General features: G+C 44.6%; 1 protein-coding gene across 2 annotated transcripts; it reads right to left on the bottom strand.

Moving 5' to 3' along the window:
* Positions 1-81,467: 81,467 nt before the first annotated feature.
* Positions 81,468-288,086, bottom strand: LOC147740930 (uncharacterized). 2 transcript variants are annotated; one of them, XM_086936073.1, is made up of 10 exons: positions 287,738-288,086; positions 231,819-231,848; positions 228,773-228,843; positions 179,324-179,380; positions 176,709-176,765; positions 174,970-175,026; positions 158,300-158,401; positions 136,261-136,296; positions 125,279-125,320; positions 81,468-81,747 (listed from the first exon to the last, which is right to left on the bottom strand). In XM_086936073.1, exons 1-9 carry the CDS (start codon positions 287,800-287,802, stop codon positions 125,304-125,306), a joined length of 492 nt encoding a protein of 163 aa, XP_086792199.1. In that variant the 5' UTR covers positions 287,803-288,086; the 3' UTR covers positions 81,468-81,747; positions 125,279-125,303. The 2 variants fall into 2 exon arrangements, with proteins under 2 accessions (XP_086792199.1, XP_086792201.1); XM_086936075.1 differs by lacking the exon at positions 179,324-179,380.
* Between the last annotated feature and the right edge of the window lie 272 nt (positions 288,087-288,358).

The following is a 288,358-nucleotide window of genomic DNA, read 5'->3' as shown; positions in this document are numbered from 1 at the left end:
CCGTGGGGTCTCAAGGCGCGGGGGTGGGGGGGGTGCCGCTACCGCTCGAACAGCCAGGTCTTCAGCTTCTTCCTGAAGGAGAGGTGGTCTTGGGTCAGGCGCAGGTCGGTCGGGAGGGAGTTCCAGGTCTTGGCGGCCAGGTAGGAGAAGGACCTTCCTCCTGTAGTCGCTCTTCGGATGCGGGGGACGGCGGCGAGGGCGTGATTGGCTGATCGGAGGTGGCGTTTGGGAGCGTAGAAGTTGACTCGGCTGTTGAGGTAGCTCGGGCCTTGGTCGTGTAGGGCTTTGTGTGCGTGGGTGAGGAGGCGGAAGGTGATTCTTTTGTTGACGGGGAGCCAGTGAAGGTCTCTCAGATGTCCGGAGATGTGGCTGGTTCGTGGGATGTCGAGGATGAGTCTGGCTGAGGCGTTCTGGATCCGCTGGAGTCTCTTCTGGAGCTTGGCGGTGGTACCGGCGTAGAGGGCGTTGCCGTAGTCCAGTCGGCTGGTGACGAGGGCCTGGGTGACGGTCTTCCTGGTCTCGGTGGGGATCCACCAGAAGATCTTCCGTAGCATGCGTAGGATGTTGAAGCACGCCGAGGAGACGTTGTTGACTTGCCTGGTCATGGAGAGGGAGGAGTCCAGGATGAAGCCCAGGTTGCGTGCATGGTCTGTTGGTTTGGGTGCGGTGCCCAGGGCGGGAGGCCACCAGGAGTTGTCCCAGGCGGAGGGTGAGGAGCCCAGGATGAGGACCTCCGTCTTGTCCGAGTTCAGTTTCAGGCGGCTGGTCGTCATCCACTCGGCTACCTCTTTCATCCCTTCGTGCAGGTTGGCTCTGGCGGCGGCTGGGTCGTTGGTCAGGGAGAGGATCAACTGGGTGTCGTCGGCGTAGGAGATTATGCTGAGGTTGTGTTTGCGTACGATGGCCGCGAGGGGGCTCATGTAGACGTTGAAGAGGGTGGGGCTCAGAGATGATCCTTGAGGGACGCCGCAGCTGACTTCGGAGGCCTCTGACTTGTACGGTGGTAGGCGGACTCTCTGTGTTCTTCCGTCGAGGAAGGAGATGATCCATTCCAGCGCCTTGTCCTGGATTCCGATGTTGCTGAGGCGCCGTACTAGGGTGCAGTGGCAGACCGTGTCGAATGCCGCGGAGAGGTTAGGTGGTTTGATTGTTGCTTGATGGTTTCAAAGAGTGTTTTTAAACCTATTGATTAGCTTTGATTTTCAGAAAGTATTGGCAGATCACAGATGCTAGAAATATTGTAGAATTGGGTTCATATAGCTTAGTATGTCAAAGGCAATATCAGGGAAAGAAAACCCAAGTAATAATGAATCACAATGACATATCAGAGGTCCCATTTACCAGACTGCAGGCAGATTTGATCAAAAACCCACCTTACAATGGTCTTAATACCAATCCAATCCAAAAATTCTTTATTTCGACCATTTAGGCCATAAAAGATACATATAAAACCATACATTACAAAACATACATATTATATTAAAACATTGTGTTAAAACATACTTTGAAAGAGTAAATAATAAATGAAAAAGTACTCATTTCCCTGTTGGTGATCAAAAGAAACGCTGGCAATACAATTATGTAGAAGTTCCAACCTTTGGTAGTCAGGCTTTTGATAATTTTCTCCTGATGTTCCACATGGCCATTAAAAATTTAGCAACTGCAAATACTATATAAGGGGAAGTATTTGTTTTCAATATTCTGTGAGACATCACAAAGCTCCTTATGCCCAAGTTCCTACATAGGGGCACTAGCCAATGTTTCCTTAGTCTATTGTAGGCTGGGCAAAAGAACAAGACATGAATTTCCTCCTCATTATAGTTGCTACAGCCAGGGCATGTTTTGTCAACCCCCTTTGCCCATTTACATGTGAAGGATTTAATGGGCAATGTACTAAGCCTCCATTGGATAAATAATTTTCTTGCCAATATCGGGAAATTGATATCCATAAAACTTTCAAAGTGGTAAGAATTCTTGGAGTCCAGGAAACGTTCAGTTAAAATCCCATGGTGGGGGGCAAGCACAAGGGACGCAAGACTTCTCTCCTTATGAATCTCCACAAGTCTTTTTCGGGAAACTTTTTCGCAGCCTATCTCAGGGGCCTCCCAAAGCTCATGGAGACTCAGCCAGTACAGTTCTTTTTTACGAAAGCCAACCACTGAATTCTGTCACATTGGTTCAGGTTCATTACGTGAATAATATCTTGCCTGTAGTGTGCAAGCTCAGTGGTGGTCCAGAGCCTGTGCCAGAATCTTAGTGGCCTTGATTCCAGATCCTCACCTATGGGGGGTAGGCCCACATCTAATCGTAAGGGGAGCAGGGGCGTGCCACGGGGGAGGGCCAGGAGGCGTCTCAAGAAGTTGTTTTCTACACTCGCCAACGCTGTCCCTGCTTTGTGCCCCCATAGCTCACTACCATATGATGAAGCCGCTTTAGCTTGTGTTTTATACATTTCAACTGCCGGGGCAATGGGTTTAAAAGTTGATGTATTCGCAACCTTCAGAATTGCCCTAGACGGGGCGTGGCCAAGACGGCGGGCTGAGAGGACGCACTTGCCGTGAGCTCCCGAGCCCCTGGAAACCCTGCACCGCTCTACATCGCTGATCTCCCCCAGGTCGAGCGGAAAACGCATCCAGTGCTCCCCGTGGTGGTGCGGAACAATCCGCGGCCCTTGGTTACCCTGCCGCGGCAGCGGTACCGCTCGAGAACCAGCCGGGGCGGTAGCCGCCGAGGGACTTGCCGGGAGACCCGGGAGCCATAGATCTCGAGGCCTTGGTGTTCCGAAGTGGAGAGCCTACAGCACAGGGCGGGCCGCCAGCTTGCACACGACTCGACACCCCGGTGGGTGCCGGGACGGCCTTCATCGGCGGAGCGGAGCTGCGTTGACGGTGGAAGCGGAGGCGGAGTCAGCGGGAAGTAACTACGCAAGCCCGGGGATCGGGAAGGCCTGCGCCACGTGGCCCGTCCCGGAGCCCCTCCTTTGACTGCTACGGAGCGCGGCCGGCCCCTCTGGCGCCCTTGATCACCTCGGCGACATCTGGCTCCGGCTACCACACAATCTGCGAACTTAGTCCCCGGCTGTGCGATCTACGAGTGGACCCGCGGGGGGGACTGCCACGATCCCCAGAACTTGGCCTAGCCGGAATCATCAGACGTGTTTTTGGGGGTGATCGTCGGAGAGACTGCTCGGAGACGGCTTGGATGCACTGATAGTACCGGCCCCCGCATCGGGCAGCGTGACATATAGCCTAGGAGCTGGACTACGCCAGTTCAGCGCTGGTTCCCTGAGCCGGAACGAGCGGCCATTTTGAACGGGGTCCCTCGCTGGGAGTGCCCCCACGCCGGCAAGAGCTGTGTGACCTGCCACCCACTGCTGGACCACGGCCCCGGCCGGTGGCACCTACTCACTGCGGCCCGCGGGCTCCAGTGATTTCCGCCTCTCCGCGATGTTGAATGCCAGGGGGCAGAGGAAGGGCGATCGAACTTTGCAGGACATGCTGGGACGCGGCGCCCCGAGACAAGACAGGACCCAGCCCGCCCGAGCCCCCCGACTAGCTCACGGGGCGCTGAAGGTGGGGAACCCCCGGTGACTAGATCGTTCCTGGAGTCCCTGTTCAGCTCCTTGAGGGAGGACTTTCAGGCCTTGAAGCAGGAGGTGGCGGAGCAACATCAGGGTCCGAGGTGTCCCGTCCAACGGAGAAAGTGAAGACGCGGCCGCCTACTTGGGAGACTTGTTCCGCGAGATCCTGGGAGAGTCCGAAGACTTCCAGATTCGGATCGACAGAGCGCACAGAGTTGGCCGACCTCGCAGGGCTTCGGCTCCTCCCCCGGACATTTTGGCCTTCTTACCGGACTTCCCCTTGAAGGAGCGGATTCTCTGTGAGGCGCGGCGGCAGCAGCCTTTCCGCTTCAGAGACCACCCAGTAGCTCTCTATCAGGACCTGTCCACGATAACATTGCAGAAATGGAAGGCCTTTAAGATTGCCACAGACTTCCTAAGGGAACATGACACGCAGTACTCGTGGGGGCATCCCTTCCGCCTGATTTTTCGGTGGAATGGAACATTGCACCAGCTCCGGTCCCTCCAGGATGTATGCGGGGTACTAGGGATCACTGCATCGGACGCGGACACCCCGGCGCCTCGCCGCAGGCGGAGCACGCGAGATGGCTGGCAACTGGTCGGGGAGAGGCGATCCCCGCCGTCCGCGAGGCCTGACTCGCCCACAAATCGAGCAGAAATGTCTAGCGCCATCCAGGAGGACTCCAGGACTATGGCGAATGGCGATGTGGCCTTGACGGCCTGAACTTACTCCGGGGGGAGTCTACAGTAGCCTATCTTCATCGCAGGTGCGGGGGTTCTGGGGGTGGGGGGTGGCGGGGGTGCTGGTGGTGGTGGCTGGACGTCCACTAGAACAACTTTCCACGGCCTTGTCCGCTAAGGACCGGACTGGGACAATGACGCATTTTGAATGGTTTGGGGAGAGGGGGGAGGGAAGGGGAGTTGGACGGGGAAGTTTGGGGTTTGGGGGTTCACTGGGTGGAGGGGGAGAAGAGGGGAGTGTGGGGTTGGGAGTGTGGGGTTCCGGGGGAGGGGGGTCCACACAGTTGGGGGGTTTTGGGGTTCCGGGACTGTACTGGGCTGTGGGGTGGTTTGCTTTCTCTGTGCGCTGGAGCCGCTTGCTGTGGCCTTTGAGTTATGCCCGGTGGGCCTTGCCCGCCTTAATGTGCGTTTCTGGTATTCCCCTCACTGATGGCCCTTGAAATTGTTCCCTTGAATGTGAAGGGGCTGAATAACCCGGTTAAACGGCGGGCTGTGCTGTCCCTTCTGGAGGACTCACAGGCCGACATTTGTCTTCTGCAGGAGACCCACCTGCTGGCTAAAGATTGTCACAGGCTGCGGACCCCAAGGTTCCCCACGCAGCTTTTCTCTTCCTGTGCCTCCAAGACGGCAGGGGTAGCGCTTATGATATCTAGGAGGTTCAAGGGGGAGGTTTTGCAAAAGGTAGCGGAACAGAAAGGGAGGCTCTTGGCGTATAGGATCAAGGCGGGAGGTTTAGTGTTTACTGTAGGCTCCATATATAGCCCCAATGACCATCAGGATCAGTTTCTACACAGGGCACTAGAAGATGTGGCGTCCACTTCTGATAGACACATTGTTTTTGGGGGGGACTTGAATGTGGTCTTTGATGCGTCTTTGGACAGGTCGGTGCAGAGGCGCCTACAATCGGGGGAGCTTTTGGGCTCGGTTCGTACCCGTTTGAAGGAGCTTGATATGCACGACATGTGGCGCCGTCTCCACCCCGCAACCCGTGCATACTCCTATTACTCTCACGCCCACAAATCATATGCAAGGCTGGATCATCTCTTGGTGACGGGCCCGATGTATGAACTGGCCTCGAGCGCCGATATAGGGGTCCTATCTCTCTCAGACCACGCACCAGTGGAAGGCACCTTCCGACTGCCTCTGGTGTTTCCCTCGAGAGGGGTCTGGCTTCTCAGGGACACTTTGCTGCATAGGCAATCGGTGGTGAAACAGATCCGTGAGTCCATAGCGGACTTTCAACGCGTTAATGACAACGACGACACCACCCGCGCGACACAATGGGCTGCCCTGAAAGCTGTGCTCCGTGGTGAGTTTATCGCCATCTCCTCAGCGGAGAACAAAGATCGCCAGCTCAAGAAGGACGAACTTACCCGCCAGGTGCGGGAGCTAGAGCAGGTGCATCAACGGACGGGTGCCCCCCGTGTCTGGAGGCAACTGAAGGCCGCCAGGAAACTCCTGTCCGCGCTTGACATGGACAGAGCGGAGTACGCAGTGCTTCGCTTGAAGCATAAGTACTACACCGGCGGAGACAGGTGCGGCCGGCTTCTGGCGCACAAACTCAGGGTGCAGCACCAACAGCACCGGGTGAAGGAATTAGCGGCCCCTGCTGGAGGGACTGTCACGGAGGACGGACAGATCGCGGAAGTTTTCCGTGGTTATTACGCTGATCTCTACGCCGGCGTTCCCCCCTCAGCGCGAGCTGAAGCAGACTATCTAGAGTCTGTGTCGCTCCCGTCACTGACGTCGGATCAGGCCCAACATCTGGAGCGGGAGATTCGGATTGAGGAGGTGGTCACGGCGATCTCCCGACTCAAAAACGGGAAGACCCCGGGACCTGACGGTTTTATCCCTCTCTTCTATAAGACCTTTTGTCAGGATCTCTCACCACTTTTAACGCGCCTATTTAACACGTTCTCGGAGCCGGGTGCTATCCCCCCGGAATTCCTTCAGGCTACAGTATCGGTGATTCCGCAACCGGGCAAGGACCGGACTGCTTGCGGGTCCTACCGACCGATTTCAGTTTTAAACACAGACCTGAAGATTTTCACCAGTATCCTAGCGTCACGTCTGGCGCTTCACCTCCCGAGCATGGTTGACCCGGATCAGGCCGGGTTTGTACCGGGCCGGCAGACTGTCGACAACACTAAGAGGGTGACCCATATCCTGGAGAAGGCCTCGCGGATACCCGGGGAACGTATGCTCCTCTCCATTGACGCGGAAAAAGCGTTTGATAGAGTGCATTGGCCTTATCTGGAGAAGGTCTTGGGCAAATTTGGCATCGGCGAGAAGTTCAGGCACCTGGTGTTCAATTGCTATTGATTCCCATCCGCGGTAGTGAGGGTGAACAGGTGCAGCTCTCAGCACTTCCCAATAGAGCGAGGCACCAGACAAGGGTGCCCACTATCACCATTGCTTTTCGCTCTTTATATGGAGCCGGAACCCCGATGTCGTAGGTGTCCGTATGGGGGAGTTCCATCATGCTCTAAGTCTCTACGCGGACGACGTAATATTGACGCTCAATGATCCACAGAAGTCATTGCCTGCGTATATCGCAGAACTGGACCTCTTTGCGACAGTGGCGGGATTCAAGGTAAACCTTGGAAAGTCGGCGGCCCTTGACATCTCGCTGTCAAGCACCACCAGGGCTGACTTACAGAGGCTCTTTCCTCTGAGCTGGTCTAGGGACCGAATACCATTTTTGGGGATTCTTCTAGCACCCTCTCTCCCTGCTATGGTCATGGCCAACTACACGGCTTTAAGTGCGAAGATCAAGTAGGAACTGGCCCGCTGGGATAGGGGCACGTTGTTGTTGCTGGGAAGAGTGGCCGCGGTGAAAATGACCCTCCTGCCACAAGTCCTGTACCTGTTTCGAGCTCTCCCGCTGCAACCCCCCAAGGGATGGCTAGCACAGACCCAGTCTGCTATCACACGTTTTGTATGGCAGGGCCGTAAGCCTAGGATCAAGAGAACCATTGCCACGCTGGCGCCTGAGTCTGGTGGCCTTGGGATACCGGACCTGCATAAGTACTTTCAAGCTGCTCAATTGCGCTACTTGGTGGAGGGGAGCCGGCGGGAATCGGACAAACACTGGTTGTTTCAGGACCAGGCGGTGGTGGGCAGGACGCTACAGGAGGTGCCCTTCCTGAGGAGGGCCCACCGCCCCCCCAACCTCTATGCGTCCTTTGTAACACGGGTCCTGCTCCTTGTGTGGGATTCAGTGTCCGTCAAGCATGACCTTACCACTTTTCCCTCTCCTTTCACGCCACTAGTTGGTAACCCGGACTTTAGCCCAGGTATGGAGTCGGGAGCCTATGAACTCTGGCGAGCGGCCCGCTGCTCCGCCTTATTTCATATGTATGGCCCGGAGGGTGTAGTTTCCTTCCAGGACTTGCGACGGGACTACGGCCTTCCCGAGACGGAAATATATATGCAGGCGCGCCACTGGGCGCTACAGCCGCAGGTGCGAGCTACGGCGGACCGGAAAATCACGGCATATGAGCGTTGGCTAGTGACTCGCTCATCGGACGCCAAGCTTATTTCCGACCTATACAAGATGTTGCAACCTCCCCCCTTTCACATCTACAACCCAGGGAGGGAGCAGTGGGAACGAGAACTTGGTCGAGCGTTGAGCCACACTGAATAGGACCACATTTCTTACCGGGCACGTCACTTTGCCTATCACACCGGACTCACGGAGACTTTCACCAAAATTACGACTTATTGGTATCGCACCCCCGAGAAATTACATGACATGGACCACTCGATACCCAAGACATGCTGGCGCAACTGCGGCCAGACTGGCACGCTCACTCATATACTTTGGGACTGTCCCCTGCTGACTCCTTACTGGGAGGAGGTACTGACTGAGATTGATAAGTGCTTTGGGATTGAATTACCCCGCTTCCCCGCCTATGTTCTACTGGGCTTGCCGAATGGTTTAATGTACCCACTAAGGTCTAAGAGAGGTAGACAGACAGCGATAGCCCTGGGGTCGGCAGTACAGAACATACTCATACACTGGCGCACTACCACACTTCCTACTGTTGTTGGCTGGCTACAGAGACTGTGGCATGTCCTGGGCATGGAAAAGCTGTCCCTAGTGGTGGCGGGGGAGGTGGACACTTTTGAAGAGCTGTGGGCGCCATTCCATACTTTGTTAAGATCAGAATTTAAGGAAATCACTTGCCCTAGTTATCTCAGATTGTTACGGCTGACGCCGCCGCCAGATCCGCCAGACTGAACTGACCATGTGGGCAGTTGGAGAGAGGGAGGGATACCAAGCTGCCACAGTGAGAAAGCGAGAGGTTGACGGCACAGTACAGGGGGTGGGGGGGGGATTGGGGGGTTGAGGGGGGCAGTTGGTCGGGAGGGGGGAGGGGGAGGGAGTTGTCTTTTTTCCCTTTCTTTTTTTTTGTTCCCACCCACAGGTGCGCTAGCCGTGAGACTTTGGCACGCATGTGCCCACCGCACTGAAAGAACTGCCTTCACGCATCTATTGTATTATGCACACTGACTTGGGGGAGCACCTGTGGTTATTTGTCTGTGATGTTGTCCCCTTTCTTTTCTTACTGCAATAAAATACTTTAAACCTAAAATTGCCCCAGACAGTTGAGACAGCTTTATCTGAGATCTTGCTATTTGGGGTTCCCAGGATAGATTCTCGTGCAGGGTTACCCCCAAATACTGGAATGTTTTTACCCTCTCTAATCTTCCAGAGCTCAGTGAAGGATTTGGTCTTGTCTTGGGTGAGGGGTTGAATATCATGAATTTGGTCTTCCCTGTATTGATCTCTAGACCATATTGTCTACAGAAAAGACCAAATCCATCCAAGATCCGCTGGATCCCCATCGGGGATTTGGAGAGCAGGAGGGTATCGTCGGTAAACATGATGGCTGGCACCCTCCTGCCTGCCAAACCTGGAGCATCATTATCCCTTACATTGCCAAGATGGGATATAACATTATTAACATAAAGGCAAAACAGGGTAGGCGCTAAGATGCAACCCTGCCTTACCCCCCCTATGGACAGGCAACCTTTTTGACAAAGCTCCGCCCCTCGCACACCTGACCTGAGCAAAATTACCATCATGGAGCCGGATTATGGGCTGTAGAAGGTGTGTAGGGAACCCCAACTCATTTTGAAACCTCCCAGAGTTTCTTTCGGGGGGCCAGGTCGAATGCTGACCTCAGGTGCATGAACACCATATAAAACCTCCCCCCTCGATCCTCACAGTTTTCCAATAGAGGAGTACGAGGCGGAAGATCTGGTCCATGGTGGACGTGTTTTTCCTGAAGCCAGCCTGGAGTGGGCTTAGAATTTCATTATCCTCCATCCCGTCCAAGAGATGGTCCAGTAAGAGGCGGGTAAAGAGTTTTTGGGGCACATCTATGAGGCTGATCGGCCTGTAGTTGGCTGGGAGAAGAGGACAGCCCTTCTTAAAGATGGGGACTATCTCCGCCCCCAGCCAGGTACAGGGGATCTCCATGCCTCCTGCAATGGAATTGAAGAGAATGTGGAGGTACGGGGCCCAGATCTCAGGATGGAACCTAAAAAGGTCTCCAGGCAATCTGTCGAGTCCCGGTGCTTTGCCCATTGCCAGTCTCTCTATTGCACTGGCCACCTCCCCCAGACTAAATTCCAGTCCGTCGCCAGATTGGGATAAGACGACAGCAGCCACATCCTTGTTAGCTTCAAATGTATCTTCATAGACTTTACCAAAGTGGGCTTCCCACACGGAAGCTGCAATGTTGGGCTCCACTGCCGTTTTTGGTTCACCTGTGCCGATGTTCACCAAGGACCAGAATCTCCTAGAGTCCCTCGTTTATAGGGCGAAAGAGAGGTCCTGCCATCTGTTCCAGTCCCATTCTGACCTAGCCCGTGCCATTATTTCCTTATATTCCCACCTGAGCTCGCCAACCTTGCCCCTATCTGTGCCTGCTTTTATTGCTGTTATTAACTCAGTCTTGGCCTTTTTGCAGGCAGAATTGTACCAGGTAGAGGTTCGGGTCTTTTGCTTATGCTGCACTACCACCGGGTAGAGGACCTCACCCAGAGCACCCACAAGCTCTTCATGAATTTGGGCTAATCTCTTGTTAAAGTCTTGAGATCTAGGTTGGTTAATTAGATTATCCAAGTCATTTAGCTTGGGGAGTGCTAGCTCATAAATTTTCCTGATACTTTCTTGTGAATTTGCCAGTTTCTCCCATTTTACCCTACGCCTATTGGAGGTGAGAACCAGGTTACCTGGGTCCTCACTGGACTCGGCGGGCTGCGGTCCAACTGCGTCTGCAGAATACACCATGTCTAGTAGAAGTGCATTGTGGTCGCTGTCCGTTCGTACAACTACTCTAAAATCCTGGACCTTGGACCACAAGCTAATATCTACAAAAATGTAGTCCAGCCGCGATTCCTGATCCTTCCTATTAAAGGTACATTGCGAGGGGGTGTCTGAAATTGTTTGGCCATTGCAAGCCCTTAGAGCAAAGTTTTATGTCAGGGACATAATTTGCACCGCAAGAGGAGACCAAGATTTGGGGTGGGGAGATTGACACGCCGAACACCCCAAAAGTCATCTTCTGCAGTGAGTGCACCTTCCCTCAACCCTTGCAGTGGTTCAAAATGACAATTAAAATCTCCACCCATCACTATCTTGCAATCTTTGGGTAGTTGGCCCAAAAAGTACGAAAGATCATCAAGTGTGGGTGACTCCATGGTTGGACCAACTGGACGAGAGTACACATTTATAATTGCTATTTTAGAGGCATTGGGCCACTTGAGTAGAACACACTGTATGTCCTGAGAGAACGTAACTACATTCTCGGCAGTGCATCCAATGTGGCTGGCTACCCACACCGCCAGGCCACCCGAGGGCCTCCCCTTGCCACTCCAGCTGGCCTTAATTTCAAAGATTGAATAACCCATTCTGGACAGGGGTTCCCTAGCCCAAGTCTCTTGAAAGAGACAAACATCACTATTAGCTACTAGGGAATCCCAGTCATCAGTATATAGTTTGTTGGCAATCCCCGCGACATTCAAGGACAAAACCTTCAAAATTTCGGGTAGGGATTTAGATTTGGAGCCCGGTGCCCCAGATTTAGCATATTCAATAACCACTTGCGGAACAGGGGACCCTTGCAATTGTGTTGTTTCCTGGTTGTGTGGGGCAAAAGATGTTGAATTCGGGTCAGGCTGATCAGTGGATAACAGTGCATGGACTTATGCGCTATCAGGTAAAATATTTTCTTGGGCCCGCGCACTGCAGAGGGTTGGGTTGTCTGGATGGAACATTTCGTTTTCCCAAGTAGTACTGACAGCATTACCTCCCACGGTCCCCTGCCCTACAGATTCACAGGTGGTTGACCAAATCTGTTTATAGTGGCTTGACTTCACTTTATTGCTATTAATCCTCAGGGGCAGCGATGATTTGATGGAGGTACCCAACCGTCATTCGCAATCTTCGAGTCCTGAAAAGGCTTCGAATCTATTGGTGACTTCCAAAGGAGTAAAGGGGAGCAGGTGTTCCATACCCCTTGTTTCTAACGTGTGATCCACCCTCCCAAAATTACTACCATAACCTCTATAAAGAATAGTGTCCCACCCAAATACGTTCTTTGGGGCCATAGGATTGGGCATCGACGGCAAATACTGATTATTAAATTTGGTGCATGGGTTACTCAATAGGGCAGGGGGTGGCCAAGGACATGACATGGGAGCCACTAGGGCTCTTGGATAGAAGTATGTAAGATCACAGGGAACGATTGTTTTACCTACGTTCCCTGGTATCCAATTAAGGATGTGCCTGACCGCTCCTGGATCTCTAAAATTTACCACTATGAGATCTCCCTTAATGTCTTTTTCTCGGCTCCCCAACCAGGGGAGTCGTCGTACATGCACAATCTCCCCGTTGATGTTACCAGGGAGCGGTCTATTCTGGGTAAGCCAATGCATAGTTTTGTTTTTGAGCTGGAGGGGACCTTCTCTCTTATCAGCCTCGAGTGTTGGGACACCCGTGAGCACCACCACGTAGGGAACCGCTTCTGGGGGTAGTTCAACCTGGCGGCCCCTGCAGTGTTCAGCTCTGTTAGGGGACATCCTCCCTCTGACCTCCCGCATGCTTCTTGCAGCAGGACTGTTTCTCCCATTCGGGATAGCGCCAGAAGCATGCGTGGCAAGTCGGGGAGCAGGTTTGGAAGATTTTACCCCTTGTGGATTTCGGCTCCCTATTTTACTGGGTACATTTAAGTCCTTGTGGGATGTGGGGGCCGAAGATGTAACTGCAAGGGCAGGAGTTGGAATAAGTTTAACAGGATCTTTCTGTTGGCCCACTTTGTTGGAAATGGCCATTTCCAATTGCCCCAACCGTTGCTCTATCCCCATTAATCTGTCTAGAATTGGAAGTGTGTATGTCCTAAGTAGGTGCTCAAGGGTGTCAAAAGAAGGGACAGGCAATAGAGAATCCAATGAACTGCGACTTAGCGATTCTGAGCCAATTGTCGAAGCAGTCGTCCTAGGAGGTGATGGTGTGTCTTGAGGGGCCGTTTGAATTTCTTCAGGTGTTAAAGTGTCCTTTGGTTTGGGAGCAGAAGCTGCATTAGCCCCTTTGCCCTTACCAAAGTCAGAATGGCTAACCCAACCCTTTTGATAAGCACCATCCCTCCTCCGTCTTTTGTTTGTGGGCGGGCCATATACTTTGGGCACCTCCAATTTCCTGGGCTTGTTTCTAGCAGCCATTTTCGCAGCTCGTGGGATGACAGATGAGGCTTCTAACCCTGCACTGGTGGTGCATGGAGTTATGTGATGTTTATAGCTGTGCTGTCTGAATCAGTGTTATGTGGGGTGAAAGGGAAGTGTCTCCTAGAAGTACAGGAATACCCTGGGTGGCTAGAGGATCCTCATTTACTGGGACCACACCTATATCAGGGGTTTGGGTCTGGGGTGCTATGGATGAAGAGAGTCTGGCTTTAATACCTTCAATGGAGCGACGTCGCTCTACCCTTCGTTCAGCCAGTGTATTTCCCCAATCTATCTCAGAGGTGGATTTTTAAAAATAGTTTTCTAAAGTGCCTTTGCAGTTTCCCCCAACGGGGCTCAACGTGGGTGGGTCCATGGCGGTAGCTATAGGGAGAAACCCTCCGGAAGCCAAAGTAAGTAGTGCCTTAGTAGTGACCTAAAAGACTAAACTTTACACAGGCCCGGGACCCACAGGAAATGTATGCACTAATGGCAATATAAATCCCCAGTTGACATCACCGCAACACGAGACAGGAAAATGTAGATATAAGCTAGAGCAAGAAGAAAAAAAAGAAAAAAAACAATCACCAAGCCACATACAGGTGAAAGTTCAATGGCGGTGACGGCAGTGTACAAATCAATGGGGAAGACAGGTAAAAGCTTTGAGTAGGCAGCTATCTTACTGCAGCAAGACGTCCAACAGCATAAAGGAGGGGAGGGATGAAAGAAAAAGGCCCCAGCCCAGCCTCCTACAGCCACCTAATGGCCACACAACGGCCCGCCCTTTGCCCGGGCTTGGTCCCGCACACGTCCCGCGATTGCGGTAAGCACGGGAATTATATAGAACGGAGGAGGAGTCAGGGAAGAGGCTGCAGGTGCGCAAGGTGTGGTAAGCGCAAGGACCTGTGGGCCTCGCAGTCCCGGACTCGCAACTCCAGCGGCGGTCGTCTAATCACCGCAAGAGTCACTGGCACACACAAAGTAACGGCAGCAGGGCACTTCCGCTCAGGATACGGGCCTGGAAACAAGGCAGGGTTCACAGTGGCAACTGCGAGTGGCTCCCGTGAAGCAGGGGCCGCGAGTCGCTGAAATAGGAGCCCAGGTCAGCCGGGAGGAGTCCGGGAAGAGGCTGTAGGTGCGCAAGGTGTAGTAAGCGCAAGGACCTGTGGGCCTCGCAGTCCCGGACTCGCAAATCCCGCGGTGGTCGTCTAATCACCGCAAGAGTCACTGGCACACATAAAGTAACGGCAGCAGGGCACTTCCACTCAGGATATGGGCCTGGAAACAAGGCAGGGTTCACAGTGGCGACTGCGAGCGGCTCCTGCGAAGCGGGGGCCGTGAGTCGCTGAAATAGGAGCCCAGGTCAGCAGGGAGGAGTCCGGGAAGAGGCTGCAGGTGCGCAAGGTGTGGTAAGCGCAAGGACCTGTGGGCCTCGCAGTCCCGGACTCGCAAATCCAGCGGCGGTCCTCTAATCACCGCAAGAGTCACTGGCAAACACAAAGTAACGGCAGCAGGGCACTGTCTTCCACTCAGGATACGGGCCTGGAAACAAGGTAGGGTTCACAGTGGCGACTTAATACATGTTTGTGATTGTCTGCTTGTTTTCTGAAAAGGGTTGAGTCATGTCCAACAGAAAGATCAGACAACCTCACAGTTGCCAAACTTCTTTTGGGGGACATAATTCTGAGTTTTGGCTCGTCAACCTCTATTGAGACAGAACCTTTGTTACCATTTAAAAAATGAAATTTTACAATGGATTTATACTGTAAATTGACCAGATGTTCCTTGGTAGTTATCTACCACTATCGTCCAGAGTCGTTGAAACAACAAACAAAAAAATTAAAGAACAAATTAATCAAAGTGTGTACTTCTACTAGTTTGAACTGGCTTGATACTCTTTCTCTTGTGTTAATGAGCATAAGATGAACAGCTGAGAAAAATACTGGCCTCTTATCACATGATACCAACTGGATAGTTGCCAGAAGGCACATGAGGAAAAATTACCTTGAGAAGAGATGGACATTAGGTAGTTCTGGTGACTAACACTGCTGTAAAGTGTGCAGGAATCCCACAATGGAGCCATTCCACTTACATGAAAAGAGTGAAGGCAGTGAATGAAGTAGTAGTGAAAACAACTACTGATTCACTGAGTCAATGTCAAGTTCACAGCATGGATCCTGAGGGAAGTAAACAGTTTGAAAAAGAAACTGGTAAAAACAACAAAATCATAGAAGTTCTACTAGATGAAATTGAAGATCAAAATTAAGATGAATGTTGCAGACAGCAAGATGATGTCATCTCTGATCCAAACAATGAAAGACTCCAGTTGAAAATTCGGGTCACATAAAACTCCAGAGGAAGAAAACAGTTCACCGTGAATTGTGCTGTTGAAGGCGATCAGAGTTGAAGTCCATCAGTAAATGAAGAATAATCTGCGGTTGTCCCAACAGGCATTATATAGGCTTAAGAAAAAAGTCACTGAAAACAACCTGGAAGCGAAAATACTGGCAAGGTGAGAGATTGAAGCAGATCAATGAAGAAAATGAAATAATTGAACTAAGCACAGATAACATTGAGAGTGAATCTCCAGATGCTGAAAGACCAGCAAGAAAGAAAATAGAAGTATAAATAATTAGAACATTGGAATGTTGGGAGCTCCATTGAAAACAATGGAGTGCTCTGGGCTTATAATGGCTGGTAGAAGCCTGGAACAGCAACATTCCAATGTTTCTTTGTTCACAGCTCTGGCTGTGAACAAAGGCTTCAGGGAACCTGAGGGGATTCCAATCCCCTCACGCTCCCAAAAGGCTTTGTTTTTTTTGTTAGAACATTCTGTCCTCTAGTGACAGAATGTTCTAATAGCCTTATAGCCCTTCGTAGATGGGCTATACCGCTATTAAAGTCCCTCTCCCTTGTTAATGGCCCTCGCCTTCGGCTCGGGGTCTTTAACGCTGGAGAGGGCCTTTAATAGCCGGTATAGCCCTCAACGGCGGGCTGTAAGGCTATAGTATACCCTGTATAAGTATATCAAGCAATGTTCAGAACCAGAGATCTGCAGAGTGGCAATTTGTTGCTAATACACTTTTGATAGTGAACTTGAGAGTGAGTAAGAAGAAGAAGAACTGACCTGAAAAATTTGAAAAGATTGATAAAGACAAAAGTACATTGTGAAAATTCTCAGTAGAAATCTTCAGGAAGATTCTATGAGAATATGGGCTGAAAATGTTGAAGTTAATTTTAAAAAACATACAAAGAAAAGAAGAGTATTATTTTAAAGAAAGATTTTCTTATCTTTGTGATAACATATAAAATGTGTTTTTAGTCTCAATAGAAAATGGACTACAGCACATGTTGTCGAAATATTCATTTAATTGTCGTATTAATCGTATTAATTGTCTTAGTTTGTCTATTGCTGTGCCTCCTTTCTCCAAAAGGATATGTCTCTGCAAAGCTTGAATTATCTACAATACGTATTGAAGGAAACGATAATACACTGATAGATACGGAAAGGTTAGTTAGTTTGGGGTAAAAATTTGCACTGAAACGATGCCTGAATATATACAGATAATGAGTGTTAAAACTACATGTCTATACATTTCTTCCCTCTTCCGCATGTGAAGTTGTGATTTGTTTACAGCTTCCACTTTCTTATGCTTTGTCTTGTAAGTATAGTATTTTTCTCAAGAATTCGTTTTTGTCTCCTCGTCTGTCTGCGTAGGTTTACCTGTTCAAAGTGTTTATGTTTTATTGAGTATGGTAAAACAAGCAGGTGAGCCCGCGCTCTATCAGTCCGAATCGGACGAATCCAATTTAGATCCTTCCTTTCCGACTAACTCGGTCACTCTTCTGGACGACTGATTATGATGTCTGGTAGGCGTTGGGCCTTGCAACCTCGTTCTGGAAGACATTCTGAGTGTCCAAGTCTTTACTTGTGCAGCACAGTTAGTTAAATATGGAAGCTATGTACGTTGGTTCTCTTATCCTCTCCTTTGGTGCTCATATGCCCTCCTAGTCCTCTTGCCTACATGATCCTTGTGTGCAGTATAATATCTCTGTGTTGTAATAGATGCTGTTAGTGTAAATTGTAAAGACCCTCTTTGTACCTATTCCTCCAGGAAGTGATCTCCAGAGAGACAATTGAATTGCGCACATTAGGCAGACATGTACATCTGAATAATGAAGGGGAAGCTGCCCCATTGGTTCAACAAGCATCTCTTAGGACATTGTCCCGTAAAGAGAAATGTGCTTTGGTATTTATCTTACTGATAATAGTTGCAGGAATTGTGGTATGTTCCGGTTTTTAGAAGAGAATTTTCCTGTTCATACCCTTGTCACTCCCACTCTGACACTACAGAAACATTACCACTTGACTCTAAGCCCTCCAAGCAGTCATAGGTTGGCTTACCAAAACAAAACTTTTATTCAGAGCCTTTATGAAACACATGAGTCACTAAACACTATCAAGTGATGGGTTTGTGGCCTCTTGTCTGCTGCGGTCAAAAAGAGGAGTAGATTTATTACCTTGCCTTTCACCTACACTGGGTCCTGCAGTGCATGGTTTCAGATTGTCTCCTCTGCAGCTCAGTTTAGGTCCTTACACACCCCAAAGACTCCAGCTGAGTTAATCTACAATAGTTGTTTTGTCAATGGGTCTACGTATGGTAATGAATTAGAGAGTGAGATGTATACATATTGAAATACAATGTTTAATAATATGCAATGGTTCAGGGATGGGGTTCCATACCGGTGGTATGGATCATTTAAACACATTTAAACATGTATTGTCATTGAACGCCACAAATTCACTTGCATTCCTATCTAAGGGAAATAGTTATTTCATATTGGTCAACCAGCATATACTGCTCTCCCTTTCAATTGGATAGGATACTGGTATTTGGCTTTTCTCCTGCATTCAGTATATGTTGTCACTTGATTATCACAAAATACATCATCTTCAGAGAAGTGAAAGTAGGATGTCCAGGATCATAAGAGCAGAAGCCATCACTGAGATAGATCAAACAGATACCACCCTCAGCAGTTTATTGACTCCATGAAAGGCCTAGTACCATTTAGGGGTCCTTTGGTGAACAGTGTACAGGGTCGTCAACTGACTAGAGTTGTTGACACTGTAATGAACAAAACATCAGGAGCCCTTTCCAATATTACTGCTGAAATGCAGACTAACTGCTTTATAACACTTCAAAACAGAATGGATATAGACGTCATTCTTACTGATAGAGGTGGAGTATGTCTGGTGATAGGTAGCTTTGGCTGTGTTTACATTTCTGATAATAGACCGCATTTCTGATGAGATACATCAGGATAAGGGGCCTGATCTTGGTCTGGATGGCTTATGATTATACTTACCACATGGGGTTGGAAACATCCCCTAATTACAGCCGCCTTGGGGGAAGTATACTGGCTTGTTGTCTTTGTGTGCAATGATTGCATATTTTCTGTTCCATATGTTTATCTACGGGTAAGCCAACTTCCTTTTCCGTTTTGGACACTAACAGGATCTTAATGCAGCAGCAAGAAGTGTACAATATGATTAATATTGATGAACAGGCCCTTACATACGACCCACCTAGGTGTGTACCATATCCAGCTTTGACTTATTAAGTGAGTCAGATGATGGCACTGAGATAATGGTTGGATTCTCCTCCAAGCCTGACACAGACGAGGACCTTGGTACTGATCAGGATGACACCTCTTGTTATAGTGCGCCCAAGTACAGAAAAATGTTTGATCTAAGCTCAAAACTAGGGTTTCTTGGAAAATAAGCTATAGGCCACATTTAGTTTAAGCATTTGCTCCCCTATTTTGTATGTCATATCTGCGCTGCACATCTTTTTCATGAGTATTGATTGCTTACTGGGTTGCTGTTCTTGGATAACCGAAAGGTATGTCTTAACATTTATTGTAAATCAAGTGACTCTTGTGAGATAAGCCAGCTGCGCCTAAGTCTAGAGAGCGCTTTGCCCTTTTCAAGGCTACAGTGTCCGATACTGATAAGAACATGTTTAGTCACATGTGCATATTTCTCTAAGACATGTCTTGGCTTGATCTAACTGGAGACAACTGGTTCTAACTGGTCTGTTATCACCTTCCTGTTGGTTCACTACTATAAATGTAGCACTCAGATACCTTACATCAGCTCACTCCTGTACACCCTCCCTGGAGGCTGTATGGACCTGTGTCCGCCAGTGTATAATAAACATTACTTGTTATACTTTACCTCTGCCTACCTAGTTATTTGACTATGAGTGAACAGAGTGGTTTTGGAACCAGATGAGATGAATAAGCTTTGTTACTAATAATTTCTTGTCTCCACAACAGCACCATAAAAGCGTGCTTAAAATATCTAAGAAAAAGATAAAGTATAGACAAAACAATTATAATGCTTATCAATAGGTTTCATTAACAAGATTACTTATGAAAACATTGTTTTACTAGTCTTTTACTTATGAAATAACTGATTTTAATAATGTGGCTTAGCATTCCTTCTGACTTCCATTGTACTGCATCATGAAAAGAATATGGCACAACACTACGACAATTTTAGTCATGATGTTGAAATTCATAATGATGATAGTAAAGACCATATTGATTATAGTAAATCTGAAACGAAGGTAGTCAAATTATTTTTAAGAATAATTTACACATATGGGGCCTCATTTATGAAAAGTTACGCATCGCTGCGTGCAAACAGCGATGCGTCACTTTTCACTGCGCCCTCCCTCCGACACCAATGATGCGTCATATTTACAGTATGACGCATCATGGCGCAAGGAGTTACAGATACGTCAGTATTTCTGACATATCTGTATGGCGCAAAAGTGACACATTGCTGGAGTGTGTCACAAGAGTGACACAACTCCAGCAATGTGTCCTTTCAAAGGGCCTGCGTCAGTTTGACGCATTTGTGTCCTAGAAGTGGCGCAGTGAAATCTTATAGATTTCACTGCGTCACTTCTATGACCCTTTCTTGCATCAGAACGCCCCCCCTGCATACATTATACCTGGCGTAGGTATAATGTGGCAGAGGGGTTTACAAAGTGACGCATCTTCCTGAAAAGTTGATTTAATGCATTATATTTGATTCTAATTTCCAGCTTATCCCGTTAAAAGCTGACGTGCATTTTAGGGCCTTTTTAACATATTCTTTCCTAAGCTGCATTTTTCCGTTGCCAAATACTATCGACCTTTTGTATTTGTCCAAATATTGTTTAATTTGTTCTGTACGCGCAACTCATATCAAGAAGACTTTTACTTAACGTGCAAAGCAAGTTGTTTCTCATGACTAGCATGGGAAAACGTGCTGGAGTAACTAAAACGTATTTGGTCATTTTATGCGCAACTAACCACATGATGATGTTACCATAGTGGAGTGACAGTGCATCACCAGGAGCGTCATACAGACTATATAGGACAACACCTCAAAAGAGTTGCACTGCCACTTGTTTATATTTATCAAAGCCTTGCTTTTTTGTTTCTCTGCGAGAAGGCAGATTGCTTTTAGATGATGTTAAAAACATTTTCTTGTCCCCTATTTTTGGACTGTCTTTGCCGATTTAGCAGACAGACTAGAATCCTTTTTTGCCGAACCACTTGATTTTGCTGTTTTCCCCTTTTTTGCCCATACCAATGGACTCGCCCCTAGAGGACTTCAACTTGATCCCTGAAACCCCTGGGTTTTAGAACCTTTCAAATAGTTTTAGAAAAACAAACCATCCTTCTGCCTTTGATGATGGCTAGACTCTTTTAATCTGGATTATCCTACACCATCCTCATTTGGATTTAGAACTTTGTCAAAATGTGTGGTTTCACTGGTGGCTCAGTGGACTAATACTGCAGGGGCCTGTGTTCGACCTCATGGTCAACAGTTCAAATCCCTGCAGGTCCAGTGTGGCTCAGGGGTTAGAGGCGGCAGACCCGGAAGCTGAGATCGGCCCTGGACCAGGGTTCAATTCCCCGCCTCGGCGGGTCTTGGGCTCAAAAAATTCCACGGACTCGATAATTCTCGCTCCGGTGCCTTCTCAACTCACGGGTTCACACTCTGCGACTCTGGGCAATAGCTTGCTTAATCTCCATAACGGCCCCTCGCGGCGGGATGCCTGGCTTTCAGCTTGTGGATACTCTGCCGGGGTTATCTCACAGGGGAATACCAGGACGGGTTCCCTAAGCAAGCGCTGGGAAACCCTTTGTGGGTAGCTGTGCGCTATATAAGCTCAAATACATTTACATTTACATTTCATCCATCTGAGGTTGATAAAATGAGTACCATTGAGTAGGGTAACAACAAACATCTGTTATTCAGCGCCAAGATACCCGTAGTGGTGAATGTGCACTTTACAAACACGATATGTTATACTACATGCTGTAATATTCTTGACTGAAATGCCTAAGATGTTTCTTATTTATATTGATTTTGGATCATTAATACAATAAACACATTTTACAAATTATTCCAAATGCGTTGTAGTGAAAATCATGAAATCTTTTCACGACCTCATGTTCGGCTGCTTTTATTCTGTGTCGCTAAAGTAAAAATCCTAAGGGCAGATTTACAAGCCCCTTGCAACACTTTTGCGTCATTTTTAACATGGGAAAAGTGATGCAAAAGTGGCGCAAGGGGCTTGTAAATATGCCCATTTATGTAAAATAACTCTAGTTAGACTAAATTTCTTTAGAAGTTTGGGTCTTCCCATAGAAATACTTTATTTTTACAGCATAGTCCTGAAAGTGGTGTATTTGAACCTGAACTCGAATTTGTGACTTTACAAACATTAAGTTCTGGACACCCTAAATCCCACTTCTCACTATAAGCATGGAAAGGTCCATCAGAGGACCATTGCCTCTGTGGCAAAGGCAAATGATACAACTGGTCTAATCGTAAAGGGCTCAGTATGGTTAAAGTAATAAAGAGAATAAGAATCAAAATTTCTTTACGATTCCGCTGGATCATATCCCCTCCTGTGCCATCAAGGATAACACACAAAACCCGAAAACCGAAATATTTCTCTCATGGCCATTTGATCTGGTATTAGAATTCCTATGCCGGACGATATGTGAGGGAGAACTGTAAACACCTGCGGCGGTATCTGTTGTCCGAGTCTCAGGAACATCACCGACTCCTTGACCACCCGTTGGGGTGGCAAGTCCTTCTCATATCAGGCAGCAAAGCTATGGAATACCATGCCCACCAAACTACGCCTAGAGACAAACCAGATCCGTTTCAGAAAGGCATTAAAAACCTGGCTATTCACCATGGCCTTATTGGTAGTCTCTTTCTAAATTCCTCATACAGTGCCAAGACGCCTCCGCATAAGTGCGCTTAATAAATAATTCAGTCAGTCAGTCAGTCAGTCAGATTGAGAGCATGCTGGAGTAGGAGCTGAGCAAGCGAAGACTGCTGGAGAATGACTGAAACAACCCTACTTTGCCCCCTTAAAGACTGAACCAACCACAAAACTCTGGGATTCCAACAAGGATACCAGTCAACAACACTACCCGTGACTGGACTCAAGTGGCAGCAGCGGACCATCAACAATCAATTTCCATGAAAAGAGCCATTAAAGTCATACTATAACCCTTACAACTGCTACTACTAGAGTATGTTTAGCCCAGCTGGTGTGATACTCCATCAACTGAATTAACGACGCAAAGTAACTGGCCAATTAATAATCTAGGAATATCACTAGAGGAAGTATTGCCAGCCAAGGGTAACAGCAAGGGGGCAAAAGCACCTGGGGCAGATGGTGTGCCATAGATGTTTATAAACCTTACCCGAAGTTTGGGGCCCAATACTCACACTGGTCTTCAATGCTGCAGTAATTGAGGGTTGTCCCTCCACCTGGGGGGAATCTGTCATAATACCTATCCACAAAAAGGGAAACAAATCCGAAGCAAAAAACTATAGACCCATCTCCTTACTTGACACCTCGGTTAAAATTATGAGTAGAGTCCTATTGATTAGAATGGAGGAGTGGGTTTTGGATAATAACATCTTGGCCCAATCCCAGTACGGCTTCAGAAAAGGCCTGGGTACTTTGGAACAGAGTATTAACCTGGAGCTCCTAATAGGAAAATATACCAAAGCTAAACAGGGCCGGCTTTTTTTATGTTTTGTAGATTTAAGCAGCGCTTTTGATTTAGTGAATCATGGTGTTCTTTGGCCTGTTTTGCTTAACCTTGGTGCACCCAAAGCAATTATTTATTTCCTAGCAAGACTATATGAAAATTTGTCAACCAAGGTCCGGTATGGTCAACAGGGGGAATGTACCCCTAATTGTAAGTAAAACGTGGTATCCGCCAAGGGTGCGTGCTGGCCCCACTGCTTTTTACTTTATTTATTAACTAAGCGGATGAGGCACTTAAAAAGATCCCTGCGGACTCCCCTCTGGTGGATGGCATGGAGACACCAATTCTGCTTTATGCAGACGATGCCGTGTTGTTATCTAGAACACCGGTGGGACTACAGAAGCTAATTGATGGGTTCGCCAATTTTACAAATATTAGGATGTTGCTGATAAAGAAAACCAAAACATTTACCATGGTTTGTGGTGAGAAATATAAAAGCCTGAAACCTTTTATAATAGAAGGCAACAAAATAATAAACGTGGAGTCTTTTTGTTATTTAGGTATCTCATTCACATCAGATGGGGAATGGAATTATGAGAGGACAATGGTCCAGGCCAAACTCAGAAAAAGTATCTATGGTGTTTTTAAATTCGCCACTAATTTAGGAAATCGGTGGATTAAAAATAGATGATTCATATTTATAAAGCCAGATGCACTTCTGTGGCACTTTATGGTGCAGGGATTTGGGGATACCAGACAAGTGAGATTTTACAAATAGAAGAGAACGCCTTTCTAAAGAAGCTTTTATGTATCCCAAACTCAGCCTCTACAGAACTTATACACAGCGAAGTTGGCCTTAACTACCTGTCAGATCTAATAGCTATGAGACCACTGCAGTTGTGAGATCCATCTGGTCTAAGAAAGAGACCATTTTTACCAAGGCTATTATAAATGATTGTTTAAGGCTGGGTAACGCAAAACGGATACCTTGGCTTAACTATTTATTTAAATCTTATGGTGACATATTTGATAGATCAATTATAGGGAACCATGGTACTTTTCCATCACTTTCGAAACAGGCTTTGAAAAGTACCTTCCTGACCCACAGGATCAAAAAAAGGAATTAAACAGTCACGAACCAGGATACATACCAATTTTACCATATGTATACTGGTACGACAGGTTTACAGGGTTATTTGACACATGTTACTAGAACTTCCCACCGTTTTGTTTTAACCAGAATGAGTTTTGGTTTAGTGCACCACCTGGTTGCATTCCCCACTATGAAAAAGCATTCTTCCTCACCATGCCCGTGTGATGGATCTACTAAGCAGAGTACCATGCACTTTTTACTCCTTTGTGATTTGTTTCTGGCAGTTAGAATCATGTATCTTAAACCCCTTTTTTTAAAACATGAGGTAAAGTCCTTCAAAGCTGCTATGTCCCTATTGATGGCTCTGGATGAACCGGGGATCTGGTTTTTTACTGCATCTTTCATCCTTAGTTCAATTAAGGCCAGGAAGAGTATGGTATTTTAATGGTATTTTATCTTTTTACAAAGTCAATCGAGGCTGGCCGACGCCAGTTAGTTTGCTACTGTAAGACTTAATATGACTGGCTACACTATATGTAACTTTTTAGATGTCACGTGTTTACTGTTTACATTTAGCACACTGCACTTTTATAACATCTGCACTATATGCTGTAACCCTATAGCTGCTATGTGTTTATTGTTCACACCAGGCACATTGCACTTTAAATAATTTGTATAGCCTAATGTAATTTTATAGCTGCCAAATGTTAATTGCATTTTCCTAAATGACACGTATCGTATTTCTTCAATAACGATATGGACACATATTGAATTATTTTTACTTTGTATCGTATTATATGTGTGCTTTTATGGTTGTTTGTCCCAACTGAATAAAGCTAATTTTTAATTGAATATCCCAGCATAAATACTGTGCTAATCTGAATTTTCTACCTTGTAAAAGTGTTCATATGTGAGATAATAAATGTATAATGTATGTAAAAATGGAAACTGCTTGTACAACAAATAAGCTGGAGCAGTGCACAGTGTAAATCAGCCTGTATAACTGCCACTTGTGTGTGTGATGTGAACATCACCTTTTGCTTCAGGTAACTCTCGGAAGTTTAAGAGGAGTAAAAGGGGCTTTTAATGCTTTTTGCTGTTGTGAAAGGTAAGGGATTGGGCACTGTGTTATCAGTGCTATGACCCCTTTAATAAAAAAGTATTTAGTACACTCTTCAAATAAATAATCGTACTTAGTCACTGGACTTATTCCTTTAAATGCATCTCTGCTCATTTAAAAAACTGTTCTGCTAACTTAACTGACTGATTGCCTATGGTAATTTTAGTATTGTTCAAAAGTGATGTTAGTCTCCTATAGGACCCTGGGTACTGGGGGGCATATTACCAACAACTAGCGATAATTTTTGTCTCTAACTTGTCATCGCAGATAAACCTTGCTATTAGCAAGGTTTATTGCAAATGCGATAAAAAACGGCCGCAATGCATGAATATCGCTGAAAAGTCAGCGATATTCATGCATTATCGAGAAAATGCTCTTAGCCATGTTATCCACCTCCCATTGGATAACATGGCTAAGAACTGCTCAGGGCAGGTGTTAGCTTTTGGAGATATTCGCGCTTAGCGCGAATATCTCCAAAAGTTGGTAATAGGAGATAGCGATGTTAGGGACTGTTTCCAGTCGCTAACATCTTGGCACGCCCACTTTGCATGTCATTAGTGATAAATATCACTGACATGCAAAGCGGGGCCCAAGATGGTCGCTATCTCCTTTTAGCTGTCACTAACTGGTGTTAGCGACAGCTTGGTAATAGGGAGATAATTTTATCTCCGCTTTCTTGGCTTTTAAAGCCAAAAAAGCGGAGATAAACCCCCTTGATAATATGCCCCTATGTTCGTTTCCTAGGAATTTTGTAATGGTGTGCCTGGTCCGGTCTGTTGAGCAATCCATTGCCATCTGTTTGGTCACTTTGACCTTGTGGAGTGCAAACACATTTGTTTCTACAGCTGGTAGATTTGTTGTATTGGCCGTGTTGTGTTTTAGGTCTTGAGTGGTTCAGTTGTGTTTCAAAATTTGCAGATTTCCAACTATATGTTGGTTCGTACTGTATGGGTCCTATTATTGTGAGATGTTTGTGGGTCTGATGTGTCAGGGTCATGATATCATGTGCTGTTAAAGAACAATACATTCATGTATTCAGCTCTTTACTTATCCTAAGGGAGAGTAGTGATGATGCATCTTGTATGCACTGTTGAGGTTTGTGTTTTCTTTTGGAAAGCAACACAATGCGGTGTCTATGTAGTCTGGTGCTGTTTGATTCGCAAATGTGGATTGGTGCAAACAGAGGGCTCTCTATGGCAGTGTTGTACGGTTGAGTAATTCAGTGTCTTTCCTATGGTGCTGTTGGTGAGTGCCACATTGTGACACTGTTGTCCTTATTGATAAGCTGATACGTGATAGTGGTTCATATTCTGTGTTCATTCCGTGGTTGGGATCTGCTTTTTGAGTGCTGCCCATAGGCATCAGTGAAGGTTGGATCACCTTTGGTTGAATGCAGGTGTTAATGCATCTAGTGCTCTCTTGATTTTTGTTTGCTGCTCAAGACTAATGCATGGTTATGGGTGGTGTGCTATTGTATGCATGTGAGGTGTTTCCTTTAGTGGGCTCTGGTATATTGTATGTCTTTTGGTGTAAGTGTTGAATGGTTCAAGATGGGTTTGATTTTATATACATGTTCTTATCAGTGTGGTTCTTAGCTGTGTTGGTTGCATGATTCTACAGTGTTGACAAGTTTAGCATGTGGTTTTGTAAGAGGCACCTTTGAATTCTATTATATTTGCTGTGCAAATACATGTCTGTGGTGCTGTGATTATTTCTTGGAAGGTGCTTACAGGGTCTCCTGGGCTTAGCTGCTTCAGTGGTTAGAATGCATAAATTTCTAGTGTCCTATCCTGCACACCCAGTGTCACCCTACTGGCAGCAGACACCTGCCTTACAGCCCCTCATACAACCAAGCCCAAATTTGTGCTGAGCCTGCAACAATTGTTTTCCTAGTGGATCTCCCCACTTGCTGCAGAGCCTACGGTGAATCCACATGCACATGAACCCAACTGTGGCGGAGCCAACACTGCATCCACATACACTACAACCCACTAGCACCAGACACTGCAGTGTATTCTCATACACTGCAACCTGCCTATGGCAGAGGCTGCAGTGCATCCACATACACTGGAACCTGCTTATGGCAGTGCACCTACATACACTGGAGCCTGCCTCTGTCTCTGATTGCAACCGTGCTCCATTTGCCACTAGTCCCTTATGTCCTTGATCCAAACCTGTACCAGCTTGCTTTGAAGCAGTGTTGCATCCCGATATATTGGGGACTAGCTCAGCACTGAGCATCTCTGGGTCACTGTGCACAGGAGCAAAGATCCATTGATCCAGGAATAAGGATTGTTGTCAAAGTCCCCACAGCACCCCATATCTGCTAAGAGAAGGGTGGTTGGGCATTACTGGGTTAAAATTGTTAGAGCCACATGACCTCTATCATTGGCAGCTGCCTATATCAGTGTTATGGTATCAAAAATCACTGCAGCTTGTCTAGTTTGACAATTGTTAGTGTGTTGGGCATCTTAGGTTGCATAAATTTCAGGGGACATTGTGTGTATGTTTTTTCTGTACTCATTTTAAATAACAAATTCTGCTATCTTTACACTTTTCACTTTTTATCTGTATTGCTGCTACACAGTTACTCGCATTTCACGTTCCCTTCATGTGCTGGTGTACTCGTCTGTCAGAGCGAGTCACCGGGGGGATGCCATCTTGGGTAGCGTTCTAGTTGTTAATCTGCACTCTCCCTATATAACGGAGGTGATACTCACAACGGGCGCGCCGAAGGCAAGCCCGTCTGCGCCAGTCCGCACCTCGGACACGCTTGGTGCAGGAAACGCTGCCCGTGTGGTCTATTCCAGAGAAGAGCTTGTTCAGCTCGATATCCAGAGAGTTAGGATCCCAGGTAATGCAAAGGGCATTGGGCTGGGTAAGCATTCTTTTAGGAAGGCACCGCTTGGAAGTCTTAACTTCTTGATTAACGTTAGATCGCTGAATAAACATCATGTAGAGATCTCCACCTTACTGTACAACTATGATTTTGATGTCTTGTTTCTTACTGAAACGTGGACACGAATAGACAGGGAGGTGGAGTTAGGCTTAGCCTGTCCCCCAGCCTACAAAATTCATCACAAGCCTAGGCGGGGTGGAAGAGGCAGAGGAGTGCGTTATATTCATAAAGATATATGGAATATTACCCCCCTTAGCACAGAGGACATTCCTGGAGTTGAATCATTAAGGTTTTCACTCATAGGTACTGGGGGCGTCCTGTATACTGGCCTATTGTGTTATAGACCTCCAGGGAGTGCCGGCCATGTCTCCAAGAACTAATTGATATTATATACAATTTATCAAACTCTCACTCTAAGTTATTGGTTCTTGGAGATTTCAACCTATGGGAGAATGGTAGCTTAGATACAGCTGCTGAGGAACTCTGCCAGGCTTGTCAGAATGTAAATCTACAACAGCTGGTATTACAACCCACTCATCAGAAGGACCATGTACTTGACCTTATTTTTGCCGTGGAAAATAACCTAGTTATAAAGGAAATACTACCTCAATGCTGGACAGACCATTTTTTAATCTCTTTCTCCTAAAAAGTCGATACTCTTCAACATCATGATGGCGGCAGGTCATCTACTCACACCAGGAGGTCTTGGTCCAAAATAACTACACTAATGCCCCTCCCCCATCCCCCCCTGGTTGGTGGATGATAGTTATACCTTGCACGATTCGGTGGAAGGGAATTATATGAAATTATGTCATCAGATCACTATCTCACTGGACAGTTAGCACCTCTGAGAAAAGTCAAAAGCCAAAAAAAACCTCCACTCCCTGGTACAACGAAGAACTTAGGTCCATGAAGACTTGTAAGCAAGCAGAAAGGAAGTGGAGGAGGAATTATCTGAAATCAGACAAAGTAGTTCTAGAAAATGTGCTCTATACCTATAAGGAGTTATTAGGGAAGGCCAAGGCCAAATATTTTGAGGAGACTATTTTACAGTCCACTAATAAGAATCAAACCCTCTTTAGCCTTGTGAAAGGTCTGGCTAATCCAGACTGTGCTAAGCCCAACATTCCAGCATCACAGGAATTATGTGATGATGTGGCACTTTTCTTTGAGGAGAAAATCAGCAACATTTTAAATGTTTTAAACCATCGGGAATTGACGTTAGTCATCATGATACTGAAGATGGCGTGCTACTAAATGAGAGAGAATATGTGAAAGTCCTGGACCATTTCCAAGTTCCCTCATTAGAGGAATTTAATGCAATTGCTGTTGGCATCTCCTCAGGTTCTCCACTGGACCCACTCCCTCATAAATTTTGGAAACTTTTTGGCAGCAAACCTTTTCCGCACCTTTATCATATCTGCTGCCGATCCCTAAGCAGTGCTGTATTTTCTGGACTGTTGGAAAAAAGCAGTTGTCTCTCCTCTGTTGAAAAAGGCGTCTCTGGATCCCCAATGCCCCGCTAACTACAGACCAATTTCCTTGCTGCCCTATCCAATTAAGATTCTGGAGAGGGTAGTGACAAAATCCCTCTTAAGATACATCAAGGATAACGAACTGCTGGACGAGGCCCAATTTGGGTTTCGCCCCGCACATGGAACTGAAACTGCCTTAGTGGCAGTTTTGGATGACCTAAGATTGCGGGATGAGAGTGGTCAAGCAGCCTATCTGGTGCTGCTTGACATGTCAGCCATGTTCGATACAGTCAACCACCGGATTCTGATTGAGAGGCTGGAGCAATTGGGTGTTTTGGGGGGGGGGGGCAAGAGATTGGCTGCATTCTTATCTCACCAACAGATAACAGACAGTGACGCTATCGCCGTTTACCTCTCAGTTTGTGGATGTCAAACAAGGAGATCGCCAGGGCTCGGCCATAAACCCAATCTTGTTCAACATCTATCTTCGCCCGCTCATCGGCTTAATAAAATCCTTCGGCATTGATGTCAACAGTTACGCAGATGACACACAGCTTCTTTTTGCGATGGATGGCGATAATGCAGCCTCTTTAGAAAAAAATCAGAACTGCCTACATAGAACAACAGCGTGGCTGAAGGAAAACTCCCTACAATTTAATCGGGAAAAAGCTGTAGTAATGTGCTGCACGTTAGTCAAAACTCAAAGCCCTCTTCCAGCAGACTTTTTGCCAGATCTGTCCAATAATCCCTGTGTACCTGCTAACACAGTACGTAACCTGGGAGTGATCCTGGACAGCAATCTACAACTAGATTCACGGGTTAACAAAACAGTAAGCACTTGTTGCCACCTACTCAGAGCTCTCTGGAAGATCCTCCTGTTTTTACCCACTTCTGCTAGATCTTTAGTGTTACGGAGTATCATCCTGAGCAGAATTGATTTTTGCAATGCACTCCTTCTGGGTGCTCCAGGTTCCTTGAAGAAATTACAAAGAATTCAGACTATGGTGGCTAAATTGGCATTGGCCCGGCCACGTGGAGCTTTGGCCTCTTTGGCCTTAAAATATCTCCACTGGCTGCCTGTTGTACAGAGGGTAAACTTTAAAGCACTCTTTATTGTCCACAGGGCTGTACACAAAACAAAGGAAATTTGTATGGTATGCCCCTGTAAGATCCCTGCGTTCTTCCGATCTATGTCCCCCAGGCAAAAAAGGTCCAAATGGGTGGAAGATCCTTCAGCTTCACAGCAGCTAAGTGTGGAATGCACTACCCCTGGAACTTAGGCAACTGAATGCCCTGTCTCGGTTCAGGAAGGAACTGAAAACTAGACTTTTCCCCAGATATGTGATCTTGGACAGTTCTGCTCTGTCCCTGCTGGTGGTAATCTTTAAGTGCCAGGATACCCGTTGGGTGACAGCAAGAAAGGCAGGAATGGATTCAGTTGAGTTGGAAATAAAAAGTAAAATGTCATCCGCATACGCGGCACGCTTAACTTGAGAATCTAAAGCATGATAGCCATGAATATTAGGGTTTTGACGGAGTTTGGATAAAAAAGGTTCTAGGGCCAGGTTAAAAAGAAAAGGGGATAGGGGACATCCTTGACGAACTCCTCCACCCTAAATCAAAAAGGAGGAGACTAGAACATTGGCGCAAATCGCCGCACGGGGATTGGAGTACAGTAAAGAGACCAGAGAGATAAATTTAGGGCCAAAACCGAACCATTTAAGGGTATGAAACAAATAGGTCCACTCAACCCTATCAAAAGCGTTCTCAGCATCTAGGGCGATTGCTGCAAGGGCATAGGGTAATTTATAAGATTTTGATAAAACATTAAATAAAAGTCTAGTATTCTCTGTGATAAACCTGCCCTTGACGAAGCCTGATTGTTCCTCGCCTAAGAGATCTGGAAGTAGGAGGTCAAGACGTGCTGCGAGTGATTTAGCAAATATCTTGTAGTCGATATTGACCAAGGAAATGGGCCTATAGTTCTTACAGTATTGAGCATCTTTCCCCTCCTTAGGTATGAGACATTTGTGAACGTCAGAGAAAGAACCTGAGGAAGCACCTAAGGCAAGAAAAGAGTCTAAGAGAGAGTGTAGTTTTGGAAGAAGGAGTTTTGAAAAATGAAGAAAAAATTAAACAGTGAGGCCATCTGGTCCAGGGGCCTAGTCTTTTTAGAAAGTCAGGAGTGCTAGAAGTAATTCATATTGAGAGACATCTAATTGTAGGGAAGATAGATCAAGAGGGAAGTGGGCAGGTTTATGTATGGTAGAGAATAAATGATCTAAAGAGTGTATGGAGGGCTGAGTTTCAGAGGAGTATAATGTTTTGTAGAAAGAGGAGAATTCAGTGAGGATGTCTGCATATTTATGTTGAAGATTAGAATGAGTGTCATAGATAGACTCAATGTTTAGTTTGTTGTGCTTGATTTTCGGATAGCTGGCTAAAATGTACCCCACTTTATTTCTACCACCATAAAATTTTGCACTAGATTTCAATAAATAGAGAGAGGCATCCTCTGTAGATTTTTTGTTGAAACTCATTTTGGCATTAACAAGGGCTGTTAAACTGTCTTGTGAGTGAGAAGTGAAATAGGGGTGCTCCAATTTCTTGATATCTTGAAGAACATCGCCTGTAAGTTTGTGGGCAAGTTTTCGTTTCTTTGGAACATATCCAATTATAAAATCTCTTGCCGGAGCCTTAAAGTCATCCCAGATAGTATGTTTGGGGATGGAGGAAGTATCATTAAACAAAAAAAAATTCATCAAAAAATTCAATAAAGGAAGCCGTAAATTTGGGATCCAACAGAAGGACGTTATTAAAACGCCATCTCTTAGGACCTGTATGATTATAGTCACGGTGTGCTACAAGGGACTTGTGTGAGAATACTTAGTTTGATTGGTGAGTTGTACAGAAGTAACACACTCAATAGTGTCCAAAAGATCACAGTCTTATTTTACAACAGTCAATAAATTGATGGAAGGGAAGGAGAACGCATAGAGCAAATGATTATTTTTCAACCAAAGTTTTTACTGCAAACAAATTATTGGGGAGACAGATACAAGCAAATTAATTCGAGCAAAAAGTCATGAACAAAGGTAGACAGTGTTTTCTCTATAGTTCATAACTAGTAACATCAACTCCTCGTGGATAAAATAAACAACCTAGATTAATTAATAAAGAATGGTTGTAAATTAGTGTCAAAACAACATTTAAGGAGATGATGGAGTGTCGACGTTTCGGTCTAGGGTGCTCTCGTCAGATAGACCATCATCAGGACCATATTTTTCAATGCTGAAAGAACTCCCTATATAGAAGAAATAAAATTATATTAAAAACCAAAATACAAGACTAAAATTGTGAATATACATATACGCTCTATGTGTCACATAAATATCTCAGATTTTAGGCAGTTTCCCCTTCCTGGTAATGCCTGGGAATTGAATTTAAAATAGAATTAGTCAATATGACTCAATAATTTGTCAGTAGGTGTGACATCTCACTTTCATCATACCTAACATAAATTTATCAAATAAAAATGAAAATAAGAATAAAAAGCATTGCTAATCACAAAGTCCACTGTACAGAGTCCTTCTTTCATAATATATCTCCATTTCATATAGTGTTACAAAAAACAGTCAATTATCAAGAAGCGCTCAACTCAAGAACATGACATTGAGAAATTGATTACTTTAAGCCACATTTCAAGAGAGCTTCAAAAATCAAACTTAAAACATTTGTCTCGATACATAGCTAACTCTTCATAATCACTCTATAGACAATTTTTGAAACAGTGATTAATATACGTAATATGACAGGAAAAAGCGGGAAAAGTTAAACTCATGGACATAGCCTTGAAAAGTTAGCAACTTTAAGGTGCATTTCAAGAGAGCATAGCCTCAAAAAGTTAACAACTTTCAGGTGCATTTCAAGAGAGCCAACTGATCAAAGTTAAAACATTTATCTCAATACATTGCTGACTCCAAGTTAAAAAATTTGTCTCAATACATTGCTCACTGTTCATATTAATTCAACAGACAATGTATGAAATAGTGATTGATATAGTCGATTTGTCACCTGGAATCACTGAAGAAATGCCAAGATGAAATGACAACGTGGGGCACAATTTTTTAACCACGAGTGAAATCTAAAAAGAGGGAGGTTCCGTTAGTTTGAAATTGATGAGCAGATCTAAGATCATAATACTCATTTGAACAGAAAGCTAAATGCCTACCTTTAGTATTGAACAGTCCGACCACTTCTATTGGCCATTTGTCAACTTCCTTAAGAGTCAAGTTGAGAACAGATCGCTCTGTGAAGAATTAATGAATTTTTTTAGATAACTGAAACATGGGCAATAGCACGTGCATGTTATCGAGAGTGAGATGGCCTGAAATCTGTTACTAATGGTGTGGACCTGCTTGCCAGTGCAACGATATTTGGAAATGAAATTAATAATTCCAAATGATTAATGACATGCTACGTAAACAAAGTCACTTTATTAAATCATATCATTAAGAACGGCTTAAACCTGCTATTGAAATGATGTTATTATGTCACTACTCCGCAAAAAAACGTGAAGTGTCAGAAACAAAGTAATCAATTAAGTCATGATCCTACATGCAGTGAGAGCAACGGACTAAATCAACAAAGAGTGGTCAAGAAAACATTCAAAGAGTGTGCCTCTTAGAACGTCATGAGGCTACATCGAAAGGGCAGCTGGTCGCGTGCACTTACTTGGAGCAAAGATTCGTCCGGCATTCAAGGTATCCTGGCTGGTTCGTGTGTAACACCGCCTAAACCCGAGTTCGAGGCTTTTAAAGCTGGAGACCCGGAAGTAATCCGGTATTTGATTTCTAAGTGGCGACAGAGATCTTACGGGAACTAAATGTGAATAAGCACTCACACTGGGAAACGGACCCTGTCTTGGAAACCACGTTTTATTAAAAAAGGGGGGAGTAGTGTATTCAATTTTAAGAGGAACTGATCTTGAGGAAGTAGTTCCACTTTTGCCATAACCCGGAACTAAAATAGTTCCGTTTTGTCTCGCAAGAAGATTGGATAAGGGAATTGCTCATAGTGTGTGAATGATTATAAGGGAACCGAAAGTGTTGACATAACTTACAGAATAGTTATCTCTCATAGGATAAAACTAGCGAAGGGTTAGTAAACAAAGTGATATAGTATATTATCCATGATAAGATTGATTAGATTGAGGTAATATGAATTTTTGTGGTCAATTGTGTCCCCTAACGTGAACCCCACCGTCTCCATGTACGAGTTTAAAGTGCATGTAACTTCCCTCCTCGACCTGCTATGAAAACGCAAATACATTTGCGTTAAACGTTAACATGTCCTCTTTCAGATCCACCATGAATGGATCGATAATTCCGTTCCTAAGTATGCCTTGCCAACGTCTTTTCATGGTGCACTTCCTCGTTTTCCTAGCCCTGCAGAGCTAGGCCCTGATTTCTGCCATCGAGCCCTTTCTGTTCTCTACCTGAAAGCTGCAACGTGGGATGCATCCCTGACCTCTGTTCTACTCCCTGCGTGGCGAGCGGTGCCCGGCTCGGCCTGCTTGCCTGCCAAAGACAGTATTTTGCCTTCAAGTTATCAGTATAGCCGAGTTCAGCTCCTCGAAAACACATTCCAGTCTAGCAGAATAGATAAACATTCCCCGGCTGCAGAGCAAAGGGCCCGGCCTCTCTGTCTCCATGCAAATAATTCCTTGCTCCTGTTACCATGGTAGGCCCATGGCCCCTCGCATTACACGTAGACACGTAGTCACATATGCACGCATTAATAGTCAGTATAGAGTAGCCTCTGCCCAAGAGACCTTTCCTTCTAGATAGTATAGTTCCCCAAACACAAGATATCAGATATGAGTCGATCTGACATGCCAGACTTCTGTCTCTTTCTTCTAGTGTTAAATGTCAAGTCCCCTGCACCCTCCAGCCTCACGTCAGTGACACGTCATGCTGCTGCGCGCGCATCCTTGCTACAGATTTCTGCTGACACTGCAAGATTCCGCTATGTTTCCACCCACTTGTGACACTTTCATGTGACGTTTCTAGCACACACCTCTGTGTACGCCCTCGTGCACGCCTTTCTGTTACGCACATGTGTTCTTATCTCGTTTCTCTCCGCTGTTACGCCTTCTGTATCCATCACCATCATATGCATTTACTATAAATGATGTACTCTGTCAATAAAATATGTGCTATCCCTTCCTGATCCTTGATGGTGAAAGGAATATGATGCCCTGGTTCGAACCATTCCATTTTATGGAATAAAACCCCTTTTAAACTCAGATATCACGGATTTTGCCTCTTATTTACGATTGAGTTATTTTATTGAACTTTACTGCATAGAAATTCCGACTGTAAATACTTATTTACCACATTAATTTGGCGCCCGAATAGGGACCCCTCCCCCACCTTACGCGCCGGCGGTGCGTTGCAAGCCTAGCCCCCTGCCACAGTCAAGACGGACAATTACGCGTACCCGCAGGATTTCCTGTATATCCCTCTGGCCAACGGAGGTGACTGAGACTGCGATCGACACCCAGACGAGGCGGTAAGGAGTGCGGAGGATCCCGACCAGAGCCCAGCCAAGAGCGCAAGATCCGAGGTGTTTCGAGGCCCACCAGTATCGACGTGCCAGTGACGTCACGAGTCCCGAGTTGAGTCGAGTCCAGTCCGGTCCAGTCCAGACGAGTTTTCCGAGGCCTTCCGTTCCGTGCTTCCCGGTGAGTACCGTTGCTGGGGACGCATCTAGACGGGTGCATTACTATGTATCCGGTCAAGACGGGTTTGGGTACGCAGACCCGGTCTGCACTGTTTTAGTAGTGTATCTGTACTGTTTTTTTTTTTGTTGTTTTTTTTTTTGTTGTAAGACATGTATTGTAAACAAATGAAAGAGAAGATGCACACTGCGTCACGCCAACAACCCGGAGGCAGGCCGCTATCAGGAAGGTCATACAGAGATTTCTGAGAAACAGATCAGAGGCCATCACCCAACCGGGTGAAACATACAGAGGTAAACATGAAATACAATAAAATCTTGAGCGTGTGCAGTTCAACTTCAGCGAGTAAACGGTCTTACTTTTCACACATTGCCGCTGACAATTGAAAGATAGTGAAAATCAATGAAGCCGCCCCTAAGTAAGCAGCGGTCAACCACCCGCCACAGCGGTCTATGAAAAGGATGTGTCTGTCAGCACCATTTTTCTCCCAACAGAACCCCCCAACGAGCCAAACCAAAAACGTCTAACAGAGGTGCAAGTACGTGGAAAAAGCATCCACACAACATTTCAGTCCACAAAAAGGTCTCATGGGCCTGCCACAGGTCGTTCAGATAAAGGGCCTGCCATATTCAGGGCGGGAGTGTAAAGGCATCTTGTCTGTTCACGTATAGGCGAAGGGCGTGTGGGTGGGGGGGGAGGGGGGGAGGGTTAAAGAATAGGGCACAGGAGGGCCAGTGGGGCGTGGGGGGCCAGGGACACAATCCGGGTCAGTGGGGGCAGCAATCGCATAGCGTGCGTCCGGGCAGGGCCTGTCAGTGTTAGCGCGGGACTGCGGGACCACAATAATTAACTTATGCATCGCGCACCTTCAGCCCATGTCGTCTGAAACACTTGTAGCACGTGAGGTACCTGGGGTGTCTGAGCTTGTGCGTTCTGTGGTCCACTGTATAAACGGGCCCCATATGTCAGTGGGTCTGGAAGCGGTGGGCATGGTCTCCCAGTAGTGTGTCAATTGCGTGTGGCCGTAAGTCACGTCTCTGATCCAGCTCTCAAGAGAGGGGAGAGCCGGTCTGCCCCAGTGTAGTGCGATCTGTCGCTTGGCATATAAAAGGAGTAATGCATGCAGTTTCCTGTCGCAGGGCTCAGTGTCCTTAACATACCCCAGCAGACCCAGCAGTGGGGACGGTGAGTCATTCCTTCGTGTGATTTGATTAATGGCCGTGAAGACCTCTGACCAGTATGCACTCAACTTGGGGCAGTTCCAGGCCACATGGATAAAGGACGCATCGTCGCCCCCACATTTCCAGCAAGAGGCATCCTCACGGATGCCCATTCGGTGTAGTAGTGTCGGAGTGCGGTAATATCTGTGTAGGAATTTAAAGTGGATAAGCCGCAGACGATAATTTGGGGATAGGGCTGTGAGTTGCGTACAGCAATACTCCCATGCGTCGTCCGGCAGCTCGTCCCCCAGGTCCGTAGCCCAAGCGGTTTTGGCCGTGGCCACTGTCACCGGGGCCTGTTCCTGCATGCAATTATATAATCTGGACACCAGCTTTTTGGGGGAAGGCCGTGAAAGCAAGTTTTGGAGGGCGGCAAGTGTGCAGGGTTCCTCCGGGAAGCACGGCCCTATCTTCTTGCAAGACTCCCTAAGGGAATGATATAGCAATTTGTCAGTAAACGTGCAGGGCTGGTCGACCCCATCAGCAGGCATCTCGAAAAAAGTGCCATCTGGATATAAGTCAGCGAAGATGAGAAGCCGATTTCCAAGGATAGTGAGGACGTCACCTCTTGCTGTCAGACAAGGCAGCATCGGGTTGCCCCTCAGGGGGACAGCTGGCGCATAAAGCAGGGAGAGACCGGCTCGCTTCTGAAGTTCGCGCCAGGACCAGCGGACCATTTCCACTGTGTCTACCTCACGCGACGGGCATGTAACTTTTCCATACAGTGCCACTCGTAATGGCAAGGGGGCGACCACTGCTAGTTCCACCGCCACATGTGGCTGGTAAGGGGTAGGGTATGCCCAGAAGTGCAGGAACTGAGCTTGCGCACAGAGTGAATAGAGCTTCAAATCTGGGGCACCCAGGCCCCCCTGTCGGAGCGGAAGCGTGAGTAGGTCCCAGGAGACTCTGGCTTGACCTCCAGCCCACACCAGTTTAAGCAGCAGTGAGCGGACACAGGCGTGGAAGTGCGCTGTTATAGGCAGCGGTACATTGACGAACAAGTACAAGAATTTGGGGAGGACCACCATTTTAGCCAGTGCAATTCTCGCGACCAGGGACAGCGGTAGCCTATTCCAGACCTCGACCTTCCCTTCCAACCAGTCTACCGCCCTACCGAAATTCAACGACCACAACTCCTGCACATCTCGGCTGATCCAGATGCCCAAATACTTGACAGCTTCCGTCTCCCATCTGAGGGGGTAGTCAGGGGCAGGGCGTTCAGTGCTCTCCGTCAGGGGGAAGGCCACTGACTTCGACCAGTTAATGGATATCCCCGCCAGGCCCTCAAATCGTACAAATTCCCGGAGTAGCGGGCTCAGGTTATCTTTAGGATTCAGGACGTACAAGGTGACATCGTCCGCGTATAGCGAGATTAGTAAGCTTCTAGCACTAAATCCGATGCCCCTGGCGGTGTGGTGTTGTCTAACTCTGGCCGCCAGCGGCTCCATCGCAATCGCAAAAAGGAGCGGTGACAGAGGGCAACCCTGCCTAGTGCCTCTTGAAATACTGAATGGCTTGGAGACGAGACCATTAACGCTCACCCGGGCTCTAGGTTCCATGTAAAGGAGCTTTATCAGGGTCATGAAGTTCTGACTGAAGCCCATCCGCCTTAATACACTGAAGAGGTAGGGCCACTCTAAGGAGTCGAAGGCTTTGGTGGCGTCCAGAAACACCACCGCCGCCTGTACTGACGGGTGTAAATAATGAAGGACCGAAAAGATCGTTCTGAGATTATGTGATGTCGCGCGGCCAGGGATGAATCCCGATTGATCTGGGAGCGCTATCATAGGCAACATCGGCTGTAGCCTATCTGCGATGACTTTCACGTATATCTTAGCATCCACGTTTATAAGGGACAGGGGCCTATAGGAGTCTAGCTGCTGTTCATCTTTATCCGGCTTGAGGAGTGTGATAATTAGAGCTTCACGCATGGAGTCTGGAAGGGAATTCGATTTGAGAGCCTCGACAAATACAGAGTGTAGTCTCGGCGCTAGTTCAGCTACGTATGTTTTATAGAAGGAGGTGGTCAGGCCATCTGGGCCAGGAGCTTTATTGGCCGGCATGCTTCTAATCACCTGGGCGATATCTTGTACTGTGACGGTGAGGTCCATGTATTGTCTGTGGTTGTTGTTGAACCATACGAGTGCTATGGAGTCAAGAAAGTCTCGCAGTGATGCCGGTGTAGTGGGTTGTCGTGAGGTGTACAGGGTAGCATAGAAGTCTGCGAAGGCGCCCAACACTGCCTCCTGGCCTACCACTAGGTGTCCGGTGTTATCATAAATAGTGTGGATATAATTCGATTGTGTGCGGGGAGCAATCAGTCTGGCAAGGGTCCTGCTCGGTCTATCTCCCTCCTCATACCTACGCGCCTCTGCTTGTTTCCCTAGAAACCGCACCTCCCGCTCCGCCTCCTCAGTAAAGGCCAGCAATTTGGTTTTTAGAGCGCCCGCGATCTCCAACGACGGGTCAGAGCTAAAAGCAACATCTAGGGCTTTCAGTTCCCCCTCAAGTTTAGCTAACTCATCCCTTATGGTGCGCAGGACCCCTGCTTTGCGTGCTATACATTGACCTCTGATGACAGCTTTAAAGGCATCCCACACAATAGCCTCAGATGTGGCAGACCCAGCATTCTCAGCAAAGTAGTTATTGATGTCTTCTCTTATCTCCTCTACGAACACAGGGTCTGTGAGCACGTGTGGGGGAAGGCGCCATTGGAATGCCCTATGTGTAGCTCCTGGGGGGTGCAATTCCAACATACACGGAGCATGGTCTGACAGTGATCTAGCCATGATATCAACATTCGACACCCATGTCGCAACTTCAGGAGACACCAACCAGAAGTCTAGCCGCGACCATGCATCCTTATGGTAGGTGTAACAGGTCCCCACTTTTGCTCCCGGGTTTCTAGCTCGCCACACATCAGACAGCAGTCCCTCACTCATGATATCAGATATCGCTTGACGCGCTCTAGTGTGCTGCGGTCTGCTTACACCTCTGCGATCCATGTCATCATTCAACACAATGTTGAAGTCCCCCCCCAACACAACCGACTGGCAGTCCAGCAACACAATTTTCGCCCAAACATTTCTGAAAAAATCAGGATCGTCCACATTGGGGCCATAGATTGCAGCTAGGACAATAGGTCGCCCCTGTAACGACCCATGAAGCAGAACATACCTTCCCTCCACATCCCGCACCTGGGAGTACTCCCGCCAATCCAACCCTCTACGAATGAGTATGGCAACTCCTCTCGCATAATTTGAATAGATGGAAGAATAAACATGCGCCCATCTGGAATTTTTCAATCGAGCTGAGGGGGTGACATTCAGATGGGTTTCTTGTAGGAAGCATATATCTACATTGTGTCTGGACAACATGCCATGCAGCAAACGGGCCTTCTTGAAGTCCCCAAGGCCCCTAATGTTCCAAGTCCAGAGTTTGATACCTCCCATTAAAGTACTCGACTGTATCCAGCCCCCACCACGTATCCCCGCCCCCGGAGGCCATTCGGGCACCCAGACGCCATAGTTGCAGACTCAGCGCGCAAATACATAGGCATGTGTAGTAGTACATTGCACCAAATACGAACAAAAACTCGCAACTTTTGAATATCCCCCATCCACCCCCCTCCCTCAACAACCCCCCAATTAGGTCGTGACATATCCCAGAAGCATGCACGCAATGCGTGGAAATACCCCAACATCAACAACAAAGGGAGGCACCCCATGAGGCGTGGTGCGCTCGGCAAACACCCCCGTATACACGGGGTGGCTACAGTCAAACTTTCAAGTTCCTGGGTCCTGGCAGTGCCCCCCATCCCGTAGTCCTCAAGTGCCGAAGACAACCAATGTCCCAGCGGAGGCGCGGAGGTTGCAGCAAAAGTTAGCGCACAAAGGCGACTCAATGACTTACCCCAAATGAGTTCAGGAGGAGCGTACCTGTGCGAGAGACCTGTCCAGGCCCCCAACCCCAATGCAAAGAGTATATTTGCAGCCGTGCAGAGTAAGCGTTGTAGAGTTCTCAGTCATTGTCACTGAGTTGCTCCGAGGCTTCCTCAAGTCTTGGCGATTTTCTCCTGGCTCCAGCACAAATGTGTTTGGCGAACTTGAGGGCAGATTTGGCGTCAGTGAAGAAGTGAGAGGTGTTTTCGTGGTGAACCTTCAGCTTTGCCGGGTATAGGAGAGAGTAGGGCACGCCAGCTTGCAGTAGAATTTTCTTTGCTGGTAGGAATTCCTTACGGGCCGCTTGCACCAGGGGGGTGAAATCCGGGTAGAAGGAAATGTGATTGCCCTGATGCGTGATCTTACCCTTCTCTCTCGCCAAGCGTAGAATGACGTCCCTATCCTGGTAGTTGAGCAGTTTAGCCAGAATTGGACGCGGTGGGGCGCCCACCGGGAGTTTTTTCCCAAGGGATCTGTGTGCCCTCTCCACCGTGAAAACCGGGGACAGATCAGGATCGAACAGTTCATGTAGGAGGTTCGACACAAACGATTCCATCTTCCCTGTGTTTGTAGTCTCTGGAACGCCCGTAATGCGAACGTTGGATCTTCTGGAGCGTGCTTCCAAATCGTCCGACTTGGCGCGCAAGTTGTCAATTTCCCGCTCCAGCGTCGTGATGTGTCGCTTGGCCTGCTGCTGGAATTCACAACATTCAGTTTGTCTATTTTCGAGACAGTCCAGCCTCTTCTCGTGGGTGTCCACTTTTGTCTTCACGGTTTCGAGTTGCGCCGCCATGTTATCAAGCTTGGCATCTATGCTCTTCAAGCTGGTTCTCACCTCCATGATGAGGGCCCCAAAATCTATGTCTGGGGCAGCACCTTGCGATGACGTTGCGCCCCCATCCGACTCCATCGTCGTGTTCTTCAGTGGTTTTCTATTGTCAAAGCTCAGTTTGGATTGTTTGGCGTCATTTTTCCCCATCCCCGCAATTCAGAGAAATCCACCGGTCACGTAATGGGGCAGCACTTTACTGCGCCACAGCTACCAAGTGCCCCGTTTGCTTGTGACTGTCCAGGCGGTGCCAGTGCGCGCTAGTCGTGACTATGCCAACTCGGTATGACGGGCCATCCGCCTTAAGGACCGCTCTTGGTGTCCAGCGAGGTCATCAAGCTGCCGCGCGCGGCTAGGGCCTTCTCATGGCCCAAAATGGCGGGCGCCCGCAGTGTAATAGGGGACCCACTCGCACCTCTGGAAAAGCGCAGCTCAAAGGTTCCAGGGGATCAGGGCGGCAAGGCGTCTCTCCAAGCGCGTGGTGTTGAGCCCTGTCGAGTCCGAGATCAGTGGGAGGGCCAGGCGCACCTATTTAACGGTAGGATCCACCAGGGAACCCCGTCCCTCCGTAGCACCCTCTCACCTCCGCTCCGGACACCGCAATGCTGTAGATGGTGCAGGCGCGTCTTCTCCGTCCCTCACCGGGCTCCACGTAGGTCAGCGCTGCCTCCGGCGGACGCAGGATCACTCCTCTGCGGCGCGGCTGTTCCCGCCTAGCCGCGCCGGTCTCCGCTAGCTCCCCGCAGCCTCTCACCAGGTGTAATCGTTGTCGGCTGCAGTGGGGGTACAACAGCAAGACGCCTCCGGCAGTGTTTCTGGCAGCGGCGTAGCAAGCTTCCCTCGCAATATTCGCTCGATCTGCTGGGGCCTATGCAGCCGCGGCCCACAGTGTCTCGCGGCTCCCAGCAATAGGCACTTCCGGTGAGGGTCAGGACCGGTCCGCCGGCCGGCGAGAATGGAGTCCGTTTCCGCTCCCAAGGAGAGCCGCCTCCGCGCTCCAAACTCGGGCTGGAGGATCACCCGGGTATTAGGAGCAGAACCCTGGAGGAATGGGGGTCTGCAGTCGCCAGGAACAGGATCATGAAAGGATTAATCGGAGTAGCCGGCGGAGCTCACTCAGAGAGCGGCCATCTCGCTGCTCGGCTAGCCACGCCTCCCAGTGTATCTGTACTGTTTAGCAGTATATCAAGTAATAAGTGTCTTCAAGAGTCCGATTTTAGGTTTTCGTTTTAGAATTCAAGTATAGTTAATATGTGTTCAAAATGTTTCTGTTTGATTAATGTCGTGGTGTGAGTGACTGTTTGATATTCATTACCGTGTTTTCTGTGTCAAAGTGTGCTCAGGTTCAAGTAAGTATCAAGTACCGAGTATCAGGATGCCATTGTTTCCTAAACTAAGACAGATAGGAACTAGGAAAGGGATACTAGAGGAATCGATCCCTGTCCCACCTAGGGACACTCCCGGAAATTTTATGTACCATAAACATGGCTTAGATGCCATATTATATCTAGATTTATGGGCCGATTATACCAAGAACCTAGACGAGAGATATAGATGGCCCGTTACAGGGACATGGGATGCAGATTGCATCATGAGAGTAGAAGAAGCGCTATGGAAAAAGAAAGCCAGACAATCTCAGAAAGACGCCATAGAATTGTGGCGCAAAGAATCGCATAGACGTACAGAGAAAGAACTCAGAAAAGCAGAGAAACATAGAGAAGATTCAGATAAAGCCCGAGAAAACGTACTAGTTGAAGAAGGTATACGAGTTAAAGCAGAACAAGTAGACAGACAACGAAACACCCTTATGAATGGTATGTATCCTCTTTTGGCCGAGGGTTTACCTAAGGCCACCCCGGAAATGCCAAAAGATCTGCCCGCTCCATTGGTTCCGACTAAATTACGTCACAAGACCGCAGCAGACATATTCCTTTCTTCCTATTTAGACGACGTAGCTCCTACATATACTACTGCACCTGCCCATGTACCCGTACCACCTGCACCTGCTAACCGCAACCTACCCCAAGATAATCTACCCCCACTTCCGCAACAACAAACTCCACCTCCTCCCGCTCCTGTGCCGGTTCCCCCAGCACTTCCCGCACCTATTATCACTTCCCCTCTCGTTCTTCCTGGCATTAATCCACTAAATCCTTTTGGGCCTGGCACCTCAGGAGGTGCGACAGGAGGTTTTCGAACACCGCCACCAACACATCGACTGACTTATAGGGATTTAGCAAAGCAACGTACACCTCAAACAGCGAGTTACAACATACTTAAAGAGCCTCTCACAGACTGTAGATATGATCCAGTACCCGGTAAAGACGACAGAATGATGTTAGCATCAGTACGTTTACGACGAGTTGCAAACTATTTAATGTTACTACCAGGAATGATTGAACATCTAGACAGAATATATCATTTTGTCCAAACGGGGGAAGGTCCTGAAAGTATTGGCGAGGCCATGGCATACCAGAAAGTTGACACTCAAGGTATGATATTACGCTTCTTCATAAACTGCTTGATAAGAGATCAAGATAGGCCTGGTTTAGACAAGGAAGAGATGAATGCACTTAACAAATGGGGTCAGAATATAGCAGACGGAAAGCATGATAAACAGAGTTGTATAGAGAACATGTACAGAAGGATCCGAAAAGCAGTAGTACAAATACATGAAAGAAGAAAGCCTGAAAGAGAAATAGATACAGACAAGAATGAATCCTCGGAGGAGGACGAACAACCAGAGACCACAGCAGAAACATTGCAATTACCAGCTAGAGACATGATAGCATATGTAGGAAATGGTAGACCCTTTAATAATACAATACGTCCGATACGTCCAGAAAGCAAGAGACTTTTTCACGCTGCCATGTCAAATCCAAGGACTCCTGAACATTTGTTTCAGGCTACCGATAAAATACTGCAAAATCGGATGGGGTACCATGTACTCAATTCCATGGATGAACAAGAACTAGCCCGGTCCGCAGTACAATGGGCCAATAATTCCAGTACATATAATGATGATGTAGTAGCACAAACGTTTTTGAATCTTTCCCCTGATGAACAAAAATTAGCTGGTATATACATGATTCAGCATCTCATTACGTTGTTTAAAGGCCAACATTCTGATCCAGGTCCCTTACCGGATATATTAGTAGAATTGCTCTCTAATAGATGGAGAGGCCTAGGTACTGATTTAATTAAAGAGATTCTAGAACATAGACACAAGTATAGTGCCTTCCTGAAACCACAGTTTATGTCTGCCCCACCACCCCCAGTAAGAAAAATGTTTTACTTTGACAGACAGAATCCCTTACGAGAAGTACATCCGGTCAGAAAAGACGATAACTCACTAGAACGTGTATTTGTATATACACCCATCACTAAAATGGAATTATTGGAAATGAAGAAAATAGTGCCCTGTCATGATAAAGACCCTGCAGGTTTTCGCCGAGAGATTAAAGATATGTTACTCATGGGTGATTACACGTATACAGATATTATGAAAATGTTAAAAGTATTGTTGCCTGCTGGAATTTACGAGAAACTAAAGGAAAAAGAATGGGAGGTGGGAGACACAAAGATTGATTGGGCTGCATTAGAAGTTGAAGAAAATGGACGTACCGCAGGTCTAGGCCTTGGGGATAAAGCTAAAGCATTACCAGGTTTATTAGTACAGGTTTTGCCTAGACTATTAGCGACCAAAAAGGAAGACTGGGACGCAATCTCAGCCTGTAAACAGAAACACGATGAAGACACTAGTGATTTTTATTCTAGATTCGAGAAATGTTTTATTATTAACAGTGGCCTGAAAACAAGTAGCGAGTCATACCCACACCTCTTTGTATCAAAATTAGTCGAGAATTCCCTGCCTCAAGTTAAGAACCGTGTTTTGAAAGTAGAAAGTACATGGCAAGCAAATACGCCGTCCCAAATGTTACAAATGTTACAGTACCACCAGAATAGAATTAGGGAAGAACAAGACCATGAACAGAGTAAGCATGGGCGAATTTTGCGAATCTCGCGTTCGCGAATTTTGCGGATTTGCGAACTCGCAATCCGCAAAATCCGCGAATTCTCGCGAATTTGCGGATTTTTTTTTTGTGTGTTTGCGCGGGTTTCTGCCAGTTCGCGAGGGTTTTTTACAATGTCGCAAATTGCGAACTTACCTGTCGGGTCGCAAGTTTCGCGAACTTGTTGTTTCTACGTGTCCAGCCTGTTTGGGACACTCTTCTTCATCACTGCCACTCTCTGTCACCACTGCCACTCTCTGACTACTCATGCCACCCTCTGGCCCACCCATGCCACCCTCTGTTTCATCACAGCACCCTCTGGTTGTCCAGTCAGTGTACATTATTGTGGCAACGCAAGCACACCTTCCCTGCCTCAAGTGACCTGAATTAATTTGGGGCTGATTAATGTGTCACAGAATATTTTTTTAGCTGGCACCTGCTTCCTTAGTGCTTCCTGATTAGTGATCTTTTGCACTTGCTAAGTGCTTTCATTGTTGCAAAAGTAGTTACAACACCTCCCCTGCCCCAACTGACAATAATGCATTAGGGGCTGATTAATGGATTTGAACTTCCAGCCTGGCTCCTGCTTGTCTCCCTTAGCTGTAATTCAAGACCTTTGTGGCATATGTGTAACTATTCTGAGGTTCAGAGCAGGGTCACATAATAGTTTCAACTGGCAACTGAACTCTGGAGGGGCCCCTCAGGAAGCACTACAGGAAATGGCTACTAATGATGAGCCTGAACTTTTGAACCTGGTAAGTAGTTACTTTCAGTTTTGCTAAGATCGTATTTCTGCAATTTTGCACTTATTCGCGGGGCGCGAACTCACGCGAACAGTGCGAACAGTGCGAGCAAAATCCGCTGCTCGCGGATTTGCGGATTTTGCGGGAGATTCGCGAATCTCGCGGATTGCGAATTTACCGAAAATCCGCAAAATCCGCGAGCGAAACGGATTTTTGCGCCCATGGTTAGAACAGAGACGTATGAAAGATACGAAAATGAAAATGTTGGTTGCTCAGTCAGTTCCAGCTGACGGTCAGAAAAAGGGTATGACACAGACAAATAATACGGCGGCCCCCGTTAAAGGGACATGCAACTATTGTAAACAGCCAGGTCACTATGTGAATGAATGTACGGTTCTGAAATACAATATAGCAACAGGAAAAACTAAAGAAAGACCACGTCAGCCTAGACAGGACCAGGTCCAACATCAAGTTCAGCAACATATTCCACAGAACGTACAGTCACAGCCTGCTCCTCAACAGACAGGACAGACAGTAGCGGTACCACATCCACAAGCCATTGCCGCGACACAGCAAGTTTCACAGCAGATGTACCAGTATGCACAATCCGATTACCCCGATTATCAGCGATACTCATGAAACAGCCTAGAGAGGGAGGTTGGCTTGCCTCTCATTGAAGTTCCGGTAGATCAAGAGGGTCCTTATGTACATAGTCAAGTATTAGGAAAAGATAGAAAGTTTTTAATTGACACAGGGGCAAGTCGAACAACAATAAGTCACGACGAGGTTCCAGGGGCACCCCTCTCAGGCTCACAGAATGTTTCCCTTGGATTTTCAGGACAGCCTATTGTTAATGAAGTATCGAAACCTGTTCCCCTAGCAGTTGGTCCATTGTCACGTACTACAGACTTATTGCTCACGAAGTCATGTCCAGAAAACTTATTAGGGATCAAGACACTGAAAGCTCTAGGAGCAGTAATATGTTGTTCTCCGGAAGGAGTCAGATTGTTTTTACGTGACTTTAAAGGTCACTATGTATTACGAGATTTTGATGTCAGATTGAAAAATGTACCAGAACATTTGTGGGCAAAAGGCCCAACTGATGTAGGTTGTATGCACATTACACCATACCGAGTCACACTCAAGCCAGGAGTTGTACTGCCCCGAATCCGACAATACAAGTTACCACCCGATGCTGTAGTGGCTTTACTGGAAATCATTGAAGAGCTTATTACACAGGGAGTGGTTGTAGAAACCGACTCCAATTTATGTAATTCCCCTATCATTCCGATTCTTAAACGTACTAACCCGAATGCACCACCTGTTTATCGGTTGGTGATCGATTTGCGAGAATTGAATAAATGTATTGTACCACAGTATCCTGTGGTCCCCGACATCTCATCATTATTGACTGCTATTGATTCAGAGGCGACGTTCTTTACTGTAATTGACCTCAAGAACGCCTTCTTCAGTGTCCCCATTGATCCGGAAAGCCAATATCTCTTCAGATTCTGTTTAAATGGCCGTAGCTTCAAATTTGCACGCGCACCTCAAGGATTCACAGAAAGCCCCAGCATCTACAGCCAAGCATTGAAAAGACAACTTGACAGTATTCACATGCCAGTTAACACTGCCCTACTTCAGTATGTCGATGATCTGTTGATCACCGCCCGTAGCGAACCTGAATGTGAACATGCATCACTGACGGTTTTACATTTCTTGGCTGACAAAGGACACAAGGTGTCCCCTTCAAAGTTACAATTATGTGTTCAGCAAGTGGTGTACCTTGGGCACTTGCTGTCCAAGAGGGGGAGACAGCTAACACCTGACCGCATTGAGTTAATTGCACACTTACCGCAACCCAAGACACAAAAGGATGTGCAGGCTTTTATTGGCCTCCCCTCTTACTGCAGACAATGGATTCCCCAGTACGCATTTCTAGCCAAGCCACTGATACAGTTGACAACACAGGAGGCAGCGACTTCGACTGTCCTCCCTTGGACTCAGGAACACACACAGGCTTTTGATGAATTAAAGAAAGCATTATGTCAAGCACCAGTCTTAGCAACGCCATGTTACAGCAAACCTTTTACACTTTTTGTTACAGAACGTGATGGCACAGCATTATCTGTCCTCACGCAAGACCAAGCAGGTTCACATAAGCCGTGTGCTTATTTTTCGAGTACATTAGACCCAGTAGCTCAGGCCCTGCCTGCGTGCTTAAAATCAGTTGCAGCAACAGCCTTAGCAATCCGACAAAGTGATTCTATAGTGTTAGGACATCCCCTGACAGTACAAGTTCCACACTCTGTGGAAGTTCTCTTAAACAGAACACAGACTCAACACTTGACTATAGCACGACTGACAGGTTATGAATTGACATTGTTCCAGCCACATATAGAAATCAGACGCTGTAATATACTCAATCCTGCTACATTGTTACCTTCGAACATTACAGATTCAGCTCCACATGACTGTATAGAGATCATTAATGCAGTAACAAAGCCCCGACGAGACTTGACAGATGTTGCAGTGACTAACCCAGACCTGACACTTTACGTAGATGGTTCATGTATGAGAACAAGCACAGGAGAATTAGTGGCCGCATATGCAGTGACCACTGAAACTGAAGTCAAAGAAACACACCGTATTGATACACTGTCTGCTCAAGCTGCAGAGCTCATTGCTCTGACCCGAGCCTGTATAGTAGCCAAGAACAGGAATGTTAACATATACACAGATTCACGTTATGCATTTGGAGTCGTACACGACTTCGGTGTACTCTGGCAGGAAAGAGGTTTCTTGACCTCTCACGGAACCAAGATCCAGCATGGTCCCCTCATTCAAGAATTATTGGAAGCAATACATTTGCCATCAGCCATAGCTATCATGAAGTGCAAGGCACATACTAAAGTTACAGATACTATTTCCCAGGGTAACGACCTGGCCGATCAAACCGCGAAACACACAGCTCTGACTCATACACATGCAGCTGATATGACAAAGACAATAGTTCCGACACTGACACATTGCATGACAGTTAAGGATCCCGCACTAGATGTAATTGACATACAGACACATGCTACTCCAGACGAAATAAAGAAATGGACTGAACTAGGAGGGATCCAGACAGATCAGGGATGGATGACGAAGGGAAAAGCCACATGGTTTCTCCCCGACTCTATGGTTCAAGTTATGATCAACACTGCACACAGTCCAGCACACTTAGGAGAAAAAGCTATGTTAGACAGTTTACAGAATCTCTGGTACAATAAACACTTACGAGCAGCAGCAAAACAGAAAGTGCGTACTTGCATGATCTGTTGTCAGTTCAACCCAGGTAAAAGCATTCCTGTAGAGCAAGGTGGATTCAATCTTCCCGATCACCCTTTTGAAGTCCTCCAGATGGATTATATCCAGATGGAACGATGTCGAGGATTCAAATACGTCCTCGTAGTTGTATGTGCACTTTCCCGTTGGACAGAAGCATATCCAGTCCCAGATTACACTGCTCCGACCACTGCCAAACAGTTGGTTCGTGAATTCTTCCCACGGTACGGTTTGCCTCGTGTCGTGTATTCAGATAACGGCCAGCCATTCTCTTCCGAATTAATGAAGCAGGTATCACTCCTGCTAGGATATCAGTGGAAGTTCCACTGCGTCCGACATCCCGAGGCAGCAGATCTCGTGGAACGCCACAATCAGACACTGAAAACACGTCTTGCTAAGATTTGTGCCGAGAAAGGGGTAGACTGGATAGTCGCCCTGCCAGTTGCATTGTTTTACATGAGAATGGTTGCACACTCTAGAACAGGGCTATCCCCGTACGAGGTGGTCTTTGGTAGGCCACCGAATATGTGGGGGACGCCTCTGCCTCGAAAAATAACAGATGTTGATAGTAACATGTTGACAGATTACCTTGCCTCCTTGATGTCTGCACTACAATCTTGTCGTTCACAGGTGGCTGCAGCCTTTCCCGACAACACCGAGGTGAAGCCACACCAGATTGTACCGGGGGACCTCGTTTTTGTAAGAAATTTCGACAGGAGGAGTCCGCTGGAGCCCCGCTGGCAGGAGCCGAAGCTCGTCTTATTGACCACGAGGACGGCAGTGAAGTTGGAGGGCCGCAAGGGATGGGTCCACATGAGTCATGTTAAAAAACTTTACGGATCGCCGCCAGAGACTGACTCTTCCTCCCCCTCTAAGGACTGCCCAGATTCCAGTGACTCTAAACTCCCCCTGGTAGAGAAAACTCCTCAGCAGGAGTATCGGTTAAAGTTGAGGTCTAGCAAGTCAGACAGTTTAATTGTTTAAGTCCTCCCCTAGGTGAAGCGGTTAGACAGGTTCCTGACATGTACAAGCTAGACCCCAATAGAGAGAGAGATAGACAGAACCAGCTCAAGAAACGAGAATATTGTAAATCTCTTCGTAGTCACTGTATTGTGACATTATTGATTATGTTTTTTCTGAGTCTTACGATTATTGCTGCAAGTTTACTATTACACATGTTTTTCCCTATCTCCATACATGCACATCTCTTTCCAAATAGCACCGTCGAGCATACTTTCAGCGAACTACCCCCGCACGAGTTATCCTACCGGCTTGCGCTGTGCAACAATACTTTCATCAGTATGTTACATCATTCCCATCAGTCCAGCAATGCTACAAATTGTTGGATATGTGGCCGACTTCCTCCCTATCAGAAATACAAGGGAGTCTTGCCCCTCTTCCCGTATCCGTTCACACATAATGGTTCCTGTGGTGCCTGGTTTAGTTTAATAAATTCCTTAGACTCTAATTCAATAGCTTACAAAGGCAATTGGGTATGGGGAAATCTGAATACAGTTCTGCATAAAGTATGTTATCCTGACAAGGAGGGTCTTCCACAAAGGACAGGGACCGATCTAGAAAATGAAGTATATGGATTAGGTAATTATACACTTAACCTCATGATTCTGAATGTGCAATCCGATACAGGTCCAGACTTACCCTCTATGTCCGTGTTACCAGTCAAAGGCGAATTATGTGTCAGAAAGAATGGTTCAGTGCCCCTAGGTCATAGTAAATGTACTACTGTGATCGATTTCAGTGATAAAGGCAAGTCTACATTCAAAGCTACCCGCCATTCCTATTTCATTTGTGGTCATACAGCCTATATACGTTTGCCGCTAGATTGGGATGGGACATGTTACATTGCATTCCTTCTGCCACCTGTTTTTCTAGCTCCATCTGACTATCACAAGAACTCCCGGCTAGTACTTAATAGACCCAAGAGAGAACTCCTGATTGTCGACTATACTGAAACGGCATGGGAACGATATACAGATTTCAATAAAGGTTTCTTCCCCTATTTAGGAGCTGTCTTCAATAGTAAATCAATACGTCACTTGACCAGAACCCTTGAAGCAGTGGTAAATGAAACTACTTCCGCCCTAGGCAACTTAACCGAGGAACAGTCCGCTATGAGACTTGTTGTCCTTCAAAATCGTCTTGTTCTTGACGTCATCCTGGCCGATAGGGGCGGAGCCTGTAGAGTCATCGGATCGAGTTGCTGTGTTTTCATTCCAGAAAACGCACCGTCAGTATATAAAGCCATAACGCGTGTCTATAAGATTGCAAGTCAGATACACCAGAATCCAGGAACCTGGACGTGGTCCGGTTGGTTCTGGAGCGTGTTGTCAGCCTGGGGTTGGAAAGTCCTATCCTTCCTCGGAATAGCCCTTCTCATAGTATTCAGTTGTTGCCTATATATGCAATGTGGGCCAGCGATTTGCGGCTTGTACGCCACATCATGTATTCCTCATCCAAGTCCACGTTCTAAATCCCGCCTGAAAAAGGAAGAGCAAATGATGTTATATGAACAAATAGATGGACTAATGAAGATTGATATATCATGAAGGGTCCGTAGGGGACAAGGAGGGAATGAGGTAATATGAATTTTTGTGGTCAATTGTGTCCCCTAACGTGAACCCCACCGTCTCCATGTACGAGTTTAAAGTGCATGTAACTTCCCTCCTCGACCTGCTATGAAAACGCAAATACATTTGCGTTAAACGTTAACATGTCCTCTTTCAGATCCACCATGAATGGATCGATAATTCCGTTCCTAAGTATGCCTTGCCAACGTCTTTTCATGGTGCACTTCCTCGTTTTCCTAGCCCTGCAGAGCTAGGCCCTGATTTCTGCCATCGAGCCCTTTCTGTTCTCTACCTGAAACCTGCAACGTGGGATGCATCCCTGACCTCTGTTCTACTCCCTGCGTGGCGAGCGGTGCCCGGCTCGGCCTGCTTGCCTGCCAAAGACAGTATTTTGCCTTCAAGTTATCAGTATAGCCGAGTTCAGCTCCTCGAAAACACATTCCAGTCTAGCAGAATAGATAAACATTCCCCGGCTGCAGAGCAAAGGGCCCGGCCTCTCTGTCTCCATGCAAATAATTCATTGCTCCTGTTACCATGGTAGGCCCATGGCCCCTCGCATTACACGTAGACACGTAGTCACATATGCACGCATTAATAGTCAGTATAGAGTAGCCTCTGCCCAAGAGACCTTTCCTTCTAGATAGTATAGTTCCCCAAACACAAGATATCAGATATGATTTAGGAACGAGTCGATCTGACATGCCAGACTTCTGTCTCTTTCTTCTAGTGTTAAATGTCAAGTCCCCTGCACCCTCCAGCCTCACGTCAGTGACACGTCATGCTGCTGCGCGCGCATCCTTGCTACAGATTTCTGCTGACACTGCAAGATTCCGCTATGTTTCCACCCACTTGTGACACTTTCATGTGACGTTTCTAGCACACACCTCTGTGTACGCCCTCGTGCACGCCTTTCTGTTACGCACATGTGTTCTTATCTCGTTTCTCTCCGCTGTTACGCCTTCTGTATCCATCACCATCATATGCATTTACTATAAATGATGTACTCTGTCAATAAAATATGTGCTATCCCTTCCTGATCCTTGATGGTGAAAGGAATATGATGCCCTGGTTCGAACCATTACATTTTATGGAATAAAACCCCTTTTAAACTCAGATATCACGGATTTTGCCTCTTATTTACGATTGAGTTATTTTATTGAACTTTACTGCATAGAAATTCCGACGGTAAATACTTATTTACCACAAGATAACATATATTCCTTATATCGCAAAACAAAAATTTTGAATAGTTAGACAGAGCGATAGGCGGGAGAAAGTTTGACTTAATTGAGGCAAAATTTGCTTTTAAAGTTAGAAAATTCTTCACACCAAATTCAAAGTGACAAATTGACCATTTACAGTTTAGTTGCAGTGTGAACATAAATGTCACCCTTCATTTGACCACATATGAATCTTGTAAACCTTAAGGAGAATCTACATATTGCCCTAATTAAGGCAAGCAAGAGCATGCCATTCTGTGCAAGAGTTGAGACCGAGTTTTACCGAATCTGCCAAACATATCCAGCGTTGCTCTTTCAGGGTCAATAGATGATCAACATTAGGTTGTCTAATAGTGGGCTTAATAACCTCAACCACCCACCAAAGAAGATCGTTTTCACTGTGCTTTTTGTCAAGATAGTGGTCAACTAGTGGGGCATTTTCTGTGCGACAGCGAATCCTAGATTGGTGTTGCAGAATTCTTTTTTTGATAGGCTGTGTGGTCTTACCAAAATATTTAAGTCTGCACGGACATTCAATACAATATACAACATTTGTTGTATTACAGTTGGAAAAATATTTTAGCCGGAAGCTTTTGTCATTCAAGTTGAACTGCTTGATGTTAGTCGTGGTAGTAAACGCTGTACAGTGGTTACATTTATAATGTCCCTGTAGTGGACTTAGTTGTCTCATGTTGTCCATCAGATCAAGGTCTTTATTCTGATAAGCATGCACTAGCCTGTCTCTTAAAGTTCTCCCTCTTTTGAAGGCAAACATTGGTTTGTCGATTAGCTCTGGTAAATCAGAAAGTAAGGACCAATTCTTAGAAATCACTTTTTTGATTGAATTGCTGGATGTGCCAAAGGTCGTGACACAAACCAATTTTGGTTCTGTAGTTTTTGTCTTAACTTGCAGAAGTAGGTCACGATTGTTGTACCATGCCCGCTTAAGCGACCGTTTCAGTAACCTATTAGGGTAGCCACGTGTGTGTCTACCCTAATAGGTGTGAAGAATTTTCTAACTTTAAAAGCAAATTTTGCCTCAATTAAGTTAAACTTTCTCCCGCCTATCGCTCTGTCTAACTAGTCAAAATTTTTGTTTTGCGATATAAGGAATATATGTTATCTAGTCAATCTTATCATGGATAATATACTATATCACTTTGTTTACTAACCCTTCGCTAGTTTTATCCTATGAGAGATAACTATTCTGTAAGTTATGTCAACACTTTCGGTTCCCTTATAATCATTCACACACTATGAGCAATTCCCTTATCCAATATGGCAACCGCTGTTGTTGTTTAGGTCGGCGTCTTCTCGCGAGACAAAACAGAACTATTTTAGTTCCGGGTTATGGCAAAAGTTCCTCCTAAAATTGAATACACTACTCCCCCCCTTTTTAATAAAACGTGGTTTCCAAGACAGGGTCCGTTTCCCAGTGTGAGTGCTTATTCACATTTAGTTCCCGTAAGATCTCTGTCGCCACTTAGAAATCAAATACCGATTACTTCCGTGTCTCCAGCTTTAAAAGCCTCGAACTCGGGTTTAGCCGGTGCTACAGACGAACCAGCCAGGATACCTTGAATGCCGGACGAATCTTTCCTCCAAGTAAGTGCACGCGAACAGCTGCCCTTTCGATGTAGCCTCATGACGTTCTAACAGGCACACTCTTTGAATGTTTGCTTGACCACTCTTTGTTGATTTAGTCCGTTGCTCTCACTGCATGTAGGATCATGACTTAATTGATTACTTTGTTTCTGACACTTCACGTTTTTTTGCGGAGTAGTGACATAATAACATCATTTCAATAGTAGGTTTAAGCCGTTCTTAATGATATGATTTAATAACGTGACTTTGTTTACGTAGCATGTCATTAGTCATTTGGAATTATTAATTTCATTTCCAAATATCGTTGCATTGGCAAGTAGGTCCACACCATTAGTAACAGATTTTAGGCCATCTCACTCTCGATAACATGCACATGTTATTGCCCATGTTTCAGTTATCTAAAAAAATTCATTAATTCTTCACAGAGCGATCTGTTCTCAACCTGACTCTTAAGGAAGTTGACAATTGGCCAATAGAAGTGGTCAGACTGTTCAATACTAAAGGTAGGCATTTAGCTTTCTGTTCAAATGAGTAATATGATCTTAGATCTGCTCATCAATTTCAATCTAACGGAACCTCCCTCTTTTTAGATTTCACTCGTGGTTAAAAAATTGTGCCCCACGTTGTCATTTCATCTTGTCATTTCTTCAGTGATTCCAGGTGACAAATCGACTATATCAATCACTATTTCATAAATTGTCTGTTGAATTAATATGCACAGTGAGCAATGTATTGAGACAAATGTTTTAACTTGGAGTCAGCAATGTATTGAGATAAATGTTTTAACTTTGATCAGTTGGCTCTCTTGAAATGCACCTGAAAGTTGTTAACTTTTTGAGGCTATGCTCTCTTGAAATGCACCTTAAAGTTGCTAACTTTTCAAGGCTATGTCCATGAGTTTAACTTTTCCCCGCTTTTTCCTGTCATATTACGTATATTAATCACTGTTCCACAAATTGTCTATAGAGTGATTATGAAGAGTTAGCTATGTATCGAGACAAATGTTTTAAGTTTGATTTTTGAAGCTCTCTTGAAATGTGGCTTAAAGTAATCAATTTCTCGATGTCATGTTCTTGAGTTGAGCGCTTCTTGATAATTGACTGTTTTTTGTAACACTAAGCGCCATGAAATGGAGATATATTATGAAAGAAGGACTCTGTACAGTGGACTTTGTGATTATCAATGCTTTTTATTCTTATTTTCATTTTTATATGATAAATTTATGTTAGGTATGATGAAAGTGAGATGTCACACCTACTAACAAATTATTGAGTCATATTGACTAATTCTATTTTAAATTCAATTCCCAGGCATTACCAGGAAGGGGAAACTGCCTAAAATCTGAGATATTTATGTGACACATAGAGCGTACATGTATATTCACAATTTTAGTCATGTATTTTGGTTTTTAATATAATTTTATTTATTCTTTATAGGGAGTTCTTTCAGCATTGAAAAATATGGTCCTGATGATGGTCTATCTGACGAGAGCACCTTAGACCGAAACGTCGACACTCCATCATCTCCATAAATGTTGCTTTGACACTACTTTACAACTATTCTTTATTAATTAATCTAGGTTGTTTATTTTATCCACGAGGAGTTGATGTTACTAGTTATGAACTATAGAGAAAACACTGTCTACCTTTGTTCATGACTTTTTGCTCGAATTAATTTGCTTGTATCTGTCTCCCCAATAATTTGTTTGCAGTAAAAACTTTGGTTGAAAAATAATCATTTGCTCTATGCGTTCTCCTTCCCTTCCATCAATGTATTGACTGTTGTAAAATAAGACTGTGATCTTTTGGACACCATTGAGTGTGTTACTTCTGTACAACTCACAAATCAAACTAAGTATTCTCAAACAAGTCCCTGGTAGCACACCGTGACTATAATCATACAGTGCCCAAGCCTACAAGGGTGTATTGAGTTTCCCCTGTTTATAATATCTCTTAGGACCGACAGGTTTAGGAAGTATGTCAATATGGGCTATGGTAGGAGCATGATCCGAAAATAAGATAGGACCAATTTCAACAGTATTATGAGTAACAAAAATATAATCAATCCGGGATTGGGAATGATGGCATGGGGAGTAAAAAGTAAATTCTCTCGCTATCGGATTGCACAAGCGCCAGCCGTCAATGAGCTTGTGTTGAGAGATAGCTTGAGTAAATAACTTATGAGATCTATTTGGGACATAGGGAGTCTTGGAATTACGGTCAAGGAAAGGATCAAGGGGTTGATTGCAGTGGCCTGCTAAGATGAAGTTATCATCAGCAAATCTGGTGATATGGTGGGAAAAATCATGCCAAAAAGCAGGATCACCACCAGTGGGGGCATAGACATTAAGAAGGGAAATTGGAACACCCTTTAGAAACAACTTAACATAAATCCATCGACCTTCATCATCTGTTTCCTGAACAATAAGGGAATGGGAGAGAGTTTTACGACATAGAATAGCTACACCATTTCGTTTACCATCACCCTGGGAATAGTAAACCTCACCTACCCATCCTCGTTTAAGTTTAGCCGATTCTACATCAGATAAATGAGTTTCTTGTAAAAATGCGACATCAACATTCAATCTGGCTAAGTGAGTTAAAATTCTTTGCCTCTTAATCGGGAGCTAATGCCCTTAACATTCCATGTAATAATTTTCAATGACAAAATATAAAAAACAGAAGAAAAAAAAGACCAATAACAACGTGAGAAGAGGAGCCCATGAGAAAAGGTAAGCAGAAGAGAAAAAAGTGATCATTAATGCTAGAGAGAAAAGAGAAAAGCAATAGGAAAAAAGAGGAAGATATAAAGAAGAAAGAGAAGAAAAGGCAAGAATGAAAAGAAAAAGAGGAAACAAGATGAGATAGGCCAATGATAGAGAGCAAAACAGTGAAGACCAAAGACGCAAGAAAGGAAAGCGTAGAAACAATAGAATATGAAGCGAAATATTGAAGAGTGAGAGGAAGAAGCAAGCATGTGAAAAAAGACACCTTTAAGCATAGAAAAAATTTGAAAGTCAAGGAGAAGGGGACAGAAGGGACATTAACCATGGTGAACAAGAAGAAGAACTGTACTTACAATAAAGGAGGGGAGCACAATCGGGAAGAGGATCAAACGAGAAGAAGAGGAGGAGGGGGTAGAGCCAACTAGGGAAGGTCGAGTGAACAGGGTCAACGAATCACCCAACCGAGGGGACGAAACGGAACGCCATATAAAACCTGTGAATAAAGAAGGACACCATTAGGAAATAAAACCACTGAAGGTAAAAGCCAAACAAAACCATATAAAAAGAAGAATAGAGTAAGGAGAGAGAACATGAAGGAAAAAAGAAGTGGATACATCAACATATGGGAGTAAGAAACATAACTGCTAGATACGAAGCGTCAAGTGAAGGAAAAAGAACAATAACAGGTAACAACCATCAAAAGAGAGAGAAGAGGTAGGAATCACGGAGGAAAAGATGAAGATGGACCAGAGAGGTCCATGTCAGCAGCCTGGCAAGCATTGAGGAAGCTCTGAAGACGAACTGGATCCTCATAAGTTGTTGTTTTGTTGTTGTAGGTAACCCTGAAAAAACAGGGGTGGAAGAGACCATATCTGGCACCGATGGAACGAAGAGCAGGTCTCATATCCAGGAAGGTCTTGTGCCGATTCGCCGTGGCTCTTGCATAATCCTGTGCGAAGAACAAGGAGGATCCTGACCAAGTTAGGCGAGGCGAGGCTCTAGCCGCTGAGAGAACCTTTAATAGGTCGGTGTATTCCAGAAAATACATGATGACGCCTCTTGGTTTCGAGGAAGTGGCGGTAGGAGAAGGAACTCTGCCTAGTCTATGGGCCCGTTGTATGTTAAGCACAGTGCCTTCTGGCAAATGCAGGAAGGTGGGAAGAAACGATTTTAAAAAAGCAACGGGGTCAGTCCCCTCGCAGCCCTCCACCAGGCCGTAAATACGTAGGTTATTGCTTCTATTTCAATTTTCCAACTCCTCCACCTGCTTCTGAAGAGACCCAACCTGTGAGTGCAAGTGGGAGACTTTGGACGACGACTCCTGAAGAGAAGAAACGCTGCGCTCCACAGAAGTGACTCTTGCATCCATTTGAGACCAGTTGTCAGTCAAAACCTGTAATTTGGCGTTGGTTTCTTCCATAAAAGGACGTAATGCCCTTATCTCCTCCAATAACAATTCCATAGATATGGCAGAAGCAGGATTAGGTGGAGAAGGGGATCCTTTTTCAGCCTTTTGGTAGTACCTTTCCTTCCTTGCGCAGATTGCTCCATTGAGGATTGCGGTGAGTGGGCAGAAGTTGACTTAGAAACTTCTAACTGGGCAAAGGCTGAGATTACCTTGGAGTTTTTAATGAAAATATGCTGTGTGGGTTTAGTAATGCCGTTTGACGTAAGTTTGCCCATGTAAGCAAGCCGTCAGGAGGAAAGGCAACCAGATAGGGGATATGAAGAATTTCCCTGAAGTACAAAGCAGCTTGATATGGATATGTGTCAGAGGAAAAAGAAAGACAGTCTCTGAAGCATCTAGGAAATCAAGTTGAATCAGCAGCTGTGGAAGAAGGGACCAGAGAAAAAGCACAGTTCATGAAATGGCCGCCATCCATAGAGAGCTGAGGAGACTAAGTCAATGTTGAAAACCATAAAAAAAAGAGCAATAACAGCCAAAACGCGTAGCACTTCAAACGTAGGGAAAATATGGCTAAGCAAATGTCGGAAATGAGGCTGCAGGCATAAAAATGGTCATAATACAAAGCTGCGTGTACCTGGGATGCAGCCTCGAAATTTTGCGAGTACAAAATGGCGGCCGCGGCTGTGTCAGAGCCGCGACCGGACCTCCAGCGGCGAAAATGACGGTATTGGCGGTCCTGTCAGTGCCGCCTGAAGGATTCACGGCACGCACGCCATGTTCCGCTAGAAAGTCCCGCTTTCAGCGGGTCGAGAGATGGTCGTGGACCGCTGGTGCCCCTCGGCGGGATCGGAGCGCCGACACCTACGCTGCCATCCACTACGGGTGCTAAGCCACGCCCCCGTGCACATCTTCTCCCAACAGGTTTTGCCGCAGTACAATCAAAATGTAATGCATTTAGTTCTAGCAGCAACATCCAGCTATAAACATCATAAAGTGTAAGATACAGAAGACAAAAATGCAACGGGTACGAATTCGTTACACAATTGGAGCAAAAGATAGCCCTTCATAAGTTTGACTGCAATTCCAGCGGCAAGGCCAACATGAAACGACATAAAGTGCAATGTGCAAAATACAAAATGGGACACAATCCAATATACCCTTTAAAATACAGTCACTAGTTAATAACAATTGATTTTCTAATATTGATGCCCTTTAGTAAAAAACATGCTAGGTGGAAACACAGTCCCAGATCCTCCATTTCAATGAGCAGGTTCATGGCATCCTGCAAGGATCTAATATAGGTTTTAAATAAAAAAATCCTAAAATTTAAATAGAATGTACAAAGGAGTAAAATATGGAAGCAACTTTGCTAGGAAGCTCCATCACATGGGCAAGGAGTGGTGGTACTCTGTTTCATTTTAGGAAAAGCTACCAAGTGATGGGCTATTCCTAGTCTTAGGCGTGTCAATACATATCTATGGGAAGCAATAGTTACAAAAGTTAGATACAGTTTGAAACCCTTTACAAGTTCCAGTTGCCGATAAAATATCACTGTTGGTTGTGTACCTTTTTCGCCTCCAGAAAAGCTGTTTTAATCTCAGATTTTGATAGAGTATCTATGAGGCATGTGTCCAAGTGTATATTAAAATTAAATTAGCAGGTAAAACAGTAACAAACATACTTAATCCATGGTATTTTGTTGCAACTATCTAACCTTAAGCAGTCTTGAATTAAGGTGTGTGTGATCGCAGTCTCTTCCTTACTCCATATGGATTTCCAGAGGAGGAGGAGGCGCATAGCTGTGAGATCTGAGCTATATTCTAGACCCACCTCATTGTGCATTAATTCTGTAGAGGCAGAGGACGGGGCACATAATAAACGTTTAATGTACAGGTTCTCTTCAATTAATAGGGAATTTTATTCTCTATTAATTGTTTATTGTACTATTTTTATAGTAGCCCCAGTGACCTGCCCAATATAAGGCTGCTGTCACACACCTAGCCTAATAAATATCCACTATTTCCGTTGGTCTGCGAGTTCCTAATTTAGCTGCGAATCTAAATATGCCATTGGCATTCCTCTGCATTTTCGACCTAGCATTGGCATGTTCGTGAACCCAAGTTCCGTTCCCTGAAAAAGTCACTCCCAAATAACAAAACAAATTGATCACCTGTACCCTAGAATCATCAATGTAAAAAGACCTGGACAGTTTGGGGTGCTTACCACATGCCATGATAATTGTTTTTGCTTTATTTATAAGGATCTTTCTTTTATCAATAAATAATTTAAAATTATTATTAAGGCGCTGTAAACCAATAGGAGTACGGGAGAGTAAAACCGCATCATCAGAGTATAAGAGAATTGGTATGGTTTTCTCAAAAATCATAGGGGAATCTGCCGGGATTAACCTCAGTGCTGAGTCTACATTATTAACAAATAGAAAGAATTTAATGGGGCTAGAACACATCCCTGACAGATGCCTCGAAAAACAATAAAAAGAGGGGTGCATTCTCCTGTTGGTCCATATAATCTTGCTAAAAAGATGCGCCCATTTCTATTAAAAGTGGCCACAGGATGGAATGGTTGACCAAATCAAAGGCGCTGCTGAGGTCCGCAAAGCAAAGCTATAGGTTGGCTTCTTTTGCTAGGGTATATTTACTAATCAATAGGTCTAGGTTTACACATTGTTCCAGAGTGTCTAGGCCTTTCCTACAGCCATATTGGATTTCTGAGAGGATCATTTTTTCGTTCGCCCAGCTTTCAAGTCGTTTAAGCAAAATCCTACTCATTATCCTAATGGAAGAGTCCAAAAGGGATATAGGGCAATAGTTACTCGGTTTAGACTTAGACTATTTCTTGTGTATAGTTATAATTTTCGAGTGACCCCATGATGTCGGGATTGAATCCTCTACAGCTGCATTGAAAACTCTGGTTAAAATTGGGGACCACAACTCCATTTCATTCTTATATAGGCCAACTGCCACCCCATCAGGGCCCGGGGCCTTTCCTCCCTTGCTATTCATTATACCTTCATGGACTTCCTCAATATCAATCAACAGGAGTAATACAGGCCAATTGGTATAATTTTGAATTGATGGATTAAAATTAGACGCACTCCTATCGGAATTATTAAAAATGCGAGAAAAGTGTTCCACCCAAGCATCACAATTAACTAAAGAATTCAGTTCCGGGATGTGATCGTTCTTCAGAAAGGGACTATTCACAGTTTCCCAAAAAAGTTTACTATAATTTGTGTCCGCTGCTAAACTCAATTTAGCCCAAGCTTCTGTTTGAAGCTCAACCTTTCTGCCCTTAATTGCTAACTGATAAGTAAGTTGTGACTTTTTAATACTATCCAAATGTCTAGGTTTAATATTGAAAGCCTTCTTCAAATCCCCTAATGCACTAGTACAGTTCTGATCAAACCAACCCACGTTGGAATTTTTGTTAGTTTTGCACGGTCGACTTAAGGAATTATTCACAACCTTGTTTATCTTGGAGAACTTAATCAGTATCATTTTAGCATTGATGTCATCTTCAAGACACATATTAATTTCTTCCCTACAGTCATTTATTACCTTACGTTGGAAATCAATGGGTATTATCCTGGCCCACTTAATCCATACCCCATTAGGTCTACACGGGGTTACACGTGAACCATATGTGTCATTCGATATGTTTTTTGGTCCCCAGACATAGAGATACTATTATGATCACTTGTAACCTGCACTTGGATCCTGGGTGTAGAATGCAGGCCTCTTGCATTACAGGAAATTAACATATGGTCAATATTTGTTACTGCATTCCTTCCCGTAAAAGTTGGGCATTTCACATTATTCCTGTCCGTCGCACAGATTAACAATTCCAAATTAAATTTAGCAATAACTGCATTAAGGACCAGTCCATATTCACAGTGGGGGAAATGCATACAGTCATCTTTGTCAGTATCAGAATCCCCCCTCCTGAAACAGACATTAGCCAATGACAGGGAGCACATCTAAACATTAAAATAACCCACCCAAATGATGACAACTGAATTTCTAATGATGCTGGTCAAATTGTCATGTTCTTTTTCCAAGGCGTGAACCACCATCCCACAAGTTGGGCAAAATACATTGTTATAAAAATAACTACAATTACATCACTGCCCGCAATGGATTGAAGCCACATTATCTGGCCCAACCGAGATACAACGTTTAACTTTACATATTCTCATCTTGACGGAAATTATAATCAACAGACCCCCTTTAGATCTTCCGAATGTAGAAGCTACAGCAGGTAACCAATAGGAGGTGAATCCTTCTACATAAATTGGGTCTAGAATCCATGTCTCTTGGAGACAAATAATATCATGTCATTTTGGAGAAATGAAGTCAGACCAAGACCAGGTCTCTAGTTCATTTCTTATGCCTAATATATTTCAAGTAGTGATTGTATATCTACTACAAATGGACTTTTCCCCTGATATAAGCATACTAGCTTCCTGTTCCACAACATTGTTTGATAATATAGTACTGTCTATAGTACCACAGAAATTGCTAGTTCGAAAAATGGCCTCTGGAATTTCTCGAGGGGGTGTACCTGGTTGTTTATCCTTACACATTGACATTCCAGACCCATCACTACTACATAACTCAGTACCCTTCTCTTTAATCAGGAAGCCCTGGTCCGGCTGATCGTTAAGGTCCTTTCCCACCCGTATAGTTTTCTGTACAGGGTACTTGGGTTAGGCTACCTTGCGTCAGTCATTACTATCCAGGGTACTCAGCACCTGGAATCTATTAACTACAGGGATATTGAATCGAATTTGTTTACTGAGTGGAGGTATACCTGGACACTGATTAGGTTCAAACTGGTTATCTCTAGTTATATTAGACCTCAGATGTCTATAATAAAATCCCAATGGGAGGAGGGTGATATTCTGGTTACATAGCTTGGTCAATGGTGCATTCTCTATAGTATTTCTTGCCCACCTGGGCGAACGGAAGTTGATGATTATGCAATCCCCTTCTAAACATTTATTAAGCTGGCCTATCCATCCAACTCTCCGGGTAGTCATTATCTGATAGGAACCCTCCATAGGGTACCCACAATTTTAGATAGCCAGTGGATGGTTTTATTTTTTAACATATCATGATTTTCCACCTGGCCAGCCCGTAATTTAGGTACATTAGATAGAACAGCAACATAAGGTTCGCATTCCAGGGGAAGATCTATTCGTTTGGGGGGTGAGATATCTTGGTCCAGCTTATTAACATGTTTGTTCCCGGGGCCCTGTGTAGATGACTCTTCAGGTGCTGTCCCTGCTGTGGTATTCTGTATCCGGACTGGATCAACAGGGGCAGTAGGACTTTTGGGTCTTACAATTGCCTTTGTCTGGGGATGCCCTTCTCTATTGTTGGCACACATTTCCTTTGTGACCAGAACATCAGAGACATTTGTAGATACCCTATCTACCCCTAGAAACCTGCTCATACTTCTAGATTGTTCTAGTTGCCTCTCACTGACGTTATCCATATTTCCCTCTAACTTATGTACTTCTCTCATCAAGGTCTCCATTTTGTCATAGAGCGGCCTGAGGAGTTCTATTATAATCTCCGTGATAGTTTCTAATGTAATGTTAAGATTTGGGAAGGCGGTCTGTACCTGTCTTGGATGTGGTCCCTTGCTGTTTATTCTTCCATCTTTTTTGATCTTGGAGCTACACTGGCTGATTCATTTCTTTTTACACCCTTGTGTATTTTTAGGGGATAGTGGGATAATGGAGATTGATATAGTCGGTGTCAGGGATATCCATGTATAATCATCAGATGGTTCTGCAACCAGGTCAACATCCCTTGTTATTACGGGACCTGTTTCATCCACACCTCGAGCCCGCCAGTTCCCTCTCTGCCCGCTTCTTCACTGATGGCTTTTTTGCCGATCACCTTGATTCTCTAGCTATCCTTTTATCACTCAAATCTGAATCTCCCTCTGATCCGTGTCCTGCTAGGCTGCTTGCTGAGGTTGCTGTGGTAGTTAATCAGGAGGTGAATGCTATTATAAATCTATCACTTCAGACCGGCATTGTACCTAAGGTATGGAAGGACGCTAAACTTATACCTCTTCTGAAGAAGCCATCCTTAGATCCAGACACACTTGCCAGCTATCGCCCTATTTCTCTTCTCCCAGAGGTGGCCAAGATATGTGAGAAAGTAGTCTTTAGGCAGCTATCCACTTTTGTTGCATCGTCGGGTGCTCTCCATCCAGCTCAATCCGGATTTAGGGCCTCCTATAGCACTGAGACTGCTCTTGTGGAAATATCAGAAGCTGTAAGGGAGTGTTTGGATGGGGGCGGCAGAGCGGCCCTGATCTTATTGGACCTCTCTGCCACCTTCGATACGGTTCCTCACCAACAACTTCTCTCTAGGCTTTCTCACATTGGTGTGTCTGGGCAGGCCTGGAAGTGGCTTGAATCCTTCCTAGATCGCACACAGCAGGTCTGGATGACTCCTTTTTCCTCTACCCCCCGGAAAATGGCTACTGGTGTTCCGCAGGGCTCGACTTTGAGTCCCCTGCTCTTTAACATTTATGTCACACCACTGATCTTCCTTGCAGAGGAGCTGGGTGCAAAAGTCATAGCATATGCGGATGGCACTCAGCTCCTCTTTACCTGGAAGGAAGGTGATTTGTCCCATACAGCAGCCCAGCGTTGCCTTGCGGCGGTCTTTGGTTGGCTGGCCCGGGCACAGCTGAAGTGTAATGACGGTAAGTCGGAGGTTCTTCTCTATGGCTCCTTCCCTCTGCTCTTTAGAGAGACTCTGCGGCCCCCAGAGTACTCCCAGCATCTGTCAATCCTGCAAACAATTTGGGGATCTGGTTTGGGGAAGATCTTAGATTTACTGCTCAGATAAAGCGACTGGCAGGGGTGTGCTTCAGCATCCTAAAATCTCTCAGGAAGTTCTTCCCCTTGCTACCGAGATCCGCCAGGGAAATGGTGACTCGGGCACTCATCTTGACCCGTATTGACTATGCCAATGGTTTATATATTGGACTCCCTGGGTATCAGTCAAAGAAACTGCAAGTAATTCAGAATGCGGCTGCAGGGTTCTGCTGCAAATCCCTGGGCGCGCTACTATGAAACAGCATTTAAGAGACTTGCATTGGTCCACCGAATCCAGTTTAAGGCCTTTACGCTGGCTCATAGAGCCTTACATGGTCTAGGCCTGGTTTATCTCCAGAGTCGTTTTTCCTTCTACACTCCTCGCAGAAATTTCCGCTCTACCACCCTGCACCTGACTGCCGTTCCCCGCTTCCGCAGGGTTCGGCTAGGGGGTAGCTCCCTCTCTGTTAAGGCTGCGGAGGCAAGGAATTCTCTTCCTCTGGAGCTGCGCAACATCCAGGACACCATGCTATTTAAGAAACAGCTGAAGACCTTCCTTTTTAACCAACCCATCTAAATACGCTGCCCGCTGTTATGGTTCACCAACCGCGCCGGGACACTCTTGAGTATCTGTGCGCAATATAAATGTTTATTAACATAACATAACATAATATTATAAAGTTTTCCATGGGGGTCTTTGCCAATCCACAGTAAGGACACCCCTGTGTGTCTTCCCTTTATCACCCCCCTAGGGTCTGGGGCCTATAGATAAACGTCTCTCAGTACGGGCAATTTCCTCTGAGACTACGTTTACCGCTCTCACCAGGTACATATCTATAGTAGTGCATGATTTTTTAATCTCCCTTTTATTAGTATTCCTCCAAGCCATCCTATAAACACCAAATTAGTCAGGTACACACTAAGGATCTAAAACATTTAAAAAAACAGGTTACAGATGTCCCATGTAATATGTCAGAGATAAATACCAGGTCCCGCTTTATACTGGACCGGGGGAGTGGCCTGACCCGGCCTCTGACGGCCTAAGACGGTCCCATCCTTGTCCCGGGCTTCTCCCGGCGCCGCCCGCGCTCGTCCTGCGACACGGGGCTCGCGCTTCCTTAAGGGCACCTCCTGTGACGTCCTGGCGCGTCTCTGAGGTGGTGGCATGGTGCGCGCCATGAAGGACACTGGGCAATGGAGTTCGCTGACTCATGGCGGTGGCGGCTCCCCCAAAACCCCCGGCAGCAGCGATGGCAGTTCCAGCAGCAGCAGGTATGTGGCAAGCCATGACAATGGCCAGAAACAGTTCTAAAAAGCTCCCGCTCCTGCTGGGGCTCGCGCTTCCTTAAGAGCGCATCCTGTGGCGTCCTGGCGCGTTTCTGACGTGGTGGCGTGGTGCGCGCCGCGAAGGACACTGGGCATTGGAGTTCGCTGACTCGTGGTGGTGCCGGCTCCCCCAGAACCCCCGGCAGCAGCGACGGCAGTTCCGGGCGCAGCAGGTATGTGGCAAGCTATGACAATGGCCAGAAACAGTTCTAAAAAGAGATGGATACAAATCTTGCCATTCTGTTTTCTTTTTTGTTTTTAATTTGTCTTGTATCTGTGATATTACATCAGCATTTGTAATGCCGGCCTGAAAGCAATGTGTGTGCAAAATAGTCTGTGGAATTTCTGATTCTTTAGGAATGTCATCTTCTACACCGATACGTGATAAAGCATCTGCTTTGATATTATCTTTCCCTGGCCGAAAGGTGATTATAAAATTGTAACCAATAAAAAACAGCGTCCAACGCAGTTGACGTGCTTAGAGTGCCTTAACTGTTCGTAGCGATTGTGAATTACGATGATCAGTCTAAATTGTAATTGGATGTCTAGCTCCTAATACGTAGTTACGCCATTCTCCAAAAACACCTTTTATAACCAACAGTTCCTTATCCGAAAATCCGTACTTTTGTTCTGCGGAGGATAGTTTACTTGAAAATAAGCTATGAGATGCATTTGTCCAGTGTCTTTATGCTGTGGCAAGATGCCTCCTCAAGCGAATTGTGAAGCATCTGCCTCATCTATGAATGGGCGAGAAGGGTCAGGATGCACCAATATAGGGACTGAAGTAAACTGTCTTTTCAGATCCAGAAAGGCTTTTTCAGCTGAATCATTCCATTTGACTTGTACTCCTTTACAAAGAAATTTGGTGATTGGAGTTATTGTTTTAAGAGAAATTTCGAATACACCCACTATAAAAATTGGCGAAGCCAAGAAAACTTTGGACTTGGTTGACTGAGGATGGGCTAGGCCAGGTAAGAACAGATTCAATCTTCTTTAAATCCATTTCAATTCCGGACAGGCTAATATTATAACCCAAAAAGTCACCTTTTGTAGTGTGAAACATGCTTTTTTTCTAATTTAACATATAACAAGTTCTGCAATAGCTTTTGAACAATCGCTTGTACTTGCTTTACGTGATCAGCTTCTGAGTTGGAATATATGAGTATGTCATCTATGTAGACCACACAACAGATGTTTAAAAATTCCTGCAAAACCTGATTTATAAAAGATAGAAAAGTGGCAAGAACTTTGCAGAGTCCGAAGGGCATGACTTGGTACTCAAAAAGGCAGAATTTTGTGCAAAATGCAGTTTTCCATTCATCGCCCTCTCGGACCCGTACAAGATGGTATGCACCACGCAAGTCAAGCTTAGTATAAATGGTTACTTGATTAATTTGGTCTGAAAAAGTTGGTATCAATGGAAGCAGGTAACGTTTTTTGACAGTCACATTATTTAGGGCATGGTAGTCTATACACATATAATATAAAACGCAATATTGTCACAGTGAGTGGAGGAACACAGCACAATTAAAGTCTCAGTATGGTTTTGTATTAGAACTGATAATACTTTTCTATCTGCAGCCCATACTATTTCGGGTTGATGTTTGGCAAAGTCTTTAAATCTGTGGTCAGCTTTACCTCGTTCTCCTTTATGTTCTAATAAGCAATGGTGGATCTAAAATTTGAGACCCAAGCCCACCACAAAGGAAATGGAGCAAGGTCACAGAGGAACTCCTCATCATCACCCTCCTCCATGACCCCCCCCAGGGCCACAACCAACACCAACTTTGCAGCCACAGAACTTCACCACTGGATCTCCTGCTGTGCCAACAAACTCTCACCCCTCTGGCACACCACCAAACAACACCCTCTGAAGGCTGCCTGGTTCACCTCTGAACTACATGAAGCCAGACGCGCCTATAGACTCCTAGAGGAAATCTGGCGAAACCTGAAAACCACGGAAGCACGGACCAACCACAAAAGCGCCCTGAAGGAATACCACCAGTGCATAAGAGACACCAAACGGACCTTCATTAGAGACAAGGTTCGGACACACACAACCAACACCAGGGTACTTTTCAGCATCATTCAGCGTCATTCAGCAACTTTTGGCTGTTTTCCCCTGACTTTTTGCTTTCTGACCTCCCGGTTTTGACTTTGTTTTTGCTGGTTTAGTGTCTCTGCAAACTTTGTCACAGTGGATCAGTGTTAAAGTGCATGTGCTCCTGTTATAAAATGTGTTATGGATTGATTTTTCCATGATTGGAATATTTGATTTACTTCTCAGGTCTTAGTAACGTGCACTGAGTGTGCCTGTAAGTGAAATGCTGCTAGTGGGCTGCAGCACTGGATTGTGCCACCCACACAATCAGCCTGTAAATGTAACTCTGGCCTGCCATTTCAGAGCCTGTGTGAAGTCTGGGACTGCCATGTCAACTTGGTAAGTCTACTCACTTGCCAGGCCCTAACCTACCCTTTTCTTATATGTCAGTCACCCCTAAGGTAAGCCCAAGGTACCCCTGTGGGCAGAGTGCAGTTTATGTGAAATATAGGACATGCCCTGATGTGTGTGGCATGTCCTAATAGCGAATTACTGCCAATTTTGTGTTTTTAACTATTGCAAGGCTACCTGTTCCCATAGGACAGAATGGGAAGTGTGTTTATAACATGTTATAAACATAACTGGCCCTGGGAACTAGGTAGAGAAATATAGTTTAGTATGGCTGAACTCAGAATCTAAAGACACATCTTTTAGTTAAGGTGATTTTTACATTCTATGTTTGAAAGTACCACTTTTAGAAAGTAGGTATTGTCTTGCTCAGCCATCCAGGAGGTCTCTTTTGGGTTTATGGATTGACTGTCTGAGTTTTGGATAACAGGGGCTGGAGAGGAGCAGTGGCTCCAGAGAGTCTAGGTGGGTCAGGAAAGGGCTGAATAGACCTGGGCTGCATTTAGAGTAGGAGGGAGATTTCCTTTCACCGGAATGGGCCTGGTCTGCCTCTGACAATGCCATCTCCACCTCCTGCCAGGAAGCTACACCAGAGAGGACAGTACAGGTTCTGGCTCGGCACAGACACTCTGTGCTTGAGAGTACAAAGGATTTTTAGCTATAAAAAGTGGGGCCCAAATCCCTGAACTTTAGAACTCTTTTGGACCAAGAAGACTGCCAAGAAGAAGAGCTGTAGAGCTGTGAGGATGAACTACCACTTTGCTGAGTGCTTTGCTGTGTTGGTCTGCAGTAGCTGCGTCTGTCTTGGGCAGTGAAAGGACTGGACTGAACGTACTACAACTTTCTTTGAATTTCTCCAAGGGCTTGAGGTAGAGCTTGCCCCGTGTTCAAGAAGTCTCAGGAACAGCAAAGACTTTACGTTCTTCTGCCATCAACACTGGGAACTGTGTGTTTTGTGCTGCAACAGAAGAAAAAAGCCACTTGACGCCGTCTACGACGCCACTGCCAACTCCGTGTCCTGAAAGCACCGCAGAGGGCACTGCCGCAATACCGCACCTCAACCCTGGTCTCACCACTGCTGCCTGTTGATGCTGCCACCGAGCCGCTGCTTGCACCACGACCTTCGGGCAACTTACTCTGCACTGCCTCGCGTCTCCACACCGCCTTCGTTTCCCCAATGATGCTGCTCCATACCGAACTCAATGCCGCTGCTTACACTGTGGTCCGAGAGCACTGCTCATAAAGTCATACTACGCACCGCCCTCATCCACGGCAGCCTTGGCCAACCAACACCAGCGCATTCGACTCCAGTTCACCAGATGATGACAGCGATTCAGCAACGATGAAGCTGCTGCTTGCACTGTGACCTGCCAGCACCATAACAAGCACTGCATCACTTCGCACTGCAACCCTGGTCTCACCGACAAATCCATCTGATGCCGCCACCGAGCCACTGCTCGTACCGGGACCTGAGGCCACTGCGCACCGCACCGCTTCACTTAGCATCAGAGCACCCGACACCTGCCGACACCAGACCTCCTGACTTCAACTGCTAGGAGTTTGATCTGCAACACGTGTGACTTCAAGGGCCAAACGACTCCTGCACCAACCTCTGGAACCAACACCTGCAGACACAGTGCTTTTGGAAGCCCAACGAGAGGTTGCCGACGCCCTGTATTTCCAAAGGTACTGTTTTGTGAGTCTTCCCGACACCATAGCTAGCCCGTGACGCCGCGGACAGCCAGAACTTATTGGATTTATTTGTTTGCAACGCTGTGATAGCCCCTGATGGAGCTATCGACTTCAAGGAACTGTTTTTCAAGTTCATTTTGTAACTGATGATTTCTAAGGACTGCATTGTGGATTTTTCATAGTTTTTGGTCTTGTCTCAAGTATAGAAAAATATTGGATATTTTTCTAAACCGGTGTGGTGTCCTTTTGTAGTGCCTACACTGTATTAGTGTTGGTTTTGTGCAAATGCTTTACACACTGCCTCTAAGATAAGCCTGACTGCTAGTGCCAAGCTACCAAGGGGATGAGCTAGGGTTATTTTAGGAGTGTAACTTCCTTATCCTGAGTAGGAAGAAGGGTCCCTATTCGGATAAAGGTACCTACCTCTGCAAACTAGAGACCCCCATTTCTAACAGGGATCAATCTAGGTTTTTTACCTGTTTGCACATTTGTCTTGGGCTTAGTGCAACCTGGCATGTGACCTATCAAATTGTAGGCTTGTTCTAAGGGGAAACATCCTTAACAACGAAGTTTGTACAACGACTTACCTGAACAACGAAGCCGGAACCACGGCTTACAAAAACCACGAATTTCATTAGGCACGACTTCCCTAAACCACGAGTCTCTCCACTACACTCTGCACCTGTAAAAAATCACTCCAAAGAATTAAGGGATAAAAGGGGGAGTGGGGGGTCTCCCCCCACAAAAAAATGATAAATACAAAAAAAAGAGATAACGGTATGCGTTGTAAAAGAATAATAAGATAATACATTTAGATCCGTTTTTTTAAAAAGAAAGGTTCACGCAAGAATTATTATAATTACAATAGTGCCATCTAATGGACAAAAACGAGATATAACATTTTGTGGTTAAGGAAGTCGTGCTAAAAAAAGGTAGTGGTTAAGATAAATCGTGGTTAGGCAATCGTGGTTAAGGAAATTGTGGTTCCGGTAGTAGTTGTTTAAACATACAACCGTTCTAAGGTCACAGGGCCTGTCTGACCATGTATCTCTTACTCAGGGTTGATGGGGACGACATCTCTGGTGAATTTGACAGCAATGACGCAAGTTTGTTATTACGTGTACATAAAACATGGCAGTCATGAATATCATATTTTCCAACATTTTCATGATTATGCGTACATTTGTTATAGCGTGAATCAATATCGTTTTTACTGGTAGTGACATTGCTATGCATGCATAGATTATGGCATAAATTGATATTGCATTTACTGCTCCTCATTTTCTCATTCAAAGCAAAATTTTATTTTGGATTGTGCAGAAGACCCTTGTCACTAAGAAATTATGTATGTTGCTTACCCAAAGTGGTATTCCTTTTCACATGAGTTTCTACTGACCCCATCCTCTGATCAGTGATAAAAAGTGATAGATTAGAGGCAGGGCACATGAAATGATGCAGCACTGAAGGGCAAAATTATGCTGTATGGTTGAGTAAGTTATGTGGCAAGAAAAGGCAAATTATGTGGCGTAATGCAGCACATTTTGTGATAGTATTACTACATTATTTTGTCATTTTTACACTGTTTGGGTGTAGGTTGCACCTCATTAGTACCAGTTTAGCATACCAATAAAGCAATTCACAATAATAGGGTGAAGTCAACATTTGCACAGGGCCTTTCACTGTGTAGTAACATGTGTTGCTGCATTTTTAGTAACTTTTGAACGATTTAAGCTGGAACCATTTTTGGGGTAAAATCTGCAGATTTTGCAGTAGATGTTGGTTTATGTGGCAAATGTATAACTATGCAAAAAATGCTGCAGCATCACAATCACATAATTCCAGTGGCCCTGATTATGGGCTTTGTTAACCTGCGCGGCCAAAAATGACTTACTATGGGTAATCCGTCTCTTGCAGAATTCATAAGATTAATGAAGACTATAGAAACGTATACTACTTATACTAATGAGTTAAATGTGTCACACATGGAAGGAAGCAATTGTGAGTGCACAGGCTAGACATTCTAAGAAAGAAATATGCAATGTTTGTTTTAGGTGTGGGAATGCTCACTATATTAAAGGTGAAAAAAATGTATGTCCAGAAAAAGTTGCATGTAGAAAACGTTCCTAAATTGGACATTTTGCAAAAGTTTGTCAGAGGTCTCCAAATTTTATCATGGAGATCACCAATGTTAAAGATCACTCTAATGATGTCATATCATTTTTATTTTTTATTTGATGGTACAATGTCATACAAATCAATACAATAATTTTTCTATCTCATGAATACGTAAAAACATAACTATTCACCTAAAAAAAATATTCCGTAAATGATTAAGATGCCATATAATAGGAGGAAAAGACTAATAAACCTTTGTGAAGCCTGCAAATCTTGGATTGAGTCCTTGCACCCCCTGTGTACCTTCTTTCTTCACCCAAAGTCTCCAAATAGCATTACATTTCTTTGCATTACCAGACCTCTCTGTGAAAATCCTATCGTGTTCCCTGATTTGATTCATTTTCTCCCACCAATCAGTGAAACAGGGGAAGTTGTCAGGCTCCATCTCTGAAGAATCAGGGACCATGCCTTCAGCATAGCAATACCCAACAATTCCTGTGTTATTATTGGTATACCTGACACCAGTGGTAATGCTTGGTTCTGCAGTAATTTAATCTCAGCAGGTTTTGTTAAATCCCATGAATACCTTCCCAAAAATGGGCAAGATTACTGCAAAACCAAATTCCACACCTAAAGCACAGTTTTTTAATTTATTTTAAAGTTTTATATAGCGTGAACAGGACCCAAGCGGGTATCAGAGCGCTTTAAATATGATTTGTTGAAGAAATAGATAGATAGCTGTGGGAGAAGAAGTAGGTAAATATACATCAGGAGAACGCTGACATATTAGTGTGCAACACTGAGGCTGTAGCAAATGCCAGGAAGCAGATTAATCAACTAAACAAGATAGGAGACAAAAGGAGAGAAACTTCTAGTTCAGTGCAGTGTTCAACAGTAAGGCTTTCACCTTTTGAAGGCACTTGTTGAAGGAATCAGTCTTGTTTTCACAGGTAGGGAGTTCCATATTCTCGGGGCAATTCCAGAGAATGTACAATTCTAGTTTTTCATTTAAATTTATTTGGCTTGAGTATCAGTGTGCTGGTGCTCCTAGAGGCCGGGAAGCTCCCGAACGTTTGAGCTTATTCGCTAGGTAAAGGGGAGTGTTGAATTGTAGAGCTGTATGAGTCATACATGCAATTTTTAATTGGATCCTTGATTCATACTGTAGCCGGTTGAGCGAATTCAGGTCCGGAGAGATGTGTTTACAGCCAGTGATGAGTCTAGTCACAGCATTCAAAGATGCTCAAAGGGGGGGGGCTAAACTGAGTTTCAGAAGCCTGCATAGAGTAGCACTGCTGTGTTCTAGTCTTGAGCTGACTAGTGCTTGCACAGCAGTATTGAAGTCATCTTGGGCAGGTAGTGTTTGAGTTTTCTAACGATGCGCGTTCTGTTAATCTCATGCAGCTTCTGTCAGCATTTAGGCTGTCGTTGAAACATGGTTTGGAGTCTTTGATGGATTTTTTTTTAGTTGAAGGGGGCAGTTGCATTCAGGGCAGACAACATGGAGTTGTTATAGTGCTGTGTGAGGGCGTGCACATTAGCCATCTTTGCAGGTGGCTGTTAGGAGATATTTAAGCAAGACATGAGCTCATTAATGTTTGTATTTTGTAGCGTTCTTTTCCAGTGTTTTTGTTTTAATGGTTGTGGTCTTTTGGAGTTCCAACTTTCTAGGATACAGAAGGTGATATAATGATGATCGGACCAGTCACGGAGAGAATAGATTCGAGCTGTATGGAGTTGAAATTGGAAATTATTAGATCAAGGGTCGAGCCTGAATTGGGCGTGGGTTTGTCACAGAATTGAATCAGGCAGAGATCAGTAAGGACGTTTTTGAGATTGTTATTCGCCTGGTCATGTGGGTCATTCCAATGGAGATTGAAGTCACCAAGGAAGAATCAAGCTGTCGGTTCGGCAGGGGATGCATCAGTTCCGCTGGAGCAAACACCATTGGTGTACTTCCAAGCATCCAGGATTGGGTTGGCGCCACTTGGGAGGCCAGACTCACAGATGACAGAGTCCAGGTTCAGAGGCAGGGTGGTTGGAAATCTTTTTGCCCCTGAGACTTCAGATCAGGAGGCCAACGGCTAGCCGTAGGAGTCACTCCGGGTTCAAGTGATGCAGAACCAATCCTTCTAAGTCAGGAAGGTAGGCAGCAGGGCAGCACACAAGATAGGAGTCCAGCAAATCAGCAGCCCAGCAGAGTGGCAGTCCTTCAGCAGCACAACAGTCTTTCTTTCTGGCAGAGTAGTCACAAGTTCAAAAGTGTACTGCACTGATGGTGTCTGATGTTGAGTAACACGTTGGTAGAGAATTCAAAGATAGGCCTTTTAAGTGCACACATGTTCTGCCTTTTTCTGACTTGGTTACAGGCTCACCTCAAGGGGGTATGCAGCCATTTGTATGAGAACAGGACACAGCCTCTCCAGGTGTGAGGCTGAGTCATGCTCCTCACTCCCATCTTCCCAGGATGGCCCAACAAGCCACACCTAACCCGCTATTGTGTTTAGCTGCCTAGGGGTAATACAAAGAGCCATGCTGACACCCATCCCAGACAGGATATGATAGTGTCAATCTTGACCTGGAAGACCTAGGTATTCCAGGCAACCCTGCCCGGTCTTGCACTTCCTGGCAAAATTGAAAGTGGCCCTCTGAGCTTGAAAATGCTGACCTCTTGTTGGCCCCCTCAGTCAGAGCAACTGCCAGTACCCTGGTGTCAAATCAAAGGTACTGAAAAACTCTGCATCTCCTTGCCTGTCAATGATCTCATTGCTTGGGATGGGTTACGCGTCAGTTCTGGTTACTGAATTGAGTCCTCGGTAGTCCACACAGAACTAGAGTTCTGGCATGGTGCCTGTTGGGGTAGCCTTTGATACCAGCACCACAGAGCGATTGTAAGGCTCAATGAGCCCTAAAGCCAGCATCCTGAAAACTTCCTCCTTAATGCTGGCCCTCACTCTGCCTAACACAGTATATGAAAGGAGGAACCCATCTTACTACACTCCCTAGTACACAGTGCTGTTTTGCATCTCCGCAACTTGTGCAGGAGGTATCTGGAAGAATACGATCTATGCAATATTCACAATTGCACGGATTGCCACCTCCGTGGAACTTTGGTTTACCTCAGTCCTGTCTTCATCTTCGATCAATCCCAAATCTCTCTCCCATGCTTCCCATAGCTTCAACAGGGGATCAGGGCAATTGTTCATTAATTTCTTATAGATCATGACAGTCACATTAGCCGCCATAGGATCTGATTGCTGTCGATCCTCAAGTGACGTTGACTCAGGCAGTTGCTCTCCCTCCAATATGCGCTGTCCAAGTGCGTGCGCTAACTGTAGATATTGGTACCTTTCGCAGTCTGCCACCTTGAACTATGTCTGCAGCTCTTCAAAGGCTCTCAGAGCCTGGCTTCTTCATTTGTCCCACAGATAATCAGTGCCTGGGTGCCCCTAAATCTAGAAACCCTCCAACTTTCTGACCTCCCATAGGAGATCATTATCCCATACTAGAGTCCGATTCGTCAGCTTGCCCTCCTATCCAGAAAGCTGCTGGCCTTCCGCCATGCCCTAACCACCATCTAAGGTGGTCATCAGTACCTCTTTCTGTCTTTTTCTGTAGACAGTGTTGGATTTTTGTCCACTTCATATGACAGGTTCGTCGCTGTATGTAAACAACCAGTAATTGATTGCAACCAACTGGGAGGCCCAGTAGTACTTGCACACATCTTGGGACTGATAGTCCCGCCTCAAACACACCTCTCTGTAGCATACCAAGGGTGATTCTAGAGCTACCTCAGTCCTTTGCAAATTTGTGCAGTTTACTGTCAACTGCCCTGAAAGCATCAGGAGGTAACTTGTAAGGGGTATTTTGTAGCATGTACAACAGGTGCCATCCTCTTAAAAGAAAAAGGCTCTACCCATCAGGGACACCAGGAGTGCAAGCCAATGGACAACATCATTCCACAGGAGTTGCAGTTAAGGGAAACCAGAAAATCTAGCACAGAGCCAAGTCATAAGTCTGAATGACCACTGTGCAAAACATAAGGTTTTACTGGGACCTTTTTGTAGGCAGAGAAATCAGTTCTCAGAATAGGGCGTATTGGATGGTCAGAAAGAAATCTGCAGCCTAATAGAGCATCTACCAGATTAGGTGTTATCGAAGGTAAGAAAGTACTAAGTACGGAGGGAATGTCCCAAATCCCATTGATACTGGAGCGGATTAATGCAGGTCATGTCTTAGGTTATGGGCCGCAATGTACCGACAGAGGCTAGGTGGCTTCTCTTACTCATAACTGAGGTGGAAGTGTACCCCAGGTACCTACAAATATGGCTCATGTTGGTAGCTGGGTGGCAAAAATAGATATGGCGAGAACCTGGCAATAGAGTAGGCCACTGTGCATAGCAGACTGGGAAAATGACCAAGAATGGTGCCTACAGGCAGAGGAGGTAGTGTGCCATAGTCGTGGATGGTGCATGTTATAGAGAAAGGTTTGTGACCATTGGGGAACATACAGAAGATAACTTGAGTTCCCCATTAGGGGATGATTGTAGCTCAACTACTCAGATGTACAGTATATATTAGCCTGTCTGGTATGGTATTTGTGATGTGTATGGCGGACACAGACCAATTCTGAAAATCTTCAACTGGTTTATATGTACTATGTCTTTCTAGCTGTACTATTTCTCCAGCCAATGGTCGATAACTGCTGTTATTGTATACTGAGCAATTTTTTAATATAAAGAATTAGAAAAAAAGATTTTCTGGATCCAGTCTGACCCCTGGGGAACATTTTAGGGTAGGGAATCTGCAGCTAAATAGAGTCTCTACCAGTTAAAATGTCACTGTAGGTAAGTAACTTGTTCTTCAGCTCAAGAACTATGTTTGATGTTACCTGTCACTCTTAGCCCACCTCCTAGATAAAAGCACGCTTCCTAGATACAAATTAGCTAGCACTGGAAAAATTAGGTCTTGGTTAATGTGCTAGTGCATGGCAAATATCATTTGTGCGTGCCTGTTGTAAATGTATTAACATAATAAAGTCAGGCATATTGGTTTGACCAATGCTTGTTTCACAGGAAGCTGCATATACTTCTAAAAAGCTGATATGCTCAGGCCACCTCTTTCCTGGGTGGGTCGTGACCCTTTGGTGGTTTACCAGATGATTTTCGGTGGATCAGGAAAGTGGGAACAATAAATAAATATGCCTTTAAATTCAGTGTTTCACTTTTCACATTTTGGTGCTTCAAAGACAGCGGTCCTATGTCAGGCTACGTATTCTGATAAATTGCTGCATGATTGGTATTTACTTTTTTCTCTGACTTCAATGTGAGAAGAGTTTATAAAGTGAATTGTGTGACCATCCTGCTGGAGTCCAGGGACTGTGAAAGCAAAGGCTCTGAGATGACTTGTTTTGTAACACACAGCAAAATGTAAATACATGTAAATGAACTGTATGCATTTAGTAAAGGAAGTCGTGATTTTAGTAGGATCAAAAAAAATTAAGGCACTTTATTTGCTGATGTATAAATGATAAATATTCACAGAAACACATCTCCACACATTATCATTTGTGTGCTGTATAGTTTTCTCAGTAAGACTGTATGTCTGCACAAAGTAAGTGTCCATTTCAATGGAAAATGTGCTGCACGTGTATCAATGCACTACCGCACAAAGCTTTATTTACATAAAATGTTGCCCCTTTCATGTCCATTAAAGGTAGGTGGGTTGCAAAAGATTGCCATCCTAAAAAGTAGGTCATGGTTCTAATAGGTTTAGGAGCCACTGCATTACAACGAAAGATCCCTCTAAAGCTGGATTGACTATGTTCAATCTAGATCTATATTCTGCAGGTTTAGTCTGCAGTATGGTTCTTCATATATGTATGTATTCTAAGCCACCTTCGGCAATTTTTAACCAAGAGCCTTGTTGGCTGTTAGTGAGATATAGTGTTATTGTCCAATATTATTATGGAAATATATTTAGCATATTATTAGAGGGAACCTTTAAACAAAAGATTCTTGAGGCAACCAAAGACTAATGGAAGTCTAAAATGTCTTTATGCGATTGGATGACTTCACCGGGTTACTCAAGGGAGGTGCATAAATCCATGGCTGCAAAAGACCTGTGTCTCAGAAACTAAAAACTCATTTGACCACATGCTATATTTACAATATCTCCAAAAAACAGTATTTGATTAGCAGCCTTTTTCTACTGATATGTGGCAGGAGGAAAAGTAGGAATAGCAGCAAATGGAGGCAGCAGATCACTTGACAATGGAGGGTAATGGGACCATGGCTGTGTTAATGTATGCGCAGAGAGATCCACATTGCTCTCAACTTGTTCCTAAAGTGTATTTATGGGGGCATTGAAAAATTGAGTCACAAGGTATGTTCCAGCAGAAAAGTTCAAAGTTTACATTTGTATGGGTCACCCAGTGAATTATGTCATATTATGGACTTTTTGCCCGAAGTACCAATCTCTACTTGCTGTTAACGGTCTAGCTCGGGTCGCTAATAAGGGAGCGGGCCTTTATTAGCTGGTAGAGACCCCTGTGGAGGGCTCTAAGGATATTAGAACATTCATCCCCTGGAGAGCTGATAGTACAAAATTGTAAAAGGAAGGCCTCACGGTGTCTGAGGGGGTTGAAACAACATTGGAATGTTGCTGTTCCAGGCTTCTACCAGCCATTAGAAGCCCAGAGCACTCCATTGTCTTCAATAGAGAACTCAACATTCCACTGTTCTAGTATTTATTGTAATAGGTCTCAACACCTTCTCAGAGCAACTGACTGAACTTTCTGTAATTCTTACTTGGTAAAGAAACCTCTCTTTTCAGCGAATTACCCTATACAAGATGCAGGTGCTGTCCATATGGACTCCATTTTCTGGAGACCAGAACACAGTTAAAAAATAATGGCAAGTTTGTTATCTGCCAAGCATTGTTTATTTGTTTTGTATGGAAAAGTGTGATAGTGTGGCAATTTAGGAGAATTACAAAATAAGCTCAAATAATCACAGAATCTTTGCATGAAAGTTATGAACATCCTCTCAAGAATACAGATTAATGGCCACTGGTCCAGCTCCTGGGTTTTCTTCCCCTCCCTTGGTAAGTTTGTAGCACAGCATCTTTTCATTCTTTCATCAATGATTTTTATAGGCACCATGTGTCGCCTGCAGTCCCTGGGAGTGTTCCCAGTTTTTTTGACAAATATGGAACCTTTGAAGATAAATGACATGGAGAAAATATTAACCGAAACATTCATCCACAGCACTGAGGAAACAAGCAATGAGAGAAAGCTGTGAGGTGGTAAAGGCTTATAGATTGTCATCTTCCTGTAATTGCCAATTCACAAAACCTTAAGTTTGAACTTTGCCTGATAGTGATTCAGAAAGCCTGTCCAGAGTACTCCTGGAGATCTGAGCTAAGTCTTAAATAACCATTAAAACTCCAATGTATATCTGTTTGTAGAATCTCAGTAAATGCACATTTTTGCAGGTGGACCATTACACAACTATTGTTATTGTACCCATAACAATCAAAGGCAAATGGGTTTGCTACTATTTAACCGCAAATCACAGAGTTATACCAATTGTAAAGTAGATAGAAGTGGTTTGGAGAAAGCAACTATGGCTAGGGTGCTCCTAAGGTGTATGACACCTACCCACCAAGGTGTCAATCCGTGCTAGTATCCAGTTGAATCTAGGTCAAACATATATATGTAACACACCCAAGCACACCATATTATTGTGACACATCAAGTGATGTAAATGTTTTATCTCAAGAACAGTCCATAGAGTCTCAGAATCCAATGATTTTCCAAAGCCCAAAAAGAACTTCTCAAAAGAATATCCACACAAATCTTCTTAAGTTGAGATCTGGTGCATGCAGAGACCTGATTTGAAGTTTTTTAAAAGTGCCAAAAATAAAATGTTGATGCCTGTCACACAAGCTCCAATCTTACCCTTTCAAGAATTACCTCTCACAACAAATGTTAACTTTTGTCCTTAATTTTTGGAAAGGGAAAGAAGAGCATAGACAAGCTTTTATATTTTATTTTTGTCAGTCTTTCATAGCGCAAACAAAAATAGATTTTACATCTCTACTTTTGTGTGACAGAGTCTAGAACAATATTTTTGTTTGTGCTATAGTGTTAAAAATGAAATGTTGATTGTCTGTCACCATACATACCATACACACCAATAGACCCGATTCCAGCATATTGCCTCTGCTGCAGTATAAGTCACTGAGGAAAATACATTGTCCTGGCAATTTTAAAAAAACATCTCCCTCTTGTCTAATCTAAAATGTTGGCAGTATGATACTGCTAGATTAGCATCTGCCAATGGTGTATATGGGAGCCAGGATTGTGACTGAGTAATCAGAAATATTTGCAGCTCTGAAAGGGGGGCCCTTGGCCCCCCCGCCCGCATGGCGGTGCGGCGATCCCCTCTCCCCTTGCCTCCCGGTGGTGTGGGGGCGTGATCTCCCGGCGCCCAATGGATACGCGGGAGGTGTGCGCCACACCACCGGTCGGGCGACGCCCAATCCCCGACCCGGAAGGCGTGGTGCAGTCTTCCGGGTCAAGGGGGCGGGCATCGAGGGGTGAGGGGAGGGGGCGGCCCGCCCCCTCCCCACGTCCCTGGGAATAAAGGAGGGGGAAGCGCTCAGTTGGCCCTTCTTGTCGCCTGACGCTCCCCCACACTGGTCGTGCCCCGCGCTCGGGCCTCCTAATTTTCTGTTTTTATCTTTCAGGTCAAGGATTGCTGCTAGGAGTGTGTAGTACCGCGACGTTGGAAGCAGACAGACGGAGAGTTGATCGTAAAGACCGAAGAGTTCGCGCAGTATACCGGTGTACACTGGATCTGCAGAGTACAGGACACGCAAGGCATCTACAGTAAGAGGAAAGCGGGGGGCTTGCATTTCATCGCTTCATGTGGCCGCCGGGTGGGTCTACATTAGAATTGGCCACCCCTAACACTTGGAAAGCCAGTGTTGCGGTCGCAGTTGCGTGGTGCTCATAGCCCCCTGCGCATCCTCCGTCTCGTGAAGGTACAGGGCGCACGGGTTACGAATCCGAGCAGTAAGCGAATCGATCAATAGTCTAAAATGCCGGGAGCCAAGGGCGCTAAGGGGTCAAAAATGCAGTTCATGTTGCAGGCCATGATGCGTAAGATGAATTCCATGGATAAGAGATTGAATAAGGTTGACCGCCTAGAGGCTCATATGATGGAAAGGATGGATAATATCGCAGGCCCACGCGGTAGACCCAAGCGGCAGATTGATGCGCCTTTGCTGGAAGGGGATTCCGACTCCTCGCCTAAAAGGAGCAAGTCCAAAAGACCAAGGCGCAGTGCACCCGCTCATGCACCTGTGGCGGTGCCCACTACCCCGGAGCCGGTACTCCCGGCTCCCATCGCACCGACTCCCGCCTTGCCAACAGGGGCCACTCCTGTCAGGCCGGCGCCGCCTGCCCCAGTTGGCCCACTTCCGTTGCCTCCCGTGCCGGCACCCATGGCGCCCCCCCCTGCCGGTGGTGCCGGCAGCAGTACCGGATTGCGAACCTCAGATCCCTCCCGAGTAAACGGCGCAGATAGGGGCTATACTTCCTTGGCTGCAGAAGATGGGTATGATGCCCTCAACACTAGACCATGCCGCTGAGGTGGCCAAAATGGTGGTAAAGATTAGGGCGGGAACAGTTGCAAGTGCGGCTGCAGCCTCTGTTTCTCCTTCTTCTGCAGGTTTGGATGCCGCTCGACCGAATGGAAGCGACGCAGGACCGGCCCTGGTGTCCGGTAATGGTAAAGAGGTAGCCCTGCCTCTTTTAGGGGACGGTACGATCCAGTCTAGGAGTGAAGATTTAGCGCAACATGTTTCTTGGGCGGTGAAAGATATGATTTGGGCGGGGAAGTACATATATATTTTCTCTTTGCTATTAGACAATAGGGAAATGGAAAATGCCAAAATGCTAAAAGAATGGATGCATCCTAGTGAATGGAGAGTACAGTGTGCGAAGTTTAGGGTGGAGGAAACTCTGCGCAATTGGATTAGGGCCTTCTCCATCCTTACGGCTATCACTGTTGAACGCCCTCCAAATGTGCATGCAGCAATGGCTTGCTATCAGAGCAGGATTGTGGGTTGGAGCGAACAGTATACTGGGGACGCATGGAAGGAATATGATGTTAATTTTAGGAAAGCGAAGGAGTTTGACTTGTCGTTAACATGGGACAAGGTGGACTTGCTATTGTGGCCTAAACAGTTCGCAGGGAGCACGGCCCCTGCCCAGCCCGTGACCGTAGCCAGTATGTTCCCCGCTAAAACCAAGCAGCCCTTTCGTGCGGCGCCGGGGAATGAGTTCCCAGGAAAGAATAGGGGAAGCAGCGGGGAAAGGAAGGGTGTGTGTTGGGACTTTAATAAGTGTTCCTGTACAAGGCCGGCCGGCACATGTTGATTCAGACATGCATGCGCAATCTGTGGTCACACCTCCCATCCTGAGACAAGTCTAGAAGTGGTAACCAGAGTCAGAGAGGGGGAAAGAAACCAGAGTAACGCTGGGTTCACGGTTAGCCCCTCCCCCGTTAATGTCCTGGCAATGATCCCATGGTTAAATAGATACCCAGACCATGCTGCAGCTGCTTTACTACAGGAAGGTTTCTCCCAAGGTTTCCGGATCCCGGCTGGGAGATACACAGGCAGTGCGCACTGTAGGAATCAGTTATCAGTACAACATTATCCTGCGGTAGTTAGGGCTAAGATCCAAAAGGAACTGTCTCTGGGCAGGATAGCGGGCCATTCCAGGAAGTCCCAGTGCTCGATTTTGTGTGTTCACCATTGGGTGTAGTCCCCAAGAAAGAGAAGGGCGAGGTTAGACTGATCCACAACTTTTCCGCACCGAGAGGGGCGTCCTTGAATGAGCGATAGACGAAGGAATTTTGTGTGAAGTATGCTTCCTTTGACCAAGCAGTAGAGCTATTGCGGGGGTTGGGGCGGGGCACTCTCATGGCCAAATCGGATATTGAATCCGCCTTTCGTCTGTTGCCGTTGCATCCTTTGGACCACCACTTACTTGGTTTCGCTTTTGAGGAAACGTTTTACATGGACAAATGCATGCCTGTGGGTTGCTCAATTTCTTGAGCGTACTTTGAGACTTTTAGCTCTTTTTTGGAGTGGGTCAGGCTACGGGCCACAAACAGGTCATGCATTATTTGGACGACTTCTTTTTCTTGGGAGCGGCGGGACTCTGGATTGTGCCTGGGCATTGCAGGAATTTTGCGTGCTCATGCGGGCTTTCGGGGTTCCGCTAGCGCCCGGGAAGACGGTCGGACTGACCACCTGTTTAGAGTTCTTGGGTATCGAGATTGATTCATTGGAAGGGTGCTTCAGGTTACCCAAAGACAAGGTATTGATGTTCAGGGCGGCCTTGCGCCAGTGCCTCCTCAAGGAGAAGGTTACCTTGCAGCAGCTACAGGAGACGGTGGGTCAATTGAACTTTGCATTGTGAGTTATCTCAATGGCATGCCCCTTCTCTTGGTCGATTGCCCAATCTATGAAAGGTTTGAGAGAGAAACATCACCGCACTAGGCTGTCAGCTGAGGTCCGGCAGGATATGCGGATGTGGACGGCATTCCTGGAGGATTTCATTGGCAGGGTAGTGTGGCCGGGCCCCCCACAACATCAGCAGAGTTGGGTTTATGGACAGACGCTGCTGGTAGCGGGGGCTTCGGCCCCATCCTGGGAACCAAGTGGGTCGCCCAGAAGTGGCCTGAGGAATGGGGGTCATGGGGATTGACCACCAACATCGGATTCCTGGAACTATTCCCGATATGGGTAGCACTGATGGTCTGGCCTGAGCACCTTAGCAGTCAGTGGTGTTCTAGTCAGACAACATGAGCGTGGTAGAATGCATTAACCAGCAAGCGGCACGGTGTCCATTCATACTGCGCTTGGTAAAGGAGATTGTGCTACAATGTTTAAAATGGAATGTGACTTTCAGGGCCAAACATGTGCGAGGCGTTCTCAATAATGCAGCTGATGCCCTTTCTCGCTTTAAAATGCAGGTGTTCAGGGAGCAGCTTCCAGCAGCAGACCCATCGCCAGCACCTTTCCCGGTTGCTCTCTGGTGGATTGGTGCCCCAGACTACCGTACCTCATGGCATCTAGCTTAGCTCCCAGGACCAAGACAGCATACGAAGGGGCGTTCTTGTCTTACTGTACTTTCTTAGGGCACAGTTGGGAGGCTAGTTGGGCACAGGAGGACATTTTTGTTGCATACCTAGAGTTGATGCATAAAGAAGGGCGCTCGGTGGCTGCCGCAAACAGGCACAGGGCGACAGTTTCCTTTATCGCACAAGCTAGAGGTGTAAGGGACCCTACGAACACGTTTGTAGTGCGCAAGGCTTTGAGGGGCTACCGTCGTATACAGGGACACTCGACGGATTTGAGAAAGCCAATTGGGCTTGTAAGACTCACAGCCCTGTTGTTAGCACTCCAGGGTGTCTGTAGTTCGTCATGGGAGGTGCTGCTTTTCAAAGCGGCGTTCACACTAGCGTTTTATGGGGCCCTAAGAATAGGTGAGCTAGTAGCTGCGTCAAAAGTTGACAAAATAGGCGGCCTGCAAGTGGGCTGTGTGGTGATCCATGATGATACCATGTGGGTAACGATTCTAAGATCGAAGACCGACCAGGAGGGAAGGGTGGATACCATAGTGCTTCGCTGGGCTCGGACCAACCCTTGTTGCCCAGTCTCTCATGTAGAGGCTTTTAGAAGGCAGCGGGACGGTACGCTGGGGGGACACTATTGTGTCACATGGATGGTACTCCTTTTACCAGGTATCAGTTCAAGAAAGTCCTGGACCTGACGGTCGCAAAAGCAGGCCTGGATCCCACGGAATTTGGCTCCCACTCTTTCAGAATCGGGGCAGCAACTGAGGCAGTTGTAAGGGGACTCCCAGCCGAAAAGGTTAAAAGGATTGGGAGGTGGTCTTCTGAGTGTTACAAACGTTATGTACGTGTTGACATGTTGTGACATAGCCAGATGACTCACACTTGGTATCTCTTGGTTTTACAGTTTCTTGAACCTGTCACGTGGGAGAGGAACTTGCCAAATGTCGGCAGGAAACATCAGCATCGCAACACAAGCAACAAGAAGATCGTCGGACAATGGTTGTTTGGATCGTGAGCCACTCTTATGTTCGGCGCACAAAAAATGTATTTCTTGCAGGTGACAGGATGAGAAAGGCGGAGGAAGAGGGGTTCTCCGTCTCCTTCTTCGGGAGGGGAGGCTTGGGCATTAGGCAGTTCAAGGACTACTTTTTGGAAATATTATCTCAGCAACCCGCCCCCCCGTCAGTGGTGATACTTCACCTGGGGGAGAATAATTTGACCAAACTGGGGAGATGCATCCTGATAGATGAAATCATATCCACTGCGGGGTGGGTGTCTAGAACATGCGCGGGTTGCACGGTAGTCTGGTCGCAACTTATTCCTCGTTGGCAGTGGCGAGGGGGGGACTCAGTTAAGGCATTGAATCACTTGGTAACGAGGATCAACACACAGTTGGACACATTGTTTTGAGTCCCCCGGTTGCAGACAATTCCTCACGGGTGTATTTGGGGGGAGCATTTCTACCTGCGGGACGGGGTGCACTTGACTGAGGCTGGGAATGTTCTGTGGTCGAACAACATATTAGCATGGCTAGAGGGATTTGCGAAGGGAACATGACCTTTCTGAGGAGTAGGAAGGGGGGAGGCTAGATTGTCGGGTAACAATGCTGGCCTGTGGCGGTAAGGTCATGAACGGTGAGCAGCTATTTTAAGGTCTTAGGGGGTGGCATCATCCTTTGGAGGTGTCCGCACAGGGGGAGGAGGGGTCACTGGCCCCTCCTAGAACTTCAGGGGCAGCTGGTAACGCAAGTTAGGGCCCTCCTTCACTGGTTAAATGAAGTTTACAGGGTGGACCGAGTAATTAACGGGCTCGGCTGCATGGGTGGACCGAGTAATTAACGGGCTTGGCTGCATGGGTGGACGAGTAATTAACGGGCTCGGCTGCAAGGGTGGACTGAGTAATTAACGGGCTCGGCTGCAGGGGTGGACCGGGTAATTAACGGGCCCGGCTGCGCATGCGCACCTGCGTAAGGGCGCAGCTTGTAAGACCTGACACCGGTTAGAGACCTTGCCATAGCGCCATAAATGTTAGTATGCAAAAAATTTCAGATGAGGATGTTAGATTCGGTTAGGAAACAAGCTGTACTAGAATCTTGTTAAGGCTAGCCGATCACAATTGTTGATCTGAATGTATCTAAATGTTTCTGAATATTTTTGCATAAAAATTGTATATTTTGTTTAACCATTTTTATTATTTTGTATCTTAATAAATATGGCCGGGGGGGCCTTCCAAAGACAAATCCTGTTCCGTTTCGTTGTATTCTTGGTTGAAGTGGGCATACAGGGAGAGGGGCGGTAGCCGTCACTGACCATGTAAGTTTGTGCTGGGTTTGCAAACATTTTAAAATCCCATCCCTTCATGATGCTGCTAGTGGTATCCGCAGAAAAATAACCAATTATGGGAACAAGAGGACTGTCCACAGATTGCTTCCTCCCTAAAGCTAAGTACAAGAATATCAGTCTGGATGCATAGGTGACAACAGAGGACCTAGGGGTTAATCAGTGGATAGCCATGGAGATGTGGTGTGCATGTTTCATAAAAGATTGAATAAACCCCCTATCCACCAACCTATGTGGCATGCTTCATCATTGGGATTGCCTCACATCAATTTGACATTTTTAGGTAAAAATCCGAAAGATTATTGGGAGTGCTAAAGATGGAGCTACCAATTATGGTAAAGCGATCAAACAGACAATTAAAAATTATGAAGATAGTCCAAACAGTATTTATTTAGAGTTTCAATGGAGATATTAAAAACATGTACAAGGGGATTTTAGAGTTATTTAATAATTCTGCCCCCTGTATGTCGACATGTTTCACCATTTTCCAAGCCCCTGCACGGTCTAGGGATTTCTTCCAAACCTGGATCCCATGGTTTAATTTAGCACACTGTGGGGCATATTTACACACAAGTGGCAGGGCACGGGTTAGCTAAAAAATTGCTAATGCCGCACTTCACATTAGAAACGCAGGTAAGCGCCGTATTTACAATAATATAGTGCACCCCTGCATTTCTCCCTGCACTGGAGCTAAAGTAAGCTGCCTAGCGCCAATGCAGGCACCCTTGCACCCAACTGCAAGGGTGCCTGCATTGAGGAAATGATTGCTTATGTGATGGAGGGGGCACCTTTCTGCAAATAAACAATAATTCATGGGAATTTGTTTTTTCTTTGTGCTGCACAATATAGAAAATTGCAAAAAAACACAGTTGATGGACACAATGTAGAACAATGTCATACATTCACCCCAGTACAAGGATCTGGGCCTAAATCCATCGTTTTTTTGCACTCCACACCACCCTGGGTTAGACACTGGCTATATGCAAATCAGCTCTGACCCTGTGCCTCATGGCAACAGTCCAGTCCGAACTACCAAGCCATGTCTTTCCCAGACCGGAATCAAGCATCCAAGCATTCTGGCTATCAGCCTTCTTCAGCCTGGATAGCTTGACTCCAGTGTTAATGTTGATGTTAATGTAATGTAATGTTAATGTATAGGCATTTATATAGCGCACTACTTACCCGTAGGGTCCCAAGGCGCTTCAACCGCTGCAAAACCCTTCCTGGCTTCCCTGAGAGATGGTCCCTTAATGGGTATCTCCAGGGTGAGACCAGGCATCCCCGGCGGTCTGGTGGGGCCGTTAGTGAAGATGAGGCAAGCTAATGCCCAGAGTTGCCGAGTGTGTTCGCTGATCAGAGTGGGCACCGAGGCGAGAGAATTATCGAGTCTGCTGACCCTGGTCCAAAAAACCTGCCGCGCCGGGAATCGAACCCTGGTCCCGGGCCGTCCTCTGCTCTCGGGTCTGCCGCCTCTAACCAGTGAGCCACACTACTTCACTAGTGGTGTGGAGAGCCTGGGACTCACGTCTGAGTATACCCAGCACACTCGGGGTGAAAATTGTAAAAAACACAGTTGATGGACAGAATGTAGAACAATGTCATACATTCACCCCAGTACAAGGATCTGGGCCTAAATCCATCGTTTTTTTGCACTCCACACCACCCTGGGTTAGACACTGGCTATATGCAAATCAGCTCTGACCCTGTGCCTCATGGCAACAGTCCAGTCCGAACTACCAAGCCATGTCTTTCCCAGACCGGAATCAAGCATCCAAGGACCGGTGTCTGGCTATCAGCCTTCTTCAGCCTGGATAGCTTGACTCCAGTGGTGTGGAGAGCCTGGGACTCACGTCTGAGTATACCCAGCACACTCAGGGTGAAAATTGCAAAAAACACAGTTGATGGACAGAATGTAGAACAATGTCATACATTCACCCCAGTACAAGGATCTGGGCCTAAATCCATCGTTTTTTTGCACTCCACACCACCCTGGGTTAGACCCTCGCTATATGCAAATCAGCTCTGACCCTGTGCCTCATGGCAACAGTCCAGTCCGAACTACCAAGCCATGTCTTTCCCAGACCGGAATCAAGCATCCAAGGACCGGTTTCTGGCTATCAGCCTTTTTCAGCCTGGATAGCTTGACTCCAGTGGTGTGGAGAGCCTGGGACTCACGTCTGAGTATACCCAGCATACTCGGGGTGAAAATTGCAAAAAACACAGTTGATGGACAGAATGTAGAACAATGTCCTACATTCACCAACCCAGGTAGATAGCCTTATTTACAAGGTGGTGTTAAGCCACGATAAGAGACTTAATGCTGTCTTGTAAATAAGGCGAAGCGCCTACAGCAACAGAAACGTCATTAAATGTTGCGCGTTTGTGGCGATAGGGGCTTGTAAATATTTCCTGTGTGTCTTAAATCAGTGCACCTGATGCTACCACAGACAAACACATGCACACACACTATTGGGCACAGGGTCTCATTACAATCTTTTCACGTAGGACAGCTGGGCTTCCTGCTGCGCTGCTATACGTCAAAGGAAATGGGCAGGAATGGGCCATATCTCTCAGATACGGGGCATTCCCGTCATTTCCCCCTGCACTGGCAATGCAAACCCCCTTGTGCAAGAGTGTTTGACTTTTAAGGGTGCTTGTTTTTGTGCAGGAAGTCACTCTTTCCTGCACAAAAACAATCAATATTTCCTCTTTCTTGCTGTGCTGCAGATTGCAACACACATAGAAAGTTGTTATTTCTTCTCGTTGCGCCTCCCCTAGGCCACCCCTGCGGAGGCGGAGGCTTTTCACACATCCCCTGGTTTATGAAATCTCGTAAATCTGCTAATGTGTCAAATGCCATGGGTGTTATATGGTAACACCCACAGCAACGCCGATAGCAAGCCTCCCTATCACAGGGTGAGTCAATGCGGCGACTTGCGCTGTGTTGCCTCAGTCCATATTTCCAAGGTCATGAAAAGGCACGCACGGTGGCTTTATGCGTCCTTGTAGATATAGCCCTGCAGTGCCCGCCTCCAGACGGTCACTAAAAGTAAAGCTCCGGTGGTGCAGAGTCCTTGTAAATGAGGCCCTCAAAGTCCTAAATTAAACTGTAGGTTCCAGATCCTGAAGAAAATAGCTAACAAATCTCAACCTATAGGGTTGCAAGGTTAATAAATGCCTTGAAAATCTCCTTGTACATTTGTTTTAAATTTCCTCATAGAAACTGCTGATGAATACTGCTTGGAATATTTAGACAGATTTTTAACTGTCCATTGGATTCCAGTGTCATAGTTAGTAACTCCATCATAAGCACTCCCAAAAATCTGTCTAAGCCCAAACATCTACCTAAAAATGTCAGACGGATGTGAGACAAACTCAATGATGTAACATGCAATAGCATGCTACCTAGGTTCATAGGTGAGGGTTTGCCTCCAATCTATTTTCTGAAACTCCCACACCATAATTCTATGGGCTCTCATTAGTCAACTCCAGTTCCTCAGTGGTCACCTTTACGTCCAGATTATTTTTTTTGATTTTGTAGGGATTGTGGAAAAATAACAGCTAGAAAAAGTGAAAGAGAAAGCCTATCGCCACTAAAGGCTTGGTAGGTAGTGGTCTTGAAGCGCAGTGTGTACATGTTGTTTTTGAATTCAGAAAGTTTCTTCAAAGAAGCGTCTGGTGTCAATGGTCCAGCACTCTTTGCTCACATATGCTTTAATCAAAACATCCAGTTGTCAGAAATTATGTATAGTTGACATAGACTTCAACCCCTTTGCTACTCATGGCTTGGAGGCCCTGACAGTAGTACTTTGGGACACATTTATCTGTTCATGCTATGCTTGGTCTCAGCGGTCATGAATGCAGAGGCAGGAACAAGAAATTAATGTTAATTGCTCGCTAAGACCTGATTACGTTCTGTAGTTTCTACTTTTTACCCATTTCCCTTGTAGTCCATAGCAAATAGGAGGCTTATTAGGGGCTAACTCCGAGATAAGGAGTTTAACCTTAGGTGTTGTCACTGTTTGGTCAAAGGGGCAGTGATGTCACTCGCACTGCCTCTGATATGTTATTTCTTAATCTGCTGCCATCATAGCTGCTGAACATGCCCAGATCCTGAATGTAGTTTTGGGTGATGCTGAGAATGGACAATGTCTTGGTGGTGAGATAAGAGAACAATATTATTGTTTGTTCAAAAGTTAGTAGATTTGGTGAAGATGTTTTGGGGTATTTGTCCACAAAGGTATATGTGGTTCAAGTGGAGCATCCAAGGTTAAGGAACAGTGTAGCAGATTGAGATTCTTGTAATGTTCAGGCTTCAAGTAAATGGATGTTGGACAGTTTAGGGTTTAGGAAAATTCCAAAGAAGTGGGGAATATTTAGGTCGGATGTCTTTGTCAACAGGTAAAGATGTAGACTTGGAATTTTAGCATTAACAGGGGTAAATGCATTTCTTGAGAAATGGAGGGTTGGAGGGTGTGGTTCAGGAACCTTTCCTTCTATTTGCCATGATATTAAGGATGATGTTAACGGTTCGTTGATGGAGGAAGTCATGATGAAGATGTCTGTCTGAAGATGGCAGTTCGGGCTGGACTGTTCCCATGAGGCACAGGGTCAGACTGATTTGCATATGGCCATGTCTGAACTGGGGTGGTGTGGAGTGCAAAAAAACGATGGATTTAGGCCCAGATCTCTGTACTGGGGTCAATGTATAACATTGTTCTGCATTCTGTCCATCAACTGTGGTTTTTGCAGATGTCTGTGGATAGTCATCTTCTTCGATGGTTCCCGGCCAATGGGGGTGTCAGGTTACTTTTGAACTCTCCAATGGGGTCAAGCAGCCTTCATGGCAAAAGGCAATGGGGGGCTCCCAGCAGCTGCCTTCGGTTCGCATTCATTTAGGATGGGGGCTGTGACCTCAGCAGCACAGCTTGACATAACCGAGGCAGCGATCAAGGCCATAGGCAGGTGGAGGTCCAAAGCATACAGGACATACATGAGACTCCAGTTATTGTAGAAAGACTTTGCAACATGTAGATGGGGGCGTGTGGGGCACAGCCCAAGGAGCGCTGGGCTACCTGACATTGTGATTGTTGCCTCAGCAGGTAGGTGCCTGCAGTTGGTTTGGGTGGTGAGCCACTGATTTGTCTCACCGATGCTCAAACAATTTGTGATTTCAATGAGACACAAATCACATAAATCTCGAAAGACAAATGTAATCTGGAAAGGATAAGACGGAACATCAATTCATAAATATAACATAATGAAAAAAGTGGTGGCTATAAGATGGATCTTCTTATTCTGTATTGTATCTATGAATTGTATGAGCATCTTTCGGAATAAGTATAATAAAATGTATACATGTTTAAATATAGCTTCATTGTATTAACACTGAGTCCTCCATATCATGTTGTGTTTGTTGTGATGAGTTGTTAAAACATTTGAACCATTTGACTGCCTATGGATTTTGCTTTCAATTGCATTATTGCCCTGCCCTAGGAGTTCTAGAGTAACTACAGGGGGTCCTTGATATTTGCATTTCTTTTTCATTGAAGTTGCAGAACTTTCAATGTTTAATGAGTGCATCGATTCTTTCAACAAACTCATCCATTTTTTCATCAACCTGTTGCTTAGTTGAAGATAAACCTCTCATGGTTGACCTTCGCTACTGGATTGTATTTGGCCACTAATGCCTCTTTTACCATTTGTTATTATTTAATATCTGTCTATGAGATTTTCTTCAGCACTTCTTTCACTCCTTCACCTGCAAGGTTTAAAAAATATTTATGATCTTCTGGTCATCTTCATCCTCTAGTGCATGTGTGAATCATTTAGTGTTTAAATCCACACAGCCCACCTGGCACCGAGGTTTTCATTCATAGAAGCTTTGAAAGGAAGTGATGGCTGCAGGAACATGTCAGAATTATATTTCAAGCCCCCTTCTGCTGCCATTGAGAGCATGTGCTGTTCAGGCAGCTTTCTCTGCACTGACAACTTCTGCAAACAGAGGTTGCGGAAGGAGTGTTCATCGCCGGGTGCCTCAGATGCCCTTGACTTTGAGTAAATGTTCTGTCTTTCGTACCTTGCTGAAATAATTGATTTTTCTTGCTATGTCTTTAAAATCATTCTGTATTTAATGCACAGCACAGAGTCTCTATTACCACCTCCTTCACAGTTTTTTAATGTACACCTTTGCATGGTTTGCTATCTTTTCCGCAGTTTGACTTCACATGTGCCAGTCATAGATCATTTTATTTCTATTCTGGGCACACGTGGCATGCATGAGCAGTTTGCCGTATAATTGGAAATTCTCAAGGAGAGGTTTTGGCAAATCAGTTCGGGAGCAAGATGGCGGCTGCATAGTGGTGGCTGTTTGCAGTGCTGCATTGAGGGCATGGATCTGATCTAAAAACCCAGTTTCTTTTTGATGCGATGGCTGTCTCACTAACAGTTCAAACCCAGGAAAAGAATCAATGCTGGTTGTGGTTACCTGTTGGCTGTTTGGGACGCCAAGTTAGACGAGACAGGCGGTTGGAGCGGTTCTCACCAGAGTGTCCCTCTCCTCCCGACGTGTGAGTCGTGCTGCCGCTGGTTGGCGTAGTGGACGGAGTGGACGGAGCAGGCTGGGAGAACGTAGCGAGGAGCGGAGTGTGCGGAGTGTGGATTGGTGCAGGGACGCCATGGCGCCAAAGGCAATTATCAGCTCGAAAGCTGTGGCGGCATCCAGGAAAAAGGTGGAGAACGCTGAAGCAGAACCAGACAGGGGAGAGACACCTCAGAAAGTACGGAGGCCGCCTACTGAGCCAGCTAAGAAAACCAAACAGACTACTGTGAGGACCCGCCAGGCAACAGCCTCAATTGCTGAAATATTTTCACGAAGCAGTAAGGAGAAGGGCGCAAGGACAGTAACTGCTAATAATGCAGGGGGGGCAGCTTACATTCAGGAGGTTTCAGGGCAAAGGCAAGGGCAGGAATTGGAATCTGGTTCTGATGTATGGCTAGCCCCCCTACTAGGGAAAGACACTGGAGGTAACCCAGCATCACCTCACACGCTGGTGACCACCCCTATAAACTCTCGAGCGGCAGAGCTGCCTTGGGCTAGTCTACTGGGACCTGACATTGGGTTATCAACTTGCGCTGTTGGGAGATTGGACGAGCTAGAGGTTATTCGGCTGGTGAACGATGCCAGCACCCCTAGGAGGACACCAGCCTGGCTAAGGCAGCTACAATTGATCATTAAGCTCCCGAGATATTAATAACAAGTAATGGTGACATGTTAGTAGGAGGGGAGACAAGACTCCTAGGCCCTTTTGACGCTATGAGTGGCAAAGGTGAATTAGCCTTTGAGAAAGAGAAAGACCCCAGTGAGTGTTTCTTTTCTGTCTTGGAAGGGGTGGAATGGTCAGAAGAGGAGGAGGAACGGAGCTCATATATGGGGGACAGTAACTTGGAGTCTGAGAGCGACCCCGAGCAAGACCTGCTGGCGACCGCAATAAGACCTATTATCCTGTCAAAAACACATGATCAGCCCCAACGAGATTTGAGCTGGGATCACTCCTTTTTAATGCCACTCCAGGGCAGTCCTAATTTGGGAATGACCCAACCCCCACTCTTGGAAGTGATTCATCAGGCAATCCTCGCTCATAGGAAGGCAACACGCCAGTATAGTCACAAATCCCAAGCAACTATGAGGAAGATGCAGGGCGTGGTTAGGAAATTGTCTAAAGCCTGTGTTAATGTAGGGGACAGAGTCTCGAACCTCGAGGAGATGGTAGGTACAACGGAAGATGAGGTGGCTGTAGCTACCAGTAAAGTGGAGTCTCAATGTGTCCAAGTTATTGACATTCAATGGAAGTTAGAGGACCTGGAGAACAGGCTCATAAAGAAATAACTTTAGGGTCCTGGGTATACCGAGGGAGTGGAAGGGACGGACGTTAGAGCCTATGTCATAAAGTTGTTTGAGTCTGCTTTTCCTGAACTATCTAATTGGAACTGGTTGGAGAAATTCAGAGGGCACATCCAACCCCTTTCAAAATACGCCGTAATGCAAGGGAAGGAGATAAACCAAGGGCAATCCTAATCTTCCTGGGTAATTTCAAATTGAGGCAGGCTATAGCGGAAAAAGCGAGACCAGATGCAAAAAGGTCCAGTGAAGGAATCACATTCTTTGTCTGCCCAGATTATTGCCATGTTACGATCGAGAGGCGTTGGAGGTTAAGGCAGTAGATTAAGCCTTTTCAGGACAAGAAAATGCAAGCCTACCTCATAAATCTGGCGCAACTGAAGATAATCAATGAAGGGCGGACACAGTATTTCTCATCAGAAGTAAAAGCGCAAGAATATCTGGACTCTTTAGGCAGCCAGTGAACCATTATTGTTGCCTAATAAAGATAGCAAGGGTGGCAAGTACGGCGTGTCTTTGGCAACTAATGTTATAAGGGGGTTTTGTTTGTTGATGTAATTCTTTAAGGAAGTCCTCAATGCAATCACTGTAAACCATCACATGCACAGACTAAGGTTTGAGCGCTTCACGAGGGAGGATGCAGGGTTCAGGGTCGAGGGGGCGGAGGGGGAGGGAAGAGGTTTGGGGGTAAGGGAGGCTAGGGTTAGGGGTAAGGGAGGTGACTTGGTGGAGGGGAAAAACGCAAAAAAGATAATTTTTGGCACACATGTAGCTCTAATCTGGTATGTGAAATATGAATTATGGAGTGAATCTTATTTCATCATTCAATTAGTCTGGGTTAAAAAGAAGGAAGAATGTAAACAGAAGAATGTCAAAATTTAGGAAATGTTTTTTGAATATTGGAGGTCTAAATGACTGGAAAAAAAGGGGAAGACTAGCTGAATTTGTAAAAAGCAGAACCGATGGATGTCTTGTGTTTGCAAGAAACAAATTTACCCTTGGGGAAAAACATCTGCTGTATTTAAACGGATATGAGATTCTTCTACAGTAAGGGGGATGGTTATCTTAGGAAAGGCTGGTCTAGGAGGGGTAAAGTGCTCCAGGGCAGATGCCATGTGTAGATGGGCACGGTGCGAGATTAATATAGGTATTACCATCTGCTGGATTTACGGATCAAATCCGGATGATCCTGAGGTTTTCGAATTCCTAGAAAAGGAACTAACCGCCTGATTCATGAAGCAAAATTGCACTCGCAAAGGGCAAGATTCTCAGAATCTTGCCTTTTGCGAGTGCAATTTTGGCATTTGGGATTCACAATCCCAAATGCTAAAATCGCTAATGAGGAATTAGCAAATATGCGAGGATTAGCATTTAAGGAATCTCTATTAGAGATTCCTTAAATGCTATTCATGACACTTGCAAAAATTGCGATTTAGCAAAATTGGGCCGCTATTTACCGAGAGGTCAGACCTCTCGGTAAATAGCAAAAACATAGAAAAATGCTTTTAAAAGCATTTTTCTAAGTTGCATGTTGCACACACACATGTCCTTTGGACATGTGTGTGCGCAACACCTGTTCAAATGTGCATTTTAGGGGTGCTACAGGGTGTCCTTTGGACACCCCTGGCACCCTTAAAATCGCTATCTGATTTGCGAGTAGCAAATTGCTACTCGCAAATAAGGGATACTCCCCATTCATTCCTATGGGCCTTTTGGCCCATAGGATTGAATGGGGAGAAATTCCTTTTTTTGCGAGTAGCAAATTGCTACTCGCAAATAGAGAACATGTAGGAATCGCTATTGATTTAGCAATTCCTACATGAATGCCGTTTTGCGTGTCCTCAATAGCAAGTCGCTATGATTCGCTATTAGGGCCACGCAAAACGGCCCGTACATGAATCAGGCTGTAATTGGCTGGCCTACCCCTATTGTGGTTTGTAGGGATTTGAATATTGCAGCGGATTTTGGGGGGGAAACTGTTTATTCTGGTCGTAAACCCAGCGAATTCTGTGCTCTCTGCTCTATGATGCAATCACATGGACTGAAGTTTAAAAAAAAGAAAAATAGAATTAAGGAAATTCTCAAGGAGAGCACTGTTGTCTTCTTGTGGTGCGTATCCCATCATCATCGCCAGATAAAGATATGGTGTCCATCTATAACGACAGGTGTGTGTCTTCCGCACTTTATGGTGCAGGAGTCTGGGGACACTGCCATGAAAAGTCACTTCAGCAAGATGAAAATACTTTCCTCAAACGTTTGCTAAGTGTGCCAACAGCGGCTTCCACGGAATTGGTACACCAAGAAATGGGAATCAAATATATTTCGGACCTAGCTGCCCTACGCCCCCTGTTATTGTGGCGATCTATTTGGTCTAAAGAATAACGGTGGGCGGCCAGCTACGCTCCGTCTGCGGAGTGTGCGTAGTGCCGCCTACTCCGCATTTTGCGGAGCTGGCGGAGCCAGGCGGCACTCCGCAGACGGAGCGTAGCTGGCCGCCACCCGCCTCCCTCCCGCCCTCCCTAAATACTTTGAAATAAAGAAATGAAATAATTTAAAAAGCACTTACCTTGCCGCCACTGCCCGCCGCGTCCCCGGGGCTCACTATCTTCCGTCTTCCATCTTCCGTACTAATGCGCATGCGCGGGCGGCCGCGCATGCGCATTTTCACGAGAAAATGCGCATGCGCGGCCGCCCGCGCATGCGCATTAGTACGGAAGATGGAAGATCGCGAGCCCCGGGGACGCGGCGGGCAGCGGCGGCAAGGTAAGTGCTTTTAAATTATTTGATTCTTTTATTTCAAAGTATTTAGGGAGGGCGGGAGGGAGGCGGGTGGCGGGGCTGGCGGCCAGTGGTGTTTGCGGAGTGGGGCTACGCGGAGTGCGGAGGTGGGCGTAGTTTCTCGCCCACTTCGCGTAGCTCCGCGAAGCCCCACTCCGCGAACTCCGCCCAGGGTTACTAAAGAAGAACAATTATTTACCCAGTCAATTATTAAAGATTGTTTGAAGCTGGACCACTGTTTTCGTATTCCCTGGCTACGTTTTATCCACCTAGTCTTTTATTTAACTGTACCATCCCTATGGAGCCCGAGTACGCAGCCTCAATTGCAAAGAATGATTTAAAAATAACCTTTCCAATGATGGAAGATCTTGATTGGTGTATGTTTAGAGAGAGATCTGTGTTTGTGGCTTTTGGTGGTCGACCCCACAAATAGGGGAAAATCTGGGGTGCGTGGAATTCATAAGGGGGGATATTTGTACTCCTCTGCATATTGTGGACGAAGCTGTGCCCTTGGAATCGCATGACCCGGTGTAAAATCCTAGATAATATGTTGGACGTGGAAAAGTCTGTACAAATCTTATGCTTGAATACCCGTCACCCGGCGCCTTTTATGTTGGTTTAAAGTGTTAATAAAAAGATTTATTAAAAAAAAAAACCTTTCTAGCATATAAACGGGAGGTCCGTGGGAGAACAATTGGGAACAACCCACTCTTGTATTTTATCAGCAATTAAACCTTAAAATTGGTTTTCAGGCATATTTGACCAAAGTGACTAGAATTTCCCACCGTTTTGTACTGACACGCCTAAGGTTAGGGATTGTTCACCATCTTGTGGCTTTTCCGATTATGTAAAAAAGTTCTACTTCTGCATGCCCATGTGATAATATATCTAACCAAAGTTGTTGTCACTTTTCAATGTTTTGTAAATTTTACTCTTTTTTAAGAAAGTTTTATCTGAAACCTATCTTTTTAAAATATAATGTAAGATCAACAAAAAATGTTATGAAGTTATTGTTTTCTCTGGAAGGTCCAGACATATGCTTTTATGCTGCATCTTATATTTAAAAATGTATAGCTGCTAGGAAATCAATTACCTTCTGAGTATGCACATTTAAATGTTATGATCTTAAACAATCAAGATAGAAAGCAAGCACTTTATGGAATTTCCGGAGGCAGATTCTGAATACGTGACTTATATACAACAATTTATGTGATTAACTTGGGTTGTCATGCACTAGTTGTATATTTAATTCAGTATTACTGGCACACTGCACTTTTTTCAAAATTTGCACGAAATGTAAACTGATTGTACATGGCATTTTACTGCAAAATTTGCACTTAATGTAAAATTGATAGCACTTGGCACTTTTTTGCGATTTTGCATGAAATATAAAATTGCTTATGTTGTCCCTAAGTTACCCATGCGGTTTAGCAAATATTTGAGAGTTTAAAGTGGGCTGCTAATAACAGATTTTGTATTTTTTAACAAGATGCTTACATGGTTGTTATTGACAAACCGAATAAAGCTTTTGAAACTGAAACTGAAACTGAGTGGTTCTGCAGCCATGGGGATTTTCACAGAATTATAGAATTGCCACAATTGCCACACAATTCATCATCTGATGCATAATCTGCAGAGTTTAACCAAAACAATTTTTTTTCTAGCCTAAATTGTTCAAAAGTTACTAAAACGCTGTGACACATGTTGCCGTGCAGTGGAAGGCACTTTGCAAACATTGACTTGCCACCTTTCCATGACTTATTGCTATATTTGGGTGTTATACTGGTACTAAAGAGGAACAACTAATGCCCAGACAGTGGTAACAAGTTTAAAAATGAAAACATAATGAAGTAATACTATTATATATTGTGCCACATCATTTGTTTTCTTACCGCATAACTAACTCAACCCAGCTGCATAAATTAGCCCTCTCCTACTGCATAATTTGAGTGGCCCTGATCTTATCTATAAGGCGACACAAAACCACTCTGCATGGCTTTGCTTGACCTCATAGATATGGAGTGTGTCATGGAGACATTCCATAGGCGTTACAGTGGGTTTTCCCAAGCAACACCCATGGGTTTTGACACATTCCCAGATATACAATAGTCTGTAAACCTGGGAAAGCGTTAAAACTGTACACCTCCTCTCTTTCGATGAGCCACATTCTGCAGTTCACATAGAAAGAGGAAAAAGACATCAGGGATTGTTTTTGTGCAGGAAGTTTTCTCTTCCAGTACAAAACAATCCTGCCAACAACAGCTTTTTGTAATATGGCGTGAATCATTCAGTTGTTTTTGAGATATTATTGAAAAAGAAATGTTAATATCATGGGACACAAACCCCCCACATATCAAACAGAACTCATGCTGGGATTTGATTGCTGCCAACACTTTAAACAGGAAGTGTTGGCAGTCCCCAAAAAAAGATAAAATAAAAGAGAAGAGAGCTTGGTAGGAATACCCTTCCCCCTAGGCCTGTTGGTGGAACCCATGTGGACCCTGCCTGGGGCCAAAAACGTTTGTTTATTTCTTTATGCTGCTGAGGATCCACAAATCTATGGTAAAATAAAGAAAACAAGCTTGGGCTGAAACACTTGTTTTCTGTATGCTCACCGGATGGGCCAGGTCCATGAGGTGAGTGGCGGTGTAGGGGGAGCGCTTGGACTCCCTCCTCAGGCCGTGTACCATCTGGAAAGCCATGCCTGTGTTCTTCAATTTGTTTGCAGTCGCCTTCAACAAAGACATTGATGTCTTATGCAACAGCATGCTATTGTCCATTCTCCAGTTTGTTACATATTTTCACAAAATCAAGGCAGTATGTCGGGTGAAGTTGGGATTGACAGGGGGGGGGGGGCAAATAATCTCCCAAAAACTTTCCACTTCAGCCCGCAGCATGTCTCCTCTGCTTCTCCGGTGAGTTCTGGAACCAGGAACCAGACTGCACCCAATGCATCATTGTGATTGGCTGTCCTAAGTTGATCACAATGCTGGAATGCAGCATTGTGATTGGTCTGAGCGCCGTGGATCAGCACTGAGATGGGGACTGGGGACCAGAGCATTACACAGCCTAGTGGGGAACATGCAGAGTGTGCATGATGGATTGACCAGGCCAACACAGCATGCATAGCAGTCATGCGCACATGGAGTGTGCACAAACCACTCCTCCCACAGTCCCTCCAGCCCCACCCCACCCTAACCAAGCCCCAAACGTGCAAAAAATAAAATGATGCAAACTACGTTATTATCATTTTCTTTTTTCTGCTCAAAGAGCAGTGGGGCAACGCTCCTGCACCTTAGCGGAGGAGCCGCCCATGGTACATTTTCTCTCTGTCATTGCATGAGGTGAAGAGTGGACTAACAGCGTTCCTATGAGCCAGTGCTGGGAATACAAGAGTCACGATGGTGGGAGCTTTGCTTGGCGGCTTGGGAACAGTGGTGGCTCGCCGAGTGGGTGCTGTGGGGTGGTGGGGTGGGGCAGGGGAGGGGTAGCTTAGGGGGTAAACTCCAGCATACGACCGAACTGAGTTCAGTTAATAAATTAATAAATAGAACAATTTACATTGTGCGCCCTGCATGCAGCAAGTACAATGTTAGTTGTATAATTTATTTACTTAACTCCATTCCACCATATGCCAAAGTTTACTACCCCCCACTCTGCCCCTCCCCTGCTCCACCCCACCGACCTGCAGCACTCGCTCGGCGAGCTGATGCTGCTTGGGAATGCCTCTTGTAGTGGGGAGCTTGACTTTCATTAAACAAGCCTCGGCTGCTAACAAGCAACACCATTTTGTGCATTTGTTTAATATGGAAGGGCCGCAGGAAAGTTCAATATTCTGGGGCATTGATCATGCGAAGTTAACAACCAGATTTACGGTATTTTCTTTTGTTTCATTGTTTGCCTTAAGTAATTCAAATCCAAATGTACGTGCCTAAAAAATTATTTTAGCAATATGTCTGAACAGAGCAATATGTAAGAAATCTTCATTAAGCATTTAGCTTAAGTAATTTATTGTAAATGGTATTTACATACCATCTGTCTTACATTGGTTGTTGCAGGACTGAGCGGTTTTTTCAGATGTGTTTATTGTGCGGTGCATTTGGTAAGTGCTTGGAGTTGTGTGTCTGGATCAAAGGGCGAGAGGTGGGAGTGCATATATTGCAGTGCTCAAGGTTGATAGAATTGTGCTTTATTATGACATGTCTTGATCAGGTTGGTCCATGGGGATTTCAACTCTCTTGTGCATGCCATTAGTGCTCACTCTGCATGTGTAGTCAGTGGCTGTGTGTTGTGCTTTCTTGTGTCAAGAGCTGCTCTAATGTCTCTCTCTACCAATGGGACAAATGAGAGGATAGAATGTTGTTAAAATTGGGGTTCGGGAAGCTGCACCTTACAAACTATAGGAAATGTATTTCGACTTCAGTTGGTTAAATGTGACCTTCTTTATATTTGTGAGGTTGTCTTTAACGCAGGTAGTTTGTAGTTTGGAGTCTGGAGAGGGTTCCATGAGGGTGAAGACCCATGTACATGCCATTACAGTGACTGAAATGTTACTGAATGGCCTTTTATCTTTCTTCGGTCTTCCGTTGTATGCAGAACATAAAGAAGCCTATTCATGGCAGCAGAGCTCGCTCTTTCACTCGGAATTTCTCCCTTTACTCTGCTTCTTATGCACAGAAAGAACCGAGGGGGCCCCCTTTCACAGGAGCTGGTGTCCAGGAACCAGAGGGGTCTGATCTTCTGGGGAGAAAGACACATGGACAAAAGCCCCTGCCATATGCCTTTACTGCATTTCCATGCCAGGCTGCCCTAGGCCAAACCCCTGTCACCCGCCAAGCTTCCTGAAACATGCAGAGCTTTCTGAATTCAAGACAGAAGGGCAAACAAGTGGGAGGTCATGATGGAGGAGGTCGGGTGGGAGCAGACAGCGAAAGCAGGCAATATGTGTCTTTATTACATTACACATATATTTCAGTGGATAATCTGGCTCCTAAAAGTGCTTGAACTGGCCATGGATTTGTCCAGGTACTCACTCTGTCACAGTGCATGCTAGCTTGGTCAAAGTGTGTGCTGTTCCATGGAACACATGCATTTCATGCTGAGAAGTGCTGGTATTTTCCCATGGAACATATTGGATACTTGCTAAGTTAGGATGCCATTATATTAAAGCTATGGAAGGCCTGCTTTAAAGTCGAGGTATGCAAAATTTGTAATATTTCCCCTTTCCTTAATTATGCGAAATGTCAGGAAAGTGATGTGAACGCATGCAAAAATATGGAAACCTTGCATTTAGTTAAATATTTTTACTCAGACAGTGTTTTTACTTCCTTTTTTGACACAAGGATGAGTTTTCTTCTAAAAAATAGCACTAAATTATTCATGACACAAGCAGCTGCTTACATTCTGTTCACTCATGTTACGCCCATGCTCCCACAATATGATTTTTCCCAGAAGAGACAGAAATTCACAGAAGGCACTTACTCATTTCAGTATTCACAGAAGTCATTTAGGAGTCCTAAAGTTAGAAGTCCTAGCTTTACTACTCGTAAACTGAAAAATGTCCTAACTTTAAGACCTTCGGTATTCACAGAAGGCATTTAGGAGTTGGCGTTGTGTTGCCTACTTCGCGCTTCACAAAGTAGGCGTAGTAGGCAACACTATGCCCATTCCGTGGCGGTGCAAAGTTGTCCGCCACCCGCCTCCCTCCCGCCCTCTTCTACAACCCTATGAAATATAGGGTTGTAGAAGAGAGCGGGAAGGAGGAGGGCGGCGCGTAGTGGGGTTACGCCTAGTGTGTGGGTGGGCGTAGAACCCATCCCACGTCGTGGAGCTTCACATAGCCCCACTACGCGGACTACGCCCACCCTTATTTACGAGTCCTAAAGTTAGTGACAGCTCCGCACTTTCTGGTTACTCCTGGGGCGAGAGTTTGCTCAAAGGAGTTTGCTTCTGCAATATTTATTTATCTAATGTTGAGCACATTTCCTGAATGTGCTTTGTGTGCGCTGTTTTGTAGTGCCATTTATTACTTTTATTTCAAGATGTTGCATGAATTTTTATGTTCTAACTCTTTAAAAATGTAATTTTGAAATGCCTACTGTTTCTTTCTCATATCACTTTCTATACATATTTCAAAGAGTTTTCATATTTATTCCATTTTCTTTAATGATGAATTGAATTTTCTTTGCAGGTTTGACTGCTCATACAATTTCAGAATTTCCGCACCTTCGTTTAGTTGATGCATGTTGTGTTTCTGCACAGATTTCATTTGAGAATTTTCTATATGTGCATTATAATTTTCCTTTTCTATGAAATTGTGGTAATACTCTTGGATGTTTGTTAGCTGCAGCATCTTCATTATTCATTCTTCAGTCACACTCATGAATTTTCACAGCGGTTCTGTGCACGGAACCCCTGTTATTGATTTTTCTTCTAAGGTTCTGCCAAGTTTCTGTTGAACTTTGCACAAAATTTCCATTTGTAAATTTCCTGGCAATTGAGGTTCACCTCTTATTCTTTCGGTGTCAGTTTCACCTTTCTTTTCACTTTCTGTATTGGAGATTTCCTCTGGTTTCTCCTGTTTGGAGCACATTTCTCTTTGTCTGTTTTACCATCCTGTGTTTAGCGTTTGTCGGTTCACACCTCCATTTCAGTCTGGCCAACTGGCACGTCTCGCTGTAATCTTCAAGTTTTATTTAACATTTTTCTATATGTTTTGTTCTGTTCCCGTTTCCTTTTTCTGGTGTTTGACTTTTCTCTCTCTCATTCTGTAATCTCTGTAGTGCGTTCTCCTTTACTTTTTCCTACTTTGTCATTTAAGGAGTAGGGGCCATATGTATCAACACATTTCCCCACAGACACAGAATGGGCAAAACCCTTTGATACATTTGGCCCTAGATGTATTGTCTTCTTTCTTTCTTCCGTGCTATGTTTTCCTTTACCCCTTCTAAGTCGTACTATGTTTTCCTTATCTATTCTAAGTTTTTTTTGTTCTCCTTTTCTTACTCTTGCTGTTCTGGTTTTGTTGCCTCTTCTTCAAGTCTGTTTCTTAATGTTCTTTCTTAATGTTCTTTACCGTGTCATTGTGTTATTGCTATGGTTATATTGTGTACTGTTGGGTTCTTCACTGTGTCTGATGAAATCTCCCTGCGTTCATGTTCCCTGCGTGGAACACGTGCCGTGGGAGGTTTGGCAGTTGCTGCCTGGGAGCAAACGAGACTGGTCATTAATAAAGAGCTTCCCACTTACCTTGTTTAGCTCTTATTTTCATGTACCTTTTGATAGTGTTGTAAAAGGGGAAGATGTGTGGTGTCTCCACGTCATACTTCCTTCTCCTTTGACATTTCTTCGGCCTATCACCAAGTTGAACTTTCCAAGGAGTCCAGACATCTTACCTCCTTTGTCACACCGGAGCGCGCATTTTGTTACAAACATATGCCTTTCGGCCTGGCATCGGCTTCCGCTGTGTTTCAACGTTTAACGGGTAATCTGTTTAGGAACACAGCGGGAGTCATGTTCTTCCAGGATGACATTTTAGTACATGCACCCACCGAGGCCGAACATGACAGCAGGGTCAAGCTAGTTCTTGATACTGTGAAATCCTATGGATTAACGCTCAGGAAGGACAAATGCACATTTTTTCGGGAGGGGGTTGATTATTTAGGTCATCAAATCTCCAATAAAGGGATTTAACCAAAGGTTAAAATTTTAAATGCTATCCAAAATGCTCCTCCACCTTCTAATAAGGACCAATTGCACTCCTTTCTGGGACTCGTAGAGTACTACGCAAAATTTGTCAGAAACTTTGCAGACAAAACTTCATGTTTAAAGGAAATTCTCAAGATAAATGTCAAATTCGTATGGGGTGACAAATGTGCTTACCAGTTTAGCATTTTGAAAAAAGAGATTGTTCAAGCTCGTCCTTTGAAACTATTTAATATCAATGACAAATGTATTGTTTCTTCTGATGCTAGCAACATTGGTATAGGAGCGGTTTTAATGCAAAAAAGAAGTGACGGTCGCGAGGAGGTAATTGCGTTTGCCTCCAGGACTCTCCGCGATGCTGAAGGCTCTCATTTCACCATTGAGAAGGAGGCTTTGGCCTTATGGTGGGGCGTTCAGTATTTTTGGAATTTCCTGTGGGGCAATGAGTTCATCCTCAGACCCGATCATAAGCCATTGGTGGAACTTTTCACCACCAAGGGTGGTGGTCGTGCCACTCCGAGAATTGCTTAATGGCAATACAGATTGCAGGAATTTAATTATCATTTACAGTATGTACCTGGTGTCAAAAACAACATTGCCGACTGTCTTTCTCGTCTTCCTCTGGCTAATGATCTTTCTCTTCATTCTGATGATGATCTTGATGTGGTATGTGCTGTTGGTGCGGTGGTTGATGTTGCTAATGGTGCGCTTTCTGAACAAGAGTGGTTGCGTGCTTTATCTGAGGATGAGGAAATTAAGCTGGATGTGGACTTTTTAGTTCACAGTTGGCCTGTCAATAACAACTTATGGACTGAGTTAATACCTTTTAAGAGGATTTGTGATGAGTTGTCCTTGGTGGATGGGACTTTACGTAGAGGTGGTCTTTTGGTTGTTCCAAAGTGCATGCAGGCAAAGATTTTGAATCTCGCTCATGAAGGTCACCAGGGTATTCGTGCGATGAAACGCAGAGTTCGTGATGCCTTTTGGTGGCCAAGAGTGGATAGATCCATTGAGCATTTTGTTAGGGACTGTTGTGCTTGCGTTCTCAGTGATAAGCCTCAAGTCAAGTCAAGTCAAGTCAAAAGATTTATATAGCGCGCTACATACCCGGAGGGTCTCAAGGCGCTTGAAGAAGGGTGGGGAATTATTTGTCGAATATCCAAGTTTTAAGTTGCTTTCTGAATGCTAGATGGTTCTGAGTGAGACGAAGGTGAGTGGGGAGTGAGTTCCAGGTTTTAGCTGCGAGGTAGGAAAAGGATCTACCTCCCATGGTGTTTTTATTGATGCGAGGTACGGTAGCAAGGGCTTGGTTGGAGGATCGTAGCTGGCGGGAGGGGGTGTAGAAGGAGAGACGTGTGTTGAGGCATTCGGGTCCAATTTCATAAAGTGCTTTGTGTGCATGGGTTAGGAGTCGGAACGTAATCCTCTTATTGACGGGGAGCCAGTGGAGGTTTTTCAGGTGACTAGAGATGTGGTAAGTCACTCATCCGTCCCCTATTGATCCTGTGCCTGTTAAAAATGTGCCTTGGTCTAAGCTGGCTTTTGATGTTGCTGGTCTGTTTGGAATTTCTGGTGGGTAACCCTTGTATGCTTTGGTTTTGGTAGACTACTTGTCTAAGTGGCCTGAAGTTAAGTTTGTTGAGTGTGTTAATTCATCTACTGTTATTAGTTTTTTTAAGGGAGTGTTTCTTCGTGAGGGGTTTCCGGAGGAGCTGGTAACGGATAATGGGACTCAACTATTTTCGCGGGAAATGCAAGATTTTCTTAGGGAACTCAGCATCAAGCTTGTGTTGACATCTCTTTACCATCCCCGCAGCAATGGTTTAGTTGAGCGCTTTAACCACGTAATTAAGGACCACCTACAGTTAGCCTTGGTGAATGGTTTGTCATGGCGTGTGGCCATTGCGGACATGTTATGGGCCTTCCAAAGTACTCCTCATATAAGAACTGGAATATCTCCTTTTACGTTACTTAGGGGAAGAGTGCCGGGTTCTAAACTGAACAAGGATTGGATGTTCAGGAAAATGATTGATCCAACTAAGCTTAGTGGTGTTGTTGATGTCAGAACGGCTGTTCAGTCTAAATATGCCACTGACTCTGAGAAAATTTCTCCTGTGTGTGTGGGTGATTGGGTGAGAGTCAAGAAACCCAGTTTCATTCGCAAGGGTGATTCTCGCTTTTCTGCTCCTGCAAGGGTTAAAGAGGTAAAAGAAAAGGTTTTGGTGTTGGAGAATGGGAAGGTGTGGAACATGTGTGCTATTTCTATTGTTCCTCAATCCAAAGTCGTGTATGTGGGTGGGAAGATGGGTGTTTCTGTTGACCCTTCTGCTAACTATGACTATTCTACTCGTGCTACTCGTGACCTATCTTCTCGTTCCGGTAATTCTTTCTCTAACTCTATTCCTTCCAACAGGTGTGGTCGGTCGTTTTCTTCTGCCCACAAAAGATCCTCTTTTAGGGTGAGATCTGTGCCAGCTAAATTTCAAGATTATGCCATGTATTGATATACCTTGTTTTTTCTTGTTGTTCTTGTATTGATTACTTTGTTTCCTTATTTGCTTGTGTCCTTCCATTTCTTTCTTTCCCTTACTCCTTGTTAATTTCTTTTTCTTTTTTTCTATCTCTCTTTCTTTTTGGTGTAGAAAGGGAGGTGTGTTGGGATTCTTCACTGTGTCTGATGGAATCTCCCTGCGTTCATGTTCACTGCGTGGAACACGGAATGTGGGAGGTTTGGCAGTTGCTGCCTGGAAACGGACAGGACTGATCATTAATAAAGAGCTTACCACTTACCTTGTTTAGCTCTTCTTTTCATGTACCTTTTGTTAGTGTTGTAAAATGGGAAGATGTGTGGTGTCTCCACGTCATACTTCCTTCTCCATAGCCTCCTGCCTAGCCCTGTAGAATGTTGTCATTCTTATGATGTATATGGAATGCTGCATGACTCTTGAGTTCAGTTGAGAGTTAGGGCTGAGCTGGAATGATCCTGCTCCTAATGGAGCTCTTTCCTTTACCTTCACTTAATGAATGTTCTCTTATCCTTGTACCATCTTACTTTAAATAAATGTACTACATGAAACTAAGTGGATCCTGATCCTCCTTTCAATACACCGGGGACCGCTACCTTCCCGGAGCACTGAATGCTATGAATGCGACTGGGCTGGGCCCCCCCTGCAGCCCCCAGGACCGCCACCTCCCTGGGGCACATACACTATCTATACTGCTATTATAAAGGAAGAACTTTAAACCTTTGAGGCGGGTAAACTCGGGAACCACAGCGCCAATCCACACACTCGATACATCGTTGTAATCGTCAGGGTGTGCAGATGGACATAGGCTATGTAAACGTAATAAATATACGTTATTTAAAAAATGTATTGAAAAAAAAGTAGTCCCTTGGAAGAAGCGCTGGCCGTGACGTGCGTGCTGACGTGAGGAGCTCGGGGAGGAGCGGCGTCCAGGAGCGCGAGGAGGACCGGCGGACATGGCGCAGTGAGGAGCGGCAGACAGGCGGTGAGGAGCGGCGAACAGGCGGTGAGGAGCGGCGGACAGGCCGTGAGGAGCGGCGGACAGGCGGGGAGGAGCGGTGAGCGGCGGATTAGGTAGGTTATTTATTTATTTAGTTAGGAGCGGTGAGTGGCGGAAAAATTAAGCAAAAATGACAATCGTGAGCAAGAGGAAGCAAACGGAGCATTACAAAAGTGAGCCAAACGGTGCATTACAGGAGGAAAAAGTTATGTGTGCAGGTTACAAAAGCTTAGAAAGTAAACATAGAGGTATAGGAGGAAATAGTGACGTGTGCAGGTTACAAAAGCGTAGAAAGTAAACATAGAGGTATAGGAGGAAAAAGTGACGTGTGCAGGTTACAAAAGCGTACAAAGTAAACATAGAGGTATAATACTGCAATATATGGAGGAAGGCTCCGGGGGACCCACGGACAACGTCGGGGCGGGCCGGGGCCCTGAAGCCTAATTGCTCCCGGACAACGTCGGGACGGGCTGCTAGTTTAATAATAAAACAATGCAGCAGAGCATTGTGGCTCCAACGCTGCCCCTGGGACTGCCACCTCCTCAGGGCACTTACTATACAAATGCAAGGGGCCTGCTCACCCCCCTGCTGTCCTTTGGGCCGCCAGCTCCCCAGGGCACATAAACATTTTAATATTTATAATGAGCCCCGATGGCCTCCCCCAGAGCTCCAGGGACCGTCCCCTCCCAGGGCTGAAATAAGATATTTGTGGGGGAGCCACGCGGCTCTCCTGCTGCCCTGGGGACTGCTACCTCCCTGGGGACTGCTACCTCCCTGGGGCACAAACATAATGCTTAAGGGGGCCGTTGCTGCGTCCCAGCCCTGGGGACCACCACCTCCCCTGGGCCTAAATATTTGAAAGAGGGGGGATACGTGTTCCACGTCATAGAGCCCTAAAAGGACCTGGGGACGGCCACCCCCCAGGGGAGCTCCAGAATTGTCCCGGTGTTCCCACCCATAGGACATTGCAGTTTGTCTCAGAAAACACCACTTTGAGCAAGCGAGGTCAGAAAATACTCTGCTTTGCTGAATGTGAATCCTGTCTGTTTCCCTGCCCGCTGTCAAGTGAGCAGGGAAACACACACATTGCTTTGAGATCCAGGGAACCGCATATTAGCAGCATCCTGGGTCTCTAAGCCATGCTGGGTCCCGCAGGAGGAAGTGAGCCGGCATGGACCATGGGGGCCCTCAGACTCCCCCGACGGTGGTACCCAACATTGAAAATGTGGGTGCCCTGGTTGAAACCAGGGCACACAGACTGCAGGCTTGCCCCGGGGGAAGTGGTCCCCAGTCTGAAATCTAAATATATATTCACTGAACGGAACAAAGGTAACATTGATTTATAGTTAGGCTCAGATTTCACAAAACCAAAGAAATTCATCCGTTATAGTTGACTGACCTAACTATAACTTATGCCCTCTCACTGCTCTACTGGAAAGGGGCGACCATTCGGTCCCCCCGAACGTATGGTGGAGTACCACGATCCCCCCGGGAAGCCATCTTGGGCGGGAGGCGAGTCTCGGCTGGTATGCCCGAAGTGGCGTAGCCGGGGGCGCGCCTTTTTCCCGCCCTGGAGTGGGCTGGCCTAGACACTGACGCGGCCGGCCACGCCCTCGGGGCAGGCCGGGGCGGGTTTACGCCCGCCCTGAAGACGGATAAAAGGAGCAACAAGCCAAGGAAGCATCCTCTTGTTCCTGTGCTCTGAAGCTGCACCACCTCGCTGCACGTGAGCTCGAGACGGAACGAAGAGCCATTTTTGAGCGTTGTAATCTTTCTTGTTTGTTTTGCAGATACTCTGTCGGAGAATGCCTAAGAGGGCGGGAAAGCGAATGACTACCGACCAGATGCTGCGCGTTCTTATGAAAGAGGTGACCGACCTAAAGAAGCGAATGGCGGAGAAAGACGAGGAAGGGGGGCCGAAACGTCCTCTGGCAGGAGCAGCTCCAGGAGGAAAAGGCAAGAGGCCCAGAAGGGGAGCAGCTGGGGGAGACGTCCCAGTTCCCTGTACTCCACTTGAGGCACCCACCCCTGTGCCGGAGGAAGGGAATCCGATTCCCGTGGTGGTCACCCCCGTGTCCGGGGACGATATGCCGCCCGAGCTGGCAGCACAATTAGCAGCGTGGTTGGGTAAAGGTAGCAAGGGCGCCACGGCTGACGACGCGCAGGTGTTGATGAAGCAGCTGCGGGAAACAAGGGAAGCGACGAAGGCACCATCGCCGGCTGCGGCAGTAGAAAAACCACCTGGGTCAGGTCCAGTCGCAGATACAGCTTCCGGTTCAGGTAAGCGGCCATTGCCGATTGCGAGGGATGAGTCGGCACCCTCCCGAAGGGAAAAGTTGGGTCAACATGTCCCTCTGGCTATCAAAGAGAAGATATGGGCAGGGGAGTATATAAACATCTTCTCGTTGCTTACCGATCATTATGAGATGGAGCATGTTAAGAGCCAAAAGGAGCTCATGCATCCGAGTGTTTGGCGCGCAAAGATGGCCGCCTTTAAGGTAAATGAAAACATTGGTAATTGGGGCAAAGCATGGGGGGTTTTTACATCCATCTTGGGTGAACGTAGGCCCGAATTGCTGCCCGAATTGCCGATTTATCAGTCACGGATCATGGGGTATTCAGTATCTCACGAGGGCAACCATTGGTTTTGTTACGATAATGTTTTCAGAAAAGCGAAAGAGCATGATAAAAACTTAACTTGGGATTGTTATGATTCTGTGTCCTGGTCCAAAATGGAGGATTCTGGTATGTTGAGGGTGCCATTGGTAGGGAGTAACGTTGGCGAATCCTCCCGCCAATATGCGGGGACGCCCTTTCGATCACTCGAGGCCAATCGGCAACACAGGTAAAAGGGGGGTTTGTTGGAACTTTAACAGGGGGAAATGTACTAGGCCCCAGGGGTCATGCAAATTTAGGCACGAATGTGGGGGGTGTGGGCAATCATCCCATCCTGAGTCCATGTGCAGAGCCAAAACGGGTGATAACGGGGGTAGAGGAGGCGCCAAACAGGTCTGACATAGTCCAAGGGGCGCCTTTACCTACTCCGATTGATACCATGGCAATGATTCCCTGGCTCAGCGAATACCCGGATCACGCTTCCGCTGGGGTTTTGCGGAACGGGTTTTTATATGGTTTCCGCATCCCAGTAGGGGAGTTTCAGGGTATAGCAAAATGTAAAAACCAGATATCGGTCTTACAGCATACGACCGTGGTACAGAAAAAGATTGGGAAGGAGGTGGCTCGAGGTCGAGTCGCCGGTCCATTTAATGTGCCACCAGTTGCTAACTTTGTTTGTTCCTCTTTAGGGGTGGTCCCCAAGAAGGACCCGGGTGAGTTTCGGCTGATACATAATTTATCAGCCCCACGTGGTCTTTCCGTGAACGATGCGATAGACCCGGAAGTGTGTTCGGTGCGGTACGCATCCTTCGATGAGGCCGTAGCCATATTGAATCGCCTGGGGCCCGGTGCGCTGATGGCAAAATCTGATATCGAGTCAGCGTTCCGGTTGCTCCCGGTACATCCAGACGATCAGCGTCTCCTTGGTTTCATGTTTCAGGGTCACTATTACATGGATAGGTGTATGCCGATGGGGTGCTCTATATCGTGTGCCTATTTCGAAAAGTTCAGTTGCTTCCTGCAATGGGTCTTCACAAAGAAGACGGGGTTTCAACATGTTATGCATTATCTCGATGACTTTTTGTTTCTTGGGGCAGCCGGGGATCCGGAATGTGGACAGGCTTTGAAGGCATTTTGTGTCTTGATGAATCAGTTTGGCGTGCCATTGGCACCAGGTAAGACTGTGGGTCCCTCGACTTGCCTCGAGTTTCTGGGGATCGAGCTCGATTCCGAGGAAGGTTGTTTTCGTTTACCAGGTGACAAAGTGTTAAGGTTCAGGGCATCCCTGCAAATGTGTATCAGTGAGTCTAAGGTTAAGCTCCATCAATTACAGCAATTGGTGGGGCAGTTGAATTTTGCCCTAAGAGTTATACCGATGGCCCGCCCCTTTTCTCGCTCGATCGCTCAAGCCATGGTCGGCCTGAAGGAGGGTCATCATCGCACAAGGCTCTCGGCAGAGGTTCGCCAGGACATGCGCATTTGGTTGGCATTTCTGGCGGATTTCAATGGTCGAATTGTCTGGAACAAACCGGCCGTGTCCTCTGAGGAGCTGGGGCTGTGGACAGATTTGGCAGGGAGCATTGGTTTTGGTGCCATATTCGGCACTCAGTGGTCGGCACAAAGATGGCCGTCATGGTGGCATGATAGTGGTCTGACAAGTAACATTGCTTTCCTAGAACTTTTTCCCATTCTGGTGGCCCTAAGAACTTGGCCGGAGGGGTTCAGAGATCACTCTGTGGTATTCTGGTCTGATAACATGACCGTTGTTGAGTGTATCAATAGCCAGGCAGCACGATGCAAATGGATTCTGAGATTGCTCAAGGAAATTGTGTTATTGTGTATGCAATTGAATGTACTATTTAAGGCAAGACATGTCCCGGGGGTGATGAACCAGGCGGCTGATGCGCTTTCTCGTTTTCGTATGCAGGCCTTCTGGGGTTTTCTGCCCACAGCGGACCCGGTGGCAGCACCCTTTCCCGAAGCTCTCTGGTCTCTCGGTGCCCCGAATTACAGGACCTCGTGGGAGAGAGCTTAGCACCCAGGACGAGGAAGGCATATGAAGGGGCGTTCCGTTCCTATTGGGCCTTTTTGGGGGCGGCTAGAGGGGAGCTTTGGGGCCAGGAGGAGCTGGTAGTGAAATTCCTGCTGTCGTTACGGCAGGCAGGCAAATCAGTGGCTACGGCCCAGAGGCATCGGGCCGCCATTTCCTTTATGGCTAGGGCTCATGGGATCCAGGACCCGACAGCGTCTTTCGTTGTGCAAAAAGCGCTACGTGGGTGGCAACGCCTTGAGGGTCGCAGAGTAGATGAAAGGCGCCCGATAGGTCTGGATAGGTTGGCCCTGTTATTATCTAGACTCCCTGCAACATGTTCATCCCAGTATGAAACAGTGTTATTCCGAGCCGCTTTTACGCTGGCATTCCATGGGGCTATGCGGGTAAGCGAATTAGTGGCGAGGAACAAGCAGGACGTGATGGGGGGACTGTGCCAAGAGCACGTTCAGGTCAGAGGGGAGACAATGACTGTCTCGTTCGTCAGGTCCAAGACCGATCAGGGTGCGATGGGTGATTGCATAATAATACAAAGGATCCCCGGGGCCTCCATGTGCCCGGTGAGTTGTGTAGAGGAATATTTAGCACAAAGGGTGGCATCATGGGGGGGGGACCTTGTGGAGACACGCTGACGCCACCCCACTGACGAGGTTTCAGTTTCAGCGGGTGCTTGCGATGTCGATTACTGCTGCGGGCTTGAACCCGGGCGAGTTTGGGACCCATTCCTTTCGGATAGGGGCTGCTACAGAGGCTACAGCCAGGGGTCTGAATGTCGAACAAGTTAAACGTGTGGGGCGTTGGTCCTCCAATTGTTATAAGAGGTATGTGCGGTTGCACATGTTGTGAAGCTGTAATGATGTACTCACGCTTCTTGTTTTTGTATGGTTTCAGTTGCGCAAGCCTACGAGGCGGGGGGGACTATGCAGTCGACCCAACACCGGGCCAGCGGTCAGACTTCACCGGCTGTGAAAAAGGAGGTGTGGGTCGTGGGCCACTCATACGTGAGGCGTGCCGCGGACGTATTCAAAGCAGGTGACATGATTCACGTGGCTGGGGAATACGGGTACAGTGTGTCCTTCTACGGAAGGGGCGGACTCTGTATTGACCAGTTTCAATCATTCTTTGAGGGTTTGCTAGGGCGGACAAGGTCACCGCCGGCTATAGTCATAGTACATCTTGGGGGCAATGATTTGGTCACCACTGGTAGACGACTTCTTCTTGAGGCGATGCTTTCCACTGTAAGTTGGTTGGCGAGGAGAGTTCCAGGGTGCACGATTGCATGGTCACATATGATCCCACGGAAAGTATGGCGGGGGGCTATTTCTGTTTCTGCTCTGAATCATTCAGTGAGAAAAATTAATAACAAAGTGAGTCGATTGTTCCGTTCCAATACACTGCATTCTATTTCGCATGGTTGTATTACGGGTGACAGTATGTATTTGGGGGATGGTGTTCATTTGTCCCGGGTGGGGAACGAGTTACTCATAGGAGACTGTGTAGCTTGGCTAAAGACTTTAAGACATGACCTTTAGGTAGGAGTGTTGTGGGGGGTCCGGATAGCCGGTCAACTCTCCGGCCTGTGGCGGTAAGGTCATGATCGGTGAGCACTAATTGGAAGATCCCTATGAGTGGGCGTCACCCATTACGGATGGGAGCGCTCGAGGGAGGTGGCCATTGGCCCCTCAACGGGGTAGGCGGTCCCTTCTAAGGATGGGCCGCCGAAAGGAAAGGAAAGGCGGTCAAGGCCCCTTCCTGGGTAGGAGGGGCTACAGCCCCCTCCTGGAGAATTTCCCGGGGCCAGGTCATCTGCGACGGCAGATGTGGTAAGTTGTGTGGGGTTTGGGGGGGGGGTCTACGCTACCTTCTAGATACCTCACACGAGTCCTCGGACGACCTTTAAGTGGCGTCGAGTTTATTGGGGCCCCCGTCAAGTCAAGGGAAATTGGTAGTTGCACTCGAGGTACACCTCTGTGCGGTCGCCCCTCACAAGTGAGGGGGATGTTTCTGGTTTAGGGATCTTGACACCGGTTACGACCTTGCCGTTGGCCCTTAAACGTTAGGATGTACAATTTCATAATTTCAAGTTAAATGTTTTGTAGGATGTTAGTTCGGCTAGGAGAACCTTTGTATTAGAGAATATGTTAAGGTTAGCCAAACATCGCAATGTGGTAATGAAATTGTACATGATATGAAACTGTTATTTTAATGTTTTAATTTTTTTTTCATATTTTAATAAATACGGCCGGGAGGGTCACTCCCTCCCGTCTTCCAAAAGTTCAGAACTGTTTCCGGTTTCCCATCCTTGGGGATTGTGTTGAGAGGGGGTGGCGGGTATCTCAGCCATATGGAAAGGGGCGACCATTCGGTCCCCCCGAACGTATGGTGGAGTACCACGATCCCCCCGGGAAGCCATCTTGGGCGGGAGGCGAGTCTCGGCTGGTATGCCCGAAGTGGCGTAGCCGGGGCGCGCCTTTTTCCCGCCCTGGAGTGGGCTGGCCTAGACACTGACGCGGCCGGCCACGCCCTCGGACAGGCCGGGGCGGGTTTACGCCCGCCCTGAAGACGGATAAAAGGAGCAACAAGCCAAGGAAGCATCCTCTTGTTCCTGTGCTCTGAAGCTGCACCACCTCGCTGCACGTGAGCTCGAGACGGAACGAAGAGCCATTTTTGACCCACCCACCAGCCCCTGAGGACAGCAAGTGGTTTTGAATAAAGTTTAATGTGGTAACTCTAATTTTGTTTACAGGTTCGGATTATTATCGGGATAACTTTGAATATGCAATAAAGAATGGTCGATTGTGGTATGTTTTGCAAATAAAGTACTCCTGCTCTAGTGTTGATCAGTAGCATGCTATTAATAAAGTTGTTGTTTTTACTGTCTTTTAAGTAAATTAGTCATTTAGTTTAGAACTGTCGTATTTATTTTGGTCGGGCGGTAAGGTCATGATCGGTGAGCACTAATTGGAAGATCCCTATGAGTGGGCGTCACCCATTACGGATGGGATCGCTCGAGGGAGGTGGCCATTGGCCCCTCAACGGGGTAGGCGGTCCCTTCTAAGGATGGGCCGCCGAAAGGAAAGGAAAGGCGGTCAAGGCCCCTTCCTGGGTAGGAGGGGCTACAGCCCCCTCCTGGAGAATTTCCCGGGGCCAGGTCATCTGCGACGGCAGATGTGGTAAGTTGTGTGGGGTTTGGGGGGGGTGTCTACGCTACCTTCTAGATACCTCACACGAGTCCTCGGACGACCTTTAAGTGGCGTCGAGTTTATTGGGGCCCCCGTCAAGTCAAGGGAAATTGGTAGTTGCACTCGAGGTACACCTCTGTGCGGTCGCCCCTCACAAGTGAGGGGGATGTTTCTGGTTTAGGGATCTTGACACCGGTTACGACCTTGCCGTTGGCCCTTAAATGTTAGGATGTACAATTTCATAATTTCAAGTTAAATGTTTTGTAGGATGTTAGTTCGGCTAGGAGAACCTTTGTATTAGAGAATATGTTAAGGTTAGCCAAACATCGCAATGTGGTAATGAAATTGTACATGATATGAAACTGTTATTTTAATGTTTTAATTTTTTTTTCATATTTTAATAAATACGGCCGGGAGGGTCACTCCCTCCCGTCTTCCAAAAGTTCAGAACTGTTTCCGGTTTCCCATCCTTGGGGATTGTGTTGAGAGGGGGTGGCGGGTATCTCAGCCATATTATTACCGCACATATTACGTAACTCATTAAATGTTCCGTGACATCACTGATGACATCTCAAATTACATCACTGATGGCATCACTGATGACATCATCCACAGAACCACTCAAATACCCACTCTCCCCCATACAGCCTCTAATTCATCCACTCACACACCCACACAACCACTCACATACCCATTCACAAACCCATACAACTACTTACACACTCACACACCGACTCATTCACCCATACAGGCACTCAAAATCCACTCACTCACCCATACAACTACTAACAGAGCTAGTTGGTCACCCATGCAGCCACTCACATACCCATTCACACACACATCCACTTACACACCCATTTACACAGCCATAAAAGCACTCACATGCCTATTCACCTATACATCCATGCACACAGACACTTACTGTGCAATACAGCTACTCACAAAGTCGCTCACTTACCTATACACCCACTCAAACTGCCACTTACTCACACATACACCCACCTACACACCACTTACAGAGACAGCTACAGAAGCACCTATACATTAGTCACTCAACAGAAACTATTTATGCATGCATCTGACTCAAAGGTAGTTCTCTACTGCCTAACCAACACACTGAAGTATTTATGCCGCCACTTACATAGAGATTCAGACATCTATAGCAGTATCATTAAAGGCAGTTACATGCCAGCACACTTATTTAAACATCTCATGGCACCAATTAAGGTGTACTGCTACACTATCATGGATATGTAGGCAAGTAGTGATACAACCTTCTCAGCCATGTACAGAAAAAGTCCTTCAAACATGGGTGATGGCTACTAGTGCAGACCCTGTCTGTACTGTCTCACTACAATGCTTCACTTGCCATGTTATAGGTCTTTCTTAAGTGTCTAATCAATGTTTTAGTGCACAGAATACACTCCCGAAATATGCTTTAGGTATGCCAAAAAGGATGGTGTTTTATGCTGGAATATATGAGAGAAGCCATTTAAGTTGAATAAGTTACTTGTGCACTTGCAGGCCCTTATGACCAGTACTACGAAGAGCATGCCAACCCTAAATGAACTGATATATATATATATATATATATATATATATATATATATATATATATATATATATATATATATATATATATATATATATATATATATATATATATATATATATATATATATCAGTTCATTTCATATATATATATATATATATATATATATTCACAAAACCATGGAGACTATCTCTCATCTAATGAGACTGCTGCAGATGCACATGTACATTCAGTCACTTACCAGAAACTACTTATTCATGCAGCAGACTCAAAGGTAGTTGCAGTCACGTCTACATAGGTCTCTAATCCCTGGCACAGGCACTGAAGAATTACTGCAGCCGATTACATACATATATAGACACCCAGGCAGGTACAGACTGTCATATACCAGTACATTTCCTCAACATTTTATGGCACTACTACAGGTGTAACCCTAAACTCACTTATATATGTATGGAAATACTGACACTGCTTCAGCATCCATTGACAGAAATAGAACTTCAAACATGGGTGATGACCATCAATGCAGACTACATCAGTGCACTTTCACTGCAAGGTTCAGTTGGCATGTATTAGCTCTTTCTCCAGTGAGAAACCCATGTTTTAGTACACTTAAGAGACCTCTGAGATATGTTGTAGGTATGCTATAAAGCTCACGGTTTTGTGCTTAGAAAAGTGGGAGATGCCCTATTGAGCATTGGTAACTGACTGATACAGTTCTAGATCCGTATGCCAACCTGTACATAAAGTATACCACCCATAAACACATTGTTTTACATGTGCATAGACCATAACGCCTCTCTCTCACCTAATCTCAGAACAAAAGACGCGCGTCTACATTCACTTACATACTCAGAAACCATTTATATATGCAGCAGTATGAAAGGTACCTGGATAGATAACAACATACTCCTGTAAGCCGTAGCAAAGACACTGAGGTATTCATTCCCCCATATATATGCACAGTTAGACATCTAAGACAGAGAGTTGAATAGTGGAACATTTCTGTACATCTCATGGCACTGTTATAGCTTGTCTGATAGAGACATTGAGATATGTGCCAAGGTATTGACACACTCGAATCATGTATGTAGATACATACCCATTTAAAGATGGGTACATACACTAGAACACAGTAGTGGGTATGATAGAATACACAGTAAGAGACGAATACATACATCGATACAGAGAAGGACAAACACATCAAAAGTGAATGGCTTCACTACTTAGCCTCCTGCGCCCCTTTAATGTTTGGCCTTTTGCCCCGGTGCTACAAATTTATACTGCACAATGCTTTCCTTTAGCCTCCTATGGGGAAGGTATTTGGGGTCTTGCTGATTGCACCACATTACAGAAGGAGGAAAATAATTGTTGCCGGAGAGCTTTGCCTGTTCTAGCGTCTTTCTTAAATTTGATCTGTCACAGCGAACTGGGTCTTGCTCACTTGAGTGATACTTATTTGAAGAAGACTGCATTTGCTGTGGCTATCTATTTGGCGTAATGAGGATGCCCTACTATTAAGGGCCATAATAAATGACTGCCTGGTTGATGAGGGGTGCTGCTTTGTTCACTTCATGTTGGCAAGACATGCCCAGACCTGGGTTCCTTGCTCCTTGATTTAAGCTATCCTGGCTGATGAGAGGTGTTACCCGTAACTCGTCCCAAGATGCTTGCTTCCGGTCAGTGGAAGCCCTGGCTTGCCAGTTCGGCCTGTACTATTCCCATGAGGAACAGGGTCAAGGCGAATTTGCATATGGACGGGTCTGAACTGGCGTGGCAAAGTGAGCTAAAGAATGATGATGGATTCAACCCAGATCTGTGACTGGGGGTGAGTGTCTGAAAGGTTTCAGCACTCTGTCCAGAATATCCTTGTGCTTGCGATGACTTGTGACAAGGGCATGTCGATCTCATGGTTGTATTACATGAAAAATGTACTCAATGAGGTTGGTTTATCACTTGCTTTTTGACATTGCCTCATGTGCATCTAACAATAATGATAGGCGTCCTCTCTAATGCTAGCCCAATTGAATGACAAGAGAGTTGAGGATGTATTGCAGAATGCAATTATTAGAAAGTAAGTGTCCCTGAACATGGAGGCTATACCCAATAGTTATATTTGGAAAGCCAGAAGGACCTGGAAGGGCTCTTTGCTATTCAGGTTTAAAGCGGTTAAAGTAAAATATTTACTCTGTTTCCCCTTAGGTTACCACACCAACTTAAAGGCAATTATTTTTCCGTGCAACAATGATGTCTATAGTTAGTTCATTTCTTTTCTTTTGCACATTTTATGGATTATACACTAAAAATTTCTTGCCTCCAATTTTAAGATCTAGAAATTTGAGACATTGGGTCTAAGCTCACCTTGTCCTTTAACGTCTCCAAGAGGAGAAAACCTGTACTTCTATAGCTCATTTTCTTTATGCTGCTGTACGATCACATACAACTATGCACTTTGGATGTATGACGTTACAACGCATACTTTTACCACGCATACCATTATAACTCGGTATTTACAACGCATACCGTTACAACGCATAGCGCTTAGAGGTGCTGGATAGTGGTAGGTATAATTTTATATTCCAACTCCAGTCCCCGTGGACACTAGGGAAGGTGTTGGATATAAAATTATACTTATTCCCTATCCTAGAGCGCCCCCCAGCGCAATGCGTTGTAATGGTATGCGTGGTAAGGCCTGCGTTGTAGTGGTAGTGCGTGGTAAAAACTTCGTTGTAAACGTTGTATACCATGCACTTTACTTAAAATATGTGATGCTGCTAGTTATTTTACAGGCTGCTACCTTGATGTGAAATATGCACTTTATCTGTTTTAACATTTGGTTTTCTGCAAGGCACTATTGTATTATTTATCAACTATGGATGTATTTTACTGTAAGTTTTCTTATGTTTTATATCTCTTTCTGCTTTTATGTTTGTATCATCATCTGAATAAAGTTATTCTGAACTAAACTGAATGGAGTTAGCGATAATTTATTAATATAACTGTTTTATTTGCAATTCACTATTTTATGCTGTATACTGAAAAGCTAAAAATGTTTTATTTTAGTTTCAGATATCAATTTATAGTTCACTACACACAATCGCAATGACATCCAAAAGTGAGAAAAGGAAGAAACGGAGACAAGGATACTCACGACCGAGAAACACAATTGACAAATAGAGAAAAGAGCTGCTTGTAAAAGGACAAAGCCATTTCCTAAAATTGTATCTGCAGACTGGAACCAATCAAAATCAAGCTTTAGGAACAACTAAAAATGAAAAACAGTCAATGATATGAAGAGAAACAAATTGTGCAAAAAGAAGTCGAAAGCGTTTTAAGGAAATTAGAATGTTCTGTAGTAGAGTAATTAACAATCTAATAACAAGTATACAAAGGTGTAAGAGAAGAAGAGAAACACTCAGACAAAAGGAATATGTTGAGGTTGTAGTGGATACAGCCTTTGCTTTAAAAAAACCTATTTATTTTAATTCAAATTATATAAAGACACTGGATGAAATAGCGTTGTGGATGAGAAAAAGAAGCCAAAATAAAAGAGTTGTTAATAAAACTAACTTCTTCAAAATTTCAGTGGTGAATGAGGACATACTTCTAGTACTGAGCCTTTCTTTAATAAAGAAAGATATCTCCAAGAGAACGCACTAGTGCATGGAGCTGATGATTCTGGATGATGTTATGAGATGACGGATGGTAGTCCTATTCCAAAAGAGGTGATGGTACCTAGAAATGTATAGGAAGTGACAGCTGAAGAGATACAGGGAAGGCGTATATGAGCCCCTGTATATAAATGGGGCTGTACCAGTATATGGCAGGAACCTATTGATATGTTGAGAAATATCCTACGCATGTTTTCAAGCAGACATCTGAAGCAGAAAATAGCTATGTTGCAAGGATTAGATCCATGTAAAGTAAGGTACTATATTAATTTACAGGGACACTCACAAGCTTGTCTGTCAAGGAAAGTGTGCAATAGCACCTTTCATCAGGTACAGTGTTGTCCAGACATGAGGGAGCACCCAGAGTAGGTCAAACCAATACCCTTTCAGGCCCACAAATGCTGCATAAATTATGTAAAACAGGAAGCAAGGAATTCTGGGCAGTTCCCACGTTTAGCTGGATAACAGTTCCTTTGAATAGATCACACTGCAACCCTCTAAATCTGCTCACCTCAAATGTCTGTTATTCTAGCTGATTTTTAACATAGGATTAACAAAGCACATCCACGCCAAGCTAGAAAGGGACAATGCCTTTTGCAACTTTTACAGCAAACTCTTTAGGAGCAGGATTAGCACAGTGCCATCTCCCAAGCTGAAAATGTAACAAAAGCCTTTACCATTTCAGGCACATTATTACAGCTTTGGACTGGAAAAATATTATCCAAGTTAATTTGGAATAAGTATAATAACCCATGACACATACTTCTCTCTAGAACCCATATGCGAGATACAGCTTTATCCAGACACAAGGGAGCACCCAGTATAAATCAAAGCAATACTGTTATACTGTTCTGGACACAACAGTGTGCTCATAACTAACTACCTGATACTTACATATGTGTATTTGTAATAAACATTGGAGTTTCGGTGGCTAAGCACGTTTTATACTCTAAATTTAAAGCAACACATACATTGATGTATACTGCATATTGAAAGTGCATAATCTGCTAAGTCTGGAAACGTGTGTAGTTATTATTTATGAAAAAAGTACATTTAAATAAATAAGTAAGCATTGACAAAGCTACTAGGTCTTCCTTGCAAGCCTCTGGTTTTACTTTCATGTGTATTTTTGACACATCTATGTGATAGGTATTAAAAGTAATCAAAAACAGAAAATGATGCAGTCTGAAAGAAGTATAGTATATGATAATGAAGAAAGCATGAGCCTCTACAGACCAGATGCAATTATTAAGAAAAAGCCATTTTCTTACCTTTAGTGCAACACTTTCAACTTGTTTAACAACAACAACATCCTGAAAAGTACAAAATGAAAAGTTCTGAGCAAACAAATGCAAATTACTTTTATATTCAACCATCAACTCTGTCAATAATGCTAAAGTGACATGCTTCTCTATGAACATGTCACAGTAACAGGTGACAGTTCATGTTAGTCACCCAATGAATGACATGTTGGTGCATTAGTACACAAGTAGATATTTCATTAATCAGGAAATATGACTGAAACACAATTTATTTAAAAACAAAGAAAATTGGCCCTCCTCATTTTAATTGTTTGACAAAGATCATTCCAAGGAACATTTTTTAGGAAAAGTATTTCAAAGATTTTTCTTTCAGGGAAGCTGGCAGACCATCCTAAGAGGCAGTGGTACAGTGGCCTACCACCTGTGAGCTCTGCTCACAGTGAAAGGCAGTCCGCATTGATCAGCACCACCCTCTACATCCCAGAACTGCAGGATTCGAATTCCTAACCCCTTGGTGCAAGGACTTAGTTCAATGAACCAATATGAATTGCAACTGCATCACGTGCACAACACACTGAACAATACTATTTAGGAAGTGTTCTCTGGTTATGACCAGAACCACTAGATGAGTTCAGGGAATAGTAAAATCTTTTGGGATCATGCAAGACATGGCCAGCTTTCAAAAAGCAACGCTTGCTGTTGCTAATGGAATGAATAACAACTGCTTGAGATTAAATGCATACAAAACAAAAATTCTCCTGTAAGATAAAGACTCTCATTCCTGGGGAGACTATTGATGGCCAGTTACCCTCGGTCCACGTCTCAAGCCCAAACCAGTTATTGAAAATCTAGGAGTATGGACAAACGGCACTCTTGCCTTTGAGGCCCAAAGCTAAATCACTGACAAGCACCTGTTTTGGTCTTTTGAAAAGCCTCAAACACCTCATTGGCTTATTCAACCCCCACATGAGGCAGACCATTAATCAAGCTCTAATGCCGTCATGTTTAGATTACTGCAATGTGCTTTACTTAGTAGCTAACAAGCTGTCACAGAAAAAATTCAGATTGCTCAAAATGCCCCAGCAGGGCTTCTCTTCCCCCTCCCATAATGTTGTTCCACCACTGATCTTCTCCAGCAGCTCATCTGGCTTCCTTTGGACAAGTGGGTATACTTTAAGAACTTGTGCATTGCCCATAAGATACCAGGGAGCTCCCATTCTCAACTATCTCATATCCCTCTAGTTACCATCCCGACCTCTCTAATCAGATGATCTTAACTTGGCCATTGTTCCTCGGCTTAAAATGGTAAGAACTGGAGGCTGCTCCTTCTAAGATTCAGCCTCTATCCTATGGAATAAAGTGCCTCTTTTTTTCAGGTAAACTCAGAACCATCTTCTGCCTAAGACCTTGCTCTTCCCCAATTAGCTTTACCTATTTACCCTTTGTCATGTGTCCCAGTTAGGCTTAGTAGGAAACGGTGCCATTTTATATGTACATGGTTCTTTCCTAAAATTGCCTTTACTTTGTTGCATCCACCTTTGACACATATTTGAATTTGTGACACTTTGGTTAGTTTGTTAGATCTTGCTAGCATGAGGAAACCTTGCAAGAAGACTATCACATTATCTTGGCATTGTGTACAAGGCCCTCACATGCATTTTTCAAACGTGTTTGTTATTTACGTCCATATGGTGAAACAGCTGTCTGTGGTATACAATCAATGGCAGGCTGATCAAAATCCCAGCCCAAAGCAAGGATGCCTTTTTCTATATATAGCCCTTGTTTCTGAGTATATTCAGAGGAGACACTTCTGCTGACTTTGAGGGGTTCCGACATGCTGAAGCTTTCATTCAGTAACTGATTAACATCTCTCTTACTAGTGTCCTGTTCATAACTAAGACAGAATCTTACTTTCTTACCCTCCAGGTACTGAGGCTTGATCATTCAGTAGAGGGTTTCTTGGTAGAACATACATTTACACCCTAGACATGTAGGTTAGGGTCTGCATCGTAGGAGTATGCTAGATTATTATATTGCTGCATATGCCTATATATATTAGTTGTCTTAGATGGTGGAACATTTTGTTCACTGTTCGGATGCTTCCTGTAACTTCCATCTGCTCCTGTCTATTAATCATTGCAACACATATTTTCTATGCCAGAATCACTTTGGTTCAATAAACATTGAAAATGTCCCTTCATATATTTTTAGTATATTTCTCTGAGCGAAGTGAATGAGCGGAATGTTCCAGGTCTATCACCACAGTTCCTGAGGGAACAGGCTTGTCATGTTTGGTATTTGCCAGAACTGTTTGCTCCCTGTCTAGGTGTCGGGAGGCTTATGGTGGCACTGTGTGCTAGCTGGACTAAGGCACAACTTATCCTGCAGGAGTGCACAGATTCAGTCTGCCACCATCCTAAGTTTATGTTGTCCACAAACGCATAGTTCTTACTGATTAGTAGAAACTACACAACACCTTTCTTCCATTTGTTGTGTAGTTAGCATGCCCTTTGGTTTAGCACTAGCCTCTGCTGTTTTTCAAAGGGCCATGCAGGAGGTGTTGAGGGATACGTCAAATGTACTGGTTTTCCAGGACAATGTGTTGATGTGGGGATAAAACGGAATCAAGCACAATGAAAATGTGAAACTGATTCTTTGTCGAATGGAGAAATCTGGGCTCACCATACGTTTTCTGAAGTGTACCTTTTGCATAACTGAGGTGGAGTACTTGGGTCACACATTGACTCGAGAGGACCTCAACCGCAAGCATAACTTGGTAGAAGCAATTGAGAAAGCTCCATCTCTGCAAGACAAGGACCACTTAAGATCCTTCTAGGTCTTGCGGAATAACATGCTAGATTTGTGCATCTCTTTGCTGAATTTGTACTTATCCTGATTGAGTTAATGAAAAGGAATGTGACATTTGTGGGGTTGGAAGTATGCCAGTTTGCTTTTAGCATCATAGATTTGACCATTGCTAAAGCAAGTGCGCTTGAACCTTTTAATACAAAGGATAAACCAATAATTGTCAATGATGCCAGAGGATGTGGTCTAGGTGTGGTGTTGATGCAAGAGCATAAAGGTAAAGAAATGGTGGAGGCTTTTGCGTCACACACTCTTAAATGTGCATAATGTTCATATCCCATGGTGGAAAAAGAGGCATTGGCATGTTGGTGGGGGGTACAATGCTTCTGTATATATGCATGGAGTGCACATTTCGATCTGCGTACCGATCACAATCCATTGGTGGACCTATTTTCCACGACTAGAGCAGGAAAAGCAACTCCTACGATAGCAAGTGGTTGCATTGTTTGCAGGAGTATGCTTTCACCATAAAGTATGTTCCAGGTGTGAGAATTGTAGACATGATGACATTGCCCTACCCTAAACATTGACACTAGGGAGCACAGGTACTGGACTTCTCTTTCTAACCTGTGCCCAGTCCTCCCTCTTTTGTGTGTTGGTTACACATTCAATCACTGCCTTCATGTTCAATTGGTCGTCGGCGTAAGCTTGTTGGACCACTGGCATCAATCTGTGGATCCTCGTACCTTGGCTAGCAACCTTGGGAACATTACTGTTTGGGGGGCAATCTCTCATTTTTTGCTGGGAGACCAGTTCAGATCTCTTGAAGGACGCTGTAGCGGGATCAACAACAATCAGGTGCATAGAAACTTGGGAAACCACTAGAACATTGTTGGTCCTGGAAAATACCTGAGGATTATTCAACAAATAGATGGAAGTTCTGGCGAGTCTTGCAGTACTACGATTGTGGGGCTAGTGCAAACAGCATACCCAGCTCTTTTGCTGTCCTTTTGTGAGGTGCCCTTTTTGGGTGGCAAATAATCAGCCTATATCCATGTTCCTTGGTAATGAGCCAACTTATTAGCATTTACTAAAGTCTTCCCTAAGCTACTTGAAGAACCTCGCCAATAGTATACTGAATTCTACCATTTAACTGCAATGGGAGGGCTGCTCTTGAAGGACTTGTTTGTATTGTTCAATATTATAGTACCAAAAGATCTGTAGAAAGATTGTAAAAACAGAGGTCAACTGGACAACATCAGAGCCCCAGAGGGACAAAGAAAATGGGTCAGGGTCTGAGGTAGAAGTTATGTTGTCCTATTTAGAAGAAGAGGGGGGGCACACAGAAGTTAAGTTAACCAGGGTTATAAAGTATTTTTAAAAAAAGGTTCCTGAAGAGAGGGTGGATTAGTTAAAAATAATAAACTTTACTCAAAGTGAAGATGAGACAGTGCAGGCTTATTACGTATGCTTATTACAGTTATATCAAGAAGATGGTGTTATGCGTTACACTCTGGATGAAGGTCTATCAGCTTTGTCAATATTTTTGTGCAGGTCCCTGACCTAATATTAGAACACACCTGCAAACTTCTTGTGTTTGCTGCCAGGAAGAACCATTAGAGCAACTACCAAATGCTGCCCAATATCATGCTGATTACCAGGAAAAACTGTTGGAAGAACAAGAGGAGAAACTTAAAAAGGTGAAGGAGTGGCTGATGGTGGTGCATACAGAATATTACTAGGGGCATTGTGCAGGAAACAATGAAGGAACTTCAGCTAGAGGAGCATCTAGTAGAGGTAGTGGGAGGGGTAAATATACAACCAGGGAAGGACAAATGGGGCCTATATGAGGAGATATCTGTCAGTACTGTAATATGCCTAGACAATGGTGCAATGCTTGCTCTGTGCTGCAAAATGCAAACAGAGGAAGGAGGCCTGTGGTCTACCAGTACCCCATGATGCTGTTGATCCTAATGTACCAAGTCTCCCAGCCCCTTTGCAATCTGGAGTTCCTTTTCCTCTCCAATCTCCAGTGCCCCAGTCGCCAGCACATCAAGTCAATCAGCAGTCTTTGGACACTTACTTATCTAATGGACATTACCCACAACAACACAAAACGTTCTAGAGCTGTCCGAATAATAATGGCTGTCGTCTCGCTCCTACAATTGGAATGGACCAAAAGGGCCCTTATGTGACTAGCAAGATATTGAGTCAGAAAATATCTGTGCTGGTTGAAACGGGAGCTGCAATATGTGTGTTAAAGGCACCTGCATTGCTCAAGTCCACCCTTTTGGGAAATTCCATATCAGTGGTTGGTTTAACAGGTGAATTAGTAACTATCCCTTGAACAAACCTCACGAGATAGCAATACGTTCTCTGGCGGATCAGCATATGTTGCTTCTAAGTCATACCTGCCCGTACATTTATAAGGAAAAGACCTATTATATGAATTTCGAAGTACTATACACTGTACACAAGAGGGCATTTGTCTTGAAAGTAAAGCTAAGGGCATACGTTTACAGACATTTCAAGAATATTCCACATCTCTGGTTCCTATTGGCCTGCAAAATAGTGTTCCCTCACATGTATGGACCCAATACCCTAATGATGTAGGTCACGTCTTTGATTTCCCTCCAGTCCATTTAAAGGTATGTCAAGGCGGAATGTATGACGTTACATGCATACATTTACAACGCATTCACTGACAACCCAGTTTTTACATCGCAAAATCCACTACAATGCATTCCATTACATAGCATGACACTACATCGCATTTAAAAAAATTAACTTTACAACGCATTCCATTAAATCGCATTTAAGGTAAATATTGGATAGTGTAGGGGTAAAAATTACTATTCTAACTCCAAAGGGTGCAACAGTAGGGTAAGTGTTGGATAGTGTAGGGGTTAAAATACTTTTCTAACTCCAGTGATATGCATTGTAATGCCTGCATTGTAGTGACATGCGATGTAGTGTCATGCATTGTAATGGTATGCGTTGTAATGCCTGCGTTGTAGTGACATCCATTGTAAAGGATGTTGCGATGTAATGACTGCATTGTAAGTGTATTGCCATGTAATGGTTGCATTGTAAAGGTTGTTTCCCGTCAAGGTGCACAACTACCTAGGATACCTCAATACAAAATATCTAATGAGAGCGAGCTAGATCTTATACCTATTATATTAGATCTCCTACAGCAAGGGATGTAGAAAGAAATACATGATAGACCCTGTAACACCTTGAGTCTTCCTGCAAATAGGACCTCTTAGAGCTCGAATAGGACCCCTAACTTTTGTTTTGTTCATGGTTTATGATAGATGAACAAGATTGTGGTTCCTTCATTCCCTGTGGTACCACTTCCAGCTACTAAATTGACCAACATCCCTATCACAGCAACATATTTCAACATTCTTGATGTGAGTCCTGCATTTTTCACTATAGCCTTGCATCCCGAAAGCCAATACCATTCCAATTTCACAATAAAAGATACACATGGAGTTGGTTAGCACAAGGGTACACAGAAAGGCCCTCCATTTTTAGTCAAGCTTTAAAGGGTTATCTAGATTATTGAACACTTGTAAAGTATCTAGACAATATACTCTTAGCATTCCAGACTAGGGTGGCATGAAGGATTGAAACCCTTCTCAGTCATGTTGCTGCAAAAGGTTAAAAGGTGTCTCCAAAGAAGCTACAATAATGTTCTCAAAATGTGACTTCCTCGGGATAGGCCAAAGGCAACTAGTGCCAGATCTAGTATCTGCTCTTGTGAAATTTTTCTGCTCTGAAACACAAAAGGATGTTAGAGCGATCCTTGGAAAAGTGGGCTATTGTCATCACTCGATTCCTATTTTTTGATAGCTCATCCAGACATAAGGGAGCACCCAGTATAATTAAAAGCAATACTGGTATACTGTTCTGGACACAACACTGAACATATAACCAACTGCATGATACTTACAGATGTATATTTATAATTTTACCTTGAAGGGTTCTCTGCTAAGCAAACTGTATACTGTAAATGTAAAGCAACAAATACATCTACGCATATCACATATGGGTAATGTATAATGTGCTAAGGGGTCAATTAGGATGGTGGACGGATTGCCACCACCATGCAGGCGGTCGCGATTCGTCTGCCATCCTTGCCTGTCCTCCAGCTATTTTCCCCCCGCCATATTACAATTACGGGGGGGACCATGGCGGAGGAGAAGACCGTCCGTCGCTTTTCCGCCGCCGTTGCGGAAAAGATCTAATATAAGTAAGTACATAGTTTATTGTGATGATTATTTAAAATCTTACAATATTACACGTCTCAGACAAAGGCTAAAAAAGACTGCTTTCTCAATTAAAAACACTAAAATATCATTACATCAAAATTATAGATCATTAAGTATATAAAGTAGGTATAAGTTCTAATTTCCTTTTGACTACCATTAAAAACTTTATAAAGATAGCATTTAAAATAATGTCGTTCGAGTTCATACAATTAATCAAGGCCTGCCTATGTGTCCTTATGTCACTTACTTTGAAGGGAAGCTTTAGTAGAGATTTTCTCTAGCGTAGGGCAGGTACAGAGAAGGTGAAGCATATCCTCCTCACCATTATTGCACAGTCTGCATATCATTTGGGATTCCAGGCTTTCCCATGGGGGAAGGTGGCAGAGGCCTGGCATTGTTCCAAATCTGGCTTTAAGGAGGGCCTGTTTGTTTTGTTCTGTCCATGGTGTTACCAGGTATTGTTGGATTTCCCTCTTTTTGTATCCGTTAATTACCGTCCATGCGTGTTTTCTTTTGGTGAGGATTGCTTTATTGTTTAAGATGGATAAATGGTTTGCAGTTTTATTAATTATTTCCTTGAAAGATGACTTGATTATATTGGTTTTCCATATTGACGTGATCGCAAAATCCTTTATTGCTTCTCTAAGGTAAGTCCCGGCAGTAAAGTTTGTGTCCTTATTAATTTCTCTCCATAACAGTTGTGATATTTCATTTTGGTGGTCGTTTTTTATTTGGTTCCAAACTTTTATAAAGTGGCCTTGCCTTGCATATTGCTGATTGGTCAGTCCAAACTCCAACCTTACTTGGGCTGGGGATGCGTTTGCTGGTAGACGGAATATGGCTCGATAGACTCTTGTTAAAATCTTGTTCAAGGTTTCAATATCCTTGCCCATTACCACTTCACTGCCATACGTAATAGTCGGTAGGAGTTTTGCACCTATTACATTCAGAAGTGGACCATAAGTTAGGCTGGGAAGTGACTTTTGCACAATTCTGAATGCTGCAGTTAATGAGTTCGCTTTTCTTTGAATCTCACTTTTTTGGAGTTGATAGCTTCCATTCGCATCAAATAGAACACCCAAGTATTTATATACTTCTACTTGCTCCAGCTCTTTAGTATCAATAAACCATTTTACTTTTTTGTCTTCTCTTGTTTTTTTTGGTCACTACCATAATCTTAGTTTTAGACTCGTTTATGACCATCCCATTCCCCTTCGAGTATATGTGTGTCCGCCTAATAAGACGCTGTAGTCCCACTTTGGTATGGCTCAATAGTATGACATCATACGCATACATTAGATTTGTGAGGCGCTTATCAGCTAGTTTCGAGGGGTGCGCATTCTCTTCGTCCAGTATTCCCGTTAGGTCCGCGAGAAACAAATTAAAAAGTAGAGGGGCTAGAACGCAGCATTGTTTCAGGCCTTCCTTTGCTGGAATCTCATTTGATAGTGTTTGGCCATCCCCAATCCTCACACTTACCCATGTCTCTGTATATAAAAGGCGAATCATCTTTAGGAGGAGGAGTGGGATATTCATTTTTTCAAGTTTATTCCAAAGAAGATTTCTTTTAACACAGTCAAATGCTGATTTAAAATCTATAAAACATAGGTACAGGGGTTGTTTGAGTCTAATTGATTTATCCATTAGTAGTGCAAGAACCATTATGTTTGTTGTTGTTCCTAGGCCTTGAATAAAGCCTATTTGGTTTAAGGGCAATTTCTTTGTTTCCCTTAACCACTCAGATAGTTTTGAAAACAAAATTCTAGCAAATAGCTTGGCGACCGTGTCTTGAAGAGTAATCAATCTGTAGTTTTCGGCAAGAGCCCAGTCTCCTTTTTTAAAAATTGGAGTTATTAATGATCCTCGCCATGACTCAGGGACAGTTCCGGTTATAATGACTTCTGTATAGAGTTTCTCTAAGATGGTCGCCCATAGTTCAGGATTCTCCTTGTAGAGAGCCAGAGGTATCCCGTTAGGTCCGGGAGCACAGTTTTTCTGTTTTTTAATAGGTTTGATTAGCTCTTCTTTTACTATAGCTATTGGCGTATCCGATTCCTTATTCTCAATGGGAGATTTGTCTTTGTTGTACCCAAGTGCCTTTTCGAGGGATTTTGACTGTGATATATCCTGATTTAAGTGTCTCCTCAGAAAAGTATCCAATTCCTGTTCAGTTAAAGGTGATGATATTACCTGCTTGTTAGGTCTGGCAAGGCTGTTGATTATCTTCCAAAAGTCTCTTTGATTCTTTTTCTTGCTGGCGTGGAATACTTTTGCCCAAGTCGCTTGTTTTGCCTGATTTTTTTCACCCCATATTAGTTTCTTAAGATTTCGATTTAATAACTTTAGGTTTCCCAGATTTTCCACTTTTTTCCCTGGTTTCTTTAGTATCCTGACAATCCTGTTTCATTCTTTCTTCAATGTCCTTATTGTATATGGCAGGTTTAGGTGGTGTTCATTATCCCTGGCTGGTACTTAATGTTTTTGCTTCTTCTTGATATTTATTTTAGTTTGCGTTGTGGTCAGCTTCCCAGTGAAGTATTCCCAATGCTCTATCACTGTTTTTGCTACCATGTCTTTAAAGCATACTTCCAAGATCCTTTCCACTTCTTCATTCATTATTTCTTTGTTTTCAACGTTCCAAAACATTTTTTTATAGTTTGTTGTACCAATATGCCCTTGAGTTGAATGGTATTCCTTATTTCTATTTACTCCGATGTTCATTGTAATTATCTGTTGGGCATGATCACTTTCGTTTACTTTCTTTTGTTGGTACGAGGTGATATTGTGGAACATATATAGCGAAGTCATGGTATAATCAATCCTGGAGAATCCATTATACCCATTATACCCGAAGTATCTGTTTAATGGTGGAACGTCTGTTTTTATTCTACCGTTAAGTACTCTGAGTCGTATTGATTCAATATCCATCACAAGTTTCTTTCATTATTGCCGATCCCTAGATCTTGGTCGGGAATTAACCATTCATGGTTTTGGGATGTTATGGTGTCATCTCTTATGTGTGATGACATGAGATTTAAATTGAAGTCCCCTGTTATTAGGAAATCTGCTAGGGGATCCTCTATCGTTATATTAATAAGAGCATTGAGCAGGGTTCTTCTTCTGCTCCGATTGGTAGGCAAAATATATACTGTAATCAGATATAGTGTTTTAGAGTTATGATTAGTTATATTATAGGTTAGTTTGACTATCAAGATTTTAAGGTCTAATATGGTGGCAGTGTCTATCAGACACCGCCAGCCATATTAGGATGGGCGGATGCAGAAGGCATACGGACTTTGCTTTAGGGGCCCGTTGCGGGCCCCCAGGGTGAACGGGGGTGGGGGGTGCACATGGGGGGTACCTATGGTACCCCCCTGCGTTTCACAGTACAACATGGCAGGCACCGCGCGGTGCCTGTCATGTTGTGCTGTGAAACGTACACAATGCATTTTTGAAATTGAGACGGACGGTGCTTTCAGCACCATCGGCCGCAATGTTAAAAATGCGGGATGCACCCGCCACTGTGGCGGGTGCATCCTAATTCGGGGCACGGTACCTCCGCCCTTGTGGCGGACGGTCCCTGCACCAGACAGGATGGCGGACGGACTTTGTCCGCCCGCCATCCTAATCGACCCCATAGTTTGGAAATGTGGGATGTTATTATTTATGAAAAAATTAGATTGAAAAGTTAGCATTGGCAATGCTACTAGGTCTGCCAGGGCAAGCCTGTGATTGTATTTTTAGTTGTATTTTTTGCTCATCCATGTAATAGGCAGTAACATTTTAATAGTAACCAGAAACTAAAAATGGTACTTTCCAAAAGTATAGAGTATAGGATAGGATGATGAAGAAGGTTTGGTCCTCTACAAACCAGATGAAATTATTTAAAAAAATATGCAATTTTCTTACCTATAGTGCACGTACACAGTAAACAACCACAGCATCCTGAAAAGCACAAAATGAAAACTTATGAGCAAACATTTGCAAAATAAATTTTTTTCACACATCAACCCATCAATAATGTTAAAATGACATGCTTCTCTATGTTCACGTCATATTGACAGGTGACATGTTATTCATCCATTGAATGGTGTGCGATGCATTAATATACTAGTGGCTGGTATATTAACCCATTACAGAAAAATTGGAGTAAAACAGAAATTATACACAAACAAAGAAGATTGGCCCTCCTCCTTTTAATTGTTTTATAAAAGAAGGTTTCAAGGAACATTTTTTTTCATAAGGATTTGAAAGACTTTTGTTTCACGGAAGCTGGCAGATTACCCAAAGGGGCGGTGATGCAGTGCCCTGCCACCTGCAAGCCCTATAGCACTGTCTCTACTCACACTGAAAGGTAGGCTGTCATGATTTGCCCTACCCCTCCACCACCCCAGAGCCGCAGGATTCAGATTTCTAATGCCTTGGTTAAAGGACTCACTTGAATACACCAATATATGAAATAAAACAAGAATTTGCAATGCAACAGGTCTCACATTCACACAAGTTTGAGTTATTGGCATTGTAAATGACAATGCCTTTTTTTATGTTTTGGTTTTTAAAACTTAAATAAAAGGCATTGTCATTTACAATGCCAATAGCTTAAACTCACGTAAATGCATTGCAAATGCTTGTTTAGGACTTGTGCCCTGACCCCAACTCTGCCTGCGGTGACAGGAATGACCTTCAATAAGGCGCCGACACCCACCCCTTGTTTGAGTGGTTCTGTCAGACAATGGAGCCGTGCCCTTTGAAAGCCCTGCTTGAGTGCAGGGCCCGCCTCTCTCCCCAGCAAACATTTACCGCAATGGCGTCCCTGGGACAATGAGACGCGCCTATTTGTTTGTCAAACACAGTGCTTCGGTGACTGAAGGAGGCTACCAGGCGAATCTGGTCAGCTCTACTCGGAGCCGCATGAACATGAAATAGCTTGATAGGGACCGTCAAACGCAAACCCGGAAGCACCATCTTGGCCTAGTTCTAGTGCTGGCAAGGAAAAAAATATTTCCTGTGGTCAAACGTCCTTTTGGATTTTAAGGAAGTTTTTAGCAGAACTTGTTTACCCTGATATCATCTTACAGGTCTTCAGGGTGTTTAGGTGTACAAACAGATTGAAGAAATGTTTTTCAAGGAATGGTGTGAATGTCCCATTGCGGTTTTAAGATGAAAGCATTAGCTGGTGGGCGGCTGTGACGAGGAAGGACCAAATTCATTCCGGTGAAAGTCAACTACATAGTGATGTAACCAAATCACTGGAGAAACCTTTCTTACAGAAGCACTAGCCTGAGGTGCAACTAGAGGCAAATTTCGGGGATGGGGGGTAAGAAAAAATTTCGGGGGCTGAATCATTAAGTAATAGGGGTATTGGAGCTTTCGGGGATCTTAGAAGTTGTAAAACAACAGCAAGGCCTCATTATCATGCAAATGGTCTTTTAAAGACCTGTGAACTGCTCGGGTGTGGCTGTGTGTGTGCCCGGGAAGCTGTCTCATCCCGGGCTGCCACACACGATGGGGGGGGGACTGAAGCCCTTTGAGTCCAATGGGTGTTGCGCGCCTGTTCCTAGCCAAAGACAGCATGTAGCTTATGCACTTTATGATAAGTCGGCTCCATAAATATTTGTACCTTTCCCAGGTCACTCAGTGAAGTCAGGAAAGTTGTTGCCCCATTGTCAGATTTATGCTCTGTCAAGGGGTTAAAATCCCTAGGAAGCAAAATGGCTGAACGTCGTGTAAAGAACTGACTAACAAAATTCATAAAATGGTTAAGTTATGCATAGTTTAGGTTTGGGGACTAATAACACGGTGGGCAGGTTAGTGTGCACTTCTGAAAGAGGTTCAGACTACAAAATGGAAGATCCAGACACTCTCCCCCCTCCTCCCTCCACCTCCTCATCCACCTCCCCCACCCCCAAGACCTTTTTGGGAGAGAAAAAATTCAGTAATCAGGCGTTATTTATGTTATTCTTTATCTATTTCAAATTTTACAAAACACAATCTCGTCAAAGCTTACAGAGCACCTAGGAAACTGATAAATTAAAATTAAAACATTTCTCTAATACAAACTTTTTATACAGCACTTTACTCCATGTAGCATATGCTTAGGGCGTAAGGCAGGCCCTGGCAGCCCACGGGAGCTCAGGGGCGGGTCTACTCATTAGGGGGCCCTTAACCTGTCAAGGGGTCCCCTTTCAGACGTAGACCATTTTATTCCTCCTGTGAGCTATGGGGAACTCGAGGGCACTCTTCACATTGTACGGGTGGGCAATTCATTTTCAGTTACGCCACAGTTAGTAACCACCTCGATAGTGGCAATGCAACGCTGTAAACATAAGTTGCCTCGCCACAGAAACTTGCACACACAGCTGAATAATAAACCCTGTTCTGCGTCTGCTTAAAACAGTGCAACTAAAAGCAGATTAAGGGAAATCTTACATTTGAGTACGCATGAGACATCTTCGTACATGCATCTCATGTACCCATATGTAAGTATCATAATATAACTGCATCCGCTCACATTGGCACAGTCCATCCTATTTAGCAGATGCAATGTCAAGTCCAAGTATACACAGTAAAATTGCTAAAATGGGTGTATGGGCATGATCATCACTGTCTCCTTCTGCCCAATTGGAAGCCTCAGAGAACATCAGGGAAGTCTAGTCCTGGCTTTTGATAGGGCTGGACGAAGGCAGCACAGTCACCTTGATCTTGTCCATTCTACTCAATCAGGCTTTGCATTTGAAAGCTGCAACCTGGGACACCTGGTGTATCAGATGTTTGGCCTCCTACCCATTGTGGATGGGGAAAGGCCCTCTACCCTTGAGGCATGTAGCAGAAAAGGAAACAAAGTAAGTGTGAAAATATGTTTCATTAATTAGTATGTGTGTTTGTGCAAATGAGAGAATGAATGCATGTGCAAGAGAATAGATATGGGTTTGATACATTATGGGGCTGATTGCGATCCTGGAAAAACGCTGTACAAATTGTGGGAAGGAGAGTTTTTCCCATATAACTCGTACTTGTAAGGAGGCCCCTACAACCTAGGAAGTACGATCCATACAAATAGACGCACTCCATACAAATTATAAAAAAGACCATACAACTCGTATATACAAGCGATTCCGATTCGGATTGCTCTGTACGCGACATTCCCATGTATTCCTGGCAGCAGTTTACAACCCGGCAAGTACGATTCGTACAAACTGCACTCCGTACGGCTCCGTAGAGCCAAAAAGTGCCGGAAAAAACTTGTACGCCCCGAAAGAAGTACGAGACAGACCCCCCCATGTACGCGTCGTACAGCCCATGAATACAGGGGCATGGTGCGTATGTACGGTGCGTACGGATGACACGGAAAGTGGGGTATGTTGCGTACATACGCAATGAAGTGGTACTGGTCGTGTACGCACCGTACAAGCACCGTACCCCAAAATTGTGTATGTCCGCACCGTACCCCAAAATCACCTGTGTACGCACCGTACCCCAAAATTGCCTGTGTACGCAGCATACCCCAAAATCGCATATGTATGCACCGTACCCCAAAATCGCCTGTGTACGCACCGTACCCCAAAATCGCCAGTGTACACACCGTACAACAAAATTGCATATTTACGCACTGTACCACAAAATCGCGTACGTGCGGTGCGTACGTGTGCAATGTTGGGGTACGCACCATACACACGCCTCGCATGTGTGGGGAACCCTGTACACCTCATACCCCTATATGACCCGTACCCTGGTAAGAGTCGTACCCCCAGAACGAGTCATACCAGGGTACGAGGCGTATAGGGGTACGCTTCGTTGCCCGGTACGAGTCATTCCCCGTATACAGGCCATTTTCCATACAAATGGTATGCTTATAACCTGGTACGAATCGTACTTGACGGGTTGGACAGCCTTTTTACAAATTGTATGGTCTTTTTTACAAGTCCTTGTCGTACAGCTTTTCCCGATCCGATTTGTAAGGATCGGGCCTATCTGTATGTATTTTTCCCGTACGAATCGTACTACACGGGTTGGAAGGGACTTTTACAATTAGTATGGAAAAAAATACAAATCCTATTTGGATGGAAAATAAAAGTCCAGGATCAGAATCGCCCCTATATGTAGCACAATATCAAATTATTGAAGTTCAATTAAAAAAGGACTCAGCGTTAATAATAGCACGTCATATGATTTAATCCAGGAGATGTATCCCTATCTTTTGCAATGCTTCCATATAAATAAATGACTTTGCAAATGAAAAAAGTCAGATGATTAGATAATTTACTTCAACTATATGAGAAAGTGGATTATATATTGGGATGGAATTTTAGTCCCACAGAAGTAATAATGGCACTATTCTTGTTAGGTCCAGAAATATGTCAATAATTTAAACGTGAACTCAACCCTTGTCAGCTGTGGTACAGAGCAGCATTTAAAACAATATAAAAATCCTACTCCAATATATAAAAATGTTACTGTATTAATAAAGCAAAATGTCAAAAATCCAATAGAGGGAACCAGAGATAAGGATTTTTAAAACTTGAAATACATTATAGTGCCAAAAAGCACAACTCACTAACCGCTGGCACTAGTTTTGCTAGACTAGAACAAGGTCAAAAAGGCCAACCAGAATGAAACGTGGGTTGGATTTGCGGCCAAGGTAGGTCCGGGGCAAAGATTATATTCAAGCTTTACAGTTTTTCTGGAGAAAAGGTGGTTATTGTCAAGTAGTCTGTGGGGCAAGCTGAATCTAAGCCAGAATTCAATGAATGCAGGTTACTGAAGAGTGGGAAAACAATGCAGTTGTCGACGAAGGCAGAGAAGCTCTAAGTTTGTGAATGCTGGCATAATGTGCAGACAAAATATCAAGTAGGAAATGTCGACCTACAAAAATATTAAGTCCTAAATATTGTGAGTGACAATTATAGACAGCACAAATATCTTGCTCAAGAAAATTGATTTAAGGTAAGAAATATCAATTTTAAAAATGTAGAAGTCATTATTATAATTTGCAAGATTATAGTTGTTTACAATATCGATTATTTAATTAGTTTTACATATTTTAAAATATATTTTAAATGTATGTGATGTATTTATTTTGTATAGGAATTGTTTATAATTTTTAAAATATGTGTTAAATTTGTAGTAGTTTTCAATTTAATTTTATTTTAATTAAATGTTGCGTTTTTTAGTTCTGTAGTGGGTTGAGGGTTTATAGGGAAATAGGGTGGGAAGTAATTTAATTATAATGAATGCATGAATATTTTTTATTTATTACTAATTTCATTGAGATTTTATAGTGTTAGTTGTCTAAAGTAATTTATTATTATTTAAAAAATAGCTGGTAATTAATATCAATTAATTAATTGGTAATTAGTTATGGTAATTGTGTATTTATTTTAGGTGCAGATTATGAGGTGTATCGGGATACAGTATGGGAAGTAATTTATTTTTGATCAATTAATGATTAGAAGATAATAGATATTGATTAATTTATTGAAAATGAATTATGTGAATTGTGTAATTAATTTTAGGGGCAGGTTGTGGGGTGTATAGGGAAAAAGGGTGGGATGTAATTTATGTTTAATAAATATTAATTTAATTTTATTAATATTAATTAATTAATTGTAAAATAAATGTGGAAATTGTGCAATTCATTTTAGGTGTTTGTTGTGGGGTTTATAGGGGAAAAGGGTGGAATGTATTTTTTATGTAATTAATTATTAATATTAAATAATTAATTGATATTTAATTAGGGTAATTGCTTATTTTTGTGTGTGTCGGTTTTTCTTTTATAAAGAGTGGGATTAAATAAATGTTACATACTTTATGATTAGTTGTTTAATAGTAATATTATTTTAATTTAAAATAAGTTTTATTTCTGTAATTAATCAATTCATTTTTGTTAGTTTTAATTTGTTTTTTTAATTAATAATATGTCTTTAATTGGTAATCAATTATAGTAATAACCAATTATGTTAAGTATGAATGTACATTTAACTCATTTAAGCCACTCTTACCCAGGACAAACTATTGGTCCTTCATTGGAGGTATGAAATACTAGGACTTGATGACAATTTTGGATTTAAACAATTGAATAAGAGGATTTATTGACCGGCCAGGTCGTCAGTATAACAAGCAGAGAGGTACTGATCTTAGAATTTAAAGAGCCATACAGCCCTGAAGAAGTCAAGGGGTAATCTCCATACGACAAAACATGTGTTGGCTGGGTGTAAAAAAATACAGTATTCATTTTCGTTCTTTTGCTCTTACATTTTGATGAACTGTATTGTATTTTGAGCGCGTGTGCATAGGATATGAGCTGGCGTCTTGGACCTCTGTCTGACACTTCCATCAGTTGTGCCGCTGGACATAGAAATTCTCTTGGTTCCTTTGGAGGACTTTGTGCAAAGTTCTCCACGGCATATTCCCATGTTGATGAGGGCATTCCTACAGCCTTCATGGGAAGCTTCATCTCTTGTTGAAACGGAGATCAGCTCTACTGCGGATGTTCAGACATCAGTCTGAGGCACACAGGCATCTAATTCTTCCCAGATGTCTGCAGTGCAAACACATGGTGACCAGCTCTGCTCTTTGCTTCTCATACTGGAGGTGCTAGAAGACTGCCTCCTGCGGATGACATGTTGAGTGATGTTGAGACTTCAGCGCTGAAGTCTTAAAACAATCTGGCCTTTCCTGTGCTAGGAACCATTTGGCAATTTTCAAACAAAAACACTAAATTGAAGGTGAACTGACTTTGTTTTTCTTCTCTGCTCTATCTGAACATAATGGCTTTCCAGGAGCTCAGAAAAACATTGACATATTCAAACATATAGAAGACCATTTATGGATTCCTATTTAGGGAAGAATGCTTTCGATATAGACCTTACTTTTATGTACATTTTTAGTGCTTTCAGTATGCTTTTATTATAAATGATTTTATGCCCTTTTTAGCATTGACTCTGTCATTATCAAGCTGACCTTGTTGATCTTTCGATTAGGAGTGGGTGTCATGTCCTTTAGGTTAGTCCTATCATGTACATACCAATTGCTAACATTTTGTACCATCCACATGACATAACAGTTCTACATAGGTGAACTTTTAACTAGTAGCTTACTTCTGTCTCTCCATCATTAGGCTCTTGGTACCCTATCTTAATCCTTGTACCTAACGTACATAAACATGTCCCCAGGCACGGCAGATTTATTCTGTATAAGGGTCACCACTTTTTTCATCAAAGACTAGCAGCCAGCTGTGCATGATCCAGTTTGTTTAGATTAGCAGAGGATTAGCGAATGTTTTCAAAAGAAGAAACCCTGCAGTGACCACTTTAGTATAAAAGACCCTTACTCCCCTTATAAAAAAAAGAGGAGAATTCCTTCCAGGCTTGACAAAAGTTCTGCAGCCTAATCTTTGGATAAGCAGAGACCGGATATCCCTTGTGGGGTGCCATCCTCAACGCAGAGACAGGGTCCTTCATTCAGAACCATCAGGTGAGGGGTTAGCACTTCCCTGGGGCGTTCTTGCCTCCATTAGGACATATCCTAGCACTCACATACGTATGCTTCACCTAGATATCTAGGCTAGGTATACTTAGGTAGTATGCACATCATAGTAGTAAGCCAATGCTAATGTTTCATATAAATGCACTATTATTCCTTTTATTAGCACTGTGGTAAAAATGTATCTGCTATTCAGGATATTGGTACTAGCGATCACATTTGTCTACTCGTGTCTTTTGATTGTCGCAGCGAATATGTTTTATACTAGGCTGACGCTTGACCAATAAATAATTATTGAAACCGTTCCAATCGTCCTTCTATGTGTATTCTGAGAAAGTAGGCACGAGTGACTGAGCGAAAGATACCGTATTGTTTTGCCTGATACCTGAGGAATCAGAGTTGTCATGTTAAGTGGTTGCCAGAAACTACATACACCACAGTAGAGCACAGGGGGGTGCTTTCAAAGCATTGTAAGTGAGACAACAAATTTTGAAGTATGATCTCTTCCTCACAGGTAGCCAGTGTAACACTCTCAGCAAGGGGCCAGAGGGAGAGCGTGCTGGGTGGTTAAGGATCATTCTTGCCGCAGTGTTCTGGATCACCTGTAGTTTAGCAAGCAAAGTCTCTCCCAAATCGGCCATCAGAGCGTTATGCAGTCTAGTCTGCTAATCACCACAGCTTGAACCAGAGTTCTGTGATGATTAGTAGGCAGATAAGGAAGAATCTTGCGCAGTAGACGCAGGCTATAATAATAGGAACTGGTAGTGGCAGCAATGTGGTCTTTCATTGTCAATGTCTGATCCAGCTTTAGACCTAAGTTTTCTACACATTGTTTAGGAACGGGAGCTGCTCTCAGTTGTAGGGGCCACCAGTTCTCCAACTCTCCTCACAGCCGCCGCCATTGCCCCCAGCTAAAATGCACCATCAATGCCACATTCGAATCTAGCACCTTCCCAGATGACTGGAAAAGTGGAGAAGCCAATCCCTCCTCAAGAAACCCTCAACAGACCCGACAGACCTGAAGAACTACCAACCCATGTCTCTCCTCCCCTTCGCGGCCAATGTCACAGAGAATATCGTCCACTCCCAGCTGACAAACTTCTTCGACCTCTCCCAATCTGGATTCTATAGCAATGACAGCACAGAGACCACCCTCCTCGCCACCACAGATGGCATCAGCATGGTCCTCGACCAAGGGCACATCGCAGCCCTCATCCTACTCGACCTCACTGTAGCTTTCAACACCGTCTCCCAGTGCATCCTCACAACCAGACTCCACGACGCCAAGATACAGGGGACCACCCTTGACTGGCTCCGTTCCTTCCTCGTCGACAGAAACCAAAAGATCATACTCACGCCATTCCTCTCCAAACCCACTAAGATTAACTGCAGAGTACCACAAAGATCATCACTCAGACTCACACTCTTTAACTTCTTCATGGCCCCTCTCGCCGCCATCGTCAGACAGCACAGACACAACATTGTATCCTACGCCAACAACACCCAGCTTATCCTCTCCCTCAGAAAGGACCCTGAAACCACCGGACTCAGCTTCTAAAAAGCAATTAAGGACATTGTAGCTTGGATGGGCAGCAGCTGTCTGAAAACTCAACTCTGAGAAGACAGAAGTCCTAGTCCTTGGACCCTCCCCCGCTATGTGGGACAACTCCTGGTGGCCTTCCGCACTTGGTACCCCCCTACTCCCATGGACCACACCCAAAACCTCAGCATTTTATTAGACTCCTCCCTCACCATGACCCGGCAAATCAACGCTGTCACCTCCTTCAACATCCTCCGCAAGACCTTCAAGTGGATCCCCCACAAAACCAGAAAGACTATCACCCATGCACTCATAACTAGCCGACTTGAGTAAGGAAACACCCTCTACACTGGAATCAACAAATCCCTGATATGCATACTCCAGACTATCCAGAGCACCACGGCACGACTTGACCTCAGAATCCCACTACAAGAGCAGATCACTCAACACCTGCGAGACCTCCACTGGCTCCCAGTCGAAAAGAGATTAACCTTCAAGCTACTCGCCCACGACTACAAATCCCTCCACAACAGCGGACCAAAATACCTAAGCAAAAGAATCTCCTTCTACTCAACCGCAAGGAGCCTCCGCTCTGCCAACCTCACCCTGGCAGAAGCCCTGTGCATCTGCAGTTTCTGGGCGGGTGGAAGAGCCTTCTCCTTCATCGCAGCCAAAGCCTGGAACGAGCACCCAGTCAGCTTCAGACGCTCCCCTCCTCTGCACACCTTCAGGGAGAGCCTCAAGACCTGGCTCCTTGGCTGATCAGTAGCTGCAACCCCCAACACCTTGAGACCCTCACAGGTGAGTAGCACACTTCAAACCTCCTGATTAATTGACTGATTGATTGATTGATTGATTGATTGATTGATTGATTGATTGTATTGGTCCGTTTCCTGTCCCAGGCCCTAGGCATACCCACACAAGGGTAATAGAACCTGGTGAGAGCCACACAAGTCACCATATTCTGGATTCCCCTGGCTATCTAGCTTCTAAGAATGCATAGGATTGTTAGGTTTCCCTAGGTGCCAGTTGAGCTTGGGTTCAAAATCCACAGCTAGGCACATTGCAAAAAAAGGGTCCGTTTGCACTAGAAAAATGTGATGTGTCCATGTTGCATTTTGGGCTGTTTCCTGTTGCAGGCACACGGCCTACCGTCACAAATTGGGTACCATTTTTATCAGACTTTGGGAAATGCTCGGTGGAAGGTAGTTCATGGATCCACACAAATTCCAGAACTTTCCATCACAGAAACATGAGGAAAATGTGTTTTTTTACAAACTTTGAGGTTTGCAAGGTATTCTGGGTAACAAATTTAGTGAGAAGCACACAAGTCACCCCATACTAGATTACCCTGTATGTATAGTTTAAGAAAATGTATAGGTTTGCTAGGTTTCCCTAGGTGCCGGCTAAGCTAGAGTTTCCAAATCCACAGAGGCATGTTCTGTTTTGGGCTGTTTCCAGCCACAGGCACTTGGCCTACTCCCAGAAGGGAGACTTGGCGAAATGATGGACGGATGGAAGAAATATAAGGAACATGTGTTTTTTACAGTTAGGCACATGATGAAAAAAGGGTCAGTTTTCCCTTAAAAAATGTGTTGTGTCCACATTGTGTTTTGGGATGTTTCCTTTTGCATGTACTAAGCCTACCCACACAGGTGATATTATGTTTCATATAGGTACCCTAATATATGCCCAGGTGATATCATACACCATTACCTACACGATCCCCCTTATACTACAGAGTAACAAGCCTTTATGATTGAACCTTTACCTAGTTCCAATCCTGGGTGCAGAAAGAGGGTTTCTCCTAAACAATAGAGTCCTATAACTCCACCAATAGACTTACACAGCATGAATGAATATTCATAAGGGTTCTTGGAAACCAGGCAGGTGCTACACCATCTACCCCACCATATCTATGTATATGGTTCATCCCATACGTCATCCTCAAATCCAAAAATGTCTAATACATCAGACAAAGGAGCCCTAGATACTTTCTGCATAAATACAGCACATCTTGTTAGTGTTAGGCAGAGGGAACTGAGACTTCAAGGCCGACACGTTGACTAGAGACGCTGAGGCTCCTGCATGCAGACAGTCCAGCTGACAGCGGTCTGATCATCCCGCACAGGGAGTTCAACTTGAGACCAAGAAGGGCTCCTACATTCTCACACTTCAGGTAATGGGGCTCCACTGAAACCTGGAGAGATTCTTGGCTTCACACCTACTCACATCCTAGGTACACTTAGGTACACCTAGACAGGCATTGTAGAAGTACACACACTTTTAGCCTGCATTTTATAGCCATATATTTATTCATGCCTATTACAAGATGGCAAAACTGTACTATCCTTTTATACTCACTATACTAATGGTTGTTGCTGCGCATATATTGTACAAGAGAATAACAATGGTTCAATAAATCCTTTTAGAAACACCCAGTCTGTTTATTCTGTGTATCTCTGAGACACACTAAGTGAGCACGAGTGACTGAACTAAAAGTTTCCACGATCCTGAGGGATCAGGGTTGTCATGTTCTAAGGTTGCCAGAAACTATTCTCTCTCCGATAAGAGGAGACACTACTTGCACTGTGAGCTATCTAATGCAAACAGGCTAACATTTCTCAGTGGGGGTGCTCAGATTCAGTCTGCCAGCAAACCCACAGTTTATAATATCCAAACACGCAGGTCCTGTATGGGTAATATAGGAACTACACAACAGTAAGGTACCATTTTTATCGGGAGACTTGGAGGAATGGATGGTGGGTGTACGTTTGTGGTTCCCTGTAGATTGCAGAACTATTCATCACAGAAATTTGAGGATAATGTGTTTTTTTTACAAAGTTTAAGGTATGCAAGGGATTCTGGATAACAGAACCTGGCGAGAGCCTGACAAATCACCCCATACTTTATTCCCCTTGGTGACTAGTTTTGAAAAATGTACAGGTTAGCTAGGTTTCCCAGGTGCAGGCTGAGCTAGGGCCCTAAATCCACGCCAGGTATGTTGCAAAAAAGAAAAAGAGTTGGTTTTAACTGGAAACATGTGAGATGTCCATGTTGAGTTTTGGGCTGTTTCCTGTTGTGGTTACAATGCCTACCCACACAAGTGAGGAACCATTTTTATTGGTGTAGCTAATTCAAATCTGATCGTGGCTATCACCCTCCCGTGCACTGTGGTAAGAGAGCAGAAGATGTCAGCTGTCTCGGCCGTTGAACCATTCCTTATTTCTGGTTACCCTTCTTTGCAAGCACCAAAGTGGGCCACATGAGTAGACTGGCTAGAAACGCATTTCCTGGCAGTGGATTACAAGCCGACAGAAGCCACCCCAATGCTTTATTTGGGAGGATCTTCTTTTTACCTAACCCAAGCTCAAGGCTGCATTGATGGCAAATTTTAATCCTCTAGCCAACCCGGACTACATATGCTTCATGCTCCGGCAGGCCCTGCAGACACCTGCCAAATCAGTAGATGAGTACTATGCAAGACTCCGAGAACTTGCAAACACCTGCACCCTAGTCAACAACTAAAAGGAAATTTGGGCAGAGTTATATGGGGTTGCTTCTCTGTCAAATTGTGGGATCGAAATCTACAAGTCCATTGCATGAGCATAGCTGACATCCTGATGTTGGAGAGGTGAAAGGAACTCTCAAAAGCGTGAGAGGCTCACATGGAGGCAGCCCTCCAACCTAGCATCAAAACAGAGCCAGTCAGTGAAGTGAACAGTGTCACCAAGGCAAATGCAGGCAGACATGGTGATCACTTCTAAGTCATACCAGGTCAGCGTGGTGTGTCAGTGGTATGATGGGGCCACCCCACATTCTGGCAAATGCCCTGTAAAGGGGAAGAATTGCTTGTCATGCAGAAAAATAATTCACTTTGCTAAAAGTCCATCAGTCTACCCCTGTCTAAAACACAAAAAAGGAAGCTATCAACTGTGTGGATGCAGAGTATGTCCCCAAAAGTGGTTCCTACATGTTCCTTAACTGCAGTGCCGCTGAATGACTCTATTTGGGAAAGTTTGCTTTTGGTGTCGATGTCAGCACCATAGACTCTCTCATTAGTGGGTTTGAGGCCTTATTCAAAGGAATCGGCTGCCTAAAGGACCCTGTTGTGTGCTTATACATTGATTAACCTGTGCAGCTGGTTGCCCTGTGCCACAGACCTTTTCATCTTAATCCTAAAGTAGAGGCAGAACTTTGCAAGCTGGAAGCTGAAGACATCTTTGAAAGAGGGAAATGGTAACACTGTGAGTCTCTGTGAGTGTGGTTGCCCAGAAGCCTAAGAAACTGTGGGGGTGGGTGGGGGGGGGGGGGGGGGGGGAATGACGCCCAGAAGCCAATGCTACCGGGGGAGGTGAGGATACGTGTGTATGTGCGGCTCCCCAATATGGCAATAAAATGGAAGAGGCAACTCACTGCAACGGTCGGCGACATTGTAGGAGAATACATCCTCTTGGCTTCTGTGACATGTCACATAAAACTTTCTTGACCCACATTTGTTTACAGCTCTACAAATGCCAAAGCTTTGGCATTTCCATTGCCGCCGACGTATTCAGTACATTATCTGAAGAGTGCTAGCCAGACTTTAAGAGGTAATAAAAATATCAGTGACAATACTTTGGTACACAACCCCACCCTGGAAGAGCAACTCTGCAATCTGAGGGCTAAGTTCAAAGGTCTTTAGGAAAATGGACTCAACCTACACTGTATGAAAACTGAGTTTCTTAAAGGAGACATCTGTTTGTGCAGCTATCATTTTTCTGCAAATTGATTCACACCGGATCCTGCTAAGGTCTGAGACATTCAAGCAGCAATTGTCCCTAGCACAGTCACTGGAGTCTGAAGATTTCTGGGGATGGTGATGTACTGTGGTTGCTTTATGTGGATCCTCTCACAGATTACTGAACTGTTCAGGAAATGCACAAAAAAATGTGCTTCTTGGTAGTGGGGTGCAGAAACAGCATCCATGGCCAAGAAACAAGCACTAACTGAATATACTACTCTAGCATAGTTTGGCCTGGCTAAATATTCAGAGCTTTCTATGAACACCAGCCCTGCAGTCCTCTGTGCTTTTCTATCCCTGAAACAACATGGTGACAAATGGGCTCTCCATGGCTTATGCCAGAAGCATGCTAACCTTGACCGAACAGTGGTATTCACACATAGAAAAAGAGGCAATCGCAATACATGGGAAGGGCCCTCATTTCCATGCATACCTCTAGTGACACCCATTCTAAGTGAATACTGACAACAAGCCACTCATTCCACTGTTCAAGGGGTTGGCAATAAAACCTCTGCCAAGGATTTAGAAACGGGACTTCCAGTTGCAGGAGTAAAACTTCTCGGGTCAAATATAAGCGAGGGTCTCATTATCCAGCAGACTTTTGAATGCATCAAGCACAGATCAATACTCCTCAAGAAGCTCATAAAGCCATGAATACGGTGGAGTAGATGGAAGTGATGTAAAGCACTCAAGGCCTAAACTGTCTCCCTAGCCAAAATCATAAAGGCGACCAGGACAGATGACTGTCTTCAATCTGTCATCGCTGTCATCTGCTCTGGGAAACAGGCCAACATATTTGCCAATTTGGCCCAAAACACAGTCACTGCCCAATACGTTTTACAGTCCTTGCACAATGTGAGGAGGAGCTCACAGCCACTGAGAATGAATATCTCCTCGTTTGGTAATACCGTCTTGTCTGACACAGTGGATAGTCGTTCTCACCAATGGCTCCCACCAATCAATGGTCAGAACCAAACGTAGGCTGTGCATTAAGCTGCTGTTCTCTGGACTGGATGACATGGTGGAGCACACCTTAAGACAGTGTGATTTGAGCAAAGCAACAGAAGGCCCAGAGCCTTTGCCACCCATGTCACAGAGCAGAGACAATCCTGGACACCCTATGGAACCAAGCAAATGTGGATTTTGGGAGCCTCCCGCATGGTCATCATTTAAGTAACCTTGAATGGAATTTGTGCCATCCACATTTGCGGAGGGAACCATACTGAAGGTCAGGACCAGTCATGGCCTGATCAGGGAGCTATGCACAGGAGATTGTCCCCTTTTGATAGGCAATATGCCATCAGCTATTTGCTGTGAAGAAACACAAAAAACATCACAAAATCACTCCACATTGGCCCCTGGTAAGTGGAGAGGCTGAGCATTTTATGTGAACCATCAAAAAGGTAGTATGGATTGCTCAAGGGGAACAGCACAATGTGAAGACGGTTGTCTATTTGTTTCTGAAAGACAATTAACTCCCAACTCACCTCACCACTGCTTTGGCTCCCAGCATCCAATGTTTCAGAAGGAAAGTGGAAGACATACTACTCCACCACCCTCACTGATAGGGGACTCCAGTTGGCAACAGCCTTGCCAATTTTAGAAGACAGTCAAGAAATCAAAAGATCTACCAATACAGATGGACTATGTATAAATTCAGAGATAAGATACTGGGTCTAGATTGCCACACTATCAATCAATCAATCAATACACTTCTAGAGCGCGCTACTCACCTGAGGGTCTCAAGGCGCTGGAGGGGGTGAGGGGGGGAGTGCCGCTACTGCTCGAAGAGCCAGGTCTTGAGGTGTTTCCTGAATGAGAGGTAGTCCTGGGTCAGTCGTAGGTGGGCGGGGAGGGAGTTCCACATCTTGGCCGCCAGGTAGGATAATGATCTTCCTCCGGCGGTGGTTCTGCGGATCCATGGGATGGTGGCGAGAGCGAGTCTGGTGGAGCGGAGTTTGCGTGTTGAAGTGTAGAACGTGAGGCAGTTGTTGAGGTATTCAGGACCTATGTCATGGAGCGCTTTGTGAGCGAGGGTGAGGGGCCTGAACGTGATCCTTTTGTTGACGGGGAGCCAGTGCAGGTCTCTCAGGTGGGCTGATATGTGGCTGCGCCGGGGGACGACGAGGATGAGTCGTGCGGATGCAATCTGCATGCGTTGTAATCTTTTCTGAAGTTTGACTGTGGTTCCTGCATATAGGGCGTTCCCCGTTTTTCTAGTCGGCTGGTGACGAGGGCCTGGGTGACCGTCTTTCTAGTTCTGGTAGGGATCCACCGGAAGATCTTACGGAGCATGCACAGGGTGTTGAAGCATGGAGATGATATGGCGTCGACTTGCTTGGTCATCGTGAGGGAGGAGTCCAGGATGAATCCCAGGTTCCGTGCATGGTCACTGGGTGTCGGTGCGGTGCCCAGTTCTGTGGGCCACCAGGAGTCGACCCAGGCAGATGGGGATGGTCTGAGGATGAGGACCTCCGTCTTGTCTGAGTTCAGTTTCAGACAGCTGAGTTTCATCCATTCAGCGACGTTTTTCATTCCTTCCTGGAGGTTGAGCTTGGTGGTGGTGGCTGGGTCTTTGGTGAGGGAGAGTAACAGCTGGGTGCCATCGGCATATTAGATGATGTTGAGGTTGTGTTTGCCTGCGATGGTGGCGAGGGGGCTCATGTAGATATTGAAGATGGTTGGGCTGAGCGATGAGCCTTGAGGTACGCCGCAGATGATCTTAGTGGCCGCGGAGCTGAAGGAAGGGAGGTGGACTCTCTGGGTTCTGTCTGAGAGGAACGAGGAGATCCAGTCCAGGGCTTTACCTTGGATCCCGGCGTTGTGGAGGCGGGTTATTAGGGTGCGGTGGCAGACTGTATCAAAGGCGGCTGAGAGATCTGGGAGGATGAGGGCAGTGGTTCCCCGTTGTCGAGTAGGGTCCTGATGTCGTCGGTGGCTGCGATGAGGGCGGTCTCGGTGCTGTGGTTGGCTCGAAATCAAGACTGGGATGGCTTGAGGGATCCATTGGCCTTGAGGAATGCGGTCAGCTGTTTATTGGCGATCTTTTTGATCACTTTTGCCGGGAAGGGAAGAAGAGAGATGGGGTGGAAGTTTTTGAGGTCTTTAGGGTCCGCTGTGGGTTTCTTCAGTAGGGCGTTGATCTCTGCGTGCTTCCAGCTCTCTGGGAAGGTGGCAGACACAAGGGAGTTGTTTATGACGTTCTGCAGGTGGGGAGCGATGATGGTGTCGGCTTTGTTGAAGATGTGGTGAGGGCAAGGGTCCGAATGAGAGCCGAGTGGATGGTGTTCATAGCGTGGGCGGTGTCTTCGGTGCTGATGGGAGTCCAAGCGCTGAGGGTGGTTGTAGGGGGTGTTGGGTCGGTGGCTGGGGGCAGAGTTTGGGCACCAAAGCTGTTGTGGATATCGGCCATCTTGCGGTGAAAGAACGTGGCGAGGGAGTTGCAGAGGTCTTGTGACTGTGTGATGTCGTTGCTGTTGGCGTTAGGATTGGAGAGCTTTTTTACCATGCTGAAGAGTTCCTTGCTGTTGTGTGTGTTGTTGTCCAGCTGTTCTTTGAACAATGTCTATTTGGTGGTGCAGATCAGCTGGTGGTGTTTGCGGGTGGGGTTCTTAAGGGCTGTCATTTTTTCTGTCGTCTGTTCGTGGTGCCAGGTTTTTTCGAGGGTTCGGAAGGATTTCTTCGATTCTTTGAGGTCGTCGGTGAACCATGTTGTTTTCCTGTTGCCGGGCTTGCCTGGAGGGTTCTTCAGTGGTGCAAGGGTGTCGGCGCAGTTGATGATCCAATGTGTGAGGTTGCGGGCTGCGTCGTTGGTGTCAGTGGTGGTGATAGGTGGGTTCTGGCTCAGTGATGTGGTTAGCTAGTCTGCAGTGACTTTGCTCCAGCATCTGTTGTGGGCGGTGGTGGGATGTGGTCTTCATAAAGGTGAAGTGAATGCAGCTGTGGCTGGTCCAGTGCAGTGAAGATGAAGTAGAGCGTATGGCCGGCGTAGAGGGTGGGGGTGTTCACCAGTTGCTTGAGTCAGAGGTTGGCGAGCATGGTAGTGGTGTTGTTGTCATTGTTATTCTCTAGGTGTTAGTTCAGGTCCCCTAGGAGGATGTAGTCTGATAAGGCGAGGGCATGTGGGCTGATGAAGTCAGCGATGGCTTCACTGAATTGTGTGCATGGGCCCGGGGGTCTGTAGACAAGGGTTCCTCTGAGGGTGGTCTTGGGACCGGTGTGGCTCTGGAAGTGTAGGTCTTCAGCGGTGGTGAGGGCATCTTCGGAGTTGGTCGCAACGCCAATGGTGTTCCTGTAGATGATGGCGATTCCTCCTCCGGTTTGGTTGACGCGGTCCTTATGGGTGATCTTGTAGCCATCTGGGATGGCTATGGCGATGTTGGGGGCTGAGGAGGCATTCATCCAGGTTTCCGTGAGGAAGGTGACGTCTGGTGCTGTTGTATAGAGGAGGTTCCAGAGTTTGACGGCGTGCTTGTGGATGGAGCGGGTGTTGAGCAGGATGCACTTGAGGTGGTTGTTGTTGCCTGGTCTGGGTGGTGGGACGTAGGTTCGGACGCAGGTGAATTTGCAGGTTTGGCATGAGAAGAATCCATGGGTGCCCTTTGGAGTGGCTTGGTAGCAGGTGGCTGGTTGGTCGGTGTTGAGTGCGTGGAGGGTGGTGGTGTCGTATCTCAGTCTGGTTTCTTAGTTTTGGCGGGGGCCAGGGGTTCTGGCGCGGTCCAGGCACGGACGGGCACAGACCGGCTTTGCTTTGGCTGTGCGGCCTCCATAGGAAGGCTATTGTAGTGTAGTTCCTATTTCCCTATAGGCCCTGCGCATTGGAATAACATAAACAGCAGTTTAGACGTAGAAGTGCGGTCTTCCAGGTCTCTACTGACTATGCTAAACTTAATTGGGTTTGTACCAACTAGCTCAGAGGTCACTGGAAACTTTCTTGACTGAATAGGAAGTGATCAGCTCCCCTAGCTCAGACAAGAAGGGATTCAGTTTTCCAACAACCGCATAAACATGACAACTTTGCTCCTTAGAATAAGAGTCAATCTCTAGAGTCGTGTGAAACAATAGACAGCTATTTCACTCAGTCAGTTGTGCAGATTACTTTCACCAGGATGCAGAGAATAGAGAGACGGGCGTTTTCAATAAAAGGTATTATTTATTGAAAAGTCTTTCTTCTCATGCGAGAAATGAATTGCCACAATTGCAAGACTTGTTATTATAAAAAGTGCGTACAGTAAAAGGAGGATTGCGAAATAATATTGTAAAAGCATTGATATGGTTTCTTAGCCATACAATGGTTACAATGAATAAAATATATACATTCATATATACATTTAGCTAACGTACTCAACTGGTTCTTCTAACTACGCCTACCCCAGTGTACCTGACCTAAGCCTAATACGTGGAACGGAGTAAGTAAGTAGCAGTTTAAGTTAAGTTGGTTTTGCCAAGAGTTTGCTGCAAGAATTCTCTCTATGGGTTTAGTCAACACTGTACCTCTGGAATAGAATGTTGGAGGCCTTGTATCTCCTCTCAGGACTCGATATCCCAGTTACCCGCAAGGGTAGGCTGGAAACGCCGGAGCAGGATTTTCTCGGCAGGAGAAAAGACAGCGTCTTTCTCAGCGCGTCAAGGAGGAGGAGGGGCAGCGTCCGTGGGCTTCTCGCATCTGCTGGGCTCTGCAAGGGACAGCTGTTCTGCTCCTGTATTCCCTATCACCACCGCTGCGTTTGCTTAAGGCAACGTTGGTAATATTTATACCTGGAAGGTGCCTTGTTTGACGTAAGTTTTTGGACATAAGACGTCAATAAAGATGTCACTAAGAACCGGTCGTTCTTACAGTGCTCATTAGAGTTCTATAACTAATCAAAACATAGCAAGCGGGGCTTTCCCAGGTTGCTGGGGGTTTTATCTGTTGAAAGAACTCGGTGTGTAATCTAGGAATCTAAGATAGTGGCTTCTGCTGTGTCATCTACTGTAATGAGCTGCAGAGGCGAGGTTCTGAAATATGGCTCTGATCGTTTATGCCAGAGACGAGTTTCTGAAATATGGCTCTGATCGTTTATGCCATTAAAGGGGTATGGATGGATTATAGCCGTATTGGGGCATAAGGTCACAATATTGATCGGGGTCCTAGATTAGAACAAGACACTATGGGAGGGAGGAGCAGCTGGGAGGCGGGAGCGGGGCAGGGAATGGGGCACCAGGGGGGCGGGCCGCAGGGAGGCAGCAGCGGGAAGCGTGAGGGAGGGGAGTGGGTGGGTGGAGCGTGGGTAGGGCACGGGCACTAGGGTCGATGAAAAAGAATGAGGAGAGCAGTCAAAATAAGTGAAAGAAGGAGAGGCAGCGCAATGGCACAAAAATGAAAAAAGAAAGGCAAGAACATTCAGAGGCAGGAGAAGAGGACTGCAAGAAACCAGGTGACACAGCGGGACAGGGGCCGCACAGGGGAACCGTCTTGCGGCTGAGGGGGCGACCCACCTGGTGGCAGGGCCAAAGGTTGCTCCCTTTACCACCGCGCGACCTCCATAAGAAGGGCTATGGGAGGGAGGAGCAGCTGGGAGGCGGGAGCAGAACGGCAACTTCAGCCAAATGTTTGAGCAGATCCTGTGGCAAGTCACAAGCATAAAAGGGAGAAAGGTTACTGCTAAAAGGGGGAATAAAACTGTTAGCAGAATTGTATCGTACTTCAAGAGATTCCATGAGGCCTCCTTCAGCACATCTGTGTGCGACGTCACGCCTTCTGGGTGCCCGGGGAAAATACTTTCACCGTAAATGAAAGATGAAGAATTGGATGGAACAGGGTTGACTTTTCCCATGTCGGATGTGCCACAGTCTTTGTGCCAGAGTCCCAGATCACTGACACCTTTTTAACCACAGTTGAGTCTCTGGATGCGGTCTACCCCGAAACAACTTCAGATGGAACCTCATTCCAACCCAGTAGTTCCAGGACTATGTGGTGGGCTGACCGTGTTTTGAAACCAAGTACCATCACCAGGGTGTTGGTGAGAGGGTTAAGAGATGAAGCCAGGAACATATCCAGACCACCAGTTTTTAGTGTGTTTTAAAGTACTGTTTTGTTTTGTTTTAGAATATCTATTTGAGTTAATATGTAAGTGTTCAGTAGGTCGAAATCTGATTCTTCCGACCTGTGTTTCAGAGCCCTATTTTTCTTCTATCCATTACAGCGGTCTATATATAAAATAGGTCAGAAAATGGAGGCACTGCTGAAAGTCCCCCTTTACGGCACTATGTATAATTTGTTTTGAGGGAACAAACGCACTTCAGTGATGGGAAATAAGAATGCAATAAAAAAGCTCTTCGACTGAATGCAGTGGTGTCAGTGAGTGTGTGGGCTTGAACAACAGTGGGCATATCATCAAGGGCCTTATCTCCGATTTTTTGGCTTTAGAAGCCACAAAAGCGGAGATAATATTTTCGGCCTATCACCAAGAGGGTGCTAAAATGCATATTTGCATGTTAGCACACTTTTTCCCTACGCCCCCCTTTGCATCTCTAATGAGATGCAAATTGGGCGTTCCTTCCCCAAATAACTGGAGAAAAGTCGCTGAACGACATTTCTCACATTATCAATGGGCACGCTAATAAGCATAGCGATAAGAAAAGTAGCGCTAACCACGGTTATCGCTACTTTCCTTACGTCTGCTTTTAGCTTGACTTAGCCATGATATGCTATGGAATATCATGGTTAAGTATGCCCTTCCCTATCTAATAAAGCGGCAAACAAAGTGCGATTGTCGCTGGAATCCCAGATATATTGCACATTTGGCAGCTAACTCGGTTGTTTTTATCGCTTTGAGGGTAAGCGTCGCTGATAGCGCGCTATCTCCGCGATAAAAACAAGCGATAGCCGGCGATAATTATCATAGCGCTAAGTGCGCTTAGAGATAATTATCGCCAGTTGTTGCTGATATGCCCAAGTGCTTTTAATTAGAATCAGTGTATGGGTTAGTGCGCCAGGGTTGGTGTGCCCGCCTCGAGTGCCGTATACAGTGAGTGCACCTGAGTGGTACAGGAAGTGGTACATGAGGAGCAGAAGCTTGTGAACTGGCTACTTTGTGAGTGGCTGAGGAATTGAAAAGCAATCTTTCTCCTCTGTTACACAGAACACCCATGCAGCAGCTTACCTTTGCAGCAGCAACATATTATAATACCGAGGATTAGCATAAGCCCGACTCCCACGCCCACTGACACACCAATGATCAAAGGATAATTCACAGTTGATGAGTCTGAAAAAAAGAAAAAAGTGTTTTCTGTTACAACCAGTCATTTCTGTTAATGTGCATAATTTAGATACTATGATTGCATTGGTATGAAGGACTGATTGTAAAATCTACTCTATGATAATTAGTTATTCATCCATATACAACGGTGATAGAATATATTCAAATATTGTGTCAAAAAGCATTTTTATCAGTCATTCAGAAAGTTTATTCTGTCCATACAAAACTAAAATCAATACATCATTGTAATATAAATAATGCTTTATTTGATTTAACTAAGATTTTATGGGGGCGTGGCTCCATTGCACATTACAAGAAGGACCCCAGCTAAATATATATATAAGTCTTCAATTGGCTCCTCATCGACAACAGAAAAACTATGAAACAGGCACTGCTCACCAGCAGACTGGACTACTGCAACACCCTTTGCAGGCACCACCATCAAACTCCTGAGAAGAAGCCATACAATCCAGAACTCAGCAGCCAGACTTATCTTCAACCTGCCAAAGAGCAACCACATCACCCAGCATGTGAAATACCTTCACTTGCAACACATACAGAAGAGACATGAATCAGTTCCTAAACTGCCACCTACCACCCAGAGGCCTCTGCACCGCTCATCTCACACCGCACCAGATAATGCTCCTCCCACCTCGCCACCCAGTCCGGGAACGCTCTTCCCCTCCACCTCTGTACTTCACCCTCACTGAATCATTTTAGGAAGAGCCTCAAGATCTGGCTCTTCAACTGACATTGAAGAATAATGCCTGGATACCCTCTCAGGTGAGAAGCAGTGCCACAAAAGTACTGCTTGATTGATGCCTCACTGGCAAGGCATCAGTAGGAGGAAATATTCTGAGAATTCCTGTGTCCCCATCTGGAGGGGACCTGACCTGGCAGTTCAGGCTGAGCTGTTCCTATTGGACTTCCTTACATATGGATGTTACCGGTCACAGTGGGTGAAAAGCGATGGAGGGTAATGCAGCCCACAAAATTGCCAGAGGCTCAGATAAAATCAAGCATTCCATTAATAAGCTTATTTTTTGAGCATGATGACTAAATATCCGATTAAAATTATCAGAGGTCGAAATATTGGAAAATAAATATCATGATACATATATACTTTGATGCACAAATCTTTGTTACAAAAATAGTGTGTTTTTAGGTAATAAAATTGATGTTTTTGATATTGTTTTCAATAATATAATGGCCAACATATTGTATCTTTAAATATTTGAATGTGTTTTAGTTGCTATACTAATTATTGGGTAGATGCATCAACGTTGTCATTTGCGATTCCTTATTTGCGAAAAATAAGGAATCGCAAATAAGGAATCGCAAATGGCAATGCATCATTTATTTCGCAATTTTATTGAGATCCGGTAAAAATCGCAATTTTTACTGAATCGCAATAAAATTGCGAGTTTCAAATAGCGAATTCGCAATTCCCATTCATTCCTATGGGCTGAAATGCCCATAGGAATGAATGGGAATTGCGAATTCGCAATTTGAAAATCGGAATTCAACAAAGCATTTCAAGGGTGGAGAGGGGGGTCCAAAGGACCCCCCCCTGCACCCATGAAATGCACTTTTACATGTAAGTTACATACACACATGTCCTAAGGACATGTGTGTCTGTAACACACATGTCCTAAGGACATGTGTGTCTGTAACTTAACAGTTTAAAAAATGCATTTTTGTGCTTTTTTAAACAATTTTGCAAATTACCATGAGGTTCAAACTCGTGGTAATTTGCACTTGCAATTTTAAAATTCGCTAATTTTTTTACAATGATGCATTCCATTTAAGGAATCGCACAATTGCTATTTATTAAATGCAATCGCATTTAAGAAATTCACAAAATTAGCGAATTTTAACAAAAACTAATGATGCATATCAAAAAGCATTTTTGGAGTCGCAAACGGCCGATTTTAAGGAATCGCACCGTTTGCAACTCCAAAAATGCTTGATGCATCTGGGCATATATGTGTTACTATTGATTAAAAAAGGTTATTTTTGTAAATATAGCTTGTCATTTATTAAAAAAACTATATTTAATTTTTTTTTTATTTTTTTTTATTTTCCAAAAACAACCATTACAAAACAATTATTCCATCTTTGAACATCAACCTCCCCACCCCCCTCCCTGGGTCCAAAAAAAAAACAAAATCACGTATTTATATTTACATACATTGAGGCATCAGCGAGAATAAATAATTCCATCATTATCCATATCATAATCGCCAGCAAGAAAAAAAGAAAAAACCAAGAGCCAGAGGGACAACAGAGAACAGCACTGGAGGGGATCGGGGAGGGGTGAGAAAAACCAAGAGAAGGAAAGCGGGGGGACCAACACAGGGAGACAAAAAGAAAGAAGTTAAAAAAAACCTTCATAAATCAGCTGGAACATTCAGGGTATCAAGCCATCTTGTTAAGGGATCCCAGAATAACAGCCCTCTTTTATTTGCCCTTCTGACCTTTTTAGCATAAATCGCTCTCTCTAATCTATAAATCACGAATAATCTAGCTTGCCATTGCCCAAAAGATGGAGGGTTGAAATCCTTCCAGTACATAGCAAAACATATCCGCAAGATAGTCATTGCTACAAACACTAATGCACCCCCTTTCTTTAAGTCCAAATGGTCATAAAGCCCTAACATAATAGAAATTGGGTGTAAGATGGATATCTAAAAGAAGTATCCTACTCCAAAAACATTGTATCTCCTTCAACAGCAAATCACGATTTGGGCATGTAGCAAACATGTGCACTGAATCCGCACTGAATTCAGTGCAGCGCGGACAGACAGTCCCAGGGCCAGTTGTCCATTTAGCAGCTTTGTTTGGAGTTACAAACAAGAAGTAGCCTGTCTTATAGAATTGAACTTGCAGTTTGGGGGAAAGCAGATATGTTTGCGCTAATCCCAAAGCAGAGCCAAAAGCATTGGGCTGAGTGTTTAATTTAAGTTGCCATTTAGCATCTACCTTACTTAAATTATTCGGTTTTTGTTCGTTAACAAGGAGATAAATCTCCCCTATCCCAGGAAGCCTAGTACCGAGTAGCTTATCTATGAGACCCACTGATGAAAAATCAACAGAGACCCTAATTTAATTTAATATGAAACTGGCAACAGCATGATACTGATACGTCTGGTTATTATTTAAGTTATAGCAACTTTTCAATTCCTCGAATGACCAAATCTGATTATTACTGAATAAATCTCCTATTCTGGATATACCTCCCAGATACCACTGTTGAAGATATACTGGCTTGAATATTAATGGTAGATTATCATTACTGCTAATATGGGTATAATAGTTTAGTTTAGCAATTCCAAATATCTTTCGGATTCTACTGAAAATCAAATACGCGCTACTCATTGTTTTGAATCTAACCCTCTTGTAATACTATACTCGAGGTTGCGCCAGAGACATCCCCTTACATTTTCACCAAGGAGTAAAGGATAGGGGGAAGGTAAGCCGGAGGGACTGAGGATCTGATCTTCTCTAAATAGCTCACTACAATGTTGCAGAGCAGCAGCCCAATAGTATAGTTTTAGGTTCGGGAGCAACCACCCGCCTCTTTCCCTGGGTATTGAAAGGAAATTAAAGGCCCTTCTTGGCACGCATGCCCAGATAAATTGAGAAAAAATGTGTTCAAACACCAGGAGAATAAGGTTATTGAAAACAAGCGGAATTGCCCGGAAGAAATAAAGCAATTTGGGGAAATATGTCATTTTTTATACATTACACCTTCCGATAATAATAAGGTGCATATTGTCGATCATTCTAAGTGACTTCTTCATGCTAGTGGCGAGTGGAGTTAAATTTTCTGTAACCATTTTATCTAAGTCTGAAACAAAATACACTCCCAGATATTTTGCTTTCCTTGTGATTCTACTATCTACCCAATCAATTTTCCCATTAACCAAGATCTGCGTTTTGGCTTTATTTAAGGCATAACCAGAAATCAGCCCTGAATTCCTGAGTTCCAAAGTACTAACAGCTACCTCAGGTTCTGGAGTAATTATGGCTACGTCATCGGCATAAACCATGATCTTTGTCTCTATGCCGAACCTTTTCACTCGAGTAATTACAGAGTTTAGCTCTATCCTTATTATCAAGGGGTCGATATAAAGAGCGAAAAGTAAGGGCGAGCAGGGGCACCCCTGTCTAGTTCCTCGTAACATTTTCATTTGTTCTGTCAAATGACCATTAATTAAAATTCTTGCTGAGAGATTATGATATAATGCTTGTATTGCCAGAGTTATCCTAGGTCCCAAGCCAGCTCGCCGCATGATAGCACAGAGAAATTGCCAGGAGACCCGATCGAATGCTTTTTCAGCATCGAAAAGAATTAGTGCAATCTGGGCTCCTGTCACCTCCGCAGCATCAAACAAAATAATAGACCGGCGGATGTGTTTTGTTGTACCTTTTTGGGAATAAAGCCGTGTTGCACTTGCCAGCTAGAAACTAGTGTTCCATTATTTAAAGATAATCTTGTATCAATAACTTTAGAAATAATCTTAGAATCAATTTTGATTAGCGTAATAGGTCTATACGAAGTCATCTCCAGAGGCGATTCATCTTTTTTGGGAAATATCACAATTTTAGCCAAAGAAAAGGATTTTGGTGGTGGGGTTTCCTCAAAAATTGATGTTACTACTTTAGAAAAAAAGAACCTTTTTTTGTTGAGAAAAGATTTTATATAAACTCAACTGGTATACTGTCCATCCTGGGAGCTTTACCATACGGGAGGTTGGCCAGTGCAGCTGCAATTTCTTCCCACTCAGGAGCAATTTCCATTTCATCACTAAAATCAATACCAATTTTAGTTAAAGGGATTGTCTCTAAATATTCTCTAGTGTTTTTTTTTTTTAATCTTCGGCTGACCCAATCATATCCTCAGAATATCACTTCTCGTAAAAGTTCCGGAAAGCTTCCTCTATTTTTGGGAGATCAGTAATTAGAACTTCATTTTCAGAGTTTAATAGAAGAGATAGTATTAGCGGTTACCTGCTGCCTAGTAGAAATGGCGAGTTGGTGACCAATACGTTCACTCCATTCATAAACTTTTTCTCTAGTTGCTGCCCACTTCGTAGTTAATATTTCTGCTAAACCCATCCCCATTTCTGATTTAGCAACCATAACCCTTTCCTGTGCTTCCTCCACTTCCAATCCTGCCTGAACTGCCTGGATTAAATTTTTTCCGCTTCTATCATCCTGTAGTAAATTAATCTGTATCTTCTCTTTTTTACTCTTACGGATTGAGAACCGTAATGCCTCCCCCTTTATGCCGGCTTTAAAAGTATCCGAAACAACCATTGTTGGAGCAGACCCAATGTTTATATTCAAGAATTCCTGAATCCATCCAGCCATATACTCTCGGTAATGGTTATCATACAGCAGTGCCCTTTCGAATGTCCAGTTCGAACTCGGTTCTTGCATAACCCACCCTCTAGGTTTAAAATAAGGGGATTATGGTCAGACAGTAACCGGGGGGGCGACATTAATAGAACATTCATGGATCAGAGTGGAAGAAACAAAAAAGTAGTCAAGTCTGGCCATTGATAAATGAGTTGCGGACAAGAAAGTAAAGCCATTCTGCTCAGGTCTGAATTGGGCCCACACATCTTTTAAAACATGAGTGTTAAATAATTTGAGGAATGCCCGGTAAACTTTGGGCTTCCTGCCAACATAACTCCAAGATTTCATTGTATTCCAGTCACTGGGCAGATTTAGATTCAGGTCACCGCATAAGGTTATCGGGAGCGGCCAATGTACCAACTCTTCATTTATGTTATTTATCAGCCCTGGGTCGTCTAGAGTACTAGCATACACAGAGCAGATTGTAAATGTATGATTAAAAGACAATGAGCACTTCACTATAACCCATCTCCCTAATGGATCAGCTTTTACCAAATTCTCTAGTAAGGGCAATGTTTTTCGTACCAAAATACCGACCCCCTTTGTTCGAGCACCCTGCGAGGTTGCTCATTTAATTTCAAACCCAAGAGAATTCAACAGAGATTTTTGAGCCCCTTCAACGTGGGTATCCTGGAAACATACTATATCTGCTCCCATCAGTCATAATATCTGAGCAGTTTTTTGTCTCTTTGTAAGATCATTCAAAACACAGACATTTAAGGATACAACCCTAAGTTTATTTGGCAAGCTCATTTTTGTTTTCTAGAGCTTTTCCTACAAGGGAGCCCAGGTATAATTCTATTTTTCCTTGTTGAAATTCCACATCCTTCCTTCCCCCTCGCCCCCTGCCCCCGGCCAATCCCTCCCCCCAGCCACAGCCCCTGGCCCACCCCCAACCCCCCCAACAAATATCCCTGTAGCCACACATCATGTTCAGCAATGCTTGTATAGGCATTTCCTAAAAATTAAGGTAAGCAACACAAATCCCTTACACCTTACCCCCAAAGTGATGAAAAACTATATTTAATGTATATAGCAATTTACAGAATTGTAGAGAGTTCTTTGGTTTATAGGAGGATAGAGTGAGATGTTAACTAGTTATTAATAACTTTGAATTATATATTACATTTTGTTCAACCAATGTTAACTGTCATCCAGGAATCTTACACCCAAGTGCCTCTTATTTTGCAGCTGCATTCCCTGCTAGAGTTCAAGTGGCTCTTTTGTGTACAGAATGAAAAATGTGCAGCAAGTGACATATTGATTCTCTGAAGCACAGGAGTACACACTATCTCAGGAACAGGATAGAACGGGTAGGGTCCATAGCAGCTGCAAACTGGAAGTGGTGGTCGCTGCTGGATGCACGAAACACGAAGATGGGAGTGCAGGCATGGCTCATAATAACCATAACAACTTAGAGGACAGAGTACAGAATGGTGGGAGAGGTGCAGAGTAGAATAGTTCAGAGAAAGAACAATTTGTCAGCTGGTCACCCTTAAACTTTATCTTAATCAGACCCCTGGGCCCCAAAGGCCAACTGCATTCATGTAACGACTTTAATCAGAGAATGCCCACTTATGCCTGTGAAATACCGTACTTCGACTTTGGTGCAAATGACCATTTTGTGTGAGGTGCTCCCCCATATTCTTGCCTTGACAGTTTTTTGCTAGCTGTGCACTTCACCACACTAACCTTTGGCAAAGTACCTGTGCCGTCCCCCTTTTAATATGATGACATTGCATTCTCTTGATTATTTGGCACGAGTATATAGTACCCAAATCATACACAGGGCCTGTAAGTTAAATATCCTAAGTGGACTGTAGCACCCATTGTGACATCCACTATAAGGGCAAAGTAAGTATGTGTGCAAACATGCCACCAGTAGCCTTACTTTGAAGGATTAAACTGCAGATTTGACCTATCAAAGTAACCTCTATAGATTGGCCTAAACTCACCTTCAGAAATTAACATGTCGCCCCTAAGTTGGACTTACTGCCCATAAGGCAGGGTGCATGATATTTAAAAGAAGGACATGAAAAGTTTTAATTGTTAAACATGACCTTAGAGTGAAAAAAACTTAAAATATTTTTATTGTAGTAGGGCCAGCTGTTTCATAGCAAAGCAATAGTATATAATATTATCAACCAATCAATCAGGGGTTTGTGGAGCGGACTACTAACACATAAGGGTCTCAAAGCTCTAAGGGGAGAGAGTTTCGGGCAGCTCAGAGGTCATCCAAAGAGCTATGTCTTGAGGGCCTTTCTGAAGGATTGCAGGTAGGGCTTGCTGCGTGAGAGCGTGAGGCACAATGTAATCTGCAATGATGCGGAGCTGACGTTAGTCCAGGTTTCTGTTAGGAAGGCAACATTGGGCGAGAGGTTGTTGAGGAGGTACCAGATTTCTACTGCGTTTATGTGCAGGGCGTGTTGAAGAGGATGCAGCTCAAGGGTTTGACTGTGTTGGCGCCAGTGGGCTGGCGGTAGCTGTCTGGGTCTGGAGGTGGGTGAAGGTGCAGTGGCAGTGTCAGCAGGAGATCGGGCCTTGAGAGTTGCTAGGTGTCGACAGCTGGCCGTAGTTGTGGCATCCAGGGTTGAGAGCGAGGAGAGTGCTGAAGTCATAGCTGCAGGGATCAGGGGGACCAGGGTCCCTGGCACTGGTCGTGGTCGGGTCATGGACGGACGCAGATGGGCTTAGTTTTGGCACATGGCCACCATTAAGTAGGGGCTGGGATGCGAGACCAGCTTGGAGGTGGGAGGCGGAAACACACATGGGGTGAGGGGCCGCAGGGGCAGCAAGGAAAAATGCAATAACGGGAAAAAAGAGGCCAAAGACAGAAAAAGGAAAAATAGGCAAAGACAGAAAAGGAGACAGATATAGACAGAAAAAGGCATAAAACAAGGCTGGCAGAGCAGACCAGCATAGAGGAGGCTCTCCCACTGGACCACCTGGGATGACGCGCAGGCTAGAGGCTGCTGGTGGAGGAGACCTCGAACACCTACCTGGAACCAGAAAGGCACTGAGGGCAGAGCCTCAATAACGAAGCTGTGCGAGGGGAGAGGATTTTCCCTGGCCAGGAAGTCAGAGGTCTTACTTAAATATAATGTTGGTTCTTCCAATTTGGAAACAGCTAAAGAGTTAATTCTTGGACTTTTAAATGTTTATCATGAGCTCAATTCAATAGTACAGTCAAATTTGTGATAAACATTTGTTTGAAATTACAGCCTTATGCATGATATTCCCCCAGATGTTTGTATCTGTTGCTGAATCCATTTTTGTTGGCCACAAACCTCTGTGCATTTTGCCTGCCAACCAGCATTAGCATGCTTGTGTTCTCCGTTTAAAACATGGTACAATTTGGACACATCTAAATAGTGCATTTAGTTTACCTTTAAGTCCCCTACATTATATGGTATGACTGGTGCTCAGGGATGATAAATTCTGTGCTACTAGTGGGCGGAAGCATTCATTGTACCACACACTCCAGAATTCCTGACTGTGAAGTTTTTAAACTGTCAAACCATCCTTTTGAAAGGCTAAACCTTTCTTTTGATGTCTATCAGTCACCTCTCAGGTAGACCTTTTTGCCCAGTAAACAAGGATCATAATGTTTTAAGGTAGGTAATGTATATATTCATGTTTTAAATGGCTTGTCTGTGAAACACCTCAAAATTGCTTTTCACTGTGGCACGGTCTGTTAGGAAAACACTCAGTTAACATTGTAACCACTTAGAATGCCTCATGTCAGTTTGGGGCAGCTCTAAAACAGATTTAAGGTCTTGTTTTGATTATGATTTAAAACCTCCTTATTGGTACAGTAGGTTTTCATATTACTATAAAGGGAAATTAACTTTTAGATAGCTATCTATTTTCAGCCCAATAAATGCCTTTTTTCTGATGTCCTGTGTCACATGACTGCTGATGGCTCCCTATAGTGAGATTTGTCTTCCTTGGGCAGGAAGGCTTGGTAGAGTGTGTCAAGCCCATTCCTCACATTCAAAGGATGACAATCCTGGCACTATCAGATGTAGCTCACACCTGAGCCTGCCTCCCTTTTATCTTTCTAGTGTTATGTTGTCACTTCATTACTATTTGAGGATGGCATAAAAACATTGCACACTGCCTCTAAAGTAATCCTGACTGCTGTGTGCCACAGCTACTAGGGGCTGAGCACAGGTTTATTGAGAGACTTCTGTGGTTCACCCTGACAACAATTGTGATTATTGTTTGAAGTTGATGCTCACCCCCTTGAACTAATACTCACATCTCTTACAATATTTTAGAATAGGTACTTTCAGATGTTGCACTAACAAAGAGAACCCAGTTATCCACACATCTGAGCAAAGATTCTCTTTTTTCATAGGTGAATTAAAGCCCGAACATGGAATTTCACTGTAGTGAGACTGCCAGTGTAATAATCTGATCTAAAGAAGATGAGGGTGTACACGGTCCTAAACATTAATGTCACACTAGGTGCTTACTTTTGCAGCTACACAAAACAGTAGTCGTGGGTGGTAAGCACTGCTCCACTGGCAGAATTTGTGGAGATATTATGCCACTCTGTGAACCCTTATAAGGAGGAGAAACAGGCATTTTGGCTCTGACACATCAGGTGAAGTTAGACAGACACACACCACCAGATGCTGGGGCCAGGATACCTGATACTCCTCCTCACCTGGGCAGCAGTTAGGGAGGGAGCATGAAAAAAGCACAGCTCTGCTTCACCCCAGAGCCTGGATGCTGCCCAGGCAGAGAGGAGGAGGGAGCCTGGCCTACCAGCATGGGAATAATGTGGATAGCAAGTGGCACTTTAGGGTTCAGTGGGCCACTTTGGTAAGATGTGGTGGCAGCGAGAGGGAAAGAGAAGACAGGCCCTGGAGAAGGGACATGCTGTTGCATCTGTTGCCCCAAAGTTAGCATCCTTTGTTAAATGTGTGTTTTATGAACCTCCCGCATAAGTTATTTTGTATTGGTAGTGTCAAATTTGCCATGAGGAGAACTAAGTGCAGACCTGGCTGCCATGCCAAGACAATTCTTGCCCTCACTTTACTGTCTGTGGGTTGGCAGTCTTCTGCCTTCCGCCTTCTGCCGCCAGGCTCATGCAGTCAAGTGGGCGGGTACCTCCTCTTGAGGCAATTAATAAATGTTTCACACCAAAGTGTCTAGAGTGTATTATTACATATAATTGTTGGTTCATAAGACAAGGGTGGTAAAAGATTTACAGGCAGAATTGAGAGTTTCATGGACGGGTGGCTGAGCAATACCTGCCCACCCGCACATACACACAAGAAACTAAAAATGTGTACAGAGAACTGTACGACTCATACATGTAATAGTACAGACCCTGGCAAATAGTTAAAAACACACGCTAACCTGAAACTAGGAAAGGCCATCATGGAACAATGGCATCAAATCCTAAAGCAAATAAATTGGGGCCAGAGGGCCAGGAAGATGCCAGTTTTGTACTGCACAGAGGGCTTATTTACAGGCCCTCAGCGCCGTTGGTGCGTCACTTTTTATATAAGAAAAAGTGACGTACTGGCAGCGCAAGGGGCTAGTAAATAACCCCCTAAATGTCTACCCGGTGTCTGCAGGGACCAGAAATTTAAAGAGTAGGATCAATTCATACAACTGAGCAGATGGCACCGCAGATTGCAGCATCAAGTCTAGTCTTTAAAGTGTCGCAAACTAACCTTGCTTCAATGCTAAAGTTAATGTGTTTTATGCTTTGGAGAAGAAACAAACATAAATAAATTAGTGGACCTTGAAGCACACCTCTTAGCCCTCTTCCTCTATAGAATACTGTGGGAAGCAACCTTTACAAGGCAGTCATTGCATTGCACTACCTTTACAACGCAGTCATTACAAGGCAACATCCTTTACATCGCATGTCACTACAATGCAGCCATTACAATGCATGTCACTTCAATGCATATCATTACAACACATGTCACTGCAACGCAGGCATTACATCGCAAGTCATTACAAAGCATACCATTACAACACATAGTACCCTTACACTATCCGATACTTACCCTACTGTTGCACTCACTGGAGTTAGAATAGTCATTTTTACCCCTACACTATCTAACACTGTGTTGTAAAGGTTGTTTCTAAAAATGCAATGTAATGGCATGCAATGTAAAAGAATGTGTTGTAAAGGATGTTGCGATGTAAAAACTGCTTTGTAAAGGCATGCTATGTAAATGTATGCGTTGCAACGTTACACATTCGAATAGCGTCAGAAGACTGAACAGGCTTTTCATACAAGGAGGCAGAAGAAAAGTGTAACTCTTTACTTTATCAAAATATGAAGTTCAACTCTTTATTCATTTTGCCCTTTAATATAGTGCCTACCTGGTCCACATGCACTAAAGAGTTTTACAAAAATTACAGATTACATAACATTTGGAGGCACAAGGTTATGTAATTTGCAACAATGTTAAGCCAAAGTTGGGACTCGAACCAGGTTTCCCAGTTCCATGACGGGCTGCTCTAGCCATTAGGCTACATTAAAAAGAAGACTCAGAATGCCTTCCTCAAGTCACATCCACACAGAACATGCCCCCGCCTCACAATAAGTACTACTTGAGTACAGTTTGCGTAGTTACTATCCTATTCTCCTAACTCTAGCAACTGAAAATAGCGTCATCTTCAAGGTCCTTCAACCAGAGAAATCCCAGCATGCCCCAGGTCAGACTCACCTCTCTTATTTCTTGTGCACATTATGGGCATTCACTTCAAACTCAGAAAGCGTCCAGGTTCAGTCACTCAGACTGGGGAGCTTGTGCTGGACAAGATGCTACAAATGGAAGCATGTCCTTTATGACTTATTTTTAATAAAAAGGTGAAATGCTGAAATCTATAAAACACTGTGGTCACAGCACTCATACACACATCATCAAGAGGAAGATACAACAGTCCTTTACACTGAAGGACTGGCAGCTCCAAAAGAAGAAACACTTTTTTACACAATAGAGAACGCGATTTTGCTCTTCTTTCTAATGACTTTAGTCACTGCCAAGGAGATGCAGCAGTTACAATTTCACTGCTGTCTCTGTGAAATGCTTCTGTGACTATATGACACAGACAGAAAACAGAAATAACCTAAATATAGCACGCTTTGGCACAACCAATAGTCATGCCTGTGTGAGAGCTTTTGGCTTTGCCAATGTCTTATAGCCATGTTGTAGTTACTGTTCAGCTTGGATAAAATTTAGAAGAACAGTAGAGACTGGAGTGCGTAGAGTGGAGTGGTATACAGTGGAGTACCATAGATTGAATTAGAGTAGTACAGTTATTGATGTAAGTAACATAAGCATCACTATAGCCTGCAGATAGGGTAAAAGCACTATAAATAAGAAGCGGTATGCCTCTGTTAAAAGTAGAAAATCATATTGCACATCCAGGAAATGCTTCTAAAAAATAGTGCTTTCCAAAAAGACGACAAAGAACAAAGATGAGGTAGAGTACATGTACTTTGTCCCTGCACCACATAAGAGCTAACACAATCATTTCCAGGCATGGTTGGCATGTTACTGGCCAGATGATTTGGGCCCTCTTCCTTCACTTCAATGGTAGTTAAATGGCTTGAAGTGCACATAGATAGGCATCTTACAAAGCAGTCCCAAGTAAACTCAGTGATATCCAAAAAGCTCATTTTTATGTTAAGAAAGTCAAAGAAAGCTGAACCCTCCTTATCCTTTGAAGCAAGTAAACAATAGTTATTACAACCATTTTGTTGAGATTGGATTTACCTCAGGTGTTACAAAGTGAAGCAGAAAGTTGAATTTTACAGTATCAAGAGTAGACACTCACATGCCACTTCCCTGGTAAAAGAACTTCATTGGCTTCCAGTTAAACAAAAAACACAGTTTGATTTTTGGATCCTAGACGAGGTGGGAATATTTGCCATTTGGGTAATAACTCTACTCAGCATACAGCACTAGAAATTTGACTATATTTAAATCAGGGATTTGTTCCTTTATATTAGGATCAGTTTTCACGAATTTAAGGACCTTTAGCGCTTTGGAGCAAGCAGAATTACATGGGAGAAAATTTAACTTATAAAATGCATACTTGACGAAATAGGTGAGTCAAGGATATAGGTATCTTATAGGATTCGAGTTAAAACATTTTAAGGGCATTGGATCTCAATGCAAGTCTTTTCGTTTTATATTTTTGTAAATACTTTAGGTATTGACAAGTAGTCAGTGGAAACAATACTGGGAAATAGAAGTATTGTATTTCGACATATATCATCAACTAGGATTTAGAATTAAAGGTGAGAAATGAATCGAGGAATGATGGGTAATGAGTACAAGTTCATGCATTGAGTTTTAAATTGGGATATATGCGGATGGGACGTAACACGTAGGCCTTTGCTGTGGAATTTGTATGAACTGTGCAGCATTTGATTGTGAATACATTGTGAACATCTGTATGGTGGATACCTTCATCGAATTGAATGAAATAACACAATAAAAGAACTGAACAAGTTGATGAAGGAAGCCTGCATTGAACTTTCTCGTTGGTTCTTTTGGAATTGCATGATTTGATGCTTTAATATTTCGCATACTTGGACACTCCTTCTGTTTGTGTTGAAAGAAAGGATATGTGCATAAGACCAATCTCTGATGGCAGACATTTTGTAATTAGAGAGATAGAAGCTTCCTTGACTCAAAACTCCCTAAAGAGATTATCCCTAAATAATAAATACTGACCACAAAGGAATACAGGATAAAATTCAGCAAGACCCACATAACCTAGAGTCAGTCCTGGGTGGAATTCATTGGCTTTTTAGTGAAAACACTTGGTGGTTGGTTAACAGGTAACAATGTGCATGACTCTAAAGGGTTATACAATTTAATTGTGAAAGCCGCAGCGCCAGGAGGAGAACCGCCGATACACTTTGGTAGATACTTGCAGTTTGGGGACTCGCTGACCCAGGGGGCTGTTGGGCACGCCCGCACCTGGCTGAAATAAAACAACCTCGCCGCTCCCGCTCCACGGGAGTCGCAGGGTCAGGAGGAGAACCGACGATACACTTTGGTGGACACTTGCAGTTTGGGGACTCGCTGGCCCAGGGGGCTGTTGGGCACGCCCCCACCTGGCTGAAAAAAAACAACCCTGCCCCTCCCGCTCCGCGGGAGCCGCAGCGTCAGGAGGAGAACCGACGACACACTGTGGAGGACACTTGCAGTTTGGGTACTCGCTGTCCCAGGGGGCTGTTGGGCACCCCCGCACCTGGCTGAAATAAAACAACCTCGCCACTCCCGCCCTGCGGGAGCTGCAGCATCAGGAGAAGAACCGGCAATACACTTTGGTGGACACTTGCAGTTTGGGGACTAGCTGTCCCATGGGGCTGTTGAGCACGGCCGCACTTGGCTGAAATAAAACAACCTCGCCGCTCCCGCTCTTTGGGAGCCACAGCGTCAGGAGGAGAACCGACGATACACTTTGGTGGACACTTGCAGTTTGGGGACTCGCTGTCCCAGGGGGCTGTTGGGCACGCCTGCACCTGGCTGGCTGAAATAAAACAACCTCGCCACTCCCGCTCTACCTGCACCACCTGCAGTCATTGTATCACATCTAGGTACAGGCTGTTACTGTAGTCCAGCCTGGAATTAACAAGGGCCTGGACTACGGTTCTCTAAGTGGAGCAGGGCAGTATCCAAAGAATTTTCTTTAGCCATTTAAGGATGGTGAAGCAAGTTGAGGCCACCTTCACTACTTGCTGTTTCATAGATAGCTGATCATCAATGACAAAGCCAAAGTTACAGACTTGATGATTAGGATGGGGTAAAGCACCCATTTCCGACAGCCAGTGCTGAGATCCCCAGAGATCTTATTTTTTTCTAAAATCAGGACATCAGTTTTTTCTCTGTTAAGTTTGAGTATGTTTGCTTGCATCCAAGATGCAATTTTCCTCAATCCAGACTGGAGAATAGTTGACTCGGATTCCTTTGCTGCGGAAAGGGAAAAGATTATCTGGGTGTCATCCACGTAGGATAATAGGGACAGCCCTACCTCTTCGGCAAGCACCACCAGAGGTTGAACATAGACATTAAACAGTAGAGGGCTTAACACAGAGCCTTGGGGTACTCCCTATGGGTATGATTGGATTTTAGAGCTGGCCGTAGAAGAGAAGACCTGAAAGGTATGGTGAGCCAAGCAGGGCTGTCAATGCCCATAGATTGCAAAGCTTTTAAAAACACGGTGTGTGGAATGCGGCAATCAGATTGAGTAAAATGAGGGCCATTGTGTCCCCAATGTCCAAATGGTGCCATAGCATTTCAGGTACTCCTAGAAGAGTAGAGAAACCTGCTCTAAAGCCAGACTGTGAGGGTTGTAAGAAGTTTTGAGATTCAACAAAGTGGGACAACTGCGGGTTAAAATGTCTTTTCAAAATGTTTGAAAGGCCGGAAGCGGTGAGATTTACCGAAAAATGGGAAGCTGAGAGGGATCAGCATTAGTTGTCTTTAGAAGTGGAAGAACCATAGCATGCTTCCATTCAGGAGGGACTATAACTTCCTCTAAGGAGGCATTGAGGAGCTCCATAATCAACAGGAACTCCAAAATATCTGCCAAATGCTCACTGTAAAAACTCCATTCTAGTGTTGTCAAGGTTCCCCCCTGAAGCTCAGAGTAGAATATTCAGCGTGCAAAAATGTTACTCTACACCCTTCACTGCTTGTGAGCGGGTTTAATTTTAGTTCCCTCATGTATTTTGTGTCTGGGCTGTCACTAGTTGGAAAGCTTGTGTTCTTCCTGTAAATATCTTCCATTTGAGTGGGCAGAGTATTGGTTCCAATTACTGCCTGCCCAAGCTTTAGTGTTTCTCTCCAGGCTTCACCTCAGCAGCGTCTGAGTCTAGAGATTAGTGTCTCTACTCAGCAGCTATACGTCTTCAGACCAGTATTCCAGTGCATCCTCAAGCTCTCCTCAGAGAAAGGACAGGGTAATCGCATTAGCAGACACAACTCAGACTCTTCAGAACCCACAAACAAATTCCACAGCCTTCGAACAGCAAGCAAAGTGTATCCATATAACAATATTTCTTAAAATATGCAGTATAGTAATTGTTATACTCTGCATATGTAAATGTTTGAAGCAATGGTTGAAATAGCTAAAAACTGATAATTGTGACTTACCTCTTTGTTCAGCCGAGATAAAGGAATTTCCTCTAGAACCATATTTCTCCTGAATTACTGAATTTAAAAGAAAATAAGATATATTCTTCAATATTTCACATTATACATATTGTGGAAATACATCAGAATAGAAGAGAGGAACATTCCTATCTCACTCTGGGTATGTTGTCATGTAAATATACATATAATACATTCAGTCAAGATGAGGTAAATATGCCGTAATACTTGAATATATGTTATGTTATTTTTCCTTTACAGCTTTATATATAAACAATAACATTAAGCAAAACACAATAACTACAAGGTTGTGCAAACGAGAAGACAGGGTACAACCACAAGAAGGAAGAAAACCAGAGAGGATTAGACAGTCTCTTCTTGTCCCCTCTCCCCCTAAGTACACTCCTACCATTCTGTGATAATTGATGACGGGGAACTATCGCCATACAGCTCCTGTGAAAGTTGTTGAGCACTCCTGACATAGTGAAGTGCGCACGGTTGTCTTTCATCTAAGAAGAATGGTGGAGGATTTAGACATAAATAATTTGGGAGATATTTTGGAGGCTATCCAAAAAGAATTAGTATCCGTCTGAAAAGTGATTAAAAACTTAAAACAAGAATTATAACATCTAGGTGAGAAACTTCGGATGTAGCATACAAAATGAGTGGAATACTTTATGGAGGGAGTTTGAGACTTCCTCCATCATAGGACGGAGGGTTAGGTTCAGAATCTAGTCAAACTTCTAGAATCTCCAAACAAGATGTAAATTCCTTATCCCCTGTCATTTCGCTATTGCCTCTTGAATGCTTTAGTGGAAACCTAGAGAAGACACAAGTCTTCTTAACCTAATGGTCTTTGCACTTTATGTGCAGACCTTTGATTTTTCTGATGGACACTCTCACGTGTGGCCTTTATTCTATTGTACCTCAGTGGTGATGCAGCATCCTAGTCAATGACACTAGTTTCTAGAGATGCCCCAATTTTGTATAATTTTGAGGTCTTAAAAAAAAGGTTCTTCAAATATGTAATCAGAGAAGGGTCTCACAAGCCACTGACATTGAACAACTAGAATTGAGGCAGGGAAATAGAGAGCTAATCACCTACCTTGAAGAATTCAATAAACGGGTGGTTGAAACTGAGTTGCCGGAAAGTAATAGAGCAGCAATCTGCTATAGGTGCCCAAAAGAGGAGTTCAGGGATACAATGGCCCAGATACTGATTCGCCCAAGAAATCACCCTGATAGTAAGGACATTTTGTTTCTCCATCATGTTAGCTGGTTTAAGGCAGCTGCATCATGAATGGGCATCATTTTAGTTCCCTCACATGTTCTTGTGTCTGGGTAGTCACTAATTGGAGAGTCTAGTGTTCCTTCAGGGAACCTCCTCCATTTGAGTGGGCGAATCACTCCCTGCCCAAGCTTTGATGTTTCTCTCCAGGCTTCAACTCAGCAGTGTCTGAGTCTAGAGATTAGTGTCTCTACTCAGCAGCAGTCTATCTTCGGATCAGTGTTTCAGTGCATCCTCATGCTCTCCTCAGTGACAGGAAAGGATAGACGCATTAGAGGATGCAACTCGGACTCTTCAGCACCCAGCCAACAAATTCTACAGCCTTCCGACATCAAGCTAAGTGTTTCCATTTAACAATATTTCATTAGAAATGCAGTATGGTCATTGTTATACTCTGCCTATATAAATGTATGAAGCAAAGGTTGCAGTAGCTAAAAACAGAGTAGTGACTTACCTGTTTGTTCAGTCAAGTTAAGGGAATTGCCACTAGAATTGTATTTCTCCATAATTCCTGAAATTCAAAGAAAAGAAGATATATTCGACAATATTGCACATTATACATATTGTGGCAAAACATCAGAATAGAAAAGAGGAACATTTCAAATCAACTCTGGGCATGTAGTCATGTACATACAGATATAATACTTGAAGTCAAGATGAGATAAATATGCCCTAATACTTGGACATATGGTATGTTATGTTTCATTTACAGTTTATATCTAAACAACAACATTAAGCAAAACACAATAACTACCAGGTTGTGCAAGCCAGAAGATACGGTGCATTTACAAGAATTAAGAAAACCAGAGAGGATTAGGCAGTATCTTCTTGTCCGATCCCCTTTCTACCCTTGGTGCACTCCTGCCATTCTTTGATAATTGATGACGGGGTTCTGTGAGGAGCATTGGGAATTATTGTCATACAGCTCCTGTGAAAGTGCCAATGGTTGTCTCTCACTTAAGCAGAATGGTGGAGGGATTAGACATAAACAATTTTCAAGGTATTTTGTGGGTCATCCAAAAAGAATTAGTGACCATCAGAAAAGAGAATAAAAACTTAAAACAAGAATTAATAACATCTAGTATAAAGTTGGCGGATTACCACTACACAGATTTCTGCAGAATTGAACAAAAACGTTGTGAACTCCGCTCCGCAACTCCATTCCCTCTCATCCCCATTAATTAAGCAGAAACCTCACATACCTTTGATAAAATAACAAGTAACTATATTATAGCAAGCAGCGAGAGAGGTGATGATTTTGGGCTTCTCCATAACCTAGGAAGAGAACCAAGCAGATGGCGTGAACACAAAAAGCACATTGTGCTGAAATGATTAGCTGGTGGTCCCATCCTCTTAGGACCACCCCAAGCACAGTTATGGGGAAAAATAATCCCAACCAAAGGCCCTGCAAAGCATTATGGGACGGTATTCTAGAGTGCAGTGAATATTACAGTATCCAATACCAAAACATTCCTCAAGGGATAGGCTCTCTGGCTCAGCTGAGAGCTAATACTATAATATTCACTAAACTCTAGAATCTCTCCCCATAGTGCTTTGTCGGCCTTTGGTTGGCATTGAATTTTTGTCCATAACTTTGGTTGATTGGTCCTAGGAGGATGGGACCACCAACAAATCATTCAGCATGATATGCTCGTTGTGTTCAAGGCATCTGCTTGCCCTCCCCATAGGTTAGGGGTGACCCCAACATCATCACCTCTCTCATTGCCTGATATGTTTCAAAGTTTACTTTTGTGAATTGGTTATATGCTTTTTAGCATGTAAAGGAAAGTTAATTCATCAAAGGATTGTGGGTGCAGTAGCTAACTTTATATTACTCCGCTATGTAACATAGTTGGAATTATTGCATGAAATCTTTGTTTTCAATGAAATGTGTGGTTACCAAATCTCCGCAACCTCTGCTAGCGGAGCGAAGTTCATTGCCAATGGTTAATCTAGAAGAGAAACTTCAGATTTAGCATAAAAAAATATGGAATATATGGAATATTTTATGGAGGGCGTTTCAGACTTACTCTATTGAATGATGGAGGGTAAGGCTCAGCATATAGTCAAACTTCTAAAATTTCCACACAGGTAGTAGATTCCTTAAGCCCTGTCATTCCACAGGCACCTCTTGAAAGCTTTAGTGGAGGCCCACAGAAGGCACAAGTCTTTTTAGCCCAAGGGTCTTTTCACTTTATGAGTTGACCTGATTTTACAGTTGCACAATCTTGAGTGGCCTTTATTCTACCTCAGTCGTGATGCAGCCTCCTAGTCAATGGCACTAGTTTCTAGAGATGACCCAATTTTGTATAATTTTTAAGAATTCAAAAGAAAGTTAATTTGGATATTTAATCAGATACGGGTCTTGCAAGCGTCTTACATGAACTACTAGAATTGAGGCAGGAAAATTGAGAACGAATCGTCTACCTTGCAGAATTCAATACACTGGTGGTTGAAACTGAGAAATAATAGAGCAGCAATCTTCTATTGCCTGACAAACATGCTAAAGCCTTCATTGGCTCAAATACTGAATTGCACAAGCAATCACCCTGAGAGGAAGAACATTTTGTTTCTCCATCGTGTTAGTTGGTTTAAGGTAGAGGCATCATGAGATGATATCCTTTTAGTTCTGTCACGTATTCTTGTGTTTGGGCGGACACTAATTGTAAAGACTAGAGTTCTTTTTGTGAATCTCCTCCATTTCGGGAGGCTGAGTATTGGTTCTAATTACCGCCTACCCAAGGGTTAGTGTTTCTCTCCAGTCTTCAACTCACCATCAATTGAGTCTAGCGATTAGTGTCTCTACTAAGCAGCTGCCTGTATTCAGACTTGTGTTCCAGTGCATCTTCAAGCTCCCCTCAGACACTGGCATGGATAGACGCACTAATGGACACAACCCGGACTCTTTGGCACCCAGCAAACAAATTCTACAGCCTTGGAACAGCAAGCTAAGTGAATCCATTTAACAATATTTCTTTAAAGAAATCTGCATTTTCATTGTTATACTCTGCAAATGTAAATGTGTGCAGCAAAGGTATCACTAGTTAAAAACTCAGAACAGTGACTTACCTGTTTGTTCAGTCGAGTTCAGAGAATTTTCTTTAGATCTGTATATTTCCTTAATTCCTGAAATTCAAAGAAAATAAGATACATTCTACGATATTACACATTACACATATTGTGGCAATACATGAAAATAGAAGAGAGGCAAATTCCTCATCCACGCTATGTGTGTAGTCATGCAGAGACATATTTTGGGCCTTATTATGAGTCTGGCGGTCCTCCTTTGGCCAACCACTGCCTTGCCGACAGGAGGACTGACAAGTCCAATGTGTGTCTACCTACCCGAATATAAGTATAATCCAGGGCTCATGGCAGTGGCTGTGTAAGGCTCATAGGAGAGCCTTAACAGCAAACTGCTGCCATCATAGCACCTGCAGCACATTCCTGCATGAGGTAGTATGCATGCCACACTGTGGAGTAAAAGGGGTGCACTTCCAGGAGAGCACAACAAGTGTCCCCACATGCACACCCATGCCCAGAAGCAGCTGGGTTCCCTGTTCAGGTAAATTCCTGCCTTTTTATACTGCGTGAATACCATAGGTTCCTGGATGCAGGCGGATGAGGTGGTCCTGTGGCAGTTGACTGCCACACTCATAATACTGAAGGCAGACCCTCAGTGGTGGTGGTGGTCAAATGGCAACAGCGAGTATGGCATTTTTGAGGACCGCCTTACTCGTAATTAGGCCCATAATACATGAAGTTAAGGTGAGGTGATAAATGAATTTATGTTATGTTATGTTTCCTTTACAGTTTACCTCTAAACAACAACATTAAGCGAAATGAAATAACTGCTGGGTTGTGCACGCCGGAAAATAGGGCAGAACCACAAGAAAGAAAAAAAAGGAGAGGATCGGGCAGACTCTTCTTGTCCACATTACCTTTCCCCCTTGGAGCACTCCTGTCATTCATTGAAAATTGATGAGGGAGGATCTATGACGGGCATTGTAAATGATTGTCATTCTGCTCCTCTGAAAGTTGTTGAACAATCTTGACAGGCAGTATGAATGGTTGTATAGGTGACAGGTTGGGTGTTTGAGTCGGTGTTTGGTTAATTAAGTTAAGGGGCTGTATGGAAGAGTCAGCCCTGATTTACATAGGGCCTCTGCACTCATGGCAGAGGCCCTGCAGTCATGGGGGATTCTTTGCACTCTGGCAGAATCCCCTCCATGATAATCCTCATGGAGGAGATTCTGCACCAAGTGCGAAGACTCCCCCATGACTGCGTGCCTCCGCCATGAATGCGGCTGTTTTTGTAAATCAAGCCCATAGATACTGTGTGAGTGTTTGTATGAGTGAGTGCATGGGCCGTTCCAATTGCTGCTCATGCTTTTTCAAGAAATTCTCATTATGTCGTGCCCTTTGCCATTTGTAAGCCTTGATAGCTCCCGATAGTACAATTATACAAATTACAGCTATAATGATAGCTTTCAAAATGTATCCCATTATTCCTTGTCCCAGGCTTCCAAACCAGTTTCCAATCTTTCCGAATCCCTCACCAATTTGTTCACAGAGTCCATCGGCAGCCAGCTCACATAAATCTTGATGTATCTCTGAAATGTTACTAATGTACTTCCTTATTTCCCGACTATTGTCAGGAATATAAGTACAGCGCTGCTGAACTTTCAATAATTTACAAACTCCTCTGGCTTTTGCTGATAATACAGCTAAAGCAAGACGATTTTGCACCATAGCCATTATCGAAACCATCCCCCCATTAACAAGTAATAGAATTTGGGCCATATTCACAGAGAGCTTATCCATCAGCATTGCCAACTTTCTAATTTTAACATCATTTAAAATCACACAAAAGCTAGGTATCATGGCTCCAAATACATCCCCAAAAATATCTCCCGCACTTACACCATATTTTCCTCTGTGAGATCTTTTTCTTTCTAAAGGCTGTAAATCATCCACATGGAAGATTTTGGGAAATATCACAGCCAAAGAACATGTACCATACCAATTTTTAGGCAATTTCACAGAAGCACTTTTTCCACACACAAAATACACATTCGGCACAATGGTTAATTTATCGACTAGCAACCTTCTAATTGAGTCCTCAATCAAGAAAATGTGTACACAATCAATCTTACCCACACATATCTTGTCATAATATGTTGACGGGTGTATAATGCACAGTTCCTCTTTTTGCTGTAAGTCTAAAGCTATTGGACCAGAACTTCCCTTCGCCTTATGATCTGCTTCTTCCTGTGTCCATGAAATAACTTTAGGCTTCGGATCTGGTCTAAATAAAGTGTTCATAAGCCGATCTTCTATCTGATCCACAAACTTCTTTTCTATGTCAGATAACATGCAGGTCAAATGATGTCTATGGGCATAAGATGTATCTAAGGTAATAGTAGGCACAACATACGCAGACATCCTCTCTACCTCTTTATAGTAATCATATTTATTCATGTACTTAAGAACTGGAACTTCTGAGAGTAGCACATCATAATTTGAGAAGCAGTACTCAAAATGTGCTTACTATAAAACATGCTCAACAACACACTACCTGTAATGCAATTCGTCAAAGGTGGTGAATGCCTTCTTATACTGATGCTGGCAGATGAAAACACACATAGCAGTCTTTTACTTCCATTGTATCAACATACTCATACAACAAACGAGTATATGCATTCAGCTTAAAATCACCTTTTAACACATCTACGTGTTACATCTGAATATTTTTTCTGATCATCTCTTTATCTTTTGCAGATGCACCCTCTTCTAAATCTGAGGATGGTGGGAGGAGTGTCACCTGTTCCCTATTCCTTTCAGCATTGTGAGACCCAACCAAAGAGGTAACAATCACCACAGCTATGACAATAAGCACCACAGCAATATGGGTACCAGTTATGCATTTCTGCTCGCGTCCTGAATTTTCCAGATTCCATTTTTTGTTTGATCTTGAGGAGCAAACAAAATCAACAAAGTCTCTTTTCTTCTTTTCTTTGCCTTATCCTGTTATTTACAATGACTTTTTATTTTCCTTTGTCCATTCGATTATTGCAATATTCAGTCCAATAGTACTAAGCTATTGTGGAGATACAGTCAGCCCTAGCCCTCAGTTCTTCTTCTATGGAAAGTCCCTAATTTAAATCTTGGGCCTAGGTTATCTTCTTTCTAAAGCCAAATGAGTTCATCTTTCACAGTTCAAGCTTCATTATTAATGATATTAGATCCAAGTATGGTAAAAAAATTATCTGCAGAATCTCTCCACAAATTTCTTCCAGTTCTTGTGCAGTGGGCTGGCGATCAAAGGTAGGGAAAGCAACCTGATTAAGGATCAAAAATCGCAAACCACTTAGCCTTGGTGGATCAGGGACTGTTAGTGTTGGGGTTCCGGAAGCCTCAACTCCAGGGACCAGCACCTGAATGTCAATCAACAGGGTGTCCCCTCTGTAACTTACTGCTCCAGTTCCCAACTCTCGGATCTCATCGGTCTCCGCATCTGCAGCAAGGTATGTCCACTCGGGAGATGCGTACTTTTGAGATAGTACCCTCTCTCTTCTGGATTGTCTAAGATCATCCGGTCTCTCTTCAATTTCACTTTGATCTGATTCAGACGTTTCAGGAATTGGAGCAAGATTTATCACAGATGCAAGCCTTATGTTTAGCCTATCCTTTCTTTCTGGCCACATTTCTGCTTCAGCCCCAGTTCTCATCTCTTCCTCTAGATTTGATCCTTCTGCACCAGGCTGTTCACTCTGATCTGGTTATAAGTTTACTTCTGCAATCTCATCTATCTCAGGTTCTGAACTCAACTCTGGAATATCTTGATATCTTCTTTCTTGTTCAGTTGATTGTTCAGCCTCATCACAAATGCTTGCGACCTGACCTGTTCCTTCATTTTCTGTTGCATTCTCAGTCATGCTTCTCGAAACAAACTGAGTCATTTTCTCCACAGGCTCAGGAACTCAATGAGATTGCGAAGAGTGAATCCAGTTTGGCAATCCTCCATACTTCACAGCTGTACTTGTGACCAAAATTGCCTGGTATGGTCCTTGCCATCGAGCATCAAGGCAGCTCTTCCTCATGTGCTTTCAAACAAGCACCCAGTCACCAGGGTTAAGATCATGCAGCAGGTCTCTCCCGGTGGATGCAGTTGCAGCCTCGACCTGTTCGGACACAGAATTAACCACATCAGCCAGTTCCCTATAATAATCCAATACCAAATCATCTGTGATGTTTATCAGTGCTGTAGCTGGCACCATAGGCAATTGCATAGCTCTTCCCGTCAATATCTCATTGGAGAGAGCCCTGTCCTCCTATCAAGAGTACTACGCAGGCTCATCAATACCAATGGCATCACATCTGGCCATTTCAATGAAGTTGATGATCAAACCTTTGACACGCTCATCTTGATTGTGTAATGTATCTGCTCCACAAGACCTAATGCCCTTAGTCTGTAACCACAGTGCAATCTCTGATCAATGTTCAAAGCACTACACAACAACTTCATGATTTCATTATGGAAGTGTGTTCCTCTATCTGTGTCCACTGAGGTCGGAAATCCAAATCGTGGTATCATTTCCCTTAATTGCAGAATTGCCACTGTGAGACTTTCACATCGTCTAGTTGGATATGCCCCAACTCAACGTGAAAAGATACACACCACCACCAAAACAAGTCTTAGCCTATTGCACCTTGGCATCTCAGTAAAGTCCAATAGTATCCTATTGGAAGGACCACCTGATCTTCCAATGTGACTGTGACGGAGTCCCGGCGTCTTCCCCCCCCCCAGGATTCTTTCCCCCTGGCTCTTTACCTCATCCCGGGGATGTCCACACGAACTCTGGCCAGCCGATCCCTCGGGTCCGCCCCCGAGCTGGAAAAATAACATTGACCCACAGTTCCCCGCCTCTCTCTTCACTACAGGAGCCAATCACGGACGTGCAAACACCGGAAGCACTACGCGGTGAACCCGGAAGTCCCGCCACTGAAAGAGAGTCAGAACCAGTGAAAAGCATCCCAGATATTGGAAGCAGGGTCGGAGAATCGTGGCAGGATACTCAGGCTGCAGACAGAGGAGAGGAGCCATCCGAAGCAGACGAGTGGTCGGAGGAGTGGTGGAACCCTTAAGGAGGAACGTGAAGAGCGGCCGTAGCTCACCTGGAGAGCTACGGCAGACCGCGTGAGTACCTGTAAACCGCCCCTGGAGCGCGTTAGGTGCTCTCTGTATATATTGTAAATAATCTCTATCTTTGTAGGCACAAAGCACTTAGAGTTAACACTGTAACGAATTGTATAGCATTTATCACCGTGCACGGCCCGATTCCCCATCACGTCCCGAACACCCTTGCGGATTCGCTATCTTGGTCCTGGCCTATCGTCCCTCTTCCCCCTTCCCTCTTTCCCTCACCAGCTCTCTCTCCGCCCTTTCACCTCCCGGTGTTGGTAGTGGCATATTTGCCGAATCGCGGTTCGGACTAACGGTCCTTTTCTCTCTTCTTGCCCTCCGAGGTCTCTCCACGTCCCACGACGACCTACTACCCGGCAAAGAACCCTCCGAAGAGAGCTACATACCAGAGACACCGGATCCGAACATCAGGAGCCCCTGTCGTCACATCTTGTATGACTGTTGTACTGTGAATAAACTACCCTAACTATAGCACACTATCTCCGGCCTCCTCGCCTGATTTACCGGCCCGCGGGCACCCCACGACCACATCTGGTGTCAGAAGTGGGATCAGCCGGTAGCATGGAGGCCGTTATGAAGAGGATGGCCGAGTCCCAGGAACAGCTCGGCAAACTCATGGAACAATTCTTGAAAACCGCCGAAGACGACAGGAGTCAGCTCCATGATGTCCTGAAAGGACATGGAACAGTGCAGGAACAAGCTTTGGGGAAATTGACTGATGTCCTGGGACAACCCAGACCCATGACCTCTCTACCGTCCGTGGTGTTACAGAAATATGTCCCCGGTGAGGACCCCGACTACTTTTTTACCAATTTTGAGAGATTGTCCCAAGCAGCTAACTGGCCTGTGGATCGATGGGGCCAGTATTTGGGTCCCCTACTTACAGGAGACCTACAGGCCGCATACCAGCAGGCCAACATCCAAGGCACCACCCCGTATCCGGACATAAAGAAGTGCATCCTTGAACGTCTGGGCGTAGACGATGATACATATAGGATGAAGCTCAGACAGACCAAGGAAGGGCCCCAAGAAAATCCTAGAGCGCTGTCCTTCCGGATCAGAGATCTTGTCAACCGGTGGCTTAAACCAGAGGCTTCCACAAAAGAGGACATCATCGAAAAAATATGTCTGGAACAGTTCCTAAACTCCCTTCATCCCGCCACGCAGAGGTGGGTACGGCAACACACCCGGCTCACCCTGGAGACCGCTGTCGAAATTGCCTGTGCGTATGGACGGGCTCAAGACCTACAACGTAGTAAGGATGAAGCCACCCACAGGCCACACCCCTCCAACACCAACCGATTCCCCAGGCCCCCTCAACCCCGAAGACAAGAACCGGCTCCTCTCTTGCCCTCCCCGATCCTATACCGTCCACCCAACCCTGGACCGCAATGCTATCATTGTGGGAACTACGGCCACATAGCGCGTATGTGTCCCCAAAAGGAAGTACCGATGGAAATCGGAATGGTACGGAACTATGTCTGCAACACCCCCGGGGCTGCTCCCCCTCCGTTTCATTGTCCCGTGCACATAGACGGACAGGAAGTTTTGGCCCTCGCAGACTCAGGGTGCCGTCAAAGCGTCCTTCGTCCACAGGACTTGGGTCTCCACCAGAAGACCCCAACAGGGGCAGTGGCCATTCAGTGCGTGCACGGCGACACGAAACGGTATCCCACCACGAGGGTTCGGGTGCAGCATCCCGGAGATACAGGAACCGACCTCACGGTTGGACTCATACCAGCCTTGCCGGAACAGGCTATCCTGGGGAGCGATTACCCAGGTCTCCCGACGTTACTCCAGGACACAACGGACTCCCTGGCCCAGTGGTGGAAGGAGGTCCCCTACCCTCAGACTCCGACCGGAAGCTCGGCGGAACCGAAACCCCACAAAAGCAGGAGACAGAAAAGACAGGAGAAGATGTCATACGCCGCTGCATATCCAGTTGAGGTGGACGAACACCCATGGCAGACGGACCAGGAGTTCCGCGGGGCTCAACAGGAGGATCCGCTCCTACAGGAAGCCTGGGGAAGGGCCCTGGAAAACGAAGACCCTACACAAGTAGGTCCTTATTTCTTTAAGAAAAGGGGTTTGTTGTACAGAAAGGGGAGCCCACAACAAAACCCTCAATTGTTGATTCCTAGCCCCTTTAGAGACAAAGTCCTTTTCCTGGCCCACAGCCACTTATTGGGAGGACATTTTGGGGATGAAAAGACTAGCCAAACCGTCCTTGACCGTTTTTATTGGCCAGGTATACATCAGCACATAAAAACCTATTGCCGTGAGTGCGCTATTTGTCAGAAGAACAGTCGGTACAGACCTCCCAGGGTACCCCTGTGTCCCTTGCCTCTCATAGACATACCATTCAGTCGGGTGGGAATGGACATTATAGGGCCCCTATTGCCCTCCCGCAGTGGTTGCCGATATGCCCTTGTCATCGTGGACTATGCCACGCGCTTCCCGGAAGCCTTTCCGCTACGCCAGCCCACAGCCCAAAACATCGCCAAGGCGCTTATCACTCTATTTTCCCGTGTAGGCTTCCCCCGTGAGATCCTTACGGATCAGGGCACACCCTTCGTTTCTGCCCTGATGAAGCAAGTCTGCTCAAGGCTAGGGATCAAGCAAATCAGGACTTCAGCCTACCACCCCCAGACAGACGGCTTGGTCGAACGCTACAATGCCACCTTAAAGCAGACCCTAAAGAAGATGTTGGGACTGGAGGCTAAGCGGTGGGAGGAGCTCCTCCCGCTGGCTCTTTTTGCCATCCGGTGTAAACCCCAGAGCAGTACTGGCTACTCCCCATACGAGTTGCTATATGGAAGGCCCCCTCGTACCCTGCTGGAGATGGCACAGGAAGCCTGGGAGGCTGACCCGGACCGCACCCGCCCTTTGCCTGAGTATGTCAACAACTTGAAGACCCATCTAGCCCAGATCCGAGACATAGTCAAACAAAACCTGGAAAAAGCGTAAGACAACCAGAAAAGGCAGTACGATAAGGGCACCAAAATTAGGACATTTTCCGTTGGAGACCTGGTCCTCCTAATGATGCCCTCATCCGACCACAAACTCCTCGGACAGTGGCAAGGACCCTACACCGTCCTACGGCAGGTGACCCCAGTCACTTATGAGATCGAGCTCGACCCCACTAAAGATACGGCCCAGATCTACCATGTGAACCATCTGAAGAAATGGGAGGGACCCCGTCCTTTCCTGGTCGGAGACAGTCACCCGGTTCCCTTTTCCTTTGCTCCCTGTCTAGACCCTGCCCTGACCCCGGAGCAGATCCATGCACTCCACACAGCCCTGTCCCCCGTACAGGATGTGTTCTCTCTATATCCCGGTAGAACCACCGTCACCAAACACGCAATAGACACTGAACCAGGGAAAGTGGTACGGTTGCGTCCTTACCGTGTCCCTGAAGCACGAAGGACTGTCATAAGAAGAGAAATTGAGGACATGTTAAAGATGGGAATCATCGAGCCATCGACCAGTGAGTGGAACTCCCCGATCGTTCTAGTGCCGAAACCTGACGGGTCTGTCAGGTTCTGTATCGACTTTCGCGAAGTGAACAAAGTATCCAGATTCGACACATACCCCTTGCCGAGAGTCGACGAAATGGTCGAACGGATAGGGAAGGCCAGATTCATCTCCACCCTCGACCTCCGCAAGGGTTATTGGCAGATTCCCCTCCGAGACCAAGATAAGAAAAAGACAGCCTTCTCCACCCCGGAGGGGCTGTTCCAATTCATTGTTATGCCTTTTGGACTCCACGGGGCCCCCGCCACCTTCCAGCGGGCGATGAACCAGGTCCTGCGGCCACACACAGAGTATGCAGGAGCTTATCTCGATGACATTGTCATCTACAGCGACAGCTGGGAACAACACCTGATCCACTTACATGACGTTGTTTCTTCCTTGGGCTCCTTTGGCTTTTCCATCAACCCCGCCAAAACCACCCTGGCGGCCCAAACCGTCCAGTACCTGGGGTTCCTGTTGGGCGAAGGTATGATCAGACCTCAGAGATCCAAAACCGAAGCCATAGAGACCCTTCCCTTCCCAAGAACAAAAAAAGATCTCCGTGCATTTCTCGGGCTCCTCGGTTATTACAGGAGGTTCGTGCCTAACTTCTCGCAAAGAGCTGCACCTCTTACTGATCTTCTCAAAAAGGCTACCAACACCGAACAGGCCCTGAAGCATCCTACCCACCTCCTATGGCAGGCGTTCTCTGACCTGAAGGGAGCCCTAACCTCCAGTCCGGTTCTAGTGAGTCCGGACTACACACGACCCTTCATTCTCCAGACAGACGCCTCCGACCAGGGATTAGGGGCGGTTCTGTCTCAAAAGGACGAACAAGGGAACGAGAAACCCATACTTTATCTTAGTCGAAAACTGTTCCCCAGGGAACTTAATTATGCTGTGGTTGAGAAAGAGGCCCTTGCCATCAAGTGGGCTATCGAAACCTTAAGATATTACCTGGAAGGCCGTGACTTCACAATCTATACCGACCATGCCCCCTTGGAGTGGATGGCCCGGAACAAGGGACACAACGACCGGGTCCTCCGCTGGTTCCTTTCTCTCCAGCCCTTTCACTTCCGTACCCAACATCGAAAAGGGTCGGAACAAGGAAACGCTGATTTTCTGTCCCGGTACCCCCTCTCGCCCTCTCCTGCCCGTACAAGAAGGACAGCTAGGGGAAGGGAGTGTGACGGAGTCCCGGCGTCTCCCCCCCCCCCCCAGGATTCTTTCCCCCTGGCTCTTTACCTCATCCCGGGGACGTCCACACGAACTCTGGCCAGCCGATCCCTCGGGTCCGCCCCGAGCCGGAAAAATAACATTGACCCACAGTTCCCCGCCTCTCTCTTCACTACAGGAGCCAATCACGGACGTGCAAACACCGGAAGCACTACGCGGTGAACCCGGAAGTCCCGCCACTGAAAGAGCGTCAGAACCAGTGAAAAGCATCCCGGATATTGGAAGCAGGGTTGGAGAATCGTGGCAGGATACTCAGGCTGGAGACAGAGGAGAGGAGCCATCCGAAGCAGACGAGTGGTCGGAGGAGTGGTGGAACCCTTAAGGAGGAAGCTGAAGAGCGGCCGTAGCTCACCTGGAGAGCTACGGCAGACCGCGTGAGTACCTGTAAACCGCCCCTGGAGCGCGTTAGGTGCTCTCTGTATATATTGTAAATAATCTCTATCTTTGTAGGCACAAAGCACTTAGAGTTAACACTGTAACGAATTGTATAGCATTTATCACCGTGCACGGCCCGATTCCCCATCACGTCCCGAACACCCTTGCGGATTCGCTATCTTGGTCCTGGCCTATCGTCCCTCTTCCCCCTTCCCTCTTTCCCTCACCAGCTCTCTCTCCGCCCTTTCACCTCCCGGTGTTGGTAGTGGCATATTTGCCGAATCGCTGTTCGGACTAACGGTCCTTTTCTCTCTTCTTGCCCTCCGAGGTCTCTCCACGTCCCACGACGACCTACTACCCGGCAAAGAACCCTCCGAAGAGAGCTACATACCAGAGACGCCGGATCCGAACATCAGGAGCCCCTGTCGTCACATCTTGTATGACTGTTGTACTGTGAATAAACTACCCTAACTATAGCACACTATCTCCGGCTTCCTCGCCTGATTTACCGGCCCGCGGGCACCCCACGACCACAGTGACTCATCGCAACGACAATTCTCTTTCCAACATTCATTTGTTGACAAGTAACACACCTGTGATACACTACTTCAGCACACACGCGAAATCTTGGGTTAAACCAAGTTTGCCTAAACACTAAGCACCATGGCATCTCTTCCAAGGTGAACTGCTCCGTGGATTTGCCTTGCCATTGGGCTCATTAAACAGTTAGGTAGTACTGCTTTGTCCTCTGTCTGTACCTAAATGCCATCCTCTCTTCTTTCACAGCCTGCTCTAACCCATGATGCAGCTTCCACTTCTGAGACCTCCTCCTGTAGCCGCTTCACTTCATCCCCGGTATCGGCTACAGCTAACATTATGCTGAGCTCGGTCTCTTCTGTGTTCTCGCCTACATATTCTCCAATAAACACACAAACATGTATAGCAGAAAAATGAGCTACCTCATCAGCTTAGGTATTTCCTTTTGTAACAAAGTCCTCTCACCTCTCATGGGCTGCACATTACGACATTTTACGAGTCTCTTTAGGTTTCTGCAAAGCTTCCAACAATTGGCCTACAAATTCTCCAACACAGAATGGGGATCCTGAGGACGTAAAAAATCTCCTCTGTGATCACAACTGCCTGAAATCATGAACCACTCAAAACTCATATTGGCTGTCCATATAGATAGTCACTCTGACTACATTCGAGATGATACAAGCATGTAGCAGAGCAATAATCTTGGCCACCTGAGCTGAGTATACTCTTTTCAAAGAGGCAGCTTCCACCACCCCCAAGATGGTGCACACAGCAAATGCTGCTCTCAAACACCCTTCATTGTCTCTTAAGAATGAACCATCAACAAAAAGGATCAAATCAGATTCAGACAGAGGTTCTTCAACAATGTCAGGTCTGGGTTTGGTAAATAGCTCAGTAACATCTAAGCAGTCATGCTCTTTACAACCCTCTTCTTCCTCTTGCGGAAAAGGTAACAATGTGGCATGATTCTAGGTGGTACAGCATTTCAGGGTAACATTTCCAGAAGCCAATATAACCTGCTCCAATATAACCTGCTCATATTTTGTAAGTCTGTTGTCTGTTAAATATTGTGTTTAAATAAATGATAAGTGGAGGACCCATCACTTCATTTTCACATCTCTCAATGCTGACACCTGTTGCAGCAATGGATTTGAGACATCCGGGCAATGCAGAAGCTACTGGATCTAATGTACCTGAACAGTAAGCCACTGGCCTATGGGCACCTCCATGTGTCTGTACAAGGACAGCTAATGCAAATCCCTCCATCTCACAGCAGAAGAGCGAAAATGCTTTGTTATAGTCTGGCGTTTCTGGAGCTAGAGCGCTACATAGGTTCTCTCTCTCAGCTCGTGGAAGGCTCTCAAGCAGTCGTTATCCCATAGTACCGGATCACTAATGTCCTTTCAAGTCAATCTCAATACTGACTTTGCTTTCAAATAAAAATGTGGGATCCACTGTCGACAATAGCCGACCATTCCTAAAAACATACCGACTTCTTTCTGTGTTTTCGGAGTTCGCATTTTCAAAATCGTCTCTATGCGATCTTGTGGCACTCTTCATTTTCCATTCTCAATCCTGTTACCTAGATAGTGAACTTCAGTCAGACAATACTGAAGTTTGTTTGGGGACACTTTTTGTCCATTCTCTGCCAAATGATTCAACAAAGCCACAGTGTCGATCCTGCAAGCATCTTCAGTCTATGAAGCGACCAAAAGGTCATCAATGTACTGAACTAGAACTGACTTCTGAGGCATCACCAGCCCTTCAAGATTCTTTTTCAGACTCTGATTAAAGATAGATGGGCTTTCTGTATACCCTTGAGGGATACAACAACATGTTAGCACACGGTCGTCCATCCTACATGCAAATAAAAATTGGCTGTCTTCATGCAACAGTATGGAGAAAAATGTCTGACATAAATATATGACTGTAAACCATTCTGCCTCAAATGGTATCTGAAATAATATACCAGCTGGATTCGGTACTACAGGACAACATAGGATCACGATTTCATTAACTCTGCACAAATCCTGCACTATTCTGTACTTGCCACTAGGCTTCTGCAGTCCCATAATAGGTGAATTGCAGGCACTTCCTATTATTTCTTTGAGAATGCCTTGTGCAATCATAGACTCAATCACAGGTCTTTTTCCAGCCACAGTTTCTGAAGTTAATTTATACTGTGGAAATTGTGGAAATTCAGCACTTGGTTTGATCTGTATCCTAACAGGTTCAACCCCTTGAACCAATCCTATCTCCTCACCCGTGAAATCCCATACTTTCGGAGAAACCACGTCCCTCAAGTCATGTGGCAACTCCTCTATCGTGAGAACCACTAACATTTCTGCATACAAATTCATATTGGCCATCTTAAAATCTGCATCGTCATCACAGGTTTGCAACTCCACACCCCTCGGAGTGCAAGATATAGTACAATTTGGCTTACACAAAAGGTCTGGCCCCAATAGACAGACTGGGCTTGAATTGCACACTACAAATTGATGTCTGTCTCAGAATGGTCCTGTTCTCACAGGTAACTCGTTCGTCAACGGGTTATTCATTCTCTGATTGGTAACTCCCACCATTTGGATCGATCATCCTAAAAGGGATACATTTGCAACCACTTCTGTTCTTACTGTGGAGCGCGCAGCTCCAGTGTCTAATAAAAAGGTAACAGTGTATCCATTCATCTCTGCATCTACAAATGGTCCACTCTGATCTACTTCCAGGGCTGCACCCAAAGTGCATTCTTCCTGCACCCCCCTCTGACACTCATGAGGGTCTTGAGTTTGGTCAAATCTGTCTTGTATTTCGAAATAGGGCCTGATGACACACCTGATTATTTGTAGGTATCCTTGGAGGCTGAGGTGTCTGCATTTGTGGCTCATATCCGCCCCATACATTGACCTAGGTCTAGTCACGATGTTCAAATTCTCGGACATCTGTCCCTCTCCCTCATTCTGCATTTGATTTGCTGGATTCAATCGACACTCGTGCTTCCAATGCCCGATTTTGTGACAATAATGACAAGCAGTGACCTTCCTTTGGTTAGCCACCCAGACACCACCTGTAACTAACGGTGGGCGGCCAGCTACGCTCCGTGCACAGAGTGTGCGTAGTGCCGCCTACTCCGCATTTTGCGGAGCTGGCGTAGCCAGGCGGCACTACGCACGCTCCGCAGACGGAGCGTAGCTGGCCGCCACCCGCCTCCCTCCCGCCCTCCCTAAATACTTTCAAATAAAGGAATCAAATAATTTAAAAAGCACTTACCTTGCCCGCCGCTGCCCGCCCCGTCCCCGGGGCTCGCTATCTTCCGTCTTCCGTCTTCTTTTGTAATGCGCATGCGCGGGCGGCCGCGCATGCGCATTTTCACGAGATTTTTCAGATATTTTCTGCTGGATGTGATCCTGGACATGCAGGATCTACTGCATCAAAATATTCCTGAACTGTCTATTTGGAGTTTAAAACCTCCTCAAATTGACATTTGGTGTTTTTTGTTTCCTCCAAAGAGTCTTTTTTTGTTTTTACTTTTTTTTTACTGGAAAAAAGTGCCTAAGAGTCTCTAACTTCCTGTTCCTGTCCAGCAAGCTCCTTCCAGTGCTTTATCCATCTCCTTGTCAATTTTCATTTGGATTTGGAGCTGGAACGATCACTATTTGTGTCTGCTGCACAGCCTATTGGATTCAAGAACTTTCGTATTTGAGATTTCACAAGGAAGTTGAAAAGCTGTTGTTGTTGGATTGATTTTGGCCATGCACCTGGATTTATTTGTAAGGTTAATGGATTTGAAAAATATATTGTGATGGGTGGGCTCTTGTTTCAGTAGGGGCCTAGTGAGCGCTGATTTCTTAGCATTTTATTTTTCTTCTTTTGTGAAGGAAAAAGGTTTTACAGTTTACTACATTTTCCTCATGTTTTTTAATATGTTTGAAATATTGATTGGATTCACTATGTAGCCTAGTCTGCCAGTTGGCCTTCCAGCTAGCAGGCCCAGTGCTAGTCATCAGTGCATAAAACAGTAGTTTTGGTGGTGTTTACAGCATTTAGGCTAAGGATGGATTCAGATTGAAATACCAAATGTGGTTTTCTGTGTTCTTTCATGTTTTTTTTCTTACAGTGTATAGGATGAGGAGGGTAATGCCTTTGAAATATGTGAGTTGTTTTAAAAACAGTTTTAGCAGAATAATTTTCATTTTTGGCATTGTTTAATTAATGATGTTTTCTCTCTTCTACCATGCCGCCTGTGTCTGGCCTATGTGTGTGTTTGCATGTTTGCCACAGGTCACCATTTGCCTTTGTTTCAGATGCCATGTGGCCACTGGCCAGGGGCCATTTTGTATAGTCAGTGGACTGTCCGTGGGCCTGCATGTGCTGTTTGTTTTACAGGCCTCTTGTCTCTTGTAGCTGTGACTTGTGAGTGATCATGTAGCTGGCGGCCATTTTGTGCAGGCAGCCATTATACTTTTGCCATAGACATGCATGCATTCTTTGTTCCAGCCCTCCAGATTCTGGTTGTGACCATGTGTCTGGTGGCCATTTTTTGTATGCAATCAGTGGGTGTTTGCCATACCCCCTCATGAGTATTTTGTTCTAGACCTCCAGCTTCCTATTGTGGCCATGTGGCTGGTGTACATTTTTTGTAGGCAGCCAGTGTGCTTTTTCAATAGGCTTGCATGCATTCTTTGTTCTAGGCTTCCTGCTTCTTGTTGTGTGACCATGTGCCTAGTGCCCATTTTGTGTAGGCAACCAGTGTGCTTTTGCCATATACCTGCATGTCTTCTTTTTTGTGCCCATGCCTTTTTGCTGGTTGTTGTTGTTCTGAATATTTTGCTGATGGCTATTTTGTGTAAAATGCAAAAACAACAGTTGATGGACAGAATGCAGAATAATCTCATACATTTACCCCAGTACAGAGATCTGGGCCTAAATCTATCGTTTTTTGCACTCCACACCACCCCAGTTCAGACATGGCCATATGCAAATCAGCCTTGACCCTGTGTATCATAGGAAAAGTCCAACCCGAACTGCCAAGCCATGTCTTTCCTGGACCAAAATCAAGCATCCTAGGACACATGGTGCGCCGCATTGTAAATGCGGCGCACCATGGGTGGCGGAGCTGCAGCGCACAATAACTGGCGCATCCCTGGGGATGCGCCAGTTATTGTAAATCTGCCCCTATACATTTAGCCAACGAGGTAGCACTTACTGATTAGACAGTAGAAAGTTCTCCAGTTGAGTAGAGGTATTGCACAAAAAGGTGGCATCTTAGTGGACAAACACGCAGAGCGGGATTCATTCTGCCCCCTGTTAGACTCGTTTTTTGTGCCCTTCTGCCCTCTGTTAGACTCATTTTTCCCTTGTTTTTCTGCCCTTCTGCCCTCTGTTAGACTCGTTTTTTGTGCCCTTCTGCTCTCTGTTATTCCCTTGCTTTTGTGCCCTTCTGCCCTCCGTTAGACTCGTTTATTGTGCCCTTCTGCCCTGTGTTAGACTCGTTTTTGTGCCTTTCTGCCCGTTAGACTCGTTTTTTGTGCCCTTCTGCCCTCTGTTGGACTCGTTTTTCCCTTGTTTTTCTGCCCTTCTGTCCTCTGTTAGACTGTTTTTTGTGCCCTTCTGCCCTCTGTTAGACTCGTTTTCTCTTGTTTTTCTGCCATTCTGCCCTTTGTTAGACTGCTTTTGTGCCTTTCTACCCTCTGCATCACCACATCATCACTCAGCGCTACCCCAGCATCACTCAGCACCACCACATTATCACTCAGCACCACCACATAATCACTCAGCACACCACAGCACCACTCAGCACCACCACAGCATCACTCAGCACAACCACAGCATCACTCAGCACCACCACAGCATCACTCAGCACCACCACAGCATCACTCAGCACCACCACAGCACCACTCAGCACCACCACAGCACCACTCAGTGCCACCACAGCATCACTCAGCACCACCACAGCATCACTCAGCACCACCACATTATCACTCAGCACCACCACAGCACCACTCAGTACCACCACAGCATTACTCAGCACCACCACCACATCACTTAGCACCACCACAGCACCACTCAGCACAAACACAGCATCACTCAACACCACCACAGCACCACTCAGCACCACCACAGCACCACTAAGCGCCACCACAGCATCACTCAGTGCCACCACAGCATCACTCAGCACCACCACATTTTCACTCAGCACCACACAGCACCACTCAGCACCACCAGAGCATCACTCAGCGCCACCACATTATCACTCAGCACCACCACAGCACCACTCAGCACCACCACAGCATCACTCAGCACCACCACAGCATCACTCAGCACCACCACAGTGCCACTCAGCACCACCACAGCACCACTCAGTGCCACCACAGCATCACTCAGCACCACCACAGCATCACTCAGCACCACCGCATTATCACTCAGCACCACCACAGCACCACTCAGTACCACCACAGCATTACTCAGCACCACTACAAGATTCACTCAGCACCACCACAGCACCACTCAGCACCACCACAGCATCACTCAGCACCACCACAGCACCACTCAGCACCACCACAGCACCACTAAGCGCCACCACAGCATCACTCAGCGCGACCACAGCATCACTCAGCGCCACCACATTATCACTCAGCACCACCAAAGCACCACTCAGCACCACCAGAGCATCACTCAGCACCACCACATTATCACTCAGCACCACCACAGCACCACTAAGCACCACCACAGCATCACTCAGCACCACCACAGCATCCTTCAGCACCACCACAGCACCACTCAGCACCACCGCAGCATCACTCAGCACCATCCCAGTGTCACTCAGCACCACCACAGCATCTTTCAGCATCACCACAGCACCACTCAGCACCACCACAGCACCACTCAGCGCCACCCCAGCATTAATTTGCGCAACCATTCAACAACTGGTTAAAATATGTTCTCTCAATGTTTCAAGCTTTATTACAAATGTCACAAAAAGATGTTAATATTTCACTTCTGTTCTTGGATTTTCGTCACAATAAAATACACTGAACATAATCTTCACAAAAGTTATTTGCAAAAGTTTAAGCTGTTGCCATTATAAATTAAAATCACGTTTTTTTAAGTATTAATTATTTAAAAAAATTAAAAGCCATTGTAATTTGTAATATCAATACATCTAAGTCACGTAAATACAAAACATGTTGCATTACAAATACTATAGGTGTCACATTTGCGAAAGTTATAACTATTGGCATTGGTAATGACAAAGCTATTAATTTAGCTACTTTCAAAACCAACACATAAATAAAAGAAATTGTCATTTACAAGACCAATAGCTCAAACTTTCCTAATGCCAGACCTATTGCATTGCAAATGCTTGTTTTTATATCTGTCAGTGCTTCCTGTTGAGGTTTAATTTTCGTGACAGGCGCCTCATTGCCTACTTGTAACTATTCTCTGACCCTGCTTGCAAGTAGGCAACGAGGCGCCAGGAAGCACTTACAGGCTTACAGCAGCAGGTGCCCAAGTTGAAGTTAATTTCTTTGTAACCCTTTTGTAAAAGGTTACAAAAAATTTGCTTCAACTTTTGCATCTGCTGCTGTAACCCTGTAAGTGCTTGGCTGAAAATTCGTCCCCGCTGATTCGCAGATTTTACCGCGATTTCGCAAGATTCGCGGATCGCGAAATCGCAGAAAATCTGCAAATTCCGTGAGCGGAACGAATTTTCAGCCCATGCCTACCAGCAATGAAAATTGAGTTTATATTCGAGGCATATCTGGATGATTATACTCATCAAACTCTCAGAAACAACCAGTCCCTTAAATAAGACAATATTTGCATAAAACAAATCTAGTCTACATTAAAAATGGCTCAATCTTTCCCTTCTTGTTGTTCAATAACAAATTTGTACTACTACAGGCTGATGTATTGCATTTTGAATCAGGACTCGGGACACTGTTGGTACAGAGTTGGACACCATACATGGAGTCAGACTCAGGCGGATGAGAGATGATGTAATGACTCAGGGCGTGACTACTTCTAGAACTGCCACAAGAAGAAGATGAAAGGTTTCCAAATCACTGAAACCAACTAATTTGGATGATTACGACTTTGAAGTTGTTAAAGGTAAACATAAACAACACACCAGACCTACACAAGTCTGTGAAGTGGTGATTGTGAGTTGCGTGACTGATTTTGTACTTGATTCGGACAATGTTATGTTGCTGGGGGTCTGTGCGCTGCTCAGTGCTCTCTGGCTCAAATTTGAAGCCAAGCGGTGGTGGGTGGCCAGGTTGTTGTTGAAGGTAACTAGAGATGAACATTTAGTCATGAATGATAATCACATTATGCATGTGCTACTGTTAGGCTACATATTTGTTATATATTATGTGATGATGAATTGATGATCAAGACAGTTTGATCTGCCCGATACCAATAGTTACATTACATGCACCCACTTTTTGTGGGTTTTTTGGTTGTTGTAAAATTTGCCTCACCAATTTATTCACACACCAGGCATAAAATGCAGAATTAATTAAAATTGGACTGTTCCTGTCTCCTCTTCTGCTTTCTCTGAGTCCTCACAGTGCACTCTTAGTACTTGTTTAACTTCTTTATTTCCCCTTGATTCAATATCATTGTTTTAGGCCCTCTTATCCAGCTCCAAACTAGAAAAACAACGCTAACCTTAGGGGACCGCATCTGCCAGGCACCCAAGATTGACGGACTGTACGAGAGGAATCAATGCAGATGCAATAACCAACTTGGCAATACATTATCATTTGAACTGTAGGTATTTGTGTTGTTTACTTGAATCCTACAGAAAATTTATTTTGTAATGTATTTGGTATATTTCAAAACTTGGTAAGACAGATCACAATAATGTAACTAGGTCTCTCTTGGGGCAGACAGACAATTTGGTTTGGTTTACCACCAGTACTCTAACTCATTTCTTTGTTTCCTCTTCTTCCAATAACAAATTTATGATGGTCGGCTGTTCATTGCCAAGATGAATGTAGTCCTTGTGTAGGGTTTTTCTTTGTCTAACCTTTCACCAAATCCCCCTTCCCATCCATTCATCAAACCATTCATCAAACCCCTAACCCTCTTCCCCCAGGCTGTGTGATTTATCGAGGTGTAACTTAACAATTTACACCACTAATTGATCAGTAACCATGCACAGTGTTGCAGGCACCATAGGGTGCTGACCACAGGGTGCACACTTTTCCCCAACTACCCCTTTTTTCAGTGGGAGAAAGTATATTCGGTAGGAACACAGGCTTCCATTGAAGTCCAAACAGTGTCCGGAAACATTACAATCGATTGGTCAGACTCCCCAATACCGGTTCGGTTGGAAACCGTTCCAAGACAGATTCGGGCAGAATGCTTTCGGAACAACATCGTAATCAGGCTCTATATGTTTGCTCATCCATTCACTCAGGTACTACCCATGTGCTCATCCAATCAACCAGGCACTACCCTTGCACTCATCCATTTACTCATGCACTACCTCTGCACTCATCCATTTACCCAGGCAATGCCCATGCTCACATCCAATCACCCAGGGACTACACTTCTACTCATCCATTCACCCAAGAACTACCCATGCACTCATCTATTCACCCTGGCAGTACCCATTAACTCATCCAATCATTCAGGCACTACCCATGCACTCTTAGATTCACTCAGCCATTATCCATGCAGTCCTCTATTCACTCAGGCACTAATGTTGTACTCATCACTTCACCCAGTCACTACCCATGCACACATGCAATCACCAAGCCACTCCCTTTGCATTCACCCATTCACTCAGACACTACTTATGAACTCATAGATTCACTCAGGCGCCAATGCTGCACTCATTCTAACATTATGCACCATTTATGCACCCATTCAATCATTCATACACCTGTCATACACTCATTCCAAAATCTATACAAAATGTATAGTTTTTAATGGTAAAAGGCACATCCAACAGGAACCTTTTTTGTTTTTTTGTTTTTTTTGTGCTTTTTTGAAGTATTTTTAAAAAAACTTATTTTTTTATAATAACAGTAATGGTAACTGGGACAGGAGGAACTGAAAAAACGTGCACTGAAAAATGAGCAAAACATATAAAAGGGTAAAAAATGTGCATGCATGCTGTTTTACAGCATTGTGATAGCTGTAAGACACTGCTCACCAGCACTTATGTCAACACTACAGTCCATGTGTATTGTGGCCATTCTTGAAAACTCTGGAGCCATACCTGTTGCAGTAGTCTGCACCTCAGAAGGGACTTCCTGGCCGGGAACTATTGCTGCTGCCTTTGAAAAGGATGGTCCTACAGCTTCCCTCTGCTTGATCACCAGTTGGAGACGTTTTTTAATGATATGTTTTGAGATGGTATAACATGGACGTTGTCCCACATGAATATTTCTTGTTCATCCACCTAGAGAGTAGACCTGGGCGGTAAATTCCGTTCCGCTAGCAGAATTTGCAGTAGTTGGGTAATTTCGCGTTCCGCGGAGAACGCGGAATTGGCAATAATTCCACGGCTTTGCTGAATTGTTTGCTTGTTTGCGTTTTCAAAATGTGCGTTTGTGGGAAATTTCCGCCCGAGCATGCAAACAGCGTTTGCCAACCGGAAAAAAGCATTGCAAACGGGTGGAACAAGCAATTCTGCGTGTTCGCAGAATTTCTGCTTGCTCGCGGAGATTTTTTACCATTTCGAGGTTCTTTGCGTAGCGAGACTATGCAAATTCCGCAAACCCCTACAGGGTATTTTTGCAGTTTGCGCATTGCAGAAGTTTGGCAGCAGTTTTTGATTCCCCTGATTGGAATTTTAAAAAATACAATGCCACATGTGCTCTCAATTTTGGAGAATCCTCTTCTTAAAAATCTTCAGACCTCGCCTCCTCCATATTCATCATAATCGCACTGTTTCTGTAAAAATGGAAAGAAAGCAGAACTTTCAATTCTATAATAGTGAACAGCTATGCTAAACTTGTTCACAATACCTCTACATATATGTTCTAGAGTTGTTGAAAAAATGAGGTAACCCCGATTACTGATGTCATTGCTACTTGTTTTGTCTTTGTGGAATCTAAAAATAGTGTTTGAAGACGATCATTCTGGAAACTCACTACAAAAATATGAGTTTGAAAAGTATACTGACAAAGCTCTACTGTTACATATACTGTAGAATATGTATATATTGTTAGGACATATCTACCATAGGAAATCCGCAACATTCTATTGGGAATAACTTTTGTCCCGGTTGAGGAATTTGCGTGTAATTTTCCAAAATTTTGGCCAGCTCTGCTGCGCTCCTTCCCTGCAAGTTTCGGGGGGATTCGTGAAGAGAGGGCTGAGAAAAAAGGGGGGTCTCAAAACGTGTTTTCCCAATGTTAATTTCCATAGGACGTTCTGACAAGTCTACAGCCCGAACCGCTGAACGGAATTACACCAAACTTGGCAAAATTGTAGGGACAGGTACGCAGAAGTGCTTTTGCTATATTTGGTGAAAATTGCTCCAGTGGATTTTATGAAAATTAACTTCAAAAACACGTATATATCTGGGCGGAGCCTAACCACACATCTCATCATGAGATCTGATTGGCTGTCAGCACTTCATCCAAGAAGTGTTGACAGCCATTTTGGGACCAATATACATGATAGCACCTCATTAAAAAGCATTGTAGTTAATAGAGAGTTTTAGGACTTTAGGTACATTATAAATCATTTGTTGATGGTACCATACTCATTTTAGGAATTGTGGTGTGTTCTAATGTGATTTTACCCTGTGAAAAATCCTTCTGCTGGGATATCATGAATCATGTTTGAAAGAAAACTATTATCTCATGCTTTTCCCACAGTGGTTTGGAAGGGGATCTATAAGCTAAACTGAAAGCATATTTTCTGTAAATGCACATTATCCTTCTCAGTCATGTGAGAATGAAGTCTGACATTCTCAGTAAAACATGTACATCCAACAAGGACAGAGACTGTCAGTTGATTCCTTTGTGTTCTACTGCAGCCTCCTAGAGTGTTCTAAAGAACAACTAGAGCGCTAACAGTCCTACTTATTACAAAGGTATGGCACACCTGAAGCCATCTTGATTGGAATAAAGTGGTAACTCTTAAAACATTTAATTTAAAAAGGAACAAAATGAGGGGGTATATTTTGCCATAGAAAGTATGATTAGTGCTGCAGAAAGAAAAATTAGGGCACATTTTGAGTGACTTCTGAAATCCTCTTCTATTTCATTGAAAAATTCTGACATGTAGTCTCCCAAGATGGCCACCAGAGACAAAAGAGCCCAAATGTACCCCAAATATCACCCAGATGTAGCCCAAGTATAGCCCAATGACAGAATGTCCCAGAGTGTTCTAAAGAACAACTAGAACGCTAACAGTCTTACTTATGACAAAAGTATGGCACACCTGAAGCCATCTTGATTGGAATAAAGTGGTAACTCTTAAAACATTTAATTTAAAAAAGAACAAAATGAGGGGTATATTTTGCCATAGAAAGTATGATTAGTGCTGCAGAAAGAAAAATTAGGGCACATTTTGAGTGACTTCTCAAATCCTCTTCTATTTCATTAAAAAATTCTGACATGCAGTCACACCTGAAGCCATCTTGATTGGAATAAAGTGGTAACTCTTAAAACATTTAATTTAAAAAGGAACAAAATGAGGGGGTATATTTTGCCATAGAAAGTATGATTAGTGCTGCAGAAAGAAAAATTAGGGCACATTTTGAGTGACTTCTGAAATCCTCTTCTATTTCATTGAAAAATTCTGACATGCAGTCTCCCAAGATGGCCACCAGAGACAAAAGAGCCCAAATGTAGCCCAAATATAACCCAGATGTAGCCCAAGTATAGCCCAATAACAGAATGTCCCAGAGTGTTCTAAAGAACAACTAGAGTGCTAACAGTCTTACTTATGACAAAAGTATGGCACACCAGAAGCCATCTTGATTGGAATGAAGTCTGAAAACATTTAATTTAAAAAGGAACAAAATTAGGGGGTTCATTTTGCCATAGAAGGCACATTTTGAGTGACTTCTCAAATCCTCTTCTATTTCATTAAAAAAATTCTGACGTGCAGACTGAAACATGCACTTTGAATACCAGCAGCAGACTTCCCTGGTGAGCAGTAGCTTGACTACAGTGATCTAATGAGCAACTAGAGTGCTAACATTCAGAATTTATGGCAAATGTGTGACACATCTGAATGCCTTCTTGATGGAACCAAAGTAAACAAGCATTGAAAATGCAATAGATCTCGCCCTCGTTTAAGTTAAAGGCATTCTGTTTGTAATGAGGTGGCTTTTTAGCTTTGCTTTTATTAGTGTTTTTAAAACTTTCATGTAAATAACATGCATATGTATGCATATATGTGTATATATATATGCATGCATTTATATTTGTATTTATATAGATATGCAGATTATATATGTTAATATATGTATGTATATATATATTCACAGAAAAAACCATAGGTTATAGACCATATATAGTTAGGAATTTGCATTTACAAAACCTTGAAAATTCACTGAAAAAACCATAGGTTATAGACCATATATAGTTAGGGATTAGCATTTAAAAAACCTTATTTTATTTGCACAAAACCATTGAAATTCCATATATAGTTAGTTGCACTAACTATATATCGCGGACCCGCAATCCACTGCTAATGATGTCACATATTACATCATTCATGACATGGTCAGTGACATCACTGATGACATCACTGATGACATCTCAAATGACATCACTGATGACATCACTGACATCTCATTTGACATTACTGATTACATCACTGATGATATCATTTATGTGATAATACATCTTCAGACTCTAATATAACCTTTGATACACTCAGTGTAAACAGGCACTCACAGACTGTCACACATCCATGGAGTTACTCACACACCTATTCAGTCATGCAAAGAATCAATCACATCTCCATTTCCTTAACTATACAGTTATACACACCTTACTTATTCAAACATATACTAACACATATTTACTCTCTTATACAATCCTTGATACAAGTTCACAATGATTCATACAGCCACTCTCACATTCACTGACTCTTATGTTCAGTTATTTATATATGTCAACTCTCACATGGAGTGTGTTTTACATATGTACTTACTTTGACATGTAGAACTGAGATATCCATTCACTCACCAATATACTCATGCACACAGTCAACTGTCCATACAGCTGTTTCTACATGCACTTTTGAACCCATACACCTAGGGAATCAACCGCTCACACATCTATGCACAGAGTTATACACCTCCCAGCCACCCACACACACACTCAGTCTCCCATACAAATACTTGGGCAACCATTCAATAACCCATATAGTTACTGATATAGCTACTGATTTAAACATGCAGCAGTTTACAGAAGAACATAAATATTGATTGCCAAATTAAGACACTTTAATCACTAACCCATGCACTCAGTGAGACACATTTAATCATTCTCTCATACAGTCAGTCATGCACCTACTAAATCCTTCATCCAGACACTTATACATCCACTCATTCTTCAATATGTAAGACATATTTTAACTTTACAGAAACATACAGTCACTGGGTGTTGTCATCAGTGATGTCATCAGTGATGTCATTTGAGATGTCATCAGTGATGTCATCAGTGATGTCACTGACCATGTCATGAATGATGTAATATGTGACATCATTAGCAGTGGATTGCGGGTCCGCGATATATAGTTAGTGCAACTAACTATATATGGAATTTCAATGGTTTTGTGCAAATAAAATAAGGTTTTTTAAATGCTAATCCCTAACTATATATGGTCTATAACCTATGGTTTTTTCAGTGAATTTTCAAGGTTTTGTAAATGCAAATTCCTAACTATATATGGTCTATAACCTATGGTTTTTTCTGTGAATTTCATTGGTTTTTTAAAAGCTAATATCTATAGCTGTAAAATATATTCTTTATTAAGTGACGTATCACGTAGCCCGTGAGACGCCTCATGATGCATCGCATAACCGTGACGTATCGTCTCTGCAGCGCAAACCAAACCCAAAACGTAAGCGCGCCAGAACACGCTTAAAGATATATATATATTTTTTTAACCTTAATTAGACAAAATCCACACGTGCACATATCACAAACGTTCAAAAAACACAATATGTCGGACTCCCGTTACGCTGCCGGTTAGCTGCCCGGTTAACGTACCAGGAAGCACCTTTACCGCGAAAAATCGCAAATTTTTTTTTTTCACCCCCCAGAGAACTTTAATAGCCCCCTCATCAATCCTAGGGGTTCAGGAGGGGTCTGCCTTACCCCTTTCATTCATTTACACCTTTTTTTTTTCCACCTCTTGTCTCTCGATCCCACAGAGAGACAAGATGGCGGCCGCTCCAGACTGTTTACAATGATAACAGCCAATCAGCTTCTCCTCAGACTCCCGTTACACTGCCGATTAGCTTCCCGGTAGCTGGCCGGTTAGCTGCCCAGTTCGCGTACCAAGACGCGTCTCTACGGCGAAAAAATCGGATTTTTTTGTTTGTTTTTTTTTGGCCCCACGTGGCTTTATAATATCCCCCTCATCAATCCTAGGGGGTCAGAAGGGGTCTACCTTGCCCTCTTTCCTTCATTTCCCCCTTTGTTTTGGCCTCCTCTTGTCTCTCTATCCTACCGAGAGACAAGATGGCGGCCGCTCCGGACTGTTTACAATATTGACAGCCAATCAGCTACTCCTCAGACTCCCGTTACACTGCCGGTTAGCTTCCCGGTTAGCTGCCCGGTTCGCGTACCAAGACGCGTCTCTACGGCGAAAAAAATCGGATTTTTTTTTTTTTTTTTTGGTTACACTGCCGGTTAGCTTCCCGGTTAGCTGCCCGGTTAGCTGCCCGGTTCGCGAACCAAGACGCGTCTCTACGGCGAAAAAATCGGAATTTTTTTTTTTTTTTTTTTTGGGTTACACTGACGGTTAGCTTCCCGGTTAGCTGCCCGGTTAGCTGCCCGGTTCGCGAACCAAGACGCGTCTCTACGGCGAAAAAATCGGATTTTTTTTTTTTTTTTTTGGGCCCGGCGTGGCTCTATAATATCCCCCTCATCAATCCTAGGGGGTCAGAAGGGGTCTACCTTGCCCCCTTTCCTTCATTTCCCCCTTTGTTTTGGCCTCCTCTTGTCTCTCGATCCTACCGAGAGACAAGATGGCGGCCGCACCGGACTGTTTAGAATGTTGACAGACACCGGAGAGCCAATCAGCTTCGCTTCGCAAAGTTCCGATACGCGAAAAGTTCGCGAACCGGAGCGCTGCCCGGAGCGCTGTTACAGATATATATCTTGATTTAAACGTTAATTTCTCAAAATCCACTGAAGCACATATATTGAGACCTAGCAAAGGCACATCGGGCTAACAGTCCCTACAATTTTGCCAAGTTTCGTGCAAATCCATTCAGCCGTTCGAGCTAAAAGTGAGTCCAACCGCCCTATAGAAAACTCAATGTTAAAAACGCGTTTTGGGACCCCCCTTTTTTCTCAGCCCCCCCTTGACGAAACCCCCCCAAATTTGCAGGAGCTGCTCAGAAACAAAATGTGCCATTTTCCTGAAAATTTCAGCCGATTCCGTCCACAAACGCCAAAGTTATTAGACATAGAATTTTCAGAAATCCCATAGGGAAAAAATCCTAACTATATATACCTACTGGCGACCGCCAGTAGGTAATATATACACATACATATATATAAATGCATATGCATATATATGCATATATATATGTGTATATGTGTGCGTGTAGAGAGAGGTAGAGAGGTGTTATGTTATGTTATGTTATGTTATATGGTTTTTGTATAGCGCACGGATGCCGCAGCAAAGTGGCGTCCCGGCGCTTGGAGAATAATAACACAACACAACAGAAAAAAAGGAGAGGATAAAAGGAGGGCCTAAATTGTAACAAAAAGGAAGGTTTTAAGTGCCTTCCTGAAAGGAAGCAACTCAGGAATGGAGCGCAATGGAGCCGGCAAAGAGTTCCAAAGGGATGCTGCCAACACTGAAAAGGAGCGGCCGCCCATCCTAGATTTTTTAAACCGTGGCACTATAGCCAGATTAGATCCGGCAGAGCGAAGAGCTCTGGCAGGGACATAGTGCTGGATGGTCTGTGCAAGGATAGGAGGGGAGGCTGTTTTGAGAATTTTAAAAGTTAAGCAGAGAGCTTTAAAGGTAGAGGTAGAGAGGTAGAGAGGTAGAGGTAGAGCGGTAGAGGTAGAGAGGTAGAGACTACTAGAGAGAGAAGTAGAGAGAGGTAGAGAGGTAGAGAGTAGAGAGTGAGTAATAGAGAGTTGAGAGTGAGTAGTAGAGAGTAGTAGAGAGCAGTAGAGAGAGTAGCAGAGAGTGAGTAGTAGAGAGTAGTAGAGTGAATAGTAGATTGAGTAGTAGAGAGTGAGTAGTAGAGAGTGAGTAGTAGAGAGTAGTACAGAGTAAGTAGTAGAGTGAGTAGTAGAGAGCAGTGCAGAGTGAGTAGTAGAGAGTAGTAAAGAGTGAGTAGTAGAGAGTGAGTAGTAGAGAGTAGTAGAGAGTGAATAGCAGAGAGAGAGAATAGTAGAGAGTAGTAGAGAGTGAGTAGTAGAGAGTAGTAGAGAGAGAGTAGTAGAGAGTGAGTAGTAGAGAGTAGTAGAGAGTGAGCAGTAGAGTGAGTAGTAGAGAGTGAGTAGTAGAGAGTAGTAGAGAGAGAGTAGTAGAGAGTGAGTAGTATAGAGTAGTAGAGAGTGAGAAGTAGAGAGTGAGTAGTAGAGAGTAGTAGAGAGTGAGTAGTAAAGAGTGAGTAGTAGAGAGAGTAGTAGAAAGTGAGTAGTAGAGAGTAGAGATTAGTAGAGAGTGAGTAGTAGAGAGTGGTAGATAGTGAGTAGTAGGGAGTGAGTAGTAGAAAGAGAGTAGTAGAGAGTAGAAGAGTAGTGGAGAATGAGTAGTAGAGAGTGAGTATTAGAGAGTAGTGGAGTAGTAGAGAGTAAGTAGTAGAGAGTAGTGGAGAATATTCCAAAGTTTGGCACAGCCCCACTTGCACAATAAGTCCAATCAAATCATATCACTTAGAGTCCTTATTGAAGCGCTGAATCTTGGTGTATATGCAAATGCTTTTATTTTCCTTAAGTTTATGTACCACAGGCAGCCAACGCGTTTCGCTCTGTACAACGGAACTTCTTCAGGGCGTTCTTATTTCCTTCAAGTTATGTCGTTATCCTGTTGTCAGATAACTAGATATTTCTTCCAAATGTTAGACGAGACGTAAGTACATTCTTATTCAAAGTGACAAGGTATCAATTTTACTCACACAATTCGGGCAGACTTGAGTAATTTATAGCATCCTCAAAGTCAGTCTTGCAAAAATTCCAAAGTATAGGACATGATAATCCAAATCCAAATGTTTCTCAAGAAAAGTCATTTTCAATCGTTCGGAATATCGGCGTTTGGGCAGATATGACCCAGGGACCCCCAGTATGCAAGGGGAATTAGTCCCCCTCTGCAAACGCACCAGTGGCCTGCGTTGCAGAGAGGTGTAAAAAGGGGCATAGCCTCATTACACCTCTTTGCAATGCAGCCCCCTGGCGCATACTGGAGTTTCCAGGTGGGCTAGTTGGCCCCCAGGGACCTCTAGTATGCAAGGGGAATTAGTTCCCCCTCTTTAAACATGCACGGGAGCTGCGTTGCAGAGAGGTGTAAAAAAGGGTGTGGCCTCATTACACCTCTCTGCAATGCAGCCCCCTGGCGCATACTGGAGGCTCCTGGTGGGCTAGTTGCCCCCCAGGGACCGCCAGTATGCAAGGGGAATTAGTTCCCCCTCTGCAAACGCGCCAGGGGGCTGCGTTGCAGAGAGGTGTACCAAGGGGCACAGCCTCATTACACCTCTGCAATGTAGCCCCCTGGCGCATACTGAAGGTTCCAGGTGGGCTCGTTGGCCCCCAGGGGCCCCCAGTATGCAAGGGGAATTAGTTCCCCCTCTTCAACCATGCACGGGGGCTGCGTTGCAGAGAGGTGTAAAAAGCGGCATGGCTTCATTACACCTCTCTGCAATGTAGTCCCCTGACACATACTGGAGATTCCTGGTGGGGTTTCAGGTCTTATATAGTTAGGAATTAGCATTAAAAAACATTTGAAATTCACTGAAAAAAAACATAGGTTTCAGGCCTTATATAGTTAGGAATTAGCATTTAAAAAACCTGGCAAATTCACTGGAAAAACCATGGGTTTCAGGCCTTATATAGTTAGGAATTATCATTTAAAAAACCTTTGCAATTCACTGAAAAAACCATAGGTTTCAGGCTTTATATAGTTAGGAATTAGCATTTAAAAAACCTTAAAAATTCACTCACAAAACTATAAGTTTTAGGGGTGTTAGAGTTAGCTGGACATTTCACTCATACAAAACCATTGAAATTGCTCCTATATAGTTAGTTGTACTAACTATATTTCGCGCACCCGCAATCCACTGCTGATGATGTCACATATTACATCATTCATGACATGGTCAGTGACATCACTGATGACATCTCAAATGACACCACTGATGGCATCACTGATGACATCATCCACGTGACAATCACATACACCTTTTCGTACACTAGTAAAAATTTTCATCACTGAAAACTCTCTGGGCCACAATATTGAGCATTCTTTTCACCCATGTTTACTACTTCCTACCTATGCTCCTATATGTTAACACATCTGCCTTGGCCTTCATGGGGGCTCTTTCCCCTTTCCTTGACTTTGTGACATCTAGTTCTTGAATTTGTTGTTGATGTTTGGTCCACTTGTTCCTTTTTCCTGACAATATGTAAAGCCTGGTGATACCCTTGTGGATCATGTTTGAGTGATATAAAACTTTATAAATAAAATAAATAAACACAATGCATGGTTGCAAACATGTTGTTAATGCTGTTTTCCTGAATAATTTATAACATGTTGAAAGAGGTCTTCTAAGATAATGTTCTGATTTATGCCAAAAATGTAATCGCACTTACCATTATCTTCGAAAAAGACCTCAACCTTTTCAAAGACTGGGAAGTTATACTCAAAAGAGTGGAAAGTCAGTTTGTTCATGATGAGGTTGGGTATTTAGGACATATGACTTCCAAAGAAAGTTTCAAACTCAGGCAAAGGTTGATAACGTCTTTTGTAGAAGCACCTCCTCCTGTAGATAGGACTTTGTGAATTGGACTCTCGGTTATCATTAGATCTAGCTTCAAATCAGTTTAGCTTTTGCCAGAGCTTAAAACATCAACACCATCATTTAGCACTTCAATGTGTATTTGAGGAAATGTGATGTCATACTTAACAACACTGTGTTTTTCACCTAAATCTAATACTAAAGCTCTGCTGAATTTGTACAAAAGGTGAATTTACACCTGCAAGTGTGCCAACACGCCAGTATCCACTATCCACTATGCATGATTGTAAAGTTAAATATTATTTTGCACCTGTAAGAATGTTAATTATCAAGTAATAATGGCTCTAATCTTTACTAGGTCTAGCTAAATCTCAAAAATGTAAACCTGAGCTCAACCCTTGGTAGCTGTAGCACAAAGCTGAAAGGCAAATCATGTAAGTCGCCAGTGCCAAAAACTGTTAAAAAGTAGAAAACATAATATAATAAAAGTCCACTCCAGTTTATAAGAATAGAGTAGAATTTAATGAACTAGTAGAAACTAAAATGGCCTACATCAGATAAAAGGAACCAGAGATATGATTTTTAGAGGTTTTAGGTCAAAATAGCACTTAAGAGCACAAAGTGGTAATCATGGTTATTTGGTTGTGCAAGACTTGTCCAATTCAAAGGTTAAGGGCAACCATGATCTGCTGGTCGGAAACAGGGACTAGGTTTGTCCCAGTGAAAAGTTTACCTGCTGACGTAGAAAAACATTTGGAGAAAAGTCCTCATCAAGCAGTCAAAGAGTCGGTTGGAGGCTGGTACCGAAGAAGGACTCGATGATGGCAGCTGAATGAAGTGGTGGTTCTCTCATCTCTAGCAGGAAAATTGGCAGTATCATTATCAAAAGTTGGAAGCTGTGAGTGGGGAAGTCTGAAATCCCTGTCCAGGAGCATCTACTCGGTGGACAAATTCTGTTCAACGTAAACCTCCACATTCAGACTTCAAAACCTTTCTGGAAGTTAGAATTCTTTCAGTGCCATGTTGAATCCAAGAGATAATTGGACTGTGGCATTGATGGCTTTGACGTTAACCCTGGTCTTTGCTGGTTTTCTGGAGGGAAAGTTCTAAAGAATGAATGAATGAATGAATGATGAATAAATGATGGAAAATTTGTATGGCGCTACGTAACCCGGAGGCATCAAGGCGCAAAAGATGGAAACCAGCTGAGAGATCAGAAAAGCAACCCAGAGGAGGACAGCTTACAGGTAAGATTCTGAAAAAAGCAAGGTCTTAAGATTTTTTTTAAAGAGAACAAGAGACGGCTGGGCCTTAAGATTTGTGGGAAGCATGTTCCACAGTTTGGGGGCAAGGGAGAAAAAAGCTCTCCCTCCCCACCTTGCCTTGGCAATTCGAGGTGTAATCAGAAGGTTTTTGTAAGCTGAGCGCAGGTCCCTGCCGGGAGTGTAGAAGGATACAAGGGATCCAATGTACTCAGCACCCAGACCGTGAAGGGCATGGTAGGTGAGGACAAGAACCTTGAAATTGATCCTTGCCTGTACTGGCAGCCAGTGGAGATCTTTTCTAATCCCGAGATGGAAACCCGTCTGGGGGCATCCACAACAAACCTGGCTGCAGCATTTTGGACAATTTGGAGACGGTGAATCAATTTTTTGTTTATGCCAAGATAGAGGGCATTACAATAATCCAGGCGAGGGGAAATAAGGGCCACTGAGATCTGTTTCCGAGCATCTGGGGAGAGGTAGTGAGCGAGTTTCCTAAGGATCCTTAATACCCCACAGCATGTGGAGACGGTCCTGCCTACTTGCTTATCAAAAGCAAGAGTAGTATCAAAGGTTACCCCCAGATTTCGAGCAGAGAGGGAAGGCTTGGGGCAGGTACCAAGAGCTGGAGGCCACCACTGCTCTGACCAGAGATCCGGTTTTCCCCCAAAGACGAGGACCTCAGTTTTTTCCCCGTTGAGTTTGAGGAAATTCGAGGTCATCCAGCCTGCCACAGCTTCCATGCAGTTCTTAAAATTTAAGGCCGAGGACTCCACAGAATGGGATAAGGAGACCATTATCTGAGTATCGTCGGCTTACGATAGGACTTCCAGGCCATAGGATCTAACCAGTCTTGCAAGTGGGGCCACATATATGTTGAAAAGTGTGGGGCTCAAGGAAGAGCCCTGCGGGACACCACAATGCAAAGACTTGGCCGGAGAGAGGAAGTCACCCAGTTTGACCTTTTGGGCACGGTGGTTAAGGAAAGATGTCAGGAGACCTAAAGCTGATCCTTCCACTCCCATCTCACCAAGTCGCGTGGCCAAGATGGAGGGGGACTGGGTGTCAAACGCGGCTGTAAGGTCGAGCCGGATCAGAATGGTAGATTGACCCCTGTCGACCTTGGCACGGATGTTGTTGACTACCACAGTCAAGGCCGACTCGGTGCTGTGGGCCTTCCTGAAGCCATGCTGAGAGGAATCAAGCAGGCTAGCTGTATCCAGGAAGGCATTGAGAAGGTGATTCAGGTGGGCCTCAAGCATCTTTGCAGGGGCTGGGAGGAGGGAAGTTTCTAAGGGCTGATTAAGATGCAGTTTGGAAGGCCTCCTAATGGCATTTGCTCCATACAAATCGGATCAGGAACGTGTCTTTCTGACCTAATCTGAAAGGTTTCTGGTCATCTGCTTACAATACGAGTTAGGCGTTAGGAATATCCTAATGACTCGTACGTCTCTATAGGGTGTTTCCGAATGACCGATTGAGATGCTTGATTCAGACAGCCTTTCCGAATCATGATGTCCAACTCGAAATGGCAGTCAAAAACTGACTTTGGGGGCTGTAGTGGGCCCCCAGGCAACCATATCCTTCCAAATCAGACCCGTGAGGGCACTCATTGGTCCCCGCTTACCAGCCATGCACAGTTTGGAAAGCACCAGGGGGTGCCTGACACAGCGTGCCCGATTTTGCCCAGCCAGACCTTTCTTCAATGGGAGCCTATGCATTCGGTCATGGCATAGACTCCCATTGAAGTCAAGGGGAGTCCGACCTGACCAAGTCGTATCTGGAAGCATCCGGATGCATAGTAATCAATCGGTCAGACTCTCCAGATCCGAGTTGGTCGGAAACCATTCCCAAACCGATTCAGTCAGAATGCTTTCTGAACTGCAACGTAATCTGGCCCTAAGGGTCAACATTTGCAGGTTTTGAGGGTCATAGGAGTATACTCCAACACCAGCAAATGATCCTGTAGCCTGTGTACCTCACTTGGAGTTTAGGACTCAAACTCCCAGAAGTCACAATCAAGGTCCAGGGCAAATGGAGTTGGAATTTGTCAGCTGGGCTTATGATGGAAGGAGACTTTTTTCCAGCTTTTATGACCTTGTAGCTTAACAGGAGGAAAGCCAACTGATCCTTGGAATCTACATATTTGTTGTGAGTATAAGTGGGAACAAATCCAGCCAGTGGGGTCTCTCTTCACAGGTTTAACATCTAGTGCAGTCCTTCTTTTGTTTTCCAAAGGTCCAGAAATGTTCTGAAAAAGGTATTCAGGGTGCTGCTTTTATGCCTGGCACTAGATTGTGAGGGAGGGAGACTCACTGACAATAGGGAAACATTTCTCATGAGCAACCCTGCAGACAATTACAACATTTCCTGGGAATTTGGCTCTAGACAATCCCACATTCTACTCCTTTCCAAAAAACAGGGGCATTTATTCCCCTTTGAAGGGCTCTGCACATAAGCCCAATGTGAGTTTAGGGAAATGAGAAGTTTCCTCGGAACACCAGTTCTGAAACAGGTTTTCCCCCAACTGGGATTAGTGGCATACTGGCTTCCTGTACAATGGAAAGTGCAGCTTTGGTTATGACGAACATCTCTCTGTGAAAGGGGATGTCCATTAAAGCTTGCACATTTGGTAGGCACATCCATCAGGTCATCCTGTCTGGAGGAGATTATACATCCTCCTACCCGCAGCCCTTTTGTTCCTTTCCTGGGAGCCATTAACCCCTTCTGACAGGAGGCAATGAAACTGCCAAGTGACAGCCGCAGATTAACTCAAAAAGGCTACAAGAGGTTTTAAGCAGGAACAAGGGGGCATATTATCAAGCCTGTGCGCTAAAATTATCGCCGCTTTATCGGACGAAAACGGCCGATAAAGCGGCGATAATGGGCTTGATAATATGCTCTTTGGAATTCCAATCGAAGCACATGTTAGATGTGAAGACATCTAACATGGGCTTCGATTGGAATTCCACAGAGCATATTATCAAGCCCATTATCGCCGCTTTATCGGCCGTTTTCGGCCGATAAAGCGGCGATAATTTTAGCGCACAGGCTTGATAATATGCCCCTAGGTTACTTTGGAAGGTAGTTCTTTCAAATTTGACTTTGGCATTAAATTGAATATTATTTAAAATATCAAAATAAGGGCTAAGGTATTTTTCCAGTTATTCTATACCTGAAGTAAGCACTTAATAGGAATACAGCGTAACCTATTGTTAGTCCAAGATAGAGCAACCCTTCCAGCAGTGAAAAACGAATTTGCTGATTTTTCACTGTAGGGACAGATAAAAGATAAAATACCACGTCCAGCTTTTTGATATCATGCATACTGTCCTTTGGGCAATTAAGGTCTTCAGGGTGACTTATAGATAATTAAAAAGAAAGTTTAGGTCTGTGGAAGGGGTGATTTTGAAAGGCCAAAAAGGCAATTTTAAAACTTTACAGCTGGCTGCAGTGGGAGGCCTAGAGACATGTTTTCACTGGGAAACATCCATTACAATGCAGTCATTACAACACACTACCTTTACAGCGCAACTGTTACAACATGACTGCCCTTACATTGCATGCCATTACAACGCATGCCATTATTGTTCAGAGTGCATACAGGAGCAAAGTAGGGGCAACCATGCAAAAAGGGTGTTTTCTTACAGTATCCAAATATTTATTTCTGCTAAATGGGAATTGTGCTTCGTAAAGCATTTCCACACACATGCTGATCATTCATTGATATCTATTTCGCACCTTAATTTGATTTTGCAGCTAAATGTCATTTTAGCCTTAAATGTTATAGTCCAGTTCTGCGTACTTTGCACAAATAGTGTCTTTGCATGCTTAAATTTGTTTGTGCAGATGCTGCATTTGATTGGATTTGCAATTTGTAGTGTGCTGGTTTTCCATGCCAATGGCCCATGGCTATCAAGGCACTGTACTAAGATGTCCAGATAACCAATCTTAGCTTATAAAATTCAGGGAGAAGTCTGTATTGTGTACAACTAGGTGTTATGCTTTCCTGAATGGCAACATCTGGGGATAACCCTCAAGCTGTGCAGGAGGGAATTCCAAAATCTGCTTGCTGCTGTTGAGAATGCTCTATCCCCCCCATTCCTTCTTTTTAGTTGTAGGTACCATGAGCTGCTTTTGATGTACTGATTACAGGATTCTTCCTGGACGATAACAGCAGAACATATTTTGATTTGAATTGGACTGGGGAGCAACATGGCCTTGTGCACTATGCAGAGAGATTTCAACATAATGTGTTTTCTGATGGGAGCCACAGTAAGGCCTCTAGTCTCCTAGTGGCTGACTGGCATTTAGGAATATCAAGGTTTCAATCTGGCCAGTGTATTTGTACCACCTGGAGTTTGTGCTGGGTGCTCTTGTCAGCATATATATAGGGAGATGCTGTACTCTAGTCAGGACATGACTAGTTTAAGAGCAACTTGCTAACAGGCTGCATGTTGAATGAGCGAGAAGATTTTCCTGAGCATCCTAATAATCCAGATGCAGGTTGCCACTGTGCAAATAGCCTTGGCCTTGAGATTGAGTTCCATATCTAAAAGAACTCTGAGGCTTTCGGCATTCTTCCCCGGATTGGGACAGGTACCTAGTTTGTATGGACACCAGCTGTTGTTCCAGCTAGATTGCCCTGTGCCAAACAGCGGCACCTCAGTATTTCCCCGATTCAATTGTAAAAAGTTTTGGCCCATCTATTCTGCTACTACTGACATGCATAATGAGAAATTATCTGCTGTAGAGAATGAGTTCTTGGGCATTGGCACAATTATCTGTGTATTGTAAGGGTACAAGAATACCTCAAGCCCAAATACCTTCAGTATGGCCACCGAAGGGGCCACATAAAGGTTAAAAACCCTGGCGCTCAGGGAAAACCCCTGTGGCAGCCTGCATGTCAGAGAGAAAACCTCTGAATAGAAACGTTGTAGTTTTACCCATTGTGTATAACCCGAAAAGAAAGAGGATAGAAGGGCTGGACCTTGATGAGTGATACCCCAGTCTTGAAGATGCTCCATCAGTAGCAGAGGCTAAAAAAATGTATCAAAAGCTGCCGATAGATTAAGGAGTATCAATGCTACCCCCCGTCTTTCGTCCACTAAACGCCTAATGCAGTCTGCGGCTGAAGTCAGCGCGGTTTCCGTCCCATGATGTTTCCTGAACCCAAACTGAGAATTATCTAGTCCACCCTGCTGTTCCACAAATTCCATCAGGTGAATATTGAGATATTTGTCTAAAATCTTTGCTGGGCAGGGAAGCAGTGAGATAGGATGATAGTGTTTTTGGTCTGTGTTATCCAAGTTATTTTTCTTTCAGAGGGGAGTGTTGATTGCCTCCTTCAAATTCCAGAGGTAGTGTCCGGACATGATCACCTGGTTCAATATTTAGAAAGGTTTTGGGCTATGCCACTAGCTGCCAGGTGGATAATGGAAGCTAGGCAGGCTTTAAGGGGGGATCCTGAGTTCCAGTTAAGAAGGTATTGTTCCACCGTCTTAGAAGTGAGAGGTGAAAAGACAGACAATGATTTGGTCTCCTGGTCTGTTAGAGCAAAGGTCTCCTGAGAAGGCAGATGAGCCTTCCGGTAGGAGTTGGATGCATGGGTGTTTTAGTATCTGGTTTGAATCTTTTATGGATATCTACTATCTTAGATTGAAAGAAGTTTACTAGCTGGTTGCAAAATAGTTGTGAGCCCTCATGTTCTTCGGTGCCCGGCGAGGTAGAGATTTGTTGCACTACCCTAAAGAGCTCCCTGGCAGACGTGACACTTTAAATTTTTTTAGTGCAGTGCTTGGATTTTTCCTCTGTTGGGGCTATTTATATTCCTTAATATAATTTCTGTTTTTTTTTAAAAAAAATTATTAAGAGATAAGGCAGTTTCCATTAAAAACCAATACATATCCAGAAAAATATAAATACAATATTCGTAATATGCAATACATTAATTGACATTGTTCAAGGATAATACCATACATATTAAGAAATATAAATATAGAAATTCATAGTATGCAGTAAAATTTATCAGAACTGTGCAAAAGTTAATAACATACAATCACGGTTCATAAATACTTCATCCAAGCATGACTCAAGATTGAATCTAAATTCCTCCAGTTCTTCACTGGTGCCCAAATATTCCTACCAAACTCCTGCTTCTTTCTTCCCTTAAATTCATATAGGCAAGCTTCCAGATTGTGAATACCCAACAGCCTAGACAGCCACTTCTGGAAAGTTGGGGCACTAGAATCTTTCCACCCAGCCGATATCAGCATTCAAAGTATTGCAACAGCAATAAATATCAATGCTTGTGTGTGTCTTCCAACCTTAAGTTTGGCGTCCGACCCTATAAGGACCAAGGTGGGGGATAGGTTGATGTTATTGCCTAGCAGCCCCCTCAAAAACATTGTTATCTAACTAAGGATTAGGGCCAGATTGGAACAACCATAAAACATATGCACCAAATCTGCTGGGCCTGTGTTACATCTTGGACACTTATCATCTTCCCTTAACCCCCACCCATAAAGTTTCGCAGGTGTATAGTAAAGGTTGAACACCGTCTTGTAGTGTTGAGCCTTCAAGTTTGAAGCTCGAAATACTTTATTACTTAAGAGTAAGGCAAGGTCTATATCTACATCAGGGTCCCCCAACTTAAGCGACCACGCCACCTCAGTTTTCTCCAAATCATCTTGGAGCCCGACCACCAGAAAGTTATAAGCAGTACCAATCTTCTTTCTCCCTCTTTTTAAATAGTGAATCAGTTGACTCTCTGGTGTCAACACTAATTTTGGTCTGATTGCAGATATAAGTTGAACAACTTGCCAATATAAAAGCCAGTGATTTCCAGGGATCCCATACCTCCGCTGTAGTTCATTGAAACTGAATATATCCTCGCCCAACATGATATCACCCAAGCGTCTTACCCCCTGTTCCCTCCATATAGCACAATTCACATTCTGGCCTTGGTGAGCAAATAAGCTCGATTTTCACAAGGTAGTATTAGCATTTATTTTAGGGATCCTCAAGATTTTGCAAATGGTTTTCCACGCCCCCCAAACTCCTTCATTAATCTTATATCTTGTCTTACTATAAAATCTCAGATCCACCTCATGCTGCATTAATCCATATGCCTTTCTACCCAGCAGTAACTCAAATATGGAAGGGGGATCTTGATTCTCATTAGGTCCTTCCGCTGGCAGGGGTTCATATTGAATCAGCATATTTATCTGTGTAAGAAGGTATACCAGATGGTAAAGTTTTAGGTTCGGCAACTACAGACCGCCCCTATCCCCTGGTAATGATAGATAATTAATTGAGCGTCTAATTTTCCCGTACTGCCACACAAACCTAGCAAATGTGGATTCAATTTTCCTAATCATTGTTTCCAATAAAAGTAGGGGAATAGCCCTGAAAAGATATAATATTTTGGGGAACATGGTCATTTTTAGGACATTCACCCTACCTATCAGGGATAAATGCAGCACATCAATTCTTCTTAACTCAGTTTCAATTGAGCCCAGCAGTGGAAGGTAGTTCTCTTCAACCATCTTCTCGACAGATGAATTAATTTTAACCCCGAGATAGACAGCAGACTGTACGTACCTATGATCGCTCTTCCTGATATTTTTGTGCAGATGATCTGGGTTTTCCCCTCATTCAACCTATACCCGGAGCAGCTACCAAATTCATTAGCCAGTTGTACTAGTTCAGACATTGCTTGATGGGGGTCCAAGGTTGTTATTGCCAAATCATCTGCATAGGCTGGCAGTTTAGTGGTAAATCCATTGACCACCACCGGGTTTATTTGACGTGAGGCCAGGATTCTCTGTATGAAGGGGTCTATGCACAAAGAGAACAACATCGGGGAGCAGGGGCACCCCTGGCGCGTCCCCCTCTTAATTATTATTTTGTCAGATTGATGCCCCATAACCGAAACCCTAGCCACCGGATTAAGGTACATAGCTTTAATTGCCCTAAAAAATAAATTGCTGCCAAACCCTCTGCCCACCAAAATGCCCAAGAGAAAGTCCCAAACCACACGGTCAAAGGCTTTCTCCGCATCGAGGAGGATCATGGCCATCTCCTCCCCCGCGGCACCCTGAGCATCGAACAGGGCTATTGACAGACGCAGCGATCGAGGCTGCTTCTATGTTGATATGCTGATAACTGATAGCTGACTAATAGCTAGATTTTAACCATTTCCCCTGTAAAAATTTTGAGTGTTATGTGATTTTACTTGTGACTATTGGCATATTCTTGTGAGGGTTTCTCACCAGCTTGCTGACCGCTCCAGGCCCCGTTCCGCCCCGGCAGAGTGCCGTTTGTGCGGAGGGCCGACTTCTCGAGCGTCACTTCCGCTTTGGCAGTACCACTTCCGCCCTGCCTCTACACAGCGCAGGTTAGCGGTCCAGTGGTTACTAATTGGGAAAGTTATATTTAGCGCGCAATAGCAGCAACTCACTTGACAGACGCGGCGATCGAGGCTGCTTCTATGTTGATATGCTGATAACTGATAGCTGTCTAATAGCTAGATTTTAACCATTTTCCCTATAAAAATTTTGAGTGTTATGTGATTTTACTTGTGACTATTGGCACATTCTTGTGAGGGTTTCTCACCTGCTTGCTGACTGCTCCAGGCCCCATTCCGCCCCGGCAGAGTGCCGTTTGTGCGGAGGGCCGACTTCTCAAGCGTCACTTCCGCTTTGGCAGTACCACGTCCGCCCTGCCTCTTCACAGCGCAGGTTAGCGGTCCAGTGGTTACCAATTGGGAAAGTTATATTTAGCGCGCAATAGCAGCAACTCACTTGACAGACGCGGCGATCGAGGCTGCTTCTATGATGATATGCTGATAACTGATAGCTGACTAATAGCTAGATTTTAACCATTTCCCCTGTAAAAATTTTGAGTGTTATGTGATTTTACTTGTGACTATTGGCACATTCTTGTGAGGGTTTCTCACCTGCTTGCTGACCGCTCCAGGCCCTGTTCCGCCCCGGCAGAGTGCCGTTTGTGCGGAGGGCCGACTTCTCAAGCGTCACTTCCGCTTTGGCAGTACCACGTCCGCCCTGCCTCTTCACAGCGCAGGTTAGCGGTCCAGTGGTTACCAATTGGGAAAGTTATATTTAGCGCGCAATAGCAGCAACTCACTTGACAGACGCGGCGATCGAGGCTGCTTCTATGTTGATATGCTGATAACTGATAGCTGACTAATAGCTAGATTTTAACCATTTCCCCTGTAAAAATTTTGAGTGTTATGTGATTTTACTTGTGACTATTGGCACATTCTTGTGAGGGTTTCTCACCTGCTTGCTGACCGCTCCAGGCCCCGTTCCGCCCCGGCAGAGTGCCGTTTGTGCGGAGGTCCGACTTCTCGAGCGTCACTTCCGCTTTGGCAGTACCACTTCCACCCTGCCTCTACACAGCGCAGGTTAGCGGTCCAGTGGTTAACTTAGTTTCCCTATATCATGGCGACATGGGGGAAGCGCAGCGGACGAGCGCAGTGGGAGCGCCGACTTCACACCGAAGTCGCGCCTAAGTCCAGCCCGTCTGCGCCCGTCCGCGGCCGGTCGCGCCCAGCGGCCACTCACCCTGCCCAATCTTTTATATACTCGTCTGCCGATTTACTTGCCCTTCGGTATGCCTCTCCCCTATCATCTCGTGGCGCCTGAGTGGCTCACGACTGTGGTATTTTAGTTCCCTCTGCCTTATCGTGTTTGGGTCCTTCTCCCACCTCCCCTGTAAATGCACCTATGATTTATTCTCCACCTTCAGCCAGGACACTTTCCTTGACCATCTTGTATCTCAGTACTAGGTCCATGGTGAAACACCAGTTGGAAATACTCCGCCTGCTAGATGACAGTGCTGTGGACATTCTACTCCTGTCAGAAACTTGGCTTACCGACGACTCCGTTCCTGACATTCTTGCTGCCATCCCCACTGGTTACTACATTCTACAATCCAATCGACCTAGGGGCCAAGCTGGTGGTGGAGTCACAGCCATTATTCGTACAGAACATATTTTCTCCACCTTAGTCTGTACTGCAATTCCCAACACACAACTCCTTGCAATTAAACTTTGTTCTTCTAGGTCCCCCCTCACCTGTGTCCTTGTGTATAGACCCCCTGGCCATATGCCTTCTTTTCCACAACAGATTGGGGCTCTTACCTCCGAACTAATTATCAACAACGCCAAAGTCATTATTATCGGCGATTTCAATTACTGGCCCTCCGACCCACGGGAAAGCCGCCTCTCGGAAGAGTTCTCTGACCTTCTAAAAAGTATGAATTGCCGGCAACTTATCTCAACACCTACCCACTGCAAGGGGCACATTCTGGACCAGGTCTGGACGGCCAACCTTGATATTTCACCTCCCCTGGTAACTCCATGCTCTTGGTCAGATCATTACTTTATATCCTTTACTGTTGACCTATCGATTCCTTGCCGTGCACCCCCTACAATGAAGGTCCTAGCCCGTAATTGGAAGAAAGTGAATCTACTAGAACTTCACTCCCTGCTGGCAACCACAGCCCCTCTGCTTTCGGGCTCAGCCACTTATCAAGCTTCCTCCCTTGAACATTGGCTGTTATTGGCTTGCAACTCCTTAGTCCCTTTAAAATCCATAAAAGCTATGCGCCCTCATGACGCCCAGCGATGGTTCACGGACCAGCTAAAATGCGACAAACTGGCTCTTCGACAGGCTGAGCGCCGATGGTGCCAAAACTACGATCCCCTTCTCAAACTACAATTCGTGAACCTCCTAAATACTTATAAAGCCTCTAGCCTCGAGGCAAAAACTGCTTATTTCTCCCGCAAAATAATGGAGTCTGCCTCCAAGTCAAAAGAAATATTCTCTATCGTTAACGAGCTCTCCCTCCCTGAACGGGTCACTCTCCCCCCGTGCCTACCCAGGATCTTTGTGACGCAATAAATACCTACTTTCAGGACAAAATCGCCACCATCAAAGAAAATATCCCTCTGCCCCCATCCTCCCTCTCCTTTCCGTTACCCCCCAAAAACCCGCAGCTTCTGGATTCCTTTCCCCCCATTTCTATTATCGAGTTTCAGAAACTCTTGCATAAAGTCAGTTCTGGGTCCCCTAAGGACTGCTGCCCTCCCCAGAAACTTAGAGAAATTTTTCTGGCCTGCCCTGACCCTTCCTTGACCCTTCTTAACACCTCGTTGTCCACTGGAGTAGTCCCCGACTCCTTCAAACAGGCAGTGGTGCTACCTATTCTAAAAAAAAGCCAACGCTGACCCCTTGGTCATGAGCAACTACAGGCCTATATCCCTTCTCCCCTATCTGGGAAAAATTCTTGGAAACTTATGTTACTCACTGTCTGGGTGCATTCATTGAGAGCTCTTCCTTTCTGGATCCCCAGCAGGCTGGTTTCCGACCCCTCCATTCGACTGAGTCGGTTATTGCCGCCGTCATGGACACTTTAAGAACTGGTGCTGACAATAACATCCATCAAGCCCTTGTCCTACTGGATCTGTCGGCGGCTTTTGACACGGTCGATCACTCTATACTGATCGACCGTGTCAGAAACGCCGGCATCCAGGGCGTGGCCCTGGACTGGATCCGTTCTTTTTTGGACAAGCGTTCTCAAGCTGTTCAACTTTCTACTTTCTGTGCCTCCTCCTTCTCCCTCTCCTGTGGCGTCTCCCAGGGTTCAGCATTATCCCCCCTCCTGTTTAATTTATATATGCAGCCCCTCATGGTTTCCCTTCGGAAGTCCCCTGCTACAATTTATAATTACGCAGACGATCTGCAGTTGATTTTCCCTATTGATTCCTCCCCTTCCTCCCTCACAGACTTCCAAACTACTATGCTAGGCATCTCCGACTGGATTGGTCACAGCCAGCTCAAGCTAAATCCCACAAAGACCGAACTTGTGCTGGTGGGCGGGCCGGCCAATCCTTGGAACGACAGCTTCTGGCCCCAAGCACTCGGGTCCCCCCTCGTCCTGTCAATACTGTGAAAAGCCTTGGCGTTGTCATTTCTGGAGATTTATCTATGAAGGCTCAGATCTCGGCGGTAACATCGTCCTGTTTTTTCCATCTGCGCAGGATTCGTAAGATCTGTAGATTCCTCACCAGAGATGCCCTCATCTTAGTCATCCTTGCTCTTGTCATCTCTAGGATCGACTTCGCTAACATCCTATACTTAGGGATTCCCTCTTATCAACTCCAGAGGTTACAACTGATCCAAAATCAGGCCGCCCGCCTAGTATTTCATCAGCCAAAGCACCAGCCCGTTTCACCTCTACTTCGGAGTCTTCATTGGCTCCCGGTGGCCAAACGTTGTACCTTCTAACTTGGATGCACTATCTTCAAAGCCCTTCACAACCTTGCACCCGCTTTCATCTCATCCAACCTCAAGCAGTATATACCAACTCGCACTCTACGTTCCTCTGCTGATAATCTCTTGTGTATCCCCCAAATTCAACGCAAGAAACACGGTGGTCTTCGCTTTTCTTTCTTACTTAGCCCACACTTTTTGGAACTCTCTCCCTTTCTCTTTTCGGCATTGCCTTCCCTACGAAATCTTTCATAGGACACTGAAGACGTTCCTTTTCACAGCAGCATATGAATGATACTCCTGCCCGTGACCGCCTTATCTGTTTGAGCGCCAAGAAACCGTTCGGTGAACATGCGCGGTATAAGAATTTTTAACATAACATAACATAACATTGCCCTTCTAATATGGGCCGTGGTGCCCCTCCCTGGCACGAACCCATGCTGCCACGGGGATAAGAGCCGGCCAATGATACCCCCCAACCTACTCGCCCAGATCTTAGAATATAGCTTTGTGTCTGCATTAATAAGTGATATGGGGCGGTATGATTCTGGTACTTCCTTGGGTTTCCCCTTCTTATGGAAAATAATGATATTGGTCTCTTTTCATGATTCTGGTATTCTCCCTGTGTGTGGAATCCCGTTAAATAAGTCAAGCAAAATCGGGGCAATCTGTTTTTCTAAACACACATATACCTCAAGGGGTATCCCATTGGGTCCTGCAGCCTTGCCCGTAGCTAACTCATGTAGGGCCTTTATTACCTCTGTAATCTCTAGGTCTTTTTCCAGTACTTCCCTAAACTGCACATTTAATTTGGGACCGCCGTCCGCATAACCTGGACTTTCTCGCTTGTCAACTCCTCTTCATCGTATAATTTTTGATAAAAATCACGGAATACTCTTAATATCTCTTTGGGTTCTGCATACTCGATATCCTCTTCCTGTATACAGGAGATTATGTTTTTAGTCCTTTCCTGTCTTATCTGCAAAGCAAGGGCCCTGCCTGCCTGCTCCCCTGTTTCATAGCGTCTTGCCCTAGATGCCTGATAACTTCTAGCCTCCTTCTCCGTAATTGTTTTCTGGAGGTTAGCTTTAATGTTTGTAATTCTTTTAAGACTTCCCTGACCATCCTGCCCTTTACTGATTTCCCTAATATGCTGTCCTTCAGCCACAGCTAGCTCAACCTTTCTCCTATCCTCCCTTCTAAGCCTAGCTGAACAGCTGATTGTTTCTCCCCTCAGAGAGGCGTTAAAGGCCTCCCACACCCTATTTCCTGACGAACTATACTGATTGGCATCATAAAACTCCTCTGCCCATTTTCTGAGATGTTCTATGAATCTGTTATCTAAGCAATAGCTTCCGCTCAAAAGACCAGCTTGTCTTTTTCCTCTCAATACTGGGTATTTTACATGTCATAATCAGAGGATTGTGGTCTGAAATTGATTTACGGAGTTTCCTGATGCCAACCTTATTCGTTTCGATGAAGAGATCAAAAAATAATCTAGCTTAGTGTATTTCACATTAGGGAAAGAGAAATAGGTATAACCCGGGTCAAGAGGCTCCTTATCCCCCAGACATCCTTAAGCCCATGGAAATTCTTGAGGGAATCTAGGGCTCGGAACACCCTTGGTTTCCGCCCAGAGTAGCCCGCCAGGTCATTCCAGTCCACCGATATATTTAAATCCCCACAAACTATTATGGGCGTTGGCCAGTTGGTCAACTCTCCCTCCAGAAAATCAAAAACTTCTGGGTGGTCTTGGTTTGACCTATAGACCACACAAAGAGTCTACCCTATGTTGAGTTCTGCTATCGCCCATCTGCCACCACTATCAGCTTTGTGTTGTTTAGCCCCCCCTAAATAGGGTTTAGCCAATATAGCGAACCCCCTGATGTTTGTGAAGAGCAAGACAGAATTTCATACCCCCTCAATTTCATTATATTTTGTTTAGCCCAGGGGAGATGGGTCTCCTGCAAACAGAAGATATCAATGTTATTATACTTTGAAAAATACTCCACATTTTGTCGTTTTCTCAAATCGTTCAAGCCGCCCACATTAGCTGTGCAGATATTAATGCTTGTCATGCTTTTGATCTAAATCTTCCTGTAGAACCTGAATTGCAGTTATATTCTGCAAAAAACTCGTAGGTCTAATGATTTCTTCTTCAAAAACTCCTTATCTCCATTTTTTTTGCTTTCTCCCCCCAACCCTCCCCCCCTTCCCCCCACCCATTCCCCCCACCGCCCCTTTCCCAGCATGCCCCCACCCTTACTCGTGAGGCGCTCAGACTTGGTCTGTGTGTATGATGGCTACAGTGAGAACAGTGAAGCCCTTCCACAACAATCCTTATGCTAATCCTAACCCCCCTTACCGCCCTCTACAATTCTATACCCTACCAACCCGTGAGCCTTAACTTATACTTCAGAATTACTTCAGTGACCAGCCGGCCGTTCTATGACCCCGAGTCTTCTACTTTACTTCCCGTGAGAGTCCAGAAACACTTTGGCTTTAACTTCAGATGAAAAATAAATAGTTTTCTCCTCGTTGATAATTTTTAGTTGCGCTGGATTTATCAAGTAGGCCTGCATTTTCTTCTCAATGAACGGATTAATCAATTGCCTTAGTCGCCAACGTCTCTCCACTTTTGAGTGGCAAAAGTCCGGGGGAACAAGGAAAAAGACCCCTTCCACATTCCTCTTGGCGTCTGGTCTTGCCTTCGCCGAGATCGTCTGCCTAAGCAAAAAGTTACCCACAAAGATAAGGATTGCTCTGGGTTTATCATCCTCCTTTGCCCCCCTTTTTGATTTTGAACAGGAAGCGCTGCGCTCGCTGAATTTCTGCAGCCCAGTCCCATTATTTGGGCAAGCATTCCCTGAGCTCTCAAGCTGGGACTGGGCTGCAGAAATTCAGCACCGCTTCCTGTTCCTTAATATAATTTCTATAGCTGATTTTTTCTTGCTCACCCTGGTTTTTCCTCTATATGCCCTCCTGTCGGTGATATGCCTGTTTAAGAGTTCTTAGTGGGTCATTGTACCAAGGGGCTGATGGTGAAAGCCTTCTTTGAGTAGCTACCCTGGTGGGGGCTATCTTGTTAGCTGCCAACTCCAGCCACTCTGTGAATGCCTCTGCCCACTTTTCTATGGGGCCAATTCACAAAGGCAATCTGAGACAAAAGTCTAACTTTACGACTTTTGGGATTCACAGAGATCATTTACGAGTCATATCTTTACGTCCGCAGTTGGGCAGGAATGTCCAAACCCGGGCCGTACTCTCTGCACCCAGACCATACTCTCTGGCTTGGGTCGGATGAAATGCAGTCAATGGGCTTGAATGCAATTTTTTTAAAAGGGAACATTAGGAATGTGTGATAAATGGTAGAGGAGGTCATGAAAATCAGTTTGGGCAGGGAAAAAGGCGTGGACGGACACTACATTATATCCCAGAAAGGTTTGCTCCTTTGCATCATGGTACACGCAGTGTACAATTTGCATTCCCCTCAGTGTTGACTGTAGTGCCAACACTACAGTCAACACTAAGGTGAGCATTGTTAGTGCAAATTGTACCATGATGCAAAGGAGCAAACTTTTTTGGGATATAATGTAGTGTCTGGCCGCACCCGATTCCCTACCCAAACTGACTTTCATAACCTCTTCTGCCAGTTATCAATCGTTCCTAATGTTTCCTTTTGAAAAAATCGCATTCTAGCCCATTGATTACATTTCCTCCGGCCTGAGCTGGAGAGTACGGCCTGAGCAGCAGAGTACTACCCCGGTGTGGAAAGTACAGACCGGGTGCAGAGATTCTAGCCCCACTGCAGAACCTAAAGATACGACTCGTAAATGATCTCTGTGAATACCAAAAGTCGTAACGTTAGACTTTTGAATCAGATTACCTTTGTGAATCTCCCCCTATGTCTTCTGAGATTTCAATGGATAGGCTATCTTAAGTTTGTACAAGCCTTCTGCAGATAGACCCTTCAAATTTCTTGACCTGATTGTGGTTTAGAGGGATTGTCTACTGCAGTGGACAAGAATATGAGAAAAAAAGCCACAGTGTTATGATCGGTCCAGCTAAGAGGAATAACTGATTGATGTGACAGCCTAATTTCATTAGTAAAAATGCATCAAACTTAGAATGGTATGCTGTCACACATCCCTCCTCAAATCCTTGCAGTCAACAACCTACTATAACATTGCACATTCCCTAGCCACAATAAGAGATCCATTGTACACCTGAATTTCATAAACACAGCATACTAATATTTAACCATCTAAAATTGTGTTAGCCAGACCACTCCTTCATTACTTTCAATATCTTGATCATTACACACCCTGTACTGGCTATGAATCTGCAGACCGCAACATTTTATAACAAGCAATGATAAAGCAAAATGTTTTTGCTTGAATCTGGTAACACATGCTAACATAGACATGCATCTTGCAGCCATACTATTTGGTCTGTGTTTCTGTGCAATATATCTCTTTCTGTGCTTCCCATATCTGTGTGATGTTTTTATTCCCCAAGCTTGAGGTAGAGTAGCTTTTTACTACCTGAGCTTGTGTTGCTGGTGCCATGCAGCATTACAAACTTAAACAATAAATAACAAGGCGCAAAGTTAGGAGGCACAGAAAAAGGCATATTTTGCTGAAAAATGACAACAATATTATGTTTACATTTGTGTATGCTTATACTTTCAATTTATAACCAGACCTGTAAATGAGAGACTGATTCTCATTATTAAAGCTCAGCATTGAACAATGTGTTGCTAACATAACATGATCCCCTCCATTTAGTGATGTGGGAATTATTTCGATTTGCATTAGAAAATCACTGTTAGGCCAGGATAGGTATAGTTCAGGGACGTAATTAAATTGTTCTGTGGGGAGCAATATAGTCTATGTGGGAAGGCAGGGTTGTATAAATGTATCACTGGGTTTAGGCACCATAGTGGTTATGTATTACCTTTCAGTTCAATGCTTTTCACTTCTCCTTGACTGTTATCAGGGTTAGACCTTCGAGGAAGGAAGATATTCCTGGAAAAATGAAAGACAGTCTAAGGTTGCATAATAACAATAGGAATCAGACTGCAGTTTTCCAGCAAGCACAGATAGGAAGACTTTGGGTAGCAGTATCTACCCCATGTCCTCCAATTTAAAATAGATCTAGGTAGTTCAGCTCTCCAGAAATCTTGTCATAGACACCTGCACCAGAGTTAGGAAATGTAAATCTTTTTTCTGGGGTGAAAAAATAATCAAGAATCTTTGTGACTGATATTCTATAGTAGCTAGCAGAAAGTAGTATACCCCCATAGGCTACAAGCAAACTGACTCTGAGGATAGATAGGAGATCTTTATTTGTGACAATGCATATGTTAGACCTGGTACCATTGACTTGAGTCTCCCTTCCATTTTTTACTGATTGTCTCCTCTGTTTTGATATGTTTTGCTGGTTTTAGATGCTTTGGGCACTGTGCCACTGCTATTTAGTGCCACAGTGCAAGTGCTCCCGATTTTAAATTGATGTTTTGACTAGCGACTCCATGATTGGCCTATTTGATTTACTTGTCAGACCTTAGTATAGTGCACCATGTGTGCCCAGGGCCTGTAAATCAAATGCTGCTGGTGGGCTTGCAGAACTGATTGTGCCATCCACAAAAGCAACCTGTAAAGTGTAACTCAGACCTGCCATTGCAGAGCCTGTGTGCGGTCTGGGACTGCCATGTCGACTTGGTAAGTGTACCCACTTACCAGTCCCTAAACCTTCCCTTTTCTACATATCAAGGGCAGGGTACATTGTATGTAAAAGGCAGGACATGTCCTGTTGTGTGTGGCATGTCCTGATAGTGAATTACAGCCAATTTCGTTTTTCACTATTTGAAGGCTACCTGTCCCCAAAGGCCAGAACGGGCAGTTTGATTATAACATCTTATAATCCTAACTGACCCAGGGAACATGGTGGAAAAACGAATTTAGTATGCCTGAATTCAGAATGATGAAATACATCTTTTAGTGAAGTTGGTTTTAACATTCTGTGTTTGAAAATACCACTTTTAGAAAGTAGGTATTTTCTTACCTAACCTTCCAGCCAGCCTCTGCTAGGTTGTGTATTGCATGTCTGGTTTGTGAGTGAAAGGGGCTGGGGAGGCTCCAGGAGACAGGGTGAGTCAGCACAAGGCTGAATAGCCCTTTATACATGTAGAGTGGTGGAAGGAGTATCACCTGGGCCTAAATAGGGCTGTGCCTGCCTTCCACAATACTAGCTCTACCTCCTGTGGTGTGTCTGAGGACCCTATCCCATACTGACAAAGGAAGAAGGTGCATACTGGCAGAATGCACCCAGAACTGGTTTGAACTAGGTACAGAACACTCTGCCTTCAGAGGACAAAGGAGTTACTGGTATAAATATTAGGGCACAGACCCCAGGACTTTAGATCACTTCTGGGAAAACAAGACAAATCGTTGCCAAGGAGAAGAACCAAGGAAGCTGCAGCAGTTTGGACTGCCCCCCTGCCCGTGTGCTGTGTTGCTGGGTTGGCCAGAGGTGGTGGAGTGAGCTAAAGAATGCTGATGGATTAAACCCAGATCAGTTGACTGTAAAAAAAACTGGGGAATTACGGGGTATAATTACAAGGGCCAGCGATAATTATCACTGGCCCACATAGCAATAGAAATAATATTGCCGGCTATCGCTGAAAAGTATCGCCATGAAAACGCTTTATTTACAATGCATAGCGCTATGGCGATAATATTTCACCGATAGCGGTTTTTACCATGGAACATCGCTGGTTTTCCAGCGATGTTCCATGGAAAACAGCGATAACATTGCTGATACGACCCTGTGGTCATATCAGCATAATCCACCTACAATTATTAGTATGCCTTAGTCTGGAATTTACCAGACGTTAAATTCCAGCATTAAGGCTGAGGTAGCGCGATTTTTTTTATCGCTGCACCTCCTTGTTAATATGGCAAAACTGCCTTCACGATATTTTCAAGTGTTGTTTTCACAGCCACGCCTTCTTTGCATCTCATTAGCGATGCGAGGCTGTAAAAAAACAGGCTCTACATCGAGGAAACATGCGCTAGCGTGTCCTTGATCATATTGCGATATAAATATCGCCACTTATCGCCCAAAAACGGACGCTAAAGCAGCGATAATTATATCACCAGCCCTTGCTACTATGCCCCTACATTTTTAACATAATACTAGTCATACTACTTGCTCTGATATTTTTGGATCAACAATGCATAGCCCATATGCAACGTATCAGCAGAAATAATGGCTTTTCCCCTACATATACACTTGCTATAATTGCAAATGCTAACAGATGTGAAGAAAATGAAAACTGTCATAATGTTGATCTTCATCTTGAAATGATTAGACTGGACAATATTGATTTGTTGTGGGTTTTCATTTCGAAAATGGAGAGAAATGCTAGAGAAATGCTAAATCATTTTATACATGCTTAAAGTACTACCAAAGCCTTTCCATTCTTGCATATTAAGACACCTTTTAAATGTACGACTTCTTTTTTTCTGGTGTTGTTCCCTGCCCAAGTAGCTTAACTGTTTAAGTAAAAGCTGCCTTGGCATAGAGAAGCAAGAACTATTTGCTTAGAGAAGTCAGCTTTCCATGGTACTCAACAGTAGAAAGTCTTCAATATCTTCTCAAATTATTCCCTTGAGAAGAGCCAGGCACCTGATCGTTAGATGCAATCTAGTGGTTCACATAAGTTCATGTGTCCTATCATTTGCTAGCTACTTTTGTAGAAATAGTATGAAAGAAGTGTGAACGTGAAGTGAATTCAGCATTATTTGTTGTAATGTCTGTTTGGTCTGTACATGGGCCTATTCCTTCTTATAGCTGTAAGGTATTCTTGTGTAGGTAGGAACATTTTTAAAATATTTAGAATTAGATAATCCTAACATACACCAATTATGAGTAAAGGCTGCCTTGGAAAATGATGCCTCACATTTTTACTAAAACAGATCCATGTAGACCAACGTACCTGGTAGAGCTGAGCTGCACCATGGGGAGCCTGCGGAGGAGAGAAGAAATAATGACTGTTATCATCAGAAGGTGGGAGAGAAAAAAGTTAAGGTTGGCTGACACTGAATATTGCTGAGAGACAAATCAGTAGAGGAAGACCTTAGATATCTGTAGAGAGATGCACAATGTGAGCTGAGTAGGAATAGGGGGGAGTGGAGACAGCTTAGTAGTAAGGAGGTGAGATTGGAGGCCACCACTGAGTGCATAACAGGGAAAGGATGACAAATAATGAGAAGAGAGTCCTGCAAGCAAAATAGGAATATATGAGACGTAGGACAGATGAGAAATGAGAGAGAGCAACAAAGTGCAGAGGAAAAGGGGGAGACTACTGGGAAGTAGAGCAAGAGTGGCTAAGAACAGAGTAGTTACTAGAGTACTGGGTTATTACCTGGACAAAAAGAGATCTTAGGGGAAGAATTGAGAGAAATCATGAGGGTATAGAGCAGATTGAAGCAAAATTGAGGTAAAGAAAATTACTAGAGAAAACATAAGAGTTCGTGCACTTGCTGGAAATGACTGAAGAAGAGACTAGAGGCAGTAAAGAGAAAGGAAGGAATAATTACTAAAGAAAGTTCCTTGAAAAAGAAGGCAAGAAGGCAAGGCAAAGGTTTGTAAATGCCAAGTCAAAGTTGAAGTAAATCTGTACACATAGGATCTGCAGTGCCAGGCCTAAAACATGTTTAAATGTCTACTTCTATGCGTGGCACAATCAGTCCAGCAGACCCACTAGTAGCGTTTATTTAGAGACCCTTGGTACATAGTATACTACTTTGCAAAGGACTTACAAGTAAATTAAATATGCCATTTGTTTATACACCAATGTTACCAGGTTTTAGGGAGAAGCACATGCTCCCGGCGACTTTGCGCTCCTTGTCCATCCCTGGATGCGGTATGTAAGCACAGCATTAATGTTGGGGGGGAAGGCGGGCAATGCAGCTATTGCTCGTTCAGGGCGAAAGAACAAATGGAGACCAGGGAGGAAGGCCCCATGTTTAGGCTATAGCTAATAAATTGTAGATCGCTGAGGAGGCACAGAATTGAGATATGTGACTTAGTATTGGAAGATCAAATAGATGTTATATTTCTCACTGAGACATGGTTAGACACTGAATCTGCACTTGAAATACTGGAGGCACTCCCCAGTGACTACGGGATTATGAGATTGGATAGATTGTCAGGGAAGGGAAGGAGCATCGCAATCATCTATAAACATGATTTTCAATGCTCTCTTGTACCTGCTGACATAGCTGAAGGTGAGGCAGGTTTCTTCACTATCAGTCTAGCCACTAGGTCTGAAAGGTCTGAAAAAAGGGAGGAGAAAGTGGAAAAGATTGGGTTGACCCTTCAGAGAGGACCATTTTTCAAAACAGGTGTTGCAGATTTCCAATATTTGGCAATATCTCTTTTTTGCTATTACTGTAACTATACCAGAAGTTTATGTTCACCAATACTGCCCCATAGTCATGTAGTGTTCACAGGACAGGACAGTATAATGTGGTAAAGACTCAACTTATTTGTGCAGTCATTTCGATAGAGTCGATATAATAGTAAGCCAATGTTTTGTGATCACTGGACAGTCCTGTGTTACATGAAACAGGTGACAATCTGCAGACTTACATCCAAAGCAACAGTTTGAGAGCACTTTAACAGCATGCTGTAGTTTTACAGGGGTGAAATAGGCTAAAGGAAGTATTTTAGTTGTTAAAATATTAGGGACTGATTTAGCCAGCTCAGTGGACAACTCTTAATATTGGTTGGTTCCCCTGACATGGTGGTTCTTATCAATGTTACAAAGGTGTGATAGAGAGCTCCATCAAACATTAAGGCCTCTCATCAAACTTTTACAAAGTTTTCTATTTTTCAGAAACAGACTCCCAAACTGGAAATTTATTTTTGAATAAAGAAAAACTAATGAGCCACTACAACATTTCCCCCTATATTGTAGAGGGTCATTATATTTTGGCAGAGCTAAAGTTCATTAAGGCCTAAATAAAATGTATTGTTGACATCATTCCTCTGCCTAAAAAGTGGGTTCAGATGAGGCAGGAAGATTGCTGACTTTGTTGGAAAGAAAGCAAAATTATATGTAGCAAACATAATTGACGGTGCCCCCATAACTGTGATAAGTACGGTGGGTCTGAGGATTCTCTTTGACGTCCAGGAAACCACAAACTTCCAATGAACAGAGAATGTCATTATGGTCTACTACATGTAAATATATACTTATATGAACACAGAAGCACATAATATTTGCCCGAGAGGAAGCAAGATGGCGGCCGCTACTGCAGCCGTGTGAGGAGTGGTGTGGTATTCTGCCAAAGGTCCGACCGGCCCATTGTCCATTGATGCTGTTTTTTTCCCGCCCCTCTCTGTGAGGAATTCTCTTGCCTCATTGCCGCTCTGTTTTCGATATACTTTGGCTCGCTTGGTTCTGCTCGGTGCCGTGCTTTGGGGATAGCGTGCATCTCTCTGTGGAACTCAGCTCAGTGGTGGCCGGAGACCGGAGTTACTGTGTTGTAAAGAGCCGACGAAAGTTGTGGAGAGTCCCGGTCTGCTGTGAAAGGTGGAGGGCGTGAAAGAGCGGAGGTGCGCGTAGAAGATGGACGCTGGACTGCTGCTGCTCTGTTTGGAGAACTGCCTGGCTGCGAGGTAGCAGCGGGGCTGTGGAAAGAGGCGAGCCAAAGTGGATACATTGTTCCTATTTTCCCGGCTTCCTTGGTTTGGAGAACTGCCGGGCTGCGAGGTAGCAGCGGGGATTGTTGAAAGAGGCGAGTTGAAGTGGATACATTGTTGCTCTCTTCCCGGCGTCTGCGGTAGTCGAGCAGGTTTGCTCCTTATATTTTCATTGAAAGATACAATCATTCGGGACATTATCAAATAACATTTGGTTGGGTTGTGGAATTGACTGATATCGAGATTAACTATTTCCATACACCACCAACATTTATTGATTAAATTACGCTGGTCAGCATAAGGGCACTTAATACAGTTACTTGTTGTATTTCTATTATTTTTTTAGCCCTGTAACATCCTACGTGATAATTATGGCACCTAAAGGCAGGGGGACAAAAACAAAATCTGTAACTAACCCAGTCATTGCAGCTAATGCTAATACCACACTTAACAGTGAGGAAAATACTGCAGAAACGCCAGTGGCAGAGCCTGACTCGCTCAGTAGATCCATTTCTGAGACCCGAGCACTTCAGCAGAATGAGGATATTAAGGAGCCAGTAATACCTGACTTATTTAGAAAAAAGTATATAACCACCTCATCTAAAGGCACTACCCAGACACCTCAAGGTCCCAATAAAGGAAATGTGCAAGGAGCCGCTGATCCCTCTGGTGCTGTATCTAACAACCGGGGTGCCAATCTTTTATTGACCCCTACAGACTCCATCATGTTTACAACTGAGGATGGAGGGCTCCCCCCTCTTAAGAAAGGCACTGACAAAGATGTATCTGAACTATGTCAAGCGGTGGGGGAATTTAGAGTCTCGCCACGGGCCAATGAAGGAGGCACTAGAGGGAAAAATGGATTAGTGTCTACTATAAATGATTCAGAATCAATTGAATGGGGGGCCAATTTTACTCCATGTCGCATATCTCGATAGGATCTGATGTCGAGACTGGCGAGGAGGTGATTAATGAAGGTCATTCGTTCTCTAAAGACTGGGCTGACGATGGTAATCAAACCTCTGAGGAAGAAATTTCTGGTCCAGACCATCTGGGGATTGGAGGAACGCCTAACACTGTTCATAGGGTTGCGGAGGTGCAGAACCCCCCTGTAGGTGACAATCCAGGGGTGATAGATCAACCACAGTGGGAAGGGGCTGGAGCGACATCTGAAACCCAGGCTGAACTCCCTGAATTCTTGGAGGGAGATGAGGAAATCACACTAAAATCTATTTACAATCTGCAATCCTCGATGTATAGATTAATCATGGCGCATAGAGAGGAGACCAAGGCAGAAGGGCTCCGTACCCAAGGAGCTGTTCGTAAACTGCAGAACGTTGTTCGTCGCTTAGCCAAATCCAGCAATAAAACCATTTCAAGAGTACAGGAGACTGAGGTTCGGATTTCAGGTGTGGAAGATGAACTATCCACACAGAAAAAGTCAATTAAGGATTTGGAGAATACCAGACAAGACATTGACTGGAAATTGACTGACCTGGAAAACCGCGCACGGTGCAATAATTTGCGCTTATTGGGGATTGCTAAACAATCAGAGGGAAGAGACACTCGTCATTTTGTTGCTGACTTGTTTTCGGATGCTTTTCCAGACCTCCAAGGTTGGGTCTGGGACAAAGAAATTAACTGAGCTCATCGATTTCCTTTCAATCAAAAACGTGATCAGGGGGTGAGAATAAAAACCCAAGAGCTATCCTTATTTGTTTACAAAACTACTTGCTTGGTGAGATCCTGTACGATTTTGCCAGACCTTTAAAGACTAGGAAGGGCTTGGGGCATGAGGTCTTTGTACGGCCTGATTTTTGCTCGGTAACAGTACAGCAATGCTGGAGGCTTAAACAGCTAATGGCACCAGTTCAGTCTAAGGGGGGGGGGGCAAGTATTTCTACTAAACCCTGCAAAACTGAAGGTGGTGTACAAGGGGAAAACCATTTTTTTGTGTCTGAGGTTAAAGCACAGCAATTCTTAGATGCAATGCAGTAGAGACAGGATAAGTGCTATATACCCTTTTCATTTTTTCTGTCTTTTTGTGGTTTTCTCTTTTAGGATTGTCAGGGGTAAGGTGCAAGATGGATCTGGTTGGCTCGGGTAGAATCATATAGTCTATACTCACTTTCCATCAATGAGGGCATTTGCCCTTAAGCTTCCGGTGGTGGGGTTTTGGGAGGAGGGTGGGTTTGGTGGGACGGATCATAGGGGGGCGAAGGGTGCAAGGAAGTACAGCTGAAAGATGCTCAGTTTTGGGTTTTTGAATTTTTCTGATCTTTGAGTGCTGGGTGGTAAATTTGAATATCTTCTGTTATTGCAAATGTAACCTTAATTGCAGAATTGTATTAATATATGAAAATGGCTAACTTCTCAATTTGCTCTATCAATGTTTGTGGTTTAAATGACAAAAGAAAAAGGGGTATAACGGATCAGGTGTTTAAAGCTATGCGGGCAGATTTAATATGTATACAGGAGACCCATGTTTCTTGGACGAATAGAGGATGGCTTAAGGATCTTGGATTCGAGGTTGTGGGGTTCTCTTGTCAAAGTTCTACGACAAGGGGGTGGCTATTTTAAAGAGGTTTGGGTTGGGGGAAGTTAAGAAAGTTAAAGAAGATCAACTGGGATGATGGGTTATTGCCGAGCCTAAACTTGGGGGTTTGACGATTACTATTTGTTTAGTTTACGCATCTACTGTTGATGACCCTACAGTGATGCATCAACTAAGTGTGGAGCTAGCTTTATGGCCACCTTGGTTAATATTATGTGGGGACTTCAACCTGCATTTGGATGAAACATTTGATATTTGTGGAAATGTTGCATATGCAGGGAGAAAAAAGAATGTATTTAAGGCAGTTAAGTGGATTATTCAAGAATATCGATTGATAGATGTGGGGTATGAGAGAAGGGGGGAACTTATGGTTGCACTTTCTTTTCTGCCCCCATCAAAAACACTTTAGGTTGGACTATTTTTTAGTTGCTAGGACTTTATTTAACGAATTTGCTCAAATGGAATATAGGGTGTTACCCAAAATTATATCGGATCACAATCCTATTAATCTTAGTTTTGACTTAAATATTTCATTCAGCCCTCGGGCGTGGTCTTTTGATCGTAAGCTCCTGTTTGACACATCGTATGTTGACCATATGAATATCTGGATTCCTGAGTTATTTGCTAATAACAGGGGATCTGCTTCGGCAGAGGTAGTTTGGGACACTTTCACGTGTGGGTTTCGTGGAGAAACCCTGAGTTACTCAATAAGAAAACAGAGAGAGACTCTGAACAAGGAGGAAGTAGAGATGAATAAATTGCGATTGTTAGAGATTTATCTCATGCAGGCTTGTAATAGGGGCCGAGTTACAGATAACATTATTAAGGAGCTATTGGCTCAAAAGGTTAAGATCTATCAAGGGTTTGCCTCGAAATTTGCTCAGCAACTTGCAGCTTTCCGAACTGAGGTTTACGGAGTAGGAGAAAACTCAGGAAAACATCTAGCCAAGAGGGCAAGGCAGAAAGCTGTGTTTCGGGGAACTTTGTACCTTCTGCTTTTCATGATTGATTGGACATGTACACTGGACCCCGTTAAATATTGTCCAGAACTTGTTCCCTCTATTTGTACTGAAGAAAGCTGTGTATGCCAGTATTGATAAGATGAATAACACTGCAGGGGTTACTGTTAACAACACAGCCGATACACTTAAAGTATTTTGCGACTTCTATTCAAAGTTATATGCTGAGGATATGGTCGGAGATTGTACAGATCGGATAAATCAATTTACTGAACTGGCTTTGAATGGTACTCTACCTACATATGAGAGGGAGAAGTTGGATCTGCCTATTACCTGGGAGGAGATTGAGCTGTCATTGTTATCTTTAGCCTCAGGAAAAGCATCAGGCCCTGACGCTATTCCCCAGGAGTTTTTTAAGCATTTTCGTGGTATCCTAAGATTAGAACTGGAGAATCTATTTTTAAGAGCACAACAAGGTATTGCCCCTCAGTCATGGCACGATTCTATAATAACTGTGTTTCTTAGAAAGGGCAAACCTCCTCTTCTACCATCATCTTTCCGTTCTATTTCACTCATAAATGCCGATAGTAAATTTTTTCAAAAATCCTTGCCTCATGATTATCTAATATTATTTCTCCGTTAGTTTCGAAATATCAACATGGTTTTATTCCTGCCCGCGACACTGCGGATCACATTTGATGGGTGATCACGCTTCTTGATTGGTCCCAGGCAACCCGGTCTAATGTTGGACTCGTATTTTTAGATGCTGAAAAAGCCTTTGACCGCGTTGCCTGGGGCTATTTGTGAGAAGAGTTGGTCAGTAAGGGATTGGGCCCAGACTTTATAACGGCATTAAAAACTATGTATATCGCTCCCAAAGCCTGTATTCAAATCAACAGCCATCTTTCCCCTTTTTTTCAATCACTAGGGGCACCCGTCAAGGATGCCCCTGCTCACCTTTACTATTTGCACTTTATATTGACCCCTTAATTAACCGTTTTATTTTGGAACAAAACATTAGTCCTATTTACTTAGCTAACACCAATTATCGAGCATTGGCTTACGCCGATGACATTGTGATAACCGCTACCGATGTCCAGACTGCTCTTCCGGCAATTATTGAGCTTGCTAAACACTTTGGCTCATTCTCCGGTTATAAACTTAATTTTGAGAAAACACAGATCTTATGTTCCGGAGATAATCCACCCTCGAATATTTCTACCACCTCAGAGGTTACATATTTGGGTATTAAAATGTCATTGCCCATAGAGAAAATACCTGAACTTAATATCAACCCCGTGATAGCTCAAATCAACACTATGTTACAGCGTCTAGACGGCTTACATCTATCTTTGTATGGTAGACTCAACATTCTAAAAATGCTGATTCTACCAAAAGTGCTGTATATGTATCGCACTATACCGTTGGAATTCCATCCCTCCTGTTTCAAAAATTTAGAGAGGACAACCTCTAGGTTTTTGTGGGGCTATAAACACCATCGGAAAGCTCTTAAAAAAATGATACTGAGTAAGGAATGTGGGGGATGGAATGTTCCTTATTTTTTATTTTATTATTTAGCAGCCACACTCCAATTTATAAGTCCTCTTATAATTGGAGATAGAGTGAATATGCCTGCATGCCAAACTACAACTTTTTTTAAATGATTATGGGCGAGAAGGTGAAAGGTAGTTTTCTTAAGGTTTTTGAGCCTAGTTACCATAAAAAACCCAAGTATAAGACTTTGAAGGCAGCTTTCAGAGTTTGGCAAAAAGTACGGAAGCACTTTGGCGTACCTAAATTAAATTTCTATATCCCTTTAGTTTCACCCAGTCTTCTGCCAGCTATTTTCTGTGACTTAATGGTTTATAGGTGGGAGCAGAAAGGAATACGATATCTGGGTGACTTATTTATTAATGGTCAAATTGCCTCATTTCAGGAATTAGAGAATACATTTTCTTTGGTAAGAAATGACTTTTTTAAATTTCTTCATATCCGTAGTTTTATACAGAGTTGCCCATTCACTACTTCAGCTAGAATGATAAGAATTCCGTTGCTGGAACTTTTGCAGAAAAAAGCCCCCATAGGCTCTCTTTATTTAAGTATGATTCAAGAATGTGGGGACGACATGGAACAGTGTCAGTTAAAATGGGCTAATAAATTAGGTATCCCCGCTATTGATGTTTTGTTTTCTGTTAAGTGTGCTTCAGAATGTTTAATTACAGGGATGATGAAATCTCAGCATTTCATGTGTATACATGACCTCTATTACACCCCACGCAAGGTTGTTAAGTGGAGCACGACTATTGGAACGAACTGCAGTCGCTGTGGGCTTCACGCAGCTAATGATTTGCACATGTTTTACCACTGCCCTAAACCTAGGATTTGTTTTCAACAAATTGAAAGTTTTCTTGCTGCTGTCCTTAACTGTGATATTACAGTAAGCACCGAGATGGTGTTACTGGGTATGGATTCCTCTATCTCTAGATCAAAGCCAGTAACTTACTTTTTATTTATTTATATGGCAGTAGCCAGAGTTTGTATTACTAGGGAGTGGATTAACTCAGATCCTCCTTCTTTTTTTACTTGGCGTGAAAAATTATTGTTTATGTATAACATTGAGTCTGCTATTTACAAATTAAAAGGGATTAAAAGTAGAGTTTTTGGCGAAGAAATCTGGGCACCAATTTCTGACTGGATTTGACTATTTTGTTTGATTTTTCAAGTCTTGTATTTTGTATCTCTTCAAGGTGAACTTTTGATTGTTGTTATGTACTGCTGTATTTCCTTGCAAGAAAACAATAAAATTGAAAAAAAAAAAATGAAGCACATAATATTTTAAATTTAACACTATGAATACATATATAAAACCAACAAATGTAAACAATCCAGTAAACAAAATATATTAATTAATTTAGGCAATACAGAAAATATACAAAATACAAAACCCCAAAATAGACATTTACTAAAAATCACTAAACTGCATTAAAAAAATATTCAGATAAAATCTATTTAACCAATATTATGGAATCATAAAGTATTAAATATGCTATTTCCACTCTATTTTACGCAACAATAGGTATAGTGTTGAACTTCCCACTCCCAGAGGTTAGATTTAGTATTCCTTCTCCAGTCAGTAGGGAATGCTTTGAATTTCAGAGGAGTTACATTTTCTATTCCCACTCCAAAGAGCACAATAGTAGGAGAAGTGTTGGAATGTGGAGGGATAACATTTACTATTCCCATTCAACAGTACGACAGTAGGAAATGTGTTGGACTTTGGAACGCTGAAACATACTATTCAAACTCCAAACAACAACAGTACGGAAAGTGCTTCACTTCAAACACACTACATATATGAGTACAAATTATTAATGTACAAAAAAATATAAAACTCAATATTAAAGTTTATTAACATGAAACATATATACATATATTACCTACTGGCAGTCGCCAGTAGGTAGTTATAGTTAGGATTATTTTGTATAGGGAAATCGCAACATTCTATTGGGAATAAATTTGGCGACGATTGAGGGATCTGCCTGTAATTTTCCTGAAATTTGACTCGCTGCGCTCTGCTCCTTCCCTGAAAGTTTGGGGGGGATTTGTCAAGCGGGGGAGATAAAAGGGGGGTCCCAAAACGTGTTTTCCCCATGTTAATTTCCATAGGGCGGTTGGACTCACTTTTAGCCCGAGCGGCTGAATGGATTTACACCAAACTTGGCAAAATCGTAGGGACTGGTAGCCCGATGTGCCTTTACTATGTCTCAAGATATGTGCTCCAGTGGATTTTGAGTAATTTAGGTTAAAAAAAATATATATATCTATAAGCGTGCCCCGGTACGTGCACCGGGGCGCGCTCCAGCGCGCTACGTGAGTTCTCGAGCGGAAAGCTGATTGGCTCACGGGTGTCTGTCAACATTCCAAATAGTCCAGAGCGGCCACCATCTTGTGTCTCGGTAGGATGGAGACACAAGAGGTGGCAAAAACAAAGGGGGAAATGACCAAAAGGGGGCAGGCTAGACCTCCCATGACCCCCTAGGTTTGATGTGGGGGCCATAAAAGGGCGTGTGGGAGCATGGGGGAGCGCCTGCTACGCGTACCGGGGAGCGTACCGGGGAGGGTACCATGGGGGAAAAAGAATGACAGATTTTTATTAAAAAGTAGCATTTTTTTATAAATTGGAGGTAGTTCTAAAAAGAAGTTTTTTTATTCTGTTTGTTGTTTTATATTTTTTTTATTGTTTTTTGGAACATTTTTTACTTTTTTTGGCTTTTATGAACACTTTTATATATTTTTTGTTATTTTTATGGGGACAAACAGAAAACAGGGAATTGTAAATGGCTCAACTGGAGGAAAAAAAATCAGAAAAAAATCAAGGTTTTTTTGGGCACTTGTGGTTGTCACCAGCACGGTTGATGAGTTTAATGCTTTGCTCACCATAGCTAATTGTCCTTCCACAAAATATGCAAACGATTTTAAATTCTCCAAACTTGGGTTGGATGTTTGGGATCATCTCCCTTGTCTCTGGACCCGATGGAGTGGGTTGCTTACTTTGGGAGGTGCTGGGAGAAGATTGGGGAGGGTTTCCGGCCAGTTCCCTGACCTCTGCCCTAGCATAGTTGTTAGGGTGCCGGCGTTGCATGTGGCGAATCATGGTGTTGTTCCCAAAAGAGTACTTTTTGTTAGGGTTCCCCCTTAAAGTTCAATGCCACAGATTCGACAAGTCACCTTTGGCGCATTTACTTTCTTCTTGTCCTTTGGGATTGAAAAAAACTCCCAGATAATGTGCTCCTTTGGCTTATATGGGGTAGTATCTTCAGGCAGAAAACCTCCTCCTCTCCTCCTCCTCCCCCTCCTCCTCCTCTTCTTCATCTCCACCACTGTGGTATTGTGGTGGTCCTTGTGGTGGTGGTGGTGGTGGTGGTGGTTGAGATGCTCCTACTGCTGCTGCTACTGTAGCCATTTTTCAGTCCAAATAGGTACAGAGAGGTCTTTCAACAGGTCTTCCTCACTCAAAGTACAAAGTGAGAATGAGGAAAATAGGTGGAGGCTTTCATCATTTGGAAAACAAAACTGTCCTTAACCAATGAAAAGTGTTATTTTCAGGTCACATGACTCGGGCCTTCATCATTTGGAAACCAAAACTGTTCTGAACCAATGAAAAGTGCTATTTTCAGGTCACATGACCCGACGTGCTTACGCTACGCGACCCGGGTCCCGCTTACGTAGCGCGTTCGTATACGCGTGGCTGCTTCCGGGTGCGCTACGCGATACGTAACGATGATGTTTTCATTTGCGGCAAAAGCGCTAACGGGACGCTCACCGGTACGCGCACCGGGGCGCGCCGCAAGACTGCGCTTACCGGCACAGGAGCGCTCCATGGCAAAAAATAAATAAATGAAGAATATACATATAAAAAATAGTAATAAAATATACAATATAGGATTCATTAAAAAATTATTATATTTGATAGCAATAGACATTTTCTATTAAAAAAACCTATGAAATTCACTGAAAAAACCATAGGTTTCACAACAGTTATAGTTAGGAATTAGCATTTAAAAAACCTATGAAATTCACTGAAAAAAACCACAGGCTTGACACCAGTTATAGTTAAGAATTAGCATTTGAAAAACCTATGAAATTCACTGAAAAAACCATAGGTTTCACACCAGTTATAGTTAGGAATTAGCATTTAAAAAACTTATTAAATTCACTGAAAAAAACATAGGTTTGACACCAGTTATAGTTAGCTGGAAATTTTACTGACATAAAACCATTGAAAATCCCACGTTATAGTTAGTTGGACTCACTATAACTTGCGCGCCTGCAATGCACTGCTGATGACGTCACATATTACATCACTCATGACATGGTCAGTGACATCATTAGAACAATGGTCCAACCCATCAAACTGTCTAAATCAATGGGCTTTTTTCCATGTCTAAAATGCAAGGCATGTAGATTCAGCAGCAAAGTGTCAGACTATCCTAACCGTACTGGTGAAAAGAAACCCAACATAAAAATCAAACAGTTGCTAAATTGCAACTCAGAATACACCATTTATTGTTTAACCTGCCCATGTAAGCTGCGATACATCGGCAGCACCATGAAACCTGCCAAACTAAGAGTCCTGACAAGACATATCCCGTTGCCCGCCACTTTGCCGAACACCATCAAAGTGACTGGGAGAAACTTAGTTTTTACTGTATAGATCAGGCCCCCAAATTGGAACGGGGAGGGGACAGAGACAAGGCCCTACGCATTCTTGAGTCAAAGTGCATCATCAGTCTCAAAACCATGACTCCGTGGGGCCTCAATAACAATGAAGAACTGTGGGTTCACCTTTAGTTCACATATAGTCTGACACATGGGGCACCAGGGTCAAATGTATCCATCTAACATACCCTAGGGATAATAACAATACTCCACTGCTGAACCAGGAATCCCCTTTGGGAACTTGTGCTGTAACACAGTCGCCCATTCAGGGCTGCACAACTAATGTAATGCATTATAGGAAAGACTTATCCTATCAATTCTGCACTTTATTGGTAAATATCTATGAAAGATGCCAAAAATAGAATTTATATAGACATATGAAATAGTTGAATTGATTGCATTTACAGAATGTACTGTGTTTACAAACTTTTTTAATGAAAGTTTTGTGTTATATGTTTTTAAATGAGCACTACGCACTTTATTTAATGTCACCATTTAAAGCCATGTATATTTCAATGCAATTTGCATGTTACAAGATGGCCCCCATCTTTTTGAATGTCAGTAGCCGTCTTCTATGTCCATGATTATATCAGACTGGCTAAAGGTGTAAAATGGTGACTCATACATGGCACAAACGTAACACTGACGAAGCCTGCAAAGGCGAAACGCGTCTGTTTGGGGTGAGGGGGTTTGGCATAATACATTTTTTTAACGGATACCAGAGTGCCAGCCGTATTCTTTCCTAAACAACGGATCAGAGGAGGAACGTGCAGCAATATATATATATATATATATATATCTCTTACTCAAAGTGATCCTTCAGCCTCTGGGACGCGCTCAGCAGTGTGTGCTCTGCCTGGGGGTCGGATCCTGACCCAGGAAATTTCAAAGGACAAAAGAGGCGGCACAATCAGGATGTTAAGTTTAAGCCTTTATTTCAAGACTTTTCACCCCACCAACGCGTTTCAGCCTTACACGGCCTTGCTCACGGTCGGTTAGTCCCTCTACAGTGTTGCTATATATACTGGCCCATAAACAGCCAATTATGAGGCATTATGGGATATGTAGTTTTTTGTTACATTTCAGTGAAGAAAAATTAAAAAATTTGAAAAGAAAGACTTGGCATGCTTGTAATTTCAACATGTTATAAGTAACTAAATCAATGTTAAATAATACAGGGTCTAGTACCCTAGTCTTTTCATGATGTCGCCAGTTCTATTTATAGAGAATATAGGGTGTAGTACCCTAATTTCTACTGGGGCTTTCAGTCCAGGTGAATATGCAGGTCTTCCCCAAAGTTCATCCCTCTCGGGTGTTTGGTGCGGAGTCTGATGATCATCCGCGACTCCATTTGTCGTAGTCTGCGGACTACATCACCTCCTCTTTCCATTTTATCTAGAACTTTCGCTCCGAAAAAATGCATCTGTCTCCAGTCTCCGTTTTGGCAAACGCTCATATGTTTGGCAGTTGCATATTGCATGTTGGAGTTTTTCACTGCTCTTATATGTTCTAGAATTCTTTTTTTCAACATGCACGTCGTGCTCCCTACATATTTCATTCCGCATTTGCATTGTATGATGTAAACAACATTTTTGGAGCTGCAAGAGATTTGTTGATCTATTTTCATGGACTTGCCATCCGGTTCCTCTATCATTCTCATGTGTTTGCCAATTTTGCAGGCCTTACAAGAGTTGCAGGGTTGAAATCCATTCCGTTGTGTATTGAGCCAATTCTGTTTAGGTCTTTCTTGGAAGTGGCTTTTGACTAGTAAATTTTTCAATGCGGTGTTCTTTTTGTATGTTATTAGGGGAGCATTTCCAATGGTGGTTCCAATGTCCGGATCTTTTGTGAGCATGTGCCAGTATTTCTTCATTATACGAGCGATGTTTGAGCTTTCTTTACTGTAAGTCAATATTAATCTTGGAGGAGCATTGGTTTCAGTTTTTTTCGGTTGTTCCATCAGTGTCTGAGTTCGTGTTTTTTGATCAATTTTGCGTTTGCATCTTTTTAACACTCTTTCATCATAGCCTCTCGCTCTGAATCGGCATTTACTTTCTTCAATGACCTTCTCAGCTTCTTCAGGTAAAGAGCAATTTCTCTTCAGTCTGGTAAATTCACCATATGGTATGCTTCGTAAGAGGGGTGCAGGATGAAAGCTTGTACCATGCAGTACACTGTTAGTGGCTGTCTTTTTCCGGAAAAGGGTGGATTCCAATTTGCCATTGTGTACGTATATCTTGGTATCCAAGAAATCAATTTCCTTCACACTAGTGTTACATGTGAATTGCAAACCGACATTGTTTCTCGTTTAATTTGTCGAAGTACATTTTGAATTGATCATCCGTCCCGTGCCAAATAATGAATAGGTCGTCAATGTAACGGACCCATAACATTATTCGTTCTAGATCTTCTTGGTTGTCTTCATTCCAGGCGATTGTCTTCTCCCACCACCCCATTGTGATGTTGGCATAGTTCGGTGACAGAGAAATGCCCATGGCAGTTCCACAGATTTGTTTATAGAGCTGTTTATTGAATAAAAAAACATTGTTTTTTAAGCAGAGATCAATCATTTGCAGCAACATGTTTGAATGGTCTAGATATGTGATGTTGCGTTGTTTCAAGTAATATTCGCAGGCCTGCATTCCGATTTCATGGCGGATCGACGTGTAGAGTGAAACTACATCAATTGTTACTAAGAGGTAGTCAGGGTTCCAGGTTACATCCATTAGGGTTCTCAAGAAATCTCCAGTGTCTTTTATATAAGATGGTAGGGTCTGGGCAATTGGAGCTAGAAATTTATCTGCGTAGTTTGAGATGTTTTCATACAGTGCCCCACATGATGAGACTATTGGCCTCCCTGGTGGTTGGTTTAGAGTTTTGTGGATCTTCGGGAGAAAATATATACACGGTGTTATTGGGTGGTCAATAGTGAGATATTTTCTCTCTTCATCATCTATTAGACCCTTTTTGTGCCAAGTCTCCAAGTGTTCGTGTAGTTCCTTTTTCATGTTGTTCAAAGGATTCACTGTTAACTTTTCATAGTTATTCAATTGGTTTAGTTGTCTCATAGCTTCTCCTGTGTAGTCAATTGTGTTGAGTAGGACAATGTTGCCCCCCTTGTCCGCTGGTTTTATAATGATTTTATCATTGTCCATTAGCGTTTTGATGGCCACACGTTCTTCTTTTGTTAGGTTTTCGCGTGTCTTGTTTCTGACTTTAACCAGATTGTCCAGTTCTTTTATTATTGCTTCTGAGAACATATCAATTTTGTTTCCTGGTGATAGGATGGGATAATATCTCGATTTTCTTTTTAAGCCAGTAACTGGTCTGGCATCTGTTGGAATGTTTAGTTCCTCGAGAAATTCCGTTTCTGTGATAGAAGCTCCTTCCAGGTCAAACAATGTCTCAAAGCTATTTCTCATATCAGGAATATCTGCGATGGTTTCAAAATGAATAGTATCAGTATGTTCATTGGCATTGATTTCTGGTACCGTCTGGTTGTTGGCATGTACCTTTGCAAGTTTCAACTTTCTGATGTACTTATAGAAATCTATGCGAGTCTCCGTGTAATCGAAATGAGCCTCCGGACAAAACGATAAGCCTTTGTTCAAGACACGCTGTTCTGTTTCTGATAATTGATGGTCTGAGAGGTTCACTATTAAGTTGGCTTCGGGTTGCGATTGCGCAGTGGGTACTGGCGTTTTTCTTCGTTTTGCCCGGCGGGTTTTTCTGGCACTGACGTGGGGGTTGTTTGATTTTGCTGCCCCCTGCCTCTTCCTCTGTTTCTTTGGTTGGGGTATGGTCGTCTCCCCCTGCCTCTTCCTCTTCCTCCGCCTCTCGTGATGTTCTTCTCTAAATTGAACAATTCGACCTCCTCTAAAACTGACCAGTTTTTTGACTGGTAGGTGCCTCGTGTAGAGCCATCGTCACTTATGCTGGATTCACTTGCACTTGATGTCATTTTTTGCAAGGGATAATTCTTTTTGAGATTTTCATATTTTCGAGCAAAGGTTAGAATTCTACCTTGGATGTAATCCTGCTCATCCCGTTGAAATTTTCATTCTTTGCGTTCTTCGATGTCACCTTCATAGGAATCGAGTCTGCTTTCCATTTCCTTTCTCAATTTGACTACTTCATCCTGATTCGTGTCATTGGATAATTTATCTTCCAGCTCTTTGATTTTTATTGTGATCTCATCTACTTCGATGCGCGCATGTTTTATCAGAATGCGCATCATATTTAATGAACATTGGGTGTTATTGTCCATCCATTCCTCTATTAATTCTTTTTTCACTTCTGTGTGGGTTGGCATTGTGAAAATTCTAAGCCCACGGGGAATGCGTTTCACCTCCAAATATTTCTCCAGGGCTATTGCTTCCCAACTTTTATTTATCTCTTTCTTATAAAGCTTTTCTAAAGCGTTTAGCTGTTGCTTCAGAGTGTTATTTGGTGCTGGGGATGTTATCGAGGTTGCTGCTGCATCAGCTGGCTTGCCTCCCGATTGGAACATCGTCGTTACTTTGGTGGCTCTTTTAGCTGCACGAGCCTCCATTGTTTGTTGTTCTATGTTGCACGCCTTTAAACCTCAAGGGTGAATCACTGCTGTTACGTGTTACAATGTATCAAGGCGTTATCCTGATCTGAAGCATTTCCGTGTGGCTGCCCGTTACAATCACGGTGACAGTGTCAATGTTGCGGAAATGCATACAGCCACTTCAGCCCCCTGCTCAGTTTTAACGGAGATGGCACTCCGCTTACCTTGCGCTGGACTCTTCAGGTCGGAGGTTGTCTTTCACAGCTTCTCCGCCGGCCGGTATAAATAGAACTGGCGACATCATGAAAAGACTAGGGTACTAGACCCTGTATTATTTAACATTGATTTAGTTACTTATAACATGTTGAAATTACAAGCATGCCAAGTCTTTCTTTTCAAATTTTTTAATTTTTCTTCACTGAAATGTAACAAAAAACTACATATCCCATAATGCCTCATAATTGGCTGTTTATGGGCCAGTATATATAGCAACACTGTAGAGGGACTAACCGACCGTGAGCAAGGCCGTGTAAGGCTGAAACGCGTTGGTGGGGTGAAAAGTCTTGAAATAAAGGCTTAAACTTAACATCCTGATTGTGCCGCCTCTTTTGTCCTTTGAAATTTCCTGGGTCAGGATCCGACCCCCAGGCAGAGCACACACTGCTGAGCGCGTCCCAGAGGCTGAAGGATCACTTTGAGTAAGAGAAAGACGAAGCCGAGCGACGCGCCCAACCTCCTGCACCAAATGGTAGCGTGCGAGTGATTACCCTGCCGGACCGGCGGAGAAGCTGTGAAAGACAACCTCCGACCTGAAGAGTCCAGCGCAAGGTAAGCGGAGTGCCATCTCCGTTAAAACTGAGCAGGGGGCTGAAGTGGCTGTATGCATTTCCGCAACATTGACACTGTCACCGTGATTGTAACGGGCAGCCACACGGAAATGCTTCAGATCAGGATAACGCCTTGATACATTGTAACACGTAACAGCAGTGATTCACCCTTGAGGTTTAAAGGCGTGCAACATAGAACAACAAACAATGGAGGCTCGTGCAGCTAAAAGAGCCACCAAAGTAACGACGATGTTCCAATCGGGAGGCAAGCCAGCTGATGCAGCAGCAACCTCGATAACATCCCCAGCACCAAATAACACTCTGAAGCAACAGCTAAACGCTTTAGAAAAGCTTTATAAGAAAGAGATAAATAAAAGTTGGGAAGCAATAGCCCTGGAGAAATATTTGGAGGTGAAACGCATTCCCCGTGGGCTTAGAATTTTCACAATGCCAACCCACACAGAAGTGAAAAAAGAATTAATAGAGGAATGGATGGACAATAACACCCAATGTTCATTAAATATGATGCGCATTCTGATAAAACATGCGCGCATCGAAGTAGATGAAATCACAATAAAAATCAAAGAGCTGGAAGATAAATTATCCAATGACACGAATCAGGATGAAGTAGTCAAATTGAGAAAGGAAATGGAAAGCAGACTCGATTCCTATGAAGGTGACATCGAAGAACGCAAAGAACGAAAATTTCAACGGGATGAGCAGGATTACATCCAAGGTAGAATTCTAACCTTTGCTCGAAAATATGAAAATCTCAAAAAGAATTATCCCTTGCAAAAAATGACATCAAGTGCAAGTGAATCCAGCATAAGTGACGATGGCTCTACACGAGGCACCTACCAGTCAAAAAACTGGTCAGTTTTAGAGGAGGTCGAATTGTTCAATTTAGAGAAGAACATCACGAGAGGCGGAGGAAGAGGAAGAGGCAGGGGGAGACGACCATACCCCAACCAAAGAAACAGAGGAAGAGGCAGGGGGCAGCAAAATCAAACAACCCCCACGTCAGTGCCAGAAAAACCCGCCGGGCAAAACGAAGAAAAACGCCAGTACCCACTGCGCAATCGCAACCCGAAGCCAACTTAATAGTGAACCTCTCAGACCATCAATTATCAGAAACAGAACAGCGTGTCTTGAACAAAGGCTTATCGTTTTGTCCGGAGGCTCATTTCGATTACACGGAGACTCGCATAGATTTCTATAAGTACATCAGAAAGTTGAAACTTGCAAAGGTACATGCCAACAACCAGACGGTACCAGAAATCAATGCCAATGAACATACTGATACTATTCATTTTGAAACCATCGCAGATATTCCTGATATGAGAAATAGCTTTGAGACATTGTTTGACCTGGAAGGAGCTTCTATCACAGAAACGGAATTTCTCGAGGAACTAAACATTCCAACAGATGCCAGACCAGTTACTGGCTTAAAAAGAAAATCGAGATATTATCCCATCCTATCACCAGGAAACAAAATTGATATGTTCTCAGAAGCAATAATAAAAGAACTGGACAATCTGGTTAAAGTCAGAAACAAGACACGCGAAAACCTAACAAAAGAAGAACGTGTGGCCATCAAAACGCTAATGGACAATGATAAAATCATTATAAAACCAGCGGACAAGGGGGGCAACATTGTCCTACTCAACACAATTGACTACACAGGAGAAGCTATGAGACAACTAAACCAATTGAATAACTATGAAAAGTTAACAGTGAATCCTTTGAACAACATGAAAAAGGAACTACACGAACACTTGGAGACTTGGCACAAAAAGGGTCTAATAGATGATGAAGAGAGAAAATATCTCACTATTGACCACCCAATAACACCGTGTATATATTTTCTCCCGAAGATCCACAAAACTCTAAACCAACCACCAGGGAGGCCAATAGTCTCATCATGTGGGGCACTGTATGAAAACATCTCAAACTACGCAGATAAATTTCTAGCTCCAATTGCCCAGACCCTACCATCTTATATAAAAGACACTGGAGATTTCTTGAGAACCCTAATGGATGTAACCTGGAACCCTGACTACCTCTTAGTAACAATTGATGTAGTTTCACTCTACACGTCGATCCGCCATGAAATCGGAATGCAGGCCTGCGAATATTACTTGAAACAACGCAACATCACATATCTAGACCATTCAAACATGTTGCTGCAAATGATTGATCTCTGCTTAAAAAACAATGTTTTTTTATTCAATAAACAGCTCTATAAACAAATCTGTGGAACTGCCATGGGCATTTCTCTGTCACCGAACTATGCCAACATCACAATGGGGTGGTGGGAGAAGACAATCGCCTGGAATGAAGACAACCAAGAAGATCTAGAACGAATAATGTTATGGGTCCGTTACATTGACGACCTATTCATTATTTGGCACGGGACGGATGATCAATTCAAAATGTACTTCGACAAATTAAACGAGAACAATGTCGGTTTGCAATTCACATGTAACACTAGTGTGAAGGAAATTGATTTCTTGGATACCAAGATATACGTACACAATGGCAAATTGGAATCCACCCTTTTCCGGAAAAAGACAGCCACTAACAGTGTACTGCATGGTACAAGCTTTCATCCTGCACCCCTCTTACGAAGCATACCATATGGTGAATTTACCAGACTGAAGAGAAATTGCTCTTTACCTGAAGAAGCTGAGAAGGTCATTGAAGAAAGTAAATGCCGATTCAGAGCGAGAGGCTATGATGAAAGAGTGTTAAAAAGATGCAAACGCAAAATTGATCAAAAAACACGAACTCAGACACTGATGGAACAACCGAAAAAAACTGAAACCAATGCTCCTCCAAGATTAATATTGACTTACAGTAAAGAAAGCTCAAACATCGCTCGTATAATGAAGAAATACTGGCACATGCTCACAAAAGATCCGGACATTGGAACCACCATTGGAAATGCTCCCCTAATAACATACAAAAAGAACACCGCATTGAAAAATTTACTAGTCAAAAGCCACTTCCAAGAAAGACCTAAACAGAATTGGCTCAATACACAACGGAATGGATTTCAACCCTGCAACTCTTGTAAGGCCTGCAAAATTGGCAAACACATGAGAATGATAGAGGAACCGGATGGCAAGTCCATGAAAATAGATCAACAAATCTCTTGCAGCTCCAAAAATGTTGTTTACATCATACAATGCAAATGCGGAATGAAATATGTAGGGAGCACGACGTGCATGTTGAAAAAAAGAATTCTAGAACATATAAGAGCAGTGAAAAACTCCAACATGCAATATGCAACTGCCAAACATATGAGCGTTTGCCAAAACGGAGACTGGAGACAGATGCATTTTTTCGGAGCGAAAGTTCTAGATAAAATGGAAAGAGGAGGTGATGTAGTCCGCAGACTACGACAAATGGAGTCGCGGATGATCATCAGACTCCGCACCAAACACCCGAGAGGGATGAACTTTGGGGAAGACCTGCATATTCACCTGGACTGAAAGCCCCAGTAGAAATTAGGGTACTACACCCTATATTCTCTATAAATAGAACTGGCGACATCATGAAAAGACTAGGGTACTAGACCCTGTATTATTTAACATTGATTTAGTTACTTATAACATGTTGAAATTACAAGCATGCCAAGTCTTTCTTTTCAAATTTTTTAATTTTTCTTCACTGAAATGTAACAAAAAACTACATATCCCATAATGCCTCATAATTGGCTGTTTATGGGCCAGTATATATAGCAACACTGTAGAGGGACTAACCGACCGTGAGCAAGGCCGTGTAAGGCTGAAACGCGTTGGTGGGGTGAAAAGTCTTGAAATAAAGGCTTAAACTTAACATCCTGATTGTGCCGCCTCTTTTGTCCTTTGATATATATATATATATATATATATATATATATATATATATATATATATATATATATATATATATATATATATATATATATATATATATATATATATATATATATATATATATATATATATATATATATATTACCTACTGGCTATCGCCAGTAGGTATATATAGTTAGAATTTTTTCTCTATGGGACTTTTGAAAATTCTATGTCTAATAACTTTGGCGTTTGTGGACGGAATCGGCTGAAATTTTCAGGAAAATGGCACATTTTGATTCTGAGCAGCCCCTGAAAATTTAGGGGGGTTTCGTCAAGGGGGGGCTGAGAAAAAAGGGGGGTCCCAAAACGCGTTTTTCCCATTCATTTTTCCATAGGGCGGTTGGACTCACTTTTAGCTCGAACGGCTGAATGGATTTGCACGAAACTTGGCAAAATTGTAGGGACTGTTAGCCCGATGTGCCTTTGCTAGGTCTCAATATATGTGCTCCAGTAGTTTTTGAGAAATTAACGTTCAAACCAAGATATATATCTGTAACAGCGCTCTGGGCAGCGATCCGGTCCGCTTACTTTTCGCTTATCGGAACTTTGCGCGCAGAAAGCTGATTGGCTCTCCGGTGTCTGTCAACATTCTAAACAGTCCGGAGCGGACGCCATCTTGTCTCTTGGTAGGATCGAGAGAGAAGAAGAGGTGGAAAACGAAAGGGGAATTTAATGAAAGGGGGCAAGGTATCCCCCTCTTGACCCCCTAGGAATGTTGTTGGGGTTATTAAAGGGTCCCGTGGGGAAAATAAAAAAAAAATGATTTTTCACGGTAGAAGCGCGGCCGCGAACTGGTAGCGAAACGGGAATTCGCCATTTTGTGCTTCGTTAATTAAATTACTAGTTATAAGTGGGTGCGGGAGACGTATCCTAATCCCCTATGTTTCCTGAGGGTGGCTGAGGAGGCTGATATATGTTGATACATCTCTTCCAGCGGCTGTGCGTGAGCTTTTTTTTTTTTTGCTGCGTGACAGTCCGGAGCGGCCGCCATCTTGTCTCTCGGTAGGATCGAGAGAGAAGAAAAGGTGAAAAACTAAGGGGGAATTTAATGAAAGGGGGCAAGGTATCCCCCTCTTGACCCCCTAGGAATGTTGTTGGGGTTATTAAAGGGTCCCGTGGGGAAAATAAAAAAAAAATGATTTTTCACGGTAGAAGCGCTTCACGGGCCGCGAACTGGGCCGCAAACTGGTAGCGAAACGGGAATTCGCCATTTTGTGCTTCGTTAATTAAAGTACTAGGTATAAGGGGGTGCGGGAGACGTATCCTAATCCCCTATGTTTCCTGAGGGTGGCTGAGGAGGCTGATATATGTTGATACATCTCTTCCAGCGGCTGCGCCATCTTGCCTTTTTTCGAATGCCACAATTTTGTCGTGCACGGCAGCCATTTTAGATGCCAGGCTGGTCCCAGGCTATCACCTAACCCTGCGGATGTAGTTTATGGCCCCAGCTGTAGAGAATTCAGACATGCCAATCCTCCTGATTCAGGCGTGTGAGTACTGATTTCAGTGCTAGTCTCCCGCCTCCCGATTTCTGCAAGCAAAAACCCGGGGGCATATTACGAACAACTAGCGATAATTTTTGTCTCTAACTTGTTTAGAGACAAAAATTATCGCCGCACATCGGCGATTTTTATCGCAGATAAACCTTGCTATTATCGCAGAAAAGTCAGCGATATTCATGTATTATCGATCTAATGCTCTTAGCCATGTTATCCACCTCCCATTGGATAACATGGCTAAGAACTGCTCAGGGCAGGTGAAAAGTCAGCGATATTCATGTATTATCGATCTAATGCTCTTAGCCATGTTATCCACCTCCCATTGGATAACATGGCTAAGAACTGCTCAGGGCAGGTGTTAGATTTTGGAGATATTCGCGCTTAGCGCGAATATCTCCAAAAGTTGGTAATAGAAGGTAGCGATGTTAGGGACTGTTTCCAGTCGCTAACATCTTGGCACGCCACTTTGCATGTCATTAGTGATAAGTATCACTGACATGCAAAGCGGGGCCCAAGATGGTCGCTATCTCCTTTTAGTTGTCACTAACTGGTGTTAGCGACAGCTTGGTAATAGGGAAATAATTTTATCTCCGCTTTCATGGCTTTTAAAGCCAAAAAAGCGGAGATAAACCCCCTTGATAATATGCCCCACGATTCCTTGGGGGTTTCAGCTGACAGGGCTTGGTATTGTGTTACATGGTAATTATATTCATGTATTATCGATCTAATGCTCTTAGCCATGTTATCCACCTCCCATTGGATAACATGGCTAAGAACTGCTCAGGGCAGGTGTTAGATTTTGGAGATATTCGCGCTTAGCGCGAATATCTCCAAAAGTTGGTAATAGAAGGTAGCGATGTTAGGGACTGTTTCCAGTCGCTAACATCTTGGCACGCCACTTTGCATGTCATTAGTGATAAGTATCACTGACATGCAAAGCGGGGCCCAAGATGGTCGCTATCTCCTTTTAGCTGTCACTAACTGTGTTAGCGACAGCTTGGTAATAGGGAAATAATTTTATCTCCGCTTTCATGGCTTTTAAAGCCAAAAAAGCGGAGATAAACCCCCTTGATAATATGCCCCACGATTCCTTGGGGGTTTCAGCTGACAGGGCTTGGTATTGTGTTACATGGTAATTTTTCCATGAAACGTCAGAGGGTCGATGCAGGGGTTCTAGAAGAGGTGATAAACCATTTAAGCCTCATGAACAAGCGCATGGTCTTTTAAAGATTTGTGAAGTACTCGGGGGGGCGGTGTGTGTGTGCCCTCTTTCAGGAGCGGGCGGGGGGGCACTGCCAGCAACTTGCCAGGTCAGGTAGTGTTCAACACGTGCATCACCCTTTCTCTGCCTGCTATTGCGCTCCATGCTTCGGAAAGGTAAGAAAAAGAACGTGCATTTGAGTTTGAAATGTCCGATCCTGCAGCAGCACACTTCCAAAGCCCACACATGACAATAACCCGATTCAAGGCCCCATTCACCCGTTTTTAAAAAAATAGATAACACTCCAACAAAGTAAGGTTATAAAACTTTATTAACTACTAACTTTAACGAACGGAACAAAAACTAAAAATATTTAAACATTTCTCAACACAAAAAGCAACAATGGTTAGAAGCTGTCTTTTGTGCGAATAGTCCCAAGGCAGCACAACGTGCAGAGTTCTGGACGGCACCCAGGTGATGTCGCCTGGGTGCCGCACTGGTTTAGGGATCCTACAATGCTGCTCCGAAAATTGGCGTGGGGCGTCCCGGGTGGGGCGGGGGGAGGCCTCGTCAGTAGCGGTCTGTTGTGCGAATAGTCCCAAGGCAGCACAACGTGCAGAGTTCTGGACGGCACCCAGGTGATGTCGCCTGGGTGCCGCACTGGTTTAGGGATCCTACAATGCAGCACAGAAAAACAGCGTGGGGCGTCCCGGGTGGTGCGGGGGGAGACCTCGTCAGTAGCGGTCTGTGTCCAGTGTCACATGGCTGACACAACATGTACGACAGGCACCCAGGTGATGTCCAGTAACTGCCGCACTGGTTTTGGTATCCTACAATGCTGCTCCGAAAATTGGCGTGCGGCGGCCCGGGGGGGGGGGCGTGGGGGAGCCGGCGTGAACGGGCCTCCCCAGGTAGCGGCCATCTAGCTGAGTTGCGCTCGCTCTTGCGGCCACAGCGTCTCGCTCACCATGTTGTTGAGTTGCTCCCACTCTTGCAGTGCAGCGATAGGCGGCTGCCACATGGCTCTTAAAATGGCGGACAGCTCCTCGGTTTTAGGCCTGGTCCACTGAAATGGTCCTGGGACACTTTGGAACTCGGACGCTTGCCTGCTAGGGCTTGGGCTCCATTCTCGAAAAGCGTCCCCTCAGCCGTGAAGATTGTATAAAAGTCTTGGGGGCCCCCGACTCCCGCAGGCTTCCGGTGGGGAGCGGCTGCCATGATTGCTCGCGGAATGACCACGACGGAGCCACGAGATGGTGGTGCTCTCATGCTGACGCCAGCTTCAGTCTGAATGATCCAGAAACAAGGTGGGGCTTTCATCGTTTGGGAAAAAAAAATGTTCTAAACCAATGAAAAGTGTTATTTTTAGGTCATATGACCAAGCCTTCCATCTTTAGGAAACCAAAAGTAAAATGAACCAATGAAAAGTTTTATAAACAAGTCACATGACCTGTTATGCGGCATAGGGCTACAAAAAGCGTAGAAAATCCGTTGGCACGTGAGGCGGCGTCAGTAGCGGACCGATGTGCGAATAGGCCGAAGGCAGCACAACGGGCCGAGATCCGGATGGTACCGAGGTGGTGTCCAGCAAATTGCCGCACTGGTGTGGCCATCCTACAATGCTGCGCCGAAAGACGGCGTGTCCAGCTGAGTTGCGCTCACTGTTGCGGTACAGTGACTCGAACGCGCCGAGATCCGGATGGCACCGAGGTGGTGTCCAGCAAATTGCCGCACTGGTGTGGCCATCCTACAATGCTGCGCCGAAAGACGGCGTGTCCAGCTGAGTTGCGCTCACTGTTGCGGTACAGTGACTCGAACGCGCCGAGATCCGGATGGCACCGAGGTGGTGTCCAGCAAATTGCCGCACTGGTGTGGCCATCCTACAATGCTGCGCCGAAAGACGGCGTGTCCAGCTGAATTGCGGTCACTGTTGCGGTACAGTGACTCGAACGCGCCGAGATCCGGATGGCACCGAGGTGGTGTCCAGCAAATTGCCGCACTGGTGTGGCCATCCTACAATGCTGCGCCGAAAGACGGCGTGTCCAGCTGAATTGCGGTCACTGTTGCGGTACAGTGACTCGAACGCGCCGAGATCCGGATGGCACCGAGGTGGTGTCCAGCAAATTGCCGCACTGGTGTGGCCATCCTACAATGCTGCGCCGAAAGACGGCGTGTCCAGCTGAGTTTCGGTCACTGTTGCGGTACAGTGAGTCGAACGCGCCGCGATCTGGATGGCCCAGATGTTGTGTCCAGCAAGTTGCCGCACTGGTGTGGCCATCCTACAATGCTGCGCCGAAAGTCGGCGTGGGGTGCCCCGTTGGCTTATGAGGTGATGTCAGTAGTGGACCGATGTGTGAATAGGTCGGAACCAGCACAAGGCGCCAAGATCCGAATGGCAAGTCCTGGATGTTGAGTGCCTCAGTTGAGAGTTCTGAGCAGTGCTTGTAAGACTGTCTGAAGCTTATTTGCACCTGCTGCAGCTTCACTAGGTCCGGCGGAACTTTTTGCCTTTTCCTTTCTGCTTTTTTTCCTACAATGCGTTTCATCTGAAGACACGACCAGGTCCCTGAATGTGTGCAGGGGTACGCTATTGATTGAATGAAAATGGCGGCTTGACACAAAGCTGATTCAAGCGTTACTGTTGGTGCTATACAGACAAAAATTGGTTTTCAGTTTGTACATTCTTCAGGTTTTTTTTTTCCATCCAAGTCTGATTGAGAGTTTGTAGAAAAATGGCTTCAGATTTTCCACATACTACTCTTCAACATTCTTCCTAAATGTAACAATGTGAAACTCACTAGGAGAACGGCTGTTTCTGTTTCCTTTCAAAATGCTGCCAACAATATTTTCTGAATGGAAGACACCATCTTGTAGAATAAAGGGCCGAAAGGGGTTCTGGTCTGGCCGATGGTTGGTGGAGACATTTTGACTATATCTTGGACCTGCCCGGCCTCGCCCAAAATGGCGCCGGTATAAATGGGACTCGTAACTCCTTGCCCGCAAATGTATATCTAGAAAATGTTATTGTAAGTGGCCCTGTCGTATTTTAATTACAAAATGTACGTCCACCGATTCCGCAACTGTTAGACACCTTTGTTCTTGTCACCTAATGGCCCGCTCGTTACGTTCTTCTACAATGTAAATGTCTCCTCATCATATACGATTTCAGTTTGCTCCGTGGCCGGCCCACGTGGTTATAGGCCCGTATTTGTATACTGACATTTTCACAATAAAGGTTTTTAAAACAAAACACGGTAGTAGTATTTACATTTGTAAAGTTTTTACTTTTAGTGACTGTTTTCGAATCAGTAAAAGGCAAGTGAAATAAAGCAGTCCAATTACACGACGGATAAAAGGTATAATATGTAGGAACGCAGTAAAGATAAATGGTGAAGGGCAGTTGTGTTTTTCATGTCTGCAACATAAAGTGATCGATAAGAATCTGATAATCAGGCGTATCGGCGACTAAGACAGCAGGCCGAATCTCTTTTACTCAACGGCTCCGTCATGGAAGGAAGAAACGCCCTTTTTCTCGAAAAAGGAATATATTTTACTTGCAAGACAGTTGTAAATTTTCCGGGAAAGTACATTAGCCTGGAATATTATAACATGTGTTTGAAAAAAAAATATTGTTCGAAAATAATAAAAAGCGTAATTTTTAGGTCATATGACCAAGCTTTTCATGATTAAATTAACAAAAGTAAAATGAACCAATGAAAAGTTTTATTAACAAGTCACATGACCTGTTATGCTTACGTTACGCGCTGCGCGCCGCGCCTCGGATCACTTCCGGGTGCGCTAACGCGGCGTGTCATATAACGCATTACGCAACAACGTAGGTCAAGAATATAGTCTAAATGTCTCCACCAACCAGCGTTCAGAACACAACCCCTTTCAGCAGTCCAAAAAGTTCTGTTAAATGACAACAGAGGGGACAGGCAACAAGAACCATCAGTCAAAGAGGGGAGGGCAAGTTCTTCTCTTCCGGGTCATGTTGGGGCGCTACCGGAACTGATCGAATTGGTAGTCTATAGTGTTTCTGGATGTTTCAGACTAAAGCTGGCGTCAGCATGAGACCACTACCATCTCGTAGCTCCGTCGTGGCCATTCCACGAGCAATCATGGCAGCCGCTCTCCACCAGAAGCCTGCGGGAGTCGGAGGCCCCCAAGACTTTTGTAGAATCTTCACGGCTGAGGGGACGCTTTTCGAGAATGGGACCCAAGCCCTAGCAGACAAGCGTCCGAGTTCCAAGGTGTCCCAGGGCCATTTTAGTGGACCAGGCCCAAAACCGAAGAGCCGGCCGCCATTTTGAGAGTCCTGTGGCAGCCGCCTATCGCTGCAGCGCAAGAGCGGGCGCATCTCAACTACATGGTGAGCGAGACGCTGTAGTCGCAAGAGCGGGCGGTAAACAGCTGAATGGCGGAAGAGGCACAGTGTAGCAAAAGCGGGCGGAATGGCAACTAAAACGATAAAGGGGCGCCCCACTACAGCTTGTCTTCAGGTCAAACGGATTGTGGGACAAGGTCCAGAATTGAAGAGTCATCAAAAGGCAAAAAGTTCCGCCGGACCCCGGGAGCCGGCCGCCTATGTCGGGGGCGATCTCAGGCTACACCAGTGCTATAAGACTTGGGGAGGGTGTCGGAGCCAAGCGTCTTCTCCGAGTCCATGGCCATCACACCGCCCCTCAGGGGCCTCCGTCAAGCTGTTTAGGAAGGTAACATATCACATTGTTTTCTAATGCAGTCAGGTCCACAAACGACACTCACTTACTTTGAGAATAGTGAAGCTGCAGTAGGTGGAAATAAGCTTCAGACAGTGTTACAAGCACTGCTCAGAACTCTTAACTATGGCACCCAACATCCAGAACTTATGCTATTTGAGAATGGTAGTGACATCGAAGCATCTCAGGGACCAAAACCATTAACGTACTTTCACGTATGAAAATCTTACTTGGGGAGGGGGCAGGAGCGAAGCGCCCCCTCCCAGTCAGCGCCACCACACCGTATGTTGAAAATCTGAAGCCATCGTTCTACAAAGTCAACCAAACTTGGATTGAAAAATCTAGAAAAATGTACAAACTGAAAACCAGTTTTGGTCTGCATAGCATCAGTAGCAACGCTTGAGTCAGCTTTGTGTCAAGCCGCCATTTTGATTCAACAAAGCACAGGCATTGAAAAAGGCTGAAATTCAGAACTCTAAACTATGGCACCCAACATCCAGGAGCTTGCCATCCGGATCTTGGAGCCTTGTGCTGTTTTCGATCTATTCACACATCGGTCCACTACTGACATCATCTTATAAACCAACGTTATGTAAATAGTTTTTTAATAAAATGTTTTACCCTGTTTCTTTGCTGGTGTGTTGTCTATATTTTTAATATTTGCATAGGGTTTGTCGTTATTTTGTGCGGGATGGGTGATGGAGTCGAGCTGTCTTGCAGCCCTCATGGTGTGGAGCTCAGTTCATCTCACTATTTTCGTATTTCTCATGAAGGGTTGTTCCTAATATTTCTATTTTAGCGAGGTCAAAAAGAGATCCAATTAGTGGCCTACTGATTTTGCTCGATTACTTTTATTTTTTTACACGATTTTTCACTATCTGCAAAGACTAAACAGAGTATTGCGACTTTGTGCTTGTTTGTAAATAGAGAATGATCCAAAGAGAACCAATTCTAAAACAGTAAATGCTTGGACAACAATCAATCAAATGGAGAGACAAGCAGGCACGACGGATTACAACGGGGGTAAAGGCCTGCGTTAACTACCCTTCAGTATCTGCAAAGAGAGAGTACTACTAAGACAAAAGAGGGGAGGGGGGGGGGTGCAGCGTTCAAAGCACATCAGCGTGCATAAATACGAAAATGTTTTTATCTATCACGTACTTGACATTTTAAAGCTTTTCATATTTGCTATTAAAAAACCAATGAAATTCACAGAAAAAACCATAGGTTATAGTGGATATATAGTTAGGAATTTGCATTTAGAAAACCTTGAAAATTCAATGAAAAAACCATTGGTTTTAGGCCATATATAGTTAGGAATTAGCATTTACAAAACCTTATTTTACTCGCATAAAACCATTGAAATTCCATATATAGTTAGAAGCGCTAACTATATATCGCGCACCCGCAATCCACTGCTGATGATGTCACATATTACATCATTAATGACATGGTCAGTGACATCACTGATGACATCACTGATGACATCTCAAATGACATCACTGATGACAACTCAAATGACATCACTGATGACATCTCAAATGACATCACTGATGACATCACTGATGACAACTCAAATGACATCACTGATGACATCTCATTTGTCATCACTGATCACATCACTCATGTGATAATACAATGAAACTCTTCAGACTCTAATATAACCTTACATACACTCAGTATAAACAGACACTCACAGACTGTCACTCATCCATGGAGTTACTCACACACCTAGTCAGTCATGCAAAGAATCAATCACACCTCCATTTCCTCAACTATAAAGTTATACACATCTTACTTATTCAAACATATAATAACACATATTTATTCTCTTATATAATCCCTGATACAAGCTCACAGTGATCGATACAGCCACTCACACATTCACTGGCTCTTATGTTCAGTTATTTATATATCTCAACTCTCACATGTATTGTGTTTTACATACGTACTTACTTGCACATGTAGCAATGAGAAATCCATTCACTCACCAACACACCCATGCATAGTCAACCGCCCATATAGCTATTTCCACATGCACTCTTGAACTCATACTCCTAGTGAATCAACTGCTTACACATCTATGCACAGAGTCACGCACCTCCCAGCCACCCACACACACACTCAGCCTCCCATTCAAATACTTGGGCAACCAATCAATAACCCATATGGCCACTCTTATAGCTACTGATCAACACATGCAGCAGCTTACACAACAACAAACATACTGATGCACAAATTAAGACAGTTTAGTCACTAACCCATGCACTCAGTGAGACACATTTAATCACTCACTCATACAGTCAGTCATGCACCTACTAAATTCTTCATCCAGACACTTATACATCCACTCATTCTTCAATATGTGAAACATATTTAAACTTTACAGACACATACAATCACTGGATGTTGTGATCAGTGATGTCATCAGTGATGTAATTTGAGATGTCATCAGTGATGTCATCAGTGATGTCACTGACCATGTCATGAATGATGTAATATGTGACATCATCAGCAGTGGATTGCGGGTGCGCGATATATAGTTAGCGCTTCTAACTATATATGGAATTTCAATGGTTTTATGCGAGTAAAATAAGGTTTTGTAAATGCTAATTCCTAACTATATATGGCCTAAAACCAATGGTTTTTTCATTGAATTTTCAAGGTTTTCTAAATGCAAATTCCTAACTATATATCCACTATAACCTATGGTTTTTTCTGTGAATTATATATATATATGTATTTAAATATTAAAATCATTTAATCCATTTACATATTTAGTATTCAATAATATAATTATAATTTGTTATTCAATTATTCTTTAACTTCACACTCTACAACCCTATAAACCTAGCAGTCCCCAACTAACATGTAACTAAAAAAAATAATGGTAAATATTGTGCATATTTAAAATCAATTAAATAATTAATTACCTGTTAATAATTATTTTGTAAATAAAATTAGCTAATATACTTCCCACTCTAGTTGCCTGTAAGCTTAGCATCGCATGTTTAACAATTGTTTTTTAAATATTTCATAATTTAGTTATTTGAAATTCAATTAAACTATAAAATTACAAATAGCTATCAGTTAATGTATTATTACTTAATTAACTTATGCCTATACCCCTACAAACCTGGCAGCCGTAACTAAAATTGAAGTGAAATAAATCAGTATTTCAAAATTGACATACTTAAAAATCAATTAAATGATTGATTGAGAATGAATACATAATTGTAAATTATGTATTACTTAATTAACTTCTCACTCCCGAACCCTACAACCAAAGCAGTTGCAACTAAAATGTAGATAGTATTCCATACTGAATTATTATTTGTAAATTCATCATTTAATTTAATTTTATATAAGTAAATTATGGTATACTATTTCTATTTCAGTTGCAGGCTGCTTTAGTTGTAGGGATCTAGAGTGAGAAGTTAATAAATCATTAATTGACTATAAAATATTATTTGTAAATTAAATATTTATTTAATTGAATTTTAAATATTTGATAGTCAATTAAATATTACTTAAATAGCTTTCTATCCTATACCCCTACAAGCCTAGCATTGCGTAACTAAAATATAAATAAAATAAATCAGCATTTTATTTTTACATAATAAATTAATTGAATAATTAACAATAATAATAAATTGTTAAATCAATCGGTCAGGTTTTTTAAAGCGTGGCTACTCACCCGTGAGGGTCTCAAGGTGCTTGGGGCGGGGTGGGGGCTGCATATCCATCAGTGCTATGGTGTTCAGCTGAAAAGCCAGGTCTTGTGGTCCTTCCTGAACTGGGTCAGCAATGGGGATTTCCTGAGGTCGTCAGCGTGTCCCAGGTGTTGGCAGTGAGTTAGGAAAAGGATCTTTCTCCCATTCTTCTCTTGTGGATCCAAGGGACTGTGGGCCAGGGCAAGCTGAGTAGAGTAGAGGTGTATGGGGGGACTTGGAATGAGAGTCAGTGGTTTAGGCATGCTGGTCCTGCTTCATGGAGGGCTTTATAGCTGTGCTTGAAAGTGATTCTTTTGTTGACCGGGAGCCAGTGGAGTTCTTATAGGTGTGTGAAAATGTGGCTGCGGCAAGGGATGTTGAGGGCCAGTCTGGCTCTGGGGTCTTGAACGTTCTGATGTTTTCTGAGGAGTTTCCAGGTGACTCCAGTGTAGAGTGCTTTGCCGGGGTCGAGTCTTCTGCTGATGAGTGTGTGAATGTCTTTCGAAGCAGGGGGGTGTGTTGAAGCATTATGATGCGACAGCGTTAATTTGATGGTTCCTTGTGAGCAAGGAGTCCTGTATGATGCCAAGATTTTGTGCATGGTCTGTGGGCGGGGTCCCCAGTGTGGAGGGCCACCATGAGTCATTCCATGCTGAGGATGAGGGTCGTAGGATGAGGACTTTGGTCTTGTCCGAATTCTGTTTAGGGCAGCTTCTCTTCATCCAGGTGGCGACGGCACTCATTCCTCTGTAGAAGTTGTTTCTGGTGGTTTTAAGTTCGTCTGTGAGGGAGAGGATCAGTTGGGTGTCATCGACGTAGGAGATGATGTAGAGTCCCCAGTTCCTGATGATGTTTGCAAGGGGGGCCATGTAGATGTTGAAGAGGGGGCGTGGTTTGCTTCAATGAACTGTGAGAGTTGGGCGTTGATGGCCTTCTTGATGATCTTGGCTGAGAAGGTGGAGCAGGGAGATGGGTCTGAAGTTCTTGAGGTCTGTTGGGTTGGCTTATGGTTATTTTAGGAGTCTTTGATCTTGACGTGTTTCCAGTAGTCGGGGAAGGAGACGGTCTTGATGGAGCAGCTGATAGTGTGTCGGAGCTCTTAGCAATGACAGTGGCTGCTCTATGGAAGATGTGGTGCGGACATGGGTCCAAAGGTGCTCAGGAGTTGACACGCTTCCAGGTCTTGAGAATGTTGTCCATGGTGAGTGGGGTCCAGTTGAGCAGTATCTATTGGGGTTCCAGTCGTGTCAGGCTTGATGGGAGTGTCTTGGGAGTTAAAATTGTTGCACATATGCTTGATCTTTTGATGGAAGAAGGGGTTGAGTGTATCGCAGAGGTATTGGGAGATTGGGACGTCTGCGGTCTCGCTGCTGGGCCTGGTGACTTCTTTGATGATGGCAAAAAGAGTTCTTTACTGATGTGTGTGTTGGTGTTTATTCAGTCCTGGAGGGCCGTTTTCTTACTGTTATTGAGGAGAACCATATGTGTGGTGATTACGGCTTTGAATGCTATGTGGCTCTCTATGGTTTTATTGTTTCTCCATATCTTCACTAGTCACCAGTAGGTGTGACTAGACTCATGGAGTGTGGCAGTGAACCAGCTGACTAATTGGAATGTTGCTTGTTGGGTGCCTTCTTGAGGAGTGGCAGAGTGTCGGGGCAATTGGAGATCCATCAGTGGAGGTTGCGTGCTGCAGTTTTTGTGTTGGTGTTTGTTGGTGGAGTTGAGGGAGGCAGTTAACTGTTCCTCTGTGACCTTGTTCCAGCTTTAGCCTCTGGAGTGGGCTAAGGCAATAGTGCATGAAGGGTTTGATGAGGACAAACTGCACCCAGTGGTGGTCGGTCCTGAGGAGTTTGGTGGTGAGGCTGTAGGTGACGTTTTTCCTGGTCGAGAAGACTGAGTTGAGCCTGTGTCCTGCTGCATGTGTTGGAGCGGTGACTAGCTTCTTAAGTCCTTCATTGGTGAAGTCTCCAGAAGGGTTGCCGTGTTCTGGCCATTGGGATTGTCCATGTGAAAGTTGAGGTCACCAAGTAGGATTTAATTGGTGGGTACGAAAGCCTGGGGGGGGCAATGAAGTTGATGATGGCTTGGGTAAAGTGGCTGCAGGTGAGGTTTTTGCTGATGGTGAAGACTGGGTCTGCTGGAGTGTGGAGCTGGGTCATTGTGTAACTGCAGTCGGCACCTAATAAGCGTCTTTGGATGCCATTTGGTGATGTGAGATGTCAGGCAGCATGGCATCTCGCGTTGAGGGCCAGAAGGGTGCTGCCATCATATATGTGGAAGGTCCGAGAACCAGGATCCATGTCGCTGGGCACGGTCCATGTATGGACGGGCACATTAAAGCTTACTTTATCTCAAGATCTGGCAGCCCCCGGATTCACCATGGGGTGTGAACTATACATTTTCGTGTCTTAGTATCTTAAAAACTACTAAACAGATTTACACAGAATCACAAAAAACATTTTTTGTGAACTAAGATCTAGCTTTTTGCCTAATGTGGTGTAAATCTGTTCAGCAGTTTGGGCTGCAGTAGTGTCTAGACTTCCAATGGAAAGATGAATGGACCCCCCTCCTTAGGTACATAGGGAAGACACGCTACTGCATCCCAGGTGGTGCATGTTTTTTCAGCTACCAAACAGACCTGCTTTTGAACGTTCTTTTTAAAAATCTGTAAAACTGTGTATATTGAAAGAATTTGTTGTGGTTTTAAGATTGGGGCACATACCCGACTCTAAAGTCACGTGGCTGTCCTCCTCTCCTCTTCTGCTTCACGGACGCAGTCAAGTGGCCACGGGGAAGTCAGCTGCTGCTGATGCAGGGCTGATTGGCGGGGAGGGGCGAGGATGCGAGGTGCCTTGAAATTGCAAGCTGGAGCAGACGCCCAGCAGACTTGCGCCGCTGGCACACAGAAGGCGCACCTAAGGCAAGCCTGTCTGCGCCCATCTGCGCCCATCTGCGCCCAAACAGGTCCAGCTGCCAAGACCCTAGGTCCAATCCGGTCATAGTCAGGGGCAGAGTTTAGGGCTCTAGAACACAGGGTGATCCCTCTGGAGCCACAGGTAGAAAGTCTACTCCTGGCAGAAGAACTCCTCATTTTGCAGAAGAGGGTGGAGAAGAGAGTTTAATCTCCCCATTTCCTTAAAGTTAAAACCCTAGCCGCAGCAAGCACATAACAATCTTGGTCCTCAACATGCGCTCTCTCCAGGAGATCTTCACTCTCCTGCAAGAAAACTCTCCCGACATCCTTGCACTCATTAAAACATGGCTTAACAATTATTCCGCCCCAACTATAGTCGTACCACTACCCACACGTTATTATGCCCTTTGGAATAATAAAGCGGTACAAAAGGGGGTGGTGATGGACGGAGCATCTGAACCAATCAAACACTCACACCCAGTCAACAGATCTGGGTTTAATCTATCACCGTTCTTTAGCCTACTCTACCACCCCAGTTCCGACATGGCCATATGCAAATCAGTCTGACCCTATGCCTCGTGGGAACAGTCCAGCCCGAACTGCCAAGCCATGCCTTCCCTGGACCGGAAACAAGCTTCCTAGGACCAGTTTCTAGCATTACAGCTGTCTTCAGCCAGACTTGCTTGAATCCAGTGGCAAATTGAGCAAGGGACTCACGTCTGAGCATACCCTGCCAACTTAAGGCAAACAAAGCGGTACAAAAGGGGGTGGTGATGGCCCGAGCATCTGAACCAATCAAACACTCCCCCCCAGTCAACAGATCTGGGTTTAATCCATCACCGTTCTTTAGCCCACTCTGCCACCCCAGTTCCAACATGGCCATATGTAAATCAGTCTGACACTGTGCCTCTTGGGAACAGTCCAGCCTGAACTGCCAAGCCATGCCTTACCTGTTCCGGAAACAAGCTACCTGGGACCGGTTTCTGGCATTACGGCCGTCTTCAGCCAGGCTTGCTTGAACCCAGTGGCAAAGTGAGCAAGGGACTCACGTCTGAGCATACCCTGCCAACTTATGGCAAACAAAGCGGTACTAAAGGGGGTGGTGATGGACGGAGCATCTGAACCCATCAAACACTCACACCCAGTCAACAGATCTGGGTTTAGTCCATCACCGTTCTTTAGCCCACTCTGCCACCCCAGTTCCGACATGGCCATATGTAAATCAGTCTGACCCTGTGCCTCATGGGAACAGTCCAGCCCGAACTGCCAAGCCATGCCTTCCCTGGACCGAAAATAAGCTTCCTAGGACCGGTTGCTGGCATTATAGCAGTCTTCAGCCAGGCTTGCTTGAATCCAGCGGCAAAGTGAGCAAGGGGCTCACGTCTGAGCATTCCCTGCCAACGTATGGCGAACAAAGTGGTACAAAAGGGGGTGGTGATGGATGGAGCATCTGAACCAATCAAATACTCACACCCAGTCAACAGATCTGGGTTTAATCCATCACCATTCTTTAGCCCACTCTGCCACCCCCTTTTCGACATGGCCATATGCAAATAAGTCTGACCCTGTTCCTCATGGGAACAGTCCAGCCCGAACTGCCAAGCCATGCCTTCCCTGGAGCGGAAACAAGCTTCCTAGGACCAGTTTCTGGCAATACAGCCGTCTTCAGCCAGACTTGCTCGAATCCAGTGGCAAAGTGAGCAAGGGACTCGCGTCTGAGCATACCCTGCCAACTTATGGCAAACAAAGCAGTACAAAAGGGGGTGGTGATGGACGGAGCATCTGAACCAATCAAACACTCACACCCAGTCAACAGATCTGGGTTTAATCCATCACCGTTCTGTAGCCCACTAAATAATAGGCCAGATGAGAAAAGAGGAGGGGTGAGGCAACACTGTATAACAAATGGTTGACAATAGAAAAATTAGCAGGAGGAAATCCGGAAAAAGACAATATTTTAATGATCAAAGCGTGTACCAACACCTCAAGTATGGCTGTTATGGTGGTGAACCGGCCCCTGTAAGCTCCCCCATGGTTCATTGACCTCCTCACCGAAAGTGTCACCGATCTTCGCTCACAGTTCCAACAACTCCTGGTGGTGGGGGACTTTAACTACCACTGGGACCAGCAACCTATAGAGGCAAAGGCCCAACAGTTAGAAGAAACTATGTTCACACAGGGGCTGCAGCAGCCTGTGGCTACCCCCACCCACTAGAAAGGTCACACCTTAGACCTCATCTAGTTGACTCAGCCACAGTTTGATCTAGTGGCCATGACTCCCTGTTGGTGGTCAGACCACTACTTAATCAGCCTCCAGATCCTGCAAGTCAGCCGCTACATGCGCCCTCCTCCTAAATGGAAAATGGTCCATAGCTGGAATAAAATTGAGGAAAAGAGCTTAGGAAACACTCTGCAAGATAATCAATCATCACATTTATATAGCGCACTACTTACCCAGAGGGTCTCAAGGCGCTGGGGGGAGGGGATCTGCTACTGCTCGAACAACCAGGTCTTGAGTTGCTTCCTGAAGGCGAGGTGGTCCTGGGTCAGGCGGAGGTGGGTGGGGAGGGAGTTCCATGTCTTGGCGGCGAGGTAGGAGAAGGACCGTCCCCCTGTGGTGGCTCTAGGGATGCGGGGGACGGCGGCGAGGGCGTGGCTGGTCGATCGAAGCTGGCGTTTGGGAGCGTAGAAGTTGAGGCGGCTGTTGAGGTATCCTGGGCCTTGGCTGTGTAGGGCTTTGTGTGCGTGGGAGAGGAGACAGAAGGTGATTCTCTTGTTGACCGGGAGCCAGTGCAGGTCTCTCAGGTGTCCGGAGATGTGGCTGCGACGGGGGATGTCCAGGATGAGTCGTGCTGAGGCGTTCCGGATCCGCTGGAGTCTCTTCTGGAGTTTGGCGGTGGTTCCGGCGTAGAGGGTGTTGCCGTAGTCCAGACGGCTGGTGACGAGGGCCTGGGTGACCGTCTTCCTGGTCTCGGTGGGGATCCACCAGAAGATCTTACGTAGCATGCGCAGGATGTTGAAGCACGACGAGGAGACGGCGTTGACTTGTCTGGTCATGGAGTGGGAGGAGTCCAGGATGAAGCCCAGGTTCCGTGCGTGGTCTGTTGGTTTGGGTGCGCTGCCTAGGGCGGGGGGCCACCAGGAGTCGTCCCAAGCAGCGGGTGAGGATCCCAGGATGAGGACTTCCGTCTTAACTGAGTTCAGTTTCAGGCGGCTGTTCTTCATCCATTCGGCTACCTCTTTCATCCCTTCGTGAAGGTTGGCTCTGGCGGTGGCGGGGTCGTTGGTAAGGGAAAGGATCAGCTGGGTGTCGTCGGCGTAGGAGATGATGTTGAGGTTGTGCTGGCGTGCGATGTCTGCGAGGGGGCTCATGTAGATGTTGAAGAGGGTTGGACTGAGCGAGGATCTCGAAGAGAGGAGTAAATCCATCTCCAACCAATTGCTAACAGCCATCAACAGGCTGGCACAAGTCATAAAAATAAGGGTGGAAAACAAGGGGAAGAGTGACCCCTGGTTCACAGAAGAGCTAAGGGGACTGAAACGGACCCTCTGGAACTACGAAAGACAGTGGCGCAAAGCCTTTGAGCCGCAGGCGCTCACAGAGTATTGGTCCAGACATACCATCTACAAAAAAGCGTTCCTTACAAGAAAGGCCAAATTCTAGGAATATCGGATTATGGAGGCAGACAATAAACAAAGAGAAACCTTCAAAATCCTGAAGCAGATTCCAGAAGCTCCCACCAGCCAGGAACACTGCAACAAGTACCTGACCTTCTTAGACAAAGTAAAGACATCCTAGCAGACACAGACAATATCCCAATTAACCAGCATGGCTTGGCAAGGGCAGAGCCACATAAAGACAGGATAGATTCGATCACCTCCCTCCAAAAGCTAGACCATGAGTCTCTGCTCCAATTTGTGAACAGAATTAAGTAAGGCTCACCTGCGGATCCCTGCCCTCCAAGGATTTTCAAATTAGCCCTCCCTGCGATTGAGGGAGAAGTGTTTTCCCTGATTAACCTCTCACTAGAAACGGGGAAGGTACCCAGGAAATTCAAGGAAGCTAGAGTACTCCCCCTTCTCAAACAGACAGGAGCAGACACCACCAACATGAAAAACTACAGGCCCATCTCCCAACTTCCTTTTCTGGCTAAAATTATTGCACATCACGTCCTCAAAACTTTATTGATGTTTAGGGAAGAACATCAACTACTCGGGGACAGACAGGCAGGCTTTAGAGCCCACCACAGCACCGAGCTGGTTAAGCTGTCAGTAGTGAACGAAATCAGGCTCACAGCTGACAGCAAAAAGCTGTGCGCTCTGGTCCTCCTTGTCCTGTCGGTGACGTTTGACACAGTAAACCACTGGTAACCCCTGACAAGAATCCAGGACATTGGCATCTGGGGAATGATACTTCATTGGATTACCTCCTTCCTGACAGATCGCACCATAAAAATTCAGAAGGGTGATTATGTGTCCGACAGGGGGTCTATAACCTGTGGAGTCCTGTAAGGGCCTGCACTATCCCCGCTTCTGTTCAACATATATCTCACACCACTAGTGAGGGACTTGGCTCAGAAGGACAGCCAGGTGTTTAACTACGTGGACGACACATAAATTATCTTGCAAATTAACAACACCGCACAAGCCCACACACAGGTGCAAGACATACTGAGATATGTGGTAAACTGGATTTAAGCCAATTCACTTAAGGTTAACCCCAACAAAACAGAGGTATTGGCCATTACTACGGACAGCAGCCCATTGACTAACTAAATTTTGGTCACAGGAAGCGGGAGCCACTCCTTCTCCAGCCCTGGTGATAAAAATCCTGGGTATCAAAATAGATGCCAAACATTCACTGTTCAACCAAGTATCCACAGTGTTAATGACCTGTGTGGGCATGCTAAGGCAGTTGAGCAAATTATCACCCCTCCTTTCTTTCCCGACAATGCGGACGGTGGTGACCTCTCTGATCATGTCACAACTAGATTATGGTAGCTTGCTTTATATTGGGTTACTGGACAAGTTGCTTGGCAAACTTCAGGTGGTGGTGAATGATGCTGCTAGGCTGATCTTTAAGCTCCCCAGATGCACGTAGGACTCTCCCATGCTGCACACACTGCAGTGGCTCCCCATCAAACAGAGGGGGAGATTTAAGGGCCTTTGTATCGCCCACAAAGCCCTGTATGGACAGGCCCCAAGATTCATCAAAGAGCGCTTGGGGAAATACATCCCCTACCGCACCCTAAAGTCATCCATGGATGGCCTACTAACCTGCCCACAGTTTCATTACACAAATAAAGGAGGGCAAGCCTTTTCTGTTCTCATACTGCAATTGTGGAATAGGCTGCCATGCCACCTCCAGTCCGAAAAGGCCCTGCTTCTATTCAGGAAGAAACGGAAGACTCTACTCTTCACGGAAGCCTGGGCATAATATAGACCAATCAGGGGCTAACATTCACTCATGGGTCTATAGCTAATCTTATCGCATCACTTAGAGACATGCCGGTATTAAGTGTTCTACAAATCACAATTACCATTAACATTAACATTAACATAGAGCCATGGGGACCATCACCTCCTTGGAGCTTTGCTTTAACTATTGGAGGGGGCACACAGGTCCCGCTCCTGGGATTCTAAGAGGCCCAGGGGACCACCACCTCTCCAGGGCTTTTTTTCAAAAATTGGAAGGGGACTGCACAGACCCCCTTCTGGGTTTCTATGAAGCCCCGGAGATCACCACCTCACCAAGGCAATAAACAGATTTGGCATGGGCACATGGACCCTCTAGACCCAGGGGATTACTACCTACCCAGGGCCCAAAACATAATTAATAATGGCAGGACTCCAGGCCCTATAAGGCCATGGGGACCACTAACTGCCCTGCACCAGCCCACACTCAGAGAAAGAAGGGGGCCTCTTGGCACCCTTCTAGAACCATACTTGTCCCTTGTGGCTGCCACCCCCAAGAGCCAGCTCCTGCTAAGTCTCATGGTGCCCACCCCTAGGACATGGCTGTTTGCTCTGACTTGGTGGTAGATTTGAGAGCTCCTGCCAAGTCCAACCAGACACAAACTCCACATTCATTGAGTGAAAACTGTGACACCACTTCCGCTTGCTGAGAACTGAGTTTTCATCTGTTTACAGGGGGCAGGGAAACAGTTGAAAGGATTACTCTCACAGACATTGAGCTGCATGTTTAGGTGCTCCCTGTCTATGAGAGCAATGCCGGCTCCTGCAGGAGACAGGGTGCCAGCCGGGACCACAGAACCATGGGTGGGCTTCAGGGTACCCACAATCAGGAGAGTGGCCCCAGAGGATGGGGCCCTCAGAGCCACATTAGGGGAGGTAGGCCACACAGACCTCTTCCCCATATGTTTATGTCCGGGCCCTGGGGGATGAGGTCCCAGGGCAAAAAGTGGTCCAGGGACAGGGGCCCCAACGCCGCTCTTCCCCATTGATTCATGGCTGGGCCAAGGGGGTTAGGGTCTCCAGAGCTAAAATAGGCACGGGGAGGGGGTATCACCCAGCCTCCCAGGCAGGTCCTTGAGGGAAGGGGTCCCTGGGGCTTAAATAGTTTCAGGGAAGGGGGCTGCGTGGACCCATCCCTCCTTAAAGAAAGTTTTGGGTCCGAGGAGGTCCCACACCAAATCAATTTATTGCCCTGAAGAGGTTGTGGTCCCCAGTGGTTTTTAAGTGAAAAAAAGAGGGCAGAAAAAGGAGCAGGAAAGACAAAACAGAGGGCAGAAAAACAAGCAGGAAAGTCAAAACAAAAGGTAGAAAAATAAGCAGTAAAGGTGAAACAGATAGCAGAAAAATTAGGGGAAAATGCAAAACAGAGGGTAGAGAAAAAAGGAGGAAAGGCAAAACAGAACAGAAGAAGGCAAAAAAGAGGGGAGAAAAATGAGCAGGAAGGGCAAAACAGAACAGAGAAGGGCAAAACACAGAGCAAGCAGACACACACACCAACTCACAAACCCTCTCAGAGACTCGCGCACCTACTCACTGACCCAATGCGACACTCATACACCCACTCACACCTACTTAGTCACTCACACACTCATTAACAAATCCATTTAGACACTCATGCACCGACTAACAGACCCACTCAGAAGCTCACACACCCACTCATAGACCATTCAGACTCAAGCACCCACTCACAGACCCATTTAGAGACTTGTGCGCTCACTCAGATACCAACGAGACACTCACACACCTAGTCACGGACCCACACAGACACTCGGACACCCACTGAAACACCCAGTGAGACACTTATCGCCATGAAACCTTTTTGGTAAACGCACGCTCTATAAATGTCCCTGCCTTCAACTTCAACTTCAACTTATGAAACCACTACCAGGCCCACTCAGACACTTACACACCCACTTACTGACCAATTGAGACACTTAAACACTCACTCACACACCCACTAAGGCAATCATGCACTCACTCTAACACTCACTCTCAAAGGCTACATGTTACAATTAGGGATTTTTTTAAAGAAAAAAACCTTAGAAATTAACTTAAAACACCAATGGTTACAGGGACAATATAGTTGGGAAATACAATTTTTTTTTAATGTGCACATTCACTGAAAATGCCTAAGGTTACAGGGACCTTATAACTAGGGGAAAAAATTAAACACACTTTAGAAATTCAGTATAAAAATTTAAGGTTACAGGGACGTTATTGTTAGGCGCAGATTAAAATCATACAAAACCAGTGAAATACAGCAGTTATAGTTACCTGATGTAACTAGGACCCATGCTCCCTTAATGCACTGCTTTGGACCTCACATATTAAATCACTCATGACATGGTCAGTGACAATACTGATGACATCACTCATGACAACTTAAATGACATCATCTATGACATCACTGATGATAGCATCACACACTTACTCACGCCCCCAAAGAACCTCTCATACAGCTACTCTTGTACAATCCCTTATATACCCATTCACAGACTCATACCAGTACTCCTACAACAAATCACTCAACCATAGAGCTACTCACACAGCCACTAACTCACCAATAAGAGCCACTAATGTACCCACTCCCTCACCAATACATCCACTCACACATCTAGTCATGCAGACACTTACACACCCACTCATACACTCTCACAGCCACTCACTCACTTACCCATACAGACACTCAAACAGCCACTAACTCACCCAAAGAGGTACTCACACACCCACACACTTTACCCATCCAGCCACTCATCAATATAGCTACTGACACACCCACTCACACACCGATACATCTACTCAGCATGCCCACTCACACACCCACAGAACTACTTACATACCCATTCACAAATATATGTAACAACTCACACACCCAGTCAGTGACACTTGCCGCCACTTACACAAACATTCACTCTACAAAACAACAAGTCATCCACTCACCTACACACACACACACACACTCAAACAGCTGCTCACACACCCATACAGTCACTCAAACACATACTCCCTCACCCATTCAGTCATCCACACCACTACTCAGTCACCCATACAGCCACTCACACAGCCACTCACACAGCCACTCACATACCTCTGCAACCACCCACACAGCCACTAACTCACATATACATCCACTCACATACCCACTCACTCTCCAAAACAACCACACACACAGACACTCACTCATCCATACAGCTCATCAAATACCCACTAGCACATCCATACAGCTGCGCACATACCCACTCACACACCCATACTGTCACTCAGACATCCACTCACACACTTATACAGACAGTCAGACAACCACTCAGATGAGATATATTAGAAGTAGTATAAGTAATCACTAGCACATAGAAAATTAGTAATTTAACATATCCTGTAGCTTAGTATATATCTTTAAGTATCAGTAACTTTAACAAAACACTTAGGGCTAGATGTAGGTAAATCTTTTTTACCGATTCTAAAATTCCGAAATTTACCGATTTGGTATTTTAGAATCGGTAAATTAGATGAAGGTAACAATTCGGTATTTTTTACCGAATTGGTAAGATTCGGTAATTACCGAATCGGTATTTACCAATTTGGTATTTGCCATTGATTCCTATGGGCCTGGAGGCCCATAGGAATGAATGTCAATTACCGAATTGGTAATTACCGATTCGGTGAATACTGAAAATTCAAGGGTGGCAGGGTGTCACTTTGACACCCTGTTGCACCCCTGATTAGTGCTTGTGTGCCATGTGGCACACATACATGCCTTTAGGGCATAAATGCATATATTTGCATTTACATTGGAATTCGTTATTTACCACCAACTAATAGTTGGTGGTAAATACCAAATCCTTAAAGCCCTATAGCACTGTTTACAGTTCTACCTACATCTCAAAACACAGATTCAGTAAATTCAGTAAATTTACCGAATCAGTAAATTTACTGATTCAGTAAAATTACCGACTCTGTGCTTTTACATCTCAGTATCCAAATACCGGTCGGTAACAGCCGAAAATCGGTATTTTCGCCCGTTACCGACCGGTATTTGGATACCTACATCTGGCCCTTAGGTTCCTATTATGAGTCTGACAGACCAAGGACCACCAGACCTATGGTGGTGCGGTGGTGGCAGATCCAGCCACCATTGCGCTGGTACTCCGACTGCCCAGTTAGGGCCTGGGCAGTCAGACCTACCTGGGACTGCCAGCTCCTCCAGGGAACCCCCATTCCCTAGTGTTGGAGCTGCGATCGGAGGAAGCAATATGCTTGGCGGGACCGCAACGGACCCTCCAAGCATATTACGAGTTACCTCTCGGCTAGGGTTTTCATGGCAGTGAAAACCCTGGCCGGAAGGACACAAAGCTGCCACCGCATCTCGATGTACACAGTGGGGCATAATGTGTGCCCCCCTGTGTGCATACACATAGGTTCCTACCCAGCATATTTTTCGAGTCCATGACGTGCAGGTACCTTGCAGTGTGGTCCAATTTGTGAGCCGCCTTTAAAAGAGGCACTGCTATGGGACAGCAATGCCACCCGCCTGCCAGACTTGTTGTAAGTTGCAATCTGGCAGGGTGAGTCGATATTCAGCTAAACTTTGGGGCACCGGTTTGCACCGCCACACCAACGGTCTGCTGAAAAGTCATATTTGGTCCCTCAAGTTCATAGGCTGATGTCATAGGTGATGTCACTGACCATTTAATGTGTGATATAATATGTAAGGTTATAAGGAGTGCAGGTTTTAGTGTATGGTTAGGTCAGACAACTCTAACTCTTGATTTTCACTGGTTTTATATGAGAGAAATCTGAGCCACTGGGGAGTTATAAATAGATCTATAGGAAATGCCTCTTTTGCTTTATGAATCTTCACAAAACTTGCCAAAAAGTGTTCTATTTAATGTTTAATTTTTGCTTCACAAGTTTCAGGGTGATCCCTTAAGCGGGTGCAGAGAGAAAAGGGGGGGTTCCCAAATGCAAAGTCCCAATGCATTTTCCATGTACATATTTTAAAAGCACTACCCCAAAAACTGTTAAGCAGAATTACATAAAATATGGCATGGGCTAGATCTTGATCCACGAAACATATGTTTTGTGATTTGGTGTAAATCCATTCAGTAGTTGTGATATTAATCTCCAAAATTATTTGTATATCTGTAGAGTCAGGTTCAAGACTCTTACATAATCTTCAACAGTAGAGACGTCTGATTGGCGCAGGGGGCTTTTTCCCTTAACCCAATTCACTCTCAGACTCCTGCAAGAGTGGATACTCTGATTGGCTTCCTGCAATGAGGAAAATGTTGCTGGTAGCCATTAGAGGACACAAAGACTTAGTCCTCTTTCCTGCAAAGCTGGGCACTGAGCGGCAGACCCAAATGGATCCCATGGGGCCACAATTAAAAATAAATTGCTGTTTTTGCCGCAATCCTTTGGGACTCCCACAGAATCTTGACAACAAAATAAAAATGGTGGCCTGCCATTTTTTTAAAAATATAGGGCCTGATTAGAGCTCCACTTCCTCAAGCAAATTGTGGGCTCTACGGAGCCCATCTCCCAGGGTCAGATATCTTAAATATCTTAAATAAGGAGAGGGGGTGCACGGCCCCCTCTCCCTGACTCAATGGCGCTCCCGGGGACTCCATCTCCTGTGGTGGAATTGAGGAAAAAATGGTAGAGTTGGTGGGGCCCACCTCCCAGAGCCTTAAAAGGTCCAGGGGACCCAAATTCCCAGGTTACAGATTGGTATTAAATGGGGAGGGTGCCATACAGCCCCCTTTCCAGATCCTTTGTAGGCCATGGGATCCCATCCATTAAAGGGAGTGGGGCTATGTGGCCCACCTCCCTGAACCAAGGCCCTAAAGACTCCAACCCCCGGGGCAGATTAAGTATTCAGTCCTGGGAAGCCCACCTCCGGGACAGAGTAGTTTCCCTGCCGGCACTACTGCAGACAGGGAAACATATGTGTGCTCCTGCCTGGTGGGAGCATTTTTAAATATCTCGTCAGAATAGAGGAAACATGTCTTCCCTGACAGCAGGAGTGCAGGTAAGGAAGGCAAGTCTGTTTCCAAACAGCAGGAGATTTAAACATACTTCCACTGACTGGAAGCTGACTTCTAGTTCCCTGAGCTCACTACTGTAGGCAGGGAGACAGATATTGCTGCTGCCTAGAAAGACTAAACAGAAAACAGCTTCATGCTCCGTGTCAGGAGAAATGCCGACTTCTGCCCCATCCAGGGAGCTGGCTGTGGTCACACGGACCCTGGGGCTCCACTGTTTCCCCCAATGTGTTGATTGGAGGGGTCCAGGTTAGTCCCCAGGGCACCCACCTCTGGCCCAAAGAGACGGTAACCCTGGTGACCAAAGAAGGCTTGGGAAGAAGAATTCAACCCCCTTTAATTGCATTCTGCTCTGGGGAATGGGGTGCCCAGTGCCTATTGAGGCTTGGGTTGCAAGGCCCCCTTACCTTTTTAATTGCATTTTACCCTGGGGACATATACATATATATACTTCTGTCAGTGTGCAGAGTGAGGTTACTAGTTTTTAAACTTATTTGTGTTTAGCATCACTGAAATGCTAATATCCTTTAGGGTGTAAAAATGCAGTAGGAAAAACGTTGGAAGGGTTGTAGTAGGGCAATTGGTAGACACAATGATTGGCAACTGGGTGTTCTACCGTTGTCAGAGTCAGGTCGTGACTATTAACCGCTTAACCACGGCGGCAAATCCGCCACCATGCAGCGGTTTAACTCCTTCGCTGCGGCGGCTATTCCGCCGCAGTGCTTACGGTCGCGGGCGGGCGTGCGAGTCCACTCAGAACAGGAGATTTGCAATTTTAACCACTTTAGTGCTCATGACGGAATGGGTCCATTATGAGCATCAGTGCTCGTGTGCTCATGATGGAACCATTCCATCATGCACACATGAGCACAAAATCCCTCTGCTGCTGAGAGGAGAGAGATTAACTTTTTACAATGTTTGCCTCATGCTTTTTTATCATATGTAATGATGATGGAGCGCTGACGTCATTACATTTGAAACTGAAACAAAAATCAGCTGATCAGCTAATTTTTAGTTTCAGTGCTTCAGTGCTAGTGGGGTTATCTCAGCCCCGTAAAACAGCAAGTAGGGATCCACCCACTAGACTCCAGGGATGGGGGAGTGGCCCCTTGGGCAAGGGCTTTTGCTCCCCCAATAAACATTTGGCATAATCAGTCTTTCTGCCCCCTGAGGGGGAAGCACCCTAGACACCAGGGATTATTTTTTATAGTTTAGGGGTGGGGCTACCCACACACCCTTCCCCCCAACATACAAACGTCTTTCTGCCCCCCCAGGAGGTAGATGGGGAAAAGCCTCTGATTCTCCCCCTGGGGGTCAGAAAGCCAACTAGGCACCAGGGATTCGTTTTTTTTAATAAGTAGGGGTGGGGACTGCCCAGAATGGGGATGCCAATGCCTCCCCCCCAACAAATTGCCATAGTCTTATTACCCACAAAGGGGGAAGATCGGGCAATAGCCCCTTATCTGCCACCCCAGGGGGACAGAAATCCCACTAGTTCAGGGGTGGGGCTGCCAAGAAAGGACATGCCAATCCCCCCCCCCAAAAAAAAGCCACAGTCTTTCTGTCCCCCATGAGACAGATGGGGTAATTTGCCCCTGATCTGTATCGGGGGGGGCAGAAAGGCCACTAGGCACCATGAATTAGTTTTTTTTTTTATACATAGGGATATGGGCATGCCAATGCCCCCACTCAAAAACAATTGCCAGTCTTTCTGCCCTCCGGGAGGCAGATGGGGTCAATAGTCTCTTATCTGCCCCCTGAGGTTACAGAAAGCCCACTAGCCACAAGGTATTTTTTTTAATGTTCAGGAGTAGGGGCTTCCCACAGTCTTTCTGTACCCCCCTCCCCCCAGGAAGCAGGTGGGGCAATTTATTTATTTATTTATAACATTTGTAAAGCGCGCTGTTACCAAACGGTGTCCTGGTGTTGTAATGATAGTTCCCCTGGCCTAAGCCTCCTGTCTAGTTCGTGAACAGCCAAGTTTTCAGACTTTTACGGAAGGTCATCAAGTCAGTAATCTGTCTAAGCACCACAGGTGAAGCATTTCAGGCTGTTGCTGTCCCCAGGACGAAGCTTCTGCCTACCCAGCGTGCTTTCCTTATGTGTTGGGGCCTAATCAGCCCCACGTTGGCTGACCTAGGATGCCTACCCGGTCTTTACCACTGGAAATGTTGTTTTAGAAACGACGGGCCAAATCCATGGACCGTCTTGAAGACTATACACAGGGTTTTAAAAGAGATCTGTTTCCGCACTGAAGCCATTGTAGCTTCGACAGTTCATGGGAGACGGATGCAAACTTTGGTAGGCCTGTGAAAAGTCGAGCTGCTGCATTTTGCAGGACCTGAAGATTGTTAAGGAGCCCCTGTTGAGCCTCTAGAAATAAGCTATTACAATAGTCAAGGCGCGAAAGAACGAGGTCCGTAACCACCGTTTTCTTACACTCCTCCGGAAGGAAGGGGAGAATCTTCCAGATAATTTTCAATGAGCAGTGGATGGATGAGGTCATTGCATTTACTTGGGGCCTAAAAGAGAGCTTATTGTCGATCAGGACCCCTAGGTTATTGACCTTCGTGACTGGAATAGGGGGGTCCCCATCTCTTCAGGCCACCAGTTCGGACAGTTCGGCCGCAAGGTGACCGGGGCGTAAAAGCGGTGGACGGTCTTTCCGTCCGCCGCGGACCTCCCAGCCATCCTAAAGTGGAGGGTCCGGAGGGTCATTTCAGTGCGGATGGTGGGCGGATTGTCCCCGCCAGGTCAGCGGCGGCTACCGCCAGCCTGGCGGGGGCAATCCACCCGCCATCCTAATGGGCCCCTTAGTCTTTGCCTCGTGCTTCATATACTGCGTAAAGTGCCCCCATGCTACTGAAAAATACACACAAACCAATATTCCACGTGATATTATCATGCCTGGACTATTGAAAAACTTTGTAGTTGGGTATCCCGGATAAAGCCGTAGGAAGGCTGAAAAGAGTAAAAAAAACTGGTGACAAGACTGTCAGCTGGGAGAAAGAAGCACAGATCCATTTCTTTACCACTGAGGGTTCTGCGCTGGTGTCCTATAAAACAATGAGAAGCTTTTAAAATGCCACATAGGGCTTTTAATAAATGTGGCAAAGCCACTCTCATGGAGAAGCTCACAGGTCATAATCCTAGTCAACTTCTGCGATCTAAAGGAGCACTAGGTTTTGAAATCTCCCGAATTCATCTTGAACAGAACGTTGGAAAATCTTTCTCACTCCTAGGGCCCGATGTAGGTAAATCTACATTTACCACTTCATAAATACCGAATCATACCGAATCGGTATTTATGAAGTGGTAAATTAGAGGGGGGGAGATGTAGGTATTTCAGATTCGGTAAGTACCGAATCTGTAAGATTCGGTATTTACCGATTCTGTAAATACCGATTCGGTATCCCCCATTGCTTCCTATGGGCCTTGAAGCCCATAGGAATCAATGGGCATTACCGAATCGGTAATTACTGATTCGGTAATTACTGATTTGTGCAAGGGTGCAGGGGGTGTCACTTTGACACCCTCTAGCACCCCCAAAACAGGAATGTGAGCCATGTGGCACACAGACATGCCCTAAGGGCATGTCTGTCTGTCACATGGCATAGGTGTGCATGCACACATGTGCATGCACACCTGGATTCGGTATTTTAACACCCAATTGGATTGGGTGTTAAAATACCGAATCTGAAGGGCCTGTGGGACAGAAAGTAGTCCCACCTACATCCCAAATTTAAAAATCGGTAAAATTACCGATTCAGTATTTTTGCGATTTGGTAATTTTACCGAATCGGTAAAATACCGAATCGGACAAAAAAAGGTCCCCTACATCTCAGTAGGCCAAATACCGGTCGGAAACGGCCGAAATCGGCCGTTTCCGACCGGTATTTGATACCTACATCGGGCCCTTAGTCTCGTGGTTGTGGAATAACCTCCCTACATTACTCAAAGCTAAAAAACAATCATTGGTGATTTAACTTGAAATAAAATACGTGGCTATTTCTTTAAGTATAACTGCATGCCTGATTCAGAGAGGACTCTGCACTCGTGGAGGAGGCCCCCACAGTTGTGCCAGGACCTCAGTTCTGCAGTTACCCATTGAGGAGTTTGCAACAGTGTTGGTGCCCCGCCATGACTGCTGGACCTCAACCACGAGTGCATTCCCTCCACGACTGTTGGGTCTCCGCCACCAGTGCAGAGGCCTTTTGTGAATTTCGCACTTCCTGTTCAGATATTAGCATCTGAACACCCCTCATGGCATCACAATCAAGCTTTATAAATACATTTTATCATCACTGTGTGGGGATCATGAAAAGATGGTGCTGAAGAAGAAAAAGATGACGTGTGTCATACAGATGAAGGATTTAAGCAAGATGTGGGGGTGAAGAGTGTGTAAGCGTCTAAGAGAGTAAGAAACTGCAGAGAAAAGTGGTGGGAACGAGAATGACTGGGACATTCCGTAGATTGCTACTTCTTCTATTGATCTTAGTAAAGTTTAATTCACAGCCTCAGATTTTCAGAATTGAAACATTTAAATTCTAATTCATTTATTTATTTGGTGTTTAGTATAGCGTGAACTTGACCCCATAGGGTATTAAAGCGCTTCACAGTTAAAGACGTGACTACTTTTTCTTTAGTAATTAGTATGGACAGCATTTAACACATCAAAATTGTAACAGAAACTTCACTCAGCAAAAAAAAGACTTTAGCACATTCACAAAATGTAAGTCTAGAGGAACCATAGCATAAAGGAAAGCAAGAACGTATATAAAACAGGTGAAATTGGACCTTTTCAAGAGATGCTCTTGTATCTTTAAGCAGGAGGTTTTAGGCGAATCTGTCGAGGTTGTTTGGTAATATTTACGGTAAGAATGTTCTCATTAAAAAGATCTTGGTTTCTTTCTTGAATCTTGTGGAGTTAGGTAACCTTCTGATGCTTGGAGGTAGTGAATTCCATATTCTCTGTGCAGCACCCGAGAACGCTCTATCATACGTTTTTTTTATCTGGAAAATTGATGGCTTCAGCACTAGGGGCTAGATGTAGGTAAATCAGATTTACCGATTCATAAATACCGAATTTTACCGATTCGGTATTTATGAATCGGTAAATCTGATGTAGGTAAAAATTCGGTAATTTTTACTGATTCGGTAGGATTCGGTATTTACCGATTCTGTATTTACCAAATCGGTATTTGCCATCGATTCCTATGGGCTTTGAAGCCCATTGGAATCAATAGCAAATACTGAATCGGTAAAATTACCGAATTGACAGGGGGACAGGGTGTCACTTTGACACCCTGTTGCACCCCTGTTTCAGGCTTGTCTGTGTGCCACATGGCGCAGGTGTACATGCACAGATGTGCATGTACACAGGGATTTGTTATTTACCATGTAATTGTATTACATGGTAGATACCGAATCCTGAAAGGACTGTAGCACTGTTAAAAGTGCTACCTACATCTGAAAATACAGATTCGGTAATTTTACCGATCGGTAAATAAAATTTACAGAATCAGTAAATTTACGGATTCGGTATAATTACTGATTCGGTAAAATTACTGAATCTGTATGTATTTTGAGCCCCTACATCTCCATAGCCCAATACCGGTCGGAAACGGCCGAAAATCGGTATTTTCGGCCGTTTTCGACCGGTATTGGGCTACCTACATCTGTCCCTAGGTCTTTTGCGCTCCTTGATTGTCTGCTTCCACCAGAAATCTTCAATTTCTGAGCTTGATACCTTGGTGAATTGAACTGTAGCACTTTGTGTGTGATATACGCCAATTTGTGTCGAATTCTGGCTTCTTAAGGTAGCCAATTAAGGCTTTCAGATAAGGCAAGATGTGGTTGAATATTTTGAACCTGTTATAAGCCTTGTTGCTGTGTTGAGGCAGACTTTTAGTGGATCTGTTGCGAAACTGGCAAACTCTGAAAGTGTTGGGCATCCACATTCAATCCTCGAGATTACTAACGCCTGAACTGCCATTTTGAGGTCTGTTGTTTCATGAATTGTTGCAGGTTCCTAATATAGTTCAGGTGATCTAGTGTGATTCCTAGTGATTTGGTTGATAACATTGGTCCATTCTTTTTTCATGGGTGAGCTTTTGGTGGGGGATATTAGGAGGAATTCTGTTTTTTCGTGTTTAATTTAGGCTGACTTCTTGTTAACCATAGCATTGGCGCCCTTAATGCGTCATTCAATGTTTTGATCTCCTCCAAACAAGAAATCTTAATGTAAATCTGAGTATGATCAGCGTACATGTGGAAAGAGATGCTTGCAAGGCGGAGTATATCTGTTAAATGTTCCACATATAGGTTGAATAGTGAAGGAGAGGTTTGAGCCTTGTGGAATTCCGATCTGATCTGAATGGGGGAAGATGCTGACAGGTTTTTATTTAGCAGACATCTTTGTGTTCTGTTCCTCAAGTAGGACTTGAACCATCCTAGAACATTCCCCGAAAATCCCATCCTTTTTTCAAGGTCTTCCTTCAACATACCGTGGTTAACTGTGTTGAATGCTGATGATAAATCAAGAAGAATTAAAAGACATGTTTTGTTCTTGTCCAAAGCGAGCAAAGCGTCATCTACTATGTGCAGTATTGCTGTTTCCGTACGATAATTTGGTCTAAACCCAGATTGGCAATCGTCTAGTAGTTTAAATATAGAGATGTGTTGGCTTAGTTGTTGATGCACACACTTTTCTATCACTTTTGCTAATAGGGGAATGTTGGATACTGGATGAAAATTGTTAGGATCTGCAGGATTCTCGGTTGTTTTTTTATGATGGGAATGACATGGCCCATCTCTAGACAGTGTGGGAATCAAGGATCCTTATCCTTGAGACAGGGAATTATTGACTAACAATGTTCAACTGGGGATGATATCCTGGTTGATGGACGGCACAAATTTTGCTGGGGTGGATCGTTGTAATGGTTGTTTGGCTTAATGGCCGATATAGTTTAAAATATGTTGTTTTGGTCATATAGTTTGAAAGTAGACCATTGAGCTTTGTGTGTGGGTACTGGCTGATTGAGCAGTGTTGTACCACTTGGATGTGAAGCCTCCCATGTGGATGCTGCTGTCCTGAGCTTACAATCCATGGGATTGGCCTTGGATGTATAGAAATTTTAGAATTCTTCACAGCTAATTTGAGATTTTGTTGATTCAAGTGCAGATTTGGCCATTTTCTTCAATTTAAGTTTTACCAGTTCACAGAGTTTCCTAGGTCTGTTTTTAGCATTCTCCAATTCCGTCCTGAAGAATTCTTATTTTGATTTGAGAATATTTTCTTAGCAGTTTTAGCTGTGGGGATGACAGTAGTTGTCTCCATTTCCATTCTGCTAGTCTCAGCTTATGCTTTTCCTTATTTAGTGCTCCGCTGAACCAGGGATTTTATTTCTATGTCCGTAAATTGTTGTAGTTTTCGCTGCTCTATAGCGTCCATCATCTCTAACATCTTCGTATTGTAGTGCTCCTTGAGTTTGCTAGGGTTTGTCGTATTTCTCGTAGGGGGGAGAAAGATCCCTCCTACATAGCTTCAAAACAATATCATTGAATTTACTGATGTATTTGATACTACTAACAAGCATTGGCAAAGGCAATAGCTGTGGCTTCTTTTTGGCATAAAGTCATTGTTGTGTTATGTGTATGGTTGTCAGAACAGAACATTCACAAGAAGGATCCCAGATACTGTAAGGTGACCAGCTGTGTGAAACACAGGATTAAAGTTTAATTATTATAAGCCCTGCTTTTCCTCTTGGGAAGGATCCCTAGTTAGGCTTCTTTGACCACGCTCCTTTTAAAGACTTCCCACACCCCACCATTTTCATCCCAATTAAAGCACTGTTTGCAAGTCGCCTTGATCGCAATGTAATAGTGTAATAATGTAACTGCCGAACGATGACTATGCACAAAACACTGGCTTTTACAGCAGTGCTTTTAATGGGCAGGTCCTGTCCGGTCCTGAGAAACTGCACTTCTTTAATTTGAAACGGAAAGTATCTGCACTTCTCAGCACAGCACAGCTGCAATTAATTTAATGGGAGAGTACCAGCACTTCTTGGGGGCAATCAGGCACTGTCTAGAGAAACTTGATGTCGATATTGCATTTTTTATGTCCTTCCTTCCTTCCTTTTGGGATCTTGTTCATAAAACTTTATAAATAAAGAGAGTACCTGCACTTCTACATTTCCATTTAAAGCACTATAGAGGCTGCGACTGTATTGTAGGCAAAAATCCTGGGTTAATATCCCGAGTTACGAGTTCCCAGGCCAATAACTTCAAGTCAGTGTAACTCATCGCCCTTAACTGGCTACCTTGTGAACTCCTACAACTATATCAGTCCGGAGTTACCCCTGCACAGAAAGAAAATGTATTTTCAAAGTTTAGGAGATCTTTTGATATCTTAAATGCCGTCTATGGTCATTTCGATTGATAGCTCTATTGATGCCTCCTTTTTTAGGGTCAGGAACACCCTTGGCTCGGCTCTGGCTCGGCTCTCCTCGTGCATTCAGTTCGATTCCCCCCTCTAGGTCACAAGAGGGAGACAGGACATGCCCCCTCACCTCTCCTTGATGTAAACTCCCTCTCAGGCGCCGAAACAGCCGAGAAAGGTCGCTTGGAGGTCACACTCACCACAGTCCGGCCAGCAGCAGGATCCAGAGGGCCCTTCCTGAAGGTGACGGCCTGCTCACGTCCATAGCGGTGTGTCCTGGTGTCTGTGCGCTTCTTTCAACCCCTGGGCGCGCGCTTCCTCGGTCCTCGTGTGAATGTGCTCACCGGCCAGAGCGTTCACAGACGTCAGTCTGGGTATCACGTCCTCCTCCCCATCTGCCGGTGTGTGTGCCCGTGTTCTCTTGCTTGTGGCTGTGTCTGTGCTCTGTTTTGTGTATCTAAGCAGTGTGTTTGCCTATTATCTTTCTTCCTCGTATTTCATTGACCGTCAGTCCTCCACGTTGCTACTTGCCACCTTCCATACACTTTTTCTGTCACTTCTCTGCATCTCAGGGCTTTGTTTCCATCACCTCCCCTATTGTGCCTATCTTTAATTGTTTTGCGTCCCTCCTTTTTGTTCAGCTCGAGTTGCACACCCTCATTCCTTTCTGCTGTGGGTGGTGTTTGCGTGCTTGTTGTATCTTAGCACTGAGACGTTTCCAGCCAGCATAAAACAGCTGAAGGGCTTGATGACGAAGATGATATTCGTGCAGCTTCCGGTAAAGCGATGTCAGTTCCTGCTGAGTGACATTCCGCTCTCAA

Source organism: Lissotriton vulgaris, chromosome 1_1, assembly GCF_964263255.1.
Source record: "Lissotriton vulgaris chromosome 1_1, aLisVul1.2, whole genome shotgun sequence".
Classification (NCBI taxonomy): domain Eukaryota; kingdom Metazoa; phylum Chordata; class Amphibia; order Caudata; family Salamandridae; genus Lissotriton; species Lissotriton vulgaris.
The sequence above is the reverse complement of the archived record's forward strand: the minus strand, read 5'-3'. Positions and strand labels throughout refer to the sequence as shown.

Bases quoted from the DNA above. Each gene is read 5' to 3' on its own strand.
- LOC147740930 (XM_086936073.1), bottom strand. From the start codon at position 287,802: ATGGACGTGAGCAGGCCGTCACCTTCAGGAAGGGCCCTCTGGATCCTG. The intron at 176,766-179,323 runs GTAAGTCACTGT...TTTGAATTTCAG, and splicing joins GAACTCGACTGAACAAACAG to GAATTATGGAGAAATACAAT. The intron at 175,027-176,708 runs GTAAGTCACTAC...TTTTAAATTCAG, and splicing joins TAACTTGACTGAACAAACAG to TAATTCAGGAGAAATATGGT.